The 288358-nt window shown below is 41.9% G+C and overlaps 7 protein-coding genes across 9 annotated transcripts; 4 read left to right on the top strand and 3 right to left on the bottom strand.

Annotated features, from left to right (window-relative positions):
* The first annotated feature begins 30759 nt into the window (after positions 1 to 30759).
* Positions 30760 to 147355, top strand: Abca1 (ATP binding cassette subfamily A member 1). Of its 2 annotated transcripts, none has more exons than XM_057790238.1 (50): positions 30760 to 30992; positions 47771 to 47936; positions 58165 to 58258; positions 62297 to 62438; positions 63477 to 63595; positions 82377 to 82498; positions 84445 to 84621; positions 92686 to 92778; positions 94775 to 95015; positions 97231 to 97370; positions 97702 to 97818; positions 101070 to 101267; positions 101935 to 102140; positions 102721 to 102897; positions 103343 to 103565; positions 104977 to 105198; positions 106192 to 106396; positions 107404 to 107517; positions 109848 to 110019; positions 110150 to 110281; positions 110882 to 111024; positions 111270 to 111407; positions 111904 to 112124; positions 113354 to 113426; positions 114312 to 114514; positions 115925 to 115973; positions 116157 to 116270; positions 117323 to 117471; positions 119018 to 119142; positions 119864 to 119962; positions 123600 to 123789; positions 124582 to 124676; positions 125732 to 125764; positions 126883 to 126988; positions 128384 to 128458; positions 128952 to 129121; positions 130198 to 130375; positions 132992 to 133107; positions 133217 to 133361; positions 135022 to 135145; positions 136413 to 136542; positions 136804 to 136924; positions 137632 to 137694; positions 138354 to 138460; positions 140202 to 140343; positions 140654 to 140788; positions 141618 to 141721; positions 142377 to 142469; positions 143103 to 143346; positions 144065 to 147355. In XM_057790238.1, exons 2-50 carry the CDS (start codon positions 47871 to 47873, stop codon positions 144203 to 144205), a joined length of 6786 nt encoding a protein of 2261 aa, XP_057646221.1. In that variant the 5' UTR covers positions 30760 to 30992; positions 47771 to 47870; the 3' UTR covers positions 144206 to 147355. The 2 variants fall into 2 exon arrangements, with proteins under 2 accessions (XP_057646221.1, XP_057646220.1); XM_057790237.1 differs by lacking the exon at positions 113354 to 113426 and adding an exon at positions 113454 to 113532.
* Positions 147356 to 150056: 2701 nt separating this feature from the next.
* Positions 150057 to 158954, bottom strand: LOC130888044 (protein NipSnap homolog 3B). Its single transcript, XM_057790869.1, has 6 exons — positions 158838 to 158954; positions 155292 to 155502; positions 153641 to 153799; positions 151685 to 151834; positions 150587 to 150673; positions 150057 to 150500 (listed from the first exon to the last, which is right to left on the bottom strand). The coding sequence occupies exons 1-6, from the start codon at positions 158895 to 158897 to the stop codon at positions 150424 to 150426; spliced, it is 744 nt and encodes a 247-aa protein (XP_057646852.1). The 5' UTR covers positions 158898 to 158954; the 3' UTR covers positions 150057 to 150423.
* A 10224-nt stretch (positions 158955 to 169178) lies between these two features.
* On the bottom strand, positions 169179 to 177350 carry LOC130888175 (protein NipSnap homolog 3A-like). Of its 2 annotated transcripts, XM_057791072.1 has the most exons (6): positions 177291 to 177350; positions 175043 to 175253; positions 173175 to 173333; positions 171083 to 171232; positions 169343 to 169429; positions 169179 to 169255 (listed from the first exon to the last, which is right to left on the bottom strand). In XM_057791072.1, the coding sequence occupies exons 1-6, from the start codon at positions 177348 to 177350 to the stop codon at positions 169179 to 169181; spliced, it is 744 nt and encodes a 247-aa protein (XP_057647055.1). The 2 variants fall into 2 exon arrangements, with proteins under 2 accessions (XP_057647055.1, XP_057647056.1); XM_057791073.1 differs by lacking the exon at positions 171083 to 171232.
* Positions 177351 to 182667: 5317 nt separating this feature from the next.
* Positions 182668 to 193404, bottom strand: LOC130888258 (olfactory receptor 13D1). The gene is made up of 3 exons (XM_057791180.1): positions 192495 to 193404; positions 185605 to 185659; positions 182668 to 182734 (listed from the first exon to the last, which is right to left on the bottom strand). Exons 1-3 carry the CDS (start codon positions 193402 to 193404, stop codon positions 182668 to 182670), a joined length of 1032 nt encoding a protein of 343 aa, XP_057647163.1.
* A 21310-nt stretch (positions 193405 to 214714) lies between these two features.
* On the top strand, positions 214715 to 215665 carry LOC130888095 (olfactory receptor 13C9). The gene has a single exon (XM_057790962.1). The coding sequence runs from the start codon at positions 214715 to 214717 to the stop codon at positions 215663 to 215665; it is 951 nt and encodes a 316-aa protein (XP_057646945.1).
* A 22905-nt stretch (positions 215666 to 238570) lies between these two features.
* On the top strand, positions 238571 to 239533 carry LOC130888259 (olfactory receptor 13C8). The gene has a single exon (XM_057791181.1). The coding sequence runs from the start codon at positions 238571 to 238573 to the stop codon at positions 239531 to 239533; it is 963 nt and encodes a 320-aa protein (XP_057647164.1).
* Positions 239534 to 266975: 27442 nt separating this feature from the next.
* LOC130888078 (olfactory receptor 13C3) lies at positions 266976 to 267932 on the top strand. Its single transcript, XM_057790929.1, has one exon. The coding sequence runs from the start codon at positions 266979 to 266981 to the stop codon at positions 267930 to 267932; it is 954 nt and encodes a 317-aa protein (XP_057646912.1). The 5' UTR covers positions 266976 to 266978.
* The last annotated feature ends 20426 nt before the right edge of the window (positions 267933 to 288358 follow it).

Here is a 288358-nt window from a genome sequence, read left to right on the forward strand (position 1 = left end):
CTACTTACAATAGAACAACAACAACAACAAAAAAAAACCCATTAGAATGTAGAATAGATTAAAAAAAGTCCAAGACCTTTATGGAGGGTGGCATAAAGCTTTACGGAAAATCATTAAGGAAGCCTTTAACTAAAGTGAAGACTACATTCTGTCCCTGGATAAAGTGGCTGTGGTTTACATGGCATTCTCATGTGACATTTACACATTCTCCACAACAAGACTCAAATGGTAACAGCGGCACATGTGTGTGTCCACATAAGGCCTGCCTCGCCATGTGGAGATAGTCTCTCGAGAAGGGCATTCTGGAAGACTGAGATAGGCTCCCTCTCACTGGCTGGCAGCAAGACAATGTGGTATTGTTCCGGGAGGGTAAGGAGAGGACGGAGCTGGGTGGGCCACTGTGGGAACTTACGTTCTTGGGAAGAGGTAGACTGTTCAGCCAATGGTGTGGGGACAATTGACAAGACACTTTGAAATGTATATAAAATGTGTAACTGGGTAAAAATTCGATTTCAATTAGAACACTAAATATGAGAAACAAAACTTGTAGGTTGGGGTGTAGATTTCTTTGTGGTTAGTCTTAGGAAAACTTTTCTTCTCCTTTAATGTCCATTTTTTCCCCTTTCTGAGACAGGGTCTTGATATTCCAGGCACTCTTTGAATTTGCTATAAGTCCAAGTTGTCCTGGAACTCAGGATCATCCAGCCTCAGCCTCAGGAATCCTGGGATTACAGGCACGCACCATGCCTGGCCAGAGGTTTCGGTTTTATGTTTGGTTTTTACCACCTTTAGCCTCAGAAGTGTTTGTTAAACAGGCATAGAAAGCTCAGGTTATGAAGGAAAAGATAAGTGAACCTGACCACCCTGAAAACAAGCAAGTACTTAAACAAATACATTTTTTTTGTTGTTAAAACACACAAAACAGGAGTCATAGGCAATTCAAAGGCAAGACCCAGGACGGGAAGGATGCATGACACAGAGACACAAAGCATTAGTATTCATTCCTTAGAACACTTAATTCCTACTAATCAGTCAAACAAAAATAAATGATGTAATGCAATAACAAATATAAAATGAACCAGATATGATGTGGCAATTCTCAGAAGATGAAAACTGAATAGTTAATAGGGAAAAGATGTTCGGTCCCATGGACAATCAGGGAAATGCCAATTAAAACAACAAAGAGACACTGTGTCTCACTTACCTGATTGGAAAGGTTTGGAAAGCTCACCCTAGTCAGTGGTGCTGAGCAGCGAATTCTCATGTACTGTCGATGTCTGTGAAAGTCAGTCAGCTGGGCAGGAACATGATGAAAGCAACGATTTTAGAGCAAATACACCCTGGACATACACTCTAGAGAGTCTCTCCTATCTGCGCACACAGGGACAAAATACAGGTGACAGCAATGATGCTAGCCTAAAATGGGAAAGAATGACAAGTTCCCTCAAAATAATGGTTAATTAATTAGCTGATTCGGTGGAACACTACAAAACAGTAATAACGAGTAAGACTGTCATTTGTACAAATCTCAAAACCAGTTTGTACAACAAGTTACAAGTCGACATGGCAATGCCAGTGTGGCCCCACTTAAAGTGTGAGGTCAGTAAACCCATACTGTTACTGACTTTCCTGAGTAGAGAACGCATACAAAACCCACAAGGCACCAATCAACACCGCATTCTGGAAGACTAGAGGGAGGAAACGGAGACAGATCCAAATGTGTACATAACGGTAACTTAATTTCTTGCAAGTATCCAATGTTGGTGAGTGTAGTGGTGTCCCTGTGTAAATCCCACCACTCAGGCCTGAGGCAGGAGGATGAACATGTGGAACCAGCCTAGGCTGGTTGGCAGGTTTTGGGCTAGCAGTAGCTATAAACCGAGGACCTGTCATGGAGAATGGGGGTAGGGAGAGGGAATAGAGAAGAGAAGGGAAGGAAGGGAGGGGAGGGAAGGAAAGAAAAAGGAAGGAAAGGGGAGGGGAGACAGGAAAGGAGAGGGAAGAGGAGAGACAGGAGAGGGGAGGGGAGAAGAAGGGAGGGGAGGAGAGACAGGAGAGGGGAGGGGAGAAGAAGGGAGGGGAGGAGAGACAGGAGGGGGAAGAAGGGAGGGGAGGGGAGATGAGGAAAGGAGAAGAGAGAGACAGGAGAGGAGATGGGAGGAGAGGAGAGAGAAGGAGGGGATGGAAGGAAACGAGGGAGGGGAGAGAAGGGAGAAGGGAAGAAAACAGAATTGTTCATTAAAAAGAAAAGACAATGATTGGCCCACTGGGAACTGAAGGTACACTCACATGTTTAAATACCTCCCCTTATAATTTAGTTTAAATACTTTCCTTTGTAATTCAGTCCAATCAGCCATCACTCTAAGACCCGCTTGGCCTGGAACACTCAGGCATGTAGGTGCTTGCTGACGGCTATCTGCCTGACTTTCCATCTCCATCGGCCTGCAGCCCAGGGGTTGGTGCAGACAACACGGTTGGCTGGCACCAAGGAGTCTAAAGCAGGCCAAGAATCCTCGCTCTAATAGCAGGGCAGGTGCAGGCGAGAGCATGGCTCTCCACTACTGATTCGGGTAAGTACCGACAGAAGATACGGTTTTAATCACTTAAACATCTCTTCTATCTATTGGCATCTTCCAATCAAAATGAGTAGGTTATCCAGTCCGAGTTACACATACCAGTGGGTTGCCAGTTGCTACACATTGTGGAACTGGGTCTTTTAGCACTAACCATGAGGTTAGTGCTAAAAAATGCATTTTATTGAAGGATTGGAACAGCAAGAAATTCACCTGCAGAGACCATATTTTGCTTTATTAATGATACTTAATTGAAGCCTGGCATGATGGTACATGCTTTTAATCTCACCACTGAGGAGCCTGGGCAGGGGAATTGGGAATTTGAAGTCAGCCTGGATTCCATGCTGAGAAACCATCTTAACAAAAACAAAACAAAGACACTAGTTGTGAAAATAAACTAATTCTTCTAAAAAAAAAAATCTTCATTTTTTTGCTTCCTTATTACTTTGCAGCACACTGTCACTATTATAACTGGTTATTGGAAAAAAAGTCTGTGATTAATTTTCATGACAAAGGCACATAGGGTTATTGACACTTTACCACTGTAAACTTTATACCTTGACTCACAGGTCCTGCGGGATTCCCCCGGTGTTGCCTATGGCCTTGGAATGTTTTCCTGCTTATCAGCAGAGTGGATTAATTGAGCAGCCATGATGGCACACTGATCATCTATCAAAGACTTTTTTTTTTTTTTTTTTTTAAAAAAAATGCCATCCTTGGTCAACAGAGCATTTATACCACTGTATGGGTGTTTGTGGTCTCTGGCTATAGCATCACTGGGACTGCTGTATGGGTGTTTGTGGTCTCTGGCTATAGCATCACTGGGACTGCTGTATGGGTGTTTGTGGTCTCTGGCTAAAGCATCATTGGTTACCCTTTCTTGTAATCTTCAGAGAATGAGAGAACTGTTGTCTTCTGTGTGGTGAGTGTTCATTTTGTGCTTTGGCTGAAGGGTTTCTTTGTCCCAACAGAGTGTCTATAAAGCTGTTGCCATGGGTAACTGACTTTTTACCTGGTTTAAACGTGTTGTTTTCCGTGAGGCAAAAACAGATACAGCCTGTCTCAGTTGGCTGCACCTAGGGAAGGCTCAGTAGGCCGAACTTAGATCACAGTATACAGCTTGTGCAAGTAAACTTGCCAAGGCACTGCCAGTAGTCAATAACACCCCTACACACACACACACACACACACACACACATTTGAATCTGTTTTATGGGACCTACTCCCATCAGTAGAGCCAAAAACACTCACCTGTGTAAACATGATAAAGGGCTATTATTGTCACATCCCTGGCAATAATAGTAGCACCGAGAGCCTCGTGATCGACAGAGGTTAATGTGAGCAGAATCAAACTCTGTTTCTACCAAGAGCAGTGGCTTTGTGATTGTGTTCTTTGACACTTGCCATTTCAGCCTGTGTACCCCTTCACCAGCCAGACTGGCTATGTCTTGGGAGCGCGGTGTTTAGATGTAGGCTCTGGAGACCTGATCTGGAAGGATTTCTAACTGAAAGAACAGGAAATTGGGTACTTGTCCCTGGGGCTCATGGTGATTCGCGGTCATATAGAAGGGATTTATAGAGAGGCTTATGCAAGAGGAATGAGGGGGGTCTAAGGAAAAGGCTCCTGGTGTACCACCACCTTCCCAGAGGGCCATGAAAGAATTCATTTTGTTTCTCTATCTTTGGTTGAAGGCCTTTAAAAAGTTTTATCTATTTGTTTCTATATACACACATTGATGACTATATATACATATACACGACAATTTTACCTGCATGCATGCCTGACACCCACAACGGCTGGAAGAGGGTGTCAGATTCCCAAAACTGGAGTTAAAGGTGGTTGTGAGCTGCCATGGGGGTGCTGAGAATCAAACTCAGGTCCTCTGCAAAAGCAATTAAGTCCTCTTAACTGTTAAACCATTGTTCTAGACCAGGTGGATATGAAATACTGCTAATCATCAAATATTGGCTGTCCTTATGGACAGTGGGATGCTTGGAGATTGGGGGAAGGGAGAGCATACTGTATGGCTTCACTCTTCTCCCCAAAGAGTCAGGAATGGCGCATGCCATTCCTGATTTGTAAAAGGTCTGCCCATAGGATATTAAAATGACTGCACATCATTTCTTTCTTATTTCCATTATCTTCCTTCTCTCTCCAACTTTTTTTCCATCCACCCTCCCAATATTCACTGGCTAGTTTTTAATGGCAAAATTCCTCAGACTGTGCACCAGGAATGAAGAGGTGTCCTGGATAGTTTCACTGTGAACTTGACCCCACCAAGAGTCACCTGGAAAGAGGGAATCTCAGTTGAAGAACTGTCGAGGTTAGATTAGTCTTTGACACTGTCTGTGAAGAACTGTCTTGCTTGTTGACTGATGGGGGAAAGTCTAACCCGCTGTGGGTGGGACCACCGCTGGGCATGTGGTCCTTGTTTGTGTAAGAAAGCTGACTGAGGTTTGTGCCAGTGAAGACTGCTCCTCCATGGTTTCTGAATTTGTTCTTGTTTGAGCTCCTGCCTCGACCTTTCTCAGAGATGAACTGTTACCTGGAAGGGCAAGCCAAATAAACCCTTTCCTTCTCCAAGCTGCTTTTGGTCGTGGTGTTTATGACAGCAACATAAAAGATAGCAAGACAAGAGGGCAGAAGTATGTTCAGCAAGTATGGGGCTAGAGCCAAGGGAAGGAGAGGAGGAGTCTGCCATCAGTGGGCGATGAAGTGCATTGACAGAGAGAAGCCACACCTAGTTTCGGGGTCAAATCCTTTTTTCTTGCACTCATAGAGGTCTAGAGCCTTTCCCAGAAACTATGAAACTTGAGTTCCACCGAAACAAAGAAAATGTGATTAGTTCTTGCTGTACACTTAAGTTTTTCAGATCTGTCATTGTCAGGTTCTTTTAGGGAATTTCTGCTGGATAACTGTAGTCAGTCAAATACCTCCATCCAATAATATTCACCGTTCTTCATAATCAAACTTGGAAAACCTTAAAGAGTTGAATTATGCAAATGAATTCCAAATAACATAAGACACATAATAAAGTGTAGCTGAATCAGACAGTCTACAAGAGCAGCCATGAAGCCGGGGAAAATCAATGATGGAGAGCAAGACCTGTGGAGAGATATAGGAAAAAACCCAGATCCCCATATACAAACGCTGGCGATAAATCGTGAACAGACCTGAAAAGCAGAATATACTACTCAGGTTTCTCTCTTGTAGCACGAATAATAAAAACCCAGGGACAGATATTGGGGTTCAAGCTGAAGATAAGAAAGGCAAAGCAGCCGCACCACTAGAAGAGTTCTTGCTTCTACCAAGGCTCAGGTAAACAAAGGGGGTGATCCTGTCCTCATCCGGCCTGCACACTGGAATGCTCTCCACACCTCAGACTGCAGACTGAGACCTTGGGCTCCTGTCTCCTGTTTTATATTCCTCTCTAGCGTTGGGATTAAAGGGGTGCACACCCCCGCCCCCAGGCCTCTATAGCTAACTAGTGTGGCTGTTGGGATTAAAGGTGTGTGCTACCACTGCTGGGCCTGTATGGCTGACTAGTGTGGCTAGCTTCTCTGATCTTCAGCAAGCTTTATTTATTAGAACACAAATAAAATATCATTATACTCTCTTTCTGGGAAAAAACACTGACCAAAACCAAGGGGAAGGAAAGAGGAAAGACTTATTTTATTTTACCAGTAGGGGGGGCTGGACCACGGAGGTGGGTGCCGGCAGGGACAGGACACAATCACCAGGACACTGAAGCAGAGGCCAGAAAGGAATGTTACTTCTTAGCTTGTTTTCCCTAGTTTGCTCCCTTGGCTTTCTGATACAACCTAAGACCCCCTGGGCCCTTCCCCACCAGCCATTAATCAAGAGAATGCCTCGCAGACAGACTCAAAGAGGTCAGTCTGATGGAGGTAATTCCTTAACTGAAATTCCCTCTTCCTAGGTGACTCTAGTTAGTGTAAGGTTGACACAAGCTAACCAATACACAGAATCAATGTTTTTATATTAAACGATGAGGATGCTTGGTCTACACCATCTGAGGGTTTCCCTGAGGCTCTCCAGGAAACACTGATTCCTCCACCCAGGTTGTTTACAGGGGGCGGAGCTGAGAGCTGGAGGAGGAGTGCAGGAGGAGACATCTCTGTGTTGCAGAATCATGTCATGGAGTCGTCTGTTGCTTTTTCAAGACTCTGGTTATTGCATTTATTAAGTGCATCTAAGAATTTAATTGTTACATTTACCTATGAAATGTGTGAATAGGTAAATGCACCAAGACTATAATAATATCTATTAAAATGCAATAATTTGGGTATAGATACCAGAGCAAGCTAGAAAGGGAGGACATATTCATCTGGCTTATAGTTCTATGTTCTGGAATGTTCTACTGAGAGCTCAAGGGCATTTAAACACTGGACATATGACATTTGCCCCTCCCCCCACAGCTAGTCATTTTACGTTTCTGATAATGGGAATAAAAGCAAAAATAATGCTTACCAGTAATGCTAGGATGGAAGATGAAGTCGGCAGAAAAGGTTGCCAGGTCACAGAACACAACCTTCAGACACCCCACTAAAGCTCATCTGTTTTAAAACGTATTATAGCAAAATTGCTATTTGTAGTAAAAAGTTCCATCGATGAAATCACCACCAAAATTCAGTTGCTTAATAATTTTATCAACTAAAGAGCAAAACAAACATCAACCCTTTGTAGTAACCTCTGCCTGTCCCCCTCAGCCCCTGGACATGGCCATTGTCTGTCTCTACAGCTTGGCTTTTTTCCCAGTAATATAAACATGAAATCTTACAGCCACACGGGAACTCTTTAGTTAAGGAACTCAAAAAACAAACAAAAGGAAGCGAGAGACAGAGCTTCATTTCCTAAGCCTTTTTAGAGAAGTGAAATTCAACATGTCAGATACCTCACAACTTCCTAAGGCCGGTTTCCTGATCGAGGTGTCTTGGGCATTCCTTTTGTTGGGGTTCCCCCCAGATTGCTCAAAACACCTAAGGATAGCTGCACTTGCTTCCTGTGTGGACCCGAAGGGAATCGCACTGAGGATACTGGTTTGTGGTATGCTGTCTGGGAGAGAGCCACTGTGGTGTTTGCCTAGCAAGTTTTGTAAATATCACCTGAACCAAAGAGGAAAAAGCATTCCATGGGGTTTAGTTAGGATTTGCCTGAAGATGGCAGGCCAATCCCCGAACTCCAAAGACCTCCTCTTGGAAGGTCAGCTGCCTGCAGACAGAAATCTAAACTTTCTGAAGCCCCAGATCAGAAGGTGCACAAGAGAAAACCAAAACTGTGGCCCTGCTGTGACAGCGACTCGGCTGCTTTGGCTGTGAGAGGACTAGACAAGTCCCAGACACGAACTGGGTCAATGACATTACTTTGCATTTCACCTTTAGTCCTTGTCTTCAGGATCTGAAGCACCCTCCCGAGCCTCCTGCCTCGGCTTCCCTAGCTAGGATTGCAGGTGTGTGGGCTAAGATCTAGGCTGCACCTGGTGCTTTCCACCTGCCTACTGATGTTTGCAGTGTTCCCATGCCAGACTAAACTAGCTGCTATCTGGCCATAGTCTCTCTTGATGTATTTTCTTTTTGGAATGTCGCCGTCTTAGTTTGTCATTCTATGGAACTCTTCTGTAGAATGCCACAGCTTGAATAATTTATAAAGTACATCTTATCTGACCCTGGAGTCTAGAAACCACAGAGTATGGTGCTAGAACCTAGCAAGGTCTTGGGTGCAATATCTTAAGGTGGCCGGAAGTCTACTGAGGCCATAGAAACTCAGAGAGAGGAAGTTGAGCAGAGTGTGACTTTATCAGAAGGCCCTACCAGGTCACAGCATGAATCCATTCATAAGACCTGAGATGGTCTAACCATCCCTTAGCAGTTCCTTCTCTCAGTACTGTGGCCCTGGGGATTAAATGTTCAGAACACAGACTTGGAGAAACGTATCAAACCATATCATTCCTCTAGCTTTTCCTTCTAATGCATGACTCATTTGCACCAAACCACTGAGGGTGACTGATGGTTTGGTTGGACTCTCTTTGTGCTTTTCACCAAGGTTAGCAGTGAGGGTGCCAAGGAAATACCATCGAGCACCGTGACCCGGTGGCCCTGAGGGAACATCCTCGTATTTTCTGACTTCTTGAGTTACAATACAATCAGAACCCTGGCAAACTATGAACATTCGCTGTTTTTGTTTTAGGTCGTGTTTTATGTAGCTTTGGCTGGCCTAAAGCTTGGTGTTTATTTATCTGTGGATAAACTCAAACTCCTGAGTCTCTTGCCTCTATTTGCCAAGTGTTGGAATCACAACCACAGTGTGTGCCACCATGCCCGGTTTAAGCATGTATATTTGCTTATGAGTGTATCCACATTCAAAGATTTGCCAGAATCTATCATGTATTATTAATAAAAATAAAAGAAAATTCATTCCCCGTGCAATAAATCTGACTCATTCAAAGGTTAAAAAGTAAATTCTCAAAACTGGTGAGCTCGTGTTTTCTCCTTGGCATCAGGTGAGGGGCACATGGCTTGCAAACACCTCACGAGGAAAAGAGAGTGGTTTGCTGACAGCAAGCAGTGCTGAGCTGGCCTTGCTTCTTTATGGCAGGATTGACACGGGCAGGGAAGGGATTTTTTTAAAATCAGTGTGTCATGATTTCAGTCGCTTTAAAGTGTTTCCTTGGGGACAAGGTGAATAACTGCAACCGCAAGGCGACGTGACAGATTTCTTTCTGCTGCTTGAACAAGTGGTTAATGAATGCAGGCATGTGGGGCTGAGAGGTTGACACTGATGTCGTCCTCAAGCCCTGCTCCACCTTGGATTTTGAGATGGAGTCTCAAATTGGTAAGCTCTACAAATCCTCCTGTCTGCCGCTCGCTCCCCAGTGCTGGGGTCGCAGGTACACTGCAGCGCCCTTTTAATCGTGGTGTTAAGGATCCAAATTAAGGTCGTCATAATTGCGCAGCAAGCATTGCACTCCATGAGTCACCTCTCTGGCTCCCTAAATTAACATATGCATGTGTATCTCTCTCTCTCTCTCTCTCTCTCTCTCTCTCTGGGGTTGATGTGTGCAGACGCATGTGCAAGTACTCATCATGTACACTTCCATGCCTAGGCCAGAGCTGGAGGTTGGGGTGTCTTCCTCTCTCATGCCCCTCCTTATCGCCTTGAGACAGAGTCTGTCAGTGAGCTGAGAGCCATTTCAGCAAGGCTGGATGGCCCCCAAGCTATGGGGATCTGCCTGTTTCTGACCTCCTCTAGACTGGGCCTCCTTGAAAGCATTCCACGGTTCATGCTTCCCCTGGAGGCCATGTTGATATCCATGCTACAGCAGGGGATGTGCTGGTGTCTGTAGTCCCTGCTGCCACCCGAGGTCATGTTGATGCCAGAGATTCATGTAGATGTCTATGGCTGGTTCTGCTGCTGTGGGCAATGTTAGTGTCTGTGGTTCATGTTGCCACTGGAGACAATGCTGATGTCCATGGTCCAAGTTGCCACTGAAGGCTGTAGGGATGTCTATGATCTACGTTGCCACCTGAAGTCATGTTGATGCCCGTGGGATGTGTTGCTGCCGGAGACCCTGTGGATGTTCTGGGTCTGTGCTGTCACCAGAATTCATGTCAATGTCCATAGTCTGTGCTGCAGCTGGACGCTGTGTGGATGTCCATTATCCACACGATAACCAGAATCCATGTTGCAGCTGGACGCTGTGTGAATGTTCATTATCCATGCAGTAACCAGAATCCATGTTGAAGTTTATGATCCATGCTGCTGCTGACTATTAAGGACAGGGAAGCTTCCTTTTCAGTGGTACTGATGACTGCAGACTCACAATTGAGAATGAGAGACATAGAAAGCTTCTGTGACAACCCACCCCCCAAATAAAAGAAATAGTTTGCGTTAAAAGCCATTGAAGAAAACTCTTAAAAATGTGCTGAGGTGTAGCTCTTCACAGCTGACAGCTTCTGGTGGGGGAGGGGAGGGACTCAGTTTTCTTTAAGGCACTGGCCACTAGGACTTTGATCATGCTCCAGTGAGTATATGGGCAACACAAATTGGACTTGGTATTTCTTTTTTCTTTTTTTCTTATTTCTTTTTCTTCTTTCGTTTTGGGGGAGGTCTCAAGGGTAGGGGTGGTCCTGGGAACACTGGGAAAATAGTGTGATCAGCATGAATTATGTGAAATTTCCAAATAATTGATAAAAAAGTATTATGTTTAAAAAAAAAAGAAAATCCTTCACAGCCAGATCTTACAGAGGCATTTTCTGTACTGAGGCTCCCTCCTCACCGATGACTCTAGCTTGTGCCAAACTGGCAGAAAACTAGCCAGTATGCCGGGCAGTGGTGGCGCACGCCTTTAATCCCAGCACTCGGGAGGCAGAGGCAGGCGGATCTCTGTGAGTTCGAGACCAGCCTGGTCTACAAGAGCTAGTTCCAGGACAGGCTCCAAAACCACAGAGAAACCCTGTCTCGAAAAAACCAAAAAAAAAAAAAAAAAAAAAAAAAAAAGAAAACTAGCCAGTATAAACTCTGAAACAGTTATTCAAAGTATAGTTTGGTTATCGTAGTTACTGTTCTAAAACGTTCTAAAAGGGAACTTTGAAAAGAAATCATTTAGTTGAGGGCTTGCTTACAGATTCAGGGGGCTAATCCATCATCATATAGACTGTGCTGTAGGCAGGCATGGTGCTGGAGAAGTAGCTGAGAGCTTACATCTTGATCTGCAGGCAACAGGTAGAGAGACCCTGTGCCTGGAGTAGGCTTTTGAAACCTCAAAGCCCACCTCCAGTGACGTATCTCTTCCAAAAGGACCACATTTTCTAATCCTTCCCTAGTAATTCTACTAACTGGTGATGAAGCATTCAAATATATGAGCCTATGGGGGCCATTCATTCAAAACACCACAAGAGTAAATGAATTAACCAATAATGGTCATCTTTTTTGTCTTCATCAAGTGTTATGTTCTGTACGTGATCACGTGGGCTGTGCTCTGTTAGCTCTATGGCTGGTAGCAGAGTAAGTATGACATCATCACCACAAACATATGAGTAATGTCTTCTATTTATGTTTTCTGTCCTGTAAGTGGAAACCACTCTTTTGCATGATAACAGTAATAATTAAATTATATATTGATTGGTGCTGAAGAGCTGAACACTTGACTCTGAGGCAGTGTATTTCGCCCATGCCCAAACGCTCGATCTCCCATCCTCAGTAGATCCTGGAATCTGAGTCATAAACGATGATAGAATTTTGCCTAAGGTAATTCTCAGAGGAGGGATGTGCAGCTCCCCCTTCCTGCCACGCGCTGACTCAAGGAACAGCTACCCTCATGAATTCCAATTAGCAACATTTTTTCTTCTTCTTAGTCTTCCAGACAAAGCTCTAACTTCAGGATTCCTTTGCTAGCTATTTCTAGATACAGAAGGATACACAGACACTCCCCAGCCCTGCGCCAGCATCATTCAATAGCCAATCCATGACTGCCTGGGTTGGGCTTGATCCTACTGAAAACCAGACATTTGACTCTCCCTAGAGATGGTACTTTTGTTTGTGTGATGAAGGCAAAAGAAACATATGCTGCACTAACAAGGTGTGATTTGAGTTTTGCTGAAAACATTAACTTGTTCATATTTCACCTGCATACACATATGGATAACCCCTGACATAACCATGAGAAACAGTCTTTGGTAAAGAACGGAAGTCAACATTTTATATACCACAGCAGATGATGGGTAATATTTTTGGACGGGAGTTAACAAGAAAAAACTACAAATTGACGTAACAAAGCAAAGCAAGGGCCCAGAAAGCTATGAGTTACTGGGGGTCTTGCTTTTTGATTAGCAAGCTGTAGTTCTTAACTTTAATAGCCTGCAGTGGGTGCCCCCCACCCCTTCAGCTAGGGTAAATTGTGAAAGAAAAGCATTATGAAGTGTTCCTCAAATCCAGGTCTGTTCATACTGACACCACACGTTTAAAGGAAGGTAGAATTGTTTTCACAGTGGATCTCAGCTCTCCAGCATAGCTTTTTAGCCTTCCTGAGTGGGACCTCATCTGTCTCCACTCCCCACTGAGTGACTTCCTGAGTTACAGGCACAGTGCACAATGTTTTACTTGCAAAAATTGTACTTCATTTGTGCTTCCTGTGTGCGTGTGTGGTGTGCAGGCTCTATGGTAGCTTAACTCAGGTAACAATAATTCTTGCTCTTTCTGTCCTCACATGGCAAAAGGGACAGAAAGAGTGCAAAGGGACCTAGACTAGCCTTTACCAAGCAGTCTCACAAGGGTACTAATCCTTGCATGAGGGCAGAGCCTTTATTACTTAAGTCCCTATCTTCCAGCATTGTCACACTGGGGAACTGAATTTCCAACAAATGTATTTGGGGACATATTCAGACCGCAGCGATGGCATCTACTGGTACTGGTACTCTCCTCCCCTCAGCCACTGCTGCACCGGTTGGTGGACTCTGGAGTTACCGCTCCTGTTCCTTCTCAGCTCCTGCTTCTGGGAGACTCCAAAGGAGGTCAGGTAGGTACTGCTTAGAGATTATATGGCCCCGGTCACAAAGCACATGACAGTGACTTACATGAACCAAGACCGAAGCTCAGAGGCCCAAGGTGCTCAGGTTTATGCACTTTGTCCTTCTAAAGACATCTTTTTGCAAGTCCAGACACATATATGTGGGTATTTTGTGGGAGAGGGGTTGACCAAGGAATAAGATATTAAGTGCATCTCTCTCTCTCCCTTTCTCTTTCTCCTCCCCCCACTCTGTGCGTGTGTGCCTGTATGTGTGTGTGTGTGTGTGGGGGGGTACATCTGGGGAAGTATGAGAGGAAGTGAAGACGATGGAAGGACAGGCTCATCCAGATAATTGCTCCAAACGTTTCCCGTCCCAGGCTCACGTCAGTTCCAGGACTCAGGGTCTGTTTGGGAACCTCTGTGGAAATGATGCCGGCCAAGTAGCAGAGGTGCGGTGTTCATGAGAACTAGCGAATATCAGGATGTCCTGTTCCAACCTCTGCCTGGCTCTGCACCCCTGAGTGCAGGGCAGGAACATGCAGGGCTGGGTGATGCGGCAGGAAGATTGAGCAGGACTGTGCTATCTGCAGGGAAGGAAGGGCAGCTTGACTAGAGGAGTCTGTAGCTGCCATCTGAGCTCTTGACTGCAGCTGTCTCTGAATAGGACAAAGCAGGGGGCCACAGGGAAGGAAGTCTTTAGGGAGGGGGGGCAGTTTCTTAGTAAAGGAATTTCCTGAGGTGGTAGAGACACAGAACTAACTTCTCCTAATCTGTAGCCTCAGGCCTGTGAACCTGGGCTGCTCAGCAAGGCACCGTTTGCTAGAAGCTTGTCGGCATTTGCATGACTTGACAACCCTGTTGGGCGGAAGGTTTGACAGCCAAGTGTTCTGGGCTCTATCTGTCACTGACAGTAATCTCGGCTAGTCATTTCACTCCTTAGTGCCTTCGTCTTAATTATGTTCTCATTGCTCAAGGTGAGAGTCCAAGGCTCTTTTTAATGCCACGGGTATCAGAATTCTTTCACCAGCAAATGCTACAGGGGAGCACGAGGCCAGGGGAGCACGGGGCCAGGGATACTCCATTGTCACCTCATGGGATGACATCTTTAAAATCATTTTTAAAAACCATGTTCAAGAGTGAAATGCCCAGTGATGGCTAGACACTGTGGAATTCTAGGAAAAGCAATAGTGACAGAATCCTATGCATGTCAGCATCAAGACTTTATCTTACATATGCAAGTGACAGCTCTTAGTTTGCTGCTTAACTGTCCTCGAGCCACTATGCCTTTATTGAGATCACTCTAAGTCAGGCATTTGACCATTAAACAGCTTGCCAAATGGGCACCCAACCACCCCCATTTGTGGTTAGTTTGGACGGAACTTGAAAGTGGCCCTTGCAGCTGTCTGTTTATTCTCTGCCCGGTCTCTGATTTCTCTCACAGGCTTTATGACTGGCACCTTTGTATTATTTTTGCTCCACACGGAGTTGGCAGGTTGCTGTGTCGGAAGGTTTAACAGAACGTGATCTTGCGGTAGCCAGCTTTCTAGAGTGGGGCACTGTTTGGTAAAAAATAATGCGGGCCATGAGGAGCAGCAAGTCCCAGGCAGGGAGCCACATGGCGGGTGAGAAATGGTGGGGCAGGCAGTCCCACAAGGTAGAGCCGTAGCCATGGCGGGTGAGAGACAGACAGATAAGCATGCCATGCAGAGTGAGGTTGGATATTTATTTAGTGGGTTATGGAGGGGAAAGGGAAAGGGGGGAAGGGGAGAAGGGAAGAAGGGAGAAGAGCAGAGAGAGAGAGAGAAACACGGGGGAGGGGAGAAGTGGAGAGAAGGGAGTGAGGCAGAAGGAAAAGACTCAGGCTGGAAGCAGAAGATCAGCTTGCCTCAGTGGATGGGGAGGAGTGGGTAGGGCTTGTCTCTTAAAGGGACAGGACAAACAATTATAGGTAGTCTACCCTGGGTTAGCATTATCTGGGAGCCCTAGCACTGAGTCCTGGTGACCAGACTATGCTATGAGTGGCCCAGCTGGACCGATTATAAGCTGTACACTTGCTTCTGAATGGCAGCCAGCTTGGATGCCGATCACTTGGCACTAACCAGACAATGCTTCTCTGCTTCAGGAATAACTTTTAAGGAAGGACGTTGTTTTCTAGAGAAAGGAAAGCAAAAATCTCATGTGACCAAATCAGGAAGCCAGCAGGAAAAGAACATGGTGGAAAGTTATTACATTTTTTTTGTATATGCATGAGTACACTTACATGTGCTTGTGTCATGGCTAACATATATAGGTCAGAGGACAGCTTGAAGAACTCAGTTCTCCCTTTCCATCATCATGAGTCCCAAGCATGAAGGTAAGCAGATCACTTGCAGGAGCCAGTTGCTTCCTTCCACCTCCTGATCTTGGGGATTGAACTCAGGTAATCAGGCTTGGCAGAACCTTTACCCACTGAGCCACCTCACCAGGCTTCTAGAGAAACTTTTAAACATATATTATTAATTTTGAAATACTCTAATACTCTATGATAAGATCTAATACTTAATTGATTGTCAACTCCTTGTCAGTCATGAGCTAAATCTTCCTGCATACAATGGGTTGATAATCCTTAACGTAAAGCTATGAGTCAGTTGCTATTATTGTCTTTGTTTTATGAATGGGAAAACTGAGACAGAGAGATAGTAATATAGACTGTCCAGAGTCATTCAATTTAAATGTCAAAATCGGGATTAGAAACACAACCACTTGGTTTCAGAATCCTCATACTTAGTGATTCCACTGCCTCATAAAGAGAGTGTTTCCATTCCTTGTAAGAAAGAAAGCCCTGGCTCTTTGAGTTCAGGCACACTGCAGACTGAGAGGGAAGGGGTGGGGCTTGAGTAGATCTCAGACCTCCAACAAGACTCTGCAACGTGCCTGAGCTGGACCTCCTCTGTCTCCACTTCCTGCTGGGTGACCTTCCTGAGCTAGAGCCTCAGTAAACAATACGGCCTGTGATCACCTTTCTTTATTCAACTCTTTGCTTTTCTGCCTTCACACTTCCTGGAAAAGCACTTCTAAGTTTGGGGAAATTCTCTGCGGTCTAGACTGAGCACATTAGCAGTTTCTTGGAATGTTCCCAGACCTTTCAGGTTAGGTTGTTGCTCTGTGCCTTCTGGATACTTGTGCAGGCTACATGGTAGCGTGATTCTCATCATAGTCTATCTGAATTTCTTTCTTGCACCACCAAGTTGAGAGCTACTTCAAATCATATATTTGATCTAGCACTATTGTCAGCACATTATTGGGTCCCTATAAGTGCTTTCTGGGAAAAATAAATATTCATTAGACAACTATAAACATTCATAGATTCCGACTTCAAATTTATGTAAATAATTTGACTTATGTTGTAAGTATCCTGACAATTTTCTTATCCTTTTGCTTATCTTGGCTATTTCAAAACTTGTCAGTACTTAATAAATATGTCATTGCTTTCGTTGACAACAATAACAATAGCATATGAGTTAAGCAACCATTATGAAGATAATGATGCAGCTAAGTTCCAGGCCATACTTTGTCAAGACCATGGACTCCTCCCTGTAACTTTTCCCTGGTAGACTATTATGCAGATGGAGCCTGTTCAAGCATAAGATTCTCTGAAGGGAGTTTGGAAATTTTCATGTCTGGAACTTTTATCAAGTCTTTAAAAATTGAAATAGGTTTGGGAATATTGATTTATAACAGATAGGCAGCCGAGTAGCTGATTTTACTAAAGAATTACAATTATGAAGCTCGTCCTATAGCCCAGTCTCTTCTTTAACAGCTGACCTAGTGAAAGCATCAACTTTCTTATCTCTCTTCCCGTTTTGTCACGCGGGCTCATCATCTCTTACTGCAGTGAATTAGCATCCAGTCCTTTCCTTTGTAGAGCATTCTTTCCACTCCCAGTGCCTTATCCTCCCACCCCCACTTTGTGTGTGTGTGTGTGGAGTGCACATCTATGAATGTAGGTATGGAGGTCACAGGTCGATCTAAGATGGGGATTTTGGGGAGCCTTCCAAATTGTCATTTGAGACACCATCTTAATTGGCCTGGAACTTGCAGGCTTAAGCCCACAAGCCTTAGGGATCCCCAGGGATCTGTCTGTCTCCACCCATTCAGTGCTGGGATAACAAGCACTACCTACTGTGCTTTCTCCCATGGGTGCTGGGGATGACCTCAAGTCTTCAGGCTTGCTCAGCAAACGCGGTACCAACTGAGCTGCCTCCCCCAGCTCCTGCCAGCTCCTTACTGTGCTCTTTCTATCTTCTTGTGTTGTTCCCTATCTTGTGTGATAGCATTTGATGTGTCATTAATGTCTTTGCTCTTCCCAACACTGATCCTCATGGCGAGCATCTCTGTCTCCTCCTTTGTCCAGAAGATCACTTTGGGGCCAGTCTCTGCTTAGCTCAGCATTGTCACCATTTATTCACAAAGCTGGTTTGGGGATATATGATGTCACTTGTTTATTGGAAAGGCCATATCCTTCCTCCCTTGGGGTGGGGGATAAAGTTCTTGGCAGTACTTCTCACCTCACCACTGCCCCCAACCCTTCCCATGATGCACAGGAACAGTCTCCCTACCCAGGATGTAGCTTCATCTCCTTCTCATCTCTGCAGCTCATTTTGGATGCTGTTTTAATGTGGTATGTGGAGCAATGCCTGTTATAGGGAAACAGTCTGAAAAGCTTTCACCAGCACTGAGTATTGCCAAGTACACAAATGCTAGCTGAGATGATGCTAACAACAGTGTAGAACGTGGAATCATTTTTGTAAGTGCTTGAAGAAATTTGGTCAATTATTTCTAAATCTTGTAATATAGACGGAATCTGCTAACATCAAAGCCAATGGCCATGAGGAAAGAGATTTTTAGATTAATAAAAAAATGACAATCTGAGGAAACTATTTGCACCACATGTAAAAGTCAAGAAGTGAAAGGTTTGGCTTCACAGGCACTTCAAACAACAAAGGGATGAATGCCGGGCTAAAAGTCGCATTGCAATGATGCTCTGTCCTGCCAGAAATGGAAAGAAAATAAATCAAAAGGATTATAATTGTGTTGAACATAATTTAAAGACTAATGAGAACAATGGTAGAGGGATGAGGACCAAGGGATACATCTATAGATCTACTAGAATGACCAAACAGGAAAATAACAAAAAAGCAAATGCTGAGGGGATAGGAAGCATTTGAAGTCTCCAACACAGCCAGCAAGACTACAGAACGGTGCAACCACCTGGAAATTGCTTATAGAGTTAAATGTGCAATTCCCTTAAAATTCTGTGGTCACTCCTCTAGGTATTTACACTAGAAAAATGAAAATTTATATCTACACATAAATCATATGCACGTGACTATAGCTGGACTATTTTAACTGCCAGGCACTTGGGGGAAATGCCCTTTAGTGGGTGGCTGCAAATTCTAGTACAATGAAATAAAAATTGTAACAAAAACGATTTAACCCCAGAACTGTTGAGATGTGCAGTAATGTGGATGGATTTCCAAGCTTGTGCTAAGTGGAAGACGCTGATGCCAAAATGTTCTGAGCATGTGTCTCCATCTATTTAACAGTCCCGAAAACAGCACCACCAACAACGATGAGGGCAGAGACCAGTTGAGAATTTGCAGGATTTGAGGTACGTGGGGACACGCGACTTTAAGGAGAGATAGCACAGGGACTTTTCTGAAAAGTGACAGTCTGTATCTTGACCCTGGTGACGACAGCACAAATATTTACATCTGTTAAGATGCACACAACTGTGTGCCACAAGGGAAGGATATCTCTTGTAGGACAATGGGATCTATCTTCTACATGCCCCTCCCCAAACGCAGCCACCCTCACACTCTGTCTGTGCGTGAGAGGACACACTAAGGACAGCTGTCGTGGAGGGTAACTTGGTTACATGTATAAAATGTAAAGCTGAAAGAGTCTTTGGTAAAGGAAGGTACTCTGCAGAAAAGGAGAAACGTAAACACAAACCCAGTTGCAAACCCTTTGATCTACAATGGTGTCCTGCCTGTGAGGTTGCTAGTGCAATGGAGGCACAAAGCTTACGGGACTAACCAAGCATTAGCTGCTTTGATTTAAGGCCTACTAAATGATATGGAATCCATCTCTACCCAACGTTGCTTGGTGACGAGGAACCTGAGACTAGATAGCCCAGGGGCTGTCAGTAAAACAAAATACTCCTATTCTAAACAACAACAAAATGTAGGAATTAAAAAGAAAAAAATGAAAACAACAACAATTAAAAAAATTCCTAAGGCACTGGGCTGTGGTGTCACAGGTCTTTAAGCCCAGTCTTTGGGAGGCAGAGGCAGGTGGATCTCTGAGTTCGAGGTCAGTTTAGACTACAGAGTATGTTCCAGGACAATCAGAGCTACTCAGAGAAACCCTGGCTTGAAATAATTAAGTAAATACATAAATAAATAAATGAAAAACAAAAAACAAAAACTCACACAAAAACCCCCACCACCTCCAACAAAAAACTCCAAAGGACATTCTGCTATTCATAAATCAGTGCTTTGCCCAGCCACCAGGGAAGCTTCCTCCTACAGCAGATGGGAACAGAGTCCCACAGCCAGAGAATATGGAGGGAGGGAGGGAGGGAGGGAGGGAGGGAGGGAGGGAGGGAGGGAGGGAGGGAGGGAGAGAGGGAGGGATGGAGGGAGGGAGAAAGAGGGAGGGAGAGAGAGAGAGAGAGAGAGAGAGAGAGAGAGAGAGAGAGAGAGAGAGAGAGAGAGACTTTGGAATACTTAACCCTAAATAGGATGTCTCTATCAAATCCCTCCCCTCAGGGCTCAGAGAACTCTGAGGAAGAGGAGGCAGAAGAAGCAGAAGAAGCAGAGGGGATGGAGGACACCAAGGAAACAAGGCCCTCTAAATTCACAGGATGGAAGCACGTATGAACTCACAGAGATGAGGCAGCATGCACTGGGCGTGTTCAAATCTGCACCAGACAGGGTTCTAGAGGAGAAAGGACAAGTATATACATGCCCCCATCCCTAGGACACATGCCCCATCCCTAACCCAGAAGCTATGTCCACCTGATAACCACTTGGCAATGAAAATTTAGTTTTCTTCAAGGAACTCTCACTGGGAAAACAAACCACTTCTAAGGCAAGGCTGCATGCCCAGCAAAAAACAAACTCAGTATGTTTTTTGGAAGTTCCTTGTCTCATAATGTATTGCCAGGGCTTTTAAAAATACCTTATTTTTAATTTTTGTTTTATTTATCCTTATTTTTCTCCCTCGTTTTATCCTACAGGTCCTTTGGGTATATACTATGGCTTGCAGTTTAATACTTTTTTTTTTTTTTTTTGGTTTTTCGAGACAGGGTTTCTCTGTGGTTTTGGAGCCTGTCCTGGAACTAGCTCTTGTAGACCAGGCTGGTCTCGAACTCACAGAGATTCACCTGCCTCTGCCTCCCGAGTGCTGGGATTAAAGGCGTGCGCCACCACCGCCCGGCCGCAGTTTAATACTTTTATGGGACTGCTGAGTGTAAAAAACTTGTGGGTCTCTGTGTCTATGTTTGTTTCTTGTGCCTTTTCTTGGTCCCCCTTTCATTCCATTTGTTTTGTCTTATTTTGATATGTTTGCTTTTGTTTTATCTTTTTTAAATTATTAGTCCTTTTTTCTTCCTTCCTTCCTTTTTTTGTTCCTCCCTCCCTCTTTTCTTTCTCTCTTTCTTTCTTTCTTTCTTCCTTTCTTTCTTTCTTTCTTTCTTTCTTTCTTTCTTTCTTTCTTTCTTTCTTTCTTTCTTTCTAAGATGCCAATTTGTTTTCTAATGAGGACAAAAAGAGGTGTGATTTGGATGGGTGTGGAGGTGGGAAAGATCTGGGAGGAGTAGGGTGAAGGGAAACTGTATTCAGGTTATATTGTATGAAAAGTAAATCTATATCCAATAAGAAGCAAAGGCAAGAGGAGTGGACAAAGGAAAAAAAAACCTAAATGTCAAGTTCATCTATTCAACTGTTTAGCAATTCCACTTTTCACAAATATTTTAAGGACTCTGACTATGTGTGCCAAGGTTAGACCAAGTCTGCATTTTCATGAGTATATGAAAAAAAAAAAAACCACAAGCTGCAGGGTGTGCCCTCCTGGTATGATACATATTTAACAGAATAACATAAATTTGGATTTGTTTGCATAGAAAAAAGTTGATATATTATACAGAAAAGAAATAGCTTACCAAGAGCATATATATAGTAGCATAGTTTTAAAAAAAGATGATTTTCAAGTACATATGTTTTCTTCCAGGAGGAATTCTGAGGGAATGAACACCAGAGACCGACAGAAGTCATCGCTGGGCAGGGGCTAGGAATGATTCCTATTTCTCTCTTCTTTTTTAAAATTAATGATTTTATTTGATGCCTTTTTATAATCCAGCATTTGACCATGAGCATCTAGTGCTTACAGGCATTTGAAACCTACATCTGCTTGGTGAGGTGACTCAGTGGATCAAGGTTCTTATTGCTCCTCCTGATGATCCGAGTTTGAGCCCTCAAACCCATCTATTAGAAGGAGAGAACTGACTTCCAGAAATTGTCATCTGACCTCCACATACATGCTGTCACATGTACATGCCCCCCAACATATATAAATACATATATTTATATAACATAAATAAATATGTGAAAAAAGTCCTAAAGTTTTATTTCCTTTTTCACGAGATGCATATAGTTTGAAGATTTGAGTTTTAATCTATGTAAAATTTTCCTGAGCCAAAATAGATTAATTTAAATGTCATACCACCCCAAAAAGGTTCTGCCTGAATATACTACAAAATGCCACTTAAGCTACGTACTCTAACATTGCTGAACCAAACATTATTTCTGTTACTGTAACTCTCCACCTTTTAATATGTGTGGATTATAAATACATTATAAGAATATCTGTAAGTAGTTGCCTTTGATAGGCAAAGTGGGTTGGAGGAAAATAACTGCAAAATGCTTACGGGGTTGAAAATCAAATACTGAACCCTTATGAAATATAAAGTATAATTTTATGTATAGGGTGACTGAGGGAATCTCATGAAAAGGCCATTTCTTATTCCATTTAGAAATTATGCCTGGATGAGTTGATGGTTGACTTAAAAACAACTTCTTTTCAAGCACCTAGGGTTTTTTGTTTTGTTTTTTTTTTTTTTTTATAATTAAGTTACCATGACTCTGTAGTTCCGATGATGAAATTATATTCTCTCATTTGGGTTTGCCACGGCATGGTTTTAAGAAAATGAAGAGTGTGAAGTTCAAGTTTGGTTTTCACTGTCGTGTGCTGCATATGTATGACACACTGGCCATTTCCCAGAACACCGGATGACAGAGTGTCTGCCGAACAAATGATGACCGTATCTCAGGGACTGAAAATGCTCAGTCACACTGAGGGTTCCCCCAGGGAGCCTGCATGGTTTCCCTGACCTATTGCCTCTCCACCTTCACCTCACTGCCCCCCACTGCCCCCCTCCTCCCTGTAGTGCTATTTTTCATCTTGCACCTTTTGTTTACCTTCAGGCTTGCTGTGGAGACTTCTTCATAATTATGAAAGCTCGGTCTTAGTTTAGGCTTGTTCCTAACTAGTTCTTGTAACTTAAATGAACCCATTTGTATTAATCTACGCCCTATCACATTGCATTGCCTCTCCTCCATCTCATATCTCCTGTTTCCTCTCTGTTTCTCGCTTCTCCTGCACTTCTGGATCCCTTCTCCTCTTTCTTTTTCTTATAGAAATCCTGTTCATTCCTCCTACCTAGCTATTGGCTGTTTGGCTTTTTATTACACCAGTCACAGCCAATACATCCTCACACACGTATCTCACAACAGTCTTAATTGTCTTCTTCAGGTTCTCTCCTGCTCTTTGTCAGGGTATACACATGCTTAAAATATGCTAGGAGAGACTGGGCAGTGGTGGTGGTGCACGCCTTTAATCCCAGCACTCGGGAGGCAGAGGCAGGCGGATCTCTGTGAGTTCGAGGCCAGCCTGGTCTACAAAGCTAGTTTGGACAGCTGGGCTGTTACACAGAGAAACCCGGTCTCAAAAAACCAGCCAATCAAACATGCTAGGATAGCTGTTTTCATGTGGCAATCATGGTTTTCCCCCCAGCAGCTGTAAACTCTCTCTTTCCACTGCTTATTTATAAACTGTATTTTCTTAACTAAAAATCATACCTTCTTATCCCAGAAAAACCGAAAACTACAGATATGTGTGAAAATGTGACTCATAGTCTTACTACCCACAGAAAACAGCTGCTAACATCTAGGTAAGAGTTGTCAGTAATTTCTATGCAAATATGTTCAATGAAAAAGCTATAAATATATTTAAAACCTTCTAAATATGAATCGTGTATGCATAGAACCATAGCTTTGCCTTTTCAATTAACATTTACCATGGACAGTTTCTTGTGTCAGTAATCTTTAAAAACAAACATCATTTTAATTTCTCATGGCAGTACAACATTCTATCATGTGAATTTAGCAGAGTTTATGGAGAATGTGGTTAGATGATTAAATGGCTTTGAAATGCTCACTCTTATAAGCAATAAGTGAAAAATATTCTTGAACAAGTGCTGGAGCATAATTATTTTTTTTTTTTTTTTTTTTTTTTTTTGGTTTTTTGAGACAGGGTTTCTCTGTGGTTTTGGAGCCTGTCCTGGAACTAGCTCTTGTAGACCAGGCTGGTCTCGAACTCACAGAGATCCGCCTGCCTCTGCCTCCCAAGTGCTGGGATTAAAGGCGTGCGCCACCACCGCCCGGCCATAATTATTTTTTAATTCGTTAGTTTTTTGTTTGTTTGTTTGTTTGTTTTGGTGTGCTCATGGATAGAAGCCATTGACAATGTCGGGTCTCTTGATCTCTCCTTTGTTACTTGAAACAAGGATTCTCCCTGAACCTGGAGACAAGCACCTTTGACCCTGCACTCTCTACGCACCCCTCAGCCCACCACTCCTAGCTTTGCATGTGGTTGCTGGATGTCCCTTAATGTCCTCATGCTCGAACAGCAAATACTCTGATCCATCTCTCCAGGCCTGTCACTGTATTTTTTTTTTTTTTTGCATTCTCTTATGACAAATGTCTTCCAGTAAATTATTGGGTCTGAGTCTCCTGGTCCAAGATGTTAGGCTGACGATCACCTTGCAGCCCCTTGGTTCACACCATCGTTCTTCTACTTTCCCCTTGTCTTTAACCTGTGATTTTTTTTAAGATGTCTCAACTCCTCCATTTTGCTTTCTTTTCTCATTTAGACATCATGTCAAGGCTGTCTAGCCCCAGTGCTGAGCAGACAGACTTCTTACTGAATTGAGGTGGCTGAAGGACCAGTCAAGAAAGGCTCATACAAGATCAATGTTCATGTAAGTTCTGCAGCAGGCCCAGAGGAGTGGAGGACATTTCCTTCTGATACCAGCTAAATCTGGGACCAGATAAAACAAGACTCAGATTTCATAGCACATTTCAACTCACCAGAAGCATGACCACAGAGGGGAAACAAGAGGGGTCCCAGCACAGTTGGACATTTGGCCTTTCAAATTGTTGGTTCTGTTTAAACAACTGTTGAGAATCCACATAGGGTCCACAAGGAAGGGTCCACCATCACCCTGAGGACAATAAATGCCAGTCAATGCCTCTTGGAAGGTGGTCCCCAGGGTCCACAAAGAGGAAGGGAAAAGAGACTTGTTTCTTTGGGAGCTAGGAGAAGGAGATCTGGAATATTTCTTAGGATTTATCTTTTAATGACTTATTCTTTTGTGTCACAGAGAAGGACAACTCTTGGCAAAGGCATAAAACCATCCAAATCACTGCCAGGAATGTGGATTCCTCAGTGTCAAGAAAGGACTCTGTATGGAAAATGCAGATGCAGAAACTCTGCTCTAATAAAGACTGGGCTTTCTTTAATCCCCCAAGTCCAATTATTTTCTTCTCACACATGTGTCCTTATTTGTAAGTTCCCTCTGTGAATCTGCGGAGAGGCATGCCGATAGACTTGAGCTGGGGATAAATGTTATTTACGATTTGAATACTTGAAAGGTCTTCCTCTTATCTACTCTTAATGCTACAACAGACCACGTCTTCTATACTCCAGGGTAACAGTGCAATCGCATGGCTGAGGTGGATCTGATGGAAAGGGTTTCCAAACCCTGGGGAAGCAAATGGTTCAGTCTTTGGGATGGCAGCAGGCAGCTGGAAGACGGGAAGGAGAGGATGAAGCTGGAATCCTGACATACAATCACCTTCAAAGGCCTTCAGATGCTACAGGTTCAAAACACTTCCTAGGTCATCTAAAGGGACTTGAAGTGCAGTTTTGTTTGTTTGTTTGTTTTTGGCAGCTCAGGACAACAATAAGAAGTGTGCTTGTCTCAGGTGGGGGGCTGCGCGTGATGCTTGTTTTTGTTCGGTGTGATTTAACTACCTTTCCTCTTCCTTCCTCCCCGAGTGACCAGTTTTCCTCTAGGAAGATGACTAGGAGGAGAAAGGAGCAGCCTTTTGCAAGGTCCTGCAATACAGAGAGCCACATTCCAGGCTTGAAGTCAGCAGTGGGGATGGAGGTAAACGAAAACCTTTAAAAGGTTCAGAAGCAGTACCCTGGCCCTGAAGTTCTTTCAAATGAGAACAGAAAGGTGGAGACAGAGACAGAAATGTTAACCTTGTGATTCTGCAGAGCCAATGATTGGGTGATGATGTTTTTAAGTGAAGTTTTTTGTTTGTTTGTTTTGTTTTTCTGAGGAAAGATTTAAAGGGAAGATAAGAAATGGTGTGTGCGTGTGCGTGTGCGTGTGTGTGTGTGTGTGTGTGTGCTTTGTAACTTGCAGAATGTCCTCATCATTTTGTGCTGATAAATGTTGATAAGTGGCTTGCTTAAGGAAAGCAAAACAAAATCAAATCAAAGCTAGGAGGAATGAAAAAGAAAAACCAAGCAAACAAGCTCTGATTTACGATTCCCAATGGAATAAATCTTCATGACACTGACCATTTCAAGTTAGCCCTCGGGATGCCGATTGTGGGGTTGCTGAAGAGCACAACTGGCCCTTCTGAGCAGTGTGAACTGGCTGCAGCACACCCAGACAGAGTTCAAGTGAAACCCAGGGGCAGAGAATCTGCATGGAGGAACATATAGAAACACAGAGAAGAAAACCTGTGAGTGTGTGCGGGCGTGGATGCCCAAGAGCCTGTGCAAATGTGTGTGTGTGTGTGTGTGTGTGTGTATGTGTGTGTGTGTCTGACACACAGAGAGAGAGGGGGGGGTGGTTAAAGTAGCAGAACAGCCAGAAAAGAACCAGGCTCACGCAACTGAAGAACTAGCTACAGTAAGGCAGGTGTGGCCAACAGTGTCAAATACCAGAGTTCAAATAGCCTAAGTACCTAAAAGAGGCCATCAACATTACCAGTTATAAACTGTCTGTCTGAGTTTTAGATAGTTTTCTGTGTATTTTCTGCAATGCTAATTTTTTTTATAATAATAAAAAAATTCTCGATTCTTTGTGTTACTGACTTGGACAGAAGAGCCTGGGCACCATGGACAAGTTAATGAAAGACAAGAAAGAGACATTAATGTTTTCCTGTTGTGTTAAGGGAAGGGGATTTGGAGGCAGGCAGGTTGGAAGTGTGCCCCCTTCCCCCATCCCAAGACAGTTCTGGAATTTGTTTTGTAGACCAGGCTGGCCTCGAACTCACAGAGATCTGCCTGCCTTCCAAGTGCTGAAATGAAAGGCTACGCCACCACTGCCCAGCAGAGCTGGAGCTTTTAAGAAAAAGCTGCAACAACAACAACAAAAAACCAAAAAACAAACAAAAACACTATTTAACTAATATTCAGAGAATATATATTTACAAACTGGTTAACTGGCTCAAGACCAGAAATAGTGACAGTTTTGCATCCTGCTTGGGTGTTAATAGAATTCACATTAACACAGAAGAGATCATATTGGTTCATTTGAAAAGAATCACCTCATTCAGGGTCTACGTGGCTTAGGGCCTGTTCCACCTATACAGGCGACACCTTGTATTTTGTTGTGTAATCATTGATGGCTTGAGGATTTGTTTCTGTGTCTAAACATGGATTGGAATTAAACCCTGCTCAAATGTGAACTGGAAGTAGTTTTGTCTCTCCTTATTAAAGATGGCTTACCAATATTTTGGGGAAAAAAAGATGTGTGTGTCTGTGTGTAGTGTGTATAGTGTGTGTGTGGTGTGTGTGCATGGGTTTCTGTGTGGTATGTGTGCATGTGTCTGTGCGTTGTGGGTGTGCACACACATGCATTTGGAAGCTAGAGATCATCATCTGGTGTCTTCCCCAATTTCATCCCCCCTTATTTATTTGAAGCAGAGTCTCTCACTCGTCTGGGGCTCATTGAGTCTGCTAGACTGGCTGGCTAAATGACTCCTTCCATCTCCACCACTCCAATGCTAGGATTATTGGTATATTGCACCCGCTTTTTGACGTGGGTTTTGGGGATACAAACTCAGGCCCTCATGCTTGCATGCTGAATACTTTACTGACTGGACCATCTCGTGTTCTCTTTTTGAAAATCTGAACTATATTCTCTAATGATTGGTCAGTAGGTTTCCTTACACTACAAATTTCACTACAATTCTTGGAAGATCATTTTATTTATGTTTTTAGAAATTCTTCACCGAATTTCCACATTGTTTTATGTTTTTCATCTGCTGGAAACCAAACAGTAGGCGTACCAGTCAAGAAACACCCATGTAGTGAAAATCATCTTTATTTGTTTTTTTTTTTTTAAAGTCTTTGTTTAAAATCAGGTGTATAGAGACTGGCTGCTAGATAATGTTAAAGGTATCTGCCAAGCATTGCCCTTCATGGAATCTTGATTTGAAAGTCTTCATGGAATGATAAAATTGAGCTTTTTGTATCTCTATGACCTCTAACAAGGTCTGCACAGCCACAGCTGCCTGAAGGTCAAGCCTAAAATTAGAAGATCCCAGGGTCATCTCAGAATAGAACCTCAAGCCACGCATGGCGCATTTACGGAAGCTCCTACTTCAGAGCAACAGCAACGGAGAAAGGGCCTCCCCATTTATGCAGAAAGGGCTCGCTAGGACAAGGTTTGAGTTTTTGGTGAAAACATTGTAGGTTTCAGAAGATGTGGGAGGGAAAGCTCTTGGAAGCATGCACAGGAACAAACCAGTTGGAGACACTCAGAGGCTGGAAGGGAGAGATTTCTGCTTTGACCTTCGTTCTCTTGGAAGGGTGATCTCAAATAAGTTCTAATTGCTGAATTCCAGTTGTGTGATATGATGCTCACCCACCGGCAGCAGCATGCCACTTGGTGTCAATAGACTAATGTCGTGTGTAACGTGGAAGAAACATTTGGTCTCTGCATGGGCTCAAGGATAGAGAGCTACAGAACACGTACATACACACAGTCCCAACATCACTGTGTGCTGGTTTATTCCTTGCAGTGAGTTGAGTGGGCGGGGCAGATTCTGACCTCCACAGAAGTTCTTAATTAAAGGGATCAAGTTTGGCTTTAGAGCCATTGCCTTCACATAGTGAGGGTCCAGGGATGCTCTGCCTGGGGCTTCTTTCTTCCTAGTCTTTCTTCTTCCTCTAGCATCTTAATTCCCTGATATGCCTGGTGCCTGTTGCCTACTCCCCAGTAGAGAGCCCCAGGAGGTTAGCTTTTACTTTTAAGATCAAGAAAGGATTTATGTACACGAGTGTTATGTTTGTATGCACATGTGTGTACCTATACATGGCAGGTGACTGTGGTGTCAGATTGTGTCAGAGCTCCTAGAATGTGAGCCACTATGTGGGTGCTGGGAACCGACTCTTGGGAGCCACAAGAGTATGCGGAGGAGGAGGGGAGAGAGACAGAGATCTAATCTTAATAAACCCGTATGAAGAGTGATAGTTTTCCCTTAGGCATTCTTCTTTGTTCACAGATGGTCACTGACATTATTTCAAATTCTTTGCTAGTACTGGACTTTTGAAAGCCTGGCACAGGAAACAGTTCATAGGCTCTGGATGTCACTAAAAAATACCACTGGTGCTCAGTCAGAAAGGTTCTGTTTATGGTGCCCTTCTCCCAAGGACTTCAAAGCTTTCAACAAATTCACTTTCAGAAAACTCCTGGGAGACCTAGAGAACATTCTCTTTTCTTGAAAGATGAGGAAACACAAGGCCTAAAGATGGGCTTGTTGGCAGAGTGCTGGCCTAGCATTGCAAGAAACCGGGTTCATCTCCCTGCACTGTACAATCTGGGTGTGGTACCCGGCTCCTGTAATTTTAGGTCTGGGGAGGTGGAAGCAAGAGGGTCAGGAATTCAAGGTTATTGAGCTTACCACCAGACTACATAAGACTCTGTCTCAATGAAAATAAAGACAATAAAATTGGGGCAGAAAAACTTCATCTAACTTTGGTCCAGTTTGACATCAAAATCCACTCTTGTGACCACAGCTGCCCTTGGTTGTGGCTTGCAAGCACCAACTGTCAATGGAGGAGGTGTGTGTATGTGTGTGTGTGGTCTTGGGCCGAGAAGAGAGTGATGTTGGGGCAGCTATTTTACACCATCCCTACCCAGGTTCATATCCAACTGAGGAGCTGAAGTGTGAACCTACTTTTCGAAGCTGCTGTCTTTATCAAGGAAGGAGATTTTTATTTCAGTTTGTTAGCTTATTGTAGGATGCACCATGTAGGCTTGTAGTATGGAGCCTCTTGCCTCTGTCTCTCTGTCGTGTGGGACAGTCTGGTACCTGATTGCCCATGGAAATAACCGAGAGAAGCTGATGGTGATCTGGAGTGGTTATGTAATTTCCCAAAGCAGTCAGTCTAAGCATGCTTTGAAAAGCCTTATGAGTTAAAATCCTAGCCCTCTGCATTATATTGAAAATAAAGCCCCCCCCCTTATTTAGAAAGAGGAGCAAGAAACTCTTCATTGATCCTCTTAAGGCTCTGTCTTTCTGTCCCCCCCTACCCCGTGTGTGTGTGTGTGTGTGTGTGTGTGTGTGTGTGTGTATGGCAGACTGGGACTCTTGAAGGCAGCTGGTCTTTTGAAAAATCAAAGTCAAGGTTTGAGACAGAAACCAAAATCAGGCTGATAAACATGCTGCCCACCCTCCACTCCCCCCCCCCCCGCCCCTCCTTCCATCTAGGGCTTTGAAAGGAAAAGACAGAAAATGATAGGCTTCTGGACCGGTCAGCCTTCCTATCCAACCTGGGGGCTGAGTAAACTAACAAAAAGAGGGAGGAGGGGCACAAAAACATCCCTTCCAACTAACCAAGCAACCGAGCAAGCAAGCAACCAACCAACCGAAACCCCTAAACTATTGCAGAAAGCAATAGTTTAGAGGAAGCGTGCCCCCCCCCCCTTCCCCAACCCCCATTCCCTCCGTTCAGGGAATGCGGACTCCCAGGTGCACCTCAAGCCCGGAGTTTCTCGGTCTCGAGGCTGTCAGGTCAGTGCAGGGGCTGCGAAAGCGGACCCCGTGCAAACTTCACGGTGCGCCCCGGGTGCTCGCCGCGGCGGCGCACTGTCGCCCGTTTAAGGGGCGGGCCGCGGCTCCACGTGCTTTCTGCTGAGTGACTGAACTACATAAACAGAGGCCGGGAAGGGGGCGGGGGAAAAGGGAGAGAACAGCTTTTGACCGGTAGTAACCCCGGCGCTCGGCACAGCCGAATCTATAAAAGGAACTAGTCGCGGCAAAAACCAGTAATTCCGAGGGCGAGCGAGCGGGCCGGGACCAGCCGAGCCCACACCTCTCTCCGCAGCGCAAGGCTGGGCAGGGGCGCCGCGGGACCCGCTCAGCCACAGCCGGTTTGGGGCGCTGCTCTGCTCCGTCCCCCCCCCCCACTTCTTCTCTCCCCCTTTCTGGAAGGGTTTGTGCAGGGTGGGAGAAACAGACGCAAACACCAAAGTGGAAGACAGGTAAGAGGTTCTTCATTGACTTAGGCATTTTGTTTCGGGGCCAAGGAAGCTCTGGGAAGCTCTCTGTTTCCGGGACTTTGGTCCTCGAATCCCCATATCCCCTACCTCTAGGGATGCAAATAGGGCAGGGGAGGCATAAATTGGAGGAGGAGGTCTGGGAAGAGCCGTGACGACCCTGAGACGCAGAGCTGAGTCCGGTAGCCTGAGACCCGGGAGAGCATCTCTGGCCTGCGAGATGGACCTCGGGAGCAGAGAGAGCCAGGGTTCTCGGGCGTCCTAGGGGTGCAGCCACTGAGATGGGGAGACAAGGATCCTCTGCGAAGCGTCTCCCTTTGTCTGGCTCCGGGTCGGCCGTCGCCCACAAGTGTCACATCAGACTACCCACTCCGTTATTAAAGTGGTCAGTGTTGGCCTCTGACTTGGAGATCCGCTCCTCGGGACTGGGGCGGCGTGTCCTTGTTTCCAAAGAACTCGAGTAGAAAGTGTCCCAAATGCAATCTTTTTTGTGTCATCGCGTGTTCGAGGCCTCGGGGCTTTGTTTGACCTGGGGGGTCCTACCCACGGGCTTAACTGCGCTCTGGAAAGCTGCAGCCCCTGGCGCAAAGTGGGAGACGAGTATTGTTCCTTCTAAAGACAGAAAACTTAAGAGAGCCTGCAGAAACTTCAAACTGGGGTGTCCATTTCCCCTTCACCCCTTAACCCATCTTCCTGCTTTTTGCTGCTTGTACCTTGGGGCGACTTAGGGCCGAGCACCGACAGAGAAGCTGGGGCTAGGTAGTGCAGCCGAATGACCGCGAGTAACCCCGGCGGGCGGCGCAGAACTCGCGACTCGGGTGCTGGGCCGGGCTCCGCCGCCAGGGGGTGGGGGCTGGGCGGCCTGCGGGTGGCCCCTGGAGACTGGCCCGCAGCGCCTCCTGGCCGGGTGGCTTAGGTATGGCGTCGTGCAAGACAAGTCTGTAGAATCTGTGAATCTGAATCTGGTCAAAACTGATGGCTCCAAACTGGAAGGAAATCTGGGGCGGGGGGAAGCCTGTCTTGTCTTCTCTTTTCTTTTTCTTTTTTGTCATTGCGTTTCCTGACTCCCAGGCCGTTGCTAAATGAGTCAAGGCTCTTGAGGGTGTTCGCTGGTGACAGGCTTGTGGGTAGATGTCTGATTTCTTTTTTCTGCACTTACCGGAAAGGAGAGACATACTATTAAACATTTTTGTTTTTAGGGAAAAAGTATCTGGCACTAACAATAATTGTTTTCCCTCATTTGCTGCATTGGCACACAACATCCCTCAAAGGGAGTGGGCAGAATACAAACATACAAGAGAGGACGGACTGATACTTAAACAAACAAAAGGAAAACTTCTTGGCTTGGGATGTAGGTCAGTGGTAGAGTGCTTTTTTTTTTTTTGTAAGTACAAGACCTTGGGTTCTAGCCCCACCACTGTAGAAACAGAACAAAACAACAACAGGGAACTTCCTTGAAGAGAATTGGTACATCACTTTCTTTCTATGTCTCAATCCTCACCTCCCACAAAGCACACCTGACACATGCCATGGCTCAAACTCACAGTCTTAAGGGTTCCCTTACAGTCACAGCTTGGAACCAGGACCCAAGTATTGATATGCGACAAGACACACATGCCAATTAAAAAGTCCTTGGTTTCTCATCTCCCCCTTTCTTTTAGCCTGGTTTTCGTATTCTAACTTCAAACCTAAGGACAACATATTTTTGTTTTTATCTTTGCAAAAACTTCTCCCACACTAAAGAAAGTATGACAGCATAGAGAATATTTCTGAGTTGATAGTATAATAATTACAAAATAAGAAAGATAAATTAATGTTTCTCTTGTTAGTGTATTTTTTCCCTCAGTGCTGTCATAAGTCATTAAAGTAGGTAGGGCTATTTTTTGCGAAACCTACTTAGTGAACAGGGTTGATTATTATCTATGGGAGAACAAGCTGAATCAGAGAGGCCAGGAAAGAACGTTTCCAGCCAACATAATGCTTGTAGTCCCTTTTTGGAGCAAAATTTGCTGCCATAGAATATTGCATGTGCCTCTTGTAAAAGTTACTGGTGTTCTGTACTGACACCCTGGTGGTGACTTGGAGACCTGTGATGTATATGCTCTTGCAGATGAGTGTTTGAAACACAGCCCCTTATAAGTGTTTCTGTTAGCACCTAAAGGCGGGCCTGCAATGGACCCTGGATGCATCTTGATTTGGAACGTGCTATATTTTGTGGGAGACAGCATTAGTCTGGAATTGGAGAAAGGTGATTAGGTCTTGTTAGTTTTCCACATCTACTCATGGAAGCCCCAGTGCCAACATTATTAATAATGAATGAACCTTCCCACCTCAGCTGTGTGCTGTCTTACCCTGTGTGGAGGAGAGGAGTTGGGAGGATTTTACCTTTAAATATTTCCTTTTTAAGTTTTATTTTTCCACCTCACAAAAAAGGTTGCCTGTGCCTGTATTGTAGTGATTCAAAATGGTTAGAGCTTTGCTTTATTTTTTTTGCCAAATAATTTTAGTTTCTAAAATAGTTGAATAGACATTTCTTGAAACCTTTAAATTAGGAACTTTCTGGATTTTTAGAAAATACCAAAAAAAAAAAATGCATGTTGCTTTGGCATTTCTAAAACCTTCAAGTATAAATACATCTTTGTATGTGGTCTAGATATTAAATAAATAATGGGATTATAATGTTCCTATGGTCAATTATTCTGGCATCAAGTTTTAAAAGATCATTTCTTAATATGTGTTTGATTTAGTTGCAGTTATTCTGGCATCAAGTTTTAAAAGATCATTTCTTAATACGTGTTTGATTTAGTTGCACTGCGAGAGTTCCTGCACTAACAGAATGAGAGACTGTCTTTACATATGCAAATGAAACATCTTGAATAGCAAAGTTATAGCAGAGTTTGTGTCTTAATAATAGACACACGGCGCTCTATGCCAAGTGTTATTCCAAGTGTTTCTCCAACACCGAGTTAATCTTCGAAACAAGCTTATTATCATATCTACTCTGCAGATTAGGGAGGTAGGAGGCTAGCTGGGCCTTGGCTCTCCACTTTCCAAGTAGCTGGTTTTAGATTTGAACTCCGTTCCAGAAGTCTTCAACTGTCCGCGGTAAGTGACTGGCACAATTTCAGATGCGGTGAGATAGAACTTTCTGTATATTCATTTGTTGTCTTTCTTACCAGAAACTATAATCTGTATCGTGTTTCCGTTGCTCGGAGGATAGTCAGCCAAATTCTCTTCTGGGAGAGATCTTGGTTGCACGCAATGCAAAAAAACCCAGGTGGTAACATTTTGCTCAGTTCTCGATTTTTTTTTTTTTTTAAGAAAACTTGGTTTTGAATGAACACAATACTCCTGCCTCAGTCAGTTATTTCTGAATAGTGTGTGACCTCAAAGTAGATTCCTATAGCTAGTGGGCCTGGCAGTACGTTTTAAAAATACAAGAAGTGAGAAAGTTAAAGTCTCAGAAATCAATGGCTTTTCCAGGCAGCTCTTGGGCTAGGCCATGCATTCTGTTCTACATGGACTGTAGAAAAGCAGGTGTGTGTTTGTGTTTTTTTATTGTTGGTGGCTGTGGAGCATTGCATTTGAGTTTAAAACAGAGAGGAAAAGAAAAGTTTGAAGATCTATTTTATTTTTATCTGTTTTGTTAAATAAATACAAACCCCAGTAGGCTCGTAAGCTGACTTCAAGACTAACAAAAAGGATGTCACCTTCCTCACGATCACCTGGACCCACAATCCCCTCCCATTCTGCACTCCCACAGCAGCTGATTTCCTTGCACGTCGTGTGGGTAGTGTAGTTTTCACAATAATTACTGTTAGTCTTCTTGTGGCACACATGCCTTTCTCAGGAGAGGTCTTTGACCTTAGGTTTCCCCTTGCACGTCCTTGTCTCTTTAATACAGATATTGACAAATACTGACTTCAATCGGTCAGTTAAGACGCTGGGTGCTGCTTGCTTCCCATGTCCTAAAATGACTCAAAAAAATGAAACATTCTCAGAAAAGTGTTAGACGATACCAGCCACGAACATTGTTATGACTTGGTTTACGGTACATTGATCAGGTTTGGTGCTTGTTTATTTAGGCTCAGTCACTCAGGAGAACAAACAGTTTTACTCAACGATTTTCATTTCCCTTTTTGAGGAAGCTGTGATTGGAGAAAATAGTCTATCCATGATGGTCCCCATTCAAATATTTTGTATCATGCATTAATTTATTTTTATGGATAAGCATAACTCATTAGGTGGTTTAAATGTTTAAACACTTTAAAAAGTATCAGTGGTTTCTTACACATTATTTCTGTTCACACCTTTTTTTGGTGTGACTTAAAAAATATAGTGTTTAGTGTGTCATTTCCAAGGATTTGAGGACACATAGTAGTCAGGACTGGAATCAGTCAGTCTAGGTGTCTGTTAACAGATGAGTAGATGAAGAAAGGATAAAGGTGCTACAGCCCTCTTTGAGGACCCACAGAACGACTAAGCCGGGCTCTGCATCTTGTAGGTCCCACTACCTTCTAATTCCAACACTCTCTGACTGAACCTTTAATACATGGGCCTTTGAAAGACTTTCAGGACCATCACTATAGCAGAATTTTTCCTTGAAACTGTTAGGAAAATTCTCTCTCCTCTGTGCTCCTGCTCTCAGTGTAGGAGGAAGCAAATGATTTTTTTTTTTAAATGTTGGGAGTAGGGGCAGTGCTGGTGGTTTCTCAAGCTGGTTGATTGCCTTTTCTATGGATTCTGGGTACATTAGGCCCTGGCAGTGTTGTTGTTTTGTTTTGTTTATTTTTAAAATTTTTATTAAATTATTAAAAAATTAAATTTATTTGATTTATGTGTGCTTTGCCTATACGTATGTCTGTACACCAAGTGCATGCTTGGTGAAGTCAGAAGAGGGCATTGGATCTTGTGGAATTGGAATTATGGATGCTGGTGAGCCACCACGTGAGTTTCGGGAATTTAACGTGGTCCTCTGCAAGAGCAACAAGTGATCCTGACCACTGAGCCTTCTCTCCAGCTTCCTTTTGTTTTTAACATCATCTGTTCTAGGCCCTTCATAATAAAGACCTGTGCTTTGTTTTGTGTCCCAGCGTAGTGGGATCCTTCTCTGAACAGTCATTAATCGGAAATGAAAGTCTTCATCTTTTGCTTCTTTGATCCGGCTTCTTCTTTCTCTTACAGAATTTGGAGAGCTACAGTGCCCTTTAAGAGAGAAAAGAGGAATCGTGTACATAAAAGGCTAAATGCATGGCTTAAGTGGACACTGAAATATTAACTATTTGCCTGGCCTCGTTTGTTTATTGCCTCTCTTGGGCCAGTTTGAGCCATAAGGAGTTTCCCAACTGGAACTCTCCTTGCTCTCTCAAAGTGTCCGTTAGCTTTTACTTCAAGTGAGAAGGAAATTTCTACAAAAATCCTGGTTTTCTAGGCGCTGTTTTGTTTATGCAAACATATAAAATTCTGGCACTAATTTTGGTTGGAGAGTGTTAATTGGTATTTGAGGCAGATGTATTTTTGGAAAATGTTAACTATGGTGTTAATGGTAGTAAGATTTTGAATTAAAAATAAAGCAAGCCTTTGGTCAAGTTGTATGTATTTCGTTGTCAGCCGTAGGGGATTTGCAGATTTCGTGGCAGGGTTGCCTTTGCCCAGGTTGCAGTGCTAGCTGCATTTCACATGGCCAGAGTGTGGCTCTCTCCCTGCTGAGGAGTGGATCTGGTGACTTTCATTGGGGAGTGAGTGGATGTGCCTGCAGAGACCAGCAGGGCACTCTGTCCTCAACAGCTCCACAAGGGGACACTGGCTCTCACCTGATGTCACCACTTAGTACATCGTTGCTTAGAGACTAGAGTGTGTGAATTTTTATATGATACTGCAAACTCACAGTCAGTCAGTCTCTCTCTCCCTCTCTCTGTCTAGCAGAAGTCCCACCCACTAGTTTAGTTCCATTTTCCCCTGAATAGTTCTGGTACTCTGAATATTTGATGTGTGGAATCTTAAGAACAGAGTCACTTTTAAAGAAAGGAATGCATAGAGTCCTGATAATACTGGACTTAATTGAGATGGATTTCTTTTTGCATGATCTTCCCAAACCTCAAATAACAGTGTTGGCATTGTCAATACTAAAATATAAATAGATAAAATAAAAAGCATAAAAAGCAAACACACCATTAAAGTTTTGTTTTTCAGAATCAGTTGTAAACTTTACCCCTCTTCCTTTTTTTTTTTTTAAATTTTTTTTAATTTTTTTTATTTTTTGAGCCCGTCCTGGAACTTACTCCTGTAGACAGGCTGGCCTCAAACTCACAGAGATCTGCCTGCCTCTGCCTCCCGAATGCTGGGATTATAGGCATGCACCACCATCACCCAGCTTTATTTCTCCTTCTAAGCTTCTTTTAGTTAGGTGGTTAGCAAAGTGGTTTAGTTGGCTTTTTGTGGAGAAGGTATCTGTAAGTGCGGAGGGAAGGCGTGTGCTTCTGTGTCTGAGCTGGCTTCCTGATGCAATTCTCCCTTATCTGGTTAGTTGGCGCTTGCTGGGCTGTGAAACTGACATGTTTGGGACATACTGCATCTGTTTATACAGCTTCAGGAGCTGGCTGGGAAAGGGCAGTCTGGAGAAGGGTCCTGAGGTCGGTCACCTGCTCTCTAAGCTGGCCCTGGATGCCAGATGGGTGGTGGCACTCGCCTTTAATCCTGGCATTCAAAGGCAGAGACAGGGAGATCTCTGAGTTTGAGGGCAGCCTGGTCTACAGAAAGAGTTCCAGGAATCAGGGCCACACAAGGAAACCCTGTCTCACAAAACGAAACCAAACCTAAATGAGCAGCTAAGTAAGCTAATTGAAGAAGGCAGTAAAGTGTCCAGGTGGAAAAGCTGGGACCAGCTGTTGAAAGAATTCCTAAGGAATCTTTGAACTCATGGCCTTGGAACTCCAGGTGCCTGAGCAGTTCTGACTGTTTTATGTTTTGGGATGAGCCCCTCGGAAAGGCCTCGTTTTTAACTGGTATGGTCACACTGGTCCTAGAACCTTACCCTGGCTCGTTGCAGACTGTATTGCTCTTTTGAGAGTAATTTAATTCCTAATAAATGAGAGCCATGTTGAGGAAAATCAAGTGACATACTGTCCCATTTGAACTTAGTTTTGTTGTTCGCTTGTTTATTTATTTATTTATTGGTTGGTTTTTTTTTTTGGTTATTGTTGTTTTTTTTTTTTTTTGTTTTTTTTTGCTTTACACAGCTGGCCACGTTGCCGTGATTTAAACAATCTATCATTTAGCAGGGCCTACTTGATAAGTCAGTCCTGGAGAAGTGTGGGGAGATCCAAAAAGAGATAGGAGGGTAAGCCTTGATTTCTAATATAATTGATTTAGAGACTCCAGAAAATGGGGCGGAGGTTGCTCTGTGCAGGATCCAAGCAATGGGACAGAGGAAGCCCTAGGTAAGACCTAAGCAGGATTTGTTGGATATTTCCATATCTGTAGGATATAGAAATAGCTGATGATGGGACAGTGTGGAGCTTGTAGAGATTCCATAAGGTGATTTTGCAAGTCATGGTATCCCGAAGCGACACCAGGGATACCAAGGTGGATACTAAGGTGAGTTTCCTTTGTGCCCATGCTCTGGGCACTGGAGAGTGCTCCAGTGTTCTCTGGAAAGACCCTTGAAGGAAATGGTACACTCTGTGGACCAAGAGAGGAGAGCGAGTCCTTTAATGGCCTGCCCACTCTCAGCCCCACCCTGACTGGAAGCTTCCCTCTGTAAAGTGGGTAGCTCACTCACATCGTTTTAATAGCCATGTGCACTGTACTTACTTTGTTCCAGGAACTGGATAAATGTTTTATATACATTGTTAGCACTGTTTTATGCAGAGGAGGCAGGGCCTCAGAGTCTCCAGGGTCAGAGAGTCAATGAATGTTCTCAGACTCCAACAACTTTTTTTTTCTTTTCCTACCACACCAGAGCATCCTTCAGAGATGTGAGCCAGAGACGGTGATTGTCGCTGATTTGCCACCGAGCCACACCTCCCAAGATGTTCTTGGAAAACAACATCTTAGAACAACAGGGCACATTATCCACTCAAATGTGTCTGGAAACCTGGGCTTGCAGATATCTTGTAGATGAGGGTTAAGGAATGTAATACTCTCCTGCCAAAGTCTCTCTTCCGCTAGCATTGTGATCGCAGTTGAAGGTTTTACATATCTCCTTATGTATGATCAGTCAGTCACACTGATAGGTTGAGCTCTTGACTAAGGGAAGGTTCAGCTCTCTGTGTGCTCCATACCCCCTAGCAGGGAAAAAGCAAACACTTGTTTTATTTGCTAAATTCTTCTTTGATGTTTGTTCCATGTTGTTTTTTAGTGGAGATCAGCGGCAGGTGAGGGGCAGTCTCTGACATTTTGTTAGAATTTTTCCCTAGTTTTACCACAGAGAAACAAGGATTTGAGTTCTATACATATGTGCTTCCAGAAAAACTTGGCTTTTAAATGTTTTAAAAAGTTGTGAAGGGGGGGGCTGGAGAGATGGCTCAGTGGTTAAGAGCATTGCATGCTCTTCCAAAGGTCCTGAGTTCAATTCCCGGCAACCACATGGTGGCTCACAACCATCTGTAATGAGGTCTGGTGCCCTCTTCTGGCCTGCAGACATACACGCAGACAGAATATTGTATACATAATAAATAAAAAAAAAAAGTTGTGAAGGGCGGGGTGGTGGTGGCGCGCGCCTTTAATCCCAGCACTCGGGAGGCAGAGGCAGGCGGATCTCTGTGAGTTCGAGGCCAGCCTGGTCTACAAAGGGAATTCCAGGACAGGCTTCAAAGCTACAGAGAAACCCTGTCTCGAAAAAAAAAAAAAAAAAAAAAAAGTTGTGAGACTTTTTATTTAGCTGGTAGCAGCCCTGGAGTGCCAAGGGTGGTGAAGAGGGCCATTGGCTGTCTAACTGTCCGTGACACAGTGGGAATAGCTTTATACTATTAGGGTCTCTTCTGGAATAGAATTGTCAGCCACACGAGGACCTGCTTCTCAAAGGCCTGTTACAGATTGGGGCAGCACCCGTGCCTTTCTTACTTCAGCTTTTGGTTTTTGTTTTTAATTTCACAGCTCTTGCCTTGAAAATAAAGCTGTTAGCAAAGAGTTTTGTCTTGAAAAGTTGGATATGTGTTCCAGGTTGGAGAAAAAAATGTGTGCAGCTCTTTATAACCTTATTGTTATGAATAAGAAAGTACGTATGATGTATTTGGTACTTTGAAACTTTCTGCCTCCCTAGTTAGAGTTGTTGGGATTGATAGTGTCTATGAATTCTGTATTTTTAATTGAGTGACCATGAGCAGAGCCTCTTCTGAAATAGTGAAGCTCTCCTGGAAGGACAGAACGAATTCATTTGGGGGTTGACTTTTTATCATGAAGACCTCGTGCCCGTTTTGTTTGCACAAATTTCAGTGTGAAAATATTACCTTTAGGGGACAACATCATTTCTGGCATAGCTGAGTGGTCCATCTGTAGGTCTCCTAACTCAGACCTGTTTCGTGGGGCTGTAGGTTTATGATATGGTTGGAGGGCTCAGGAGGGGCGTGGCATTGCAGGGACCACTGAGGAGGATGGCTTTGGGGCCAGTGAGTCAGTGACTGGAGGCCAGGAAAGTTACTTCAAGGCAATCAGCTTAGCTTCAGGCATGTGTTAAACTGGTGGGTCACCCTGGAGAAATTACAGGTTGTCTACCAATCCCTCCCACTCCACAGCAGCCTTAATTTAAGTCTGGTCTTAAATCACGGGTGCAGCGAGCCTGTGCAAGCCAGGTCTCCTGGCCTTTAATAACCTCATTACGCTTCTCCCTGAACATGGCTACTGATCCAGAGACATAGGCTCTGGGAGGCTGTTAGAGAAAAGGCCTTTTCTAAAGCACACGCTCTCTGTGGGGGGTTCCAGGTTTCGTACCCGATCTTACAGGACCTTGCACGATTCTCCAGGGGATGAGGCATGAGCCTCAGCTGTGTTTCTTGTTTTTGCCTTAGTATCTCATGAATAGGCAAGCAGTTGAGCTCGGCACCTTTTTGCATATCTGCTACATTTGGGCCTCCCTCCTGCTTTGTGGTTTACTGCCTCACCATTTCATGATATGGAAAAGCATAGATATGATGTTTATATTTGTTCATTTTACCTCATCTAAGAAAAGGAAATCTGCAGATGGTGTATTAAGACATGCCTGCGGCTAGGGTCAGAAATTTCACAGTGCATCTTATTTCTGCAAACTATAGCAGTAATCTGTCTTTAAAAAGCCGAATACACACACACACACACGTAGAGAAGCACACTCATTTATTTATTGGCAGTTTGGGAGAGTAACTCGTATAACCATTATTTCCTGAAAATGAAAATCTGTTGCTGGGTGTGCATCCTGAGTTTATGAGCTATTTGGCTGCAACGGGTAGAAGAAATGCATGCATTCAGAAGAATAAACAGAGTCATAAGAGAAACAGCGTAGTGGGAAAAGGCTTGTGACTGTTCTCAAAAAAGGGGATTTAAGAGCCATCTGAGTGCCAACTCATAAGTGTAGGTAGGTCATTTGCTTCTGGGGGTCCTCAGCATCTCAGCCTGTAAGGTTGCAGGAGGATGTGATGGAGGTGTCTCCTAAATCCCAAGGCACACTGTCTGCAAGTACAGAGATCAGATGTAGCACAGGCTTGGGAGCCCCCACCGCTTTCCTGTCCCAGAGGGCTGACTTCTCAGTCCCATGACATGACCCTTGTGGTTACTTCTTGGGGACTTCTGCTGTTGGGAAACCAGCACTGGCTAAGGCATTGCAGGCTTGGGTTGAATGACTCCGTCTCATGGAGCCTAGCGCTGGCATCCTGGTTGTATGCTTGCAGGAAGGAACAGGAAAGGCCCAGCCTTCTGTCCCCATATAGCCATATTTTCTGGTAACCGTGTGACCACGCACACACTTCCTCTCCTGCCTTTCCATCAAGAGATTGCTTCAGGGTAGAGTAGTCTTGAGAAGGAGGTCTTGTTTTTCTTTCGACTCTGCAAGCTGAGTGGGTAAATTCTTCTGCTTTGCCATTTGTTATAGTTTCTTTCTTCTGCGTTTTGGTAGTGCTCTTGTCTCATCTCTCTTTGAAGAACACATGTCAAGTTCAAAATGTCAAAATGTCCTGGTCAGAAAGGATGATAAGCAAAGTTCAAAGTGATGAGGGTTATCGTTTTCCATTCCCATCAAGTTTCCTATAAAGTTTGTCCCTCCCTCCCTCCCTCCCTCCCTCCCTCCCTCCCTCCCTCCCTCCCTCCCTCCCTCCCTCCCTCCCTGTGTGTTTCCTTTTGCTAGTGTCATAGAGTCTGCCTGTCTTTACAGTTTGTTCTAGGGAAAAGTGAAAAGAATTAGAATGTGTGTTGATGCTTCAGTGGCCTGTGGAAGGCAGCAGAAGGTTGGCGGGTAGAGGTGCTTCATGAGCGGGGACCTCCCTCCCGTGTCACCTTTCCCCACTTTCTCTGATAAAATAGAGGGACCCTGAGAATAGGATCTGTGCTAGTCAGGATCTGCAGCAGCACATGACATGGGACAGGCGTCCACTGAGTATTTGTTGTGGTTAATGGGAGCCGGGCAGAGTTGCGGCTGAGGTTGTCTGGCAGAATTACCAAGTGATGATTGCATATTTTCTGGCAGTATTCCCTCTCGGGGTGCTACCCCAACCAGGCTCTGCGCTATCAGGCCTTAGATCTAAGGCAGAGTTGAGCCTGTGGGTTGTGTTAAGTCGAAAGGTGGTCTGGTATTGGGTGTATTGATGTGTGATTTACATTTTGTACAATGTACTCCTTTAAAGTGTACAGTTGGACTTTCCCCAGTTGTACACGATGATGCAACTTTAACCGCTTTCCCAATATTGAGTAGTGCGGGCTCCTTTGTGGTCTTATCTCCTCGTCACCTCTAACCTCTGGCAGTCAGAGACCTGGGTTCAGTCTCGTTTCACTAGTCCCATAAATGGAAAAAAATAGTTGTTTTATTTCTTTTCTGAAACAAGAGTTTTTCTATGTAGCTCTGGTTGTAGCACTGTAGACCAGACTGGCCTTGAACTCAGAGATCTGCCTGCCTCTGCCCTTGAGTGGTGGAATTAAAGGCGTGCGCCACCATATCTGGCTCCATAGTGTCTTAGAAGTCAAGTCAGGCGGTACGTAGTTGTCGTCTGTGTCTGCTGCGGTATTTCTCTAAGAGTCCAGCTGCTGAGATTTGTCTGTGTTGTTGTGTGTGCTGGTGTCTTACTATTTTTATTTCTTGTTGATGGACGTTTGGTTGTTTTCAACTGGCTTTTCTTCATGAGGCTTGTGTAAAAACTTACACGTGTCTTTGTGTGGACATGCGTGCTTGTTTCTTCTGGATAAATACCTAGGGAGGGATGTTTGGATCATTCCAGAACTGAATGTTTCATTCATTTCAGAACTTTATAAGAAACTGCCAAAGTTTTCCAAAACGGCACTTGCATCTTATGTTCCTGAAATTGGTGTAATTGAGTTTGATTACTTCACACACTTGCTAGTGCTTTTAAGTTTAGTGGTTTCTCATTGTGTTTTTAATTCACGTTTTCCTACAAGTAATAATGTAAGCATCTTTGCGTATTTAGGAAGGTTATATTTTAGCAGATTTTTTATTCTGTGGGCTCTCTGTTCTCTCCAAAGTGGGCTAAAGTCTTTGAAATGCCAAAAGCGTTTCAAGTGAAGATTGCTACACAAATTAGCTAAAGGTTAGAGCAGTCACTTTGTCCAGATCCATCTTTCACAAATCAGGGTTGGGGTGTGGAAATTACCAGATTGATACACGGGACTAATGCTGAGTACTGGAGAGATTGCTCCAAAGACTTGAGCACAAAACTTGGCAGAAAGCCAGTTCCGTGACCCCCAGTGGTCTTGGGAGGTCTATGTGGTTCTTAGCTAAACCTGACATTTATGCAAACTAGATTTAGATTCACTTATGCCTCCCAGGATGCCAGAGGAGCCACCTTGGTGACTTGGAGTATGCCATGGAATCAGCTGAATTCAGAGCTCTCTCTCTGGGGACAGTTTGCCTGAATCAGTTAATCAAGCTTGAGTAATCAGTTACCACAGGCCCCAGAATGCCGCCACCATCAGATTCTGAGACCCCGTTCCTCATGGCCATCTTTTAAAAAATGAATTGAGGCCATGTCCCCTGAGTGCTCCCAAAAATCCAGTACTGCTTTATTTGCACCCTGGAGAGAGCAGAGATGAAGGATCAGAAATACCCCTGTCCTGAGCTAGGACGGGACAGACGCTGCAAGAGAAAACACTGAAGAAAACCTTCTCATTCAGGTGTGGGTAGAGAGAAACAGAAATGATCAGGAAGGATTCCTGAGTTGCTAGTAGCAACTGTGGAGGAAATAGGCAGGCCCACAGTGCTGGAGAAAGTGTTCGGGGCAGAGGAGCACAATAGAAGGCCTTGCATTCCTAGCCTGTGAGGGGCCTGCCTGTTCCAGGGGCCTTGCCAAGCAAGCCAGGACAGGGGACAGTTGCCGGAGGCCCACTAGGAGGAGAAGTAAAACCTCGGTGAAGACTCCATCCAGGGTGGTGGGAAACAGGTCAAGGGTGAGCAAGTGCCATTTTTAAATAATTGGTTCAGTCAAACACTTTGTGGGCTCTCTGTGTCAGAGGGGAGAGATTGGGGCGAGCCTGGAGCTAAGGAGACTGGCTGGAGTTGTTACTGTGGGCATGCAGGATCAGGACGAGAATGGCCTATGGCATGGCAAAGATTTTGAGGTGGGAATCCTTTCCAGCTACTGGCTGAAAACCCGTGAAGGAGCAGGAGGAGCGAGTGTGTTATGCTTTGAAACATTGAGAAATCCAGTGTACACGATTGCCTTTTTTTTTTTAAAGTGTGATTTGTTCGCTTGCTTGGAAAATTGATTTGGAAATGTCCCATTGGCTTTTGGCTTTTGTTACCTGGACAGAAGGGTTCAGACATTGCTCCTCCCCACCACCTTTGGGTCAAGTTGCCCTCAGCATTGATCTCTGTGTTCTGAGATGAAGGTGTGGGTGAGAATTCTGCAGCTGCCCCGGAGGTGCTGAAGTGGGCAGCAGGACTGGGCTGGAATGTGGCCTGTTTGCATATCACACAGCCAGGCGAGGACTTTTCCTCTGGTCTCATGACATCCATGCTGTGTCCTTGGGGAGCCTGGAGTCTGAAACTGGCCTCAGAGACTCAGAAACTCAACTTCTAGGAAAACAGTCTCCAAGAAAGCTGTTTTTCCTGCTCTGATCTCAGGGGCACTCTGTAGGACAGTGCCTTCTCTTCTCATTCTCCAGACATCTCTGCTCAGGGGTCAGGGAACAATTCCACACAGGGATTCGGCCCATAGACCAAAGCTAAGCTATTCAGAGCTTGTTTCCTACTCTGCTCACTCCTACCTTTCCAGAAACTAGAAATAACAGGATGTTCTCTTTGGGTAAGATACAGCCATTTCTCTGCTGGAGAGCACGAGAGAAACCAAGAGTGGGGATGTCTTGGTTTGTGTTTTCATTGCTATGAAGAGACATCATGACCACGGCAACTCTTATAAAGAAGACATTGAATTGAGGGGGCTCGCTTACAGCTTCAGAGGTTCAGTCCATTATCATCATGATGGGAAGCATGGCTGAGCACAAGCAAGCCTGGTGCTGGTTACATCTCAGCTTGCAGGCAACAGGAAGTCAGCTGAACACTGGGAGATATCCTGAGCATATGAAACCTCAAAGCCCGCCCCCACAATGACACACTTCCTCCGACAAAGTCACACCTCCCTAATGGTGCCACTCCCTATGAGACTATGGAGGCCAATTACATTCAAACTTCCACAGCACATGATTCTACAGATGACACCGAGTTTCTTTGTCCTTTGTTGTACACCTTCTACTGCATTCCAAATTGATTTCTTTCACCTCCTTTAATGCCCACAATACCATAGAAGGTAGATGCCAGCGTTCCTTTGTTAGAACAAGGAACTTGGTGCTCAGAGAGTATAAGTCTTGTCCCATGGATACAGTGGGAACTGGGGGCTAGTGCTTACCAGGGTCTTTCTGGAGGTTAGTTTACCTTTTGTGACAGTGGATTGTATTCCTCCATTTTACAGTGGGCTCTGAGGAAAGTTCCTGTACCCTGTAAATCAACTGAGTGATTCCTGGAGAGCGGCTTTAAGAGGAGAAAAATCCAGTGAATTCTTAATTCAGTATTTTCAGTGCCGCTTAAAGATAATTTGGTCATTGGCCGGTCAGTGCTGTGAGTCCAGTTGGCCTCTTTCAGCAGGGAACTGCAAGCCAACTGGTACTGGCTTGGGCTTCTTCTTGGTACTGGCCTAAGTTGGCTTCTTCTTGCAGTGAGGCACTATGGGTAGTCTGTGCCCTTTTTGGGTTCACTGAGCAGCAATAAAGAAGTTTCTGATGTATTGTATCACTAATAAATGAATTAGAGTTAGCCATTATAGGGCATCTATTTTTCTGGAACAGCAATTTCTTCAATTATCTTTTTGTTTTTTTCCTAGAAATTTTTAATCTGAGTCCTTGTATGTTAGGGAACTATCAAATGCTATCAGAAACCCCCTTTACATCGATTAAGATCATGGGTTTAGAGTGAAGTTTCTGGTTGTCTCCAGGAGTGGTTCTTGTATTCTTAGTACTTTATGCCTGATTTCCCGCCATTTTACACTAGAAGGGCATGAGAAGCCACAGTCATTGTCATTTCCTAACGGCTTCTGCTTATGGCTTATGACTACCAACTGTTGACAGGTCCCCTCTTTAATAACCTGTGTTCTCCTCTTCCTTCTGGCACGAGTCCATTTCCATCTGCTCCTTAGCTTGCCTTAGCAGAACTCTTTAGATATTTTTTCCCCCGCATTAAATAAATACAGCCGGGTGGAGGGTAGCTAGGACACACAGACTGTCTTATGGCTTGCCTGTTCATGAAAATCCCTAGTATGGTGAAACGGCTTTCCAGGGAGACCTCTGTGACACTTGAGGAGTGGCCATGTGCTCAGGTGTAGGTAGGGCATGGCCACAAGTGTGCTGCGTATGTCCCCACCGTGGGAGCCTGCCACTTTCACAGATGCCACACCGAGCTCAGCCCTTGACAGGCTCTCTTCTCTGTGGGGTCCTGGTTTTTTTTTTTCTGCAGAGACACAACACCAGACTTACCCTTATCACCTGGGAGCCAGGTGTTGGTGGCATTTCTTTGGTGCTTAGTCACAATCATCTAACACAATCCTTGGCTTCCCACCTGGGGAAGCTGCCTGACTAATGATGCCATTTATCACTTGAAGGACTCAGCTTTGTGCCCGGATGAAAACACTGTCTGTAGTGCATGCTAGGAAATAGCATAAGTCATTCCAGGCTGGAGGGAGGATTTGTAAACGCTGCTAACATTGCCTGGTAGGCTACACCTTTCATAGGGAAGAAGACAGGCCTCTGTAGCTCCGGGATGCCCTTTCTGACCTCTCTCGTGGCTGGCAATAGTTGCTCTCTCAAATCATTCTTAAACGATCCCATCAGTGACGCTCACGTGATAAAGATCGTTGCCTCTAGCTCCCAGACTCTAGCCAATAAGCCTCCCGGAAGCACTGTCTGTTAGAGATCCTGGAGGTTAGGCTAGCTGTCTAGCCTAACTCGTGACCCTTGGACGAGGAGCCAGACGTAGTTTTAGATGTTAGAGGTGTCTGGTGAGAGGGCTGGAGCCACAGCTCTCCTAGCCATAGGGCTTCAAAGTCGTGACTGACATCTCTTCCTCCTGCTTTATCTTCCAGTTAATGACCAGCCACAGCGTCACTGCTGCGCGCGCCGGCCGCTTCCTCCAGGGCTCTCGAGCCACATGCACGGGTCGCTCTGGGTGCCAGCAGAGGTAACATGGCTTGTTGGACTCAGTTAAGGCTGCTGCTGTGGAAGAACCTGACGTTCCGAAGACGACAAACAGTAAGCATGGGTTTCTCTGTGGGCTGCTTCTGTGCTTTCTCCGTAGTGGCTGGACGGGGAGTTGGAGGAGGGAGGGTCTTCACATGGTGGTTCTTGAATGAGTCCGGCACATGTGGGCATGGGACTGTGTGGCTATGATGTGCTCCCATGGCTTAGCATGATGGAAAAGTGTTCAGTCAGACAGAACCATTAGCTTGGGTTTCTCTTGGTTCCTGGGCATGAGTCCTGACCAGTGCCACCTGGTAGACAATGACCCCCCATCACCCTGTTGCTTCTGTTCACTGAAGTTCTGGTAGCTGCCTGGAGCCACCCACAAGCCTTGTGGGCCCCAGTGTTTCTGTGAAGTGAGGTATTGAAGCCGTCATCGAGATGTGCCTGGTGACCTCAGCATTAGTCTCGACTGCCTCCCTCGGCTGTGAAAGTAGCCCGGAAGATTAGAGTAACGGAGACTTGTCATTTCTGTGGTGGTATCTAAGCCACGCACTTCCCATGTGGGCCGCCATTACCTCACAGGTGAATGTAGTTTTTCCATGGAGGAATGTGAGGCCGTCAGGCAAGGCGAGCTCCCCAAAGCTCAGGTCAGCCTTCCCTGTGGTGCCTTTATCTCCCTCCATTCTTTCCCAGTCATCTTTTCCAGCTCTCTGGACTTAGCTACGTGTCTCTGTAACTCACTTCTAAACCCGTTTCCTGTCTTATACTTTTCTTCATCCCCACTTGAGTATCTTAAAGATGTTCAGCTTGCCCGTAACCAAAATAATCTTCTGAAATTCAAAGGCCTGGGGTGAAGAGAGTTTATTCAGTCTTTCTCCAAGTAGAATATTCTGTGTTACTTGAAGATCTTTTTTTTAAGAGAAAAAAACATACCAAGGTATCCTTTTGTTTACTAATGTTTTTTAATAAAGTGACTTTAATTATGTAATTAAAAATTGATTTAAACCCTGATGAGAGAATCATAGTTCCCATATAGATTTACAAATCAAATGCAAACAAAATTGAAAACAATAACATTGCAATTCAAATTTATAGCACCTTAAGTATGGTAAGAAAACCGACTTTGTTTAGCTGAAATCCAAATTACGAGTTGTCACGTGAATATGGGGGTGGGTGATGCAATGCTGGTTATCTTGAATTTGGCTTTATTACTTTGTGCTAATGATTTAATTCTTCATCATTGTTTTTGGGCAGCGTTTATTAATACTGTTTGGCTTCTCTTTGTCCAGTGCCATCAGCAGCCTGCCGACACAATCATCCAGTTACATACACTGATATAAACCCCAGCTTTGAAGGCTTGTGCCAGAACTTATGCTGAAGTAACTAAATCCAGATAGGTGTGCCAGGATTTGTTCAGACTATTGTTGAAATGGAAACACAGAAAATTCAAAATCTTCATGGATAACCCAAGTATAATCCTTCAAATGCTCATGTGAAGACACACCACGTGCGTGTGTTCATGCGTGTATACACACACACACGCACACACACAAGCACACAAGAAAGAGAGAGAGAGACTTCCAGTTTTATAAAAGTTTTTGTTCAGCTTTTCATGTTACAAATGGGGAACTTGAATCAAGGTCACGAGTGAGAGGCCTATGACTAGAATCTTTTTGTCTTTTCTTATTGGAAGTAATAATAGCAAAATTGAATGTACATGATTATATTAATAGACTAAAAGAAGGCAATTGGAAGGTGTTTCTGTGAGCTAGGCACGAAGTGTGCCTTTGAACTCCTGATCCTCCTGGGTCTGCTTCTAGACTGCTAGGATTACAGGTGTGCACCACCATACCCAGCCTTATATCACCTTTTAATGGTATCGTTAGAAAAGAAATTTCTATCAAAACATCTTGCCATTTCTGACTTCCGTCTTGCCTGACTCTTGCTCCTCACAGTTATTCCCTGGTCCTGATGGTCCTAAGCCTGTTACATTTGCTCTTAGCATTGGCCCACAAGGCTGCTTTCCTCTGTATATCAGTTTCCTACCAGGTGGCAAATTGTCCCTGCCTTGATGTGCCCTTTAGTGTTAGCAGGTCACAGAGAGAAACACCACTTTACCAGTAAAAAGTGGATCTCGAGGGGAAACCTGTTCCAGATATCAGACTTGACATATATAGAGAGAAACTGAGGTGCAAAGTGGGGAAGAGATCCTCAAAATCCATCAAGCGGAAGCCAATCTGGGGCCACAGGCTGAGCCCTTTTTTTCCAGTTCTCAGTGGCTGTTCTTCCCCCTTCCCTATCCTCCGCAGCTGCATAGCAGCGCCTAGCTTAGGAGAAGTAGCAGGGGTTGGATTTCTGTGCCCAGGCAGGCAGGAGTCAGAAGCACACTGTCCAGGAACACAAAATGTGTGGTCAGCTACCCTGAGCCCGTCTTTGCTGGAGTTGAGCTAGTTACTTCTTGTCCCGTGCTGTTTATGCCTTTAAAAGGATTAGGTTTAGAGAGATCGGCAGGCTTAGTCTGAGGCGATTTCGGGAAGAGTTTTTGCGGAGATAGGAAGTATGGACACAGCCCTCCACAGATGGCCTTTGTAAGATACTACACCGCTGCCTACCAGCTTCTCTGAGTCATTACCCTTGCTACTTTAGAGAAAAGCAGGTGTTTCAAGTCACAAATACTTAATGAGCAGAGCAGGTGCCAAGATCTGGCCGGCCTCTTGTACAGCTGAGGGAGCTGGGACTCTGATGGATGCAGGGTCAGCTCTGAAGGTAACACCAGAACCCATTTCCTGGTGTCCTGACAGGCTGGACCTTTTAAAGCAGGCTTTTGTTTAGCCTCAGCAGTGGCTGTATGTAGCTACTGTCTAGTCTACCTGGTTATGTTGTTTAGAAATAGGAACAGTGTGGGCCTTTGGTACCACTTTCTTAACTCATAGAGTTAGAACTAACTGTACTGCCTGTTATAAAGAGTCGGAAGTTCGAAGCCCCTTGATAGCCACAATGTTTGAAAATTCATTGCATGCTCCCCTGCTCCTGAGAGCATCCATACCCATGGCCAGGTCATGAGCCTCGCCCTTACTACATGCATAAGGATTTGCCTGATGAGTGGTAAATGTGGTTGCTGGTCTGGTGTTTGAAAGTCTTGGAGCATTTGGAGGAATAGAAAGATGGTGTGAAAGCCTGGGGCTGAGCAGTGAACCCCAGTGCAACCCCAACTAGAGGCAGCTTTGGCCTTGTGTCTTTGTTTGCAGGTGACTGCTTCGGACCCCTCTCTGTCCTTGCATTGTGCACACTCATGGGGTCTGTCCACCAGAGTTAGTTTTCCAGTGTTTCTATTGGGCCAAGAATACACTGAATTGAGTTGCAAAAGGGTACAAAGCTCACTTTGGGTCCAAAGTGCCAGTCAGCTTGTGTGGGCAGCAGTTATTCTGTGCAAACAGGGACAGGAAAGGGGGTGGACTTCAGGCTCTTCCTCTGACTTTGGGCTTGATCCAGAGGCCAAGGTTTCCCTGAAACAGGGAGCAAAGTGAAGTGGACAAATGTACTCTTTTCTTTTTGCCTTTAAGCGAAACAGCATATTCTAACTCTTAAATAAATTAGAGTACTGCTATTGGAAGTCTCCTGAGAAAGGGTATAAACAGGAAGACAATTAGAACTCCTCTTTCCTGCACAGCTCTTAGAGAAAGTCACAGAGTGTGTGGGAACTTCATTTCCCTTTCCTGTTTCCAGTGCCAAGGACGTTTCTTCTCTGCCCTTAGTCCTGGCTCAGTAACCATGGTCACGGTTCTGATCCCAGCTTGGACTGCCCCGTGCCTCAGTGGCTTCTCCAGAGCTTTGTTTTTCTGTTCTATAGATGGCGTAAACTAGAACAAGTCATTGTTCATTGTTTCGCTTAGGTGTTTGCTGAGCATCCGTTGCTGGTGGGATATGCAGTGATAAACTAGACAGGCCCTATACGTGGCCTCATGGAGGCTAGAGTTTATCGAGGGAAGAGAATGTGAAACGTACCAGCGTGCAAATAAAAGATACCATTACAGCATCCACATTAGGAGTCAAGTGGTGCGCCTGTCATTTGGAATGTGAGATCATGCTTAGAGCTCCAATGCCTGTCATTTGGAATGCGAGGTCATGCTTAGAGTCCCAGAACAGAAGCAGTGGTGTTAGCATGCAAAGATCTAGGGTTCAGACCTCAGATGCCCTTTATCCTGGATTGAGAGATTGGGCGGGAATGCGTTTCTGGCTTCAGGAGCCGAGAGAAGCCAGGGCACTGGCTGACTGACAGAGGACTTGGCTGGAGATTCATTGGGGATAGATAGGGTCCAACCATAGAGCGAAGGAAGGACAGTTGAGTGCAATTTTACATCTGAAAGGAGCCCCTCAGGTGGGCATGGTTCATCTTCTGGATCTTGATCCTGAGGTAACCTGAGTGGTGGAAACACCAGAGGGCATTTATCACTCTGTGCACGGACACTAACTGACGAGCTGTGTTTCTCTGCTTAGCATTGCTTAGTATGTATGTTCTCATATTTGTTAATAATCTTTATGATAAGTGATGAGTTCGGATGTGTAGGTTGCACTCGATAGCTTTGAAAGTACTTTTTCTATTATGTCTCCATCTTCACAATAATTCTGTGAAATTTGTTTCACAAATGAAGAAAGTATCACTGGGAAGTTAGTAAGAGGGACATCGGACGTTCTGGTTGTCAGTCTGTCTGTCATGGAATGATGCCATGACCTCCCAGAGAGCTGTGTGTTAAGTCAGCAGTGAAGGTCTGTAAGCTCTGACCCTATTGACAACACTTAGAGTTCGCTGTTTCAAAGGAATTCCTTGGAGGATTTTATGCATATAGCCTTCTCTTACCTTTGTGTTATTTTCTAGGACGGGATCTCAGGAGTAGAAGTACTGGGCTGAAGTGCACTCACAGGTCCTTGCAGTCTGTGACCAGGTGTCCTTCCAAAGGATGGACCAGTTTTCACAGTCATGATGAGGGTTCTGAGGGGTTTGCATCAGGCTTAAACCTTTCAGGGAGTAAGCTTGGTTTTAAATTGTCCTTTTCTCTGTCTTTGAAGTGATTTGATCTTTAAGATTTTACTTCAGTTTTTCCACACATAATTTCCATTATTTGTGGTATGAAGGACAGATCTGAAGTTAGTTCTGTATTTTTATATCACACCATGTCTATACACTTTGTTAGACAGTTATTCCTTTCCTACTTTGGGTGGGGGGAACACTTACAAAACCTTATCCATGTAGGGGAATATTCTGGAGTCTCCCATTTCGTGACAAGTGTTCGTCACGGTCTAACTTTTCTCAATGCTGAGTAATTCCTCAAATACCTGACGAGAGGCGACATGGGGAAGAGAGGGTTTATTTTGGCTCACAGTGTGAGGAGGCAGCCAGTCACAGCAGGGACAGTGTCATAGAGCGTGAGATAGCTGGTCACATTCCATCTGCCCCAGGAGCTGCGAGAGATGAATGTCTTTCCTTGTTGATTCACTGAGGAACTGCTGCCTACATTTCGAGTGGGTCTCTTCCTCGCTCAGTTAAAACTTTCAGAAATATCCTCTCAGGTACACTTAAGATGTGCCTCATTCATTTCCCTGTTTTTCTAATCCAGTCAGGCTGGTGGTGAGTAGTAACCACAGAGTTAGCCTGGCACCCTTCCTACGTGACCAGGCTGTCCTCGAACTCAAAGAGATCCTCCTGCCTCTGCCTTCCAGAGTGCTAGAATCACAGGAATATGATATCACTCCTGCCATTATCTAAGTGTTATTTTTTTTTAAATGTATGTTCTTACTGTCAATAATGTTTTGTTTTGTCATTTCACTCCACATCATTACAGGAGCGTCCAGCACTGCTGCTAGAAGTCTTTCCCTTGGTTCAGATTCATTTACTACATTTTCAGCTCATTTTTGTTAATTGTGCCTTGTTTCCTAGATTAGTGACCGTGCTGGGGACAGAAAGCGTGTTTTCCTCTTTTTGCTTTGCTGTCTTTCTCTTTGGTTCTTTGTCTGTGCCCGGCTGCAATATCAGGCTTCTCAATTTCAGCTCAGTGGTAAGAAGCAGTCACTTCTTTTTCAAATACATTTTGTTTTGTTTTCTTTTTGTTTAGTGTTATTTAGAAGATTTTTCCTTAGGCCAGATCTTACTCCATTGACTGACCCTCTCTCTCTCTCTCTCTCTCTCTCTCTCTCTCTCTCTCTCTCTCTCTCTGTCTCTCTCTCTCTCTCTCTCTCTCTCTCTCTGCGTGTGTGTGTGTGTGTGTGTGTGAGACACAGCCCTGGAACCTCCCCATCCTCATGTTAATTAGGATCAATCTTGACCGCAAGAGCACCACTGCTGTGTCCATAGGCTGGGCAGTGAAATGCACTCGTGGCTAGGGTGCATTAGCCTCTGCAACCAAGAACAAAAGTTAGACCTGAAAACCCAAGCGGACAGTGACCATCTCTGGTGAGCGCAGCCTGGCACAGCCCTAAAGGAAAATGCAGAAATGTTTGATGCTGATGGAATGTCCTGACAGCAGCCCCGCTGACCTAGGCTGTATGCTGTGACTTTAGAGGCTGCAGATGTGTCCCTTACAACTGCAGACAGAGCCCTTCCTGGGACATGTGGTTGGCACCGTCCTGGATGTGTCTGTGCTGCTGGGATGGAGAGGCAAGGGCAGGGGTGCTGCTTAGCCGCAGCATAGTTGGTAGGAAAACATCCCATCGCAAGTATCTGCCCCAGAGCCCGAGTACTGTTGTTGAGAAGTCCTCCTGCAGAGGTGCCTGCTCCTCATCCCCAGGCCAGAGATGGGGAGTTAGGAGAAGGGAGGACAGAGTGTGCTGTGGGGTTCCTTAGGGCGGCTGTGACTGTGGAGAATTACTTCTCAAGAACGACGTTCCCCACCCTTGTCACTCTGTGGAGGGAAGGCGCGCAGTGGGTGTCTCCACGGGAGAGTTTGAAGAGCTTTCTGTAGGAGCTCCTGATGGGACAAGCACAGTGTCTTTCCTAAGCCATTTTACTGTAGTGTTACTCTTAGGGCGGATGGCATGTTAGAGATGGAGGAGAAAGCAGACTTTGATGAATCGCATTCCTGAGGAAATCAAGTTCAGTTTCTAGAGGGAGGTACTCCATTTTTTGGAGATCAGACCTCTGTCTGATATGAGGTTAGTGAAGATCTTTTCCCATCCTGTAGGCTGTCGTTTTGTCTTGTGGACCGTGTCCTTTTCTTTACAGAAGCTTTTGAGTTTCAGAAGGTCTCACTTTTTAATTGTTTCTCTCAGTATCTGTGCTACTGGGGTTATATTTAGGAAGTGGTCTTCTGTGCCAGTGTGTTCAAATGTTCAGTACACACTTTGAAAGACCAGTAATCTACAGGTTCTACATGGTAGGGGAAAACGGCTACAGGAAATTCATGTGAATAGTGGCTAAGAGAAGTAGCCCCTAAGATTAACTTTGGATCTAAGCTTTTTTTGTATATTAGGATTCATAGACAATTTATTAATCAGTCCCAGTTTCTTCATATATAAAGTGTGTAATAATAGTAATAGTACTAATTTGGTTGTCTGACTATGAGATATACATATGAAATGTATATATTTATATATAATTTAGTTGAGTATTGGCTATCATAATTGTGATGGTCTGCTTCCTTCATACCTTAGTCTGGTTGCACACTTTGGCTTCACCTCCTGAAAATGATGTCTAAGATTTTCTTTGTGTGCTTTGCTGCAAGAACTGTGGGTACGGGGTGCGGCCCTCAGCAACGATTCATTCATTCTTTCAGCTGGCCAACATCATCTGAGCGCCTGCCTCTTTGTAAGACTGTAAGCGTGGGACTGCAGAGGTGTCCAGAATTACAAGGCTTGCTTTCTTGGGTCGGTTCAGTGCCCTGCGGGGCTGGCCCATGCTAAGCTCCACCTAAGGGCATATGACGTTTGTTAGGTGTGTGTCTCCAGCACAGCTCTGACCAAGGCAGCCTGGCGGGTATAGGAAGAAAGATTTCGGTTCCAGCAGCTCATAATTTGTCTGAACCTCTATTCTTCACTTATAAAATAGTATCATTGCAGCCTGCATGATGGGGTCACTGTGAACTATGAGATTTTTGTGACGAGAGGTACAGAAATCCCTAAGTGTGCTGTAGAGGTTCAGAATTAGCTCTATTACCCATCTCCACAGCATGGGGTCATCTTGTGTCTGTGGGCCCTGTAGACATTTTTAGTTCATGCTGCATAGGAAGGTGTGTTGTTTCCTACTGGAGATGGCCTGCCAGGTCAAATAGAGTTTCATGTGACTCTGAAATCAAGTACAACTGGCCCCTGATCTCAGTTCTGCTGCTGACTGCTTCCTTGGCTCGCTCTTCAGTAGGCAGTAGGCTTTTCAGTGTAAAATGGAAACAGTAAGGGTGCCAAGCCCTCAGTGATGTTCTGAGGATTAAGGAAGTGATAGGAGCTTAGTACATATTGGGCTGTCCATAAATGGTAGCTGCTATTTATCCTGAAAGTTGAAATAGTGGCTCCGGAGCCTCAAGATAAATGACTGCTTGTCTACATTCTGTTTAGACTTTCAGGGTTCATTATTCTTCCTTAATTCATTTACCGTCCTGCCATTTTTTAGAAGCTTTATTTCTGTGTTTGCTAAGTCATATGTATGAGTGGTTTTATAAAGCCGCAGGCTTAGATTGCATAGGGTTCTGTGTCCTGTGTTCTTGGTTAGCAATATCTGTGTTTTATGGGCATTGCTATAATGATCAAGTAGTATATTGTCACTCGATGGACCTTAATGTAATCATTTCCCCTTTGCTGTACCATTAAGTTATTTATTTACTATATTTTTAGTCAGAGCATTTCAGTGAGTGAATATATTCATGTATGTAGCTTCTGAGTTTTTTTCTTAACTTTGCTTCTACGGATGAATTCCCAGGAATATTACTTGGTCAAAGGGGATAAACATGCCTTTTGAATGCATATTGTCAAACTGCTTTCCCAGCGAGGTCAGCTGATTTTTGTTTCTGTCTTCCTGATTTTATAAACTTCAGTTCATTCTCTTACTCCATAAATGCTTACCACATTTAGCCCTAACCATGTTGCAGACATACTGAGAAGACGGTAACAGAGGAGAGAAGCGTGTATGTAATACATTTGTGCTGTGCCAACTGCTGTTAAGACACAGAATACTGGGACCTCAGAGGAAGGGCTCCAGTCTCACTGGTTAGAGAAGTCATTTTCATTGTCCAGGGAATCCAGGCTGTGTTCTCTGGGAGAAAGTCATCCCCCAACCTCCCCTGAGTCCCAGTTTATCTAGGTATAATTGGCAAATAAAACTTATACAATGTGATGATTTGCTATCCAAAAGAGAAAAGGACTTGATGCCATTTTCAAACTTAAAGGCTTTGTTGCTTTTGTGGGATTATTTACAGACATCTTTAGTCAGATGAGTCCTTGCTCTTAGGGACCCGTTTCCAGCATGGTTCTTCCAGAGAACCATGGTTCTTCATGGCTCTTACCCTTCTCTGTCCTGAGGCGCTGTTGGTGTGAACTGCTCTTTAGAGTTTGTTGGTAGCAGGGCTTTGTTAGGAAATGTTAGAAGAACATGGGAGAACATTAAAATCGAATGGTTTTATCCTGGAACATCCGCAGCTTCCATCTTGTTTTAGTTTCCCTCCTGAAGATCCAAAAAAAAAAAAAAAAAATGAACTTGGTATGAAAAAGCCATGCCAAAGTTCTTAGAAAATTAAAAGATGCTTATTTAAACTAGGAAAAACAAACAACAAAGTAAAAATCCAAAATCCCCCAACACTCCAAAGTTCTAATCATCCTGAGACAGTTTGCTTCTCATAGAAAGGGTCGTCAAGGGGCCATGACAAACCATACTGTGAATGAATGTACTCTACAATGAGGAATGCTCCCAGTGAGATCTTAAGGGTGCAGTGTGCAAACCGGCAATAGAAACAGATCATCTCCAGGGCTTGGGGAGGTGTGACTGAGGACCTGTGTGAGTTTCTGGGGTGTGGGCACAAGAGAAGGGCTTCCTAGCTTCGGCTGCAAGTGTAATGGCTTAGTCTTGAGGACTGCACAGAAGGAAGTCTGAAGAGGCAGGCAGGAATTGTTTTTCTGCCTTAAAGGAGACACAGGTATAGAATGGGATGTTACAGGGTGGTGTTCAATAAACTGAAGCTCAGAGACTGAGAGAGAGAGAGAGACGCAGGAAGTCATTCGATTGCAGAGTTTCTCTGCGAATTTCTCAGAGCCGATAGCAGTTGGCTCTCCTGTTACCTTTTTTAAAAATTCACACAATTGCATCTTATTTTCGGTTCAGTGTCAGCTGTTACTGGAAGTGGCCTGGCCTCTCTTCATCTTCCTGATCCTGATCTCCGTCCGCCTGAGCTACCCGCCCTATGAACAGCATGAGTGTGAGTATCTGTGGACCATGCCTGAGACTTGGTGATGGCTGGGGAAATGTGGGACCATTCCTAAAGATGCCATCTTCAGGAAAAACACCACAAAGAACTTGAGACAGAAAATCTAGGCTTTGTATATATGTTTTTTAGTTAGGGCATGAACTCTGGAGATATTTGTAGTCTTAGTGAATGATGATGGCAGTAATGATAATAATAGCTAACATCTGTTCCACACATTTTTAAAGCATGATAATAAAATAACCTTAGTAAGAGTTCAGAAAGTTATGATTAAGACTCACCCTTAAGGCAGCTAGTCAGATGCTAGTTTCTGGTTTCTGGTGGTCCTTTTGTTTGCATTGTCTAGTAATCACATGGTTGAAAATCCTGGAACACAGATTGCAACACATACCTTCTAAAGATTTAATGTTTTTTTTAAAAAGAAGTATGCCTATGTGTCTGTGTGTGTGTGCATGAATGCAGGTGCCTGAGGAGGCTGGAGGTGCCACAGCCCCTAGAGCTGGAGATGGAGGCACTTGTGAGCCATCTGATGTGAGTTCTGGGAACCCCACTTGGGTCTTCTGCAAGAGTACTTTGTGATTCTAACCACTGAGCCATTTTTCCAGCTCCGAGAGCTTACACTGCCTTTGTGTGTGACATCTCAGTTTGATTCATGCGATTATATTTTGTCTGGCTTCCAACAGTCTTGTATAATAGACTTTATATCATTCGCTTGGTAACTCAGTTGGGAATCACACACCTATAATGACTTGACCGAAGTTACATATCTAGTAGAGGTGGGATAGAATTCAGACCACCTGGCTCTCACTTGTGTGTTCCGATGGCAGCTTTGACAGTGAACATTGAAATACAGTAATGACTAGACACATACGATTACGTGGGTGTGACTTCTGGTTTCTGCATGGTGACAAGTGACTTAGCTTCTTTATAAAGAGAACAGTGACACCTAACAGCCCTTGCGCTGGTGTTGCCACAGTTACCATTTTACAGTCCCACCGTGCTTGGTGGATGGATGGAGCAACATTCTAGAAAGTCCCGAATCTGAAGAATTTGCATTTGTGTAGGAGTTTTGGCTGGACCAAAGGTTTTCTGACCCATACTATGCGAGCCTGTTCTTCCAAGACAGCACTAAGGCCACAGCTACCTTTCAGTTGGGTTTCTTGGTCTCTTTCCCAAATCTTACACAGCCTGCAGATGTAGGCACTTTCATACTAGTTTGCTAATAGACATTCTATATATTCGGGTTATAACTGCATGCTTCAAGTACTCTGGATATTACTTTCTGATCTCGTTAGTTAGAACAGCAGAGTAGAAAGCTAAGGTGAAGCTTGCAGATATGCCTGCACTCTGGAACAATGTACTAGTGTGAGATTCTTCCCTGTAAGTCTTTGTGGGTCAGTCAGAATCATCAGGGTCCTAATAGCTCCTTTGGCTCTTTGGTATCCGTTACATTATTTGACTGACATCCTGGATACCCAAGTCTAATCCTCATCTTGTTTCTCTTTGTTCATAAGATGAGGTACAGAGTGCGAGGAAGAGTCTTTAATAAAGGACAGGCTAAAATGCCTTCCCCATCTCTGCCCTGTTCCTAGCGCCAGTATCTGCAAGCTGAAAGAGGCAAATCCTGTGGTCATTGGAGTATTTGGTTGGGTTATGTAAATCTGCACTGAATGAGGAGCAGCAGCTCATTAGGCAAGGGGCCTTGTTTGGTTTTCCTTGAACTGTTAACAGGGAGATAAAGAGATTAACTGAGTAAATGTTCAACAGGCCAGAGTCCCTACAGAGACGGGCCTTAGGGATCAGACCTCGTCACATCCTTCCATGTTGCCTCTTTTTAAAGATTAAAGAGCTCCCAGTACGTGTTGGCCTTTGGTCTACTTCTGGGGAGTCTCTATTAGCATATTTACGTGAAAGCTGGGAGATGGACAGAATGCTCTGTGTGACGGCAGCAAAGGGAGTATTGCCCTAGGCCTGCCAAGGGACTCAGAGGTGCTAATCGGGCCATTCGTGAGCTTTTACCTTTCTCTGGGCACTCTGTAAAAGGGCTCTTTCTTCTAAGCCAGCCTGGGCTACAGGATAAAAGCTTGTCTCGTAAAAACAAAAATGAAACCACAAGATACTTTGCCAGCCAGAGCTCATGTAACACCCTTTGCGGGTTGACCGGTGTTTCACAGGTGAGAAAGCAAGGCTTGGAGATGGGTTGGACTGCGCCTCGCGCATGGCAGGGACTGGGTGTAAATCTCAGTTGGTTTGACTCCAGAGTCTATAACAATACATGCTAGTCACCACCTGAAGCCATGGTTCTTAGTGCCTGCCAAGTCTTCGGATAACTCTGAGAATATGGTGAGAGCCAGAGCCAAGATCTTCTCGTCCCAACATGAACAGGCTTCTGGATTAAGAACCCCTGACCAAGCACATTTGTCTTGATTCCCATAAGCAGCACTTGAAGATCCCTGCTGAAAACTTACCCGCGCCTTTGCAGACTCTGATCTCACCCAGACATGCCCAGTCGTTATTTAACTACCAAATGTAGGAGAAAGAAGCTGACAGGGACCTGGTAGGTGGGACCTCCTTTTTTTGATGAGTGACAAAACAATATAAAAACAGATAGAGTTTCCCAGCTGAGTTTGGTCCCAAGGGAGCATGCTTGTGAGGAGCTGCTGCTCTGGGTGAACTTTAGGGCTGACAGAGGAAGTGAAACTGGCAGATGTTTGCCAAAGGAAGGCGAGCACAAGGGGGACCGAGAAAAGTAGCGCGATGATGACAAAGGCTAAAGCTGCAGGGTGAGGTGATGGTGATGATGATGATGAAGATGAAGGCTGCAGCTGCAGGGTGAGGTGATGATGATGAAGATGAAGGCTGCAGCTGCAGGGAGAGGTGATGGTGATGATGATGATGATAAAGGCTGCAGCTGCAGAGTGAGGTGATGGTGATGATGATGATGATGAAGGCTGCAGCTGCAGGGTGAGGTGATGATGATGATGATGATGATGAAGGCTGCAGCTACAGGGTGAGGTGATGATGATGATAATGATGATGATGATGACGAAGGCTGCAGCTGCAGGGTGAGGTGATGGTGGTGATGATGATGATGATGAAGGCTGCAGCTGCAGGGTGATGTGATGATGATGATGATGAAGGCTGCAGCTGCAGGGAGAGGTGATGATGATGATGAAGGCTGCAGCTGCAGGGTGAGGGGATGATGATGATGATGAAGGCTGCAGCTGCAGGGAGAGGTGGTGATGATGATGATGATGAAGGCTGCAGCTGCAGGGTGAGGGGATGATGATGGTGATGACGAAGGGTGCAGCAGGGTGAGGTGATGATGATGACGACAAAAGCTGCAGCTGCAGGGTGAGGCGATGATGATAATGATAAAGGCTGCAGCTGCAGGGTGAGGTGGTGGTGATGATGATGATGATGATGAAGGCTGCAGCTTCAGGGTGAGGCAATGATGATGATGATGAAGGCTGCAGCTGCAGGGTGAGGTGATGATGATGATGATGATGATGATGAAGGCTGCAGCTGCAGGGTGAGGTGATGATGACGAAGGCTGCAGCTGCAGGGTGAGGTGATGATGATGAAGGCTGCAGCTGGAAGGAGGAGGCTTGAGCTGGGCTCATAGTGATGAAGTGTCTACCCCAGCCATGTGCGAGTCTGAGTTCTTCATCGGCCTCAGTGTGAGGGAACTGCGTTAGGTCCCTGTCAAGGTCCTTCTGCGTCTTTTAGAGATGAGGCTAGTGGTGGAGATCCAGTCACTGGGGACCAAGCACTGGCTGCTTGCCAAGCACTTTGTGTCCATGGTCTGATGTCCCCCATGCATTACTTTCCCAAGGTTGGTGTCATGAGTTCCAATCTACAGATGATGCCAAACAGAACCATTGTCACCATTGTTTGGTGTCCTGGTCTTAATTCAGGGCCAGTCACTTCGGAGGAGGCAAGTCTTCTGGGACATGGTGGATGAGACAGGTGTGCGAAGGGCTGTGTTAAAATCACTTCAAAGAACTAACGTTTTCTCTGTGTTTTCAACAGGCCACTTCCCGAATAAAGCCATGCCTTCTGCAGGAACCCTTCCGTGGGTACAGGGGATTATCTGTAATGCCAACAACCCTTGCTTCCGTTATCCGACTCCCGGGGAAGCTCCCGGTGTTGTTGGAAACTTTAACAAGTCCATGTAAGTAGCAGATCAGGTTTTCTTACCCAGTCTTGTCCGTTAATCCTTATCCTTTCCTGCTTGAAGAGGGTTTGCATGAGAAGTCTGCAGAATGAATGAAGGGGGTGGGGGGGGACTTGCTCCAGGATTTAAGATTATGGGATTTAAGAGCCACAGTGATTATGTGGCCCAGGGCTATCTACTCAGAGTTGATGCCTCTGGGAGACAGAGCAAGCTCACTCCATCTAATTCACTCACTCCAGGTATTTACTGGACCTCTGACATGGCCCATTCTCGGAGCCTGGGCCACGCATTGCAAGGGTCTGGTCCCCAGCAGCTTAGAGCCCAGGCAGGAGTGTGCTGTCCTCAGCTCTCAGGTCACTGCTCTGATGTCAGGGATGACTACAGTGTCATTGCCGTTGACAGGTGTTTCTCTCCCCGAGTGGGAGCTGCCCGAGAGCATGACGCTGCGACCTTAATGTCTGTGTTCTGGGCTCAAATGCTGTGTGGGATAAACATTTGCCAAACAAGAGGGTGAAGCTCCCTGAGATGTGCAGAGTCTCAGAATTAGAATGGGTCAGGGACTGTAAGATGTGCTGCAGGAGATGGGGCTGTAGTTGGTCCAGGCAGGGTCACATTTATAATGTTTATGTGTGGGTTGTGGACCTTTTGTATAATAAAAATATTATAATTTATTGCTATGCAGATGCATATAATCAAGGGTAAATTCACTACTGTATATACATCCCTGTTATATTTATTTTGAATTTATATTTTGAATCAATGAAAACATTTTCCTGGATCATAAAGCATATTTTGGGCTATAGGCACTAGGTTTGTTATGGGCAGTAGATAGTCTTTGTGTGTGTATATATGTGCACGCATGTGCATGTACACACACATGTGTGTTTGTGCACGCACTGGCCTTGATGGGAGAACTGGGCACATGGGTGGACACTTGAGGCTGCAATAATCACTAGGTAGTAGGGGAAGCTAGGTTGGGGAGAGAGGCAGCTGGCCTAACCAGGTCTTTTTGATGATATTTTGTTCCCTTTTTAGTGTGTCTCGCCTGTTCTCAGATGCTCGAAGGCTTCTTTTATACAGCCAAAAAGACACCAGCATTAAGGACATGCACAAGGTCCTCAGAACATTACGGCAGATCAAGCATTCCAGCTCAAGTAAGCAAAATCCTCCCGTTCATACATCTGGAAGTGGACATTTCCCTGCCCTTGTTCTCCAGCTTGCCATAGAGCAGGCTTCTTCTTCAGTGGCTGTGCGGTTGGTCTCCTCCGAAGGAAGCCTTGGCAACAAAACTAGAAAAGCTAGTTGCTACAGACAGTGATTCTGGGGACAGCGATCCCAGACAGGAATGGCACTGGCTTGCCATTAAGGTCACCAGGAACACAGGTGGTTGCCAGGGGCATTTTTGAGTTGTCCATAGGATTTCCATGGATAGATGAATTGATAGCTGAGGTGTTTCTGTGTGTGTTAGAGCAGTTAGCATTCTGCCTTGATGAGGGTAAATAAAAGTTAGGCACCTTGGCTAGAACGGTAGACGTTTGGGTTATTCTGACAGGCATTTGAAACAGTGAAGTCTTTACCTCAGATTCGCTAAGTGCCCAGGCAGTTAGTTCCTGGCAATGCCACTGAGGAAGCGCCTGAGGAACATACAGTTTTCTGACCAAGACCTTGGCAGCAGATGGGCAGTTGCCTGTCAAGGGGGTGGGGCTTCTTTGATGGTCACTGGTGCAGGTAATGTTGTGTACAGTGATGATTGAGAAGCCACCAGGGAGCCTTCAGGGTGCTGGTCTTTTTCTTGTTACCATGTGTTGCTGTTCTAAACTGTCAGTGATGAAGTATTTCTTCCATCATGGGCCGACAGTGGCCACTGCTCCAAGAAAGTCCTTTTTACCCGGTTTGACAGTTGAGGAGGGAATGGATTGGCCTAGCCTTTCTTGAAAGGCCTTTCTCCCAGTTTATGATCCATTTGGCATGAGAAGAAATGATGTAAAATGTTAATGTTTTGGAGGATTGGGTGAGTGCTTGTTCGTGAGGACACAAAACTGTGATTTCCTTGGGCAGGAGAAGATGCACTGTGGGGGCTGGAGAGCTTAGAAGTGACCAGTGCATGGTGCCTTTCCAGAGGACCCAAGTTCAGTTCCAAACCCCCACTTTAGGGGACTCACAACTGCCTATAATGCTAGCTCCAGGGATTCTGGTGGCTTCTGGCCTCTGAAAGCATTGCACTCACGTGCACAAGCCACCCCGCCAACCCACCCATGACAGGTCAGAGCTGATCGGGGTGGCATAGAGGGGGTGTGGTTTCAGTATAGAGTGGTGTGGGCATGCTCCTGTCCCTGAGTCACCAGTGAGGTGCTTGCACCTGGACTGTTCCTGACTGTGCGGCCAGATCGTCTGAGTTCTCTTTTCTCACCATGGAGGCCTCTGGTCATGCAACAGAACTTTGTTATTTCTTCTACCACCAGGAGACAGTGCCGCACAGATGGAAAGTACTAGTGTGCCCTGCTGTGTGGCTTTGGGAATAACCCCTGGTCCCTGAGGGTTATCTCCTCTTATCTAACAAGGGGTACAGTAAGAGACCCGTCCAGGGTTAAAACAGTATTTAATGCTTAAGAAATATTTAGGGACTATGAACCGTGATTATTTCCGTAAAGAGTATTTTAAGGCTTATTTATTTTGGTTTCTGTGTATGGGTGTTTTGCCTGAATGTTTGTATGTACATCGTGTATGTCTCTGATGTGCATAAGACCAGAAGAGGGCATTAGATCCCCTGGAACAGGAGTTCAGGTAGCAAGCTGCCATGTGGCTGCAGGGAATAGAACCTGGGCCCTCTGTAAGGGCATCCAGTGCTCAGAACTGCTGAATCATCTCTCTAGCCTCCCTCGGATTATTTTCAAGACGAGACATCCCACCAAACATTTAACCTTTCTGAGACTTAGCTTCCTGAGTTATATATAACAATATTACATTATTATATATAGTATAGTGATATATTATTATATCATTAATGCAATAATACCTAAGATGTAAAGTCTGACTAACACAAGTTTTGGCACGTAGGTGACACTTAATAAGCAGAAGTCAGTGCCATGCTCACACGGCATTGTTGCATTTCTGATCATCTGACCTGTTCTGCTTCTTAATTTGTGGGGCTGGCAGAGTTTCTGATTCTTCGTGTAGGCTTCTTTAGAGAGGAGGATGCTTTTCTTCTGTTGGCAGCCGGTGTTGTGAAGTAGTGTGGAGGAAAGAAACCACAGTGTGTGCACAGCCTTCAGAAGGAAGCTGTCTCCCAGTGTTCAGTATCCCCTTTGCCCTGCAGCTGGTTTTGCTTTGATTAAGTATGTTTTCCTGTGCGGGGGATCAAACCCAGGAACTTGTACAAGCTAGGCAAACACTGAGCCACACTGAGCTACATCTGCAGCCGCTGCTGGTTCTTGAGTTTCTGTCATTTTTCTTTGTTTATCCTGCAACGGAAAGCCAGGCCCCAGTTACAGGGGAACTACTGAGAAATGCTGCTTCCTTCTCTAGGAAGTGGTCACCTTTTGCTGATTTTGAAAAAAAAAAAAAACAACCCCTATTAGTCTGAATTGGAAGCTAGGGATGTCACTGTTGTTTGCTACCAAGAGATCTCTACCACCCTTTTATTTCCACTTCTGGTGAGGTAATTCATTTTGGGCATTGGTAGCCCAAACTGTGGGGAAGTTTGCCACCCTGCTGAACCTTCTAGGGAATCAGTCTAATTCTGTGTCCCTCAAAAATCTGAGAACCATTCTTGTGTCTCTTCCTGAAGTCTTTTATTTTTCTGGTCTAAATATCCTCCAACCTTCTTATGCAATGCTTTTCCTTCCAACGTCTGCTGGTTGCGTCTCAGTGTGTTTGTGTCATTCCTGAAGTTTACCAGAAATTACAAAAGAATTTTAGCATAGAGGAGAAAGGGACTTTTGCCTGTTCGAGTGCCGTATTTCTCTCTGTGCAGTCAGAGATTGCATGAGGCTTTTGATGTTCTTGTCATCCTGTTGACTCATAGTCCATGTGCAGCCAACTCAAACTGCAGGTCTTATGAACACACAGAACTAACTGCAAGTGACTTGTTCTCTTTTCCCTAATTCTACCACTGGCTTTCTGAGCTAAAGGGGACATGTGCCTCTCTTCCTCTACTCTCTCGTCTTACTCTAACCCCTTTAGATTCCGATTCTGCTGTGATTATACAGCTGCTACTTTTTGCTGTCTGTCTTCTATGGGTTCAGTGACTGTCTTTTTGATATTCCAGACATTGATCACTATGAGAACAAGGCTGGAGGCTGGGATTGGTCCCCTAGAGGCGGCTAATATCTTTGGACAGTACTTCTTAGGATCTTAGAGAGCTTTTTTGTCTATGTGATCATCGCTGCAACTGCTGGGTCCTTCTTTAGAGTCCATCTTCATCTTTTTCTTTCCTTAACTTACCTCTGCTAAAGCCATTGGCCTGCCCATAGGGGCTCTGTAGACATGGAAGTCTACTCAAACACTCATACCTTGTCTCGGAGTTTCCTGGGCAACAACATTGGTCTGTGTGTAGATTCGTGGGGCTGACTGCTTCAGTTTTTCAGCCCTGTGCCCACCATGCTTTTGTAGGTGCTACAATGGGGTGGGTGGGGGTCTTCCTAGGGGGAATCTGATACTGAAAGTGGAAGTGACTCCTTCCAGTTTACACAGTCATGCAAGTGACATCCTATACAAATGACAATTCTTAATTCTGACCCACATCAAATTGCAGATTCATGAGTATTATTGCTTAAGTAGGTATTAAGAAAGAAAGGATGAATTAAGGAAGGCATTGTCTCGTGGCTGTGGGGAAATTCTGGAGAGCAGATTGTAAAAAACTGAAGGTCGGACTTTGCTGGTGCAGGAGAAAGACTTGAGACTTTGGGTGACAGATTCAGGTTCTCACTCTCCCTAGCTGTGGCCTTTGATTCTTGTTGGTACTCCACTTACTAGAGGTTGGACACTAGCTCCCCTGTGGGTCACAGAGCATTCAGTGATGTCCTTTCTGTGGGTTTCCACCAGTGAACATGAGCCCAGGGGGTGACACACAGTAAACCAGAAATACTTTACTTCCCCTGTATTCCAGGGTGTTTGGCCTTTGCCAACTTATTTACCTTTTCTGGACCTTCACTTTCATTGTCTAACATTTGAGATTTGGTTCAATGACTTGAAGAGGCTTTGTCTTCCTCTGGCTCGGTCCGTGGGTGGGGGACATGTGTGGGGGTGTGGGTTCCTAGGCTGTAGCCGTTCAGGCCATGTTGGGGGTTCTGCTCTGAACAGCAACACGTTAGTGATGCATAGTAACCCCAATGCATCTTTAGATGCTGAAGTGAGAGCAGCCAGCTCTGATCCCGGCCCTTTCTCCTCAAGTCATATTGTCAAGTCAAGTGAAATTCCTCTGGAGGACATCAGGGCCCACACAGGCAACTGTAGATCCACTTCCCTTGTGTAAACCAGACCCCCCTCAAAGGCTCAAAACTGACGCCAAGTCTGTCTTGATTTTCTTTCACAAAGTGCGCCCCCCCACCCCAATTTCACTGGAAGGGCAAACCTGAATCCAGAGGTATGACATACACTGAAAAGGTAGCTTTTCATGTCTAAGATTGGCCCTCTTCTGAGCCCCCCAGGGGGTCTTAGCAATGTGTGAACTCCCAGATAATGTTTTTGTAAGATCTGCAAAAGTTAGATTCTTAAACAAAAATGTAGCATGTATTGTGTGAGTTCCAGGCACTTGGGTGGAGGAGGAGGCCCCTGCCCCCTAGGAAGCCCCCTCTACCTGCAGCCTCCTCTCTAGGCTCTGTCCTTCAGCCTTACGTACCGTTTCTGCTTCTCTCATGTCAGGTCTTGTTGACTCTGACCTTTTGTCTAAGAATGGTGAGGGGCCCAAAGAAGCCCTTCCCAGTGGTTAGTTGCCCATAGTTAGGACAGGGTTAGGGAAGAAGGTGACTGCTTTTTGCTGTGGGCGGTACCCTTACTGCTCCGCCTTTTAGTTTTTAGCTCCTTAAGATGGTTTGCGCAGTAATAATAAACAAACACGTTCAAAGCTGCTTCCCACCGGGCTTGTCTGCTCGGGTCTCCACCTTTTCCCAATGCGGCCCTTGTCCCATCCACAGTGGATGCAAGTTGCTGTGACAGGTCAGGGCTCCTTATGGGGCATGGAATTAGGAAGTGCTTATTTATTCTGAGGGCTGAGGCTTGTGTGGCTGTTCCAGGGTAGACCATCCTCACAGCCTAAGGGGAAACCCCCACAACAAAACACATACATACCATTTTCCCACAGTTAGCTAACCCCTCGTCCAGTGAAGTCCACAGGGGCTCCCAAAGTCTCACTGTCGTTTATGCTGGTCTAGGGACAGTCCGACTTGTATGGGTTCTGTAGAAGTTCTGCGTTCTTGACATCTGTGTGTGATCCAAGTGATGTGGCTAGGGCTATCAGTTCCGTGGTGTGGCTGAATGCCAGCCAGCTGATCTCTTAGGTGCGTAGGACCCAGCCAAGATCCTAGCTCTTAGCTCTCTAGGTGTCTGGCCCTGTCCCAATTTATAGCCACACTGGCATGCTTTAAGTATAGAAGTCCAGAGGGTACTTTGCGGACTGCAGAAGACTCTTTTCTGGTCCTTTGTGTTTGGTTCAGGATAGGCAGCTGGCAGCTGAGGGATGACCTCAAAGCTCTACCTGTGCGCACATGCACTCCACGGTCCTTGGGAGTGACACTGTCCCTGAGAACTGTGCTCTTTCAAGTTGGGCACTGTTCACCCCACAGGGCTGTCTGCTGTGACCTTCTGTTCGCTTTATCTTCTAGTGGTGAAGACGATAGTGACAGCTCACAGCCCTTCTTCCTGTCCCATCTCTGATTGGGGGCTTTTCAGATGTGTTCTCTCCAGGATACAGAAGCCCTTGAAGCTGCTATAAACATTGCCAGGGTGAATCTTGGGCATGCTGGCACTGGATTGGATGGAGATGTCCCCAGGTTACTAAGACTGGAGGAGATCCAGGGAAGTGTAGTGCATGTCATCGTCCTGGGTTAAGTCTGCTTGTCTCTGTCCCTAGGTGTCATGTTGAAGTAGTAGCATGGCTACCATGTTCATCTATTCATAATACAAAGCTGGTTTGGCCTTTCTATTGTGGCTTGGACCAATGCATCTGTGCATTTCTGTCTGCAAGCCATGCTGGACTTTGCTTGAGAGAAACTGCTCTCCCATTTTTGCCTGGTGATACTGACAGCTCCAATATGGATCATTGATTCTGCGTTAATCTTTGAAAGTCAAAAAGAGGTGAGCTCCAGAGGGCAGAGTGGTTGTGGGAACTTGGCACGGAAGTTGGCTGAGGCAGGGATTTAAGGATAGCTGTTGATGTTAAATATCCCCTGAGCTGGACAGTCAGAGTAGCTGGGTTCAAATCCCGACTCTGCTGCTGCTCAGTTGTACCCATGCCTAATATATACCGCTCCTGTGCCTCACTTTCCTCAAAATGGGTAACAATAGCAGCACCTCCTCAGGGATTGTGCAGCAATAAAAGGAGCCAATGAGAACAAGGCCTTTCCATAGAGACCTGATGATATGTGAACAAGGCCTTTTCATAGTGACCTGATGATACCCAGTAGGTGGCAGATCTCTTCTCTCGTTCACTGTGTTGTCACAGTTATCACGGGAGGGAGGGCATCTCTCTTTGAAACTCAGAGAGGCTAAGTACCTTGCCTGAGAAACCCCCGTTGGCAACAGGTGACAAGACTAGATTCATTCTTTCATACTTCCTTGCTGTCGCATCCTAGAGAGAGCTGCCCTGGACACCCTGATGGCCCTTGCGGTCCCTGTGTGCAGGGGTACAGACAGACTTGGGTGGGGAAGGATAAGAAGGCTGTTGAGATGCATGCCAGATTGCCAACTTCCCAGTGTCACAGGCACCAGGGGACGTTTCCCCCAGGTCTATCTCTGAAGACCATCTGGTGACTCACCACCACTTCTCCTTTTTGCCTGAAGTTCTGCCTTTTGTTTCATTGGGGCCGTTGCACAAGTCGGGGTTATAGCCCCGAATGTCTGGCTTTCTGTCCTCATGTCTGACGCCCGTGTGTCATCTTATTGGGAGACCCGATGACGTGTCCGCATGTCATCAAAATGGAAAGCCTGTAAAATCTTCAGGTAATTGTGATTCACCTCCTGTGTGTGCTTGTCTAAAGTTTTGATCTGAGGCTTTTGGGCTTCATCGTTTGAAACTTTTCTCCCTCCACAAACATCTCCCCAGACCTGTCACAGCCACGCCATGTACTGGAGCCCAGTCTGTGGGGTTGCCATCCAGGGCAGCGGCCTGGCTCCAGCTGAGCAGTACTGATGCAGAGCTCCAGTGCAGTGTTGAAATATTGCTTGAGCTAAATCGAACCAAAGGTCAGCTTTACCCAGACAGGCATAGAAAACACAATTGCGTCCAATTACAGAATGCCACGGACCCCACAATATGAGGCTGCTTTTTAAAAAGCTTGAATTCTGACCATCAAACAACAGCGCTGTCCGTCTCCTCCTGCCTTTCCCGCATGAGATTTATTTACCCTGTGGGTGGTAAGGAGCAGCTCGGGCAAAGGCTTTGTGTCTCATTGAAAACTCCGTGCTTCTAGCCCTCCCGCTTCTGTTGCATGGAGTCACTGAAAGCCAATGTTAAATTGACTCTGTCTACAGACAAGGTCATACACGGTTGTGATGACATCTTGCATTGAAAGATTTTAATGCATAGTATACATTGACCACACGTGGCCTCATGTCATACAGGGACACGCTCACATAGGTACACTTGGCGTGCTTGGTGCTGTGTTATATCAGGGTGGACTAACATAAATAGGTATTGTATATTTGGTCCCATGTTGTATAAGGTATGCATTGTATGTTTCATCTCGTATCATACAAGGATATGCTCACATAGGTATGTCTGCATTGTATGTTCGGTTCTGTGTCATGTAAGGGTGTAGTCACATAGGTATGAGTGTAGGTTAAAGATGCTCCTCCCTTATCCTTCCTTTTCTTTTGCTCAACCCTTCCCTCTCAGTAGTTCACCTTGTTTTCCTAAACTATCCTTCAACCTTCACATCATGTACATAGGTGGCTCTAGGTCTCTATATACGATCTAGGACCCAAGTTAGAGAAAACATAGAATATCTGTTTTTCGGAGACTAACTTAGATTAATGTGATTATCTTTGGTTGTTTCCATTTTCTCCAAAATCCATAGCTTTGTTCTTTATGGCTGAAAAATATTCCATCTCTTCCTCAGTTGTTGGACGTCCACAGCTTCCATGAGCATTGATGTGTATGTTTGTCAGTGTGGAAGTTTGCATTTTGAGCGGACTGTTGAATTTGGTTCTTTGAAGCGGCATTCGCCCATCAGTACCATCCCCATTTTATGGATGAGAAAACTGAGTCTAAAAAGGTTGCATCTATTGCTCAGTGCCACAGGGTCGTAACTTGGGTCCAGGTCTCTGAAACTTGAAGTTCCACATCTTTCTACCATACCATGACCCCGGGCTGCCGTGCTCCAACGCGGGGAAGTGTGAGTGCCATTGCCAGCTCTTGATTTTGGAAAGTCTAACGATTCCTGTAGCTGCCAGTAGCATGGAGTTGTGAAATCAAGAGTTGGGTTTTAAGCTGGCCTCTGGCTTGTTCTGTGACCTTGAGCCAGCTACTCCCTGCTCCCGTCTATTTCCTGGTTTGGAAAAATGAGGATAACTATAGTACCTTTCCCGGAAGCCGGCTTTAGAGGTTCTGGAAATTGATCTGTATAATGTGTCTGAGGCTTTGTCAATACAGCGCAGTGTTTCCTGCCTCAAAGTGCCACCGCGTCCTGATAAGTTTATTAATTTTAGACATTAGAAGAAATCAGACAATTTCTCTCGAAACCCGCCTGGAAAGAATCCCACCTCAGTGCCTGCCATGTGTTTGTCTTCCTTTCCTTCTCTTGTTCTCTGGTCTATCTTGGCCTGTCTCTCTGTCGCTGTTTTTCATTGTCTCTATCTCTCTGCCTATCTTTCTCTGTCTTTCCGTCTGTTTTCTCTGTGTGTGTGTGTGAATATGGAGGCCAGAAATTGATACCAGGGGTCTTCCTTGCTCTCCACCTCATAGATTGAATCGTGTTCTCTTATTTAAACCCAGGACTCAACCATTTGGCTAACTTACCTACCCAGCTTGCTCTGGGAATCATGTCCTCTGTCTCTAGTGTCTCTCCTGAATTACCTCCCCAACCCCTGTTCCCTGGATTTTTCAAATCCCCACGAACTGATTCTAGTCCTGCATCCTTTAGTGTCTGGTGTTAATCACTTAGAGACAGGTCATGCCTTATAACTGGATGGCTTAAGCTCTCCCTTCCCCAGGCCTCCCTACCTCTGTTCCTTCTGTCCCATTCAGTCTTGCCTGTGGTTTTGACCTTTCTCTTCTCTCTCCTTCTATCTTCCAAGCATGCTCTCAGTGCTGTGCACCCCTCTGCTAGTCACAAGAGGCTCCCTAGGAAGTATTTTCTTATCAGCTGTTTTTCGTGTTTTCCCTGATATTGGCTTCCTGTTTCTTGTTTCTCCTTAGGCTCAGAAGTCCTTTGGGCCAGTGTTAGCAACTCACATTTCCTTTCCTTCTGGGTTCTCTCAGCCAGCCTGCATGTGGTCACCACCTGCTGACCAGCGAGAACCACAGCCTTCTCTGGCTCCTTGCTACCATTCAGACACTTACTAGGTGACACAAGTCCTCATTCCAGTGGCTTCTAGCAGCTTCTCCCACTTCCTTCTTGTCAGCAAGACATGCATATTGGTTTAGTCCATTCTAGCTACCGTAAGAAAATACCCATGACTCAGTACATTTACACAATAGAAATTGTTTCTAAAGAGCCTGGAAGTCCAAGGTTGGGATGTGGCAGTGTCATTATCTCTTGTGGGTGGGATGCCCTCTTCTGGAGAGGAAATCTCTTTCTTTACTCTAACCTGGTAGAAGGGACATAGATATATTAATAAATTATTATTCTGACCTTTTCTGTATATGAGTGTTTGCTTGTATCTATGTACACCATGTGTGTGTCTTCAATAAAAGGCATAATGCCATCCAAGCAGACTCTGCTCTGATGATCGCTTTACCTTGTAGGCCTCTAATTTCCCAGCATTCTTCTCCTGTCTGGAGAACTATTGCTGCAGTGCATGGGTCTAGGGAACGGTGCCCCCTTCTAACTGTGATCTCAATCTTGTCTGATTCCTGAATAGCAGACAGGCCCGCTCTGCCCTCTTACTCTGTTCCTGTCTCCTCTTAGATGGCAAGGGCAGGGATTACATCTTACATCTCTTTTGTTCCTGCTTTTGGGACACACTGAGTGGTTTTATTCCTTTGAACTTAGCACTGCTATTTTGGCACAGTAGACATTAACTAATGCACACTTACTTGCTTTCACCAAATAATTTAAACAACACAAGGTATCTAAAGCTTCGCTACTTCTCTTGGTCCAGAGAGAAGATTGCTGTTGTTTGCCCCCCAGAGAGTTCAGGGTGTATAGCCGTGAATAGTCAGGTCCTTTGGCAGCTGTAGACCTAATTGCCAGGACCGTTTTATCAACATGTATTTTGAATGTATTTACTCTCCAATTTGTGTTTTCTTGTGCATTATTTATGACACATGCTTAGTGCCTTTAGTGCTTGCTTGATTCACACTGGAAGGTAGACCTCTGTTTACAAAATACAGAGGCTCAGAAGACCTGAAAAGTGACTTCCAAAGTCCATAGAACTGAATCATTCTGGAAATGCGATGTGATACAGTTCATTAGATTCCAAAGTTGAGCTTTCTGAAGTTTCTTGAATTCTTCAGAGAGCCTTCACTGTAGAAAGAGAAACTTCTTCAGGGCCCCATGATTAGCAGGGAGATCTCAAGGCAGATGTACCCCACCATCTGCCCCACCCTTGTCCACACTAACAGTTACCCCAGGGTATAGCCATCCAGCTGTCCCTCCTTCTCTAGAGTACCCCACAAAGCCTTCTGGAGACATCTCACCCCTGAAGAAAGCACAGCCCTGCATCACAAAAGAAACCCAAGAAACTGATCCCTGAAAGCTGGGCATGGTGGTATGTCTGTAAATGCCAGGACTTGGGAGGCAGAAGCAGGGGGGTGAGGAGTTCAAAGCCAGCTTTGGCTGCACAAGACTTGGCCTCCACAAAGGAGCCAAGTAACCAACTGAAAAACAGGTGCGATGTTTCCAGGCCCTTTGTAGCTGAAAATATTTCAGTCTTGTTTATAAGACTTACCAAATAGGCCTAAGTAAAACCACAAGAATGCCATCAGTCCCCCTCACCCCCACTTCAAGTCTTCACCCATTTGGTAGAGCAGGGCTGCCACTATCTGACCCTGCCGCCACCCCAGGGGTTCCACTTAAGAAGACTGCAGGCCAGGGATGCTGTTGTGTCTTTCTCTGCTTCTCCTTTTCCTCCTTTGCTTCCTCCACCCACTTCTCAAGCTGCTGATTGTTGTGGTTCCTTTTTGTGGAGAACACAAGACTGCAGAGATCTTGAAACTTAAGCTGGGGCTTGGAGAGGGCACTGACCGAGAATAACCTCGGTGAAGGGTGCCAGGACTTCCCTCCTCCGCCTTTCTCTGCTGCCTCCCACCCTCCTCCTTCTCTCTCCTCCTCCCCTCCCAAGCCTGCGTTCCAGCAGGCAGGCAGTAGAGAAGGGAGGGAATACTTCATTGGCCAGGAAGACCCCCAGGGCTAGGGCTTCTCTTTACCACCAGCCTCTGTCTGCCTGTGGTAGGTTTCCTTAGCTAGGGCACAGAGGCCTGACCCAGATGAACAGCAAGAAACCCGGGATTGTGTCTCACTCTTTGCCAGCCCACGGAGGCATCTCATCTGTTGGTTCCTTTTAGACGCCAACCTCTTGTTTTCCCATTCTCCTCCCTTTGCCCTGCTTCACTGTGCCCAGAGCCCCAGGGACGTGGTAGGCCGCTGTTTGCCTCTCAGGTCCATCAGGGAGCTAGGCTCAGCTGCTCAGGTACTGTGGTCCATGTTGAAGGGGTTGAGCCGAGAGAACTCACTTGGCCTTTTGTTGCATACAGCTTTCTGTCACATTTTGTGACTGTTACCACACCATCTCATGTAAATACTCCAAGCTCTTGATCTTGCATGAGTGTGTGTGTGTGTGTGTGTGTGTGTGTATGTGTGTGTGTACATTTTAGGTCAGAGGTCACTTAGGGATTTAGGCTCTCTCATTGAACCTGGAGCTCGCTGATCTGGATATACCAACCGGCCAGCAAGCCTCAGGTATGGACCTGTCTCCACCTCTCCAGCACTGTGATTACAGTCATGCTTCATGGTGCATGACTTTTCACATGGGTGTTGGGGCAGGAGTTCAGTGTCTTGCTCTTGACCAGTAGGTATTTTACTGAGTGAGCCACCTTCCCAGCCCCACTGTCGAGTTCCCATTTGTAATCTTTGCTTCCCATACCAACCTATGAATGTTATTAGTTCCATTTTATTTTTAAAACATTTTTTTTTGCATTTTATTTATTTGTTTTGTCTGTGTTGGGGTGGGGTGTGAAGGGTAACTTGTGAAAGTCACCCATGTGGGTCCCGGGGATTGAGATTGGGTGGCCAGATTTGGTGGCAGCTGCTTTCCCGGCGAAGCCGTCTTGTTGGCCCTAGCTCCATTTGAGGTCCAAGAAAACTGAGGCCAAGAGAGACCAAGGAAAGGAGCCAAGTGAGGTTCATAGTCACAGAGGTGGGGAGGGACAGAGCCGGTATTTGAGTTCAGCCTTTCTGATGTCTATCTGCAGTGCTGGCTCTCTTGGACCATGTGTTCCTCTCAGATAACATGGAAAATAATTTTTCAGGGAACATTTCCCCCAACCACATATTCCACAGATAATAAAAGCCAGTCCATGTCAACTCATTTGGATAGAGTTAGATGACTGAGTGGCAGTGTCTGTCCCAGCATTGTCCTTTGTCTTCTCTAGAATGCCTGCTGTGTTGCTGGTCATCTACTTGTGTCTGTCCTTGCAGTTGTCAGACAATGTGATCCTTCTTGTTGGTTCTCTATAAAATGTTAGGTTCCTTTTTTTCTTTCTTATCCTCCATCTGTATACTCCTTCCTTCTCTCTCTCCTTCCTTTTTTGTAGTACCAAGGATTGAAGTGGGGCTTCTGTATGGTAGAAGAACGTTCTACCCCTGAGCATTTCCCCCTTTTTCTTTGTGCAACAAAGAGTCGTTATGTTGCTGATGCTGCCCCAGAGCCCCAGATAGCTGGGTTATAACAGGCCTGTGCCATCGGGCTTGGCTTTTACTCATTTTTTCATGAAGTTCTGAATAGATTCTTGAGTGAGTTTTGGCCCTTTCTTGTAGACAGTATTGGCAGAGGAAAAAAAGAAAAGGAAGAATAGTTCTATCCCACCTGGGAATTCAGCCAGGCAAATGCATAATACATGCATAAATCTGTGTGCACACACATGTGCACACACAGACACATCTTTCTAGCTGTGAATTTGATACCCCAGTGTTCTTAACAAAGTCCCTTCTCTCTGTGTCTATTCTGAACACAGTAGCTCAGCTAATGAGGGCAGCGTCCTTGAGCAGGATCAGATTAGCAGTTCTTTAAGGAACATGTCACTCAGCACGGGAATTTCCCCAGTGTGCACGGACATTGCTCACTCAGCCCTCGCTGTCAACTTGAGGTGGATGGTACTGTCAGTGTTGTTATTTGCTGGTTTGTTCACTTACTTTTTCTGGTACTGGGGATGGAACTCACAGCTTCATGCCTACTAAGTAAGTGCTCTGACCACAGAGACACAACCACAGCCTTTTCAGATTTTTATTTTGAGGCAAGATGTCTCTCACTGGGTTGCCCAGGCTTGCCTTGAACTCATATTGTGAGCCAAGAAGATCTTGACCTCCTATTCCAGCCTCCCTAATAGTTGGGATTGTGTGTGTGAGCCTGTGAGACTGGGTGTCATCACTTGACTCGGCCTCCCTCTGATTTATTTTGCTGAGCTTCCAGCCACTGTCTCCCACATGCATCTCTTCCCTTGGGCTGATGAAACCAAGTAGATTTGGGGACACTCTAGCCATCTTGACCCCGTTTGTTTCACTTTCATGTCCTGATTGGTCTTCTTCTTTCCACTACAGGATACATTTTACCTCTTCAAAACTGGCCATTTCCCAGGTCACATCAGCTCATTTTACATTCATGCATTAGTATCCATCCACCCACCCACACATCCATCTGCTCATCCATCTGTCTATACACCCACCCATCTATCTGCTCATCCGTCTGTCTATACATCCATCTGTCTATACACCCATCCATCCATCTACTCATCCGTCTATACACCCATCCATCCATCTACTCATCCATCTGTCTATACACCCATCCATCCATCTGCTCATCCATCTGTTTATACACCCACCCATCCATCTGCTCATCCATCTGTCTATACACCCATCCATCCATCTGTCTATACACCCACCCATCCATCTGTCTATAGACCCACCCATCCATCTGCTCATCCATCTGTCTATACAGCCATCCATCCATCTGCTCATCCATCTGTCTATACAGCCATCCATCCATCTGCTCATCCATCTGTCTATACACCCATCCACCCATCTGCTCATCCATCTGTCTATACACCCATCCATCCATCTGCTCATCCATCTGTCTATACACCCATCCATTCATCTGCTCATCCATCTGTCTATACACCCATCCATCTATCTGCTCATCCATCTCTCTATACATTCATCCATCCATCTGCTCATCCATCTGTCTATACACCCATCTGTCCATCCATCCATTCATTCTTTCATCTACCCACCCATCCACCAACCCATCCATCCATCTATTCATCGTCCATATGCCCATCTACTCATTTATCTGTTTATTCAACCTATTTACCTATCCACCCACCCACTACCCATCTATCTATCTGTCCGTCCATCCTTTCATCTATCCACTCATTTATCTACCCATCCATATACCCATCCATCCATCCATCTACCCATCCAGGTCCATTATTTTCCTTTCCCTATCCAGCTAGCTGCATAATGAAGACAGATACCAGCAAGGACAAAACTGCTGTACTCTGTCCCTGTGCCATTTCTTTTTCTACTTCTCTTGTTTTCCTCCTACTTCTCAAATCTGGGGCTTTGTGGAATTTGTTCTCTCTGTCTCTTTGTTCATGGATCTATGTTGAGAATTTACTGTGTATATAGCTCCATGAGTACAGGATTTGTGGGTGTCTGCCATCGTGAGAGGGACTATCCTCACCCCACTGAATTCTAGGGGTGGTTGATTTGTGGTCCTTTCTAGAACTGTAGCCTGATTTCCTTCATGAGATCCTTGCAGATCATGTCATCTTCTTCTGACTTCTTTTATGGACTAACTTTCTCTGGTTTTCTCACCCTTCTGCTTTCTGTAATTTCTGCTCCTCTTCATCCCTCTTAATAATAACCAAGAAAAACCCCTTGAGGACAGGTCTGTGTTCTCATTTTTTTCTGCGCATTGCTATATAGTATAGAGTAAATCCAAGTAAAACGGCCGTTTTAGTGACAATGAATATATTACCATTTAATAAGCATTTGTCACTAGTCAGTGACTTATTGCACTGGCTTATAAACATCTCTAGTCTCCAGGTCTTCAAAAGGTAGATTCCGTTATCTTCCTATCTAGAGAAAGCATGGCCTCTCCAAGACAGTGAATCTTCTTACGGCTATACAGCTAACTGATAGCAGAATACACTACTACCTTTCAGGTTTTATGACCCCAAACTCCTTTTTTTCCCATAGAATTTTGTCTTGAGGTGTGATCTCTTTTTGTAACCATTGGCCTGGAACTTACTCTGTAGCCCAGGCTGGCCACTAATTTGCAATCCCCTGCCTCCCAAGTACTAAGGCTACCGGCATGTGCCAGCACATCCGCCTATGTTTCAAACTTGCCTGGGATTTTTTTTTCCATTGGTTTTGTTTTAATGTCTGAGACCCCAAGCAGTTTGGGGGTGCGGTCTGGGCTTTGGGAGTTTTTAAAGCTCCCAAGTGGATCGGGCAGCATCCAAAGTTGAGAACCAGCACACCACACGGTTTTACCTTCCTGTGTATATGATTTGCAGCTGTTGGTAGCGATAAGACAGTAGAAGATACTGTGTGTATAGCCACATGACCAGACTGTAAGTTTTAGTTGTTTGTAGCCAGGGATCTTTGGCCCTCCCTCAGCTTCCCCACCCAGCTAGTCAGCCACACCACGCTCAAGTACTGCCAAGGCCTGTTGACTGTTTAACCGGCTTCTTGGTTTCTGTGTCTCATTCCGGGGATAGGCAGTTGGAGTTTGATCACATCCAGCTGTTGTATTATTTTTTTTCCCATCCGAAGAGCCTGTTGTATGCTTCAATCCTGTTGACAAAACAGGAGCATCCTATAAACATGCCAAGTGCATTTACTGGTCTCCAGGGTGTCGCTGGGTGACCGAGACCCATTGAAAGGGCAGCCTGGGTCAGCCTCCCACACTTCTGCTGCCCCGAAGGAGGGAGCCGTTCTCAAGTGTCCAAGTAGGATGCTGTGTTCTGCTGTGGCTTTGCTTAGGAGGAATTTGTGTTCAATTGTTTGATCTGAGTTTTAGTTCAAAATTTATATTGTTCTACCAAGGGTACACAGAGGCCTCTTGAGACCCTCATTTTATAGGTAAGGTCCATAGAAGTTTAAGAAGGTCAAACAATTTGGCAAGTAATAGATACAGAACCCAGGTTTTTTATCCCCCCCCCCCCGTGTGTGTGTTTTATAAGCTATTGTACATACTGAGCCCCAATTCTATCTCTCTCTTTTTAAGTTATAAGCATGTCTGACTTTCATTAAGCCTCAGCTGAAGCCTTCTTCCTCCCTCCCTCTCCCTCCCTCCTTCTCCCTCCCTCCCCTTCCCTTCTTCCCTCCCTCCTGTCTATCATGGGAATGCTGGGGTGTTGAGATCTTCTTGTGTTTGGGAAGACAATTCTAGTGGTCAGGGTTCTTACTTACTCCTGGCCTGTGTTCTAGGGATGGTCCTGACAGCCTTAGCTTCTTCCTGGACCCACTAAACGGAAAGATCCTTCTGGAATCTTTCTGGTAATCTCCTCTAGCACTTATTCAGCTGACATTGACAACGGGCCTTGTTGTAGGTATTTGAAACACCAAGATAAAAGGCATTCTGTATGCAGAGTTTAATGCATGCAATATTTCAGTAAAATAACATGTCATAATATATGGCTCCCAGGCCCCCTATATTGAAACTCTTAAGGCAGCTTATTAAAATGAAGATTTGTGGGTGAGCTCCCTTAGAACTACTGGTTTAGAACCCAGAGACTGAAGTTTTTGCAGGCCCCATAAGTGAGACTTAGGACTCTGAGGCTTGGCAACCTCAGAATTGTATTCAGTGGTACCAGTGTGGGGTCTTCTGTGATGGAACAGCAGACAGGTGACAGCTTGCTGGGATGCTGATTTCAAGGAGGAGCACTAACAGGCCTAGGAACCTCTGGTGGCATGCGGAATCGCAGGAGCGAGGCACACAGGCTTTGAGTAGAACCACTTCTCCATCTGTTCTTCCTGGAGCCTCCTGAGTTCAAAATCACCAAACATTGCTCAAGGCAGAAGATGCCTGGATTATGGCGATCTATTGAGAGCCTGCCTGGGCTGCTTGCTTCCATGTAGGGAGACCCTTTTAGATCTGTAGTTTTGTTTTTAGATGAAACAAAATTTATTCTTCCCGTAAGTGATTTGTAAAGTTTGCCCTCTAGTGGTCAGATTGAGTGTTTGCCTGTGGGTCACCATTCTGCAAATACTGCTGCCCTTGGTCACAGAGATGATTGGTTTTTGGTGTTTGTTTTTGGGTTTGGTTTTTTAATTGCAAAAAAAAGAATTATTGTTATTCTGGTTATTATAAGTTTAAAGTGGAAAGAGAAGAGAACTAGAGTCGATAAAATAAGGCAGGAAAATGACAGTGTGGCGGAGTGAGAGGGTCCCACCCAGCTTTACTCAGAATTCCTTTGCACCATCATATGTAGCCCCCCCACCAGAGAATAACATTCCAAATTCTTGATCAGTGCCTTTTCTACCTCATTACCCTGGGCTGAAGCCTGTCCTGGATGCACTTGGTGAGCTAATTGCTTAACAGGAGTCAGCGTGAAAGCCCTTAGAAGTCAATGCATTTAGTGACAGGTCGGTTTTTAAAGATAAGTTTACATATTTCCCTCCATGTTTGAACTTGGGGCTTTACAGCGCTGTATCCCATAGCCACGTCTGTGAAAGCACCTGGATAGGCATCAGAGGTTACCCCGGTGATTCTTGAAAGTATGGTCCCCATACAGGCAGCATCAGCTCCATCTGAGAGCTTGCTATATGTGCAGATGCTCTGGCTGTATCACAAGCGGCCTGAATCAGATGCTCCGGGGCTGTGTCCAGCAATCTAGCTGAAGCAACCCATCGAGCGATTCCGATCCACAGAGAAGTTAGAGAACCATTACCGGCTGATGCAGGAGATTAGCCCCTGTGGCTTGTGGAAATAAGGCCTTCACTATTTTCAGTTTTAGCCACATGACAGAGCACTGGGGAGTCAGGAGCAGCAGGGCTCATGTCACAAATCTCAGGTAGGATGGATGAGATCATTTTAAAGGTTGGGTTTCTCTGTGGGAAACAAGGGAAGACGTGTGTGACAACACCGTTAGGCTGTTGGAGTGTGGGAACACACACTGAGTGTGGCTCAACATGACATCAGAAAGTAATCCTTTCCTGTCTTTCCCAGCGAGACAAAGCTCCTGCAACTCGCTTCTTGGCGTAGGGGAGCCAGAAGCCTGTGGTCACCCATTCGTTTACAATGAAACAATCAATATTCTATTCTCCTCCTGCCCCATAGTGGTTGAGCCTTTTTAGAGTTATTAAATGTAAACAAAACACCATTTCTCGATAGATTTGAAGCTCCAGGATTTCCTGGTGGACAATGAGACCTTCTCTGGATTTCTTCATCATAACCTGTCCCTCCCAAGGCCGACTGTGGACAGCCTGCTGCGGGCTGATGTCAGTCTCCAGAAGGTAAGCTGCCGCCTTCTGCTCAGTCCGTGCGCCGGATCACTGTTCCGTTGTTGGAGGGCTTGGAAATAAATAAAGAAGCAGCTGTGAAGGAAGTAGTTCGAGCTCACGCGTATTTTCACCTCTGTTTGTATTCTCTGCTCCAGTTGGCATGGACACACCCTACAGTGAGTGGAATGTGTCGCCCAGCATCGGGGCCAGTGTTGAAATGGAGCTGATTTTGTGTCTGTCCTTTGGCTTTGTGATGACCTCTGCCTAAGGGGCTTATATTTTATGTTAAGGTGAACTAAGCACTTAAAAAAAAACAACAGCAACAAAACAGCAACAAAAAAACAAAACATAATTCTGAAATAAGAGCCAGATTCTTGAACTGGAATCTGTCACAAAAGATTAAACAAAACATCCTATGCTTTGTTTTAAAGATAGGGAAGACGCGTAAAGAGAAGTCTATTAAAATTTGAAGTGTAATATTAGTGTTTACATGGAATTTTCATTTTAGGTTCCTAGAGGACTTCCTGCGTATCATTTATTCTCATATAGCTCCTGGGCAGTGTGCATGACTATAATAGAATCAAAGCCTTTTTGTTAAAAACTGTATTCTGTGGCAGAGAAAAGAATTGACCCCACACATGGCCTTACGCCTCTATGCTGCCTCGATTTTGCAGTAAGCAGAAGTAGTGGGGTGTTTATGCTTGAAGAGATCTTTGCTTCACATGGCTGAGAATTTTTAAAATTAGAAAAATGTGCTTACTGCATGCTCTTAGGAAACTAGGAAAATATGCCTTGTGTTTACCAATTGTGTGGCTGGGAGGTAGGCCAGAGGCAGCAGGCTTTTGAAATCGTTGCGTTTAGCATAATTTCCATTGCCCCCTGCCAATTTCATGTCTGTTACATGCCATCGGTTTAAAATAAGAGGCATCCTGGGCAGGTCTTTGCGTGGTAATTAGAGTTTCGGTGTTGTCGGGGTTCTTCATCACAGCATGGTGAAAAAGACAGGAGTAAGCCTGAAGGGTACTTGAGTATCAGGCAGAAGGTGAAAATGAAGTGGACACCATGGAGGGTCAGATACTCAGCAGTGCTTACAAAACTGCGTGGGCGTTGAGAGACTTCGGGTTCATCTCTCACTTTGCTCTGTGACCAGGGTGGATACATTTATTGAAACTGGTGGGGGGTGGTAATGTTGTAAAGACCCCGAATCATTCATTCATCCATACAACAAAGGCCATTCTAGTGCTGTGGATACAAATATGAACCCCGTAAACAAAGACAGCTCCATCTTACGACAGAGATTTCTGTCTGCTGGATAGTGAGGCTCAGATGTATACCTAGAAAGGCTAACCAGATCAAAGTGCATGACCAAAAAGAGGTTCCCTGTGAGTTTACTATCAAGAAAACAGATACGAATAACTTAGAACTGGCCTACTGAAGACTTGGTAGAGGTCTGCTTTTCCATATTTGTTTTTGGGGGCAAGTAAAACAAAATATTTTCAATCCTGGCATTCCTTGAACATGGTTCTACGCATTTGTTGAATATCTATACAGATTTATAGTGTATATATTCTATGATTGAACCGAATTTCCAATGTTACAAATTCCTAAATAGTTAGGATGACTTTAATGGTTCCAGGGGTTTAGACTCTGGGTTTCCATGAACTGAATCATATATTCCAGTCACATTGCAAAAAAGACTTAAGGATTTCCCTGTGTTAGAGGGACAACAGTGTTCAGATACTGAGTCATACGTGCAGTTTTGAAGCATGTGGCAGATCGTGTCTTGATTTATACCAGGGTTCAGTAAACAGACCTCACCTGTGGGGTGACCGCGGCAGCGGTGCGCTGCTTACCATCACCCAAGTTGCGCTGACGTGACGCTCCCCCAAAGGTTTCCAGCCCCCGACTTTCCATTCTCATCCTTCTTTCTCTTCTGTCCTTACGTGAAACCCTTCCAGGTATTTTTGCAAGGCTACCAGTTACATTTGGCCAGTCTGTGTAATGGATCAAATCTAGAAAAAATCATTCGACTGGGTGGCCCAGAAGTGTCTGCCCTTTGTGGTTTACCGAGGGAGAAGCTAGATGCTGTGGAACGAGTGCTGCGCTACAATATGGACATCCTGAAGCCGGTCATGGTGAGTGGACGTGCCCTGTGCAGAGGCTTCAAGCTCCAATGCCTGGGGAATGTGCAGTCTTTCCTGGACAACATGATTTGTTTTTGTAGAAACTTGGGGCTGGCTGGGACTTGGTGATATAATTTAGCCCAGTCGTATTCTGAATGTTCTTTCAAATTTCAGTCCATTTCCCAAGGGGTAAGTTGGAGAAGAATGCTCTGGGTGTGACTGAGTTCAGACCCATGGTCTCTTGTGCCTGTTTCAACTAGAGAAGACCCATCTCTCACATTTCTTAATATTGTGTTTCTGAGGAAGAGTCCGTTCAAAGAAAGAAGCACACACACACGCACGCACACACACGCATGCACACACACGCGCGCACGCACACATGCACACGCCTTTTAAGAAATCTTGAAATGATTATTAGGAAATGGATACTTACTAGTGTTTTTAAAACCAGCAGAAGGCAGAGATTGTGGCCAGATAGTGAAGCATTGGGATTGGGTAAGACCACATAAAATTAATTAACTCATCCAATAACAAAATTGTATTGGGAAGACACTCACAAAACAAGGCAGAACCAAGGAATGCAAGTAAGCCTGGGTGTGTTGATCATCAGCGTTTTGCCTGTAGAGATTCCAGAATAAATCTATCTGTGAGTTTCTTGAGATCTCTCGAGAAATGCCTCCAGTGATATTCTGCAACACCCCGCACTCTGCTTTTGTTCCCCAGAGAGAGCTGTTGTGTCTATCGGTTCTCTGAAAAGACATGTTCTTTGTTCTACTCAGATAACATGTGATCACATTGAACTCTGTGAAGCTGGATTTCATTATGGAGAGCTGGGCACTCCTCGGGGGTCCTAAGATGCTCAGTTTCCATCAGGATCCTGAGCCTCTGTCATGCCTTGGAATGGGCTTTAGAACTAGCTCAGAGTAGACTCTCTGAGCTCTGAAGACATTCTTTTTTTTTTAAATATTTATTTATTTATTTATTATGTTTATTTATTATGTTTATTTATTTATTTATTTATTTATTTATTATGTATACAATATTCTGTCAGTATGTATGCCTGCAGGCCAGAAGAGGGCACCAGACCTCATTACAGATGGTTGTGAGCCACCATGTGGTTGCCGGGAATTGAACTCAGGACCTTTGGAAGAGCAGGCAATGCTCTTAACCGCTGAACCATCTCTCCAGCCCCACCTGAAGACATTCTTGCACACGTCTTAACCCTAGTCTCTGGCTGTTGCCTGAGGCAGAGGTGATAGCCAGACTGTGTATTTCTTCTAGGTGAGGCTGTGGTGTACACACATGCCAGTGGTTGTCACCAGCTTAATGTTTTCTTACTCCTGACGGAATTAATTCTGTTTCAGGGTTTTAAAACCTACCAGGTGCTTGCTTTGGTGGTTGTGACTGCACTGGTTATAGCTTCTGTCCCTGTAATCTCAAGTAGGATGTATTTCTGTGTTGGAGACATTTGCGAGTGCTCCAGGCAGCAGCGCTACATAGCGATCTTTGTGAGACATAGAGGGTCAAGGTTATTACAAATGGCGTGAAAGGTGTGTTGTGGAATCGTGCTTGGGGACTGCTTTGCTTCATTATAAGATACAGAGGTAAGCATTTGTCCTTCAAATTTAGGATTATGAGCTATTTTGGAAGACACAGAAATTGATTCTGGTGTCCATCCATTCGCTTTACTTCAGTTTACTTCTTGAACACCTCTGGTGTTTACAGCCCAGTCCAATCCCCCCTTTCTTAGAGCGTAGGAACTACCTTCCCAATATAATGACCCCACGACCTCACCATCTGTCCCTTCACAGCTCGGGTTTCAACTTGGAACTCATCTGTTTCCTCCTAAGGATCAGTGTTAGGACTCAGAGGTAGAATAAACAAAGCAATCCTGAAGAATTTGTCAATGAACAATGACATTGTTGGTCCAGATACTGCCAAAATCCCGAAACAAAAGCCACCAACCAAGCTCCAACCTCCAGAGTCATGCATTTAGCGAACAGTATTTATTTAGTATATCTTATGTGAGAATTGTTCTGGGTACCCTGCTTAGTTGAGATTCTCAAAAGTGTGGCTTTCCAGTGAAGGCAGAGACAGATAGATGCATGGCCCTCTATGTCTAGGGTGAACTCATGGAGGTCATGAACATACTACCAATGCTGAGTGTCCAGGTGGATTTGGCTGTCCATGTGGGGTAGCATAGCAGGTGAACTTCCTTCGCCTTCTCTGAACTTTTCCTTGATGTCTTTTCCTGCACTTTTCCCAGAGACAGGATGGGAGCTTGTGGGATCTCTCTGCCTCCCCACTACAGCCTCCACTCCCCTTTGCGCTGTAGGAGAGAGCAATGGTATTGGAGCAGCAGAGTTGGCCGGAACAGTTTACTTGCTTCAGTTGTCAGGGTCCCTGCTGCTGCTGTTTTGTTTTTCCTTCTGCTTCTGTGATAAATTACCATATACACAGGAGCTTAACAGTGCCTGCATTTATTAGCTCACAGTCCTGAAGGGCGGAAGTCTGGGTACCTTGGGAGTACATCTAGACGGAAGTCGAGGTTTTGGCAGGGTTCGGTGTCTTTTTGGAGACTCTGAAGACATGTTTGCTGTGAGCTCGTTTAGGGTACTAGCTGAGTTCAGCTCCTTACAGTTGTAGGCCAGAAGTCGCTATTCCGGCTTTTGGCCAGGGGCATGGGTCTCTGCTTTTAAAGGCAATGCTGTCTCTCTCATCCTTTCACACATCTCTGTTGAGCTCCTGGGCTGAGTCTCTTCTGCCACATCCCTTTGTCTCCAGGCAGAGAGAGTTCTGTGCTTTTGAGGGCTGCCGTCATTAGATCCGCCCATCCAAGGAGTCCCAGATGATTTCCTTGTTTTGAGTTCCATTTACCAAATTACCTCCATGAAGCACGTGTTGCCCCATTATGTAATGTATTCATGGATCCCAGATTAGGGTGTGACCATCATTAGGGAGTAGTGCACCCGCCGCCACTACCTTTGTTCTCTAAGTGCCCCGGGCTTTTATTGATCCCTCTTTAAGTCTGCTTTTTCTTACTCGCTCTGATGCATGATAAACAGTACCCGTCTAGGGTTCTGATGCACAGTGGGAAGCAGGGCATCTCCTTTTGAAATATCCATCCAACAAAATCCGACTGTTTACTGTTTGTTCGCTATTTGTACTTACTCTGTTTAGGAACTGAGGTTCACTCGTGGGCAAGACAGATGAGATGCCTGTGGAGTTTTCATTCTAGTGGACTTTTAGGACCAACTTTATTGAGGGGGTAATGTTCTCTTTGTTTTATTTTTTTTATTTTTTCTTATTTATTTTACATTCCAACCAGTTCTCCCTCTCCCTCTTCCTCCCGTCCCCCTACTTTCTCCTCTCTAGCCCACCTTCTATACACTCCACCCAATGGGTAAGGACTATCATAGGGAATAAACAAAGTCTGGTACATTCACTAAAGTTGAGCATAGCATCTCCTACCATAGGGAATGGGCTCCAACAAGCTAGCTCATGCCTAAGGGATAGATCCTAGTCCTACTGCCAGGAGCCCTTCAGATAGTCCAGTCTTCCCCATTATCTCATACATACAGAGGCTTTAGTTCAGTCTCCTATAGGCTCCACAGCTATTGGCCTAGAGTTAATGAGTTAACATGAGCTTGATTCAACTGACTCTGTAGATTTCTCCATCACGATCTTGATCTCACTTATTTATGTATTCCCTCCTCCCTCTCTTCAAATGGATTCCCAGAGCTTGGCCTGGTACTTGGTTGTGGATCTCTGCATCTGGTTCCATCAGTTACTGGATCAAGACCATGTGATGATGGTTGGGGTATTCACCAATCTGACTACAGGGAAAGGCCAGTTTGGGCGCCATCTCCACTGTTGCTAAGAGTCTTAGCGGGGCTCATCCTTGTGGATTCTTGGGATTTTCCCTAAGCACCAGGTTTCTCCCTAACCCCATAGTGGCTCTCTCAATCCAAGACAGCTTAATTGAGAAGTGGGGTGAAATGAGGCTTGTCCCAGATAGTTTGGGGCTCTGGTTCTGGGTCGCTTTTGTCTCAGTGATGTGGGAATGGTGTCTGATTCTTGAGGTTGGAAGACTAATAGTCTATGATATTATGGTATTTAGTGATGATCTAAATATATCAAACAATGCATGCTTTCCCCTTAAGCTAAATAACAGAGAGTACAGCCCTTAACTAAATAGCTTATTTTTTTCTGTACTCCTTTCTTTACTCCATGCAAGGAAATCCCTTTCTTACTGTGGACAATAGGGACTTAATTGAATTCATAGTCAAGAGGATGTTCTCAGTCAAGAAGACACAATAGGAATTCTGGGCTGTGCATTCCTGAGTGCTTTGAGTGCATTGCTGGAGCTTTTCGGAGCAGTATTGTGGTAGACTTTGCCTTCATCAGGGAAGTGTGAGCAGGAGGCCACAGTGACTGGCGGATGTGGATGCCATTCTGTGCTCAAGTTTCAAGGCCTAATTTGTTTCTTAGGTTAACTGCATTTAATGGAATTAGCTGCTCTTTAGATCTAATATGTATTCTACCTTCCTTCATCCACACCCGTCATCCTGCCCCATTAATTGTAATTGTTTTGAGTTAAAGAGAAGCTTAGCAAACATTTCAAATGTAAAAAAAAAAAAAAAAAAAAAAGAATAAGAAAAGGAAGAAACATCATCAGTGGGTCACTCCACTGTTCACCCAGGTAACCCTATCTGCTTCCTCAGAGGCAACCCAATTCTGAAGTTGTATTTTTTTTAATATCATGCTGCACATATTAAATTCTGTGAACAGCAGTGAATAGTGTGGGCTTGTATGTGTTCACCTGTATACATGTATGTGCTGGGCTGCCCCTGTTCTTTTTTGTGAAGCTCTGTGTTTTTGAGATTTATCAATGTTGATCATGTGGGTCTGGTTCTTATTAACTGCTATCTGGTATTTCATTTTTGCTAAAATTTTTAAAAATTTCATTATTCTTGTCTTTGACTTAATTTTTAAAGTCATTTGTGATATCATTTGATATACTGATTTTTTTTCAGTTAAGATGTAAATTCACTTCCTTCTTTTTGGTTGGATCCTATTTTTGTATTTAAATTCTATATTTAAAATTCTTACCCCAAGTTCATAAATATATTTTCTAATATCTTCTCCAATTTGTTTTAAACTTCCAGTTTGCCTTCAGCTTTTTAATCTATCAAGAATTTATGTATAAATAATGGGTAGGATGGGAAACATGACTATCTAGCAGATCCAGGAGTAGCTATCAAATGGCTTATCTTTTGCCTGTCAGTTTGAAACTTTTCATTCTGCTGATTTCCATCAGTTCCATCTCCATATCCTGTAATATCCAGGCAGAAAAAAATAGAATGAGGTCTGGAGCAAAAATATTTAGATAACCCAGGCTTGAGACTGATGCTGAATCTGAATTATGTGCATGTATTTTTAACTCTATTACATCACTCTGTGCCTTGAACATCAGCTTGTATCAGCTGCAGGTCGCTGATATTGTTCAAGTATACAGAACATTTATTTAAAAATTACTTTGAAATTATTATTATTATTATTATTATTATTATTATTATTATTATTATTATTTGTGAATGGCACTCACATGCCATGGCACACATGTGGAGATCGACTAGAGGTCAGTTTGTGGGATGCAGATCTCTTCTTCCACCATGTCCTGGTAATCGGGTTCAGGTAACGAGACTTGGCAGTCAGCTTCTTTGCTCGTCTCATCAGCCCTGAATTTTTTTTTTTTAACTGTTGTGAAAAGTTCTTTACACTGGCATTGACTACTGTACCATATTATGTATGGATTGGTTTAGTCAATAAGAGGCCAATACCTCAGTGCATCAATTAAGCCAACAGACCACAGTTCAGACTACTGACAGTCAAATCGTCTCATCAGATATTGCTTACGGAAGGTCCAGTGCTTATGGCAGAGGTAACCAGGTCCTTGTGTTTGCATCTAAGGCTCATTACGCTCAAGGTTACGTAGGGAGGTGCAGGGTGCATGCCTACAGAGTTTGAGCTGTTGAAAAAAAATAGGAGAATAAGCTTACCCCAAACTGTCCAAATTTTAAAAGCCATAGAGGGGAAAATCATCACTTATGAAGATGCAGATTTATTGAGATGGAGAAGCCACTTGGGACCGACTACACCATACCACTGAGGGTAGAACTATCTCCTGCATTTGGTGTCTTGTAGACCTGGTTGATTGACACAGAGCACAGCACAGAGGAGGGCAGTTGTTGTCTTGAGTACTGGGAAACCGAGCTCCCAGGAACAGCTGGTAGTAAGATTAGAGGAAGCAAAGAAGAAGGGAAAGATGAAATTATTGATGCTTGCTGAACAAAGAACTTAGTAAGCGTCGTGCGATTCAGTGTCTAGGGAACTCTGTGATGTGCAGCGATTTCTCCTCTGTGCCAGAGTAGCTGAGGGTATGGAGACTTTGGGATTTGAGTCACTTGCCTAGGGTTCTGTAGACCTCAAAAAAGAAATGTACTTACCTACATTTCAGATTTTACAAATGCGTTAGATTGATAAGTTTGTTTTGCCCGGTTTATTTTTGCTTTATAATCCTGAACATCTGTCATCATGGGGGTAGGCCATGATAAACACAAAACCATTTTACCTCCTGCCGCTTCTGATTAGGACCTCTCAGTATGTGTCTCCCCGACTGTGGGAAATCACAGGTTCAACTTCCGTTGTGCTGATCTTCAGTTATAAAGTGAATCCACAGAGAGAAAGTGAAACAGCCGCCCACTGCTTCTGTCCCTGAGTCCCTCTCTCTGGAAGGAGCAGCCATTGACGTGATCTGTGAGTTGTATCACGGATGTCCCTGAGTATGGATAGCGTTTACGGGTGATCACCGGTCCCTTGGAGGATCGAGTGCAGGAATTCCAGGACTTGATTCTCCTTCCTAAGCCCTCCCAGTCAAGCCCAGGGGTCCAGTTGTGCCCGTTCTCTCATAGGCAGATTTTCTGAGAAATGGGCTTCCAGGATGGTGCCAGCCACTGAGATTACGATGATCGTCACTCACTATTCTGCATTTGGAATTCACTTCATCAAAAGATACAGGTGGAAGACTGTCTCCACAGCTATTCTACCTCTGGTGCTTTCCATGTAGCTCCAGTGTTAGGATTTTGCAGCAGTCTCTGACATGACATGTGTTGTCAGAACAGTCTAAAATTCTCTAGGTGTTTGTTACAATATTGAATAAAATGAAACAGAATCCATAAAAACACTTAGAAATCCTGCATCCCCCCTACTCCGGAGATTTTTCTTCCTGGTCCTTCCTAGCCATGGAACTGAAGTTGGAATTCCTTCTGCGGCAGTTCTGGTTTCAGAACTTCTGAGGTTTTTTCCTTAGTGTTTCTGCTGTGATTTGTCCTTCCTTTAGGCCCAATTATTTTTCTCATGTTTACTGTGCAGCTAGGCTATGTATCATAACAGCTAAATACTTTAAATAGTAAATGCAAAGTGTTGACTAACTCTTGACATAAAAACAGTGTTCTGTGTTAAGTTTTCGGTGTTCAAAACAGTAAGAATAGTGCTGACTCCACAGAGGAAAAAAAGAATTATTCTCTTTGGTTACTGTTGATTTTATCTTTACTCCCTTTTTTTTTTTTTTTTTTTTTTTGTGAGCCATCACGGACTCTTGCCTCAAGGCCATGTCTATAAACATGTGTCTTGTAGAAGTGTAGATAAAGCTAGGACTTTCTGGTCAGAATTTCATTGAACACACATGCACATGCATGCACAACACACACATGCACACATAGAAGTGTATGCCTGCATGTGAGATATTTCTGCACATTGCCTGTTCAGTAACCTTAAGTTTGTATTTCTGTATTCATCTATCAGAGAGAAATTCTTACCTGAAGGAAACTAAACATGCAGGCACGCGGTTAGAGTAATTGTACAATGTTCTTTATTTTGGTTAGAAGTTGGTTTCTTGTTTTTTTAAATTAGAGATTGGGAATGGTTTTGATTTAGTTGTTTATTTTCTATTTAGAGATTTCAGCCTTGTATTTGAGCTCAGAAACAAAGGATTTTCCCCCCCTCTCTTTCCAGACAAGACTGAACTCTACATCTCTTCTCCCGACCCAGCAGCTGGCGGAAGCCACCAGAACATTGCTGAACAGCTTAGGGGGGCTGGCCCAAGAGGTAAGTTGTGTCTTTTCAGCCATAGTGAGCAGACTGGCTGTTATTGTTTTCTTTAGTTCTGGGTTTGGCTGACATGGTCCTTTTACTTTGAACATCCTATGCTATGTCATTAAATTTTAGAAGCACAAGTAATCTAAAACTTACCAGTTTTGGTCTCCACTGGAGAAGAAACTAAAATGCATTAATGTTGCAGAGATAGTGGTTTAGGGTCTAGTCTACATCTTTCTGTGTGAGCTTCTGCCTGCCCCTAAGTCCTTTCACATTTGTGAAGAGGAAAATTCTCTCATGTTCCACCTCCCCCTGTGCACTGACTTTGCTTGGCAGCAGATTCTGCACAATGTTTTCAGTAAGGTCATCCGGACTGCCATTGTGTCAAAACACACCTTTGCTAGCCAACTGGAATGCTGTGGCTTTCCTGAAACACCTGCTTTCTTTGCCTTGTGAAATCTGGCCTTTGAGGTGCAGCCTTGGGAATATGGTCTCCTAGTGATTGCTGGGCTGATTGGCTGTCTCTTAGAGTCCATTCACTCCTGGTCCTGCACCATCAATGGTGCCCCCTTTTCCTGACAGATCACCTTCATGTCACTTTGGTCACATGTCACACAGTTGCTCTTCCTGAGTAATGCTAAAAAATGTGTTTGCTTGGTCCACGTCTAGAGATAAAGTTAGTTGCTATCTTCAGAGCCCAACTAGTGACAGGAAAAGACAAGGGCACCACAGGTGGATTATGGTATTTTGACTTCTTTTGCCTGTATCATCCACAGGGTACAGTGAGGTGCCTTTTATTGTGCACATTTCACAGATGCCATTGTGGCTGAGGAAGTTAGATACTTTGCCCACAGTCTCCTAGACAATTAATTGGTCTGAATGGAACTTGAACTTGGGACCTAGAAATTCTGAAGTCTGTGTTCTGCTTTGCTCCTCCCAAGAATCCATCACAAACTCATGTGATGACTGCCATGGACCAAAGACCCTAAAAGAACTTCTGCATTAGCCAGCCTGGCAGTGGGGATATGAGATGAGTGAGGGCTGATGTTAACGTCAGAGCTGGGTGAGAGGGGAGGTATACAGGACAAGACTGAGAAACCATGTGGTATCGTAGACACAGTACAGGCTAGGTTCTGACCTTGCTGGTTACTGCAGCTCAGCAGTGATCACAGCAACCTCACTGCCAGAATTTATCTCACATAAAAGTAGACATCAGAAATAAACAGGTCAGCTGATGGGATAGCAGGGATCTGTGCAGTGAAGAAGAAAAAAATCACATAAGGAAGGTAGAAGGAGTAATGAGGTACCAATTGAAGGGAGTGGGGGAAGTCACTCCAAAGACAGTTCTGCTGTATTCCTGGAGAAGTTAGGATGCTCCAGACAGGAAGAAGAGCAGATGGAAAACGTTCATGCCAGGGTATCCTTGGAGACATGCTTAAGATCCATGAAGGAAGACAAAGAACCAGAAGCAGGGGATTAAATGTGGCTTCATATTTGCACAGTGTCTACACACTGGGTGTTGGATTGAGGAAGAGACTGAGTTGAGGGAAAGGGAGGTGAGGACATTGCAACAGATGGAGAATGTAAGGCACTGGTCTGTCCATTTGCTCAGATGATCTCAAGTACAGCCACTCTTCTTGGGCTAGAAAATTAAGTGGTTACCCTCTCCTGTGAGCCAAGGGCACTTTGCAGAGTAAGTGTACAGTGTGAGCCATGGTGGTGGAGAATGAGCAGGGATTCTCTCCTCAGGCAGGTGCTAGAGAGAGCCACCAGTTTGGGATAACCCAGTAATCAGGTGTTGAAGGTCCCATCACCACTGATACAGGAGAGAAGACCAGTTGACCACTGCAGGGAATCATAGTGATTTCAGACACAGTATGTCCTGGAACATAGCTTTTGGGTTAAGAAAATAAAGTGTCTGCTTCTCCTCTCTTGCCCCAACCCTTGCTCTGTCCTTCGCTCTCTTCCCCCCCCCCCCCCCGGTTTTCTCTCTGCACCCTGACACCAGCTGTTCAGCACAAAGAGCTGGAGTGACATGCGGCAGGAGGTGATGTTTCTGACCAACGTGAACGGCTCCAGCTCCTCAACCCAGATCTACCAGGCCGTGTCCCGCATTGTCTGTGGTCACCCCGAGGGTGGGGGGCTGAAGATCAAGTCGCTCAACTGGTACGAGGATAACAACTACAAAGCCCTCTTCGGAGGCAACAGCACTGAGGAAGACATGGACACCTTCTATGACAATTCTACAAGTGAGTGTCTGTGCACACTGGAGCCTTGTCCTCGTCCCTGTCTTAGGTCTAGCCTCCGCCTGCGTCTTTCGCTCCTCACGCTTTCCTTCATTCTGTGTAGTAGCAGGGACACTGTCCTCTCTGCTCTCATGACATTGCTCCTGGAGTGCAGACCTTGATGAGTGAGTCATTCGCCGGTCTTTGAGTGGGAGGCTGGTACATCCCGGGTGTTTAGTAGCATTATCAAAAAGGTGATTGATAGCCAGTCTCCCCAGTTTGCATCATGGGTGAACTCACCCATATGTGGAATCAAAAAGAAAAGAAAATAAAAACATAAAACAGGCTAGAGAGAGAGAGAGATATTGATTGATTGCTGGGACTGAGTGGGTGATAGAGAAATGGGATGTGCTGGTCAGAGTGTTCAAAATTTCACTTATGCAAAGTGAAATAGCATAGTGAGTGAGTGTTTGGTGACACTGTGTTATATGTTTAAACTCTGCTAAGAGAGTTAATCGTAATGTTATTGCACAGACAGACTGGCTGTCTGCATGAAGTGATGGATATATTTGTTGATTGGACTGTGGTAGTCACTTCACAGGGAATATATGTAGCAGTGTTCTGTTGTATATTTCAAATAAATATTATTTATCTTTCAGTTAAATCTCAGTAAAGTCAGAAAAATTTATAAAAAGGAGATTTGGGTTCTTTAAAAAAATTATCATTAGTTTTACTGTGAGATGAGCTTTATAATAAACGCCCGAAAGTGGGTGACAGTATTAATAGTAAGTACAACAACTCCAAGAAAATCTAACATTAAGGCAAAATTTCCTCTTTATAATTTGTCCTATTTAAATTACCTTATCTCATTCTCACAGTAACCCTGCAAGGAAGGTTCTGGAACCTCACATTTCATTGGCTCAGAGGTTTTAGTGTCTTGGTTAAAACTGCATTCCTAGGTAATCCCCAAGCACTGGGCCTCCAGCCCACACACTCCTGGCGCTTTCTGGTGAACTGTCTTGTTAATGGTGGCATGTGTGCACCTTCTCACTCAGACATCCAATCTCATGTTTGTTCTGCATCTGCATTCTTAGCCGCAAGACGGTGTTAGAGAACCCCGTAACTCTATACCCACTTAGCACACTTGGGTGGCTCTGTGTGGGTGTGTGTGTCCTGTGCCTGGTGACAGCCAAGGTTTGGTGTTACAGTTCTGACAATGCCATGTTTTCCTTGAAAATACCACGCGGCTGAGCCATTCTCTATCGCCAACCGCAGGCGTGTCTTTCAGATACAGAGTGGGGCAGCTTCTTGTGTGTGGCTCTAACACAAGAGACTCATGTCCACTGGAGTACCACACTCCAGAACCTTCTAAGTCACCCTATACAAGCCTGAGGAAGATAATGGTGTTGGCAGTTTTATGAAGCCATCTACTCTTCCCCAGCCTTCAGATCCATTTGGGGGCATCTCTCATTTACACACAGATAGACCTGAGGCCAAGTCCTTAAAAACAAAAGTTCTGGCTTTGGGGATATAATACAACCAAGAGTGGTTGCATCCCATGAGTGAAGCCATGGACTGATCCCTAGGATGCCCCCCAATTCTGCTGTCTTTATTATTATTGTTATTATTATTATTGTTATTATTGTATCAACTGTTTATCAAGCAGCTTACAGAAGTTACATGGTATCTAAAGTAAAGCCCACCTGTTCATTTGAACTTTGGATATATCAGTTGAATTTTTATTAATATAAATATACTTGCGATAAGATCTATTAATTATCAAGGAAATTATTGACATTTCCTTGGAACTACAATCTAAACACGGCCTTCTGGCTTTCCTAATAAGCATTCCATTTGTCTTCAGTGTAAGCAGCTGTCGGGGCTGGCATGAGGGTATAGAGCTAGAGTTAGGATGGCGTGTGCATAGCCCAAATGTCCTTCTAGATCAGCTCCGATCTAAGTCTAAGAAAGGGCCTGATTCTTTCACACATTGAACGCTGTAGAGACCTCACAGGAAATACCTCAGCGAGTTCTCTTCACAGCTCTGCCAAGTTGATGCTATGAACTTTGCTTTGTACAGCGGAGCAAAATGAGGGTCAGATAATCAGAGTTATCCACTGTATGAATAGGTAGTGGAACGGGCATTTGTCCCCTGCGCTGACTGGGAGGCTTTAACCTCTAAGGTCCTGTTGGCATCTGGCCGTGTATATAAGCGAATATCTGCCTTATGTCTTCGTAGCTCCTTATTGCAATGATTTGATGAAGAACTTGGAGTCCAGCCCTCTTTCTCGAATTATTTGGAAGGCACTCAAGCCTCTGCTTGTTGGAAAGATTCTGTATACTCCTGACACTCCAGCTACAAGACAGGTCATGGCTGAGGTAAGCTGCTCAGGCTTAGGGCTCTGGCCCCAGAATCCCCCCAAGAATTAGAGACAGGAAGTGAAGGCACCTTCAGATAGAGTGTGCTGAGTATACTCATGGCCTTTATGAAAGTTTTAAATCATTAAAAAAAAATGTAACCTTGGGAGCCAGCTCTCTGTCCCTGAGTGTTTGAATTATAGCTACAGGAGGAATTTCCTAAGGAAGAGAAAGGGCTAGGCAGGGATTTCTGGGATGGGTGATTTTTTTTTCCCTTCGGGGAACCTTGGAATGCTCACTGCCTCTGCCTCTCTTCTATCTGTCCGAATTCTGGTTCCCTACCTGACTCTAGGTGAACAAGACCTTCCAGGAGCTGGCTGTCTTTCATGACCTAGAGGGCATGTGGGAAGAACTCAGCCCCCAAATCTGGACCTTCATGGAGAGCAGCCAAGAAATGGACCTTGTGCGGGTGAGCGTCTTCTACTCACTTTATTTGCTCTGTCTCGAAGAGGTTTCTGGACATCTTCCCAGAAATACCAATTGAGCTGCAGTAAGATTAGCTGCATCCGCAGCGCCCCGCCTCTGTAGAAGAAGCACAGACCAAGGTGCAGTGATAGCCCTGGGTATATCAACATCGGTGCCCCTCATGACTCAATAGCAGTTTCGCACAAAAAACTAAATGAAGAGCAGAAACTGGACGTAGAATTAAATGATTGCAGGACGCTGAGTCTTTTCACTTTGACTGTAATCGTTAAGGTAGGCACAGCATCTTCTGTAGCCTGTCTGTGTCTCGGTAGATCTTAAAAGGAGGTATAGTGATGGAAACGTGATCTGGCATGCAGACAGGTCAGGTTCTGGTTCCCTAGGCACAGTGTGAATGCAGCGTTGCTGCCATGGAGTGGAGGGAATTGCATGTGACATGCCAGGCCACTTGAGAGGGACGAGTGCTCCAGAGATAATCAGGACCTGAAGGAGAGCAGTCTGAGCATGCGATGTCTCCTTTGTGTCAGCACAAGAGTCATTTAATCACATCGTCACTGCCCCAGCCTGAGTTGAGGATCATTAGACAGCTTCCTATTGCCATGGTGAGGGAGGCCACTTCCTTTGATTTCTTCTGCTATCAAGAAGCAAGGGAGATTTTTGCCAGGCTTCTGGCCTTGAACCTTTGTGATCTGAGGAATGCTGGGTTTGAGAGATACCCCCATCTTTTGAGGGAGCTCTTTGGAACTTTAGGTATGCTCTGGGGACAGGTTACTGATCAAGGAGCCGCAGGAGCTAGAGAAGCCAGTGTCTCCTTTGATGCAGGTTGTGTCTCACCTGTGCTGAATTCCTGACTTGGCACTTTGACCCTCAAGGGATGTGGGTGAGAAAATGAAGAGCAACTGTATCTTGCATTTGTGCTGAGTCATAGCACCAGCTCACACTTGGTGCCTGGCTCTCCCTTCAGCCCCGGTTCTTCTCTTCTGCGGGATGTATGTGATCCCACAGCAAACACTGTATGCTGTAGCATGTTCACCTGGCCTTGTTTCCTTGTTCTTTTTCCTTGAGATCCTTACTTGTATCACTTGGGATTGTTCTCTTTCTGAGAGGGAAGGGGCTTAGAGAATTTTAGCTGAATTGGGGCGTACATAGATGTTTCCCTGCTCAAACAAAACCAAACCAAACAAGCACCCCCCCACCCCCCCACCCCCGCCAAAAAAAGCAAGGTCTCATCCATCGTATAGCTCAGACTGGCCTGCAACTCACTGTATAGCCCAGGATGACCTCAAACTCACGGCAATCCTCCTGTTGCAGCTTCCCCCAGTGCTAGAATTACAAGCATGAACCACTGTGCCTGGCCTTCCCGGCTTTTAAACCAAGAGTTTCTTTGGCGACAGCAGCTGGTCATAAACTCTCAATTCTTAAGGGATAGGTCCTTATAAACATGGGGAAGTGTTCCCTAGGGACTTATCTCAGAGAATCCTGGGTGTGGAATAGGAAGTAAAGAAGCAGAGGTGGGAAGGAAAGGTGTAACAGTCTTTGACAGAGGACCCCATGTCAAGCTGAGGATCTTTAACTTCAGAGGAGGGCATCAAATGGCTTTAAGCAAGTGGGGATGTAGATGCATTGCTGTAGGAGACAAAGGGGCGCAAGGCAGAGATTGAGTGAGCAGCAAGGACTGAGTGCAGAGGAGGAGATCTGTAATGGCTTTTTATTGTTGGTGTTCATAACTAGACATGGTCCCTCATCTCCAGGCCCAGCTTTCTCCCATGTAGTACTTTATGTGAAATGTCAGGTCCTCTGTTCCTTTCAGGCTCCGTGGAGATGCCGTAGGGTCAGTGGCCTCACTGGGTCTGGATGTCCTTTTCCCATACTGCTTAGACGCCCCACTGGGCAGGGCTGACCCCAATGCCATCATCCCATCTCTCTGCTCCTATTCGTTCATTCACTTCCAGGTTATCCGAATAAAGTAGTTTTTCAGAACTGATATCCCATGCTTCTGTGGACTTTTGTGAGGGACAATTCTGCATCCGTTATACTGGTACCCCACTGGTGACAGTGTACATTGTTATTCCCTTGGGGAAAGCCATTGGAAGTGGAAGTGTCAGAATCCACAAAGAATGAGTCACGTGCTGTACCTTTGGTCCAACCCCCTTCCCCCAGGGATGTATCCTACAGCAATCATTTTAAAGAAGCCGTCGTGGGAGGGACGATGTTATTACTGTAATTGTTACTGTGGGAAATTGGAGATAGGCTAGATGCTATGCAGTGCAGGGATAGTTAATGAAATTATAGTAGATACATTCTGTAAAATCATTATGTTCCCATTAAAACGGCAAAAGAGAAGCCACTTAGGAGCAGAGCTTACAAGGTTAGTGAAAAGAAGACTCATTAGGGAAGGTGCTCTTCGTCTTCTGGAGACCCAGCCCAGGAGAGCAAGGGCCTCCTGCTTCCCCTGGAAATGGGTAACCGAGCATGGCGCCTGTGTCCATTGTGCCCAGTCAGCAGTTGCCCCATTTCACTGGCAGTGCATCTGTGCAGGCCTCGAGTTGAGGCCCAGAATGGCTTACCTGTGACCTTTCTCACACTGATAGGCGATGGGAAACAGGCCTCCTTTTCATCATGATCCACATATTCTTGGCTGGGGAAAGACCATCTTTTATTTGGATTCCCCAGCAGTAATTCTTCCCTGAGTTAAGCCTTAGATGTGGGCTTATTTGGCATCATTAGACCGTGTCTCAGAAGAGAGGGCAGATACAATGCAGATGCGGGGGTGCCGGAAGCAGTGGGCCTGTGTCTTCCAGCCTGGCTTTCCCACTCATTAGCTGCATTAACATCCCTGAGGTTCTGATCACCTGTGTGTGAAACGGGCAGAGTCAAGGCTTACACCCTCATGGTGCTGTGTGAGTTATGATGCCTATAGATCCCGCAGCATGCTGTTCTCACTGTTGCTAGAGTTAAAACCATTAACCACTGTCTGGTACAGAGGGAAGCCTGTGAGTTCAGAGGTCTGACTTTGTGTCTCAGCTCATCCATTCACCTGGCCAACATCAGTCATGCGATTTCAACTTTAGCCTTCATCTTTGTCCAACAGAAGCCTCGTTCCCGTGTCTTACAAGTGTCTGTGTGGAGATACACAGACGCAGACCGAGGCTGTGAGAAAGGGTGGGGTAATGTGATGTCGCACGCCTTACCATGAACTTGATGTTTTCTGTTCACATGTTCTTCCTGAAATGGCAGACGCTGTTAGATAGCAGAGGCAATGACCAGTTTTGGGAACAGAAGTTGGATGGATTGGATTGGACCGCCCAAGACATCATGGCATTTCTGGCCAAGAACCCAGAGGATGTTCAGTCCCCAAATGGCTCCGCGTATACGTGGAGAGAAGCTTTCAATGAAACCAACCAGGCAATCCAGACGATATCGCGCTTCATGGAGGTGAGGGTCTGCTGTGCACATCCTTTAGCAGGGGCTTTTTCCCTTGAGATGTTACAAATATGTGGTGTCATGCACAGCTTTATCCCGCAGGCCTGGAGGACAAGATAAACACTAGATGAATGGCTTCACGAGTCAATAAACTTACTTCCAGCTTTACTTCAGATAGAGTCCAGTGTTTCTATCCATTATCTTCTAGGTGTTCCCATGTGTTGATAATCTTGATTCAAATGGTAATAAATTGCTCTCTTATAAGAGCCGTATTTATGAAACTTATCTGATCTAATTTGGGACAGATAAAACTTTAAAACTTTAATCCTAACATTGATGGAATGGAAGAAGCTGACCAGAACTTTTTCTTATCTGATTTTGACTGGTTAGTGGCTGTGACTCAGCATTGCTAAGAAAATGGAATAGAATAAAACAGGATCATTTTGCATAGCAAAGAACAATACAAGTAATGTTCAGTATTTCCCATAAACCTCAGTTCTAAGCTTGGTTGAACCAGGAAAGCTACTTTAGAGAGGACTAGGTGGCGATGATTGGGAAATTAGGGCCGCCAGTGCCTACCTCTCCAAGGAGTCTGAGTTCTGGCTACAGTTGTCTTTCTGGCCACCAGTGTTCTGATGAGACTGTCTTGCTCTAATGAGACTGTCTTGCCTTCTGTCAGTGTGTCAACCTGAACAAGCTGGAGCCGGTTCCAACAGAAGTCCGGCTCATCAACAAGTCCATGGAGCTTCTGGATGAGAGGAAGTTCTGGGCTGGGATCGTGTTCACAGGAATCGCTCCTGGCAGTGCTGAGCTGCCCCATCACGTTAAGTACAAGATCAGAATGGACATTGACAATGTCGAGAGGACCAATAAGATCAAGGATGGGTAAGTTGAACTCCATCACACCAACCCAGGCTTGCAAAGGTCAAGAACATAGTTTGGATGACTTTATGACGGGTGGTACTCCGTTAGCAATCTGGAAGGAATTTTAACAACAAAGCAGCAGTAGCAGCATGACTTTGCTAAAATTCCATCATTGCCAGCAACTGTTAATCAAAGGCCATAAAATATTAGTCTTTCTGTTTCAGCATTCCTCTTCAAAAGATTAATCCAAAGGACTTAAAAGTCAGGAGGAAGAAAGGAAAGCCTTTGGGGTCTCCGGGCTAGGCAGACACATTTTTATAAAAAGAGGCAGACAGCCGATGAAAGTGAGCTGGCTGGGGAAATTTTAGTATGCGCATCTGATGCCATGTTAGGTCGCCATTAAAGAGGAAAGAAAAACAGACCCTCAAGGAGTGTGTTCATGGTGTTTATTTTTATTCAGGAATCTATGTACTTGTAACTGAGATAAGAATAGGAGATAAGAAACAGGAAGAGTAGCCAAGGAAGTGTGGGGCACTGTGGGTAATGGATTTTCCAGTGTGTGCCTTGTAGAAATGTTTGATCACCTATCGTTCGGTTCTAGGTACTGGGACCCGGGTCCCCGGGCTGACCCCTTCGAGGATATGCGCTATGTCTGGGGGGGCTTCGCCTACTTGCAGGATGTGGTAGAGCAGGCGATCATCAGAGTGCTGACAGGGACTGAGAAGACAACGGGTGTCTACATGCAGCAGATGCCCTACCCCTGTTACGTTGACGACATGTGAGTGTACCAACAAGCCAGCGTCTTCATTCATGTAGAGTGCATTGTCCATGCGTGTTTCTGCATAGCATGGGAGTAAAAGCAAGTCCATAGGAGGTGGCCTTAGAGACACTGAACCTCAGGGAGAGACCAAGTTGAATTCTACCCCCACCCTTAATGTTTAGTACTTAGTAAAGTTACTTAACTTTATTTTACTATTACCCCTACCATTTTCTGGTTATTAAAGTAACCCCCTAAAGAAATCTTGGATGGCTATACTCTGTCAGCCTGGGTTCTGTCTCATCTCTATCTACTGCTAATGAAGCATTAGGTCATTTGAGAGTCCAGTGGGCCTTCCCTTGGTGACCCAAACATAGTTTTTCCTCCAATGTGCAAGAGCTTAAATCTAAGCCTGGCTTATGTGTGTCTCTTTCATGTTTCCCATGCTCTCTGTCTGTGCCTCCAGTTTCCTGCGGGTGATGAGCCGGTCCATGCCCCTCTTCATGACCCTGGCCTGGATTTACTCTGTGGCTGTCATCATCAAGGGCATCGTGTATGAGAAGGAGGCGCGGTTGAAGGAGACCATGCGGATCATGGGCCTGGACAATGGCATTCTCTGGTTTAGCTGGTTCGTCAGCAGCCTCATCCCTCTGCTTGTGAGTGCTGGCCTGCTGGTAGTCATCTTGAAGGTAAGGTGGCCTCACTCCTTCCAGAAAAGGACAAATTTACCTGTACCACACTGTGTACTTAAGGCTTGACCATTAGGAGTATTGGGCAGGGATTCTTTTCAAGTCTTTGATCAGAAGGTTATTCACTATTACAAGTTTGGATGTCTGGAGGAAGAGGCTGAGGCCAACTTTGATATCTGGGTATTAGGCGGGATCAGTGTCTAGAGGGATGGCGTGCATGCTGGGTCTTGCGGAAAGAGGAACTGAACCATGATTCAGCAGCCCAGTGTGGGTGCTCTAAAGAGTACACAGGAGAATAGAGAGTTCCCACATTGAGCTGTCCACATTCTTATCCCCAAGGCCTGACATCCTCTTTTCCATTTAGTCAGTTATTGGATGGGGTCTCACCAGGGAAAGGGGTATTCCAGGGCCCGGTAGCTCTCCTTGCTAGGACAGCAGAGATGCTAACATCTGGGTGTCTTTTACCTATAGGCAGGTAAGCCCTCCCTTAAAGTGGAATCTGGGCGGTGAAGTTTTTGTCTCATACACAAAGCTTGCCTCAACAGTCATTTCACACAAAGATGCCTCTTGCAAAAGTTAGTGTTTTCTAGGAGAGAGACAGAGCGCAAAGCAAGAGGGTGTAGCATTCATCTTTATACTAGCTACGGTATATTACTCTTGAGCACTCGCTGGTGCCAGCACCAGTGTAGATTACATGCTGTGGGCTGCCTCATTGTACCCTCCTCACAATAGCCCATTGGGTGCTCAGGGCAGGCCAGAGCCTCACTGAAGCACCTGACGGAACCAGGATTGATTTGCTTGCACTTCTGAACCAACCCTTCTTCTCATGCTCTGGTATCTGAGGGCAAGGGCCTAAATCTTGTGATAAGGGTAGAGGGTCCTGTGGCCAGTGTATGAGAGCTGATAAAGGCAGCTGCATGTTGACTGGGCCTGCTTCACTGTCCACGGTCACTACAGATGAGCTCAGGGCTCAGAATATTCACAGCTATTTAGTTGTGTGCATGAATGAAGCCTTTGTAGCTACCAGGGAAAGGTTAAGGTTGCCTGGCCTATTTCTAGTTTTTTGGAGAGAAAGGATGTGTGGGCTGTTGTCTTACATAACATTTCCTTAGAGGCAGTCATTGTCCTTAGACAAGGAGAAGCCAGGTGTCATTATCTCTGTGAGAAATAGAGCAAAATTGTCCACTGTGGTCACGTACAAGGTCATGGACTTTGCACGTACTGTAATTCTGCTGTGATTTTTTTTTCTTCCCATGTGTAGTCTCAAGTAACTTATTTCTCCTGGGTTTGATTTCTACTTCAGAAAATGGAACAGCGTAAAGAATTATGAGTTAAAACCACCATTAAGATCCCATGAGCAAGTGATTGGGCTTGCCAAGGCCACACACTTATCCAGGCTCTTCCTTTCCAGTTAGGAAACCTGCTGCCCTACAGTGACCCCAGCGTGGTGTTCGTCTTCCTGTCTGTGTTTGCCGTGGTGACCATCCTACAGTGTTTCCTCATTAGCACGCTCTTTTCCCGGGCTAACCTGGCAGCAGCCTGTGGGGGCATCATCTACTTCACGCTCTATCTGCCCTACGTCCTGTGTGTAGCCTGGCAGGACTATGTGGGCTTCTCCATCAAGATCTTCGCTGTGAGTAATTTTGGTCTTTCCAGACCCTTGGCCCCTGGGGGTTTACATTCACTCTGTTCTCCTCTTGAACTAAGTTGGTTCTCCTTTGCCCTTATAGTGAACACTGGTTGGATTTGATTTTTTCCCCCAGAAATCAGATTGTAACTGGTTGGATGTGAATAACATTGGGAAATGGATCTAGTAGAGACAGTAGATATCATGACTACCCCTTAGCTTCTAGCTCTTTGGTCATAATGAGCTCACAGCAAAATCATGACCATGGCTAGCTTGAGGCCCCAAGTGGTTCATTAATGACCCGCGTCTTTCTTTTATCCATTCTGGTATTTGACTTGGGTAATATTTTCTGAGCTGAACAAGACTCAACATGACTTCCCCTGTACAGATCCCTGATCAGGACACCCCCCCCCCCTTTTTTTTACAGTTTAGGTGTGGTCTTTGAGCATGTGAGAACCCCAGTAAGAGCCACTCACTAACTGCCCCGTGGGTCACTGCTACGATATTAGTAGGCTCTCAGCATGGGGCCAGTACCTCAGGCTGAGTCCCATGAATGTCAAGCCTTAAAGTGGCTCCTCTGATCCTGAATATTCAATTACTGATCAGGGGGAAAGTCTTTGATGAACGTCAGTATGCAGCTGAATGTAGGAATGACTCATCAGGGGAAAAGTCTTTGATGAACGTCAGTATGAGGCTGAATGTAGGACATGATTTTTGTGCCTTGGAATATCTTGGGAAGCATACAGTTCTGAAAGTCTCCCCTCCTCTCACGTGTGCATTTCTGAAATGTCGTGCATAATGAGTGCTTGTAAATGAGATCATTTTGGATGCTACAGGAGAGTCCGCATCTCCAAAGGGGCTCCAGGAGAACGCTTGCATGCCTTATAATTGATGTCATTAGCAAACTCGAATTTCTCAAGGTAGAATTTACATTAGAAGAGAAAAATGAGAGAGACAAGGACTTAGACCCTTTACCGTTGCTCTTTCTCTTTCTCTTAGAGTCTTCTGTCTCCCGTGGCTTTTGGATTTGGCTGTGAATACTTTGCCCTTTTTGAGGAACAAGGCATAGGGGTGCAATGGGACAATCTCTTCGAGAGCCCAGTGGAGGAAGACGGCTTTAATCTCACCACCGCAGTGTCCATGATGCTGTTTGACACCTTCCTCTATGGAGTGATGACATGGTACATCGAAGCCGTCTTTCCAGGTACCCCACACTTCCAGACCGCTTTGGCTAACTGACCTTGTCTGCCTATAGATCTGTCCTTTCTTCGTGTTGCAATTGCTGAAGGCTGAGGGGGCTCCCAGGAATTGATTTTAAACCTGTGAAAAGCAAACGGTACAAGGAAAATCACCTGTGCTGAAAGTGCATCTGTTAGTACCACCGGGTCAAGCATGCTTGAGCCCAGTGTACCTGGTACTGTGCAAAGAACTTTACACCCTCTGGTTCTAGAGACTGCTTTGGGCTCTTGCTGTAGGAGAGATCTAGCTGAGAATTTAATGATTTGCCTGAGGTAAGATGGCTGTTAAGTGTTGGTGCTTAGAGATGACCCCAGTTGAACCACACTGGGTCAGAGTCTGGTAGATTCCTCTCGGTGCTGGCTGGGTTCTGGATTCTTTGTCTCCAGTGATATAAGCCTTAGGAGAGCTTCTGATTCTTAGTTATAGGTTATATATATCAATCATTAGGTCTTAGCACTTACACATGGTTTAAGTCAAATTAGTATTCAGTAACACTTTTGATGCTCTCCTTGGGATGCATTTCCGCACAAGATCAGATTTTAGGAGGTGGAGTTAGGCTTTTGTTCACCCTCCGACTCTCTTGCAAGGAAGTCTATGTGTAATTTTTTTGAACCTATCTGCATTTTGACCCTTCCTCCATTGAATATACAAATTGCGTCATATAGATTGAGATTCAAATTCTGAATCCATATTTACTGGGTAAGTGATCTTGGGTAGGCTCCATGGCCTTCCTTTTGCTCGTCTCTAAAGTGAGGATGGTGTTGCCATCTGGGGTTGTTGGGAAGCCATGGGGAGGTGCGGAATATACGATCTACATAGTAAGTCTGAGTAAGCGTTAGTGGTCTGCCTCCACCTCAGTGCCAGTCTCTTGCTTCTCCCAAGACTGTGTCAAGGAGGAAGAGGGTCTGGCTAGAAAACGTCAGAGGTGCTGGGATGACCTCAGCTTGGGTCATGCCTGTGCTTTGCTTTCAGGGCAGTATGGGATTCCCAGGCCCTGGTATTTCCCTTGTACCAAATCCTACTGGTTCGGGGAGGAAAGTGAAGAGAAGAGTCACCTTGGTTCCGGCCAGAAAGGAGCATCAGAAAGTAAGTACCCTGATGTGCCTCCCTACACTTGGTGCTGCTATCCCACTAGGAAAGGCCATCTCTCTTCTGTTTAGAAGCATTCAAAGCCACAGTAGAGGCAGAAAATTCCCATGCAGTGCTCCCTTTCCCAATACACCCATGCCGTTGCTGTCTTCACTGGCTTATTGGGAATCCTGTAGGGCTCCTGAGGAGCCGTACCTTCGTCTCCTGACTTGTGGGACAGAAAGTATAGTGTGGTCAGTATACCCTTATGTCCCCTTCTTGGACAATTGTGCTGGTGTGCGAAAACAGGAGGAATGGGGAGTTAGCCATGATTGTGGACCTAATCTCTCTGCCTGCCTGGCTGTGGTGCTCTATGCCAGCAATGGACTCAGCCTGTGCACCATAGCTTCTTACCCTTCTTTACACAGGACTCTAAACCTCTCCTAGTTCCTGACTACCAGTAGAGATGCCTCAGTTATCCAGGTTTTGTGGTTGTGTCTTTGTGCTCAGTATGGCTTCCTTCTGCATTGAGCATAGTCAGCTTCCTTTCTATATTATCAGCCGATCTGCTTCTCCCCTACACCGTCAATAGATCTGTTTCTCCCCTGCACCATCAGCTGATCTGCTTCTCCTCTGCACCGTCAGTAGATCTGCTTCCCCCCTACACCATCAGTAGATCTGCTTCCCCCCTACACCATCATTAGATCTGCTTCCCCCCTACACCATCAGTAGATCTGCTTCCCCCCTACACCATCAGTAGATCTGCTTCTCCCCTACACCGTCAGTAGATCCACTTCTCCCCTACACCGTCAGCTGATCTGCTTCTCCTCTGCACTGTCAGTAGATGTGCTTCTCCCCTACACTGTCAGTAGATCTGCTTCTCCCCTACACTGTCCGTAGGTCTGGTTCCCCCCATACCATCAGTAGATCTGCTTCTCCCCTACACCATCAGTAGATCTGCTTCTCCCCTACACCGTCAGTAGATCTGCTTCTCCCCTACACCATCAGTAGATCTGCTTCTCCCGTACACCGTCAGTAGATCTGCTTCTCCCCTGCACCGTCAGTAGATCTGCTTCTCCCGTACACCATCAGTAGATCTGCTTCTCCCCTGCACCGTCAGTAGATCTGCTTCTCCCCTACACCGTCAGTAGATCTGCTTCCTTCCTATGCTATCATAGGTTTCTCTTCTGTCCCCTTCTTTGGCTCTCCGGTGGTTAAAGATGATGTCCTTCATGTGGTGCCCCATGCACTGTCCTGCTCCTTTCCCCACTGTTCTCTTCTTTCAGTACCTCTCCCTGTGTGCCTGGACCATGTTGTGTTCTTCCACATCCAGATCTTGTCTACAGGGCTTCCTCCCACAGTGCAGCCTTTTCTTCCACTCTCTTGCCTGACTTTCAAACTCTTGCTTTCCTGCTCTTCAGCCTCCGGCCCAGCATCCCCTTCCCTAGGCTGCCTGTCTGTTCTCAGCCCTCAGTTGCTCCCATTCCTGAACAACCACCCAGCCACACAAAGGACTCTGCTTATTTTACAATAATAGACTCACAAGGCGTTGCCAGACAAGAATGTGAGGGAGTTCCTTTATTCTCTTCATGGGTTCCCCCAAGGTAGTAACACCATGCATAACTCAAGTGTAGTTTCCAAACCTAAAACCGAAGGATAGTTTGAAGCTGGCATTGGTGTAGTTCACAGATCATTCGATTCCTTATCTCACACTCGTTTTTGAGGTCTGAGAAATTTGTTCATGTGTGTAGATTTGTGCTCTGTCTTACCAATCAAGATGCAGAACCGTTTCTTCACTCCAGAGTTCTCTCTTGATACTGCTGAACAGTCCTGGTTAGTTCTCCCTTCCATTTTACTCTCTGATGTCTGTTAGTCGTTCATTTCTTCCTGACCCTTATAGTTTTGTTATTTCCTGGATATTATGGAGATGGAACTAGATAATAGGCAAGTTTTGAGAGTGGATCTTTTCCTCACTCAGTATAATCCTTTTGAGATCCATTATGATGTGTTTTAATAGTTTATTGCCTTTTCTTACTGAGGAGTATTCTATGGTATGAGCATCAATGACACTTTTAGCTATGTTTTTTAAAATGACAGTTGGCATCCTGTATTTTAATCATCTGTGCAGCCCATTTTTATTAACAGACTAGTGTTCATCCCTACCATCAGCACGCATGCCCCTGAAAAGCTTTAATTATTTTATCTTCTGTGTATGTGCAGTGTTAAAGGTTGAGCAGGGAGAAAAGCTTGTCCTGAAGGTCTAAGCACTGACTTTCGTATTTGGTCACACTGCTGGTCAGGTCAGTGAGTCCTGTGGGTTCACCTCTGTCTCTTTTCTCCTGTCACAGTCTGTATGGAAGAGGAACCCACTCACCTGAGGCTGGGTGTGTCCATTCAGAACCTGGTGAAGGTTTACCGAGATGGCATGAAGGTGGCTGTGGATGGCTTGGCGCTTAATTTTTACGAGGGCCAGATCACCTCCTTCCTGGGTCACAATGGAGCGGGGAAGACCACCACCATGTAAGAAAAGGGCGTGGCTCTCACAAGATCTGCTGCGGGAAACCCTGGCTTAGAAATGTAGACCTAAGGCCACTGAGGAGAGGTGAGGCTGGGTCTACCTGGCTCTTGAATTTGTTACTCTTGCCCTCAGGTCAATCCTCACTGGGTTGTTCCCCCCAACTTCTGGCACTGCCTACATCCTGGGAAAGGACATTCGCTCTGAGATGAGCTCCATCCGGCAGAACCTGGGCGTCTGTCCCCAGCATAATGTGTTGTTTGACATGTGAGTAGCAGAAGCATACAGAGCGCCACCCTTTCTGGTGTGTGACCTGGGAGTCCTGGTGTTCTCAGTAGAGTGGTACTCAAGAATTTCCCTTCTTGGGGTGCAAGGTGGAAGGACTTACCTCTCATGGCCCAAGGTGGCCAAGTTGCCTTTTGATTTCAGAGGAAAAAGGAGGTGAAGTTGTCTTAATGTTCTCTTATCTAAATCCAGTTACTTGGGCTTCTGGGCTTCCCAGGGTTCTCCCTTTCCTTAGACTCAGACCTTGAGACCCGTTGAGGGTCATTGACTCCAAGTGAATCCTGAACCAACTTGGTTAACAGAACAGTGAAGTGAGAACCATATGAGAAGCTGGGATTTCAAGTTTTAACTCTAAGAAGTCCTGTGACCAGGCCTGCAAGGAATAGGATTTAAACGATCCATTATCTCCCAAGCAGTTCCTATGATGGCCCATTATCTGTGTACCCTGAGTTCTTCCTTCTGGTTACTGTTTCTAGAAACTGACTATTTTTCAAAGGCAAGGACGAGGTGGAAGAGAAGAAAAATAGGCAGGGGACATACATCCTGCAGAACCCAGGGCTGACCTACGCCTCTGTCCTCCAGGCTGACCGTTGAAGAGCATATCTGGTTCTACGCCCGCCTGAAGGGGCTCTCGGAGAAGCACGTGAAAGCAGAGATGGAGCAGATGGCCCTGGATGTCGGCTTACCCCCCAGCAAGCTGAAGAGCAAAACCAACCAGCTCTCAGGTGAGCTCTGGGACCTTCCTTCTCCGTCTTCCTTTCCTTCCTCCTCCAGAAAAAGACCCCAGGGTCCAAGACTGGGTGGGTGGTCCTAGTCGCCTGTTCCCCCTCCGTGTCTCCAGGTCACGGTAGCCTGTCCTCTCCATGCTCTGTCTTCATCTGGATGCCTGCAGCCATCTCTCACCACCACCCCCACCACCACCTCGCATCCCCGCTCACCATGTGAGGTTGTGCATTGCTCTGTTTTGTAGGCGGGATGCAGAGGAAACTGTCTGTGGCCTTGGCCTTTGTGGGTGGATCCAAGGTTGTCATTCTGGATGAACCCACAGCAGGTGTGGACCCTTACTCTCGCAGGGGAATATGGGAGCTCCTGCTGAAGTATCGACAAGGTACACACTCTTATTCATGAAGCTGGGGTGCAGGGTGGCTCTTGAGTGTTGTGGCTGTTTTTGTTAGGGTAACAGAATTTCTTTTCTGTCCTGGGGGAGGAAGGATGCCTGGTTTGTGTGATACTTAAAGCTTATGTTTTGTTATTTAAGGGCTGACCTGGAGAGCAGAAAGGGCATAGGCACACACGTGTGTGTAGTTACCCTGTGCTGTGGAGCATAGAGTCTGTGTTCTTGTTTGTTTTGCCCTGACTAAGGGGAATGTCTGTAAACCTCTTAGCCCACTCCATAGGACAGGTTCCCAGATAAATACTACCCCCCTTTCTGTAACAATGCAACAGCTGTACCCCAAGCTTTGCCATCCTGGGGTCACGCCTACAGAGGTTAAGGGCCTCCCTGAGATCCTTCTCATATGCGACATCTCTGTTGTCTTTGCCATTATGAGCAACAAGAACGGACAGGCCCCACGGTCACATCTCCTTGTGCTTGTGCCTGGCAGGCCGCACCATTATCTTGTCTACACACCACATGGATGAAGCTGACATCCTGGGGGACAGAATTGCCATCATTTCCCACGGGAAACTGTGCTGTGTGGGCTCTTCCCTCTTTCTGAAGAACCAGCTGGGAACAGGTTACTACCTGACCCTGGTCAAGAAAGACGTGGAATCATCTCTCAGTTCCTGCAGGAACAGTAGCAGCACTGTGTCGTGTCTGAAAAAGGTGAGCGGCAATCTTGAGGCTCGGCTTTGTGTGGGGACTAGGCAGCCAGGGCTTGTTGGCTTAGATGGCTTGTGCATCGTGCGCCATGTGGCCAAGATATGGCAGTGTTCCTCTTGCTTTGTGGGCCTGTTGTAATGCATCACAGCTCCCGCGTGGAAAGCCCGGGAGACCGCTGTTCCAACCGCTAGTTCTGTTGCAGCCCATTCTCGTTTCCCTCTGGTACTAACCCTGGGTGATGGAGAAAGTTCTTTGAGGGCTTTATTCTGTCAAAGGAAAGAGACTTGCCAAGATGTAAGAAGAGCCTTGGCTTCAAAATGCCCTGCCATTACTGCTTATTGCCTTTAAATCTCATTGACCCTAACTTTGAAACTATGGAACATCGAATATCTATTATACACAGCCGTACCCCATGTATAACATGTGGGTTTAAGAGAAAGTAATGGTAACAGTGCATTTTCGTTCTAATATTTTTTCACATCTTCATCTCAACATATAGACTGATGCAGGGAAAACAATATTATGCTCATAGTCTCAGAGGAAGGAGGTGAGCCTTGTAGGAATCTGTAGCATAGTCAGAGTCTCCCAGCAAATGCGTCATGTATAGGACTAGAACCCTGGATCTGGTTTGCTTCTCTTTTGAGATTTCTATGTGTAATCAAACCATACCGTCTACCTGAGCCCCGCACCCAGCTTTGAACTCTTAGCTACTTACTTTCCTTGTAGCTGGAGGCTCCTTATTCACTTACTCAGGTGAGTTCTGAGGACTGGCGACGTCAGGCTCCACTGGGAGTTTGGTAGAAACCTGGTGACCTGAGCCTCGTTGTTCAGACCGCCTGAATCCATATCTTCATGTTAAGAAGGGTGCCTGAGCAACTGAATGCATATTACCATTGGGAAATATTAAACTACATAAGCGATCAGGTAAATCCCTTGCTGGGACCGCAGGCAAATGTCCCATGGCAGCATGGATCTAATGCCACACAGTTCTGTTGACTGTCAGTATGCCGACCTCTCTTACCATATTCAGTCAGGCTAAGAACACACACATAGAACCCACACCCCGTAGCAGGGGCCTCTGAAACATGGCTGCCAGCTGCATACTTCGCAGGGCAAGCTTTCTGCTCTGGCTGTCGACAGTAGAACTGCCTGGATGCTCTCTCACTCAAAGGTGGTGGTGTCTGTACCCGGCTCGCCCCCTGACCCGTTCTCACCTCCTTCTTTGCCATCAGGAGGACAGTGTTTCTCAGAGCAGTTCTGATGCTGGCCTGGGCAGCGACCATGAAAGTGACACGCTGACCATCGGTAAGGACTCTGGGGTTTCTTATTCAGGTGGTGCCTGAGCTCCCCGCAGCTGGGCAGAGTGGAGGCGGAGGAGGAGAGGTGCAGAGGCTGGTGGCGCTGACTCAAGGTTTGCTGCTGGGCTGGGCTGGACGGGGTGGCGGAGGGAGTGAATGCAGCTTGGTGGTGGCTTTGCCTAACGCTTGCTGGGGAGCATGGGGCTTGGTCTCGGGGCTGGAAGGGCAGTATCTCAGAGAACTGAGGTCACTGGGAGTCTGGGGAATGCCTTGGGAGGAGTGGCTCCTAGATGAGGTGTTGGAGGACCAAGCCAGCAGGAAGGGAGTTGAACTCAACACATAAGAAAGGTGAGAGCCTAGGAGATGAAGAATATCGTTTCCATTTCCCTCGAGGAGTGCCTATGAGGGACTAGTATCCCCAGCGGCATATGGAATAAAAATACCGAGCTGGCTGTCTCTACCCGGTCCCAACAGCTGGATTTATGCAGGAAGAGTTCTGCTCTCATAAACTGTTTGATTAGCCATCTTCAGAAGTAAATAAAGAATAGCCTTATCTGAAAGTTTACAGAAGGGCAGAGTCTTTATGATTTACAAATTCCTCTTCCATCGAAGAGTCCTGGTACATACACTGTAGATACAAGGTTTCAATCTCTGGCCCATACCCAGCACCTATAAGTGCACCCAGCTTTGGTGAAATAAAGGTGAATTAGAGACAATCTTTGCTCTCTTGGAGTTTTCAGGCCAGGACGAGCAGGGTGATGGGTTTTGGCATCTTAGGAATATGGTGTCTATGTAGTGCTTCTGAGATGCAGGCAAAGGGTGAAGACAGGGACTGCTGGCTCTTACTGTAGAGCTGAGATGACCAAGTAGCACCATGCTCTTGTCCCCGCAGATGTCTCTGCTATCTCCAACCTCATCAGGAAGCATGTGTCAGAAGCCCGGCTGGTGGAAGACATCGGCCACGAGCTGACTTATGTGCTACCTTACGAAGCTGCTAAGGAAGGAGCTTTTGTGGAGCTCTTCCATGAGATTGACGATCGCCTCTCAGATTTGGGCATCTCCAGTTACGGCATCTCAGAGACCACCCTAGAAGAAGTAAGCCGGCAACAGTCCCAAGGCCAGGGAGGCAGCCCACACTTGGAACATGATTGCTATAGTGTTGGTTACCGAGATTTTAACATATGGGTAATGCTAGCCCCAGTAAGAGTGTAGTGGCAGAGAGCAGTGTATAGAAGTATCAGGACTGCTCCCTGGTGTGAGTAGTGTTGTGACCTGTGGTGAACACTCATATATAGTAAATGGCTAACATTTGTGGGCAGTCCACTGGAGCCAGGTGCTGGTGATTTTTTTTATCTTGTTTATTTAGTTTTGCGATTATAATTTATTTACAACATTTCTCCCTTCCTCTTCCTCCCTCCAAACCTTCCCATATATTTCTCCTGCTCTCCTTCAAATTCATGGCCTCTTTCATTTTATTATTTTTGGTTTTTGTATTTTATATTTTTAAATGATGTTTTTACTTACTCTTGGAGAATTTATTTTGGGCATATTAATTCCCTTCTTCCAATTCCTTCCAGACCTGCTTCCTACCTCTCTACCCATCCAAATTCATATTCTCTCTCTCTCAGAAAAAAAACAAATAAAAAAACATAGACCCCATTTGTGTTGGCAAACTCCCCTGGGTGTGGGCATGCCATGGAGTGTGGTCAGTACACCAGTGTCATTCCACTGGTGGTGTTGAGTTTTAAACATTGAAAGCTCATGTAATGATCATAGAATGAAGATTAATAGTGTAGGAAGTTGATCTGGGATTATGTATTAGCTTTGGGACTTCAAAGCTCGGGTTATCTTTACTATCTAGCGACGCTTCTCTTTAGAGACGTACCATCACAAGCCTTCAAGGCTGGAAGGGGTGTAAACATTTCTGACTTGCCTGGCACCTGGTGTAGATTGTGCAGCAGACTCATCTGTGGCTGACAGTAAAATTTCTAAAGCTCCCCTCTGTGCCTTTGAATCAAAATTTCTGGAGACGTGACTTTGTATGCAACTTCTGTTGCATGCTTCCTGCAGCGTGGTCTGTTGATAGGTTTGGAAATCAGTGACCTTGTATAGATTTCCTCTACTATAGTGTTTATTTCTAGTAAAAAGGAACCTATTCCCCTTTGGCCATTATGTCTTGGATAAATCGTCATAATGTGGTCCTGCTCAGAGGTCTGGGACCACAGATAAAAGCGACTTGCCTCATTCTGGGTCAACATCTCCCTCATAAAGTTTGTTTTATTTTGGAAAGAATCGTCTGCATTGGTAGCTATCACACATGAAGACAGGTTTTCTGTCCAAAACAGCTTCTCCCTCAAGTGGCTCTGATAAAATTGTTGTTGATAAATGTGGCCTCCACCTTCTTGGTCTTAAGGGCTTGATGTGGGATTTCACAACCTGATACGGGGAGTGGTAAGTTCTTTGGTAAAGTAGGTGCTTACATTGCCTCCTGCTATGGTTTTTCAGATATTCCTCAAAGTGGCCGAAGAGAGTGGGGTGGATGCAGAGACCTCAGGTAACCCGGATGTGTGGGCTGTGCACTGTTCGGGTAGGCTTTCTGCAGGCTGTTGAAGCTAGCCCCTGTTGTAGCCTTCCCTTTGCATCAGTCTGGTGCAGTCTCATTCTTAGCTTATGGGTTTGCTGTGGGAAGGTTTGATGTGTTTGATAAGCTGTGGGACTCCTTCCTTTTCCCATTTAGATGGTACTTTGCCAGCAAGACGAAACAGGAGGGCCTTCGGGGACAAGCAGAGCTGTCTGCGCCCATTCACTGAAGATGATGCTATAGACCCAAATGACTCTGACATAGACCCAGGTATGAACGGATAGGATCTTTGTTCTGTTGTTTGAACTTGAATTTGTCTTTTATGTGTGTCTCGGCTATTTCTTTGATGGTCTTTGGCTAGGATCACAGATCCTAAAAGGGTCCAAAGAAAAGTGGAAAGAGAGAGAGAGAGAGAGAGAGAGAGAGAGAGAGAGAGAGAGAAAGCCCCTTTCCCAATGTGGCATGTCTGGTCAAACCTGAAGAAGCCCACCATTATCACTCCATTAAATAGGAAAATTTCATAGGTGGGTATGAGAAGATGACCCCCCGCCACGCTCTGAGCCCATTTATCTGTTGCCATTTCTGTAGGGTCCCACTTTCTTGCACACCTTTTGTGTTTTAGGCATTGAATGAGAATTATTAAATGGACGGTTGATTTTGAAGGAATCAAAGGGGAGGTTGTGTTCGTAAACATACATATTGTGGATGACTGTGTCCATGTATGTTTGAGATGGAGAGGGAGTTACAAAATGAAACAAATTTGTAGACTGAGTACCCCATTTAGGAGTCATTTGTCTCAGACAAGGATGCATGGTTCTTAGGTACAGAAAATTATTTGGTCCTGTAGTCTCACTAAATAGGTCTGGCTTTTTGTTCGGCATTCATATTTCATTGTCAGGACTTAGAAGTTTTCAATTTGTCCACTTTTTATCAAGCATATAAAAAGGAAGGAGACTAATTACCCGTGCGTGTCAGCCTACCTGACCCGCTCCATAGGATGTAAGAACTGAAGAATGGTTTATTCCATCGGAACAGCTTGCTTCTGTTATTTGTGAGCACATTGTTGCTTGTCTTGAGGTCTTTCATGTGTCTGTGCTCGTCAGATGAGGACTAAAAGTGTGCATGCTGAGGAATAGAACTTTGAGCTAGAACCCTTTCCTCAAAAACATGGCTTTTTCATGAAAACCTTTAACTTTTGTAGTACCCTGAAGGCTGCAATCTGCAGTCTCCGAGACGACTCAATCAAGTTTCCAGAGGAAAGAGTGAGGTCAGTCAGATACAGGTGAGACTGGAGGTGACCCGCCATATTTTTTTCTCAACAGAATCCAGGGAGACGGATCTGCTCAGTGGCATGGACGGCAAAGGCTCCTACCAACTGAAGGGCTGGAAACTCACCCAACAGCAGTTCGTGGCCCTTCTGTGGAAGAGGTTGCTGATAGCCAGAAGGAGCCGGAAAGGGTTCTTTGCTCAGGTGAGATGTGCTGGTGTCCGCCTTCATGCGCTGCAGACTCTTGAGCCAGAGAAGGTGGGGTGCGACCGTGGTCAGGATACAGACACTGGGACCAGATTAACCTATGTCTGTACTAATTCTGTTTCTTGCCATTTGGTCATCTGCTGGCCAGCGATTTCCTTGCGGTTCAATTTCTTCATCTGGACATGAGGCCCGATATGTGGTTGTTAGCAGGATAAAATGAAGTTTTTTATAATTGAGTCTGACATTAGTATGTGTGTATGGGGGAAATTCAAAGGATACCATCAAAGCGGATACAGTTTAGAAAAACTGGTTGGGCAAATTTAATTCTCATAACACAGGAGCTGCCCTGCTGAGATGTGCTTGAAAGTGCACTTATTATTAGAAATATGGTATTTTTCTCTGATTATGTTTAACTGCTGGGCAATGTGCGTGAGGCTAAGGATGTAACTGCACACAGCTCCCGTATGTCGTTTGCATGCCGGCTTATTCAGTTAGAATGGAATACATTTATTTCACAATATAAAACAAAGAACCGTAGAGAACACGTCTGCCCTGCAGACCACCTGGGCAGCTCTCCTTTAATGCATGAGCTTGAAGCCGGCAAACCTGGATTTTGATTGACCACTGGCTGACTTTTCTCCGCTCCATAGGGCTCTAGTTTGTGGATAGGGATAATGAAAATGGCACCACAAATAACCACGAGATGGGATATTAAATAAGCTGATTCTTACTACAGCACTTCCAGTGGAATTATTCATCCAGTGATAATTTTCTATATTGGAACTCAGGAATGCTAAAACCAGAGTTCCTGTTTGAGTTCTTTTGGCCCTGGAGACGGAGGCCAGGAATGTGCATGTTCTAGGAAAACTGCCACCGAGCCACACTCACGGTCAGGGTGATCATTGAAGCATTGAAGTTGTAAAGGGTCAGTTTCTCAGAAATGAATGAAAAGATCTTTTGCTTGGATCTGAAGAAGGGCTATAGAAAGTTTGGGGAATGTCAAGGAAGGATTTAGATAAGAATGCTTTTTCCTGGCGCTCATAGGGGAGACAGTGGCTGCCACTCCTTCCGGGGGAGGACATGGCTATAAAGTTGGTTCCGTGTTCTCAGCCCTCAGAGATTCAGATGTCATATAGGACCCCCTGCAGTACAGTGCAGGATCAGGATTAGGGTCTTCTGTTTCCTGGTCTAGGGCTGTTTCTCTCAGCCTTAGGCCCGAGTCTATGACCCAGCCTGTTTTTTCTCAGTCTTTAGAGGGAAAAAAAGAGCAGTGCTTAGTGTTTAGTCACTGTGGCTTTTTACTCTGTGACAGTCCCAGCTTATGCCTCTGCCAGGTGACCATTACCTCCGATTTTTTGCTGTCCGCTTTAGGAAATGCTAAGGAGGAAAAGGGCTAATTTCCAGGCTCCTTTGCCTCCCAGCTGCCAAAAATATATTGGTGGAATTCAGCCGTGGGCCTTGCCTGTGCCCCTCATCACGGTGTAGATTTCTAATTGTTATTTCCCCCTCTGTGGTTCCTTCTCCTCCCAATGCCTGTCTATAGATTGTCCTGCCGGCTGTCTTCGTTTGCATTGCCCTGGTCTTCAGCCTGATCGTGCCACCCTTTGGCAAGTACCCCAGCCTGGAACTTCAGCCCTGGATGTATAATGAACAGTACACGTTTGTCAGGTATGTGTTTGATTTCTTTAGTTCTCCTACACTGGAGGTCTGTAGATGAAAGTGTTCATGATATAGAGGGAAGTTTGAAAAGGGTTGAGTAAGGGACTTGCTCTCTTCCTGGTGTGTGTGTGTGTGTGTGTGTGTGTGTGTGTGTGTGTGTGATATGTATGCAATCATATATAGATAGTGAATTAGTCATTTTTTTCTCTGCCTCACTTTCATTTTCTATACTTAAAGGTTTGTCTGACCCCTTTCTAGCTGATTACCTAGTATGGCCCATAGCTATAGATCATGGCCTGTGTTTGTGACCTGGACCCATTGTTTTCTTGGTCTTTTTAATTGCTCATACAAATAGTCAATAAAATCTGCCTCTCTGCTCTTGGAATGTCTTAGCTGTCTGTGACAATTAGATAATTTTAAAGTAGCTTTGAAATGCTGATCCTTAATCATTTTCTTATTTCACACGAAGTGCCTATGTCTTTGTGTGTATGTATATGCACATCTACACATGTAACCTCTTTGTACATGTTCCACTGGGGGCACCGTATGTTACGGTGATGCCAGGTGTATGACACTCCTCACAGGTGGTGTCTGTGTTTTACTTGTTTTGGTTTAAAAGCCTGTTTTCTGGGAAGTGCTTAGCTGAGGTCACTCTGTAGGAAACCTTTCCTACCCCCGAATCCTTGTTCGGGTGAACTTCCTGATCGGGATCTCTCTCGTGTACCTGCAGTAATGATGCTCCAGGGGACTCGGGCACCCAGAAGCTCCTGAATGCTCTGACCAGAGACCCAGGCTTCGGGACCCGTTGCATGGAAGGAGACCCGATTCCGTGAGTAACACTTCAGCCACCTCGTTTTCTTTCTGGTGCTAATGCCTCTTACATTGTGACCACCATTGTTTAGCCTTTTAGTCAGATTTTATCTTAAAAGGCCAGGCAGTAATCAAAGAATTTAGGAGCAAATAGAATCTTCTAACATCCTTCATAACAAATCATCACCAACATTTGTTAACTCTTCATGCCAGTAAAGTTGAATATCAGAGTAGACAGGTCGAGTGTGCAGTTTATAGATTTGCTCATCTCCACTTTAAACTGAAAAGATGACAGACTGATTTCTTTTATAACAGCCCACACTTTTCTTTTTGTTCAGTTGCATGTTATGATCAGACATTCAGGACAAGTTTTAAATAGTAAGAAAGTAAACTCGGTGATACACGCAGTGGACTGTGTATGACTGTAAGGAGCAAGGCGTGAGGAAGCTGTGCTGAATGAAGCCAGTGCAAAGGTGATGGGGAGAGAATGGGGATGGTGGAGGTAACTTCAAGTTTGCAGGTCCAAACAGAATTTCTGCCTGGGGTCATAAAGCTCAGAGTGATAGCTAAGAAACTGGGAGAGAAGGTGATAGAGACCTAGAGAAAGCAGATTGAGAATCCCAAGCCGCAAAGGGGAGGATGGCAATCTTGTGTCAGAGCACTGAACATGGTGGCTATGTATACAAGACCCAGCAGATTCCTAGACAAATGGGTTCTGTGTATTTATCAGCTCTTAATTAGTGTTTGTTTTAGCTCCATTTTTGTTGCTGTCATAAAACACCACGACCAAAGCAACTTATAGAAGGAAGGGTTTTGGGTGGATAGAGGGATAGAGGAATCTGTGACCATCATAGTGAAGAACATGGCAGCAGACAGGCAGAGACATGCTGGAGCAACAGCTAACAGCTTGCATCCTCATCCACAAACAGGGAGCAGAGTTTTTTGAATGTTACGAATCTTTTGAAATCTCCAGACCCTCTCCCAATGACATAACTTCTCCAATAAGGCCACACCTCCTAATCCTTCCCAAATAGTTTTACCAGCTGGGGAATCAAGTATTCAAACATAAGAGCCCACAGGGCTGTTCTCATTTAAACCATCACATGTTAGATGATGTGTTAGCCAGTGTTTTGCCAGGAGAAAAATAACTTGCATGGAGCAAAAATTTATTGGTGATTTTTAGAGGTTTTAGTCTATGGTTGATTGCCTACAGTGTTTGGGGTTTTGGGGTTTCTAGTGGGGTCGAACATGGTGGGAAATATGTGTGGCACACAGTGGCTCACATCATTAAAACCCAATCTACGAAGCAAAAGGAGACAAGGAAGGGTTGGGGGGTCTGAATATTTCCTTTTAACATGTATAGGAGGTAGCCGCTTGTTTGCTTGTTCATCCCTGCCACCTGGCCAGCTTAGCCCCAAAATAATCACACAGAAACTGTATTAATTAACTCACTGCTTGGCCTTTTAGCTCTAGCTTCTTACTGGCTAACTCTCATATTAATTTAACCCATTTCTATTAATCTGTATATCGCTATGTGGCAGTGGCTTACTGGCAAAGATTCGTCATGTCTGATTTTGGTGGCTCCATGGCATCTCTCTGACTCTGCTTTCTTCCTCCCAGCATTCAGTTCAGTTTTCCATGCCTACATAAGTTCTGCCTATCAGCAGGCTGAGGCAGTTCTTTATTCATTAATGGTAGTCACAGCACACATAGGGGACCCCTACATCTAACAAGTGTACTCAATGACATAACTTCCTTCTCTTAGGTTCTATGGCTTAAGGACTCTGCCAACTCCCAATAGCACCACAATCTGGGGGCCAAGCCTTTAGCCTATGAGCATTTGTAAGACATAGAAGACTCAAACCATAGTCAATAGTTACTAAGTATTCTTTGCACTTCAGTTAGTTCTTACTGGGTGGTAAATCCAGCAGCTAATATTGGGAACAGCTAAAAAGATGCTGAGGGTAGAGAAGGACACAGATTCTTCTTGACTTCACTTTACCTGTGGGATTCTGTGTGCAGACTTTGAGGAAGGAAGGATGAGGTAAGGTGATTATAACTGAGCCACATGGATTCATGAATTGGTTCCAGCAAAGGCTGTATCTACAGGAGAGAGAATTTATGAGACAGACAGCTGACCTACAGAGATAAAAGAAATATCTCTCCATGGCATAAGAGGGTATGTGTGTGCTGTCTGAGCACCATGTACTCTCTGAAGCAGTCTGAAAGAAAAGGCTTCACCCTGCCAGCTCATACTGAAATTCAAATTTTAGGTTTTTGGAAAGTGTTAAGACTGTAGAAAATCTGAGTAAAATGCTTTTTCTGTGGACTTTAGTTTGTCCCAGACTTTTGAAGGTTTTATGTGTGGGTTTCAAAAGGACGTGTCTTAGCTAAGAGGCCTCAGAGAGGAAATGATAAATCATTTGGAGATTACAAATACTCAAGATAAAGATTGCAACTATTTTAAATCGTGGAATCTTGAAAATTGGAAATCTAGAAGAAAAATTAGAAACGACAAGACATTTTATACTCTTACTTTACTAGTAGGGAAAAAAGTGAACCCTGAGACGCAAGGGCCTTGTGACCCGCTCCAAACAGTCTAGTGCTCTAGGCAGAGATGCGGGCCTCGCGCTCTCTCTGAGGGTGCTTGTGGCCTCACTTTCCACACAGCGAGCGTTCCTGCTCCTCTTGGCTAAATTCTCTACTTGTTGGAGAACATAAATGGGGTTTTGCCATTCTCAACAAGATGTCTAGCAACCTGAACATAAAATACAAACTCCTACCCATGCCTGTGCCATGTGGCTCCTCCCTCCTCTCCTCCCTCCTTCTCACTCATCAGTCCATCTTAAAGCCCACCACACTATTTTCCTGTTGTTCATCAACTCTCTAAGCTCATTTCTTCACAGGGCCATTGTACCTGACTTCCCATGACTTCTGCTTGGAGTGTTCATTTTCATCAATTCTTTTAAAATTATGTTTATATATTTTAGTGTGGGTGTGCTTTTGCGTTTCATGGCACATGTGTAGAAGGCAGAGTAAAACTTCTACCACATGGCACCTAGGGACTGAACTCAGGTTTGGCTGTAGGCACCTTTACCCACCGAGCCATCTTAACCAGCTCATCATCTCAATTCTTCTACCAGCTTATTGTTTGTGTTTTGGCTGGCATTTTTTCCTTTTTTTTTTTTTTTTTTCGGTCTTTAGCTTCAATGATCTGTTCTCTTCAAATACTCTCTTGCTGTTTCTGCTTTATTTGGGGCTGTGTTATATTGGACTTGTTGTCCAGGCATGCAGAATCCATGAAAGCAGAGGGTTTGGATTGCTTACACCAGGCTATCAGAGATGCAGAACACTGTGTAGCACATAGTGGACCCTTCATGTGTGCTGTGTCAACAGATGTTGGACAGTTGAATTGAACAGCGTTCACTCTATGAGTGTCTGGAGCCTGTTTATGTTGTATTTCCCCTTGCCTTTTGTGATGATGCCCAGCTTCCCAGGCTGCCCTCAGAGCAAATAGAATGAAGTCCTAGTCTCTTTCAGAGGGTAGGGGCTGGGCACATGGGCCCTTACTAAAGAGCAAACTGTGCTCTAAAGGCATCTGGGGAAGTCAGGCCCCTTTCAGGGGAGCCTACAACTCTTGGTGTCCCCTTTTACAGAGATACCCCTTGCTTGGTGGGGGAGGAAGATTGGACCACTGCCCCAGTTCCCCAGACCATCATGGACCTCTTCCAGAATGGCAACTGGACGATGAAGAACCCCTCACCCACTTGCCAGTGTAGCAGTGATAAAATCAAGAAGATGCTGCCTGTGTGTCCCCCAGGGGCAGGGGGGCTGCCACCTCCTCAGGTGAGTCCCTGTCAGTATGACTGAGAAGTGGCTCAGGGTCGGGCTGGTAGCATTTATGAGGTATTAGGAATGGGTGATGTGATGCTAGGGTGGTTGCAGCCTTGATCTTACCTGAGACAGATGAGTGGGATTTGGAAGAGGGGTTTGAACTACACCATGCCAGTGCCTGTCATACTGCTCTCACAGACCCAGCTTCCTACCCTGGTTCTGTCACAGCGGAACTGGTGGCTGGTGGCTGTGTTTCCTCCTTGGGACAGGTTTTTTTTTTTTTTTCTTCAGAATAAGGAAGTGGACCACAAAACTTAGGTGTATCTTATCAACTCTTACCTTCTTTGGGACTCTGAATTTTGAAAGGAGATCTGATTTCTTTGTTTTTGGTTGCTATTTTTTTTTCTGAAAATTTCAGGATAGTCTATCTCTCTGCTATTTCATCAGAATCCAAAATCTAGGCTGGAGGGTGGGGATAGGTGATTTTTAGTGGGTGTACAAACTTAAACCTCACTTGCCACCCTAAAATCACCTGATACAGTCACCAATGTAATGCCCACATACAAAAGAATTCACTGGGCAGTTTATAATGCTGATGCCTAAATATTCTGGTGGTATGGAGAATCCCATCTAGCTATCCAGAATACTTTTCTGGGGATAATTTTGGCTTGGCATAAGTGAGGGACAAGTGCTGATGACAGAATGGGCCATGTCTTGGTGGTGGGTGGCTGAGGGTCTAGCCTGGGTCCTGGGATCCCTTTGGCTGTAGTCTGTTTTCTGAGCTCGGTTTTCATGTAATAACAGAGAAAGCAAAACACTGCCGACATCCTTCAGAATCTGACGGGAAGGAACATTTCCGACTACCTGGTGAAGACGTACGTGCAGATCATAGCCAAAAGGTATCTCCTTTTGAGACCTGGCTCACTCTCTACTTTCACTGAGGGGAGACATTAAAGCCCACAGATGTAGACCTGACCGATAGGGAAATGGAAGATTCTAGCTTTGTGGGAAATTTAGCACATTGCATCGAGACAAGACGGTGCATGGGGTATTGTGAATCTTAAACATTCAACTGAGAGGACGAGGCTGCCTGCTCTAGAATAAAAATAAATGATAAATGTGGACTCAAATTTGAATTCTGACCAGGGTCAGCCCATTATTCTTGTAAAATGTGACGTTAGTATTGCATTAAGTTTGTTGTGGAGGCTCAATGAAGTGACATAAGCAAAGAGCTTTAGGCCTTCTCTCGTGGGTGGATCTATAAGCACAAGGTGTTCCGAAGCAAGGTCAGGGTAGATGCAGTCGCTTTTTGTGCTGATGGAGCCTTTCAAGAGACTTGTAGATTCCTGGAACATGACCGCATAGGGCCCAGTGTTTGGTTAGTGCTCAGAAAATATGTTCCCTTCCCATCAGTGTGGTCAGGTGGCATGTCCCTGTTTGAAGTGACTGTAAATGACAAGGGTGTGCTAGAATGAGAGTAGATTTCCCAGAGCTGGAGCCTCTCTACAGGGGATCTACAATTGAAATTAATTAATTAATTTTAGACAAGGTTTCATTATGTAGTCCTGACTGGCCTGGAACTCTCTCTATTTTAGACAGTTGTTTCATTGTGTAGTCTTAGATGGCCTAGAACTCTCTGTATAGACCAGGCTGTATAGATCCACCTGCCTCTGCCTCCTGAGTACTGGGATTAAAAGCCTGTGTCACAATGTCTGCCTGTATGGTGGATTTTAAATTTGTTGAATTTGCTGTATGATTACCATATGGGTAAGGTTTCTGAGACGGCCGGAAGGACATGCTGAGAGTGACCGTCCCGACATGAGTGCAGTACCTCAACCTGGGCATAGATCGTTCCTGTCTTTGTACTTGTCCTCAGGTAGATGATTGCCTCAGCATCATCAGTATGATCTGCTCTTTCTGGACCTGATTTTTGGTCTGTCTTTTCTTTCTGCAGCTTAAAGAATAAGATCTGGGTGAATGAGTTTAGGTAAGTCGATCCTGTTTTTCCATTTTCCCTGTCACTGTGAGTCTCAGGAGAGTAATTTTGATGTAGACAAGGCTGTAGTTTGGGGGATTGTTTGCCATGTGCACACGCTTGGGTGTTACCTCATCACGGGGGAGGCACTAAGGTGCTGCACACATATGGTTGTGACCTCACCACGGGGGAGGCACTAAGGTGCTGCGCACACACTTGGGTGTTGGGGGAGGTACTAAGGTGCTGCACACACACATATGTGTGTTGCTCACCACGGGGCAGGCACTAAGGTGCAGCCGGCTGTGGAACACACGAGGCTACAGGCTGCATTGTAGTACACTGAGAATTGCACAGCACAGTATTCATGGTACATCACTGCAGACGCCTCGGAAATATTTGACATGGTACTTTCCTTGAGGAGATTAAGAAATCTCTCACAGGCCTCTGGAGACTTAAGAAAGTACAATGTCATAGGGGAAAACCAAGCAAATTCCCAACAGTGCCTAGGAACTCAAGGAAAAACCTTCAGGCCTTTCATATGACACAAGGTCTTGGCAGGAATGAAAGGCACACAAGTCATGATTTCCACCTGTTTCTCTCTCTGGGTTTTGAAGGAGCGTGTGAGAGGGGAATGAAGCATTCTTGACGTCAGCTTGTGCAGTGTGGGGAAATGAGTAGCCTGTGCTGCTGCTCCAGAAACCTCAAAGGCTCTGTTCTCAAGTTCCAGTTTTTCTCTCTGCCCTTTCTCCAGGGTTCAGGGCCTCTGGAACTCTGGGCAGAGCAGTCCCACGCCCACATAGTGGTTCCCATGCTGGGGAAGTCAAGGCCTGTCTGTAGTCCCTACCTGACCTTCAGGGCTGTGCCCATCACCACTAGCCCTGACTTCCTGTCTCTGACGTGGATGCCTTACTCCATGCCATTAGCTCCCAGCACTCCCTTCTGGGCAGTAATCTTGAGAATTAAGACGGCTCCATTTGACAAGAGGAGGCAGCATGAACTGTCCTTAGCCAAGTTTTCATCTTAGTTTGAATAAGATAGGGCTCTCACAGAACCTTGTCTGCTGTAGTATTTGCTATTGAGTAATGGCTTGGGCTCACTGCCTGGGTTTTAATGGCAAGCCTTTCTTTTAGGTATGGTGGGTTTTCCCTGGGTGCCAGTAATTCTCAAGCCCTTCCTCCGAGTCGAGAAGTTAATGATGCTATCAAGCAAGTGAAGAAACTCTTGAAGCTGACCAAGGTACAGAATCCATCCTGAAACATGTCAGAAAAATAGGCCTGGAAGTGCTGGGATGAGGGAGGAGTACCAGGGACTCAGTGTTCTGAACATGCTGTATACAAAGCAATTTCAGACAGACCAGACACACACACACACACACACACACACACACACACACACACACACTTCTGAAAGTGTAGGTTAAATATGAACTGAGAGATTAAAACCTCTTACAACAGCCAAGTTGATGGAGTTAGCCAGTTGGTAAATTAATTGGGTTTCAAACATTTTCCTAAAACAGGAAATAGGAAAAAAAAATGAATGAATGAATTTTTTTTTAGGCTGGCCTTTAAGATCTGTTAAGCCCACATTCATTTTTCTCTATCTCAGGTTTCCCAAGTTGAAGTGAGAGTTGAAATGGTCAAGTGAGGTGGATTCTGGGGTCTTGGACAACAGTGCTGGGTCTAGAACACTGTCTCATTTAGGGTTTCTGTTGCTGTGAAGATACACCATGACCACAGCAACAATTATAAAGGAAAAGCATTTAATTGCGGTGGCTTACATTTTCAGAGATTTAGTCCACTATCATCATGGTACAACATGGTGGCATGCAGGCAGACATGGTACTGGAGAAGCAGCTGAGAGTCCTACATTTTGGTCTGCAGGCAACAGGAAGCAAACTGTGACACTGGGCATAGCTTGAGCATAGAAGAGCTCAAAGCCCAACCCTACTTGATACACTTCCTCCAACAAGGCTACACCTATTTTAACAAATCCACATCTCCTAATAGTGTCTCTCCCTTTGGGGGCCATTCTCTTTCCAACCACCACAAGTACACAGCTCTCCTTTAAGCCATGGGGTGCATCTTCATGGAATGTGAGTTTTAGTTCTGGGATGGTGCCAAGAGACTCCGAAGAATCTTGGAAATGTAGTATTTTATTTTTACTCATGTGTATGGGTGGTTTCCTTATGTGCATGCCTTTGTGCTATGTATATGCCCGATGCGCACAGAGGCCAGAAGAGGGCATTGACTCCCTTGGGACTGGTGTTACAGATGGTTGTGAACCCTGATTTGGGTGCTGGGAATTGAACCTGAGTCCTCAGGAAGAACAGACTGTGCTCTTAACCTTTGATCCATCTCTCCAGCCCCAGAGTCTTGGGGATATAAGGATTTAAGTTACAGGCTTTTTAAAATTATTATTATTTTGAGATTCTTTCATGAGGTCATATCATGGCAACTTTAGTGCTGTGGATCTGGTTACTTGTTCTTAGGAACGGTGTATGTAATAATGACTCTAGATTTAATTTCAATGACATGGTGGTTGTCTTGCTCGACATACAGCTATCTCATTGCTCACTATCGCCCCCTAACTGTGCAAACAAACACCACTGAGGCAGGATTCTCTTGTTAACAGGACAGTTCTGCAGATCGTTTTCTCAGCAGTTTGGGAAGGTTCATGACGGGACTGGATACCAAAACCAACGTCAAGGTACACCATTGCCTGTGTGCTGCTAACTTCTTAATAAACAACGGTCCTCTCTTCCTGGAAATCTCATGGTCGAGTTGCTAGGGACAATAGTGGCAGAAAGGAGCAGATGTTAACTTTCCCAGTGAAATGATACAGTGTAATGACTAAAAGAATTTCTTCTGCCACCAAACTTTAGCATGTGAACTGAAGTGACCTTTGCCTTAAGTTACTTAACCTGTTTAAGTGTCAGTTCCTAGGTAGCAGGAAGACAGTAACCATGGCGACCTCTAACGCTATGTGGGGAACTGATTAAAAGTGTAAGATCTATACATAGTGCTGGCCACATGGCGGCCAGTGGTCAGTGGGTCCTGCACCTGTAATGCTTTTTGTTTGGTACACAGCTAGCTGGAATTCCTTTCTGAAGTGTCCGTGAATGTTTTGTGTGCGTGCACGCACGCACTTCTGGGAGCATGGTTTGGCGGCATCACCTTGAAGTTGGTCTGTTTCCCTACAGGTGTGGTTCAATAACAAGGGCTGGCACGCTATCAGTTCCTTCCTGAATGTCATCAACAATGCCATTCTCCGGGCCAACCTACAGGAGGGAGAGAATCCAAGCCAGTATGGGATCACTGCCTTCAACCATCCGCTGAACCTCACCAAGCAGCAGCTCTCCGAGGTGGCTCTGTAAGTGTTCTAAAAGGGTTGGGTGTGCAGGTGGGAGGGGTGCCATGTACTGGGGAATGCCGGTTGTAACAGCTGGAGATAACTGTATTGTAGAAGCCTGGGTTGATCCAGGGTCTGGGCAGAAAGTGATTGTCTACCAGTGTTTCTTGACTCAAAGGAAGGCCAGATCAAATGTGAAAACCATCACATTTGATGAAGTCACATAAAGAGAATTGAAAATTGTTAATACAATTCTGATTAAAACTTTTTAGTAGTTCATTTGCTTGAAAATTAGTTTTTTTTTTTTAAATTAGTGAAACATGCATTTAATGGTTTGTTTCTGGAAATGGGTGTTTGTGCGCTCCTGTACATGTGCATAAATTTTAAGGTCAGTAGAGTCTTTGAGGTGAAGGAATCTGGATTTGAATTTGGTGCTAAGCTTCCTAGGCATGTAATATTAAATGCGGTAATTTGTATAAATTGGTCAAGTCAGCACCCAGGACGGAGTACAGGTAATCACCATGCTAGATTCCCCTCTCAAAAGTAGAGAATAGTACTTTAGTGTATAACTACTGTAGAATATTAATTTTTATGAGACTCGGTATAATGGCCTTTTTGTATGGTTTTGTATGATATATGTGACTTTTTGTATGTGTAGTCTGATATACGTATGCATCCTGTTGTTTTCTGCTTATTTATTGCCCTGTGATAAACTTGTATGAGTAGCTTCCCAGGAAGATTGCTTGCTCATTTGAAACAATTCTCAAGCCACACTAACTTCTTATATATACGGAAACTCCATTCTGTAAGGTTAGAAACGGGGGAGAAGTAGAGACCATTAGACCACATCCATACTTTATTCTGTAGTTTCATTAGGGGAGTAGACTCATTTTACATTATTGAAACCAGTTTTACATTTGAATTGTTTTTTTTTTTTTAAATGTTATGTGAAAATAATTAGACGGGACCCTGAGACAGAATGTTTGCGGAGCATATGTTTATCCCGCCGCACTTTGGTTGTGTTTATGTCTAGCTGTTTGCCGTGTCCCCAGCTGCATCAAAGGTCCCTCTGATCTTTACTGCCTCTTCCTTTCTAGGATGACCACATCTGTCGACGTCCTTGTGTCTATTTGTGTCATCTTTGCGATGTCCTTTGTCCCAGCCAGCTTTGTTGTGTTCCTGATTCAGGAGCGGGTCAGCAAAGCGAAGCACCTGCAGTTCATCAGCGGGGTGAAGCCCGTCATCTACTGGCTCTCCAATTTCGTCTGGGATATGGTGAGGACACAAGATCGTCCATCTCCGTCTGAATCTCGATGGGGACTGTAGACTCGTGGGGATAAAGAAAAAACAGCCTGTCACTAACACCAGGGAGTGTCCCATTTAGTCTAAAATTATATAAAATAGGAAAAGGGAGAGGCCGCTGAATGCTTCCAGGACACTATAAACTAATTGCACATCATGTGACCATCTGACCACTGTGACTACAGTGACTGCCAACTGTCACCTCACATCGCTTCTCTCTCTCTCTCTCTCTCTCTCTCTCTCTCTCTCTCTCTCTCTCTCTCTCAAAAAAGAGCATTTACTGCTCTTACAGAGAACCCGAGTTTACTTCCCTCCACCACATCAGGATCCAGGGGATTTGACACCCTTTTCTGGTCTCTGTTGCTGTCTGCACACATGCATGCAGATATTTGCATACATAAATAACCCTTTATCTTAGTCAAGGTTACTACTGCTGATGAAATGCTAGGACCAAAGCAACTTGGGGAGGAAAGGGTTTATGGCTTACACTTCCATCAAGGAAAGTCAGGACCGGAACTCACACAGGACCAGAACCTGGAGGCAGCAGCTGATGCAGAGGCCGTAGTGAGGTACTGCTTACTGCTCAGCCTGCTTTCTTATAGAACCCAGGACCACCTGTCCAGGGATGGTCACTGCTGCAGTGGGCTGGCCCCTCCCCCATCAATCACTAATTAAGAAAATGCCCTACAGCCAGATCTTACAGAGGTGTTTTCTCAGTTGAGGTTCCCTCCTTTGAGGTGACTCCAGCCTGTGTCAAGTTGACAGAAGGCCAACCAGCACTCTCTAGAAACGAGACTAGAACTGAAGGACCTCTATTAAAACCCAGGCCAGTGCCTCCAGCTTACCCGAAAGGTTTTCGTCTAGAGTCGGAATGTTTTTCACCTTACTAGGGAAGCCACTTGCCACTGAAAACTCCATAAATTCTGTCAGCATCTTGTCCATCCATTGCAGTATATTTTTGTATTGGCTATACTATATTGTTTTTGTTTGGATCAATATGAAGGACTTCATAGAACCTTGAAGTTCCAATTATTGGTGAATGATCTTGATCTATAGTCCCCCATGGCCCTCATTAATTCTAAGCTACCCAGAGCAGATCGAATTCTTTTCCCAACAAATGCTTCCTCAGATATTTGAAGACAACCCTCATTTAACAAATTTTTCTCGCAGACAAGATGGTATATGAGAACACGCATGATCTCTAGGATGCTGTACAGATATGAGTGATGATGATGGAGATGATGAGATTGCATATGCTAATTACGCCAAGTGTCTGTGACCTGTCACTCTTCTGATCTGATTGCCCTTTCATGGCTGTGCTCCACTTATTAATATTCCTTCTGAAAAGCAAAGCCCAGAATTAGCCTGTGTTCAGACCATGGTCTGAATGGTTACGAGTCTAGGGAAATCTAATCTTTATATCATAGTCTAGAGCTAAGCTTTATATCATGCTTTTTACTGCAGCTCGAAGTATGGCACTTAGAAGCAGCACTGACTTATTTCGACTTCGTAATGAACTGAAACCTATTTAGTATGAATTATTGTAGATTAAGGTCTCATTCATCCTGATGCTAATGCGTAGTAAAACTGTTTCAAATCTGAATTTTTTTTTTTTAAACACTGGTAGACTGCATCTCCTTGGCATTCATTTGCTTCCTTTGGTCTCGACCCAGCAGTTCATTCTTTTCAAATGTCCTGAGTGCTCATTACATGTCTGAAGGTGCCTGGCTGTGCCCGGTAGGGGTCATTCAGAGATGAAAGGGCAAGTCCTTGACCTCAGGACATAACTTGTATGCACACGTGTTTTCTGTCCCTCCCTGCCCAACAACCTAGAATCTGCTGCGAGCTGCGAGCGTGTCTTGTTTGAGTTGTTGATAAGCACATTAAGTGGGATGAGACTAAGGCAGTCTGGAGCTGCCCTTCTTCTGTTATCTGCCAACCCACCGTCACCTCCCTGCATGTGCCCCTCCTTTCCCTTCTCTCTCTCCCTCTTTCTCTCTCTGTGCATGTGTGTGTGTGTGTGCATGTGTGTGTGTGTGTGTGTGTGTGTGAGCTATGAATTTTCATAATTGTCCCTGGGTCAAGTCTTTATTTCTTCATTTTAATGCTTGAAGCACTGTCAAGACAGACTGTAAAATTACTTTCGGTGTGATGAAACAATTTTGACATTCATGTTATGAGTGCTTATCTCACAAATAGATTACATGTGAGATTGAACTTGGGCAGACCATAATATAGCATTAATGATGAAAACCGACACAATCTTCCCTGGGTAGAATAATGGAAGCTCATTTGCCTCCTGTGAAATTGAAATGACTCTGCTTGAGAATCCATCCTTCAGTAAGTTTACTGAGCGTGACACCTTGGCTTAGCTGTAGGAGAGACAGAAAGGGCATGCAGTTTATAAAACCAGCCAAGGGTAAAATGCTTGTCAAACTGTATTGTCCAGAATTTTGATTAATAGTTTATGTGGCTTCATTAATTCAAAGTTATTCTCCAACATGTTTATTTGTCCTTTCTTGTCCGGTGATGTTGAGGACTTGGGATGTGACTTAGGGGTCAACTTTATTTTCTTATTTTTTCTTCTAGTGCAATTATGTGGTTCCTGCTACACTGGTCATTATCATCTTCATCTGCTTCCAGCAGAAGTCCTACGTGTCTTCCACCAACCTGCCTGTCCTAGCTCTTCTGCTTTTGCTGTATGGGTAAGGCAAATCTGGGAGAAGGAGTCTCCAAGTGGGCAAGGCACGTGGTACCCACTGCTAGAGGAAAGGCGGAAGACTCCAATGGATGCTTATGTTTGTGCCTTACCAGGTGGTCGATCACGCCTCTCATGTACCCAGCCTCCTTTGTGTTCAAGATCCCCAGCACTGCCTATGTGGTCCTCACCAGTGTGAACCTTTTCATCGGCATCAACGGCAGTGTGGCCACTTTCGTACTGGAGCTTTTTACCAACAATGTGAGTGCTGCAGGCAGGGCTCCTCTAGCAAGCTTCCTCTCTGGTGCCAGGGGACGGTGGTTAACTCCAGCCATATCCCTCTTGTTACCTGTCACCCTGACACCACTGACCACTCTGCCTTCGCAGCTTCTGCCTCTTCTCTGGTTTATATAACTCTATTTCTGTCCTGTTGTGCCTTGTATTTCTCTGGTCTTTTCTGTTTTCTTTTATTATTATTATTATTATTATTATTATTATTATTATTATTATTATTTCTCCTTCAGGGTCACTTTGGCAAAGACTGAACAGTCTGTCCTTGCTTTCTTACTTAGATACCATTTCTGGGTGATGCCATTCAGTCTTAAAGTTTTTATCTCCAGTGCAGTATCTTGTTTTTATCTCTCTGATCTGTGCTTTGATAGTTCCCTGGAACTCCAGTTCTCAGTGCCTCATGGATGGCTCCATTTAAATTATCTATAGATACCGCACACTAGACACACTGTTACGGTCTTTCCCATTAGATCCCGTATCTCTTGTCACCCTGGCTAGACTTGATGGCATCTCTGCAGTTGCTCATCATCTTTGATGCCTTTCTTGATGCCATCCTAGATGCTTTGCTGTTTATTTCCATATTCATCTGCACCCTTCCAGCTTCAGATCTCATAAAGGCTATTGCTTTTGCTCTGAGACCTTAGCTCAGCACACAGTGCCTTTTGTGGGTGTACAGCCCTTGTTGGCCAAACACTGTACCACATGCCCTCCCGGTGCTCAGTAATTTCAACTGAATTTCCTCTTAAACAACTGTATTCCTGCCTTGAAATGACCTTCTTCTATCACAGACCTGGGAGTGTCTGCCATACCTCTAAGATGTAACTCCACTGTGAAACTTTCCTCATTTGCCCTAGTGGGTGTCTGCTTTCTTTCTCTGGACTGTCAGAACCCCCAGTTCTTTCTTCAGTGTAACACACATTTGGTTATGTCATCATTTCAAAGCTCCTTTTCTCTTAGTGAGACAGATGTTTAATATTTGCATCCTTCATACCCAAGCCCAACACATCCAGAAAAATAACAACTTATTCAACTGCTGGATTTTTTTTCCTCTTTTTATTTGATGAGTATGGATGTTTGACCTGCGTGTATGTCTGTACACCATATGTGTATAGTGCCCGAAGAGGCCAGACAAAAGGGTTGGATCCTCTGTAACTAGTTAGAGCCAGTTTTGAGCTCTTCTATGGGTGCAGGGAACCGAACCCTGATCCTCTATAATCACCGAGCCGCCTCTCCAACTCCGGTGGCTTGATGTTTAGTTCCCATGGCTTGATATTCAACCACCCGTGTCTTATGGGGTCATGGTACATTCTGATGTAATTGAGAAGATGTTTTTGAAATTTCAACAAAATACCGAAACTCAAATATTGACCTAGATATGAATGGTTTGCTTTTACAATGCTAAGTTAATGTTTTGTTGTGGATTTGTGTCTGATTAAAATAACCCAAAGTTAAAAGTTCGTTTTCTTTCACATACTCGGCATATCTTCAGGTTTTCTGAAGAAAATGCCTGCTGCCGCTTCTTGGTATCTGAATTCAAAGGTCCAGGGAACTGGATGCTTTTCTTCACAACTGTATCTCAGGCTTAGACAATGAATGATGTATGTTTCTCTCTCCACCTTTTCATCTTCAGAAGCTGAATAACATCAATGACATCCTGAAGTCTGTGTTCCTGATCTTCCCACATTTTTGCCTGGGACGAGGGCTCATTGACATGGTGAAAAACCAGGCAATGGCTGACGCCCTGGAGAGGTTTGGTGAGTGAGGCAGTACCTGCAAGGCCAGCTTTAATGGAGGTTGTGGTTTCCAAGGGACTCAGCAGTCTGATGGCTGCTTTAGGAGGATGTCTGTCCCCCAACACCCCTCAAAGGCTGATATGAGCACAGCTGGTCTGTTAGGAGTCTCTTTATACAGCCATTTATCTGTGCTTCTGATAACATTGACTTAAATGGAAAAAAAAAAAAAACTTTGTTTGTCAAAACTAAAATCTGATGCCACAAATCAGTTTGTCAAATTCCTGGGAAAAGCAAGCAATACCTGCACCAATTAGATAAGGCCAGAGAATCAAAAAGGAAGACATACCCTTTGATTCTACTAAAACCAGAGGCCTGTAGGTATGCTCATATATTGTGTTTCACATATTTGTAAAGAGATACTTATTGAAGTTCTTTTCTGTTTTTATAATTGTTAAAATATCTTCTGATGTTCTGTGATTATTATTCATTTGCTGGTTAATTTGGTTAGATGGGACATGCTACTTAATAAACTTAGAAGAGGGACTTTTTCATTTTAGTGATGAAAGGCATATGAAGAATTCAGGGATATTTTTCTTATACCTGCTAACGAGTCACTAGGTTACATTAAATGCTGCAGAATTGGGCATCTTTTGAATGCGTTTTCTAATATTTGTTACTTTTTAAAACTTAGAACTAAAAAAATCTGACTCCAAGAATTAGTCAGGATTCTTGACCTTATTAGACATGATTGGTTTTGGGGGGGGGGGGTCATGACTCATTAAAAAGGAAATCTTAGCAATCCTGATGGAGTTACAGATCTAATGCAAATTGGCTCTGAGAGTCCGGTGGACGCCATCTTGTTCTGTAGTTCTCCAAATGAAATCTCAAAAGTAGCCACTCTTGTTGCCATGGTGCATGGGTGGTGGCCATTGATGTTTCCAGAAAATTACTTGAATTTGACCCCCAAACCACCAAGGAGGGTCCCCCCCCCTCTCTCCTCCCTTCCTTTCTTTTTTTCCTCTTTTTTTTTTAATATAAAAGGTAGTCCTTTAATTTTTTCAAGAGTTTTAAAAAATGTTTACACTAAACTAGCCTCTCAGGTTACACGTACAATTTACTAACGTAAATGAAAAACAAACAACGAAAGCCACCCACAGCTCAAGCACAGCTCTGTGCAGATCACTATTCTAGGAACACTCAAAGAGAATCTGCCTCAGAAACAGGAAGTAGGGCCATGCGTGATCCCGATATCTCCCCTCTGACCAGATGTCCGCATTGTGTCTCACAGGGGAGAATCGCTTTGTGTCTCCGCTCTCTTGGGACTTGGTAGGACGAAACCTTTTTGCCATGGCCGTGGAAGGGGTGGTTTTCTTCCTCATTACTGTCCTGATCCAGTACAGGTTCTTCATCAGGCCCAGGTGAGCTTTTTCTCTGCATCTTGGAGTAACTGGATGGGAGGGGCAAGGGGGACCGTGGTCCTGGGTGACTACACTGAGCTGTGCTCACACAGTGAAGTGGATTCTCCTCCTATTGTGAGCATTCTCTCAGCTCCCAGCCCTGTAGACCCTAGCAATGGCGGCAAATGGGCTTGATAATATTGCTTTTAGAGACATGAATTTTGCCTTGGAAAGCAGCTGAAAAGTTTGATTTTTTTTTTCCTTAAAAACGTTTCTCCTAAGACCTGTAAAGGCAAAGCTTCCTCCTCTGAATGATGAGGATGAGGATGTGAGACGGGAGAGACAGAGAATTCTGGATGGCGGAGGACAGAATGACATCCTGGAAATCAAGGAGCTGACCAAGGTGAGGTCACGAGTGTGAACTCAGACAGCTTGTTTCCAGTTTTCTCCACTTCATCTGCTGACTAGCATTTTGCTGACGTGCTTAATTTTAAAAATATGCTTCCCCAAATGTGTATCTACACCAGGCTTTGTCAATTCTATTAAAATACACCATGGAGATTTCTTAATTTAAAAAAATCCTACTGAGAATACTTGTATAATGCAATTCCCACTCTTGGATTTATTTATTTTGCATACTTACATTTATGGTAGTTATTAAAACATACTAACATTACATGTCTAGCCAAGGTTCAGAGAATAAATGGTTGATTTTGAGTTTCATGGCTCAAAAACTCTACTTCCATTGCTCAGAAAAACAAGGTCTGCTTCATCCCTTTCCAAATACCATAATCCTTAAATTTTGCTTTATTGTATTTGAGACATTTTATCATAGATTTCTGCCTTATGTAATTTAATTTTAAAATATATCACTTTTATTTTTAGAGACTCATGTTAGGAATAAAAAGAAATTCCAGTTTGAGTTTCAGAGTCAGTTAAAAGCCACTGTCGCAGAGGCAGAGCAAGACTCTGGCACACGCACTGTGTGGCATAGCCATTTGATGAGCTGTGTTTGGTGATGGGTGTGGGCTAGAGTCCCCTTGCCCACAGTTGTAGGAGAGAGTCCTGAGTCACTGAGATCCATGGATTTATGTGTTGTGTCGCTTGCAGATCTATAGACGGAAGCGGAAGCCGGCCGTTGACAGGATTTGCGTTGGCATTCCTCCTGGCGAGGTAAATGCACTGTCTGTATTGTGCTTAGTATGTATCTACCAAATCCAACAACAGCAGTCTGTGACTATGTAAAATGACTTTTAAAGGTTTCTTTATTTGTGTCTGTGAGAAATAGTCAGTCATGGACAGAATGAGAACCTCTTGGGTCAAAATAGGACAATTTTTGGATGCTCGCAGGCGGTATAAAAAATCATGCACAGCGTGCTTTAGGGGATCCATTGAGAGAGTAAAGTTCAAACATGGGTTAAAAAATTAGTTTTCTCCTTTCATAATTTTTGAGGTTTTTTTTTTGTTTGTTTGTTTATGTTTTTAGGGTAGTTGGTATGTGGTGAGTTGCGACCAGTGGCTTTCTCTACTGTTCTTCACAGATTGACCTTGGTCTCAACGTAATGACTCAGTTATTGTAAATGTACCCACATTCAACATGGTGCATACATAAACATGTTCTCTCCTCCACCCTCATTCTCTCTCCAAATGCACACACACATGCACGCACACGTGCACACTGATATCTGAATATTGAACTTCTCATTGGTTCTTAAGAAAGATGCCTTGGGATCAATGGCAAATCAGATCCAAGCCCAGGAAGTTATTTTATTGGGCCATTCAGGCTGAGATTTAGAGGTATTTCAAGTGGTTCTCCTCGTCTTGCTTTTCAGTGCTTTGGACTCCTGGGTGTTAACGGTGCTGGGAAGTCATCAACGTTCAAGATGCTGACTGGAGATACCACTGTGACCAGAGGGGATGCTCTGCTTAACAAAAACAGGTGTGAAGAGAAGCAGACTACTGTATTCTCTGTGCAGGGTTCCTTTGTTCAGCTTTAAGAAATATGCTGTTAGATTCTGCCTATCCCAGTACTCTAGGTCATAAAACATTCAAATTTCTTAGGTCAGAAGCTCAGAATCACCTCTAACTCACCACCTAGAGATAAGCACTATTTTTATATTTCCTCAGTTTTACTCTTCCCTAACACTTTATGTTGGTATAATTTACAGACATATAATTTACTTGTTTTGAGAGAACAGATCTACGATTTTTATTTTACTAAATGCATGGAATTATGCAATCGTAACCGAGTCTTATTGTCAGTCAGTATTACCGTAGAGTCAGGAACGCGATAACTTGGCCATCTCCTCCCATCTCTTGCAGATTTATTTTATTAGCAATCTAAAGGAGCCTTAAAAGAATAGAAATTCTTGGAATAGTGATGACTCCCCAGTCTTGTTCTAGCTCCAGGCTCCTGGAATTTGAAGACATGACAATAATTGGCATATTCTTAGGTTTAGCTCAGCTACTGATTAAGCAACCGGTTTGGGCAATATAGCTGTGAGAGCCAGGCACAGTAACCATGGGGTACCTTGGTTATAAGTCTTGAAAAGGCTGGCCCCAGAGCATTAAATAAGCAGAGGACTGTGCCTATGTGTCAAGTTCGTGGCTATCTGGAAGCAGCTGAAAGGCACCCATCAGACTGGGGTATGGAAGCCCAAATTTTTAGATAATAGCAGCTGTTAGCTTGACTGGCTTTATAGAACCTAGAGGTCATCCCCGCAGGTATAAGTAAATTATCTGTATGTGTATTTTTTCCTGTTACCATGTGCTAGAGGGTCTATAATAAGCAAATAGAGAAGCAAATTGCAGTCCACACTCTGTATTTAGTGGAACCAGAATGTTTGGAACATGAATGTTATGGCCGAACAGTGATTGAGGAGAGCTCATACCCAGCATCTCTGGGCCTTGCGTGGTACCCCATGGTCATGATGAAGACTAGAGTTTACTCTAGTCTTTTAAGGGTGCTTGGTACATACGGCCAGACCACAGAGTCAAGTGTGAGATGGAGTCTTAGTGCTAAAGTTCCAGATAGTTGTGACCGGGGTTGTTGGCAAAGACTGTACTACAGTTGCATAGACTTGTAGGCAGATTTTTCTGTCTATCCTGCCAGGTCCCAAATCACCACACTGAGTCTTACTATTAAATTATGAAGACTTGGCAAATAGCTTATACTAGTTAGCTCTTAAAACATAATTAACCCATTTTTATCAATCAATTTTTTTATCTCATGGCTTTATCCCTTTTACTCTGTACTGCCAATTCTACATCCTCTCCATCTGGCTGATGACTCTGTCTCTACCCTTCTTCCCAGAATCCTCTCTGCCCCAAAAGTCCTACCTAGCTCTTGGTCATCCAGCTTTTTATTAAACCAGTCCGAGTGACAAATCTTCATAGTGTACGAAAAGATTACTCTGTAACATAAGACTTATTTTGAAACTGATCAAGCCTGCAAGTTGAAGTACTCATGAGCCAACAAGACCTATTCAGGGGAGAGACAGGAACCTTACTTCTCAGAAGAGTTGGCATCCTGGGGACAGCAAGGCTCTTCTCCCAAACTTCAGAAGCCAGTCTAGGGTTGTTTTGTGCAAGCACACTTCTTTTAGGAATGCCAGGCCAGATTGTCTCATCGGAGTATCTCTGAAGACTTAAAACCTGACTGGTTCTGTCTTCCTTTCCAGCATCTTATCCAACATCCACGAAGTACATCAGAACATGGGCTACTGCCCTCAGTTTGATGCCATCACTGAGCTGCTCACTGGGAGAGAGCACGTGGAGTTCTTTGCCCTCTTGAGGGGAGTCCCAGAGAAAGAAGTTGGCAAGGTATTGTGGGAGCCAGAAAACCAGACATGTCTCTTTTGACACCTTGTATCTCACAGCTTCTTCACACGTGATGGCAACCCGAGACCTTGTCCCAGTCTCTCTTCTGGTGGGGGACGGGAGAGGGTAGGCATACACAGGGTAGGGTGCAGGGAGTGAGTGCAGGTCCCACCACATGAACCTCTTCTCCCTCCTCTGGGAGTATCTGAGACTTGAGTCCTGCCTAACAAGAGAACTTTCCTATGTGATTGTAAGAAAGCATGATTGACGGTACTGAACCCAACAGAAATCAAAGTGTTCTCTATCTCTCTAGGTTGGTGAATGGGCGATTCGCAAACTGGGCCTTGTGAAGTATGGAGAGAAATACGCCAGCAACTATAGTGGAGGCAACAAACGAAAGCTCTCCACGGCCATGGCTTTGATTGGTGGGCCTCCTGTGGTCTTTCTGGTGAGTGAGTGTGCATGGAAGGTGGCGGCTATTCTTCTGTGGTGAATGAGCGTGGTTTATCTGAAGTCACATACAGGCTGGTCATTGCATGCTTGGTGTGGTGACGGCAAGTCAATCTGCTGTTCTTTGCAGAACAGGCTTGGAGAAGCAGAGGGAAGCTTCTCCCACAGAGCACACTGGGTGGCTCTGCTGGACTTTCCCAGGCTCCCAGTAGACATGCCCCAGGCACCTTGTCTTGGATGGTCCCTACAAGTATGGCTGAAGCAGAATGTATTATTTTCTTGGAAACATTCTTCATGACTTGTGACTATGTTCATCATCCAGAGGTAGAGAGTGAGGGCACTGCTTCAGGGTGACCACAGTAGCCACTGGACCACAGTTCCTTACAGACAGATAAATAAAAATCAGATCAGACTGGGCAGTGGCCTTTGATCTTCATTTTGTAGAAAACCCCGAAGGTATGGGAAGAAGCCCTGAGCTGAGGCTTTAATGTTACCTTGACCATGTGAGGAAGAAATTTCTAGATTAGCAAGTATCTTTGAACAAGGAGTGATACAGGAAAAAATATTGAGTTATCAGTTTTACCTAAACCTTACTAACTTCAAAAGTTTTAGACAATAAGGTTTTTTTTTTTTTCCCATTTTGTTTTGAGATGGGGTGTCATTGTGTAGACCAGGCTGGCCTTGAACTCACAGAGGTCCACACGCCTTTGCCTCCTCAGTGCTGGGATTAAGGTGTCACCACACCAGGCATGATCTTTAGCATTAAAAAAAAATTCTTTGCTATTTTTTCCCAGCAAATAATTAAACTTGTTTTATTCTAATTATAGGATGAACCAACCACAGGCATGGACCCCAAAGCTCGGAGATTCTTGTGGAATTGCGCCTTAAGCATTGTCAAGGAGGGGAGATCCGTAGTTCTTACATCTCATAGGTCAGTACTACAGAGTCTTGGCTTCTAAGTCTGTGATTCTATTTGGTCGTTTAAAAAAAAAAAATAGAGCCGGGTGGTGGTGGCACACACCTTTAATCCCAGCACTCGGGAGACAGAGGCAGGGGGATCTCTGTGAGTTCGAGGCCAGCCTGGTCTACAAGAGCTAGTTCCAGGACAGGAACAAAAAAAAAAAAAAAAAAAAATTGAAAATAAATGCAAAGACTGAAAGTTATCACCTGGAATTATTCCACTTCAGGATTATTATTATCATTTGTCTGTATATGTTCCAAAATATTCTTATGCAAAGCTATACATACAAGTATTTTGTAAACAAAAAAAAATGTAATTATAATGTGTGCATTGGGAACATTATTTCAAGTCATAAAATTTAGGTATGGCATCATTTCTTAAAGCTGGATTGGATTTCATGAAGATCTACTTATTTATGTAGCTTCTTTGTGCAAATATTTGGATTATTTCTACCTTTCCACAATCGTAAGGCCCATGACAGGGAAGAACATCATTTCTGTATCTTGGCCAGAGATGCCCTAAGATAATGGGGATGTGTTTCTCTAAAGTACCAGGTGCCATAGTGATGTTCCGATGCATAGAGGAGCATCTCTCTGAAAGGAAACCCTCTTTCTGTTTCCCACAGTATGGAAGAATGTGAAGCTCTGTGCACAAGGATGGCCATTATGGTCAACGGGAGGTTCAGGTGCCTTGGCAGTGTCCAGCATCTGAAAAACAGGTAACAAACCATTTCTTTGGGTTAGCATCTAGTGAAGTGGTCGGTGTTTATTCTTTGTTGAGTGTATATTTGGTAGCTTAAAATAGAAACAGAAAGAGCATAGTAAAAAGCCCAAGGGCTTTGAAGTATAAATGGTCTAATTCTGACCCTGCCATGCACTGGTTATGATTTGTAGGCAAGTTACTTAACCTCTCTGAGCGGCGGTTTCCTGGGACTTTTCTGAATTTTGTTATATAAATTAAATTTAATAGTTCATCTGTGGTGTTATGATTATGAGGACACAACGTGGAATTAACAGAAATGGGTTCACATCCTTGTCCTGCCGTAACTCAGAAGTTAACTTTGGGACATGGGCAAAGTGATTAAATTCGTTGGGCTTCTGTTTATCTGTGTGTTTGACTTCATGGGTCCACACTGGGGATTTAGTGGAATCCTGTACCCAAGGTTCTGGGCACGGCACCACACATACCTAGGTGTTTGGTAGATAAAATGGGTTCCTTTTCTCGGAAACTGCTCTGTAGGGCTGCCAGAGACCTCCCTTTCTCTCAGCACACGTTGGGGTTTCAGGGTTGAGTATCCTCTTGGGAAGTTTTCTGGGAATGCTCCATTTGGATGTCTTTGTCCTGCCCTCAGGTTTGGAGATGGTTACACGATAGTTGTACGAATAGCAGGGTCCAACCCTGACCTCAAGCCTGTCCAGGAGTTCTTTGGACTCGCCTTTCCAGGAAGTGTCCTAAAGGAGAAACACCGAAACATGCTACAGTACCAGCTTCCCTCCTCCTTGTCGTCTCTGGCCAGGATATTCAGCATCCTCTCCCAGAGCAAAAAGCGACTCCACATAGAAGACTACTCTGTCTCTCAGACAACACTTGACCAAGTAAGCTTTCAGTCCAGAGTACATTTAGCTGCAGGGTTAGGATGCCTGGTCCTTCCTCCCCACTGGGAGCCCAAGAGTTCAGCCGGTCTGTCTGTGCTTTGATTCCTCCTCTGTTATTACTTCTTATTCTCTATGAGCACATGCAAAATGATGATGCTTTTTACTACATGTAGTTATTGTGACTGTTTTATCAGTTGTCATAATAACTACCATTTATGGCCTATCAACCACAAGCCAGGCATTTTGCCAGATGCCTTCTTCTTTCTAATGAACAAAATATACCAAAATTGGTAGTTAATAGGTATCCAGGAAGTGTTTTTTCTTTTCCTTTTAATCAAGCCTAAATATGCCACAGTGATGGTTGATAAGGGGATGATTGAACAATTGGTGATGTGGGGTTGATGTAGAAGATCTTTTTTTTGGAGCCTGTCCTGGAACTAGCTCTTGTAGACCAGGCTGGGCTCGACCTCACAGAGATCCGCTTGCCTCTGCCTCCCGACTGCTGGGATTAAAGGCGTGCACTACCACCGCCTGGCATAGTATTGCTCTTGATGTTTTTCAAGTATCCTCCCCTTCACACAGGGTTTTCTAGTTCATTTACTTACTCCATTCTGTGTTCTACCTGACCCAATTTCAACGTAAGGAAAAATGCAATAAAATTCAGGAACAAAAGAACAGGTCAAGAGGTACTTACGAATGCTCACCTTCCTTTTGATAGGTATTTGTGAACTTTGCCAAGGACCAAAGTGATGATGACCACTTAAAGGACCTGTCATTACACAAAAACCAGACAGTTGTGGACGTGGCTGTCCTCACGTCTTTTTTACAAGATGAGAAAGTGAAAGAAAGTTATGTGTGAAGAGCCCTGTTCACGGGTGAATGAGCAGAAGGGAGAGCTCGATCTCCCTTTGCACAGTGTCAAGTGTTCTGGAAGGAACAGTCGTGCATTTCTGTGGAAAGAAACAAACTGGATACTGTACTGACACTATTCAATGCAATGCAATTCAATGCAACGAGAACTCACAATTCCATTACAGGGGCAGTGCCTTTGTAGCCTATGTCTTGTATGGCTCTCTAGGGAAAATGACTTGAAGTTAGTTCATTACCTTATACAGATGTGAAACTCTGGTATGGAACCAAGCAGACTATATGTGGGTTTGGATTCATACTTTCTGTTCCTGTGTATTCTCACTGGGATGGCAACCACAATCCATCAGATAGTCGTGGTCAGTGATCATCAAGTCAAAGGCATCAGTAAGCCATGTCGAACCACAAAACTGGTTTCCTGGTGACACATCCATTGCTGGCGATGAGTGTGCCAGAATTACTAGTGCCAAGATGCTCAGAAAGCCTGAAGCACCGAGGTTGTGTCACACACACTTTTCGTGAAAGCCGCCCTGCTGTCTGTCGACATCATTAAATATCAGGTGACAATGGTGCCATGTGTGACTTAAGCCCTGCTTTGGTTCTTTCTTTGATGAGCTGCTGTTGTGGATCTCTCTAACCACAGGCTCTGTTGTTCATGGGTCACCCGGTCATCTCTCTGAGACTGTTTCAACACACATTAGATCCTTGTAGGAAGCAGAGATCAGCAGCCAACTGCTGGGGCTGCAAGCCGCCGAGCTCAGGGTGTGGCATGAAAGAGCTGGTGCATTTACACGTGGGAGATCTGGGTCTGTTTGTCCTGACTGTCTGCTAACACAACACGGTACACTGCATCTCAAGACCCTTTGTTATTTGACACAAATGTAGTGTTACTGCTAGTATTATTTCTAACTGTTTAACCTCGAAAATTAAAAGGTGGAATTTTGATAAAACTCTTTGCACTATTAATATTATTTGGAATTTTAAGTTTTACCAATGGCTTCTGGAACCCTGAACCCTATGCCTAGACGTCAGTGGCAAAGAGGAATGTGGCCACTCTGTCTCATGACTTATTTTCCTTGGTAAATTTGCAGTTGGGATGTCTTAACTAGTGCCTGGTAGCCAGAAAGCTATGTTGTAGTCAGCATCTCATGCCACATTTTAAGATCCTGGAGAATACTGCTCACTTCAGTTTGTTGATTGAGTACTTTTGGGATATAGTTACCATGTAGATGTGTGGATAGGAGTGAGAGGGAGGGGTAGCAGATTTTTCTATGCCATATATTTAGTTGAGAGATTTACAAATATAGATGGTTTTGTTGAATCCACTGAAGGAATAGGGTACCCCCCTTGCCCACTTGATAGCATCAATACAAAAGCCAAGAGAAGAGTCAGTTAACAATGAACTCTTAAGGAGAAAACAGCTAGCTTGAAATTTCTTGGATACAACTTGTGCCTGTGACCTTTGGGACCTTTAAAATAATGGCTTTGCAAGATATTTATTAGACACCCACTTAAACCTCTGACGGTCTCAAATGTTTGATCTCTTCAGACTAACCAATCATAAAAAAATCGACAAACTATTCCACATGGAGTATTTTTCAGACTTCTCTAACCCAGACTTAATATTCCCATTGGCAAGCAATGTAAAAATGTTATTTCATTAATGCTCAATGTCATCTGTCTTCACACAAAACAAAAGTCTGAGTGAATTCCAGTATGGCAAAGTTCAAGTGAGCTTTCACTCCTAGTTTCTTCAACTTACTCTAAGATTTAAACAACAAATTTGGAAGTATAAGATTTCAGATCTATTTTAAATTGATAAGTTTATAAAATATTGTTATATAACTCACTGCTTGAAAAGAAAAATTTTGAAACTAATGTCAACATAGGTTTCTAAAATGGCAATGAAACTGTTCCCAATAATTATTGGCATACCACTGTATTTTTCTGTCAGAGACACAAAATTCAAAAAAAAGAAATCTTTATTTTTTAAAATCAACCTTTTGTTGGCTTTCTCAGTCCACTATCGTCATATCCTAACTTTTAATTACACTACAGTCCTGAGCAAATCATTCTTTTAATTATGCTGATTTTGAGGCCATATTAAACACAAACACACAAACAAACAAAAAACAAATAACAAAAAACCTAAGGCACTGTGAACTGTTTTGAAAAGATTTAATTCAGTGTAGACCTAAAATCTTTTCTAAAGCTAGAAACAGTCTGTAGTATTGCTACTTTTTACACTATCCAAACAGCAGTCTCTCATTTTTCTTTGTCTATGTAATTATTTTAGAGATTTTAAAAATCAATCCTATCTTCCAATAAACTGTCCTTCTATTCCCTGTGGAGATGAGATATACTATGTGAGTTTAGAAATTGTCAAGCAGAAACACTTCTGATTTAACTTTTTTTGTTTTTTTTTTTTTATCTTGGGAAACTTACTAACTGTGAACATGAGAAAGACAAAGGAAAGTGAGTCCTCTCTCTATACATACCCAGCACACTTCCGTATGAAACAAACAAACCTCAAGCTACTGTATTTCCATGTCTGTACTGAAAGCGTATGCCTCATGCCTACTACATGTTAAACATCATGACTCTGTGTAGTAGTCATGAACCTTAAGGGATTGTCTCTTGTCTTCTCATGGTTGTATATATCAGGTAAAATTGTTCCAAAGAGCCATGTGTTGTGTAATGAGAATCACTTTGATACTGAAATACTAATTTGTACTCTTGTTACTATTTACTGGTAAGAGTGTAATATCACAGTAATACTGTTCTCATTCAAAACCGCTGCATCCCTTTTTATAGAACATTTATATTTCCATATGGATTCGGTATGTTCTTCTTTTCCCTTGGACCCTAGGATGAAGCTGTTTTTGTGCTTTTTCATCATCATTGGCCCTTACTCCAAGCACTTTATGCTATCTGTAATGGATCTATTTTTGCACTGGAATATCGGAGAATTGCAAAACTAGACAAAAGTTTCAGAGCAGATTTCTAAGTTAAATCATTTTCATTAAAAGAAAGAAAAACTGAAAAAAAATTTGTATTGTCAATAACTTTATATGAAGTGTTTAAAAAGCCTGTTTCTATGTTCTGAGTCACGAAATAAAGCTGCGACAGTCCTGCTGGTCTACACAGATTTACTCTGGTGCGTCCACAGCGCCATCTGCTGTCCGAGCGGTAAGGCTGGCCGAGAGGGGAAGCTCTTCTAGCCAGTAGTGTCGGTTTAGGAAAAGGTCAAAGGCTCCGTGGAAAGAACTCGGACTGCTACTTCAAAAATAAGAGTGTTGTGTGTTTTCAGATTCAGCTGCGTCTGAAGAACTGCGATAAATAATGTCAGAGGGGTTTTCTAGATGGACTAACTATCAGGGACTCCTAAGCTGAATGCACCGTAGGCAGGCTTCCTTACTGAAAACAGCTGATTCTGAAGAGGCTTCAGATAGGTGCCTTTGGTGCTGATTCAACCAAAACTTTAAAAACAGCATCATGAGTCCTGGTAGGTGTGTGTCGGGGTGACGGTAAGGGTCACCATGCCCAAAGCAGACATCTGGAAAGAGAAATGATATTGGGAGGCCCTGGGGTTGGTTTCTACACCTCCTCCCTGCTCCTAGACCACTATGTAGTGTATATACATGCGGTGCTCTGTTGAGACAGTGTGGATGGATTTTCCTGGCTCATTAAGAATCAGTCTCAGCCTTGGACAGAACTAAACGCCACTGGAGAATAAGAAAGTCACTGTATTCATGTTCAGCAATATTCTGCTATACCCATAGATTGGTGCCTAGCCCAGATCTCACCAAAGAGGCTTCACCCAGCAACTGGTGGAAACATGCAGAAACCCACAGACAAATGTTAGGCCGAGCTCAGGGAATCCTGCTGAAGAGAGGGAGGAAGGATTGTAGGAGCCAGGAATCGAGGACACGAGAACACCCACAGAATCAACTAACCTGGGCTCAAAGGGCTCACAGACACTGAGCCAACAACCAGGGAGCCTGTATGGGACTGACCTAAGCCCTCTGCATAGGTGGGACAGTTGTATAGCTGTCCTTGGTCTTCTTGGGGGACTCCTAATAGTGAGAGCAGGGGCTGTCTTTTGCTGGTTTTGGGACTATTCCTCTTAATTGGGTTGCGTGCCCAGCCTTAATACAAGGGGAAGTGCTTCGTCTTCCTGCAATTTGATATGCCATGCTTTGTTGATACCCAGGGAGGCCTGCCCTTTTCTGACTAGGAATGGAGGAGAGGATTGTGGAGGGAGCAGAGGGGAGGTGGGAAGGAAATGAAGTCAGGATGTAAACCCAACAACAACAAAAAATCAGTTTGCAACTTGAAAAGCCCAACTGGGTCTATAGTTACCTCCTGAGAATGGCTGGAACAACGTGCAATAAGTGGTCATCTATCCAGGGCACCAGGGGAACTGTGCATGCAGGGTCTTGGCTTTTGAGCAGGGCTAGAATCTGCTCAGCATCTGCTGCGCACCTGTTTTGTCTCTGAAAGTTCTCATGAAGGGACTTGGATGAAATAACAAAACTCTTTCTGTGAAAATTCACAATGGAGAAAGTAATAATAATAATAATAATAAGTGTAGTGTGAAAAGGCAGTTAACAGGTAACCAAGATGAAAATTCAAGTTACCCATAAGTTTTGACCAAAATATTCTAGAGAAAAACCTCTCTAAAAACCACCCTGGACCTTATGGGCGGTGCTATTGAATGTATCGAGTTTGCAAAATCAGAGGAGAAAATGAGCAACCATTTTCATGTTTATTTTTGTTGTTGTCTTATCCTGTTAGCCTTCCCAATGAGGTAAGACATTTTACATGTTAAATAAACAATGCCTCAGAGAAATCTGCTTCCAGATACAGAGCTAATTAAACAGAAAACGTCCTTCCTTGGAAGGAAACTGTCAAACCTGTCCTTGGGAAATCCTCTGAGCATTGTTATTTATTAATTCAGCAAATGTTTACTAAGCTTTATATGCCCGGCATCCTTCTGGGTTCTGGGGATACAATGTTGGGGTAAGCATCAGCGAAGGGCGAATGACAGCGGACACACACACACACACAGACACACACGCCTGGCACATCGAGTGCTTTGAAGAAAAGGGAACATGGCGAGAAGTTAACAATGGGGAGGAGTCAAAGCCAGCCTGTCTGAGAAGTGACATTTAAGTTCCCATCTCAACAAGAGCAGGGGCAACCCTGGAAGGTGGCTGGTGAGAACACACCAGAAGCATGTAATATCAAACACAATTGGGAAAAATCTCTGCTGCTGAGGAGAAAGAACCCAGTGTCTTTGGGGAAGAGAAGTGGGGGGTGGAATCAGGACCTTGGCGCCTCCTGGGGGGGGGGGGGGGGTTGTCTTTTATTGTTATGACAGCGCAGAGCACTATGGTGCCATTACCCTTTGCAACACAGGAGGCGCTCCAGAGAGGAGGATACAAATATTTAAGACATGGTTGAAAAAATCAGAAGAGATGTGAAGGCTTTTATTAGGTCAAAGACTTTCATAATTATAAAGATCTCACTGAAATAAATGTCTCATAATGTTTGTGAGTGATTCAAGGAAAAGTTAAAAGTGGTAAAAGTTAATTAAAAATGAACATGCTAAAACCATACAATCCAACAACAAATCTCAAGAATATATTATTTTCCAACTTTGACTTAATAATTAATATAAAATTATGAATATAGGGGACATGATATTGCACTTTTCTAAAGACAAATACTAGATTTAATATTTCTACAAATCCCATTTGATATCACAAAACAAATATTACTGGGTAAAAATATTTTTAAATTTCAGGAAAAATGAACATGATAAAAAGGCAGATACTGTATTTAACTAATTTAAAATTTTATTCCAGGCAAAAAATTCAAAATCATTATTTGAGTATAGGATATCAATTAGTCATGAAATCACAGAAGACAAGATATCATTGAAGAATAAAGTACCAGGGTCGTGGAGTAATGGCAACTCTTTCTCGTGTCTGGTAGACATGAAATGGCACGGGGAAGATGAACAGAAGTATTTCTAGAACTACTGGTAGCAAAGGACACAGGTAGCCTTGGGATGCAGAGGGCACAGTGAAGTAACTCACCACCCACTTCAGGCAACAAAGGGAACAGTTCTCTTGGGAGCAATGGGCCCCCGCTCCAGACACATCTCACATCCCGTGACTGAGATGCCGGATGTCGGGTCGGAACCTACTTCAGTGGTGAAAAGGAAGCTGGGATCAGGAACATGTTCTGCTGAGACTCGAGGTAATTGACGCTTTCCCGAACTGCAAAGACATTTTATACGACAATGAAGCTATCAGCTGAATCAAATTTGTTCTAAAAATAATTCACGCCTAATGAACCAGCTCACCAGCAGCCACAACTCTGGGATCCTCGTGAGACCAGTGTCTCCCAGCTGCCCGGCTGTCCGCACTCTCGTTCCACCAGAGAACATGAACTGCAGACGTAATTCAGATGTTACTTGTAATTTTTATAACAGGTATTTTTCTTTTGAGACTGTGACATACTTACATATTCTCTTCTTTCCCTTTCCTCCCTCCAAACCCTCCTATATACCCTTTGCTCTTTCAAATTCGTGTCCTCCATTTTTCACTGTTGTTATCTGCACATATGTACATGTACATATGTGTGTCTATTATAAATATAACCTTATTGCAGACATTTTTAAATATGTGTAGTACCAGACATAAAGTCTAGGGCCTTTTGAATCAAAGCCTCTGATCTACATCCCTGATCCTGACTGTGTATGTGTATGTCTCTGTGTGTGAATAGTCACGTGTGTGAGCGTAGTCAATGTCAGGTGTCTTCTTCAATTTCTCTTATCCTTGCTTTGATACTGGTCTTCTGAACTTGGAACTTAACAATCCGGCTATACTACCTGACAAGACTCGCATTTCCATCTTCCCAAGGCTAAGATTATAAATGGTGCCACTTTAGCCAGCTTTGATATGGAAGCTAGGGATCAAATTCAGGTCACATGCCAGGACAGTCTATCTATCCATACTAGAGTACATGAAGCTATCACCAGCCATGCACATGCAGTGTTTCAGGTCTTTTTATATCTAATAATTCAATGGTCTTTACATTCCTTTATCATTTATAGAACACTGTTGACTTCAATTTTTTTTGGTTTGGCTTTGTCCATAGTTTTGTATTTATAAAAATGCATACTTATATTTTCATTCAGAAACAATTTCTTTACTCCAATAATGTTATTTTGGAAAAAAAAAACATAAAAGATTTTTAGAAAAAAAAGATGAAAAGAATTAATATTTTCTCAAAGATTTCTTCAAAACGTATTAGCAATCACAATAAAAAAAAACCAAGTGTTTTCATACCTTAAAATTAGAAAAAACTCTCAAAGTTAAAAACATAATTTAAGAAACCACCCAAGAAATAAAGGCAATCACCAACATTCATCACAGTCTCACAGAATAGACAACTGTACCTCTGTTGAGGGCTCCATACTCAGTGTGGAAAACGCCAACTAGCGTAGAGTAGCCCAGTTCCACATGGGTGTTTACTGCCCTTTTGAATGCGTGACCCCACAGCGCTGGGCCACCAGGCTTCATCTGAAAGGTAGCCAATTCATAGACTCCTAGAATTGACAAAAGTTATTTAGCAGACATTATTTAGCAGACAGTTGGACATTTAGAGTCTAGAGTGGGAGGTGATCCTATGCATATGTATTTGAAGGGTCATCTGCACACACAGATTTATGCAGACATATTTGTTAATTCTTTGTATTATTTTCCCTTGTTTTCATGTTCTTGTCTATGTTTAAAGTTAATCTCAATAACTGAGGGGAAATAGAAGCTATATATAAATAATTACATGGAGAAAATTTAATCTGGGAACTTTATCAACATACCAAATATTGATCCTTTATCATGAAATAGGATTTTAAGCTGTGAAAGTCTTTAAGAAAAGAAATAAGTGTCTTTTGATGTCCTATTTTCCGCTCTTGTTCTCAATTTTGAGAGGGAAGATACAGAGGTCTGTGTAATTTCCTCCTTCAGGAGTCTGTTCCTAACAGGAATAGCAAGAAAACATGGCCTCTAGTCCTGCCTGACTTTCTGAAGAAAAGTTAACTTCAGAAGGGGGGCGGGAGGTTAGTGTTCTTAAATATCCAGGTATTTCATAGGAGGCCTTTAGCTTTTCCCTCCAGTCAGAAATATAAAACAAAGGTGAGAAACTGGAGGATAAGTAGGTCTGATGGAAAAAAACGTACAAGGTCACCAAGGAATTATGAAAAATATAGCAGAAAATAAGATTTAAGCCTGATGAGATGGTTCAGTGTGTAAAAAACTGCTTGTTGCCAAGTCTGATAGAGTTCAATCCTGGGAACACACACAGTGTAAGGAAGAAACCAACGACCCCGAGTTGTTTCTAACCTCCATGCATGAATATACACTATATAAATAAATGAATGTGAAAAGTGTAAGAAAAAAATCAAGATTTGGCACTTAAAGGGATGGCGAGCATGTCTGGGCAGGGGTGAGAGCAGAGGGCAATGCCTTGTGGGGTGGCTCCCAGAGCCCAGGCTAGAGGAGAGTAATTTTATATTGATGTTATTTAAACAGGAATTGTAGTAAATGTCTATAATCTCTCTACTTGAGAGTCTAAGGAGGTAGAATTGTGATTTAGGGGTCAGCCTGGGCTATATTCTGAGACCTTGTCTCAACCCTCTCAACCCTAAAAATGAGTAAGTGAATAGAAGTTTGCATTACTTTAGTATTATACAGACTTTTTCTATATTGTAGCTAAGCTTTAACCCATGAAACTTCATTTGGAAGGGCTGGAGAGATTGGCTCGGCAGTCAAGAGCACTTGTTGCTTCTAGCAACAAACTTGGATCAGTTCCCAGCACCCACACAGCAGTTCATTCACAACTGTCTGTAATTCCAGTTCCATGAGGATCTGATGCCGTTTCGACCTCCACAGGTACCAGTCATATACGCAAACACACACCTACATACACGTATATATATACACACACACATATATATCTTAGTTTGGAGAAATAGTTCATTAATTCTCACTTTTTAAGTATAAACTAAGATCAGTTTTTATCAATAGTCACAGCAGCATTCCTATAGAATATAAGTAATTCATTTTTTTTTAATTTTTTTTATTTTTTTATTTTTTTTGGTTTTTCGAGACAGGGTTTCTCTGTGGCTTTGGAGCCTGTCCTGGAACTAGCTCTGTAGACCAGGCTGGTCTCGAACTCACAGAGATCCACCTGCCTCTGCCTCCCAAGTGCTGGGATTAAAGGCGTGCGCCACCACCGCCCGGCAAGTAATTCATTTTTTGTTCTTTTCCAGTGACACTTTGTTTTTTTTTAAATCACTTAACATCTGGACCATTTCACGCATGAAAACTCACAGAGGCTAAGAGAAACTCACCTTCCTTTGGAGGTGTTCCTATTTTGCACCATGGTACCAGGTAGGTAATCTCAACCTCTTGCGCATCAACGAAAGCCAAATTTGGGATGAGGAATCGTTCTTGCCATTCCTTATCATTAGCCAAAGCTTTGCGAACCGCCGTTCGATGAGCAAAATTATCTACGGTAGAAAAAAGAATGGAGAAAAAGTTTAAATTGTTTTATTTAAAATTATCTATTCCTCCTTGGACTCCACACAAATAAGCAAACATTTTATCCACAGCACAAAGAACACTGTGTTCTTGGGAACACACACTTGCAAAGATGTGACGTCTGCATCAAAGCACTGAAGTCTGTAGGGTAAAAGAAATGGAGCAACTACGTGACCTCACTGGACGGGCGTCACAGGCTCCGCACTCAGAGGTGTGCAGGAGTTGCTGTGACCTCACTGGACGGGCGTCACAGGCTCCCCTACTCAGCGGTGTGCAGGAGGTAACGTCACTGTGCGTTTCTCAGTCTGTGAGACGGGGATATAACATCAGTCTCCAGGTTTGGGGCGAGGATTACATGAACCCAGGAGGAGCCCTTAGAACAGACGTCAGCACTTGGTGCTCAGTAGATGTGGACTCTTCTCTTCTTTTATTTATTTATTTATTTATTTATTTATTTATTTATTATGTATACAATATTCTGTCTGTGTGCATGTCTGCAGGTCAGAAGAGGGCACCAGACCTCCTTACAGATGGTTGTGAGCCACCATGTGGTTGCTGGGAATTGAACTCAGGACCTTTGGAAGAGCAAGCAGTGCTCTTAACCGCTGAGCCATCTCTCCAGCCCCTGGACTCTTCTCTTCAACTGTAACTTGTTACTGACAGTCCTGGCTGAGAGAAAAACGCTTTGGTAGTGATGCTAGGCAGTCACGTCAAGGCACACCCGGAACCAATTTCAACTTAAGTGAAACAAAATGCACTCTGTAAACAGAAACTGTGTTGAGTCTCTCACTCTTGTTCATTCTCTTAATGGGTCATGACTTAACTTCTCTGAAGCATATATTAATTTTAATGAGGTCTGATCTATTATAGCATGGGAAAGTCCCGAACTGCTATATGAGGTACAGAATGAACACTTTTCATAGAGAATCATTTTTTAAAAAATTAATTTGGACACTGATGGACAAACCCAAAGGGAAATGATTAAGAATGCTTTGGGCACCCCCAGGCCCTGCTACAGACTGTGAGGACCAGACACAGGGGTAAGAAACTTCACACGTTCTTGTACTTCTTCCATGTCATCTTCAGCGGAAGACCTTTCTTCAGTTCCTCTGCCTCTACCTCCGTTATGGAACAAGACAGTAAAGCAGGGATTTTAATTTTACAAAAGAGATTTTTCCTAACAAACAATGCTAAAACTTTGAGAATTAAAGTCAGTTCATCCAATTAAGGTTTAATATGAGAGGATATGTTCCCATAAATGTTAACCTCAAAGTCTAAGCAAGTGACTGATAAAAAGATACAAAGGGGCTGCTGAATAATTTACTTGGCTTTGTTACTGTATTGCTTTCAAATGTTTTCTTTAACCTGTGTGTATGCACAGTCATACAGACTGAAGAACCAAGCTTCACAGACCACCTAACGATGAACATTTGCATGAAACAGAAGCTGTGTGCTTCATACCATACTTCCAAATATGGAATACTTTGTTTGTTCTGCCTCCGAATTCTACACTCCAATATCCAATCAATTCAGAGTAAGCTGTCCGAAGGTGAACATTTTCCTTAAAATTTTCCAGGAACTCATTCGTCTTTGAGGGCTTGAGAAAATAGGTGCGGAATTCATACAATGTCCCATCGCTTTGCCTGGGGCCTGTAGCAAAAGGTGAACACACCTGAAAAAAAAAAGACGAGACATTCAAATATTTTGGAAAAGATAAGATTTATCATGCTGTTACGGTCATATACTTGAGCCTGGAAACAAAGGACATACAGTAGACTCAAAACTTGTCTTTCTATTTCTCCTGTCTACTCTGTATAGACAGGCATGTTTTTGTAGAGATGCAGTTTAGGTAATGGCTGCTGAGCACACCGAGTGCGGAGATCTTCTTTCCTAGCTGGGGGCCAGGGCGAAGCATGTTTTCATGAAAAGCTGCTGGTAAGCTTTCATCAAGGTTGTGATCCTGTTTCCTAGGGAACTATGATCAGGAGCCTTGTAGTTTTGGACTTTTCTCTTGCTGAGTCAAAATCAGTAGTCACCAGTACTGCTTGTTTAAAAGAAGCTTGCAAATTTTGTAGTATGTCTTTTTTTTTTTTTTTTTTTTTGGTTTTTCGAGACAAGGGTTCTCTGTGGTTTTGGAGCCTGTCCTGGAACTAGCTCTTGTAGACCAGGCTGGTCTCGAACTCACAGAGATCCGCCTGCCTCTGCCTCCCGAGTGCTGGGATTAAAGGCGTGCGCCACCACCGCCCGGCTGTAGTATGTCTTTTTAAGAGACATGATGAACATGTTTATTAGCAGAAGGCCTTTTGGGGTTTCTAAAAAAATGAGCATTATTATTTTGATCTAAACTTTTAAAAAATACTCAGTGAAGTAAATTACTGGTCAGAAAAAGGAAGGTGTGAATCATTAATTGCTTTGCACTACAGTGGGGAGCTGCATGAAAGCTGAAAGGAGAGAACTCAAGGAGACAGCGTGCTCTGAAACATTAGTTTCCTGTTGGGGGCACAAAGGTCCTTGCACCCACAGAGCACTAGGGAGCTGGGCGTGCAAAACACAGTGGCCTCTCCTCAATCAAAGCGATAAAATACCCTTCTGCCCAGAAGGCTGGAATGGATATTGTTAACAACCTTTGTGCTATCCGTGGAGGCAGACCTCACCCAATTCCCCAAGATGATTGGTTATCCCAACTCTTCTCTCCCTGGACCGTTATCTTTAGCTCCAGTTAAAATATCCTTTAATAGTCACATGCTTTACATGAAAGCTTTGTTAAATCTTAGATTTGCTATAGAAAGATCAGTTCCACAATTTTTTAGCCAAATTTGAACCAAGCTTTAATTAAATACTGGCCAGGAGGATGGGCTCTGGCCAGGACCACTCTGAGGTTCCCAGATCATTCTGGGGTTCCCAGGAAATGGCAACAAGTCACATTTTGTAGAGGCTTAAAAAGGCAATCCCATAAGGCCACTGTATTTCCCATTAGGTCCAATCAGGGGCAAGCACATATCTGTAGTGGGGAACGGGGGGCATCACATATCCTAATGTACTTCCTGCCGGTGTACTTCCCACCTCCATCCAATCAGGGGCCTATGTACCTCCCACCTACAAATGGTCAAGCACATCCCAACTACATACGATTAAGCACATCTGGAGCAGTTTAGTCTAACAAAGTTGTTCAGAGGAATGAAAACACGTGGTTTGTTATCTCCCATGAACAAAAGCCTCCAGAATTTCAGGAGGTTATCTTGTCCTTGGGCAAGTGGAGCTTACAGGTTAAATTTGGCCTTTACACTTCATGTGATGATTTAATAACTACTAGAAAGCACCTTGCTATGAACTGCCCCGTGTATGTTTACACACACACACACACACACACACACGCATGCACACACCATTCTAGTTTATAGTCTTGTGTAGGTTGGTTTAAAGTCTTAAGTAGGTTGAATTAGCATGTATCCATTTCCCGAAAGTAATTAAACAAGAAAAAAAAATACAAAACCACTTTGGTAAGTAGAGCTATGACCAATTAGGGCTTACCTTGATCACTTATGAAGCAACAGGCCTTAACTTTTGTTTACAAGACACAATAGTATATGAATAAATTCTGCTTGTATGCAGGGGCTCATTTCATGCATGATTATGAGTTATATTTCTGTTGTCCCAAATAACTAAGCTTGTGCTCCTGTATGGCAGAAGCTTTTTGTGTTTGTAATCATACTTTAGCTGCTTCATATTGTAGTTAAGATACATAATAAAAGCGGGAGAGTTGGATCAGTAGTTAAGAGCAACAGAAGACCCAGGTTCCATTTCCAGTATCCACACGGTGGCTCTCGATGGTATTTAACACTAGTCCCTGAGGATCCATCGCCCTCTTCTGATCCCCCTTGAGCAACACACACACACACACACTACACAAACACATAAAAAAAAAACATACATGCTTAAAAACATACACGGTTGTAAAAAATTAAACATGGGATACTTTAACAGTCTTTTAGAGTGAGTCAAGAAGTCTGTATTTGTGGAGCATAAATTACTGTGGAAAGTACACATTAAAGAAATCTGTATTGAAAAGGTGTGTGTTAAGAGGTGAGATCATTTAGTGCTGCAGGACTGGACCAAACTGTGCCAAGGCAGAAATCGGCTTGATGTTCCGTTATCTCAAAATCGGGGCTTTTCCTCAACCATTATAGGAAGGCAGCAAAGGTAAAGGCTGTATTATGTGTTAAGCACTTTTTCAGTGTTCACCACAAAGTCTGTCTCAAGACCAGGCTAACGCGTTTCCTGAACCCAGAAAGTCATGAACCTCTCTGCATTCAAGTCAAACATCCATGGTCAACCCCTGAGGCTGGCTAGCCTCATGCAAGTCCCATCTCAGGCACAACCAGCTTCACAAGGCTCCAGGGCCTTGCTTGGCTTGGGGACTCCCGGAACTGCAGGACAGGATGCTCCCATGGCAACCCTGTTCTCCTGTTCAAGTTTCTCCACAAAGTGCCCGTGTATGAACCGGGCAGTGGCTGCAAAAACTTCAACGAGGGCGGCAAAAACGCAAGGGTCAGGGCTTCAGGGATGACCCCGGAGGCCAGAAAAAGCTCTCTCTGTCCAGCTTCTGGGGAGATGACCGGAAAAGCGGGCACCTCTTCAAGTGTTCGGTGCCGTGGACTCAAGAGATCTCGGCTCCAGGTCAAACTGGGACATTGGCTAGACGTGCCAACCGCTGCCAGAGGATCAGAGGACGTGTACTCGCGCACCAGACCCCGCCCACCTCTCCCTAGCCAGGTGTGCCACAGGCCCCGCCCACTTCCCTGAACACAGCTCTCCGCACTACAGACCCCCCCCACCCCGCCCACCTCCCCACAGCCGCGTGCGCGCGCCAATGACCCCGCCCACCTCCCCAAAGCCGCGTGTGCGCGCCACGGACCCCGCCCACCTCCCTGAGCCCTGTTAGTACACGATTTAAAGACCGCGTCTACCTCCCAGCGCACGACTGTCGCGCATCCCCGCGTCCCCTACCTGTGGCGCCAGCGCCCGCGGGGCCAGCACCTTCCTTAGGCAGCTTCGGAGCGCGAGCATGGCGCGGCCTGGAGCGCACGGGAAGACCGCTGGGTGCTGGGACTCGCGTTCTCCCCGCTTCCGGGTGCGCGCGCCCGCTCGATTAGGTACGCGCTGACTGGGCGGGGTTCGAGGGCGCGGCCCCGCCCCTTCCCGCAGGAGCGGGGAGCTCGTTCTGTAGTGCACGTACTTCTGTGCTTGGCTTTTGTTCTACAAGGTTCTGGATCCTGGGTGCTTTCTAAGAGCTGAATGTAGTGCGTAGCCTGGGTGTTTTAAAATCTGGGGGTGGGGGTGACCTCGTGGTAAAGGCCCGTGAGCCTTCATCTTTATCAGAGTGCTCAGCATCCCTGTTGACCAACCCCCGTCCCCCACCTGGCCCCCAAGCGATGGGTTAATTTTTTTGGAGCCCAGAACAGTGGACTGAGGGCCTGAAATCACACGTGGAGACTGAAATTAAGTAATTCTGTGTGGTGTGAAAGCAGATCTCCGACGGCCTCTGATTTTTCGCCCTCAGAGAAACTTCTTTTACCATTTATATTTTTCTAGTGGGTGTTTGTTCTTCGTTGAGCATATTCTAGGGTTTTCCAACTATATTCACTTGGGATACCGTTCATTCTCAGGTACCCGGCCTTCAATGGCTCTACACTTCACGTTAAATAGCTATTGATCCCAATATCTTGAATACTTTCCCTGATGAAAACAGCCTCTTGACTACCTTACTAATGTACACACATTATTTACTGCTGGTCGTTAGGGATTAGAAACCTTTTTAGTGTCGCAAACATTTGGAAATCTTGTGATACTCTGAACTCCTAAAGAGTGTTTAGCAAATACATACAGCTCTAAAAAAACTACACTGAGTAAACGTCATCTAATAGAAAGGTAAGTTATTGAAAACCACACGTGCTTCTTTATAGAGATATTAAATAACAATCTAGGGGGTAAGACAAGCATTTGAAGTCGTCATAACCATAAAAGGGATTTTGACATATTTCAGCAGCTGTAAATATATCTATGACTATTATTGATAAAAACACAAGTCCTGATAATATTGTACTTTATTCCTGTCTTTTATGAACAAAGGGGATAAGGCTGGTTCCAACTGAGATACAGCTTTGACCCATCCCAGTTACCTGAAGCCTAGTGCCGACACTTCCAGATGCCTCTGGCTGTTCTCTTCCTCAAATCTACAGTGAAAATCTTCTCCTCAACCACATGCAGGAATGGTCATGTCCTCATTTCATTTTATAGAGTACTGAGTTGCTGACTCTGTTATGTGTATATTGTGCCCTAGACTGCACCCTTTGAACTGCTGACTTCTAAGTTATGTGCATATTAATCTTAACTAAATACTATCAAAATATTTTATGAATTTGTACTTTTCATACCAGTGTGTAAAGCTTTTCTGACCATGTTTTTATTATTTTTCATCTAGTTTGACTTTTGTGAAAATACATCTGTAGGAAAGAGATATCTTGATTAAGAGAGCCATTATGGAGTTAGCAAGAAACCTAGCACTAGAGAAATTCCCAGGAATCCACAAGGATGACCCCAGCTAAGACCCAAAGCCATAGTGGAGAAGGTGCCTGAACTGGCCTTGCCCTGTAATCAGATTGTGACTACCTTAACTCTCATCATAGAACCTTCAACCAGCAACAATTGGAAGCAGATGCAGAGATCCGTAGCTAAGCACTGGGCCAAGCTCCCACAGTCCAGTAGAAAGGAGGGAGGAGCAATAATATGAAAAAAGGGGTCAAGACCACAATGGGGAAACCCACAGAAACAGCTAATCTGAACTAGTGGGAGCTCTCTGACTCTGGACTGACAGCAGGGGAACATGCATAGGACCAACTAGGCCCTCTGAATGTGGGTGACAGTTGTGTAGCTTGGGCAGTCTGTGGGGCCACTGTTAGTGGGAGCAGGATTTATCCCTAGTGCATGAACTGGCTTTTTGGAGCCCATTCTCTATGGAGGAGTATCTTGTTCAGCCTAGATATAGGGGGAGGGCCTTGGTCCTGTGTACCGTACCGTAACCTGTCTACCACATGACAGTTTGCAGGTCAGGCAAGGGGCTGGAGATTGAAACACACACACACACACAGACATAGACATCTTAGAATATAGTTCCAAAAAAGATTTCTCTTTTCATCCCTGAAACAAGAATGCCTCTTTTATTGTGTTCCAGGGCAGCTTAAATAGGGCTCTTCTTGACTAATGGCCATGCCCTAGCTCTCAGGATTTTTCAGCTGCAAGCCCACCAGAAACCACTCCCCTGCCATCAGGAACTCATGAGGGTCTTGTGTCCAGAGCAGCTGCAAGCACAGGAAGACAAGTTGTTTACTCCGGCTGGCAAGGGGTCACAGAAAATTCAGGGTCTGAGCGTCTGCAGTCCCCAACAGCCCTGCCTCAAATTTATCACTTTGCCAGACTTTGATGACTCCCCATGGGAAGCCTTACCCTCTCTGGGAAGTGAATAGGGGGTGAGGTGGGGGGAAGGAAGGGGAAGCTGGAGAAGGGAAGGGAGTAGGAACTGGAATTGGTATGTAAAATGAGAAAAGATTGTTTATTATTTAAAAAAGAAAATACATTTGTACACGTCAAGTAAAAAATAGGTAGCAGCTGCAGGGTGGTTGACCTATGATGCTGGCAAACAGAACAATGTCCTTGGTGGTGTTCCTGCTTGGTTTTGTTCAAAGGTTAGACTTGTGCAATTGTGCGGTTGGAAGCAGCTACGTGGATCTTCTGCTAGCCCAGCTGGTAGGAGGTCAGGTACATGCAGGACTCTCAGCTTACCTTACTGTCTGGATCCATATTCCTTAGAGAAATTTCTCTTTTCGGAATTATATTCTAAGGCCACTAGATGGCGACATAGACTAACTTTCCTTTGCTTAGGCATAGTCTGTCCATCTCCCCGCCCCTCCTCCAGTTGGGGATCGAACCCAAGGTTTCTGGAATATCAGGCAAAAATGTACAATATATTTCCAGCTCCTATTTTTTCCAATTCTTTTAAGTTAAACTACAAATATTTAGCGTGGAATCAATTGTATGAGTGTGTGTGTGATTATGGTGTGATGCTGTAATTTTAGTAAAGGCAAATTACTATCACAATGTTTGAGTTTATTGTATTTAAAAGGAGCATTTTTTTGTAAGAGAAATAAAAGTCAATTTTCATTCAATGTTCCTTAACAAGTTTATGAACTTGTATACTATTTATAAGCTTATATAATTGAGGAGTGTGTAGTAAAGATAAAAATCAATTTTTTATTAATAAGTGTCCTGCTTATATCACCAGTGTATCTTTTGTGTGTTGAACACTGGAGTGCTGTGTGGAAGGAAACAGACTAAGTCTCTAGCTTTGGACTGCCAACAGGTGTTCATATTTCTGTATCTACTTGCTGGTATCTCTTTTAGTACCAATGGTAGGAAGACTAGCTTAATATTTAATGATAGTATAAATTTATCATTTCTATTATTTTATTACTAAAGCACATAGAAATGTACAGTTACCATGTCTTTTTATATATGTCTATTATATATACCCCTTTGGCTTTTTTTGGGATTTGGATTAAAAGTGCATTTTGGTGGCAGTGACATTTTAAGACCCATCAGCCATAAATGCTGCAATTACCCAAGGCTCTGCATGTTTACTCTTATACTCGCCTTTTCCTACATGTGGACTTAAGGAGGAATCTTCTAGTTTATATTTTCATTCTTAAATATAGCTTGTCTTGTTTTTTAATCTCTTTTAGATTTACTTGACTTTCACTGATTGCTTTTATAGTATCTTTTGACTGAACTTGTTATTTTCAGGATAGTATTGAAGGGTGGAACTTCAGAATAATTCAAATTTCATACTATTTTTTACTGGAAAATTAATCTGTTTGGAATGATACATGTTGGTTAATTCATGTATGTAGTCTTTTTCAACTGCAGTCTTTCTATGATGTTGTCTTACTGTTTTTATTGCTGTGAAGAGAGACACCATGACCATGGCAGCTCTCATAAACAAAATATTTAATTGAGGGGGCTCACTTATCATCTTGGCAGGGAGCATAGCAGTGTTCAGGCAGACATGGTGCTGGAGTAGTAGCTCAGAAACTTACATCTTGCAGGCAACAGGGAGTCAACTGAGACAGTGGGCAATATCCTGAGCATAGGAAACCTCAAAGCCTGCCCTACAGTGACTCACTTCCTCCACCAAAGCCACACCTCCTAAGAGAGTATGGAGGCCAATTACATTCAAACTACCACAGATGTCTGCCCCCCCCCCCCCTTTCTGGTTTTTCAGGACACATTTTCTCTGTGTAGCCCTGGCTGCCCTGGAACTCTCTCTGTAGACCAGACTAGCCTCAAACATAAGAAATCCACCTGCCTCTGCCTGAGATTAAAGGCCTGAGCAGCCACCACCAAGCTTTATGGTGACTTCTTAACTTTATTTATTTGATGTCACCCTTGTCCCTACTCAGCTACCCTTCTTTATGCTGCTTTTAATGCTCAAGTCACATACCATGTTGTAGTCGGAGGCTGATTGTTCATTTCCAGCCACCCAGACCCGAAAGAACCACACAGAAACTATATTAATTAAAACACTGAGACATCCACACCCATATCTAGGATGCCTAAAAAGGTTTTCCCCTCAATGTTAAGTTTTAACTGTGGTCTGTTTTGCAGGGTATCTACCCAAAATGCACAGGTTCCTGTTGAGCCAAGGCCTTGATTTCCCCTATGCTCTTTAAGAGTCGGATTATTTGTCAAAACCTGGGGTAATAAGACAAGTTGAACAGTCCTGTCCCCTTGTGGAATCACTAGCATTTCCCACTCCACCGTAGTGAGAATTTTTATTTCCTCTTTATAGTCTGCATCTATTACCTCCGGAAGAATGCGGATCCCTCTAAGAAGCCTAAAACGAGTCCCATGGTTCCCTCAGGCAAACGGCCCATAGACTCCTGTAGGCAAGGCTTGCACCCCCATTTGTGGTATTAAGACGGTTTGGGCGGAGGCACAGAGGTCCAATCCTGCACTCCCTGGTGTTCCTCGGGCGAGGTCCGCAACAGAAAGGGATTGCTTTGTGGAACAAATTGAATCTGACCTCTGCGTGCAGTAGGCTTCATGGTTGGGGCTTCGGAGTGAGGCCCCAATCTAGTTTCCCTGTGGCAAAGGTCTCCCCTCAATGTCTGTCTTGTATCCCCAATGGTAACCCTTTTTGCATCTTGGATGCAGCCCTGGGCCAGTGGCCCCTCCTTGATTGTTATGGGGACAATCCTTGCGGAAGTGTCCAGGCTGACCGCACCCAAAAAAGTTCCTGCTTCCCCCTCCATCTGCTCTGCCTTTCCGGAGAGCAGCCGCCATAACCTGTCCAGAGTGATATGCCCCATCAATGTCTCTGCAATTGCGAATATAATCATTTAAACTTTTATTCTTGTGAGGCCGTATAGGCTCCTTGCAATATTTGCGTTTTCAAATGCCAATTGTCCTATGTTGGGCATTGCATGATCTGCGCCTCCAAAAAGTTTACCAGCTAGTTGTAATAGCCAGGAAGCAAAGTCCTGGAAGGGTTCAGAGTGTCTGTTCTTGCAACACCTATGATAATTGATCTCCCACTGCCTTATTAGGTAATGCCTTCCAGGCCTGGACAGCAGCAGCTGAAATTTGTGCATACTTCTTTATCTATTATCCACTCATCCTACAGGAGGATAATGCTGTTCCCACCATTGTTCCTACTATATGACTTTACCATTTGTCTCAATTTATTAAGTCAAAGTATCTCCATTTAAATTCTCTTTCTCTGATTTCTTGTGAATGGACCATTTTTCAGGATTTTATAAGCTGTTTTATTTTTATTTTTTAAGGTCACATTTGGTCAGCCATTCTTTTGTTTGTTTGTTTGTTTTCTTACTGATTTGAAGACTTACTGGACATGCCAGAAGGAGAAACATGGTGAAGACAGAAATACTTAAGATAACAATGACCTTCAGTGTTGACGTCTTGTATAATTCCTAGAGAGACACGCCAGTGGGTCAGAAGGGCAGAGGGTCATGCTGGGTGGGGAAACTCACACGGCAATAGCTTGTGTGGTCTATGATACAGGGTTATTACAAGAATAAAAATAAGTGTTTAGAATGCGGACTGACACTGAATTGTGCTTTCTCTTCAAACTTTCGCAAGATGAGAGACGTTATGCCAGATACACTTGACATATGAATGTACTGGGAAATTGATTTTTTTTCCTAAGTTGAAGTTTAACTTAAACTGGTAAGCCAAGATAGTCAGAGAGATTAGGAAACACTTGTCCAGCAGAACAGACTCATCCATTATATTAGTGCCCTCAAGTCAGTTGCTTGCTAACTCACCTGAATAGAAGGAAGAATATTATTTTGTCTTCTAAAATTCAGGAAGTTACAAGTCTACAGAGAGTCGTCTCCAAAGAATGTCTGAGAAATCGGAAGAACATGGCTCACATTTGTGAGCACCATATGGAAAGGCTTTGGGTTTACTTGTAAAATATGTAGGCATCATTATTTTGAGAGGAGGTAGAGTTTGAGGCGTTTCAAATAGGATTTAGATAATCATGCTTTCTGAACTGTTCATGGGAGACAGTGGTTGCTGTAGCCTTTGCTTGTAGCCATTGCTGGGGAGGTGGTCCCCAGGAGCGTGGAATCTGAACATATTCTCAATATTACAAATAAAGAAACCAAGGCTAAAGCAGTAAGTGATGTCACATGGATACACTAGTGGTCAGAACCAGGATTCAGATCTTTTGACTTCTGGCCCAGGCTTTGTTCTCTCAGCCTTGCTCTATGCCAGTGGTTCTCAATCTTCCTACTGCTGGGACTCTTTAATACAGTTCCTCATGTTGTGATAATTACCAACCATAAAATTATTTGCATTGCTACTTCATAACTGTATGTTGCTACTGTTATGAATCTTAATGTAAATATCTGATATGCAGGGTGTCTGATATGTGACCCCTGTGGAAGGGTCACTTGGCCTCCAAAGAAGTAGTGACCCACAGGTTGAGAACCACTGCTCTATGCTAAGCCGGATTCCTGGCCTGGTGTGGTCTTTCTTAGCAGTGCATGTCAGGACCGAGCATCCTGAGTCACTGACGTGTGGTCACTGTCTGCTCTCTGAAGTCCTTGGATTAGCGTCTCTGCACTGCAATTGTCAGCATCGTGTCCTTTGAATCACTTCTGTTTGAAAAAGCTAATGCAGTAACCGGAAGAGAATCTGAAGGAGCAAACAGAGGACCTAACATCCTCAGGAAAAAAAAAGTCACTACAGATGCTTATTTCTTTAGAAAATTAAGATTTAGGGGCCTGAGAAATGGCTCAGTGGTTAAGAGCACATACTGCTCTTACAGCGGACCTAGTTTCAGTTCCCACTATCCACAATCAGGTTGTTCACAATCACCTGTACCTCCACCTCTCAGAGACCCAGCACCCTCTTTCTGCCTCCAATGGCACTTCACACACACACACACACACACACATACACACACACACCACACCACACCACACAAATAAAACATGTACGTTTGCCTGTTGCCTTCCTGTTGGTTGTTGAGCATTGGAACTCATTTCTTCTGAGAACTTCAGCCTGTACACATTCTGGTACCTTTACTTGTAGTATCCTTTCTAAGTCTTGCTGGCTTGCTGGTTCTCATTGTTTAGACTTTGGGGAGATAATCGTCTCAGAGCTACCACCTCTAGCTACACTGGACTCTTGTCACCCCCTCACTGCCCTCCCACTGTGCTGTATTTTTAGCCAAGTTTATGCTATTTAACTTGTACACCTTAGATAATTCTCCAGGAATACTAACTACATGAAAGCAGGTACTTTGTCCTGTTAACTATGCCTTTTGAGATCTAGTGTCTGCACATAGATCAATGAATAGTTTTTGTATGTCAGAGGCTGGTTTCAATTAGATGGAAGTGAGTCTGATCTTCAGAGACTTAACTGCTCTTGTTTTTTGAGGCAGGGTTTCTTTGTGTAGCCTTGGTTGTCTTGAAACTCGCTTTGTAGGCTGGCCTCAAACTCACCGAGATTCACCTGGCTCTGCCTCGATGGTGTTAGGGGCCTGTTGCTCAACAGTTAGGAAGTTGTCTTAGTTAGGGTGACTATCACTGTGGTGAAACACCATGACCAAAAGCAGTGCGGGGAGGACAGGGTTTTGTTTGGCTTGTGCTTCACATCATAGCCCATCACATAAGGAAATCAGGAAAAGAACTCAAATGGGATAAGAACCTGGAGACAGGAGCTGATGCAGAGACCATGGACGGGGGTTGTTTATTGGCTTGACCCCCAAGGTTTGCTCGGTCTGCTTTCTTATAGAACCAAGAACCTCCAGCCCAGGGGTGGCACCACTCACAATGAACTGGGCCCTCCCACATGAGTCACTAATTGAGAAAATGCCCCACAGGCTCATTTACAGTCAGATCTTATGAAAGTATTTTCTCAATTGACATTCCCTCCTCTCAGATAACTGTGGGTTGTGCCAAGTTGACATAAAACTAGCCAGCACAGAAGTGGGGACGGGAGGATAGGCACTTGCGGAAATCATTAGCCACACAGTGAGTTCTAGACTAGCCTAGGCCGCACAATGAGATCCCTTTTCAAAACAAACATACAAACAACCCTGAAGACCAAAACAAAGATAAACAAATGAGACTGTGTTCATCTTTTCCAGATGATCCTATGCTCCTTATGCATCCTGAAAGTCTAGGCCCTCCTAGATGATGCTACTGTGTCTTTTTTTTTTTTTTTTTTTTTTTTTTTTTTTTTTGCAGACACAAGACCTGAATGATTGGAGAAGAGAAGAGAAACATACCACAACCTTAGTTCCCTAGACCATCATGGACCTCTTCCAAATGGGGACGGGGGTACAGAGAACCCTGCAGATACTAGATAGTACAACAGAAACGAAACCAAGATAAGATGCTGCCTGTCCTCTCTGTCCAGTGGGGTGGACTGCTATGTCCAAAAGTGAGACTTACACCAGTCCTTTCCAAATGGTGAGGGAGAAACAAATTTGTAGTTGGGATGAAATGATCCTATACTCTTCATGGAACAGGGAAGACCTGGCTGTGACTAAATGCCTGGGAACAATAATGTTAGAAGGAGAAAAGTTTATTTTCTTTAGGGGCTTTAGAGTATGGTTGCTTAACATGATTGCTTGGACTGCTTTGAGGTAGTACATTATGGGGGAAGAAAGCTGCTCACCTTGTGGGAACCAGGAGACAGAGAAGGGCTCCAATATACCTCTCAAGGGCTCATGATCAGAGATGTACTTTCTTCCTTCTAGGTCCTCCCTCTTAAGCTTTTTACCACCTCCCAATACACTACTACTTTTGGCCAAGGCTTTCACTGATGAGACTGCTGGAGGGGTACTATTCTAGATCCACACATATTTCCTTAATGTAGGCGTATTTACAATATGGACCAAAAAGTATCCCTTTCTTTGCATTACGTCAATTTTAAAGAGGATGATGAAAATATAAAACCTAGTAAAAAGTATCAGAATATAGAGGTAAATTTTTTATTAGGGCAAATGTTTCCACGTCTGTAATGACTTCTTAAGGTACCGCAAGCGTCTTTGTTAAATAGGATAAAAAGGAAATAAGTGTTAGTTAAATTAATTATAAATAACATTTCAGCATATAAACTAGGGTCATCAAGACTTTCAGTATGCTGATCTAGTATTTTCTAAGCGAGTGACTGACAATACAGATAACAGATGATTATACAGTTTTTCATGTGAAAGAAATTTAGTATTTACATGAATCTTATTTTGTATTATAAAATAAGCTGCTGAAGCAAAACATCTTGGACAATAAGACAATATTTAAAAGTTTCACATATTTATTAATAATTTAAAAATTTGGTCACAAGCTTGGAAATGTGATCTCATTTGAACCAGGGCTGTTACAGAAGAGCTATTCTGAAAGAAATGAAAAACAAAGATCTTGATATAGTCAGTGACCAAGTGTTTTTGGTAGGAAGCGGCTGATGGAGTAAATATTAGTAAAATTATTAATAAGGCATTTCAGCTTATAAACCAAAGGGTCTACAAGGATTTTACTGGGACCAAATAACATTATTTTTAAATTAATTATTTTTAGTGTATGATAGGCAATGAAGTGGCATGGGGAAAATGAATTCTATTTCCCATATAGAGATGGGTTTTGTAAAAGGGACCTACATGACCGTTAAAAATACGAGAGACATAGTAACAACTTACCTCTTCATTGAAATAAAAAGTAGAAATAATTCTCTTGAGAGGTTAAGGAAACCGTAGGTAGAAAACTATTTCAATGGTGAAAACGACTCAGGGATTAGGAACATATTCTGCTGAATATCTAAGTAGTTGACACTTTCCCGAACTGGAAAGACATTGCATACGACATCAAAAGCTGACTTATGAGAACTTCTTGTTCTAAAAATAATTCCTGCCCAATGAACCAGCTCACCAGCAGACACGACCCTGGGATCCTCATGAGCCCGATGTCGCCCTGCTGCACGGCTGTCTGCGTTCTGGCTCCACCACAGAACGTGCACTGTGGGAGAAAATCAGAAAGACATTCACACACAAATCCAAACAAATTAACAAAGTCCGGTTACTAGAGGTTAAAAGAGCGACACTAAATATTTCAGTGATAAGATTTCAGAGCAGCCAGAGACTTGGGAAAGAAAATTATAGATTAACTAATTGGACTGTTTTTACAGATGAAGAAACAAAGCAGGTTTGCAAAGGAAGGAAAGTAAGACAGCTAAAAGAACTCCAGATTCAGACTGTATGACTTGGTAGTATATTTTATTTTAGCATCTCACGTTGGCAGCTGAACTTGGTAACGGATGTGGAAGGGTCAGGCAGGTGGCACTGGTTTTGCAGGCACACAGGGGTCATGGAGAGCAACTGGAAACTGGCCCTGTGTATCAGGGCTGGAGTACCCCCCAGAAGAGAATCCAGGGAAGACCACTGGTGAGGATGCAGCCTCAGTATACAGGGGATGCCAGGATAGTGGGGTGACTGCTGAGGACAGAGGCAGCTATGAAGGAGGGGTGTGCACAGTGGCAGGCTGAGTCCAAGAAGCAAGCTGTGTGTTCTGAGGTTGGCAACACTAGTGAAGTGAAGCAGCCAAGGCCCTCTGAAGCCCAGACAATCGATCTGTGAGTAGGTCTCAGATGTCAGGCAGTAAACTTTTGATACTACTGAATTTGGGGTTTGCTTTGAATTTGATACTGTGCTCTGGTTCTTCCATTTTAGAATAAGATTTTACAAGATCCTCCAGTCAAAAGACTTTGGCTCTTTTAAAGAGATGAAAATTTTAAAGGTGGTATGACTTTCAAAGTTATACTATGCTTTATGCTGTGCTAATAATATTAATAGGACATCTGGGGACAAACAAGGAAGGAAAGTTTATGGTTTAGTTATGATGTGTTTATATGTCAAGTTGACAGTGGTTCAATTGTGGTGGTTTTTTGTTCCCTTGACACAAAGCTTCTCAGATGCATCTGATGAGAGAGAGCCTCAGCTGAGAAAATGTGCTCCGTAGGATAGATGGGGACAAGCCTGTGCAGCCCTTTTCTTAATTAATGACTGGTGTTGAAAAGGCCAGCCTACTGGGGGTGGTGTCACTCCTGGCCTGGGTCATATAAAAAAGCAGACTCAGCCAATCTGGGGGAGCAAGCCAGTACACAGCATCCTTCCCAGGCTTCTGCTTTAGCTCCTGCCTCCAGGTTCCTGCCTTGAGTTCCTGCCCTGACTTTTCTGCATGGTGGACTATAAACTGAAATAAACCCTTACTTCTTCAAGTTGCTTTCGGGCACAGTAATAGAAGCCTAATTAGGACGGGCTATAGTTCTGTGGTAGAACACTTGCCTAGCATGCATAAGGTCCTAGGTTCAATCCCTAGTACTGATAATAATATATTTAAAGTAATAAAAAGATTATACAAGGAATACACTATTTCTTGAAGTTATTATGGTTGTTAAAATTTGTCTTATGTATCAGAAAACAGAAGTTTAGCATTTCAAAATAGTTTTGGTGGGCGGTAAGTTCTAAATAGGAAAGAGACAACTTATCAACTCTTTAAAACGATAAAAGTACAAGAACTTGTCAATAACATATGAACTTTTACTAAAGAATGCTAGCAGATAAATAGGTCATCAATATACATGGAAATTTGAAAAGAAATGGACATCTGTACCTCTGTTGAGTGTTCCATATTCTGAATGAAACACGCCAATTAGTTTACAATAGCCTTGATTGACATGGGCATTTACTGCTCTTTCAAATGCTTCACCCCATAGAGCTGGGCCACCAGGTTTCATAAGAAAAGAAGAGAGTTCATAGACTCCTAGAATATGAAAAAAATAATTTAAATAATGAGTCACAGAATGTCTATTCTTATTCATATTCACTTGGTTTCATGAGAAGCTTGATCTACAAGTACATATTTGAAGGACTGCACATATTCATTTATACAGATGCAGTAATGATATCTGCATTATTTTCCCTTAATTGTATGTTTAGAAATCCCTTGTCCATGTGTAAACTTATTTATGCTATTAAACTTAATTCCACAGGTGACAAAAAGTAGGGGCCAGTGAGGGCTGGAGAGATGGTTCTGTAGTGAAGATATGTACTGTTCTCATAGAGGACCAGGGCTCAGTTCCCAGCACCCATGTCAGGAAGCTCACAACTGCCTTTAGCTAATAACTAGCTCCAGTGTATCTTACACTTTGGTTTCCACAGCAGGTATCTGCACTCGCCATACACACACACACACACACACACACACACACACACAGAGAGAGAGAGAGAGAGAGAGAGAGAGAGAGAGAGAGAGAGAGAGAGAGAATGAGTTAAAAATAGTTTTAAGGAAAGAACTAGGCCGGGCGGTGGTGGTGGTGCATGCCTTTAATCCTAGCATTCAGGAGACAGAGGCAGGCTGATCTCCGAATTCGAAGAGCGAGTTCCAGGACAGCCAGAGCTGTTACTCAGAGTAAACCCTGTCTCTAAAAACCAGAACAAAAATTAGAAACTATGTCTATATTAGTGTTTGAAATATCTAAAAACTTGTTACTAGAGTAGATATCGAGAAATTAGTGGAGAAGATATTTTGGTGGCCTGAGGGTATACTTTTAGGAAAAAACTTAAATAATTTTTCATGGATTTGGAGAGGTGGCTCAGTGACAGAACACTTGCCATCAATGTATAAAATCCTTGGTTAACAGCAAAATAAAATATAATTTTTCTGCAGTGCCTATGTTTTTTAACCCTTCCACTTCCACCATTTTTTCTTAGTGTTCTTTGGCACTGTATGTTTTCATAGCCAATAGGAAGACAAACCTAACAATGCAACAGAATGATGTTTATATTTCCATATTCCAGCAAAACAAACCACCATAAAGATATAATTTTATAGTTCTTAAATATTTTGGCTACGTATTTGAAATGCATTTTATCTCTACACAGAAGTATAGATCAGCAGAGGCAAAGAACTAGGTCGCAAGTAGCCTAATGAGAGAGGACAATTATTTTACTGAGATAGTGCTGAGAGCCGATAAGAGGCCTACGTGGGCAGGATTCAACTAGGGCTTTTCAGGTCTCTTTGTAGTGTCATCTAAAACATACTACAAAGTTGAGAACAACAACAAAAAATTCTAATTAGTTTATGCTTTTCTAATCTGACTTGTGGTTAAAATTAGACTGAGGTCATAGTTTCTTTAAATACACAAGAAGTAAAATCAGCAAGAAGACAGAAAATTATTTTCAAACTGAAAGAAAGAGGAAGACAAAAATTATCCTAGTACTAGAGAAATTCCACTTAATTATTTGCCCCAAATGGTCTGTTTTGTAGAAAAAAATATAGTGAGTTAAAATTAGGTGTAATTTATAAATATATTTAATATAGTAAACATAGCTATATTTATGTAGATATATAAAATATAGTTATATTTAAATATATTGTTTTAAAACAATGATAGAATATGATATATGAACTCTTACCACCCCACCAATGGTCTCTGGCTCTCGATATGCAGTTTTCAACTACTACTGCCCATGTGACATTTTCTGTAACATAGCTGAGGTTTTCAAACCCAGAAACCTTCAAGTGGGAAGACTTCCCCATTAGTCCTCGCTCTTTAAGGATAAACGAAGAGCTGCACTTTGGTTTGATCTCAACGATCACTTATGCCCTCTATAAAAGGGAGTCTCCCTGCTCTCAAAGTACAACAGAATGGACCATCTGTACCATTGCAGCCACGGAAACGCAGAGGCTAAGACAGACGCACCTTCCTCGGGAGGTGTTCCTATTTTGCACCATGGTACCAGATAGGTAATTTCACTCTCTTGTTTATCAATGGAAGCCAAATTTGGAACGAGGAATCGTTCTTGCCACTCTGTATCATTGGCCAATGCTTTGCCAACTGCCGCTCGATGAGCAAAATTATCTGGTAGGAAAGAATGGAGAAACGTCTTTCAAAGCTGCTTCTTTGGCTTATATCTGGAGCACCCGAGAACACCGTGCTGTGGCTTTGGGAACAGCAATGTGAAAAAATGGCACATCAAGTGGCTCCTGGTCTTCAGGGCAAAGGAAGTGGAAACCACTATTATGATCTCATCGAGTGGGCCTCACAGGTTCTCCCTCCTCAAAGGTAGCTGCATACAGGAGGTAAGTCACCGTATATTCCTCTGCTTTGTTTCTCAGTGTGTGATAGGGGAAAACGATGTAGCATCAACCTCCAGGTTTGTGCTGAGAATCAGCTGAATAAAGAGGGCTTACGCTAGTGTTCGACACTTGCATGCGGACTGTTCTTACTATTCAGTGGAGGTATTCAACTGACAGTGTCAGCTGAGATAAATTTGACTTCAGTATTGATGGTAATCACTTACATGTGGACTGTTCTTACTATTCAATGGAGGTGTTCAACTGACAGTATCAGCTAAGACAAATTTGACTTCAGTATTGATGGTAATCAGTCAAGCTATATCTTGAATAAATTTTAACATTGAGCAAAATTTGAATGTACTTGGCATCATTTCCTTTGCATAAGTAACTTCCAAAGAAACAGTGCTGGTTCTCATACTATTGTTTCTCCCCAGCACTGCCATCTCTGCCTTCCCAGTATTGACACAGGTAGACATGTTCAACAATGTATGGGCCTAGTATATATTTATTGTAAAGGCCTCACGAGACTAAGGTAAATTATTTATGTAGTTTATGCTAGGGATGGGAATAACACGTGCCTAAAGTGCGGTCAATTAGGACTTCATTACTTTCCCCAGTGGGCCGTGACTTAACATGCACCATATGGGAAGCAAACGTTGCACTAGAGGTGTTTGCTGTCCTTCAAAACCGAAGAAACAAAAAGTATACCCGAGTCACCCACAGAATCTTCAGTAGGGAATTAATTGAACACTGATGACCAAGGACTAACTGCAATTAATTAGTAAGAGTTTGCTGAACATGGTCAAAGTCTGGTGTAGGCTAATTTAAGATTAGACTTCTAAAAGGCTACCAAGCATTCTGGATAATTTTGTAATGGTCTCCTTTTTCAAGGCAGTGCAGTTTCAGTATGAGAACTTGTATGTAGTAATGTGCTTCCCTTAACTCCTTAAAGTAACATGGCAGCGAATTCACTGAAACTCTGGGATGTCGAAGTGAGCTGGTAATGGTTTATAAATGCAATGGAATCAATTAGCTCAGGGTTGAGGAAGGTCAAAAGTTGACTGCCATTCCCTCTCAACCTCCATTTACCCAATCCTGACTGTGTGAACTGCCCCCACTAAGACACTGTTGTACAGCTTTAGCACCAGATACCTCTTTCATTCGGTGACCTTAACTTGGACTTGTGTAAGCAGTTTTCAATTTTGCATCAAAACATTTTTTTCCAATAAGACACTCTAATTTTTTGAGAATTGTAGTCTAAAATTTAATGAATTGATAGATAAGAATTCTTAATTTCTCAGTTATGTTAGACTTTGAGTTATTAAATGTGTACTAAGAAGAGTGGTCAGTGAATTTCCTTTTTGGTTCTGCATTGTTTTAAAAGAAGTTCTCCTTAATCTGTGTCTATATGAATGTATATCCATCTAAGACTCCTGTAGCATCTACCCAAGTAAAAATCTATATGGAACATTTGAACGTGGCGACTCATACCATACTTCCAAATATGGAATACTCGGTCTATTCTGCCTCCAAATTCTACCCTCCAATAGCCAACCAATTCAGAGTGAGCTGTCCGAAGATGAACGTTTTGCTTAACATTGTGCATGAACTCTTTCATCTTCGAGGGTTTAAGGTAATAAGTACAAAACTCATAGAATGTTCCTTCAGTTTGTCTTGGGCCAGTAGCAAAAGATGAGCACACCTGAAAAAAGATAAAACAAGTCTCAGTACTTAGGGGAGGGCAGAGTTTGTCTTGCCTCCCACCCAAACCTGGGTCTGGTGACAGAGGACACAGTAGCCGGTTCCAAACCCTGCCGCATTTCTCTCGTCAACGCTCCACAGATGCAGGTTAGTAGGTTGGTTTTAAAGATAACCATGGTTAAACATGTATTCTCCTCAAGCCACCTCCCCAAACTATGGCATTGCTGACTTAGAGCAGCTCCTGTGTTGGAGAGCCACAGTTAGGATCCACGAGTGTTCTCTTTTCCCTTACGTTCTCTTCATCTACAGGGTGGATGACGACAGTGCTGTATCAGAGAGAACTCTGGAGACTGGATGTCTTTGGGTATACACAATGAACGTGTTTACTAAAAGAAAACTTTTTTCTAAAAAAGGAGAATTGCCATTCAGGTCAAAGAATCCTTTCTCATCCAGCAGAAACAGAACTGGAATGCAGTCAATGCATTAGTGTGCTATCACTATCTGACTGCATGACAAACTTTGGTAATAGACCTGTGGTCCTCAACCTCCCTAATGCTGCAACTTTTAATACAGTTTTTCATGTTGTGAACCTAACCATAAAATTATTTTATTGCTACTTCATAACTGTAATTCTGTTGCTGTTATGAATTATAATATAAATATCTGATATCCAGGATATCTGATATGCAACCCCAAAGGAGTTGACCCACAGGCTGAAAACCACTGTAATAGTGATTCACAATTGCCTGAATCACTGTTCATTTCTAACAAGAAACACAAAGCAAAGATGGCTTTAATGCATTTAGTTGTATGCATGTGGTAGGAAAGCCTCTTGGGTATGTTTAGAAATAATCATATTTCTAAGTTTCTAGTTGTTGTTGTGAAAGCACTTTTCCCTGGGAAAGACTGTCAGAAGTCAGCTTGTGTATATCTGTACATATGTGCCTGTATATGAATGCACACACTGATGACCCTGAACTGTAAAAAGCCTTCGTATTTTCAAGTTGGGGTACTATGCACCCATTTCATAATACAGGAAAATCTGCTAAAGCAGATCAGATGAATATGAAAGTATGGAAAAAATGACTGCATACATGGAAAGCTTAGTATAGATAGAAAAAGTAATCTTTTTTCTCTTGATAAATTTTTGATTACAAAACACTTTATGGTATATAAAGTTTAATAAAATATTCTCCCTTTAGTTCATTCCACTGATACCTACTCTGAACTGTATTCTTACTGCACAAATCAGTAAATTTTCTACAAAAATCTGCAGCTGTCTCTGCATTTGATGGACTTTGTGTGTGTGTATGTTTAACCAAAATCTACAAATGGGATTATTAGATCTGCTTACTGTCTATAGTTTAAAAATAAATAAAACATCAGAAAGCGAGCCAAAGACATTCACAACAAAACTTTATAGGTTGATTCAAAGAGCGAGTGTGCATTAGGAGAATGAATTATTTGTGGCAGGCACAAAGTTTTGTTATTATTTCCAGGACATAATACACAGGAGGGAGCCTACAGAGAGGAGTGACTGGATAGAAACGATTTTTAAGATTTCTGCGGCTGAGCCAGAATTACGCTGGGGAGAAATCATATGCTTTATTATGTGCAACTCAGACTTGTTCTCGCCAGCACTGACTCATTAAAGACAATGTTGGCTAAAAAAATAAAAGCAGAAACTAAGTTCAGCGACGCCCTGTAAGGAAATAATTGGTGGCTTTGCGTGGGCAACGCTGGGTGAGCAGTCACTAGTCTCTTCTTCGAGGTTTACCTGGCTCCAGACTAACTTAACTCCTTCTCATTGGATTAAGTCAAAGTCCCGGCCAGAAAAAAACTGGATTCATCTCCAGAATAAGCTGGTGCTCAACAGCTAGAGCTGCATGGTGGATCTCTTTGGCGCACATCTCACTCTATCTTTGTCGAGTTTCCGGATGCTCCAGTCCCTCCCTAATCGCTGGGCGCTGTAGACTACGGAGTAGCAGCACTGTGTCCCCCACAGCTCCGCCACCTCCCTGAAGGCCGCGTCCCCTACCTGTGGCGCCAGTGCCCGCGGGGCCAGCACCTTCCTTAGGCAGCTTCGGAGCGCGAGCATGGCGCGGCCTGGAGCGCAGGGGAAGACCGCTACAGGGTACTGGGGCTCGGTTAGGTCCGCGCTGGGCTGGGCGGTGCTCGAGGGGCGCAGCTCTGCCCCTCTCAGTCGGCCGCGGGGGGCCCAGCCTTTTCGGTCTGTGTGGTCAGCTCCTACCGTTTGCTTGGCTTTTGTTCTGCAAAATTCGGGTCCTGACGTCAGAGGTGGACCACTGTGAGTTCAAGGCAAGCCTGGTCTACAGAACGAGTTTGAGGATTAGCTCCTAGCAACTGAGAACGCTGTTTTGAAAAACCCAAACAAATAAAACAAAAAACCTCAATCTTTGGGGGATAGGTCTTTTGTCCATTCTTCCTTATCTAATAGGTCTCTTAATACAGTATTAACTAATCAAATGATTGAATATGGTAGGCAGATGCTCTATTATTGAGTTTTATGCTTTGCCCCTGGAAATTTTAACTTCTGAAGCATTCATTTTGTCTCTTAGGTTTTTTTCTTCCCTTCCCTATCTCCAGGCCTGCTGTTCAGCGTTGGGGTTTCTCTTGATCCCCTCTCTTTCTCCTTTTTTTGCTATACCCATGAAATCCCAACAATATGGTTGTCTGAACAAGACCTGCACATTGTCAGAAGCTGATATGCCAGCATAGATTGGGGGGGGGGGGAATCTTACAGCGCCCCACCATAGATGCATAGCTGCAGGCAATCAGTGGCTGCAGAGGGGGAGAATCGGTTTTCAAGGAGCCCTGGTGGTCAGCACTAAATTAATGTACAGTTGAACAACTACTAAACAGATTAGGTAGGCTTTGTGCATGTGAATCTATGTATGTGTAGAACTAATTAGAAAAGGAGAGATGATGAATTTGAGAAGGAGCAGAGAGGGACAGAGGAGGAGTTATAGAAATACTGTGTTCATAAATGACATTTTCAGAAAAAAGGTCTTCCCTGTTCATAGTGTTGTTGGGGTGGGAGAAATTCCCTTTTTATCTTCTAGCTCATTCATGAAGATTTAAACCTTGAAGAGTACAATTTTTGTTATCAAAATCTCCCTTTTATTACCTTTCCTCAGAATGTGTATTTCCATTTTTTCCCTCAAGTTCTTATCCTCTTTTTGGCTCATGGATTCAAGATCTTTTCTCTCTGAGTTGTGAATTAGGAGCGGTTGTGCTCCTGCCCCCAGGGTCAGGAAACAGAGTAGGGCACTAACCACGAGCTCGAGAGACTCTCCTTCCAGCTGGCCCTCTTCTAACCTCACTGTCCAACTTTTTATTTCATCACTTTGATTTTTCTTTAAAAACCAATGTTGTATGTAATTCTCATTATTATATTGCTACTCTTTGTCAAATCTAGATTGCTGTTTAAGTTATGTGGGACTTTTTATTGTTTACACGTGATTCTTGTACTTTGGTTTAGGCTTTCAAAACCCACATTGATGCAGCTGCAAGAATCTATTCACGTTTCTGTTGTATTCTGTTCTATTACATGTGCAGTAATGCAGAAATATACATTATTTTTGTCAGTTTGATGATTATGAACAAAGCTGTTGGAATTTCTTTGTAAATGTCTCCTCATTCTGACACACGTGAGGGAATCCATCTCTTCTAGACACTGTTAAATTCGTAACTATTACTGTTAGCAAATATTGGGTTATCCCTTGAAGCACTCGCTATCTTGAACAAAAGGACTGTCTGTCGATAGCCACCAAGACTACCCTAATGCCAGCACCTGCCATCTTTATCACTTTGTCTCTGCTTTTAGAAAACTCGGACTTCTGAAAGTGTAGCCTCAACCGGGACTTTTTTTTTTTTTTTTTTTTTTTTAACAATTTTAACCAGGTCTTTTTACCCTCACAGTATAGATGAACTCTAGATGACCCTGTGCCCATTTCTATCTGGGTCAGAGAGGCACCACTCCCCAAAGGTAGCCCAGTAGTGCTGCAGAGGTAAGGCTTGTGATTGCTTTCAAACTGATTGGTCTGGGTGCCTCATCTCTGGCTGTATAAGCAGGCTGCTCAGATTTAGTGAATCCACTCAGAGCCACTTTTCCGTACTGCCTCTCTTGGTGTTGCAGAATCAGACCCAGTAGAGGCGTCTCTTGTTTACTTTCAGTGTTGTGGGTTCTGTTGGTTAATGCCAAGAAAGAGGCAGAGGAGACTTCAGAGTAACAGTGGCTCGGAAGGCAGGGAAAGTTAAAAAGTTAGCAGGTGAGCTGTGAGGTAGGAGCCAACTAATTGATGTTCCAAGAAGCACCTGAGGGTCTTGAGAGTGGCCAAGTAGAGGGATTCTAAGTAATGGAGGAGAGTTAAGACAGATGAAGGATGAAATGACCCAGAAAACAGAAATGGCCGTCCTGGTCACCAGGAGAGTTCCAGAGAGTCATGGAGGTTTTACGAATGAAGGTCTTAGATTGCAGGCTGAGGGCTATATTGCTGACTGGTGGTCAGGAGCAAGGAGTTCAGATTCCTAAACCTGTATAAAAAGTATAACACAAGCTGCCATTAGGGACTGAGGAATTGGGGTGTTAGGCCTGACTAGAAGCTACAATATACCCAGAGCAATGCTTAGGAATCGGACTTTCTAGGCCTACTCAAGCTGTAGCACTTGCAGGGCCCAGGGTCCTGAATCTGGAGGCTTATGTATTCTGTCACATGGAAGGTATGATTTGTCATTTCTCCTACCAGCGACCGACATTGACTGCTGCCAGACAGGGACGAATGAAAGCTGCCAAAGACCAGCTCATTTTTCTGTCTGGGCAGAGCAGAGTTGACCTCTGTCAGCTGATTCGTAGCAGGTCCACCAGGACCTTTCTCTAAGGCATTTGTAATCATTCTTAGTGTAATAAGAACCCTTTGTAAATCTTATGAGCACACTGATCTCTGATGCTTCTAAATGTATTGCAAGGAAAACAAATGATGAATTGAATATAAGAAAAAAATTGAATTTTAATGATGGAAATATAAAAGTAATGTTTCAAAAAAAGTAGACATATTTATCAGGCACAGCATAGCAAAATCTAATTGTAGATGCAAGAGAATTTTAATGACCAGAAAAGGGAAATTTTAGTACGTTTGTAACAAATATAATTGGAACAAAATATTTATGATCTGTCGTCTAGAAGGTTACAAATCCTGATACTGTTTATTGCCTCCTGCCTTAGTTACGGTTTTCATTGCTGTGAAGAGACACCATGACCATGGCGACTCTTATAGAGGAAATATTTAATTCAGGTGATCCATTACAGATTCAGTTCATTATCATCATGACAGGTAGCATGGATGTGCAAGCAGACAGGGTATTGGCTACATCTTGACCAGAAAGCAGGAAGTCAACTGACAAACTGGGCAATATCCTGAGCATAGGGCACCTCAAAGCCCGCCCCCACAGTGACGCACTTCCTCCAACAAGGCCACGCTTCCTAATAGTGCTGCACCCTATAAGATATGGGAGTCAATTACATTCAAACTACCACAGATGCCTTTATGACAGAAGGAAATGCTTAATTTTAGTGAGCAACTGGTTACAACTAAGATAGACTTTTGATACTCAAATTATCAGACCTGTTGATTGCCATCAGAATGATTTTTTGGGATGTGCCCTGGAGGTCACAAACCACTGCTCTTTCCCAGGAGTGGAGTTGATGGCTCCTAAGTTATATACATATTCACCTTTAAACAGCACCACAATAATTTATAGATTTGTTCTCTTTATAACAGTATATGGGGGCTTTCTGACTATATCTTTATTATCCTTGTGGTCTGATGTAAATGCCTCATAGAACAAACAGGTACTAGTTACAGGGTGATAAAAACTGAAGCAGACTAAGAGAAAAAACGATTTAATGTTATTCCTGCTTGATGCTGTCAAACTTATGAAACTGCAGAAGGAAGCAGGCAAGGCTGCTCTGATGCAACCTTAGCTGGATAGGAGGACAGTTACACGGTAGACGCTTGTCTCCTGTTGTCTCCTGAATCTACATCCCTGGGCAAATGGATTCTGCAGTTATCCCTCTGGGTATCACTCTTGTGCATTGTGTGCTGTATTCCATAGCCACTAGATGGAGGCATAAACCATCTTTTGCATGGTGTGTATCTGTGTGTGTGTGGTGTATGTGTGATATCTGAGAGTTTAAACTGAAGGTATTTAGAATGATTTAGCTTCCAGAGTACTTTTGTTTTGTCTTGGATTTGTTTTGTGTTTATGTGTTTGGTGATGGATTGTTTCAGAGAGAAAAGGTGAATTATAACATTTATGGATTACATTATTACTACTATCAACAATATTAAGAATTAAAAAAATTATCAATAAAAGCAAGAATTTAAAATGAAAAACAAGTTTCTTTTATTATAAAGAGCATTAATCATGTCACTGAATATTTGCTAAGAAAATGTGTGCATTATGTTGAACATTGCTTTAGGGAGAGATAAAGAATATAAAATGCTCGAAGAGGGATTAAATAAAACAACTACTGTATATTTTTTGTGCTTATTAATATATCTTGGTGTTTCTATGTTAGACTATTTGCTGCTATTCTTATCAGAGTAAATAGCAGAAAAATTGTGAGCAGCTCAATATTTAATTATAGCAAGAGATTATTAATGTTTGTATTAATAAGACAAACTTGTATGTATCATATCACTTATAGATATCCTAAAGGAGTTAGATGTCCTTAGGGTTTACATGGGAGGATGGATCTGGTACTTGTTAAATAACTTCTCTGGAAAGCAGGAGAAATGTCACATAGAAAGTATTTCTGGATGCTATTTTATTATTTAATATGGCTTTTTTCTTTCCTTATTATTAGTTAAGACACTTTTTAAGCTTTATGCACTCATCTACATCCTGATGTTATTCATAAACACCAAGTGCACATTTATCATTCGGTGCTCCAATATTCAAGATACCTACTCTTTAAACTAATTTTACTTGACTCTCACCAATTGGTTTTAAAGCATTTTGACAATTTGTTGTATTTTGCTTATTTTCAACACTGTGTTGAAGACTGGAATATGGCAGACTGTGTTTAAACAAGAGGGCCATATTATCTTCCCCCTCATTAGATGTTTCAGTGTGCTGCCTAGGATATTTACAAACATTGTATGATCTAAGCTCAGATGCCCTTCTGTATCTTGTGTATCTTGTGAAAGTGTGCAGAAGGTTTATAGGAAATCTGAACTCTTTGCCTTAAGACTTCCTCTCAGAAACATGTCACAGGAGCTCTTCCAGACAGATTGATGGCACTGTAGGACACAGGCGTCCCTTGGTCGGCCATTCACTCAGTACTGAGCTTCAGTCTTTTGTGCACCCTTCCTTGGGAACCTCTGCCACGCTTAGCTGCATTCTGGCGTGGACCCTACTGCTGAGTTTTCATCAGGCATCTTGTCACAGTCGGGGTACCTGCATCACAGGAAGAGAACCCTGGAGAGTTCCTGGGTAGAACTGTGCCTTCGCGGTTGATGGGGCGGAAATGATGTTCGGACCACAATTTTTCTTTTTAATTGTGATAAGGAAAAATAGCACCTGGATGTCCAGTAGAATGGACAGAGTGGCTCCCAGAGTGATTGCCCGTCTCGCTTGGCTCCTCGAGATTCTGAAATAGACACTCGTTGCAATGGAGAAAAACTGGCTCTCAGTCTTAGCAGTATTGCACTGGGAGAAGAAAATGATTTGGAATAATTTGAACAAAAAAACCCAAGATATTATATGGAATTGATCACATGGTCATGAAAAATCTCCCCACCCTAAAGAGTTCATTTTAACCCAAAGCATGCAGCTACGTTAAGCATGAACAACACACGGTGTAGCAGAAAGGGCTTTTCTTCTGTTCCCATTGTTCTTATCTATTGGCTATTGTACTTAGACTCTATATTAAAAGATGACTAACAGGGAATCAGGTGCACTAAACTGCGAAGCTTTACCTCTTCCTCCATCCTCCAAATCCAACCCCAGGTCTCACTCCAGCTCTCCCTTCTCCCCCTGCCCGTCTCAGGCGATCACACAGGTCCTCCTATCTTTCTTCCTGTACTCACTTTCTCCCAGCCCCCAACTCCAGCAGGCCTTCCCTGGTAGCCAGCAGGCTACTCTGGCCAGGGAAGCAGGAAGGCCAGCTTCAGATCTCTCTCACTCCTCTCCTCCATATCCAGGGTCCCAGTCTCATCCCAGCTCAGCAGCAGACCAGCTCGTCTGCCCCCATTTCCAGAACACTAAGCAGATCATAGCAGAGCATCACGCTTTCCTCCCTCCCGTGGACCCCTTAGCATCCCTTTCCAATTCTCTTCCCAAGCTCATTCTTAATATTCAGCTCCCAATACCTAGGAACACATTTTACCCCCAGTGACCACACCTACCAGGCAGGGCACCAGAAAGATTTTCTACCAGGCAATACACAGCTACCACTCTATCCTGAGAACCAGAAAGGGCAACAGCAAGCAAGGAACAAAACACCCACCCAACAAAGACAAGATCAAATATCAGTACCTAGAATTATAATAATTCCAAACCAAGATACAAGCATAAAAACACAATAGCAACCAAGACATTATGTCTCCATTAGAGTGAAGCAACCCTATCACAGTCGGCCCAGAATGTTGCAGCCTCACTAAAACACTAGACAAAGATACTTAAAACAGTCTCTTTGAATAGGATAGAGGTTCTTAAAGAGGGAATAAAAGAAAATCCATTAAAGCAATCAATGAGAACACAAACAAACAGTGGAAAGAAATGAATAAAACAGTTCATGATTGGAAAGTAGAAATAGAATCAACAGAGAAAACCCAAACTGAGGGAAATCTGGAAATGAAAAATTTAAGAACTTGAATAGGAACCTCAGAAGCAAGCCTCACTAACAATACAAGAGATAGAAGAGAGAATCTCAGGCACTGAAGACACAATAGTAGAAATGGGTATCTAAGAAAATGTTAAATCTTAAAAAAAAAATCCTGTCCCTAACCCTTCAGGAAACCTAGGACACTCTGAAAATACAAAATCTAAAATAATAGGAATATAGGAAGGAGGAGGAATCCAGATAAGGGCACAGAAAACATTTTCAACAAAATAATAGAAGAAAATTTCTCAAGTCTTAAGAAGAAGATGGGAAAAGATATAGACACCCAAAACCAAGCATTATGCAAAGGGCAAGAGACCTTGAAACACTCAGTCCTAAAAGGAATGTCTCCATCAAATCTCTTCTCTGAGGGATCAGGAAACCCCATGGAATAGGAGACAGAAAGAGTGCAAGAGCCAGAGAGGATGGAGGACACCAAGAAAATCAGGTTACACTTTTCCTATACTTGTGTTTGGAGTATTCATTCATATTTCCTTTAGTTGATTTGGGGTGCCCTCTTGGGTTACATACTATTTCACTAAGCATATGAACTGCCATATAACCCAGGATACTTCTGATTTCTGTAGTCTAAGGTATTTATAATACCTGTTTCTGTTTCTTTAGGAAAGAAATCAAGCCTATTTATTTATTATTTATTTATTGAATCACAAATTATTTTATTAGGCATGACATTCTTTTTTTAAATTGTAAATAGATTCGTTTCTGATATGATACATCCTGATGATAGTTTGCCTTCCCTCTGCTTATACAAGTTTCTCTCCATCTTCCTTCCCTCTGGATCCACTCCATTTCTGTCTCTAATTAGAAAACAATAGGCTTCTGAGAGATAAAAACCAAAAACAACAATATAATATATAACAAGAGGAAGCAAAAACTATTGTATCAAAGTTGGACACAACAACCCAACAGGAGGAGAAGACTTCCTAGAGCAGGGACAAGAGTCAGAGACCCTTGTTCTCACAATCAGAAGTCCCATAAAAAATATTAAGTTAATAGTTCTAATAAGTATGCCGAGGACCTGGTGTAGACCCTGTGCTTGCTGCTTCAGTCTGTGTGAGCTCGTGTGTACCTTGCTTAGTTGACTCAGAGGGCCTCATTCTCCTAGTATCCTCCAATCTCTCTGGTTCTTACAGACTTTCTACCTCCTTAGGAAGCAACTCTTTTAGTGTCAAAGAACCAACATAATTCAGACCACTTTCTATAGTCATGATGCCACAGTCCATGAATCCAAATTGAAAAGAAAAACTCTTAACATGTAGTATAAACATGGAACCTTAAAAAAATTTCTAAATAATTCTTAGATTACCGATATTATGATGGAAAAAATCAAAATATTCATAAACTTAACGATAGCATGTTTGCTATCAAAATTTGCGAAATAACAGAATTTTATTGTTCAATACATATACAGAGAAATACACACTGAATATCACTACACAGGGATCTCAAGGAACTAAGGAAAGAGGAAGAAAAGAAATCTGATGATATGTAGGGATAAAGTCTGAGATTTTGTTAGAAAGCTACAACGAGAATACACTAATTAAAAATGGACAAAGAACTAAATAGGTGTAACCTTCAAAAGCAGTTCTCCAGATGACTTTACCTATGACCCCCTCCACCTTATCAACATTGTCTAGTATTTGAGCACAAATTTATTTTAATATAAAGTTATTTTCATCTACTTGTCTGATTGATAGTAATTTCATTTGTTATTGTCTCTGACATGTAGTTTTTCTCTTTCAAACTGCCTTGAGTTTTAAAATTTCTGTTTAGAAACATAAAATTTAAATGGAGTGGGTGCATGACTAGTAATAGCCGTGCTAGTTATATTAAGTGAGATTTTGTAACTTTATAGCTTTATAAATAAATATGGTAGTGAAGTGTCTAGATTAATACCTATATCATCTGAATCATTATTATAGCACAGCCTCTATGCCATTATGGTTGACTTCAACCAATAGTCATTGACATTTATTTCATCCTTCATCTGATGTGAGAAATTACGGGGAAGAACCAACTCTGATAATTTGTAGATTTCTTGATTTCACTTTAACTTAATGTTGATTAAGTTTTTATATCAGAAAGGCTCTGGGAAAATGTGTGTGATTATGAAACTTCGTTGTTTTAGGAATAACAATGTTATACCATAAATAAGTAATGGTCATGTAGATATATAGACATTATGAAGACCTTACTGGTCTTCATAATTATGTTAGTTGTTGAGTAAAAACTTTAAGAAAAGAACATTTCTCTTTTGTTTGTTAAAGTTCACAGAACCTGACATGCTTGGGAAAATAGTAGTCTCATTAGAAATAGCCAAGACCACGAGTAAGAATGTTGAAAACAGTGCATAATGCCACTTAATTCTGAGAAATCTGAAGTATTTCTTCCCTTTCTTTTTCTTCCCCTGTTCTTAATCCCCTGGGAATAGCAACTGAAACCCTGTCAAGGCTGTACATAGTAAATTAAGTTTCACAGGGACCATTAAACTTTATTTTTAATTTCTCACTTTGCAAGATTTGTAAGTACCTATTAGCTTTTGCTTTTAAAACAATAGAACTTTTATCTTTAAGCTGAGAGAGTTTGCAATAAAGTTTTCAGAGGAACTATTAAATTTATTTTAAGATTTTTCTCTGGTAGGAATTGTAAATAGCCTAATTAAAAAGTTTTGACTGTTGAAAGAAAAAACTTTTTCCTAAGGTAAGTTTAAGGATATTTGTGCTCTGCTGCAGGATGAAGCTTCTCTGGTGATAGCTGAGGAAGACACTGTCCTATAGCAGGATGTACTTAGGAGTCATTTTATTGCTCTGTTCCTTTGGCAGAACAGTAGTATTTGATTTTCTCCTAGGTCCCTGGCCTGTATAGTCTCAGGCTCCTAGCCAGCCAAGCAGTATGGTTTCCAATGGGTCTTAGTTCAAATCAGATATTGGTTGGTTGTGCCCACAGACCTTGTGCCACTATTGCACCAGCACATCTAGCAGACAGATCACCATTGCAGATTGAAGGGTTTGTAGCTGGGTTATCGTTGACCTTTCTCCTTTGTTAGTATGCAAAGTACCTTCTGACACCATGAACACAAGTCTGTTTTAAAGAGTGCATATTGAAGCTATAGAACACACAAAATTAAGTAATTTTTAAAAAAATCAGAACAGTGGATGCCTCTATTGAGGCAGAGTAACTCAGGTATTAACTGAGATGGGACAAGAGGAAACTTTTTTGAAGTTATTGCTCTATATTTGTATAAGGATTCAAATAGCATAGGCATGCATTTTTCAAAACTGAATATGACATTAGTGTAAATTTATAGCATGCAAATTTTTATTGAAAATTTATATAATATATTCTTAACAATTTTCCCTTCTTATCTCCTCCCAGATCCCCACCCCCTACATTCCCACCTATCCAACTCCACACCTTCTTTCTCTTTCTTTAGAAAACAGGCCAAAAAACCCCACAATATTTCTGAAACAAAAAAGCATAAGAGACAAGATTCACCCCCCCACACACATATATACACACATACGCAAACACACAACTATAAAAACACAAAATCAAAACTCATAATGTACAGGCATAATAGCAGTAAGATAAAAAATCCAAGCAAATCAATATTGCACACACACACAAACTACAAAACACCATTGAGTTTGTTTTGTGTTGGCCACCTACTACTGGGCATGGGGACTGTCCTTAAGTGTGGCTTATAGAGTCAGTGGAAGTCCATTGAAGAAAACCAATTTTTCCTTTGCAAGCAATTGTCCATTGGAGGTTCCTTCTTGGGGAGCTGGGAAACCATATTCACATTCCTGTAAATCTCTAATTGAAATGAAAACTATAAATATTTAACTGTAAGGAATGACATGATGAACTACTTATGAGAAAAAACGTAATGACATCTACAGATTCTTTTAAAATATATCAAAAGAGGAACAGAGAACAGACTCGTCACCCTAAATAAATCTAGAAAACTATGAAAGGCCGAAGCTGGTTGGCAGGTACATGATGCTCAGTATTAGTTTTTCTCTGATCCCCTTTATGTTGGAAAGATTTAGAATGCACATGGTTTCATTGGAGAAATACATAAAATTTGTGAAGTCTATGGTCCTTGGAAGAATTTATCTGTGATTGAGGGAAAGGTAGTATTTGAATCCTAAGTGGTATAATTATAAATTTTATTTTCATTGAAAATAGATTTTTTCATAAAATATATTTTGATTACACTTTTTCCTCCCCCTACTCCTTACCTCCTCTTGCATCCAGATCCATGCCCTTTCTGTCTCTCCTTAGAAAACAAAAATGAGCCAAAGAAAAGGCACAAGAAATGCATATTAGAAGCTGAGACACACATTCACACCCACAAGAATCCCACAAAAACATGGTTTGGAATTGGAGAGTAGTGAAGAAGTAGTCAGATCTAGGTTGTGTTTGAATGTAGAATAGATAGAATTTGCTGGTGGGCTGGATACAGATGCTGCACTTCCTGAAAGGGGAAAGTGCTATGGGACAATGGTTTGTACCCTGTCAATTGTATTTTAATAAAATGCTGATTGACCAGTAGGCAAGCAGAAAGTATAGGTGGGACAACCAGGCAGGAAGTATAGGCGGGGCAACAGGAACAGGAGAATTCTGGGAAGAGGAAAGCTTATTTTGCAGTCGTGACCCAGCCACAGAAGAAGCAAGATATGACTGCCTCACTGAATAAGGTTCTGAGCCATGTGGCTAACATAGACAAGAATAATGGGCTAATATAAGTTATAAGAGTTAATAAGAAGCCTGAGCTAATGGGCCAATCAGTTTATAACTAATGTAGACCCCTGTTCATTTCTTTGGGGCTAAATGGCTGTGGGACCTGCTGCGACAGAAAACCTCAGACAACAGGAAAGACTCAAAGGAGAGTAGTTTGAAGATGGGACATTAAAGTTTCTATTTTGGACATGCCCTTACAATGCTGTTAAAGTGGGTCTCAGGGATAGTGATACATATAGAAGTCACTGTTGTATATGTTAATCTTTTTAGTTTGATCTTTTTTTTTAAGTTTTTTTTTAGTTTGATCATTCTTAAGTTACAGTTTCAGTAAGCTAGTTCAGGCATTACATCTGTGTGTAACTGGACTGGGTAGACTCTATCAAATCTGTTAGAATCTTCCAATGTCCAGAATGAAGAAGACCTTATATATAACCTGAAGGAATATCATTTTAATTCATGATATTGCTACAGTAGTTGCATGTATTGCATATATTACAATAACACTATACACACATTAAAAAAATTCTCTTAAAAGACAAATAGGTGCCAGTAGGATGGCTTAGTGAGTAAAGATGCTTGCCACAAACACTGATGATTTGAGTTCCACACCTAGGAAGGAGAGAACTGACTCATGAAAGTTATCTCCTGACCACCACTCCTGTGCTATCCTTTTCGTGCACACACATAACACACACAAATAAATAAGTGTAATAAACTTATCTCTTAAAAAGAAAAATATACCTTACAAAAAGTTAAATAATGATTCAATGAATCATCTGATATAGGCCCACTTTGTTATAATCTGTGGGATTCCAAAGCCAGATAATTCCCATAATGAACTTTTGATAAGCCAATAGCTGTGTGTGTAGCTAAAGAGAACACATATCTTAAGTACTTCAGCTTAACCACATTGCTGTAGGAGTTTAAGTGAAGGGAACTGAGATAGAGGGATGCCAGCACTTGAGTTCAGAGAGGGCACTTGAGAAACATGGTGAACTTGTAGAGAAGACCAGAGTGAGGGAGTTTTAGAATGACAGCTGTAAGGATTGCTCCGGTAATGGAAAAAACTTTATGTTTCTTTACTACAAGAGAGCCAACACATTGACTTTGTGAATGCATTGCTTCACTCACTCATTCAGCACACACTGTGTTTTGTTTGTTTGCTTTGTTTTTCTTTTTACTCTGCTCTTTTGGGTGCCCTCCACCCAGCTCCCAAATAAATACACAGAGACTTATTCTTACTTATGAATGCCCAGTGTTAGCTTGGCTTATTTCTAGCCAGTTGTTCTTAAATTATCCAAGTATCCCATCTACCATTTGCCTCCAGGCTTTTACCTTTCTCTACTCTATATGTCTTTCTTTTTACTCTGCTGCTAGCTGTGTGGCTGGCCTCTGATATCCTCCTCTCCTCCTTTTCTCACTCGATATCCCTCTCTTCTTCCTTTTATTCTCTCTGCCTGGCAGTCTTGCCTACCCTTTCTCCTACTTAGCTTTTGGCCATTCATCTCTTTATTAGAGCAATCATGTGTTTTAGACAGGCAAAGTAAAACAGCTTCACAGAGTTAAACAAACGCAACATAAAAGAATGCAACTGATCTTTGCATTAAACAAATATTACACATATTCCATAACAACACACTTTCTTTTTTTAAGGGGAGAAAGGGCACATTTTGGTTCACAATTTTAGGGTATAACCCATTATAGGAAGTCATGATAACAGGAGCTAACGGGAGTTAATTACCATTGCCCTCAATCAGAAAGATGAATGCAATTTTTCAGTTCACTTTCTCAAGGAAAGGTACAATCACAGTTCAAGACAATCCCCTAGACTTGTGCAGAGGCTCATATTCCAGGTGATTTCCTCTGTTCTGGATATTAATGAACAGTTTGTTTTTGTTTTAATTTTTGTGACAGGTAGTGAAGTTAAGATTTGCTTTGACAAATAATATTGGAAGACAAAAACTCCTTGTGCATGTGAATGAGGTGTATGCATGTGTGGTGCATGTGTATGTGTGTGTGTGTGCATTTTCCTGGGTACATGTGGAGGCCACAGGAGGACATGAGGTGTTCTGTTCTGTCTCTCTTTATCTTATTCACTTGAGACAGGGCATCTCATGGAACCTAGAACTAGGCTGGAAGCTAGCAAACCCTAGTAATCCTTCTGTCTCCACAGCATGTGGGTTTCAGGTTCTTGTGAGTCATGTCTAGCTTTTCGAATGGGTGCTGGCATCTGAACTCCAGTCCTTGTGAACATACAACAAGCTCATCCACTGGGCTGTCTTAGGGAAAAAATGCTTAACTTGAGAGTTTTTACTGCCCTTCTTCCATAACAGATCCAGACTTCTCAACTTCTTTAAAATCCATCTTTCTCTAAATTCCTTGCCTTAGCAGGATAGATTGCTTTGCATGAAAAAGATGACCATGATTAAGGGAGGAGCAGAGGAGAGGTTGAAAACCGTAGGATGATTGGGCAATAAGAAATGTTGGGAAGCAGCTGTGAACTGAAAGCAATAGGGATTTTCGAAGTTCTGCTGTGGTTCAGCATTTTTAAAGACGCTCGGGTATGGATGCTAAAAGTGCTTTGCTTGATTCCAATCATGGTTCTTTCTTTGGTAAGAAGGAACCGTGTTGATGCTGGTTTTATAAGGGTTGTGATGCAATTCCAATACCCATTAAAAGAGGCAGACGATGGGTTGTGTTCTTTCTTTCTTTGCTTTATATTAAATGAGCACAAATCCTAAGTGTATGGTTTTACACACTTTTCTAACATAAGCACCATTCAGACACTGTCTCTTGTCCTCAGATGCCCATCTTGCCTTTCATGTAAGCTTTTTCTGGGTTCTAGCAGAGAACTGGCCTCAGATTCTGCTTCTTCATCAACCTTAGCAGGAAGAATGCTACTTTTCTCAAATTGGAGCAGAATTTGGGACTGAGTGTAATTCGCCTGACTTGACTGACTTGCTGTGTGGAATTAATCCCTGGAGTAAAGGGGATCATTTAATTTGCTAGCCCTATGTTCAGTGCTCACCACTATTTCCAGGAGGAAGGGTTAGCTTTTCCCAGCACCACATGGACTCGAAGGAAAGACTAGGAAGTTGTAAAATGAAAGGATATTTTCTTTATCATTAGAGGAGATTCTAGACTATAGAAAAATGAGTATTGAATCTAAAATGAATAAAAAGGAAACTTAATAAAAAGAAGTAGATGATGGGTGGATAAAGGAAGCCCAAGAATAATGGCAGAAAGAAGGGGAAGACAAAAATAAGGAATAAAGAAATAGAGGGTAAAATGAAGATAGAAGACACGAAAAAGGTTGATTTGATGAAGAACTACATATTTATTTATTAGATTTATTTAGAAGGGATTTATTAGAAGAACTGTGCAGAGCTAGAGAGTCTGCAAATACTATGATATTCAGAAAATTTACATGACATATGTTGAAATCAATTGGCATTTCATCCTTGGTCTTTCAAGCAGACTTTGGAAACACAACATCTCATTTGCTCCCAGGCTGAGTAGCATGTGCCTCAAGGCCTTTTATATTTTTCTGAAGATACAAATGTTTACTCAAAATTTTCTTCACAGCTTCCTTTACCTCCTTATTCCTCAAACTGTAGATGATGGGATTCAACATTGGAGTCAGCACACCATAAGACAGCCCAATGATTTCATCAGATGCGTTGGTGTGCTTTGACTTGGGTTTCATATACATAAAAAGGGCCGAACCATAGAATAAGATGACCACAGTTAAGTGGGCTGAGCAGGTAGAAAAGGCTTTCTTCCTTCCTTCAGCAGAATTAATTCTCAGGATGGAGGAAAGAATAAAAATATAGGACACAAAAATTAACAGCAGAGGAACCATTAGCAAAACAATACTGGCCACCGTCATGATAAGCACATTCATGGTGATATCTGAGCATACAAGTTTAAGAAGAGCCAGGATCTCACAGGTAAGGTGATCAATGATATTATGACCACAGAAAGGCAACACCATTGTCGAGACTGTTTGCACTAGAGAGTTCAGACAGCCTATGACCCAGGACCACACAGCCATGTGCACATATAACACCTTGTTCATGATTACAGGGTACCTCAGTGGATTGCAGATGGCTACATACCTATCGTAGGCCATCACAGCTAGGAGGACACACTCTGTGGAGCCCAAGCCAAGGGAGATAACCATTTGCAGAGCACAACCAAGGAAGGTGATGGATTTTTTCTCTGACATAAACATGATAAGCATTTGAGGAATGGATGAGGATGTGTAACAGATGTCCAAAAAGGAGAGGTTCCCAAGAAAGAAGTACATAGGGGTATGGAGTCGAGAGTCCAGGATACTAACGACAATGAGGAGACTGTTTCCCAGAAGTATTATCAAGTACATGATGAGACAGAGCACAGACAGGAAAAGCTGGACTTCTGGATACTGAGATAGGCCCACGAGGAAGAATTCCGTCACTGCAGAATAATTTCCCATCTCCACACACTTCCCTCACCTGCAGAGTTCACACAAAGACGTGACTCAAGGAAACTTAGGATTTTGATAGAGATCCATAATGTAACTTTCAGATGTAGTATATACTTAGGACGTCTCCTAGAAGTGACCATGGCAGGGTTACGATATTTTCCACTAATAATGAAAGAGACACAGACAGGTAATACTGCTTTGCATCAAATGGCAGCGGAGGCCTGGACTTGTGCTAGCAATTAGGTCCCTAATTGAAGGCAATCTCAGGTCAACTTCTTTCAAGTGTGGTCACATTAGTATTTTTATTAGTGAATATTTTGGAATAAAGCTGTATCTTTTTTTTTTTGACACCATTTCTCTGTGTATCCCCGACTGTCCTTGAACTTGTTCTGTAGAACAAGCTGGCCTTCAACTCAGAGATCTGCCTGCCTCTGCCTCCCAAGTGCTGGGATTAAAGCTAAACCATTACCAGCTAAGCTGTATCCTATTAAAGCTGGGTCTAAAAGTATCATTTAGATTTGTGCCTTGCCACCACTTTAGACTATTGCCCATTTAAATTACTTAACTTTTAGCATTGTGGCTAGGAAGGCTAGTGCCAGCTAGAGAAATGACCAAAACAATAATGTTTTGGTAATTCGTTTTGTGAATTAAATTAGGTGGAATCCAATTTGCAATCCTATATTGCATAATAGGTAGTGCAATATGTCACTATAAATGAACATAGTATAATAAAATACATAATAAAACAATTTAAAATATATGTTCATATTTAATAAATTATGTTTTCCAAGTCTAGTCGACTGAAAAGGAAAAAGATGATTTAAATAAAAATGTTAAAGGGCTTGTATGTGGTGGTACACACATTTAATCTCAGCGCTTGATAGTCAGAGGTGGTGAATTTCTGTGAGTTTGAGGCCAGCCTGGACCACATAGCAATTTCTGGACCAGTCAGGGCTACATAGTAAGATCCTATCTCAAAAACACTCTGATATTAGAGTAAAGGAATTAAGGTATAATAGAAGCATCTTTCCTTGGAGCATCTGAACAGTGAGGAGTCTGGAGACCATGAAGCTTGGTTCACAGGAACTTCCAAACTCTGAGGATGCTTGGATCCTGTCTTGTATAGTTTTGCTCAGCCTGGAATCCACTCTTCTTAAGTAGAAATCATCAAGAATTATATTTCTTCCTTTTACAACTTTTCAGTGCCTTATAATCTCTATTTTCTCTGCCATTTATCTCCTATCTAGGAGTTTTAAATTTTCAAATTTCATTTTTTGCAAGATAAGACAATATAGCTTTATAAGTACTTAGTAATAAATATTTTTTATTTCAGTTTTTATATTTTGTGCTTTAAGTGAGATCCCAAGATAGTCCATAGTAGTTTTGTTTTGGGCTACCAGGCTTTTGTATGTGATGAAACTAATGGCTAATTTTTGAGCACTTCATTGTTACCTAATTATACTTTTGCAAGTGAAATGAGCGCCTTAACTCATTAAGTCCAACTATAGAGTCAGCCGTCTGAACCAGTAGACCAGAACGTCTCTCACAGCCTCCTACACAAATTCTCAGCAAGAGGCAACTATTAGGAAGAAGTTCCTTCTTGCTGTGTTAAACTTAATAGCAAGCTGCACTTGTTTGACTTTGAATCATAAGTGTGATACAGAGGAAAACTCTGAAGGCTGGATCATAGCCTCCTTCTGTAACAGTTACACAGTTACTGGAATGAGCATCATCAAGAACAATGATGTGAGAATCCTCCCCATCTCACTTCCCTCTATCAACCACGCACCTGGAATCCTCCAGCCTCTGTTGTTTATGCTGCAAATCAATACACACTTTAGAGTCTTAAGTGGCCTAGTTGTTGCCTTTTCTTCCATCTCCATGTGGCTTATTTTTCTGTTCTGTTCTGTTCTGTTTGTCTTATAGCTGTAGCTCTGCATCCGTAAAACAACCCTTGTTCCATTTCTCCTGTACTTATTTCCTAGGGTGTCTAAGCATGATCATAGACTAGTTATATAAGGGATTGTACCCTAAATCTTGTCTTCACTATCATAGCTCCTGTTTTCTGGGCTGTAGTGGAATGGAGATTTTTCTTCTTCATCTTATCGTATATGTATCCATATTATATATTTTCTTTGATGCCCTTGTATCAAAAGAGCTTAAAGACATGGGTGAAGGGCTCATGGCAAGGCTGGTCAAATGTGAGGGCACTTTCATCTTTTGTGGAACGGGACAGGTCAAATGTTCTTTCTCCATTTCCTTTCCATGTCGGTGATGGGGAACCTCCTTCAGCCAAAGGCCTTTGAGAGGCTGGACCAGCCATGGCGTGGCCTTGGGTACCTAGAAGCCTATGGGACTGTTTTCTCGCTTGTTCCCTGCTTGCCACACCTGGATGGTCGATCCTTTCCTGTTTCCTAGTTGTGATCTATGAGTTCCCTTTTAATAAAGAACACCTTAGTATACCCTATTCGGAGCTAATGTGGGATTATTTGATTCACGCTTTCCCCCCACCCCCATCTGACCTGTTCTGCTTCAGTTCTTTTCCTCCTGAGAACACCTGGACAGTGCTTCTGGCAAAGGTTTAAACAGAAACGATGGCAATCATATTTTAACACATTAGGAAGCACTTTTGTTTCCTCCCTGTACTTGACTTTGCTATCTAGACACACTGACCACAAGGACTGACTCCCACAAAGGAACAAGTCCAGGAAGAATTTTTAATTTTTAGAATATAATTGTCAATTAAGAAGAGAAAGGGAAGACAAAAGGAAGAATAAAGAAAGACTGAATACTTACAATCTGCTGAGAGCGTGTGAACAGAACACGTGAACCATGGCAGCGGGGCTATTGAGGGGAAAAGGGTGAAGGGGTTGTGGCATCTTTCTCTGTTCAAAAATGAATCCAGGCCAGGCAAGCTATTGCTTTTAGGTAAAGGATAAGGTAGAGAAATGAAAATCAGTAACCACGCAGAACGAACTAAAAGTTCACCCAAAGCACACAAAAGCTGTTTTTGGTTACTCACTGTCCTCTTCCCTCCCTCTTCTGGTGTTTCACTCTGCTGTGATGGAGCCAAGGAAGGAGTTCATGGGTGTGTCCCCTCCAGTATCTTTCATCAGTTTCTCCAAAAAACACCAATAGAAGTAGAAATAAACTCTTCCTGGCTGTCCTGGAACTTGCTTTTTAGACCAGTCTGACATTAAACTCAGAGATCTGCCTGCCTTTGCCTCCCAAGTGCTGGGATTAAAGGTGTGCACCAGCACCGCCTGGCAGAAAGACAATGTACATGCTACCTTATGCAACTTCAAGGTGATCTTTAGCCCAGGCACCAATCAAACCCGTCTTTCATCCCTTGAAATCAGAAACTGAAATAATGACTACTCTTCCCAGGGCTTTGCATCGACTGCGTTCTCTCGTCTTTGGATTTTTAATTACTAACTTTTCTTTGTGCACAAGCACATGCTATTTTACTAAGATAGAAAACTTACAGCTCAAGCTGTTTTCTAAGAGCATCCTCATCATGCTCTTGCTATGTGCTCTCTTACTGAACACAGACTATGCCATGTACAGTAGGATTCACGATAGGGTTCTATTGTCAGTATTTGACTTTCAAAATGGACACGGGGTTCAAAATCCATATGGTAGGTATTTATTACCATTTAAGAAAAAAGTAATTTATGTGTTACCTACCACATACTCAAATGAAAATAGCATAACTTATTTTTTTGATATAAGTCACTTGTATGACATAAAAATTCAAGTTTATTCAACACTTTTCTTAACTTTGAACTTTTTATTCTTTTTTTGCCGTTTTTATTTTTATTTTTTATTTTTATTTATTTATTAAAGATTTCTGCCTCCTCCCCGCCACCGCCTCCCAATTCTTTCCCCCTCCCCTGATCAAGTCCTCCTCCCTTGTCAGCCCAAAGAACAATCAGGGTTCCCTGCCCTATGGGAAGTCCAAGGACCACCCACCTCCATCCAGGTCTAGTAAGGTGAGCATCCAAACTGCCTAGGCTCCCCCAAAGCCAATACATAGCATAACTTATTAAACTAAAATAGCCTTTACCTTAATTTGTCAGAGCAGAGACAATTTAATTTGCAGACACACATACAAAGAATACAGGGCACATTAAACCATATGTTAAAATGATGTCTTTTATTTTTATTAATTCACAGAATTCCAAATTTATTGTAATATATGAAACAAATAGCTAAAAACCCCCAATGGATTGCTATCTAACTGGATATAAAAAGAGTATTGGATGGCCTACAGCATCCTTTCTTGATGCAAACATTTGGTAATCTAGACCAAGGAAGATCATTAAGATGGTAAAGATGACCTTTGTCAAATTATTAGTCACCACATCACAAATGATGAGATGTTGATGTGTATCCCTAAGATTCACTGCAAATATATTATTAATTAACATTTCCACCAAAGCATCTAATAATAGAATAAACAACAATAAATAACCATGCATGTGCTGTTATTATTTTAAGTCAAATTATGTTTTAGTAGCTGTTATAAGTTTTCCTTCAGGAATCAGAGATCTATTACGTGAAGGCCATGGTGTGACAAGCAAAAAGACCTAGTGTCACATACAACACCCATGAAAGGTGTCGTCTTAGAGCAGAGTTAAGGACAGTGGCGGACAATGCCCATAGCACACGGAAAATAATTAAACTTTCGGACACTATAAATGATGATGACTTCATATACATAACTAGAGAAGTTGAGATTTTTATCTCTAATGTAGGACTTGAGGTATTAATAATCAAACACTATTTCCAAATAAATTTTAGCTAACCTTATTTTACTATTATAAATATCAGAAAGGACTTTTTCAAATTTTCCTCAAAGGAACCTCCAGAACTTTGATGTGAGTTTTCTCTAAAGCCCAAGTAGTAAATGGAGCCATAATGGGCAGAACTGGAGAAAGGCTTTATGCTACTTCTTGGACAGTAGGTGGATGCAATGCCTTTGATGCTCTGATTTGGGCTCGCAAAATTCATACAGATACCCCTATCAGCAGACAGGTTTATACAGATTCAATCACGGAAAAATAATTCTGTAACTCACTGGTTAGAATGTGCTCAAGTTTAGCAGTGCTGTAAGGCTACACTGTAACTATCTATCTAGTAGTGACACATACACACACACACACACACGCACACACACATGCAAAGAAGGGAGACTTGTGGGTCAGGAGGGCGTGTGTGGAGCAACACCCAGGGCATTGTTACCTCTGCCCTCTTTGCTCTTCTTTCTGTTGTAGGTAACGTTTTGCTTCCTGGTCCTTCTGGCTGTGCTGCTCTGCCTCGACAGGCTTAGGCTTAGTGGGAGATTGATCCTTTTTCTTGTGCATCAGCAAAGGAAGGGGAACCAAATATGGGTCAAAAAGCACTCCCATGCCTTTTTTTTTTTTTTTTTGAAAGAGCAGTGCATTGTTTGTAGAGTGTTGTTCACTCTGGTTCTGACTGTACTCCAAGGAATCACTGAACAGTTTGCCATTCACTCGCTTTGGAAGGTTTCTTTAGGAAAACATATTCTGCACTAATGATGACAGTTGTACCCTTCTTCCTCCAGATTTCTAACTGTTTAGAAGTCCTTTCCTTCTTGACAAGAAAGATGTTTGTCTAAAGAAATGAGTTCTAGGAGCTCTAAAAGGAGTTGATACTAAACAGCTTTGGGGAAGGTAAAATTAAATCTTCTTTCTTTCTTAGTTCCTTCCTTCCTTCCTTTCTTTCTTTCTTTCTTTCTTTCTTTCTTTCTTTCTTTCTTTCTTTCTTTCTTTCTTTCTTTCTTTTCTTTTCTTTCTTTCCAGAACTATTCTACCCTTCTTACTACCACCATCATGTGGATACAGAGTGAATTCTTTCATTGCTCAGAATGCAGTAGAAGCTTAATTCACTTACCTTATGGACTCTTCCTCTGAGCAAGGGCTTAGTTGTAGGATTGATTAGAAGAGGCATTCCGTTCAATTACTTTTGGTCTGCAGCCATAGCAACCTGCTGTGAGTGGTCCTCTCACCTCCACTTCTGTCGGCAAGGTGTTTTTGTGGAGTACTGTGTTTCTCAAGAGGAGCTGTTTGGGACAAGAGACTTTATCCAGAGTTGTCTCTGTGACTTCTCGGCTGTATAAATCTTGCACAGATTACACTTAACTCAAGCATCACATAGATAGACTAACAGTGTCTAAATTTTAGGGTTATCATGAAGATTAACACAATACCCAAAAGATCTTAGCAGAAAGGGTGCATAATGATATAGTATGTTCAATTCCTAGGCTACCATTTTTTCATCTTTTAAGTGAGCAGAAGTCAATTTAAAATTTTATTCATAAGTAACAAGGTTATTTCCTTCAAGAAATAATTTCCTATTTCATTAGCATTTTTAAATAAAATAATTATTCTGTATTCTGTTTCCCTATATCATCTTTACTTTGTGAAAATAACTCTTTAGAACTCTGTTTAACCTACATAACTTAGGGTTCTCAGATTATCCACATATAATAGATTACATCATTGATTGGGACCACAAACTTCAATTAAGGAAGACCTCATAGATACGAGCATAGACATTCTGCCCAACGTGTACTTTCTCTAGTGCATCGCTAAAATGCCCTTTACACCCTGAAGTACAACAGCATGTGGCTGCATACTGAGGCATGGCAACAAGTATGAGATCATGGTGACTGTTCCTAGTCCCATAGCTTAAACTAGAGCTCCCTTCTCTCTGAGCTACAGTTGGTTGGTAGAACCCTGACATAAATAATCTATAACTCTAAATGGCTGATAGGTGTGTGTAGGGGGGTGGGCTACCAAAATAAAGTTCCTAATCCCAGAAAAAAATTCCTATTGAAAGTTTGAGTCAATATGGCAATCTGCCACCTATCTACTTGCTAACCTCTGGGCACTAAGTATTTCCAGGGGACCTCACAGTGCCTCTGGAAGCCAATTTAAATGCATCTTTGTTATCGTCTAAGAGATCCTGTAATCCCACAAGTGATTTAAAGTTGAGTATTTAAATCTTCCTACAGGTAAAAACTTTTAGGACATTTCGGGCAATATCTAGAAGACCTAATTTATCTACCTCATTAAATAGCAATTTTTCTATCTTCTTTCAATGTTTTCCCCTGATTTTACAGATAATATATTCTATTGTTGAGTATTTCAACACCCAGGAAAGGACAAAGGTGGAGATGGAAGTGTTCTATAATTCCAATAAAACTGTTGATATTTTAGCAGATTTTCATTTTCATGTGTATCCTTTATGTAGCACTGGCTTCCCATTGCTAAGACAAAATCGAGGGGGAAAATCATTGTAAAGGAGGAAAGATTTACCATGACTCAGTGTTTTAGAGTTTTCCATAAAGGACCTCAAACCTTGGGCCCTGGGTCCAATGACTTCTGGTCCGAGGTGAGGCTAACATCATGGCATCATGGTGGGAAAGAAATAGCAAAACACAGATGCTCACATCATGGTAGGAGAGAGAAAGGAGAGAGAGAGAGAGAGAGAGAGAGAGAGAGAGAGAGAGAGAGAGAGAGAGAGAGATCTTAAGAGACTCTTCAAAGGCAAACTTCTTCCATGACCTACTTCCTCCAACTAGGATCTACTTCCTTATAGCCAATTCAACTATAAAGTCATCAACACAGTGATGAGGTTAGGCCTCTCATTTGTCATACACATCACAGTAACCTTACTAGTTAGGCACTAGGATGTCAACACATGAACCGTTGGGGACATTTTATATCCAAATAGGTCCTGGACTAGAGACAGTCAGTGACTAGGAGCACCCACTGTTTTTTGCAGAGGTCCTGTGTTTGGTTTCTAGCATTCACAAGGTAGCTCACAACTATCCATAAGTCCAGTTTTTGGGAAGTCAGTACCTTCTGTGCTCCATGAACACTAGGCATGCATACAGTGTATAAACCTACACATAGGCAAAACACTTATACACTTAAAATAAATCCATAAATTAAAAAATGCATAGGTCCTGAATATGTATTGACTTTTGTCTTGTCATTGCAATGAAGTGTAACAGCATATACACTGTATAAACTATACAAATAACCTAGAAATAATTTCGTGCTTATATGAGGATGTGCATAGGGTATATGCAATTTCTCAAACGTTTTATATAAAGGGTACAAACAGGTTTGGATAATTGCTTGGTGTTTTGGAATAAGTGATTCACAGATACTGAAGGAAAGCTATTTTTATGATTACTGATTTATATAAAAAGAGTGCATAGAGGAAAGTCGTGCTGGAAGGGCACCCTGGGGCTTCTGTGGACTTTTGTAGGTATGCCATACTACAGACTTCATATACATGTACATACTTCAGCAACTCAGAAGTTCTCCAAAGTCTATCCTCTGGGGTTTTGTGGGGGAGATAGGGTTTTTATGTTTGTGTAGGAGTATTTTATTAAATAATTGGCTATTAATGATCAACCCAGTTCCCAGCTCTTCTTTGTTTCCCAAAGATATGGGACAGGGAGATAAAGGTGTGCAAATGGCAGATCCAACCTTGAATTTTCTGTCTCTTATTGGTACAAATATACTGTAGTTTCTGTCTTCTGGCCACATCTCTGATGTCTTCCCTCCCTGACTTCAATAATATCTCTCTTTGATTTTCATTATGTAGCCCAGTTTTCTAATATTTATTGGTTTACCTAGTGTTAAGTCTGTGCCCATACAAAGGCCACTGGTACCTGTGGAGGTCAAGGGACAACGTGTGAGAGTCAGTTCTTTCCCTATCAATCCATGTGTTGGGAGGATAGAACTTAGGTCATCAGGCTTGATGGTAAACACCTTTACCTACTGAGCCATTTTGCTGGCTCTGATCCTAATTTCATGTCTCTGTTCTGTTCATTACGTCATGACTTTTACATTTATGTGCTATCCCTTTAATCCATACAAAGTCTGTTTGTTAGAGAAACAGGATACAAGCAAGAAACAAGTGTTGTTGAGGTGGTAGGAGACATTTAGGACAACAATGGGTGCATTGATGATTGTAGCTATATTGTGTAACCACAGTTACCACATTTATAACCTTTAGCCTGAATAGACAGATGAGCTTCTATTTCTTTTCAATGATAGTAAAAGAAACCCATATGTGATTTCAAGGTGATAAAAAAGTTTTTCTAGGCTCACCATAAAACTAATAATTCAGAGTAAAAATAGCTGTATTTTAATGTAGGGAATCATTTTAGGGAACAGAAGAAGTTTGAACCAAGTTAAGTGTGTTGTAGTTAACTTATCATAAGCCTGTCTTTAGAAGCATAAAAATGAACAGGAACACACATTTCCTGGTAAAAGGATAAGAAAATGGTATTTAAATGGTATTTGAATGACATTTATCTAAGAGAGAGAGCAGGGCCTAGGAGTTAGGAAATTTGAGCAGTGTATGCACATCTCTCCAGTGAGAATCATGCACAGATGTGTGCAAGCTCAGCCAGAGGCACGGTGACACAAAAGGAGAAGCCAGGGCAAGCTCTGTCGTACAGAGTTGACACTGGCAGAGGTGGCCCCAGACATTAAAACCCTAGACATTGATGTGCTATTTTAACAGTAGGCTGTAACACCTGACAGAGGGCTAAAGTAAATCCTGGGGTCTATGGGAGAAACGGGAATTGGTCCTGGGAAAACAGTGCCCTCAGTTAGTTAATGAAACCAGAAAGGGAGAAGACAAGATGGTAGATTAGAACTTGGAAACCCTAAAGGCTTGCGTTTGATTGTTAATCAAAGTCATCTTAATTGTTTCTCCTTACCATTTTCTAAAGGGCTGGAAGATCACAGCTGCAGGTGATGTTTATGTGATGACCAGGCACATTTCAGACAAAATTATAATTCTGTATTTAGCAGAGCAGTTTAGGAAAACGCATTGCTCAATGAACTGAAAAGAAGAAGTCTCCTCCAAATCCCTACTTTGAAATCTTAACCACAGAGTGATGACTGTAAAAGGAAAGATTTTTTTTTTAAATGTGATAAATCCAAGCAGCGAAGCATCAACACCATTATTGATATTTGAACCTGCAGCAAGATAGCAAGATTTCCTTGGGCAAAGTGAAAGAAAGAAAGAAAGAAAGAAAGAAAGAAAGAAAGAAAGAAAGAAAGAAAGAAAGGAAGGAAGGAAGGAAGGAAGGAAGAAAACAAACAAAAACCATTCACCTGGTGCCTTTACCATAGAGATTCCAGAGTCTCCAACCTTCTTCCATGTGAGGCAGCTGTGAGGAAGTGGGCATTTATCAAGTATCGTTAAATCTACCAATATCTTCATGTTGGCCTTTCCAGCCTTCAGAATCTGAAGAAATTAATTTCTGCCATTTATGAACTACTCAGTGTTGTAAGTATTTTGTTATAGTAGCTCATGTGTACAAGAAAGTGAGTGGTATCTCTTTCTCATTTGCAGTTTCTGAGGAAGTACTCTCTGGCTATATTGTTATGAGTAGCACCTCCCAGTGACCTGGGCCCCAAACTCTTTCCAGTGCATGGAGGTGGATGGAGCTGATGAAGAAGCTGGGTGGGACAAATTATGCTTGGGCTGAATTCCACGTGAGTGTTAGTTAGGGTTATGGTTTAGCAAATAGGAAATTAGGTTATTAGTTTAACCAAAGCATTCTATGGGGGCTTGAATGAGAATTGTACCCCCCACGTGCCTGGTTCACTTATTTGAATATTCAGTCAGCCCCCAATTTGTGTAACTGTTTGGGGAAGATTAGGAAGGGGGGCTTTTTGGAGGTGTGTTCTTGGGGGCAGGCTTTGAGGTTTCTGAATCCCTGAGATGCCTCCCTCTGTCTTGTGCTTATGGATCAAGATGTAAGCTCTCAGCTACTGCTCCAACACCCTGCCTGCACGGTGTTTCTGACCATGATGGTCATGGATTCTAACCCACAGAAACCGTAAGTACCCAATAAACTTTTCTATAAGTTGTCTTGGTCATGGTGTCTTATCACAGCAATAGAAAATTAACCAAGATTTACCATTCATACTCAGTTAAATTTATTTATCTCACATTTCTAGATAATGCTCATATCTTGCATTTAAATTTGTCTGAAAAAATTATGTTACATTATATCATCTCTTTAATTGTATTACTGTATTTATTTGACCTACTTAGTATGTCTTTCTTTTACAGATTTGTTTTTAAAAATCTTTGTTTTTTTTTCTCTATCTTTCATTTATTGTGAAACATAGCTTCTATAATGACTACAGTCAACTTACTTAATTCTTTTGTCCCCTGAACATTTACATTGTGATATAGCACAGCACATCTGTGCTCACATGAAGTTAACAATGAGAATTCCGTCTCTGGTTTGATCTGTTGCAGCAAATAGCACCATCTTTCACGTGCACGTTGCTTTCTTATGTTGCAGCTCTTGCTGGATGCCATTTAGAAATATTGTCCACTGACAAAAATGAGCTCTGATGTCATGTTGTATTTCCTTGGTCTTAATACTGTACCCATTGGGCCCACTTGTTTGTATGGTGGCTGAATATTGTATTCCATTTATGTTAAAAAAATTGAAAAGAGGAAATGATGTCATTATATCACAATCTTCAAAAATAAAAATAATTTAAAAAGTAGAATTCTTTATTTGTTTATATTCATCTCAACAGGTTGTCACCACAAATGTTGTATTAACTATTTCAAGTCAGAATTTCTTCTCCTGTCCAAAAGCAAAGCCTGGTTTGCTCAGGCGTGGAGACGGTTGTATTATCTGACACTTGGGCTGTGCTAGTGTGTGCATGGCTGCTCTCCCCTGAAGCCCAGCCCAGGGAGTGCTGTTGACAGGAAGCTGTCATTTCCAAGCTAGGCTCCAGCAAATAGAGTCATTCCTCACAGTCAGTGTTTGCTGAGATCAGCAGGATCCCTGAGAGTGGGAAGATGGAGTGTGCTTCTGGTTTTTGGCTGTACAAGGGACTCTTGACAGTCACTTCTGATGTCCTGACAGTAGGTGGCACTGTACGCCCGGATTTTTGCCATAGACTGACCGAAGGCACAAGGTAGGTAGGGTGGCAGCATCTTTGGTGACTTCTGGTGAGTGAACCCTCAGTGGCGACATAGTACCTGTTAAAAATTCATTTTGCATATCAGGATAGATTTGGTGTGTCATTCTTTGGGCTGTTGCTCTCATTCCAACTTGGAGGTAAACATTTCTTTTATATTTTCTGAAAAACATTCAACAAAGATTAAAGGACATTCTAGATGAGGCTATACAGAGGCATGCATAAACAGAGTAGAAATCACTGTGCATATGGCTATATTGTTTGAAGATGCCAAGAGACCAGAATGATGCTGGTGGACTCGTATCCTCCATGATTAAACATAAAAATAAATGTGACTTTCAGTTAATATATTAAGAACAAAGTATCATTTCTAACAGTCCTAGATTTCCACCATATACCTCTATCAGAGATGTCAATTGTTTATTTCCACGCCTCTATCATTTTGTACGAGTAGCAGTCTGGAACTTGCTTTTCCCAGAGTGTAAATTTCAGGGGAAAGAAGCTATTTTGTGAGCTATATACTTAAGTTGTATTAAGATTTTGTTTAAATTGCTTCTGGGGCATCTATCCCACAATTATTAAAATGTTTCTAAGTTGTGCTTCATTTGCATTGTAACCTTAAAATCGCTTAGAAGATTGCATCAGTCTCCAACTGGCTAAAACATTGTGAGTTTCTTCGGCGATCTATTGGCTGGTGCTTTTAAAGCTTCCCTTATAAAAAATTGATGGAATTCGAAACAAAACCAGCCTTCGCAATAACTAGACATTATGTTTATTTTGTCATCAATGATTGTTTTTTTCTGGCAGCTCCTTGACTTTTATGAGAACTGAGAAGAGCGTGTCTTTTACTTACCTTAATGAAATTATGGAGATGAAATTTATGAAATAGCCAACATCAAAAAAGGGTAGGATCTCCGGTTCTAGTGTTTTAGTGCTGAAACACTCTGTATTCAGTGCAGTGTGGATATGAAGCGGGGTAGCACATTGATGCACTTAAGAAATCTGAGTGACTTATCCCGCTTCTCGTGGAGAGTTCTGAATACGCAATGAGGGTGAGCAGCAACCCCTGGGCAAATGGAGCTCATTGGTGCCCGTGAAAGGGATGGTGTTCTGTATTTCCTTACACACGTAAGTGTCTAGTTGCTGACATTTTATGATTCGTACTTTATTTGTGATTTGCTTGTGTCTAGACACTTGGCCAGTAGCAGCCCTTGTCCGTTATATGTGTCAGGCAGGACAGCAGAGTAGCCCAGAGACACTTGCTAAATTGCATTAAAAAGATGAAGAATCTTCTTACCTAAAATGTCCCTTTTCCCTTTTACAAATGCCACTAGTGGTGTACTTGATAATCTTATGATACTGCATATGCACTCATTTTGCCCCATATTGAAAACATCCAAACACATACTTCTTTTAATACATTTTTTCTATTCATCATTTATAGAAGTCTTCTGAAACTATGGTTAAGTTCTCATTGCAGCAGGATTTATGTATACTACATTTTATTTGAGCAACTGAAGAATGGTGATATTTGTTAAGGATAGCACATTAGTTTAGGAGAAAAATTAGGCTATGATACATATTATGCTTGAAATGATTAAATACCTATTAGCCAATATTATTTTATATATTTCAAGTTTGTTCTATACCATTTGCTTGAAATATTGTAGCAACATTGTGTTAAAATAATCCCAAATTCATAATGCAAATGAGATACATAATTCTAACCCAGTTACATGTATTCTTAATCAACTCTCTAACAAGGGCATATGTTTTAGAGGATAAAGGAGCCATCATGAGATCAGAAAATCTAACTAATCTTAACTTAAAGGACTGGAACATAGTCTTCTTTTATTTATGCATTCAGTTATAGACCTTTTTGGCCCATAAGGGAAGCCACTTAAGAGTGCAGCTGATTTCTATAGACACTGCATTAACAGACCATCATGCATGGTAACCACTGGAGACTTCCTGCTCTGGAAATAAAACATTAGCTTGGTGTTTTAGCAACGTTCCTCCTTGCTGTGGCAAAATATCTAACAAAAACAACAAAGGAAGAGTTTACTTAGGCTCAGAGTTTGAAGGTTGAGTCCATCATGGTGGGGAGGGCATGGGGACGAAAGCGAGGCAGCTTCTCATGTTGTGCCGTCAGGAAACAAGATGTGTACTCCTGTTCAGCTGTCTTTTTCATTTTCATGTAGCCCCAGTCACTAGTTCATGCATGGACCGGCACTGCTCACATTTAGGGTGGGTCTTATCTCTTTAGTTAACTCAACGTAGGAACTCCCTCATAGAAAGGCCCAGAGGCATGGCTCCTAGGTGATTTTAGATCCTGTTAAGTAGACAGTGTAGATCATCACCTATGGGGAAAGTCTGATTAGTCACCTTTGAGAGAACATGTCCTGCTCTGGCTTTCCGGACACCCAGATTCTGAGGTCACTTACCTTGTCCCGATTCTATGCATAGATCTGGTGGGAATAAAGTCGTCACCTCCTTCAGTGTCTAGAACTCCTATGGTGCACCACCATGAATACCATCCCCCCAGTAATTTAGCTTTGGGTATCTATTACATACACTTTTTAATTTTCCAGTTACTGGGAAGATTCTAGCACTAAAGAAATCCATTTCCTTCTCTGGATATGGAATGCGATTGTTTCTCTTCTTTGCTAGGGAGCCACATAGCATGCTAGTTTTTAAAAGCACAACAGCATTGAACCACTATGGGATGTTTGTACCCTCTGAGATCCCTTATCATCATGAGCAGGGCTTCCTACACCTACATAGGTGGAGGATTACAGAAAGTTTCAATATTCTTGAAAGCAGTTTTTTTTTTTTTTTTTTTTTTTTTTTTTTTTTAAAACAAGGTTGACTTTTGGGGGGATAATATTGTGTAGGCTTGCTAACGCCAACGGTTGATGTCAGGTGTTCTCCCGTTAGCCTCTGTCTTATTTTCTGAGAGAGGGTCTCTCATTGAGCCTGAAACTTACCTTTCTTCTTCCTTCCTTCCTTCCTTCCTTCCTTCCTTCCTTCCTTTCTTTCTTTCTTTCTTTCTTTCTTTCTTTCTTTCTTTCTTTCTTTCTTTTCTTTTCTTTCATGGGTCTTCTGCCCTCAGCTTCCCTAGTGCTGAGATTAAAGGTGGGCAGCCTTCAGAGCACTGAATATCTGTCCATTTTCCTATGTTTTTTATTCCCTTCTTCAATGGCTGTGAATTTTTCAATGCCTTTTCTGACCTTCAAGTTTTCTTTTAATAAATCCAAGCAATTGAGAATATGAATGAGAAACCACTCAGGTTTAGGGCCCATGCAGATACTTGCCATCATTAGGAAATAAATGTAGTACCATTGGTATTGTGAGTGTGCTCTTACAGAGACTCAGTTCTATTTAATTTTTTCGAGGAGTAAAGTCTCACTACTTGTCTCAGTGTAGAGAAGGAAAGGTTTTGAACTATGAATCGTCCATACCTAATTATTTTCCTGTAGGACTTGACTTGGTGTAGTGAATAATTTACACATTATCCTTTGAAGCAATACTTTATTAATACTTATGTATTTCAATGATTTAGATTAAATGTTTATAGTACATCCCTTTAATAGTTATTTAAAACTATATTATTTTTGAAGAATTTTAATTTATATAACAATATTCATGTTAATATAATTAAGTAAAAGAAAAATGGAAACTATGTTCAGCATTATTTATAAAATTAAAACTAAAACCAGAAGAACTTATGCAGAAAAATTATTCAAAAATTAGCCACAGCATCTTTTTTAAATCCCAAATTTTCATGCAAATATGACTTCATATGGATAAAACAAAAGCATAATTCAAAGAAGAGAAAAATGCATATGCTGGTGCCTGTAGAGACCAGAAAAAGGCATCAGAGCCCTGGAGCTGTAGTTGTGAGCCACCTGACATGGTGGATGTCAGGAACAGAATTCTGAAAGCATAGCAGTAGCTCTTCACCATTTAGACCATTTAGTCATCCCACAGTGGTTTTTTTGTTTGTTTGTTTGTTTTTGTTTTTGTTTTTTTGTTGTTTGGTTTTTGAAAGTAGTGTTTCTAAAAAAGACCATAACACTTCAACCCTATGGTTTTTTTAGAAGCAAGATTAGCCACATGTTGGTGGAATTGACCTAGTTGCTGAGTATCTATTTCTTGTGAACAAAAGTGGCCCCTGACCCTCACTAGCAGTAAGGGACACTGAGCTTTGATTTGTTCCCTGCTCAGAGCTGTCGTTTTTTTCTACTTCCGCAAAGCTTTGCTTAAGTCTGTTTGACATGGTTTTTGTCTGCAGTACCCAAGTCACCATATGGTGCTTATTATTTGGGTGAAGCAGCTCAAGTCAAGGGGGACACTATGTGGGGCAATGGTGACTGGACAGTGGAACTGTGGAACCCCTGGAGCACACAGACATTTCGGCATCTCCTGGAGTGTGAACGAGAGATGCTTTGACCCCCGCTGATCTCAGTGGGATGCTTCTGTTCAGATGAACTCTTTGGGTATTCTGATAGTATGAAACAGTATGGATTTCCTGTAAAATTACTGAAAAACTGAATTGCTGCATAGCTTCTAGTTTTTACTGAGCAAGTTAGTAATTTCCAGATTTGAGTTTTGGATTGCAACCAACATTTACAATAGCCTAGGAATTCCAAGTTGTAGAGGCAAATCATTTTTAGGTTACTCATACAGTAAATCTAATTTAACAATTATGAATTAAATGACTTAATATGTATGAAAGTTTTATAAGAATGTCAGGAAATGCATGCACTACTACTGTTGCTAATAACTAAGAAATAATAACACTTAATAAATTCTTTCCATTTATTATTAAGATACTATAGGCTAAACAAAGACCCAGATAAAGTCCTTAGAATACAGTTGAAATAAGTGCCTTATAATAGAGGTAGGATAAGACAGGTCTTGAAATCTTTTGATTAGCTGTTAAAGACACAGCTAATTGGTCTAATCTAATTAAGTCTTTAGGGTATTGTTCTTGAAGTTCCAAAACTTTTGGAGCAATTTAAAATTATGACTTAAAAAACTTCAAAATTCCCCAAGAGCGAGAAGTCTTTAAATGACTTCACTGAGCCTTAAGACAATTCTTTGGAGGATTTCCTGGATCTTACATAGAGCAGTGTGAAATGTGCTGTATTCTCGGATGAAACTGCACAATATTTCATGTTCACCATTTGAGTTGTAGCAACAGCAACTGTGTTCCTGTTGGAAACACATGCCCTAGAAAGGTTTGAAGTAATTTAGAAATGTCTTTTGTAAATTATCCGTGTCAATGCTTTCCAGGTAATTTGTCTCATTGCATCACACCTCCCCCAGTGGTAACTGCTTCTTTCGGAAGTCATCAGACTCATGGGCAACTTTGTAGAACAGAATGAAAGATGGGAAAATAGTCTACTGTATGTTGCAAGCTGGGAGGTAAGCTGGTCCTCCCTCTAGAACATGCCAGTCATTATCAACAAGCAAGTGTGTCTTAATGAACTGAGTTGATATAAATCTCATGCTTTGGGGATGGGACATTTTTTTATTAGGGAGACTGTTAAATTGGAATAAAATCTTCAGGAGTTAAAATTGAGGAGTAGTTTCACTATCTCAAAACCCTATCATTTGAACATTGGAGTCAATTAAAAATTTCTGTGAATGGGAATTCCTTTGGTAAAAAATACAGCTAACTGGTTCTTACTTCATTACAAGTGTCTATAACCATCTCCTTTTGTTCCAATGAAATCATTGCACTTTTGCCAATGGATTTGTTCTCCTGATCAGAATATAGAATGTCTACACATCTAAGAGAACCATCTCCTTTTGTTCCAATGAAATCATTGCACATTTGCCATTGGACTTGTTCTCTTGATCAGAATATAGAATGTCTACACATCTAAGAGAACCATTTCCTTTTATCCCAATGAAATCATTGCACTTTTGCATTGGATTTGTCCTCATTGATCAGAATGTAAAGTGAGGTATTGTATTAAGTTCAGTGAAGTGATTTACTTCACAGGAAAAAAAAATCAGTTTTGTTTGGTTCAGGTTGGAAACAGAGTGTCGTATCAATAACAAATGGGCAGCATTTTGCCTTGGTTCCTGGTCTGGGTCATCTACATGGGAAGGCTACTTAGGACGCTTGAGTTTGCTCTTTAGTACATCCTTTAGTTTTAGAGTGACAGGAGGAGAAATGGAACACTGAGTCAGTAACTAAAAGGAAAAATTTGACTCATTTTTACATGAGTGCTGGAGGAATGATATTAAATATTTAAGATTTCCCTTTTGTTGTTGGTAAGGCATTTCTGTGGCGGCTAGAGATGTACTGTTTCTGGTCACATTTTAGGTTGGATTTTAGATGAATGAATTGAAGCAGTTTTTAGTAAAAAATGTCAGCCTGTAAGCTTTTTACTCCTCACTGTGGAGTAAATGGACCTTGGTAGACTGTATCTATCTCAACTCATAGATGTGATATAGGTTTATTACATTAAGAGGGAACAAGACCAATGATAGATTAAACTTTGAAGATGCTCTTTTAGTAGGGTGATATTAGGAAGTGTAAAATAACTCTGTAAGAATAAAATGTTGACTGAAAATGAAGGAAACCAAAATAATTCTTACCATATGCTGCAGGCTCTATATGCGTATTGTTTTGCTTATTTTCTCCAGAATCCGATAATAAGGCTATTAAAATTCCCATGCTATAGATGAGGACATTGAAAGTAAGGAAAGAAAATTATCCAAAGTCACAGAACTCAGAAACTGCCAAGTTAGCACTTAGATGCATGTTCTTTTATGTAGACAAAATCGACTTGACTTTATAATAACAAACTGAATGGTGGCAGTGGGTAGAAGAATACTCTCATAGTGAGATTACTTTAAAGATATCATGTACTAGGGAATTAAGATTTGGGAGACTTTGTTTATAACACAGCTTCAAGAGCATCTGGGCTTTAGATACAAAAGAAACAAGCACATTTAGCTTATAAGAGAATCTCAAAGTATAAAGGGTGAAGATTGAGATAAGGACAAAATAGAAAAAAATACCCTAATTGTGACCAGAAGTCATTAGAAGTAGTAAAAAGGTGATTAAAATGGGTTCAAAGATTCAATTCAGATCTTAAACTTGTGTAGTTTTGTGAATAAGGAGAAGCAGTCTGTTATGAATTACGTTTCCAGAAATTAATTTTTTTTTTTTTTGATTTTCGAGACAGGGTTTCTCTGTAGCTTTTGGTTCCTGTCCTGGAACTAGCTCTTCTAGACCAGGCTGGCCTCAAACTCACAGAGATTAATTTTTTATCTCATGGATTAGTTGGAATACTGCCAAAGGATTCTCTGTTAATGTACAAAAATATCACTGGATTTTGTGTGTGTGTGTGTTAACATCTGAGGGAGATAGGAGGGAGTAGTATGTCTCTAAAGGTTAAAAAAACAGAGCTGGTTGATGACATCCTGAGGAAGGACTTTGGTGGCACTAGTCACTGTTCCTGATTTTTGGGTGCTTGCAGTGTACGTCTTTCTGATGAATCACTCGGTGAGAAAGGAGAAAGGTAATGGAGCTTTCACGTTGGTGGATGTCTCTGTCATCACAGGCTTTCACCTGGATCCCTTTAGAGTAGACCTGGGGACCAGTTAAAAGATGCTTTACAAAATGAGACAATAAACAAGAGACTAGAAAGCAATATATAGAAATCACATTTATGACAAACGTCTCATCAGCATTTTCTCTTTCTCTCTCTCCCTTCCTTCCTCCCTCTCTGTCTCTCACCCACCCACACCCACACACATAACTGCCTATTCTATATATATGTGTGTGTGTGTGTATGAAGAACTGTGAAAACCCAACAGCAAAACATTTGAAATAGGCAAAAGACACAAAACTTTGACTAAAAATGAATATAAACAGGGCAAAAAAGAATAAGGAAAGATGTTCAACATCAGAACATCAGTGCTAATTGGGGAAATATAAGTAAAATCTTTAATGAGATATCTCTATATACCAATTGAAATGAATTAGAAGGCACAGCTGGCAATTCCTAATGTTGATAAAGATCAGAGCACCTGAGACTCTTACACGCTGCTGCTTGGAAGATGCACAGGACGCAATCTTTCTAGAACTGTGCTACGTATTTGCAATGAGATTGTAATCCTAATGGTTGATCTCTACCTTAGAAACCTGGAACCTTAGCACACAAAACCCAAGGCTCAGATATTTATGGCTTCTTTATTCATTACTGCCCCCAAACAGAAACAGCTCAAATGCCCTTCCAAGGGCAAATGGGTAGATAATTAGTACCTCCAGGCAACAAAAATCTACCCAGCTTTTACAGCTTGAATGAATCTTAAAGGAATTTGGTAAACAACAGAAACCCAACATAGTTTTATTTTATGAGATCCTGAGAAACTGAAACCTTAGGGACACAAAACATATCCATGCTTGACAGGTTTTAGAAGAGGCAGAAGAGGCTACTAAGAATGGAGCAGTATAGAAGGGGACAGGTTTTGGATCTGTTACTCGGTCATGCTGGCAATTACATGCCTCTATAAATGCTTTATCATTCATAATTGAACATTAAAAGATTTAAATGTCGATTGTTTTGTATGACGTGCAAGTGTCTGTATGCATCTAAAATGAGAAGAATGATTCTATCTCTCTAGTGCCTCCCCCCGAGTCATTTTCATTTTGACATAATTTCCTATTATGAGGCTGCCATGAAATGGACCTGGTTTTGGGTAACTGGGCACTCTGTGCAGTCATATTCATTTCTGGTTTCGACCCTGCATAGTCTTGTGCTTCTTTTTGATATTTTTATATATAGGGGTTACTGTTGAGCTCTTCTGATGGAACCTAATCTGCTTTTTTTTTCAAATAATAAACCACATCTGTGATATAACAATTCTACATCACCTCTATGTTCGCGCACACAAAAGTCTCGATTAAACATGGGTCGCTGGAAGAGAGTCTTGAGTTTGAGCCTAGGTTTTGACATATACCACTGTAGCTCTATTGACTTTAAAATGGCAATGTTCTGAAGTTTAAGTGACACAGTTTATTAAAAACAAGCTGCAGAGTCCTTAGCTCACTGATGACCAATGTGATAACTTATCTCTCACAGCCTTCTCCCCACATTGCTTCTTTTATTTCTTTCTTTCTCCTTTCAGCCTTTCTATCATATTTGTCTAACACATTTCCTCTCTTTCATTGAGTCTAATGCAAATTTTTATACTTTTTCATTGATATACTTGGACCTGCTTTAGCATAGAATGTGACATTTAATTATTTTAACTCTTACAGGTAAAAGGGAGGCAATACAATGGAATGGGAAAACCGAACTCTTATGGAGGAATTTTTTCTGAAGGGGCTTTCTGGTTACCCAAGGCTTGAGCATCTCTTTTTCGTGCTCATCTTAATGATGTATGCAGTCATCCTCGTGGGCAATGGCACTCTTATTATCCTCAGCATTTTTGACTCCCACCTTCACACCCCTATGTACTTCTTCCTGGGAAATCTGTCCTTCTTGGACATCTGCTTCACAACTTCCTCTATTCCCTTCACCCTGGTACGCTTTCTCTCAGAAAGAAAAACCATTTCACTCCTTGGCTGCGCAGTGCAGATGTTTCTTGGTTTAGCCATGGGGACAACAGAGTGTGTGCTCCTGGGTATGATGGCTTTTGATCGCTATGTGGCCATCTGCAACCCTTTGAGGTACCCTATCATCATGAGCAAGAGTTCCTATGTGACCATGGCAACTGGGTCCTGGTTTTCAGGGGTTGCCAACTCTGCAGTACAAACGGCATTTGTGATGCGACTGCCTTTCTGTGGAAATGTCATCAATCATTTTCTCTGTGAAATTCTGGCTGTCATGAAGATGGCTTGTACTGACATCTCGGGCAACGAATTCCTCATGGTTGTGGCCACAACTTTGTTCACTTTGATGCCGCTGCTCCTCATTGTTGTCTCGTACTCCTTAATCATTTCTAGCATTCTCAAAATTCGCTCAGCTGAGGGGAGAAGCAAAGCCTTTTCTACCTGCTCAGCCCACTTTACTGTGGTGATAATATTCTATGGAACTATCCTCTTCATGTACATGAAACCCAAGTCTAAAGACACACTCAAGGGAGATGACTTGGATGCTACAGACAAACTTATATCCATGTTCTATGGGGTTGTGACTCCCTTGATGAACCCTTTAATCTATAGCCTCAGAAACAAAGATGTGAAGGAGGCCATAAAAAATCTGAAGAGATGGTTTTTAGGCAAATGAATGGTCAACGTGTTGGACACAGTGGGAGACTCAAGGTTGAAATTTTAGTGGCTTTTCTTTTTTCCTTGCCCTTTTACACATTGTGTTAATGTTTTTATGCCAAGAGACAGCATTTCAAAATTATTGCATGCTCACTGAGAATGGTCAAGGGTCTGGAAAGAATAAGGAAAAAAAAGATAACATTGAGAAATAATTACTTTTTGACATTTTGGGCAGCATCTTCTTAATTCTGTATTTTTTTTACAATATTAGAACTGAGAATATATGGCATTTTTACAAACCTAACTTTATTTTATAAGCAATTGCTCTTCAAATCCTTCAACATAAATAAGTCTGTGCTGTGAAAATGTAAAACAGAAATATCTGAAAGTACTTTATCAACCTTTTGCCTCGCAGAATTCTCTGTTGCGGTATATTAATCTCAAATTTTTTAAAGTCACAAAATGCTATATCTTTTCACAGCTTTTATTTTTTTTCCTGCTGTGTTTTAAGGATGCTGAGAGTTGAAATGGTAAAGGAAGCAGATAAATAGGATTTATGGGTATGGTCCATACAATCAATGAATGTTTTTAAAAAGTCATTTCTTTCAGCTTTATACATTAGCTTTAACGTAACAAATGTACAAAAGTAAAACATGGGTTTAAAATTAGCTTACTAAGGCCAGGAGATGGCCCAGTGGGTAAAAGCACTTGTCTCACAGACCTGGCAACCTGAGTGTGATCCCAGATCCACAAAACATGGAAACAGAGATTACGCAGATTTGCCTCCTGACCTCCACATGCATGCCATGGTGTGGGTGACCTTTCATCATGCACATACACAATTAATTATCATGATAATTAGAAACTTAAAAATTGGCTTACTGGTTCACATATGAACATTCATATATTTCATTGGACATAGGATGACAGCATTCCCATTTCTAAGAAGCCAGATTTCTTTTCGGCTCTGAGGAAAGGGCAGTACTTTCCCAATCTTAGACGGCTATTCAGGCTCTTTATTCTTAAGAAGGGCAGAATTTATGACTTGTCTCTTGAAGTAGAGAATTTTGTGCCCTCCACAAGGCAAGGAAGCAGAGGCTCAAAGGTTTTTAGGTAGGTGACAGCTTGTGCTTCCTTGACTTTACCCTCAAGTTTTGACTTTATTTGAAGAACACTTCTAATTTACCCCCCAAGATGAATAACAGAGTCTGTTCAATAGTGTGCCATACTCTAGAACGCCTACTTTAGTAAATACATTGTATCTTGATGGCTCAGTAAATTCAAGGACTTTGGGCAAAACATTTTTTAAAGATAAACACTGGATAAATATAGAATCTTTGGGTGTACATAATATTCATTTAATATTTTTAAGTTTCCCTTTCAATTTTAGAGGAAGGACCATGAAGTACTCATGGCCTACATTTAATTACTTCTAGATTCCATTATTGTTATTTATAGATTAAATCTGCTGGCAAGGGCAGAGACTATCAAAGTGTCAATTCCACAACCCAACACAGCAGGCTATATATAATAAACTTAATTCCCATACATCACTCCCTAATATTCCATCCCCCTAAGAAGTCTACAAATTAGGCACTCTGTGTTTCACCATTAGCTATCCTTGATACCCAGGCATTAACCAACCACTACATGGCTTAAATCCAGCTACTTACATAAGCTTTCTGGGATGAGATATATAGCTTTTAAACATCACACTTAGACATTTAGTTAGAAAATTAATTGAAGAAGAATACATTAAAGCACAATTTACCTTCAGAATAGGAGACCAGGAAAGTTTTTCCCCCCAGAGTTGTAAGATCAAGGTCTTTGAAGAATGACTTGTCACTCTTAACATGTTCACATGTTCAGAATTGCTGGGCATGCGTATGACTATAATTTTGATTTACTTTAATACCATAAATACAGCCTTTGAGTCTTCAGAGGGCTTTTGATTATGATTTGTTTTAAAGGCTCATTGAGAATTCTTTGGTTGCACTTTTAGCAATGCTTCTTCCTAACTTGGGAGCATAGTCAGATGAGCTGGCACAGAATGCCAGGTATTTTTCAGAGAGAGTGTGTGCAGCTAATCTTTGCTTAGTGCATGGCACTGCCCCTTCAGGTTTCTAGTCGTGCCGTCTCATAGCAGTATGTCTTAGTAGCACGGCTGATATGATTGATGTCGGTCCAAAATGATGCCTAATCACTGTTCATAGAAGAGCTCTAAACCAGAAAAAGAGCTTAATTGGTACATAAAAGATGAATTTGACATTAACATTAATTTTCCAGAAAAAAACTCATTATGAAAGCCTGAAGATTTTTTCTTTCTGTTTCCATAGAGATAACATTTGCTTTATAAAAATGGATGTGTTTCACATTTATAGCGTGAAAGTAACATTTTATCTTTGATATTATAAAGTATTATAGTAGATTTTGTAATTTAAAGAACATATTTTTCACCCTTTTGTAAAAATCACTTTCTAAGTGAGATCAGATGCTATGCAGTCACGTTTTATGAAGCTGAAATTTTCAGGCGAGATACCCGGTCATGAATAAATGAAGGAACTAAAGAAGGAATTATAATGTGGACATGGATATGCAACTTGGAGCCAGGTGTTGAAATATTGACTTGGGTTTGGGAAAACAATGATTGCCTGACATGATTTCTGTAAGAGACCAGGCTTGCTCAGGTGTGGGCCATGTACAAACACAATGTTCCAAGTGTTTTCTAATTTGATCAGAGAATTGCTTAGTTGCAAAAGAAGTGAGTGTGGAATTTTTCAGAACCACTCTTGTGGAGTAAGGTAATTGGAGTAAAGTTAGTGTATCCTTTTACAAATGTTTGTAGGCGTAAGACTAGAAGGCATAAGTAAATGAATAAGGCACCATGCAAGGATGCTCACAGAGTGATTATAGTCAGTGCTGTGTGTATCTTACTTGTTACTCACTGGGTCTACAAATCCAGTCCCTTCTCTTTGCCAAAAATAATAAAAACAACAAGATCAACCAAACAATAGAATATTCTAGCCTCTTATTTTTTTTTTACCCAAATCTTCTTGAAATTTAACCAGATATAACTATCCTTTTGTTCAACTCTGTGATTCTTCAATTCAGCCTAAGCTAATTCTGGACAGTGTTTGTAAGTCAAATTTAATGCGTCATTTCCAGTTCTTATTTGCTATCTTTTCAGAATTTATGTCTATTTTTGTATCATCATTGCTTTAATTTTTGTACATATATTATATGATTCTAAAAGTGATATCTGTCGCAGGAGAACCCAACATTACAAACTGTACAAAGTATATATTAAAATATGGAGAGGCCTTTGTATAATACATGTATGTATTATTTGTAAATAAATTATGTGGCTTTTATATGCAATAGTATCTGGTGACTTATAGAGGTACCCACCCAGAACACATATTTCATACATTTCTCAAAGCGTTCTATATTTAATAATCTACTTTTATGGCAGTGGTATGTTTCATTCAAAACTGTTCCCAAGGCATCTGTGTTTCTGTGCATTCACATTTTGAAGATTTATTTATTTATCATTCTCTGACAGTTTCACATGTGTGTTTAATGGATTTTAGTCATTACCACCCCCTACTGCCTCATCTCATGCCTGCTCCTTCCCCTCCTGGAAAAGTACCCATTCTAGCTTCACACCTGCTCTTCTGGGTGGCCCACTGAGCTTCAGTAGGATTGTGTAGGAACCTTAAGAGCTGTGTGTTGTTTCCCTGTGTGGGTTCAGGAAAGTGTAAGCAGTTTTATTGGAAAAGAAAAGCTCGTTTGGTCTTTTAGATGGACTTGTCTGGCGATTTCTTTTGTTTCCTTTTGTTGAAAATGGATTTTTTCTCACATAATATATTCTGATTATGGTTTTCCATTCTATTCTTCAAGTTCCTCCCCACATTCCCTGCCATCTACAGCCACCCCCTTTCTGTCTCTCATTAGAAAACAAGCAGGCTTATATGGGATAATTAGGAAATAAAATAATAAGATAAAACAAAAATTAACACCTCAGAATTGGACAAAACAACCAAACAGAGGGAAAAGAGCCTAAGAGAAGGCAGAAGAAACTTGCTCACACACTCAGAAATTCCATAAAAGACAGTAAAGTGTTTTTTTTAAATAAAAGTCAAAATATGTATGCAAAGGATCTGTAGGTTAAAAAGAGAGAGGAGAATATATAAACAAAAAATGAAAGAGTTCTTACATGATATGATGAGGCAGGAGCCTCAAAAGCAGCTGTTGAGTTCATTTGCTGTTGGCCATTTACTGGTGGGCATGTGCCTACCCTTAAGAGTAATCAGCCTGTTTCTCCAGTGAGATTCCCTTGGAGAAAATTAAATGTTCATCTGAAAGTGGTTATCAATTGCAGATTGCTTCTGGCTTAGAAATGGGGGTGTATGTCCACTTGTTTCTCTTCTTCTTCTTCTTCTTCTTCTTCTTCTTCTTCTTCTTCTTCTTCTTCTTCTTCTTCTTCTTCTTCTTCTTCTTCTTCTTCTTCTTCTTCTCCTCCTCCTCCTCCTCCTCCTCCTCCTCCTCCTCCTCCTCCTCCTCCTCTTCCTCCTCCTCCTCCTCTTCCTCCTCCTTCCTCCTTTTTGGTATTTTAAGACAGGCTCTCCCTACACAGCTCTGGCTGTCCTGAAACTAACTATGTAGACCACACTAACCTTCATCCCATAGTGATCTGCCTGCCTCTGCCTCCTGAGCATTCAGATTAAAGATATGTACCACCAATTTGGACATATTTTGGAATCATAAATTTCAGTATGACAGGGCTAGTATGATGCTAATAATTTCATCTAAGTCAAATTATTTTTGTACTATAACTTATGAAGTCATAATATTATTGGAAAAAAGAATGAGGTCAGTATAAAGGATTAGGATGGTTGGCAGCTGGGACTTAATAGTCCAGAGGGCAATCATCAGAAACATCACTTGGAGGTAACATTTTGGTAAGACCTGTAAGAGGTTTAGGCATAAGGATTTGAAAGAAAGTACTACAAGGAGAGGAAAGAGCCTGGGCAAAGGCACAAGGAAGATTAGCCCCGATATATTTGAGAATTTCCGGTAAGACCGACACGGCTGACACTGAGAAAACAAATGAAAAATGGTTGCAACCAGAGAAATAGGATGGAAGTAGGGTGTATATGCTAGGAGAAGCTGACTCAAATGGGTTGCTTTATGATGTTTTCTTCTACAAATTCCTTGAATGATTTCTGATGCTTTTGGTTTGACTCTTTAAGCTTTGACAATTTTGAATAGTTGTCATCTTATGTATCTATATGTATGAGTTTAAATATGGAAGGAACTTTACCTAACATATGCATATATAATTTGTGTATCTTATATATAATTTTTTATGTAATAGTATTTGATAAAGCAATAAAGAATATTTTCAGAATATATGTTTACTACATATCTTAAAATATTTCATATTTATTAATCACTTTTGTACAATTGGCCTTTTTAATTCAAAACAGTTCTTTTTTCAAGGTGTTTAATATTTATGTACAGTTTTATTTTAAGAGATATATTTCATATTCCTGCGTGGAAACACAAATGCATAAACACACACAAGCACTCACACATATCTATTCCTTAGAGCTGCTGTAATTTCCTTGATCTTTCAGAATCTATTTTGCATCATTTTTCTCAAATTTATATGAAAATTGTTCATAAGGAGATAATTCAGGCTCATACTATATACTAGCATCCATTTTGCATAGTAAATCAGAAAACTGAAAGTTAGATTTGGTAAAAGACTAAACTTTGGTGATGGTGCTTCTTTATTCTTAATTAATTAATTCTTCTCTCATATTCCACATCCTGACTGCAGTTCCCCATCCCTCGACTCCTCACAGTCCCTTAATTCTCCTCCCCTCTCTCTTAGATTTACTCCAAGGGGTCTATACATTTCTTAAGCCTGCCCCTCCCCTGTTTGCATGTGTGTTATAGTCTCCAGCCAAAGTGCAGCCCTTCTTCCGGCAGCCCCATCCACTATTTTGGGATGGGGGTGTGTGACTGACGTGGGCCTCCAGGTGGGTTCTGTGGAGGCTTTGAGACCGAAGCAGTAGACAATCCCCAGTACTATTGGTAGGTCTGGAACTGCACTTTTTTTTTTACGTGCATACATTTTAGGGCTGTAGATTTATTTTCCTGGTTTTGTTTCTGTTGCTTACTTTTGGGCACAAATTATGATAGTCGATTTCATTTATATATCACCTCATTGAGTTTTCCAAGCCTTTTTTTTTTTTTTTTTACAACTGTTGAGATTTTACTCGATCTGGCCTAAAAGTACCTAGGACACTAGGACAGGATTTATTTTTCTTATTCCTCAAGAGAACTGAGAAGTTTGGTTAAACAGTGTTGTGAGGTCATGATGTGAAATCTTACTTAAGATCCTACCTTCCGCTTGCGGGCCAATGCAGCTAGGACAGAAATCTTGCGAGCGAGCTCTGTAGGCCTTGTGAACAAGGGGGGTCGACTAGTTTTTGGTTTTCAGTCTTGGCCATTGCCTATTTTTGGTTTGGATGTCTTATACCAAAGGGAAATAATCTTCATTAAAGTCCTTATTTCTTCTAAAAAAAAAAAAAAAAAAAGATTTACTCCTCCTTGCTTCCCTTCAGAAAAGAGCAGGCCTTCCAGAGATATCAACCGGAAAAAGCATAACAAGTAACAAAAAGACGGCACAAACCCTCCTATCAAGGCTCCACAGTAGAATGAAAAAGATGTTAAGAGTTTCTATTTTGTGGAATAATTTGAGGAGTATTGATATTAACTCTTCTTCAAAAGTTTGATAGAATTTTGTCCTAAAACCACTTGGTCCTGGCTTTTTTTTTTTTTTTTGGAGACTTTTAATAATGGTTTCTATTTTCTTAGGGATTATAAGGTCTATTTAAATTGCTTATCTCATCTGAATATAACTTTGGTAAATGGGTCCTATAAAAAATTATCATTTTTCATTAAAGATTTTCCAATTTGGTGTAGTATAGGTTTTTAAGTATGACCTTATGATTCTCTGGATTTACTCAGTGACTATGTCCCTCTTTTTACTTTTGATTTTATTAATTTGGATATTCTCTCTTTGTCCTTTAGTTAGTTGGATAAGGGTTTGTCTATCTTGTTGATTTTCTCAAAGAACTAACCCTGTTTCACTGATTCTTTGCATTTTTCTCTTTGTTTCTACTTTATTGATTTCAGCTCTCAGTTTGATTATTTCCTGCCATCTGCTCACTCCTTTTTGTTCTAGAGCTTTCAGGTGTGCTGTAAGTTGCTAGTATGAGACTTCTCTAATTTATTTATGATGGTACTCAGTGCTATGAAATTTTCTCTTAGCACCACTTTCATTGTGTCCCATAAGTTTGGGTATGTTGTGCATTCATTTTCCCTGAATTCTAGAAAGTCTTTAATTTCTTTCTCTTCCTTCCTTCCTTCCTTCCTTCCTTCCTTCCTTCCTTCCTTCCTTCCTTCCTTCCTTCCTCCCTCCCTCCCTCCCTCCCTCCCTCCCTCCCTCCCTCCCCCCCTCCTCTCTTTCTGTCTTGATCAGTAGTCATTCGGTAGAGAGTTGTTCAGTTTCCATGAGCTTGTAGGCTTTCTGTTGTTGAAATCCAGCTTTTATCTGTGGTGAATTAATCTGATAGGATGCAGGGTGTTATTTCAATTTTACTGTATTTGTTGAGACTTACTTTGTGACCGAGTATGCTGTCAATTTTGGAGAAAGTTCTGTGAGTTGCTGAGAAGAAATTGTAGTGTGTTTGGGTGTGATGTTCTGTAGATATCTGTTAGGTCCATTTGGTTCTTGATGTCAGTTAACTCCAGTATTTCTCTGGTTAGTTTTCGTATGGATGACCTGTCCATTGGTGAGTTGGGGTATTGAAGTTTCCCACTGTTAATGTGTCATTACCAATCATAATTTAAGCTTTAGTAATGTTTCTTTTACAAATGTAGGTGCCCTTGTGTTTTGGTCATAGATAGTAAAGATTGAAGCTTCATTATGGTAGATGTTTCCTTTGATCAGTATCAAGTATTCTTTCCCATATCCTTTGATTATTTTTTGTTTGAAGTCTATTTTGTTAGATATTAGAATGGCTACACTAGTTTGATTCTTAGGTCTATTTTCTTGGAAATTTTTTTTCTAAACCTTTAGTCTGAGGTAATGACTATTTTCGATGCTAAGGTGTGTTTCTTATACGTAGCAGAAGGATGGATGCTGTTTTCACATCCATTCTGTTAGCTTGTGTCTTTTTATTGGGAAATTGAGCCTATTGATATTGAAAGATATTAATGACCAATAATTATTAATTCCCGTTATTTTGTTTTTATTGTTGTTATTGTTATTGGTAGAGGTAGTGCGTGTATATGTGTGTGTCCTTCCCTCTTTTGGTTTTGCTGCTGTGAGATTACTTATTTCCTGTGTTTTCATGGGTATAATTATCTTCCCTGTGTTGGAGTTTTCTTTCTAGTATTTTCTGTTGGGCTGGATTTGTAGATAGATATTGTTTGAAGTTCATTTTTCATGGAATATCTTGTTTTCTTCATCTATGGTGATTGAAGGCTGTGTTGGGTATAGTAGTCTGTACTAGTTTCTTTGTTCTTGAGTGTGCAGAACACCTCTCCAGGCCCTTCTGGATTTTAGAGTGTCCATTGAGAAGTCAGGTGTAATTCTAATAGATCTATCTTCATATACTACTTCCTCTTTTTCCCTTGTAGCTTTTAATATCCTACTTTGTTCTTTGTTTAGTGTTTGGTTATGTGGTGATATGACTTTCTTTTCTTCTCCAAACTATTTGGTGTCTATAAGCTTCTTGCATCTTTATAGGCATCTCCTTCTTTAGGTGAGGAAATTTTTCTTCTATGATCTTGATGAAAATAATTTCTGAACCTTTGAGCAGGGATTCTTTTCCTTCTTCTATTCCTATTATTCTTAGGTTTGGTCTTTTCATAGTTTCCCAGATTCCCTGCATATTTTTCTGTCAGGAATATTTTAGGTTTGGCATTTTCTTTGACTGATATATCTATTTCTTCTAGTCTGTCTTCAAACCTGAAGTTCTCTCTTCCATCTCTTGTATTCTGTTGGTGATGCCTAAGTCTGTAGTTGTGGTTTGCTTACCAAGATTTTTGATTTCCAGAATTTCCTCTGTTTGTATTTTCTTTATTGCTTCCATTTCCATTTGAAGATCTTGAACAGTTTGATTTGTTTTCTTCAACTGTTTTTTTTTCTTGGCGTTCTTTACTGGATTTATTAATTTTCTCCAAATTTTTCTTTGTCTTATCCTTCCTTAATTTCTTTAAGAGATTTATTCATTTCCTCTTTATGGAACTCTATGATCTTCATAAGATTGGTTTTAACATATTTTTCTTGTGCTTCAGCTGTGTTGCAATATTTAGGGCTTGCTAATGTAGGATAGCTGGGCTCTGGTGGTGGCATATTGCCCTGGCTGTTGATTGTTGATTGTGTTCTTAAGCTGGTGTCTAGGCATCTGTGTTTGGGGTGGTTATAGTTCTAGCTGCTCATTTCTGAGTTCATCTTTGTTGGATGAATTTTTTTGTTCCTTCATTTCTGTTTCCTCTTTGGTCTTCTAGTTTTTGTGGCCTGAGGTTCTGGAGGCAGGCATGACCTCTGGTTCATCAGGGCAGTCTCTATCTCAGCTGGAGACTGAACTTCTTGTGGCTAGCATGGCTTTGTTTTTACCAGGGGTCTCTGCTTGAGTTTTGGGCTGTTCTTCTTACTGCACCAAGGGAGTGAGAGATTTCTGCAGATAGGTGGGCAACCAATCCTTCTGACTGTCGTGGCCTGCACTTTTTTATTATTCTTGTAATAATAAAAAAGCTATAGTCAGTGGATCTTTTTGTTGTATAACCAGAAAATTAGCAAGTACTTATCCTTTGAAAGAATTGAATGACCTAAATTAACCTTAATTATATTTCCTTTAAAAAATGTTGAACATTCTTTGACATCAAGGAAATACGAAGTCAAACTTGTTTGATATTTTCTTTCACTTCAATAAAGATGGCTTAAAAACTAAGAATACTCATGCCTGAGGTACAAATATGAGCTGAAGGGAACCTACTGATGTTTCTAGATTAATGAATGCATTCCAGGTCAAGGTCAAAGCATTGGATCAGAGATACATGAGAAATGTGAGAAGGTCATATTTAAATCAGGAAGATTAAGGGCTAAACAGAACTTTTTCATTTTTAAGATTTATTTCTTTTATTTGTGTGTATGAGTGTTTTGCACACATGTATATATGTGTACTATATGTGTAAATTGCCTAAGGAGGTCCAAATAGGGTGTTAGATCCTTTGGAACTGGAATTGCAGATGGTTGTGAGTCACTATATGGGAACTGATCCCAGGACCTCTACGAGAGCATCAAGTGTTCTTAATCACTGAGCCATCTCTCTAGCCCCCTGAATAGAACATCTTATTGAACCCAAACTTCTCTAGCTTGGATTCTTGCTTCAGCCACAAAAATGAATGACCAACCCAAGGAATCCTAATACAGAACAAAGCAAAACTAGAATTCCTGTAAATAACTGACTGGTGTGTCTGCAGATAATCTCTTTTGGTATTTAGAAATTTTTTTGCACACTCAAATTACTCTTGGCATTTAATTTAAATGCACACATGCCTATGAGCGTGAACATTTTAGGAGGACTTTGGGATTTCCGTTGAAGCATCACTGAACAGAACATCTTGTCTACTTTCCCTCCTTTATTGCTATCCGTTTTGAGAAACAGTGACTCATGTTTTATTCCAGCCAGCTCTAACTTTGGCTCCAACTTGTATTCTGCCTGTGATATTTCTTTCAGCTATAGACATATTTATGACAATTTTCACATCAGTCCAGCAATAAATTATACAATATTCTAAATTTCAAAGACAGAGAATTGGAATAATGTAACAGAAACCCTACAACATAGACCCTAAAAAATTAAAATTGCCTCTAAAATCCAGTGCTGGGAAGAAAATCGGTTGAAACCCTTGCATCAGAAGAGGAGGCAGTTCCTTCCCAGGCGGAAGTTTAAGGAGTCCTTACAAGTGAGCTTACAGTTGCTATGGCTTTTGTTTCATCTTTCCTGTGAAACTGTAAGATTTTATAGAAACCTTGCATGAGAGGCTATGAAGCTGGGAGCTTTCTTGCCCTAGCTCTGGACATACTGTAAATAAATATTTCTTCCTTCCTTCCTTCCTTCCTTCCTTCCTTCCTTCCTTCCTTCCTTCCTTCCTTCCTTCCTTCCTTCCTTCCTTCCTTCCTTCCTCGCTCCCTCCCTCCATTCCCCCTCTCCTTTTTTCCTCTTAGCAATTTATTTTGAAATAAAGGGAAACTAAAGTAAGGGTTTCTATGCCTCCATACCTGGTAACATAGCCTAGGTGTTTGTTGACATTAATTCTTGCAACCTACTAGCCTGAGGTATCTTACCTGTTCTTTTTTCCTTCTTTGGTTGATGTTTATAGTTTTCAGGATACAGCTCTTTCACTCCCATGGTTGCACTTTTCTTTTTCTCTTAAAAATTATGAGTAGATTGTTAACCAATTCATCGAAAATACAATGGGATTACTGAATTAAAAAAAAAGAAGAATGGAGAGCTGAACAAAAGAGCTTTGTGCTTTTCCACTTTACATGCTAGTTCCTTCATTGGGAGATCACTTCTTCTGACTTGATTTTTGTGATAAAGAATGCAACATGCAAGATATTTGAATATGCCCACCTTGACCTACAAAGTATCTTCAATGTTAAAATACAGTGGAGAAGTCTCTGTAGACACAAAGGAACATTTTTTAAAAATGCTTTCTTATTCAATATCATTGCTGAAGATTTCCTTAAGATTTCCAGAGGTTATACATTTCCACATAGACTTTCTTTTCTTCTATGTTCTATAAATGATTGTTTTGGAATGCTTTGCTTTAAAGCAGTCAAGGCATCATCTCTGCTATTGACATTTTAATGTTATAGTATCCTTTTGTGTTATTTTAACAGCTTAATAACAGAATGCTTAAAAAATGAGATGTCATTCATAGGTCTATAAATGGAATAACAAAATATCAATATCTGTTCTTTGTTGTGATTTCTGAAGGACTGACATTACATGAGACTTTGGCACTCCAATACTACTTATAATCTAAAAACTAGAGTCTGGAACTATGAGGGAAAATATTCTTAAAAAATTCTTTAAGGGAGCCGGGCGATGGTGGTGCACACCTTTAATCCCAGCACTCGGGAGGCAGAGGCAGGCGGATCTCTGTGAGTTCGAGACCAGCCTGGTCTACAGAGCTAGTTCCAGGACAGGCTCCAAAACCACAGAGAAACCCTGTCTCAAAAAACCAAAAAAAAAAAAAATTTTTTTTAAGGGAAAAAGAAAATCTTCCAAGGTTATAGTTGGAGCAATGGGGGAACAATGCTCAAAAAGAGAGGAGAGTCAGTGTCTAAGTAGGCCTTACAAAGCCTGAAATCCAATCAATTTATCTTTCAATTAAATTTATTTATTTGTTTATTTTACATCCTGACTGCAGTTTTGCCTCTGCTCTTCCCATTCCCTCCCCTCCCATTCACTCCTCCTCTGTTTCTGTTCATAAAGGGGCAGGCCTCCCATGGGTATCAACAAAGCATGGCATATCAAGTTGCAGTAAGACCAAACCCTTCTTCTTGTATTAAGGCTGGACAAGGCAATCCAGTATGACAATAGGTTTCCAAAAGTCAGTCAAAGTATTAGAGACAGCCCCTGCTCACACTGTTAGGAGTCATACAAATAGACAAAGCTACACAACTATCACATATAGAGGGCCTAGGTAGGTCACATGCTGTCTCCCTCAACCAAATTATTTTAATCTGATGTGGGATTTCCCTCTTTATGCTGTGAATATGTTTTATTACCATTGGTTAATAAAGAAGCTGCTTTAGCCTATGGCAGGGCAGAATATAGCTAGGTGGGAAAACTGAACTGAATGCAGGGAGAAAGAAGGTGAAATCAGGCAAATGCCATGTAGCTGCTAAAGGAGAAAAATGCCAGAATTTTACTGGTAAGCCACAGTCTTGTGGAGATATGCAGATTAATAGAAATGCATTAATTTAAGATATAAGAGCTATCTAGGAATATGCCTGAGCCATTGACCAAACAGTGTTATAATTAACAAAGTCTTTTTGTGATTATTCAGGTCTGGGTGGCCAGGAAATGAAAGAGCATTCTCTGTTTACATAATGGAACCTAAACGTTATGCAAGAAATTACCACTTAAAGTTTGAGAAAGCTCTAAAAAGAAAAGGATTCCAGACAGAAAAGAACAGAGTCAAGCATGGCTTCTTAGTAGCAGCATTGTCTGAGGTGGACTCTGTGTGCTATAGGCAAGCAGAGGCATGATTCCTTTAAGAGAGGTTTCTTGACTTAGCCTTTAGCAGCAAAAACCTCGCAGCTCTTTTAAAGAGGCTCTGTCACCAAACATTTAAATGGTGTTTATGAGCAGTTGGTGACAGGTTTCATGGTAGAAGCATGGACCTTGAAATTCCACAGAGTTTGTGACTCCTGCCAATACCTCTGCCATGAAGCTAGACTTTCAGAAAGCTAAGGAATAGGGGAAACAGCAGTCAAAACCAAAGCTTTAATCCTAGCCATATTGCTTAGCAAATTAAAGTCTCGTGCTCAGAAAAGGTAGAGATATACAGTAAAGACATACTCAGAAAAAACCTCTAAACTGTTTACAGTGTATTTAAAAATATACATAAGCTTGGGAGAGAAAAGAAAAAAGATAGAGAAAGCCCTTTAAAAAAGAAATAGAGTAATCAGGTGTGGTGGCACACACCCTTAATCCCAGCACTTGGGAGGCAGAGGCATGCACCTGTGAGTTCAAGGGCAGCCTAGTCTACAGAGTGAGATCCAGGACAGCCAGGGCTAGATATAGAAACACTGTCTCAAAAAACTAAAAATTAAAAAAATAAAAATAAATGAAATATAGTTTTAAAAGTTACATAAAGATGGAAAACACACGAAGTCTCTAGTTTATGTACATATATTATTGTGTTTTATTTGAATTTTTGACTGTGAATGAGCTAACTACAAAGAGACAATTCATTGTATGGACTATTAAGCTACATACATATTTTAATGGTATCTTGACATCAAAATTTGAGTTTAAGTATATACTACTTTGGAAAAGAGTTTCTGCTTTTGTTTCCACAGAAGATGAGAACCTATGTATTCCTTCTAGTATAATGTGGTTTGATGGAACAAGACCTCTGTGAAGCCTAAAATTACTTTGCCCAACAAACAGCAGGAAGCAATGCCCAAATTCCCAAAAATGATTGTTTATAAATATTTGTTTTTATTTAAAGTGGGTTGATTATAAGTGTTTTATCTTGTTGTTCTTCTAGCCTCTATGTCGTTTATTTTTTCTTGATTTTAGTTATCGCAAGTCCTTACCCCTAGATGAAAAGCTAAACAGTGGCTTCTGAGAGAAGGAGAATCCATGTTCTTCAGGGTTGAGCCTCTTGATATGTTATTAAATACCAAGTGATCTATCCTAAACACAAATATATAAAAGTCACACTAAATGGACTCTTGTAAGGTGTGTGTTTGTCTGTAAAAATAATAATTATAGAAAGTATGACCATAAATTTGTGAGGTAGTGATGGGGAGATATGGGAACAGTTGGAGATGGGAGAAATGAGAGGCAGAAATAATGTGAATATGGTACTTATGTATAAAATCTCAGAATGATTTAAAATACTGAACAGAAATAGAGTAAAAGAAGGAACAATGGCCACATCACAACTTCTGATTGCAATCATTGTAACACGTTGCCTTGAATTACTCCCAATTTGACCAATTTAGTACATGGTGTGATAATCTGTAGAAAAATAAATCTTTTAATCAGAGACATGGTTCATCAGGTAAAGACATTTGAGGCCAACACTGATGACATGTTTGACACTCATGAGAGAAGGAGAGCAATGTCCCTTACAAGTTGTACTCTCCCCACTTCTGCACACATGCGTGCACACATAAACACATAAATAAATGTAACTCAGTTTCAAGAAAGAAAATCTACCTTCATTTCAGAACCAGTAACTCAAACAATAGTATGAAATAGAAGATAAAATGTGAGATTATGATTCTGAGTATGTCTGTGATCGACCAGCTTCTCTTATTGGAATCCAAGCAAAGATATCCAGAATTCATTTTCTCTCTCTGTGAAACTGCCTGGATGTGGACTCTAGTGTTTAATGTACTGTCACCTAAGCCTCTAATAGGAACTAAAGTGCAATAGAATTAAATTAAAGGGGAAAAGCAATCCAATTACAGGTGAATTAAAAGTAAAACTAAGTCTCACAGTATGGGCTTAATAATGAAAGCTGCAAAATATTTAAGAAATAAAACTAAAAGTTGTCTATGTATTTCACATTCCTCTTCCATAAAATATTTCTGCAGTGTATCTAATGTCTGAATGGGGAAATACTTCCTTTCCCGAAGAATTAGTTCATGTAAAAATCCCTTTATTCTTTCTCATGGGATACACTGCAACAGAAGCCTTCACCACTCATTACCTAATGTGATCAATGATTAATGTTTGGGATTCAGAAGTTATAGAAAACTTCCTGCTTTAATTAGTCTATGTGCATTAATGCTAAAAATTTCTTGTGTTACACAGCATGGTCTGTAGTCAGGTGAAGTTCTGGAGTTTTCTGTTGAGAATTGGTGCCCAGATAATGCAGAACTCCAATATTTCCAGCCAGGACTATGATAGTACTTTGTAATTTAAGATATGCAAAAAGCTAAAGAGTCTAGTATTTTGTTATCTACTCAACCAATACATTTTTCTATCCCTATTTCAGAAGAAATTCAAATTACATGTAAATGGAGTTTGATGATTAATTATTGTAATATTGTTTTTGAAGCTATTTAAATTATCCTTTTGTTGCTACAGTCTGAGAAAGTGATAGAGTATATACAATTGAAAATTGCTAGTAATAATTCTTCTGATGGTGCAATGCTGAAGAATAAATGTGAATATTAAAAAATACTGAATTAAGAATGATTATGAATAGCAGGACAACCAGAGAAAGATTGATTAAACTTGCCTAAACACAAGAAAGTCATAAATAAAATAACATTTTTAGAAATTGTTTCATCTATTTTTTTAATACCCCAACCATCAAAAGAAACATAGAAGAGTTCTGTGTGCTCCAAAATGAAATCGAAGAAAAACTAAATTTTGAGTTGTTTGATTTATGAAGAAGGCAAATGTCATATCTAGAAATGTTATTATTCCATATTTATAAAGCTTCTAAGAAATGGGGAGGCTGAATGTCAGCAAGGCCCTGAATAAAAATAAGTTCAATTAAATCTTCAGAATCTCCAAAGGTATTGACAAAGTAATGCCTTGTATATCATAAAAGTCCAATTATCAAGTATAGTTGAAAATATCAAGAACATTTAATCACACTGATTGACACATTTAAAGAAATCCCATAATGATACCTTAGTAGAGCTATTTCTACCTACAGTTACCATAAAAGGCTTCAGTTTTATGCCTTTTAGGAAGCAATAGCTGGCCAGTTGAGCATCACTTTAAGCTCCCTTTGTTATGGAAGAATGCAAAGCTATTTTGTGAACTGTAATATGCATATTATGGGCTGTATGGAAAGAACATTCTAGTGAGAAAGAAGAGCACACAGGGCACCAGGTAAATGTGAAAACTATGAACTGCAGGACAACTAGAGACATCCAGATCATTCATGAAAAGTCCCACTGTGTCTTTGGTCTGTATATTCATCTATCTGAGGACATCCTTTACTCGTAGACATATGCATAACTAGATATGGAAAGATGCCCTGAAAAGGAGCTGAGTGTTTTCTCATGGTAGCTGACAATCAACCAATATTAGCTAGCTGCACTTTGAAAAGGCAAAAGATAAATCAGCTCATTGAGAATTAACTGTATCTCATTTTCAGACAAACTGGATAATAACTCTAATGATAGGGCATACTGTTTTTTCAGCTCTTTGAGTTAGAATAGTGACTGGCAATATGGTCTGAAAGATAAGCTTGGATGATGAAAAACAATACATCTATGAGATAAGACGTCATAGAACATTTGACGGCCCTGAATGGACAGCTAAAGTGGGTAAGACTCTGTTTGTGATAAAATCACATTCTGAATTTAGAAAAGATTAGGGATTAATGGAGGGATTCTTTATTAGTTCTTTGGAAGTCGGTGAGAAGCCTGGGACAAGACGTCAGAGTATGAGGAGGCACATTACCAATGAAGCGGTATGTACCCCATTGTTTCCCTCAGAAATTGAAAATGTTATGTAAGAATTATTCTTGTCAATAGAATAAACAGTTGAGACTAAAATCATCTTATATGAATTGATACACAAAGAAGCAGGTTTTTTGAAAATTGGGATTCCCCTGTTGATTGAATTTGGTGATAATAATGGTCGAGGTAGCAGAAAGTTGATGAGGTAGCTCTCTCAACTCATTCTGTGGTCAAATTTAACACAGGTGAAGAAAAGGGCAGATTGGAATAACATAGATTATTGGGATCTTTTTATAAAATATGGAGTATTTGTAATGCTTATTGGAACATCTATTTTTTTCTCTTTCTTAAGCCCAACTGTTGTTGATTGCGTTGATGAGTTCTAGAGGATGAGTTGTGGAACATGGCCCTGTGAAATTCTTTCCAAATATAACTATCAATTGTTCCTTCAGAATGGGTCATTCCTGCTTTTCATGTTTTTAAATTGGGTTTGGGGAGTTCTGTCTGCAGTGGATGAGGCAGGCTTTACATTGTAGTCTGCTTCTCAGCAAGACATGATACAGTGAAGCTCATGACTACATGCGGACAGCAGCTGAATCTAAAACTCTTCTTGTACATGCTGAACAACCATCTGCAAGACAGTCCAATTCTGCATCTCAGAAAAGATTCTGTAACTCACCAGACTGTTCCGAGAACACTGATAAATGCTTGATTATGTAAATGAATAGAGCTATTCTATTAATCTCGTGTAATTTTTTTAAAGATACATTTAGAAGAATACATGAGCTTTTCTGCTTATGGTCTATGAGCCTTAAAATCTTCCAATACTGTGGCGTTATGAATGACAGAATCTCTGTGTTTGAATACCAATCACAAGAATATACTAATTGCAAGAGATAATTGAGTCTGACAACATTCTCCCTGGAGTTTTGGAAAGTTTTTTTAGCTCTTCATGTTTATGTGTCTAACTCTCTAGCTCACCCAAATAATGATTTCAATTATCTCTACATGCTAATGTCTGGCCCTTTGGAAAATGTTTCTGAAGTTTAAAATGTTAACAAACACTTAGAGCATAACAAAGACCCGCAAGAAACTCTGGCCCGTTTTATATTGTTTTCTAAGATTCAGCCAGAATCTTTGAACCATCATCTGTTGGTTTTACCTGATAATAGACTACAGGTGAGTAGAAACCTGAAGAAAATAACAGGAGAACACCATGCTGTCTGGTTCTCACCTTTGTCCCTGTATCTTAACAGTGCCAAGAATGAAGAAAGATGCTTTTAGAACATGATGTAAAATGGCTGGTAAGGACCAGACCTGACTCTAAGCAGGAAAGCAAACTACTCTTCAGGCTCAGGATCACATCCCATTCTGGCTTTGTTTTGTAATTCTGAGTTTGAGGTTGTGGATAAGCTATCAACATAGATGCTTTAAGTGGAGACATCTATTTTTTCCCTCACATATGGAGCTTCCTTCATTTGGTGTCACAGAGATTTGCATTTTGAAACACTGGATATCATCCACAGGAAATCTCTTTGGTAAGAATTGATGTCATTTAAAGAAGAGGACAGACAAAGAAGGTCTTTGTTTGTTCTAAACTCAAGTTTAATTTCTTTTCCAGCATGATCTTTGCTTACATGAAAGCATTCATTTTGCTTTATTCCCCTTGGCTAGAACCTAGAAACTCTGTGAAACAGGTAATAATTCTTTTCTTCAGTAGACAAGTAACTTGAACACTATTAGTACATACATAATCTGCTGAAAATTTTTATTCCAAATTTATGAAACTCCGATACAACAATTTGAATATGTCTCTGACCACAATGCCTAAAAAATAATTTTAAGTAGATGAAATATATCATTGATGTATATCACAATGACTATTTGTTTCAAATTATGACAAAATATGAATCCTATATCTGAATTTGAATTAATTCATATTATATACAATCCTCTGTATATAGAAAAAAAACATAAACCACCTCTTCTAAAAATACTTTCTGGCTTTCCCTAAGCCAGAATTACTGTAATTAAAGCCTCTTTATTCTTGTTTATTATTTGCAAAGGAACATTACTTTGGGTCTGAGACTCTTAGCTGAAACTAATTATGACCCAAGGAAGAATCAAATGTGTTTTAAATTCCTACACTCTACCATAAATTCAGCATAAGCGATCACATCAGAACTTAGCTCAGCTAATGAGCCTCTGTTAGTGCCATATGTGAGCACACAAAGCTGAAGGAAACTAGAAATTCAGCGTCCTGCTACCCAGCAGTGGTCATGGTCTTTTTACACACATATACACTGTGATAACAGATATCGCAGGTGTGATAACTGATGATGTCCTGAAGACACTTGTGCCCTTTATGAAAACCAAGGACATTTTTCTACCCACTGATAAGTGCCCTGATGGACTTGTTCTTTCTCATGAAATAGTGGAGCTAGAACTGGGCAGAAGACAGGGGTAGCCTTTCTTGTAATAGGAAAAATAAGAATAGAATAACCATAGATAACAAAAGACATGGCTTCCAATGATGCCCAGGGCCTCAGTCTCTGAACTTAACCTACAGGTTTTTCCTTCTCTGGGTTTCTGGAGAAGTGGCTTGTACACTCACAAGTGAAGGAGACCAGAAAACCCAGGGAGAATGAGACGGTGTTTGTTATGAATGGCATTATTGGTTTAATAACTCAGTATCAGCCAGGACCTAGCTGTGACAAACCCAGCAAAGCTTTAGCCTGACCTCCAAGCTGAAATGAGGTAGATACACTTGGTTTGCATTTATAGAATTGAGCTGAGAACTCATAGGTGACAGACAGATTGTGTCTTTCTCTAGGAAAATCAAATTTGCTGGTATCAAGCTGACCTAAAATAAACTGTCTCTATTATCTAGAGAAGATGGATTTGAGTCCTGTTCTCTATGCACCAAAGAAGAAGAAATGATTGCCCTGAAGAGTGAGTGCAGAGTGCATGCTGACAGTCGAGTGTTGATGTGACAGGGACAGCTCTTTAGAAGGTCCCAGTGAATCTATTCCTAGTGCTTTCATACTTAATGTCCCCTGGTCAAACGTCAATGGCTCCCAATTGCCTTAAGAACAAATTATAATTTCTTAACATTACATTTAATATACCCTACAAATGTGCAAGTCAGCATTTCTTTCCTTACCCACCTGAAAGCTGTCTTTTGTCACTTCTCTATGTGCCCTAGGGACACAATGGCCTTCAGTCAATTGCCCAAGATGGTGCTTCTCAGCTCATGGGGACCATGTAATAAGATCCTGACATAGTCCCTTATCTAGGAGCTTCCTCCCATACTTTGAAGTCTGTCTGTGCTTATTCATTGAGCAATTCAGAGACTTTCTGGGGGAAATAAGTGGTTTCCTACAAGCATTCTTTACCATAGAGCATTGCTGTGGTCCTTTTACCAACACCCATATTGTGCTCCAACTCTTCACACACTCAAATGGATTCTTTAAAGAAAGAAGAGCCCAGCCGAATTGCAATATCTTGGTGGATCTTTCTGACAACCTAAAGAGAAAATTTCAAAATGGCTCCCGAGTTCTGTTATAAAGCAGGGTGCCACACTCCACATAAAATCAGAAATGTCAGTGGGGAACAACTCCTTCATTCTTCGGGTCTGTTCTTTGTATGCCCTATGAGCACGGCAGCTTATCACCAGCAGGGGGCGGAAAGTGAAAAGAAGAAAGTTTCTCCTAAGTGAAGCCTAGTGACTCTGAGACTAAGATAGCCATGTTTTTCTATCTCAGATTAGACCACAGGCTCTTGGGCAAACACTGCCTCCCACTCATCCTGGGAGCTGCTTTTCATTCTCCCTTATTACTGAGCAATCCTCCACTCTATGACTTTTTCTTTAGCTAGATTCCATAATATATTTTTAAAAACATGTTTTCTAGACAACTTTTGGTTTAATTTTTTTCTTGCCATGCTTTTCTATTTCAATTCTTTATTTATTGTTTTTATGATGTAGTGGTTGCTTCCACCATTTTATATTTACAATGGTCTCTTCCACTAAAACTGCATTTTTATCAGTGCTCTTTAAAATGATGCCTTATATGTCTCCTTTACTTTTTGCATGTGCTCTTATCTGCTGTGCCTTTTTGATCTGTGCTCTTATCAATTGTTCTCTGTCTTGTATTTATACCCTGTGAAGGATTTCCCATGTTCTTTCAAAAGTCTCCATTTCTTACGTATATTCTCTGATTCCATTAATATTTTCTCCCTATACTCACAATCTCTTTAAATTTATCTCTTAAAAGTACATGGATCCTGGTGAAATCCTACTTTAATTCCTGTTTTATTATGTATATAAATCATAAATCCCTTTGACAGTTTTTTAGTAATCTGTTTACGTTGCTATAGATGTTAGGTTCATTTGCTTCCAATTTCTGAACACTTTTGCCTATGCAGATCCATGTGACAGAGCTGTTACAGAGATCATCAACATCTGAGCTGTCGCTAGCCTCATGGGCTAGAGGTAATGTCATGATCAGATCAGTTCCTTCAAGCCAGATTTCCCAAAAACCTTAGCTAGGATAGGCTCCCAGGTCTGGGTACTAGATTCTTCCCAGTTTCTGCTGTCGTGCTTCTTTAAGTGTGTGCACACACAGACACCTACATGTCAAGGTGTCCTTGCAGAGGTCAGAGGACCACTTTCTGGAACTAGTCGGCTACTTCTATCCTGTGGGTCAGACTTGTTGTCAGGCACCATTTGCCCATCTCACTGCATCCCTCCCCCACACACAAATGCAACGCAGAAAAGTCTTTCAAGTAAACTGCCGATCCCGACTTGTGTTTATTTGATACATCTGTTTAAATGATCAAGTTGAAACATTTGGTGAACACTTTTCAGATTTTGTATGTCAGTATTTCCGTAAGATGTTGACCCTGAACATTTAGTAAGTCAGTAAAGCTGCTTCCTGGTTTCCATCCTGGGTGACAAACAAACCAATAAAACCAAAAACCTGGACAGTATTAATGAAAAGAAAGAAAAAGTGACGGTGAAACCCACTAGTTTGTTTGGTTCATATCCACTACTAACTACAACAAACCGAGACCAAACATTGTATTATAGGCAACTAATTTCCAACAGTTTTGTACCACATCAAGGCGATTAGACACTCATTTACAACCTATTAAGTCAAAACTTGTAGACACAGCAATATAACTGTTTAGGATCTAAAGATTCACTGTCTTTATGGAGAAAACTCAGGTAGGCATTCCTTATGCTAGGACTTGATTCGTGCTGAGACACTTTAACATACTAACAACAAAATGAACTCATCAGATTGTATTTATATATATTTGTGGATACACACGCACAGATATATCACATATAATCTAAGAAAAACAGGTGATTAACTTGAGAGTGAGGAGGTATGAAAAAAGTTAAAGGAGGGTAGATGGGAAGGGCTGGAGGAAGTAGAGGTAATAGGGAACAATGTAATTCTGTTTCAATTAAAAATCTTTTAAAATGAAATATTCTTAATTATTAATCACATAGAAGAAGTATCCCCCCATAACATATATATAAATACAGCCATCGGCAACAAAAATATTTTTATTTTATGAAGTGGATCTTAAAATTTCATTAATAGATTTCTTTCTATCATACCCAGAGTTCTGCTGGAGGACAGGCGTATTCATATGGAGAGAGCCAATGGTTCCATGTTGACAGAATTTGTCTTGGTGGGGCTCTCTGACCACCCAAAGCTCCAGAAAGTTTTATTTGTGCTGGTTTTGTGCATGTATCTGCTGATCCTGCTTGGGAATGGAGTCCTCATCTCAGTAGTCATCTACGGCGTGCACCTGCACACCCCCATGTACTTCTTCCTCTGCAACCTTTCCTTCCTGGACATCTGCTACACAAGCTCTTCTGTCCCACTCATTCTCGGTAGCTTTCTGAAAGGAAGGAAGAGAGTTTCCTTCCCTGAATGCATGGTCCAAATGTTCTTCTCCTTTGCCATGGGTGCCACAGAATGTGTGCTGCTAGGCACGATGGCACTTGACCGCTTTCTGGCCATTTGCTACCCACTGAGATACCCTGTCATCATGAGCAAAGGTACCTATGTGCCCATGGCGGTTGGATGTTGGGTTGCTGGGACTGTTGACTCGTTGGTGCAGACATCTCTGGCAGTGCATTTACCATTCTGTAGTAACAATGTCATTCACCACTTTGAGTGTGAAATTCTGGCCATTCTGAAACTGGCTTGTGGAGATATTTCAATCAACGTGATTAGCATGGCCGGGTCAAACCTGCTTTTTCTAGCTGTTCCATTGATAGTCATCGCCGTCTCTTATGTTTTCATCATTACCACCGTCCTGAGGATCCCTTCCTCTGAAGGCAAACAGAAGGCCTTCTCCACGTGCTCTGCCCACCTGACAGTGGTGATTATATTCTATGGTAGCATCTTCTTCATGTATGCAAAGCCCAAGTCAAAAGCCACGGCTGGGGAAGGACATCAAAGTCTGACTGAGGTCCTCATCTCTTTTTTTTATGGGGTGGTGACCCCCATGCTCAATCCTCTCATCTACAGTCTGAGGAACAAGGATGTGAAGGCTGCTGTCCAGAGCATGCTGGGAGGAAATCGTCTGATGAAACATAAATGATTATTTATTTAGATTTTGTGACTTGCTATTGGAAGTTGTGTTTATATAAACACAAAATACATAAAGATCGAATGACACATGAAAACTCAAAGGCATTAAAATATTTTGGTTGCTTTTTTACAGTTACGTTTTTGTTATGAATGCAGAAATGAGACATACTGACAGTTGTTAAATACACTTTTACAGAAGTGCAAGGATGCTGAAAATACTTTAGTAACAGCTAGCAGGGAAAAATAAGCTCTTAAACATTTAGAAAATAGTAGGTAAAATGGTTTAAGAAATACATTTATTTAAAGCCCTTAAGGGTAGTTTATAGTCCGTTGTAGGTACACTTTGATGACTAGGCACAGTGAATATTAATTGGTACATGATGTAAGGCATTCCCTTTATTTGCTCACTTATTTATTATTTGGGTTCAACATGCATATACATTCCCTGATGATCGAACCTTACTTTAGCCTACAATAATCCAATTTATAACAGAGTCGGGAATATAATAAATGCTTAATATTTTTAAATAAATGCAATAGCCACCTGATGTATAATGTTAGAAATGTATTTCTGTCATATCCACAAGAGTAAAATTTATTAAAAGAGATTAAATATTTTTGATACATTGTATGTTTTGGGATTTTGTCACACAAACATTATCTTGTAGCTAAGGCATTAACTTTTTTTTTTCTTTTTTCTGCTCATTATCACTGGGGAGACAGTTTTGCTTCCTAGCAAAGACAGCTTTTTTTGAGACTTCTTTCATAATGAGAATATAGAGATGAAGAAGTTCTAATAATGCATCCTGTGTTGTAGCTTCTTAAACGTTAGCTGACACTGTAGCAGAACACACCTCTTGTATTGTGAGCTGAGTGCAGGCTGGAAGGAAGAAGACCTCAACCTGCACTGTACAGGATCATCCACTCTGATGTCAGCCGCAACACAGTTACACAGAGCTGGTAACCGAGAAAACTTGCCGTTTGTCGGTGAGTGGATAAAGATGTTCAGCCAAGTTCTTCCATGAACTCGATTTGTGAGATTACGGATAAATATGGTGGTTCAAAATGGAAACTGTGCCTAGTTGTTGGACAGTGGGGTCCTGTGAACTAGCACCCAGCTGATCAATAAAGACCCCACTTTCCCTGAGGGTGCCATCCTTAATCAGTACTAAATAATACTGCTCCCTTGTCTAACTCTGAGGAGGTGAGGTCATGACTATGGAGTAAAAATCTAAAGTAATTACATGCTACTACTTGTCAGAGAAGAGCTTACAAATCCTTTCTTATCAATGGAAATTTGAAAAATAAACCCATTAACTCATATTCCTTAGTTATTTGTTCAGAGTCTATATGTCACACATCAAACATGTCACAGAATCAGTATGTAAACATTTATTGTGGTAAACCGGAGTGGTCAGAGACTGTTATTGAGTCCTTACCATCCTAAACACACACACACACACACACACACACACACACACACACACACGCTGGGGAGAAGTTACAAGCTGCAGCAAAGCTGGAAGGACTACAGGGATGCAGTAGTAATAAGGTTATCTCCATGGGAAATGCCAGCATCACCTGCCAATGGGTCTGGTACTAATTTAGAGAGCTGAGCCCAGAGTTCTTGCATTGTGCCTGAACACTCCAATGGAGCAAAGTGGATTTTCAGAAGCGGTGTTTGCTTTGACAGGATGTACTAGGCACAACTGAACCCCAAACACATACTGTGTAATCCTGCAAGCACAGACTAGAATGTAACAACTTCCAGAGTAATAGACACATTTCATGTCCTAAACATATCGATAGAGTGATTTCACAAAAGATGGGATCAAGCGGCTGCTTTTAGATGGAGCATTTTTTATCCCCCAGTAGAATAATGTGAGTTAACACCAATTCACAAGACTTCAGACCAGAGTCCCTATCTTGTTCCCACTAAACATAGATTTAAAGGCTCTTGGGAAAAATAATATTTGCTTTTAATCATTCAAGGTTCAGATAAAAAAATAAATATATAAAAATACGGTGCACTCAGCACTTTGTTGAGACTCCATGCACAGTATAGCCATAACCAAGGTATGTAGGCCAAGCCCATTTTGGAGGTAATAGTAAATTAAAAGAAGTATGTTAATTGGTATGCAACTTTTAAAAAGGGGCACTTTACCTACTTCAGTCTGTCCATTTTAAGGAGATATATAGATGTATAAAGAAAAAATGTTTAAATTAAAAGACAGAAAATGCATGCTAGGCAAATTATTTAAGTACTGATATTTCTATATTAATGACTAATAAATGAATTTATGACAAAATACAATTTATTTCTAATAAAGGAAGAGTTGCATTATGATAGAAGGTGAATTTAACCCAATAGATGTACAATTCTGACTGGTAGGTCTCCTAACAAAAGACTTTCAACAAGTATAATGGAAGCAATATAATGATCTTTACATCCTTCTCAAGTATTAAGACAGTAAACGAAGATTTATAGTGATGTAAAATATTTGAGCAAAAATAAATCCCACTCTGATGGGACACACATTCTTCTAAAGCATATGTGGGATGTTTGTAAAAAATCGATATAATGTCAAGTTTTATGCCTGATCAGCATTTTCAAAGAAATTATATTAACCAGTCTACACTCTTGTTCCTATGTGCACCTTAAGAATTATTAATTAAAGAATCCTTATAAACTGGCACAATTAAAAACACATCTTAAATAACTGAAGAGTATTATTATTATTAATAATGTTAATAATTCTAAACATTCCAGTCACAATGTATATCTGTTATGAACATCTGATATGACCTAGGAATAAGCTATAGCTAATTATTGGTCTTTTCATAGGTAAGGGAAAAAAGTTAAACACTTAAGACTGCATGAAACAAATCTCGTGCTTTTAGGTTCTCCTGTACCTACATTTATTGCTTACCTTAGTACCTATTCTGATAGATTAGTAATTCTGCCATATTCTTAGTAAAATATTTTTATGATTATTTATGCTAAGATGAACTATAATTTAATAATATTGAGCAATATATAATAAACTATGCTAAATATAACACAACCTTTTGGAATATTCACACTTAATTCTTAGCAGGAAGTTGGTTTTAGAGAATAGAAGAGAGAAGGAAGGAAACAAAAGGAAATTGAAGAGAAAAAAACCAGAGAATTTAAATTCAGAACTAACATAATAGTTATTTTAGTATATTCATATGATGCTATTTTTGATTAACTTTCCACAATAATATTGAGAGTTATATGACATCACTTTTAGTTTACAGGCAAAGATTCTAAGACACACAGAGGTTCACCCACTGATGCTTTAGTTGGGTTTTTATCCTATAAGGCTGACAGTTCGGTTGGGAAATCTAAAGTCCAGTTGTTTATTTGAGTCAGGAAAATAATTCAAAGTATGTGAATTCATAGAAAATCTGAGGAGAAGGAGATGGAGAGAGAGAAAGAAAATCAGGGGAGGGGAGAAAGAGGGAGAAGGAGATGGGTTAGAGTTAGGGGTTAGGGTTAGGGAGAAGGAGAGGGAGAAGGAAAGGGAGAAAAAAGGAAGTAGGAGCAGTAGAGGGAGAAGGAGAGGAGGCAGAAAGAGAAGGAGAGGAAAAAGTGGAGGGAGAGGGGTTGGGGATGGAGAAGGAGAGGGAAAGGGAAAAGAAGAGGGAAAAGAAAAGGGAGAGAGAGTGGGAGAGGGAAGAGATTGGATTTTAAAATGGAACCTGGAGCTAATCTGTCAGACTCCTCTTATGTTGACTCAGAAATGCCTAAGTTTTAAGACCTTTCCTATTAATGGCTTATTGTTATTTTATAAAGTAAAACTGGACAGCTCAAAAAAAGAGCTTCATTAACTCAATCACCAAGTTATTTGGTCAGAGATGACACCAAGCACATGACAGGGTGAAACACACAGATGTAATGGTACTGACTGATTGGTAGCACCGTGTCCTAGGTAAGGACTGTCAAAATCGAGAAACTGAGCTGCTGGGCAGCAAGCAAGAACATGGATGTGGACACATTTGCCTCTCTCTTCCTGACTTTGATGTGATGTCACCAGCTGTTCAAGTTCAAGCTCTGACATCCCTGCTGTGAAGGACTGTAGCATTGCAAGCGGGTCAAAACCAACCATTTATGAAGTTGCTGCTTAAGGCAGTCCTCCAAACACAAATTTCCACACCTTCCACCTTTGATCTTGTTTAGTGATCAATAGTTATCAGAAGGTAGGAGAATGTTCTAGCTTCATTTTACTATGCTTTTCTTTGTAAATTTACAGGACAATGACCATCATGAAGTCATGAAACAGAAGCTTTATGTGCTCATGAGTCTGTTTACAGCAACCTCCTCCTGGGAATGTCATACACACACTTGAACTTCCTAAAGGAAGTGGGCTGTAAGCATTGTGACCAAGGGTTTTTAACAAACCATAAGTTCACTGAATAAACCTAGGGACAAGGGTTTTTAGTGGGGTACCCTGAAGGAAGAAGAGAAGGCTGAAGCGATTGTCACTTAGTGAGAGAGGCAGAAACCCTTTATGTTTTATCTGAATGTTCAGTTTTAAACTTTGTAGACAAGAAGCTTGTCTCTATACCTGCCTTGCTTTCATCCACCTTAAGAGTCCAGACAAATGACTTTTCTTTCTGAACTTTAATATTCTTATTTATTTTGAGTATTAAACATACTAATTTAACAATCCATGTTATGTAGACCTTCCCTCATACCAGAGGATGATATATCCAACAAACCCAGAGCAATACATTAATGGAGTTCAGTTGCTAAGGGTAACATTGTCTTTCCAGGATTAAAGCAACCAACCAGCACATCACTACTAATTCTGGGCCCTCTGTTTGATGATTCAGATAATATGATTCTTCTTGCAAATATTACACATCATTACTTTTCAGTGTGCGAAAAATCCAGAGCAACCATTCCTAACTGGCTCACACTCTTTAGACAAAGAAGTACAACTATGAGCAGGAGAAATCAGGAGGATTGCTATGGGTTGTAAGCTAGGCATGGACATTTAGACAGAGAGCATGAAATGAAGGCACCCTGAAAGCCTAAAAGGAAATATCTTAGTGACAAAGAGAAAACTATAGATAGTGACACCAAAGATAACATAGATATTATCATAGAAAAGTGGGACTCTGAATGAATGAATTACTCACATTCAGGAATGGCTCCACCGGGGCAGATTAGAGACTCATCTTAGAGAGTACATGGTTATCACAGGATTAGTGGGACTCTAAACCGTATGGCAGAGGGTCTTCTTCATCAGTGGCTAATGTAGTACTATTCACAAAGCTATGCTATCGAACAAACCTAGATGTCTCACAACAGATTACTAAGGAAAATATTATATGTATGCATATATGCATACACACAATGCAATTTTCTTTGTTAACTATAAAGAGGTTGTGTGCAGAAAGGAGAATAATCACAGGAAGAAAATTAAGCCAGTTTCAGAAAGACATTCTTTCTCTTGTTTATAATTCCTAGATTTTATACAGATATATAAGATTATATGTGCATATATATGTGACTTAAAGTAGGGGCTAAATTTTCTAGGGGAACAAAGACTAATGACAGGGGACACCGGGCAAGAAAGGACAGTAGGGAATATGGAGAATGTCTTACATATAACTGTATGGAAATTAAAGATAGTATGGAGTATGGAGAATGTCTTACATATAATTATATGGAAATTAAAGTATGGAGAATGTCTACATATTGTTGGTGCAGGCTGCTTGTTTTTTTCCCGGCTGTCCAGACCTGAAATATCTACTCAGAAACTATATTAATTAAATCACTGCTTGGCCTATTAACTAATGCATATTTCTGGCTAATTATTACATCTTAACCCATTTCTATTCATCTGTATATTACTACGAATTCGTGGCCTACAGTCAAGATTCCTGTGTCTGTCTTTTTCGGGACAGCTACATTGCATCTCCCTGACTCCACCTACTCTCTTATCCTTGCCCTACTCTGCACTGCAATAGACCCAAAGCAGATTCTTTATTAAACAATGATATTCACAGCATACAGAGGGGAATACCACATCAGCATATAATAGTATGGAAATTAAAAATCCCAGATAAGAAAAATTGAGGAGTCTTCAGAAGAACAGATAGCAATTTATGTTTTATTGCCATGTTTACTATTATGTTTATACTATTTAAAAGTGGAACAACACCTTTGGTGACTGTGTAATGCAGAGAAGAAGCCATTAAACACATATTGCTGAGGAGCTGTTAATCTTAATAAAACTGAAATAGATGCATGTTTTTATCTATAAAATACATATATTTCCCCAAAATTAAATGTATTATCCTAGGTCATATAACTGGAAACAGTTTAGTTAGGACTAGAATACTACTAAATAAACTCCAAAATTCATACAAACATTATCTCATTATGTCTCTTCATTTTTCTTCATTGATAAAAGATCTGTTAAGATTTCCCAGTTTTCTGTTCTGTAACCCTTGACCTTGTAAACAAGGTGCTTTCAAAGAGGTAACTAGCATAGAAAGTCTCCATTTCCTTTTTGCTTGTTATCTCATAGCCTGGTAATCCCCTCCCACAGGAGTACAGAACACAGCCAGTATTTATACCTGAACTCAGAACCTCATCTCAGAGGACATCATTATAAGTTTACTGACCTACTTCTGTCTGATTCAAAGGTACAAGTAAGTTGCATAGGGGTAGGATCCCATGTGCCTGTTAGTAGTCTAAAGTCAAGATTATTAAAGTGAACGGGCAACTTTAACATCATTCTTCCCCTTCAAAAGTTTTCTGGAGGGAATCTGTGGGGAGGATTCCTAGGAGATTGACTCCATTCATAGAACGAAACAAGAAAGAGTTATGTGAGGTCATCGTGTGGGAAGATCTCAAAGTGTGCTCAGTACTCTCTGAAAATCATGCCAAGCTCTACGCAGTTCCATCAAAAAGACATTGTAAAACCTGAAAGCAAAACAAAATAAACAGCAGTGTAAATGAGATGTATTCCAAAAAAAAAAAAAAAAAAAACAGAGTCAGAGTGATTAACTGGTAAAAAAAGAAATAAACAATACTGCTTAATATGGTATCAACGTTCCCTCTCAACTTATTTTTGATGCGTCGATCAACACTAGTTAAAAGACTTTCAAGTCAGATGTCAGTGGCGTGGGTGCCCGTCTAGGACTAGAGGTCTGGAAACCAGAAGGCTTAGCGAGATCTGAGCTGGGGCAGTGCAGCTCCCCTCTGTTGTTTTGTTCTATTCAGGCCCTGTACAGACTGGATAATGTCTTCCACTTTAGGGGATCATCATCTGCTCTGTTCAGTACACTAGTTCAAATGGTGCTCACAGAAGCCCAGACTAATAATGGTTTAGTAATATTAAATAGCATTTCACCATTTTTAGGGCATCCTATGGCCCAAGTGAAGACACTTGTTGTGTATGCTTGGCAACATGAATTCTATCCCCCAAATCCAAATAAAGCTATGAGGAGAGAACAAGTCCCACAAATTCATACAAACTTGTTCTATGACTTGCACATAAGCACCATGGCACATGTACACACACACACACACTGTTGGTTGTTGATTGCAGTGTTTGTATCAACTTGAGGGGAGGGGACTGAGTTCACAACTCACATTCTCAGCCTCTTGGGCCACTAGCCTTGGCCTTCACCATTGAAAGGGGAGGATTTTCTGATCAAGACTGAGAGCAGCATTTAAGTATGGTATAAACATGGATATTGATATGGCAATTTGTCGCTATGTTGATTTAGTAACACAATGTTAATTTTTCTTCCTGGGCTAATGACCTCTCAAGGCCTTGTTTATTAGCTGGTTTTACGGCACTAGGCATCCGTCCCTATGGTGGAGAGTGGACATGGGGGATTGATTGCCTGAAGGGAAGGGGGCTAGGAAAAGACAAGTAAAAGGAAATAGGGGGAAGACTGTGGGTAGAAACCTTTAAGAAAGGAGGTTAAGTGGGGTGTTGGGGAGATGAGAATGTGATGGTGGAGATTAGTAACCGAGACAAAGGAAGTAAAAAGGATTTATGTCGTAGTTTAAAGAAAGGCACAGAATAAGGACTGGTGGAGGTTACCCTGAAACCTGCTTTTTATAGAAGCAGAGGGTTACTGCACATAGTCTCCAGTTCCAGGTGTGAGGCACCTCCACAGAAGTGGGTCAGGGATTCCCCAGGCCTGCCACCAGAACAGGCTCTTGTCAATTCTTTTGCTTGTCCTTGAGAAACAGAGGATCAGACACTTGCTGAAGACACTGCAGGTCTTGGCTGCAGGGTGCCAAGAAAGCAGGTTTGTTGGTCCCAAGCTGGAAACATCATCTCGGCTGGTCCACTTTCGAAGTGCTGGAGGGTACTGTGTGGGCTACAGGAAGGGAAAAGACATCATTAGTCTTGTCCAGCTGTGGACCCTATGAAGCAGACCAACCTGTCAGGTAAGATGTGCCCATCTGGTGATACTGCCACAATTGCTGCAGTAACCAACTGCCTTCTGCTTGGATCAGAAAACATGTTTTTAAAATTTTCTTAATTACAAGAGAGCTCATGACCAACGCAAGGCCTCATTATTTCCGTTGTAGTATGCCATTTCTACAAATAAGAACATCTTCCTGCAATGAACTCATTAGAATGGAGAAGTTCGCCTTGACACATTATCACATATGATCTCTAGAGTCCAATCAATTTTAGATAACTATTTTTATATGCCTTTTGAAACAAAATGCTTTAGTTCAAATACTATGTTGAATTACACGGTCAGGACTTCCTAGTCTCAGAATCTCTCCATCTGAAACATATCCATCATTGCTTTTACATTCCGAGTGATTTCAGAGACTATAATCTTTATGCACTGCAGAATATCCTTCAGTTTGAGCCACTGTGATGGTTCCTGGAGAAGAGGACTTAATAGGAATTTGTCAAAGATCAGGATCTATTGTTCTCTTTGCATTCTGGGAACAACTCTGTGACTTCGATTTGCTTAACTTTGAAATCTTAATGAAGATGGCATTTGTCATCATAAAATAACTTGCCTTCTGTATTTAATCTTAATGTGTTATTGTATTGCTATTCATCAAAATTTCAATTTATTCATTTTATGTCCCTATGCACTTCTAGCTTTTAAATTAAATAAGTTCTAGTAATTTAGCATCATCATTTTCATGATATTCTATAAAAATTACTACGAGGATTATATATAAATTTTCACTGCTTTAAAAAATTTATTACTTTGCAAGTTTCTCGCAAATGTAGTCTCCCCTCCCTTCTCATCAAACTTTGATCAAACTTAGTGACCACTTTAAAAAAAAACATCTTTTAAAATCAATTTGTGTTCTCACAATGTTCTTGCATGTGTGGTCTTCTACTGGAAAGTACTTACGTTTTCAGGATACTTTCTTCTGTTGGCATTCGAATGTGACAATAAAGTATTCTAGACCATTCAGGCCATAGAACATCATGTAGACAGCGCCATCTGCCAAAACAAAAACAAGGACCTCATCCATCAAAGTCCTTAGTTCTGGGAAAGTCTTTATATGTACTAACCTTGCTTTTTGGCTTCTGTAGTCCCGCTTCTGGCTGACTGCTCTTGTTAACTGAGATGTGTTAACCCAGGGCGTGGTTTTGTACATAAAAACTCACTTTGAAAAAGGTTGGGGCTAAACCGGGATGTCAAATAGCCAATGTCATCGTCAGCCAGCTAATAAAACTTCCTGTTGGTTTAAACCAATGTCTGAGTGATCTTCTCGGGTAGATCCCACACAATGCTCCTGTCCATGATGTGCAGTCATTTTATTTACCGTTTGTTTTTTCTTGTCCTCTGCCAGTCAGCCTTCCATTGCACCTCAAACAGGTGCTGGGACTCACAGCCCATCTTGCATGGGGTGCCCCTCTTATCGTGTGTGGACTCTGGGAACCTGGCTGAGCCTTTTCCACAGTGGCATCTCCTTTCCTTTGACAACCCTACAAAACACTTTGGTGGATCAAGAACATCAGGTACCCTCAATACTGTTGTGTAATTAAAACCTTTGCTAAGCAGAACTGAGTACATATCTCCTGATCAACCAGTTCAGGTCAGTTCAGGCTGGCACAGTATGCTAGGCAACTTAACTATATATGGTGATTATGTTATGAACATAAAAAAAAAAAGGAAAGGCAGCAGGGATCAATCAATAGTTAAGAGCACTTGCTCTTCCAGAGACCTGTGCTCAATTCCAAGTGCCCACATGGCAACACACAACCATCCATAACTACCATATATGAGAGCAAAACACACACCCATAAAAATAAAAGAAACAAAGGCCGCAACTCCTTTCAGAAAAGTAATGTTTCCGGTCCTCTGTGAATGTATATAAATTCATTATATTTTGCAGTAATTGTGGATTTAAGAATAATGTACACTGTGATCTTTGTTTGATCCAGTCCTAACAACCTCTTTAACACATCACAACTAGCCTTTCATTTCTTCCTATTTTTATTTATATTTGAAGCTTATTTGATACTGTACCAAACTTTCTTATAATTGTAGCTTGGTGATGACCTACTCCTTAAATTCCAGTTCTCTTAGCTCCTCATATTAATTCTGGAACTCTGACCACATTTTACCATCCTTTCAACACTTAATTGATGAATTTGCTAGTAATTGCTACCATCTGTTTTTAATTAACGTGACATTGGACTTCACACAGAGAACAGTTACCCCTAGTTCTGTCACTGGGAGAGTCAGGAACTAGCAAACGATTATAGGGTCAATGAAAATGGTGTGTTGGAGGGAAAATCAGAGTAACAGAAAGGAGGAAAAGTGACAAGATAGTTGTTGGGGTGACCAAGAAGCAGAGATGTGGGAATGAAGCTGAAATGGCATATGTGACTGCCACTAGATGTGGCAGAAAGTGATGTAACTGAGTGGCGGGACAATACACAGAGTGCAGAATTACACAGGGGGCTGCGGGAATGCACACATGGAAAGACCGACAGTATAGAGCTGGAGTGGAGGCTGGAGCCACATCAGATGCCCAAGTTAAATAAAAAGCAAGAGTGTAATGAACAAAAGAATGGAAAAATTTAAAAGAGAGGTCTGAAATATACATCGTAATTATTAAAGTTGATATATGGCTGGATTCCCATGTAAAGGCACGATTTAAAATACTTTTTGCTGTTTTTAAGCATTAACTTCTTATAGCACTTATTCTTATATTTTATGAGCTCCTGGTCATTTTCGTAAAGTAATTATTAACTTTAAAATTTATTTTGAACTGAAATTCTATGACAGCATATAACCTAATGCTTTGTTGTTTACGTTTAGAATCTTTCTGTAGACGGAGGGTGCTCATTTGTTTCCCCAGCCACCCAGACGCGAATAATCTTACAGAAACTATATTAATTGCAACAGTTTGGCCAATAGTTTATGCATAATTCTAGGTAACTCTTGCATCTTGAATTAACCTATTTTTATTAATCTGTGTGTCACCATGAGGCTGTGGCCTACTGGTAAGGTTTTGGCAGGCATCTTTCTCCTTTGGCAGCTACATGGCATCTTCCTGACCCTCCCTTCTTTTCTCCTCATTCTCAGCTTGGAATTCCTGCCTTGCTCTATTCTGCCTTGCTATAAGCTCAAAGAAGATTCTTTATTAGCCAATAGTAACAAAACACATTCACAGCACACAGAGGGGAATCCCAATCAACCTTCCTTTAAATATATAAGCTTATTTCAAGCCTATGCTCAAAGATGTTGGTGTCCTACAGAACTAGGGTCTATACATTAGTTTCCACAGCCCACATACCTCTGTGTTTCTCGGCCTGAGGACCACAGGATTGAGCACAGGGTCTCTGTACTATAGAACAGAGCAAGCCGTTTATCAAAAGCAGAGTCTTGGGCTCATGTGTATCAAGAGGATGGTCCCACAAGCACATTCACTCCTCATGGAGCCTGGTCAGGAGGAATCAGTTCTTTTCTCTTCCTTTAGTTAAACTGGTTCTTACAATAGAAAGGATGAAGATGTAGGGAACACACATCTACACTAATGAAGAAACAAAAAACATTATACTGTTCGGCATTATAATAGTCTCATCAAAAGAAATAGCTTGTAAACCAGCTTGACAGAGGCTAATGTTTCAGAAAAGAAATGATTAATTATGTATTTCCATGAAGAGGAACTATGTTGCCAAAAAGAGTTTCTGTCAATAAACTGAGAAAGCTGCCCCCTTAGTGCAGTGTCTTGCTTTTGGAGGCCAGGTATAGCAAGGGTTTCAGACATGATGCGATCCTATGATGGGTACTATTTTAGAGCATTGATTCCAAGAGCACGCACTCCATGGATCCCATACTGTAGGCAATAGCATATAAATAGCACATGATATATCCTGTGAAGATTTTCTTTTCTGGGAGAAGTATTTCAGTATTATGGAGACCAGGAAAATGTTTAAGAAGAAATATTCCCTAAAACGATATGTAGGAAGAAATCTGGAAGAGTTAGGGTGATTAATTTGCAGTTCTCTGGGAGGATTACTAGGAATTCACCAAACACCTCACAACAGGTAATTCTTTAGCACTTGAGTACTCTGGAAGCCCCTTAAGAATGACCCAGATGATAGCCAACTGTTCCTTTCCATTTGTTTGCACATAGCTGGAATTTGAGGAACTTAATAGTGCTATCACACAGAGATCTAGTAGGGATGGGAGGCAATACATGTACCCATCAGCCGTGACTGTAGAACAGAAGCACAACAGCTGTGACTTCAGCTCTTGTGATTCCTCTGCTTGTTCACAAGGCTGCTGACTGAAGACACAGAAGATGACATTGATAGCTTGTGAACGAGGAATGCGCATGTATTCTATTTCCTGAGACAGTAATGCACTGGGCCTACGGCAGAAGAGAATCTTTAGCATTTCTAATGAGCATCTGTTATTTCTGATGCAGTTATTCCATACAACCCACTCTGAAGCCAAAGGGTTAAAAGGAGACTGTGTTATCTGTTCAATAAAGATTTATTTATTTGATGTTACTGGATGGCAATGTCAGTCATTAACAGCAAGACTCATTTAGGGTTTTATAATTTGCAGATGTTCTCGTATATTTTCATCATTAACATTCTCTGGGGAAGTAAATATGAGAAAAATGTATGTAAATATCACAATAATTGAGTGAATTGTTACGAAAACCTTCATTTTCTGATTTTTAAGTCTTCATTTTGAACTTACATCCTACTGCTTTTTCAAAACTATGCAAATCATACTGTAGGAATAATTTGGTGGTAGAAGTCCTGCTACCACAAACAACCCTCTATCTCTAGCACCTCAATCAGATGTGCTGATTTGAAGGAGAAGGAGAATTTGAACTCTTCTTCATTGGTGGGCAGTTGGGAAGGATTGGGTGTGGTCTTGTTGAAATAGGTGAGGCCTTGTTGAAGAAGGTGTGTCAAAAGAGGTGAGCATTGATGTTTTAAAGGCCCACACCAGGGTCAGTCTCACTTTCTCTGCGTGTCTGTGAATCAGGATGCATAGTTCTTAGCTCCGTCCCATGCACCATTCCTGCCTTTTTCCAACATACTTCCAGCCATGATGACAATGCACTAGTCCTCTGAAACTCTAAGCCAGCCCCCAGTTAAATGCTTCTTTTATAAGAGTTGTCTTGGTCATGGTGTCTCTTCACTGCAATAGAACAGTAACTAAGAGAAAAGACAAACAAAAATTTTCCACATTGGCTGTGGAGAGGGACTCAGGGTTGGAGTTTTCCTTATAAGTCTCTTCATATCTAACTATGAACCTGAGGAAGAGGCCTTCCCTTCAAGTGTGATGTCCCCATGTCATTTGGGGAGTCTTTGTAATTTAGGGCATATGAGGTGGGCTCTGACATCTTTATTTGTTAATGAGTTTCTGGGTGCTGCTGTTTCGGCTTATCTACAGAATACTCACAAGGAGTGAGACCTTCCAGACATTTCTGTATGATACAGTCAGAGAATGCTATAGGTGCTTCAGTTGTATGTGAGCTAACTGGATTGTAGACCGCAAACTGAACAATATGGAGAAACATGGAGGTAAGACATAAGAAAAAAGATCTGTGGTATTTTGTGTTACTTGACTTTTAAATGTGTGTGTGTGTGTGTGTGTGTGTGTGTGTTTGAGTATGTGTATGTGAGTATGGATACCTATGGAGACTAGCAGACATCTTCAGATTGCCTGAAGCTAAAACGGCAGACAATTGTTAAGCTGCCTATAACATACAATGGGCACTGTAGTGGGGACTCCTGCTCCAGAGTATACACTGGCTCTGCAGGCTCTTCACTCATGTGCGCGGGCATGCATGTGTACACACACACACACACACACACACACACACACACACACACACACATATACTCACTATGCATAATTAAAAGTAAAATAAAATCCTTAAAAGTCCCACCATTTTTATGACAGTATACTTAGCCTTAAGATATCTATGTATAAGAGGAGGGGGGGGAGACCCAATGTGTGCATTTCTACTCAGTGTTTTCAAAAGTCCACTGTGTTTCTAGTATAAGATTTAATGTCACCTTTCCTGAGATAATTGTTCACTATCAGACTATGCTGTTTTCAATGAAAAATCTAGTTTCCAGTGGTCAGGAAATTTAATCAGCATACAGGTTTGTTTGTGGTTTTGTTGGCTACAGAAATGAGGCCACTAATCCCCTTTAGTCTGAGAACTGAAGGCATGCATTGCAGAGTGTAGGAAGTGTGAGGTAGACCAGTACACTTCTTCCACAATTAAGACTGGAATTTGACCATCTTCTCATCAGAAGATGATGGCATGCTTATAACCCTCTTTGAATCTGCCTTGCAATTCAGATACAAGCTTAGAAGAAGTAATGTTTTGGAGATTTTTGCATAAAGCCCTTTCATTTCCAGCAACATGTAAACATTGATTTCAATTTGAAATTTAGTCTCAGAAAATAATATGGCAGACATATGGTATCTTAATAGTCCTCAGATGGTTACTGCAACAAAAATCTCATTAGTAAATATTATAAAAGAAAGTACCAATCTTTTACCCTCAAATGGGAGGGGAAAAGAGATAATTAACAGCATGAAGAAATGAATTTCCATTGTAATATAATGGTAGTACACCATTCCTTGTAAGGTTGGTATAAATTTTAAGAATCTTTTAACACTCAGTTAAATATCATCATTCAGGACATTCTTTAACATTAAATTTTTTTTCTATAACATGGATTCTCAGGATCCATTTTGAACCAGGAGTGAAAGTTGTGAAGACTGTGGGTATTTCCTAACGTGAGAACTAATGAGGAGATGAGGGCTTACTGCTTGCTCTTCTTCTGAATATATTAAGATTACAGCTATGCATCTTTTAAAAGGAAAATAAACTTGTAGTCGGATGCACATAACCTATTTCCAGTTTTCTGCTCACAGCTTAGCAAACTCCTCTAAGCCACTGAAGTCCTAAAACGAATATTATAATTATCTGCTCTATGATAAATTTTTTTTTTTTTTTTTTTGGTTTTTCGAGACAGGGTTTCTCTGTGGTTTTGGAGCCTGTCCTGGAACTAGCTCTTCTAGACCAGGCTGGTCTCGAACTCACAGAGATCCGCCTGCCTCTGCCTCCCAAGTGCTGGGATTAAAGGCGTGCGCCACCACCGCCCGGCTATGATAAATTTTGAAAGTGTTTATCATGCTTGTTGACATTTGATAGCAACTTCATGACAGACTGCATTGCTATGTTTGCAAATGAACCAGTGAGCCCAAGCACTGTTTGTCTAAAGTTGGTGCCACATATGACAACGCTCAGTTAGCTTTGGCCAATAAAACACATGTGGTCTTTATTCTGCTTCAATATGAAGCCCCCTGCCCAGAAAAATATCGATAGAAAAATGAGAATCAAAATGAATCACTGCCACCAAAATATTGAATGCACTCCTTGAAGAGTTGGGGAAATATAGATTGCTTCTGAGATAAAATTATGAATCATATTGGATTTGACTATATAAATTTTTACAAGTTGCTTAAGATAATGCTGTCTGCATGAGAAAACGCTCATCTGTCCTTCATCCAGTGACTGAAGGAGACAGATTCAGTGACCTGTTGTCAAATATTGCACTTAGCTCAGGGAGTCCTGCTGAGAAGAGAGAGGAGGGATTGTAGGAGCCGGAGAGCTCAGGGACCTCTCAGGAAAACCCACAGTGCCTGCTAGCCTGGCTCATGAAAACTCAGAGTCTGAACCAACACCGAGGTCCTTGGCATATATATGACAGTTGTGTAGCTTGCTCAATTCGTAGGACCCCTGGCAATGGAAGCAGGGGCTGCCCCTGGTGCTTTGACTGCTCTTGGGAACCTATTCCTCTGGTGGATTGCCTTGCCCAGTCTGAATACAGTGGGAGGTATCTGGTCTTAGGGCAGCTTTATATGCCATGCTTTACTGATGCCCATGGGAGGCCTGCCCCTTTCTGAGTGAATATGTAAGAGAGGTGGATTGGGGGGGGACAGAGGGAAGGCGCGTGGGGCGGGGAGGAAGTGGGAAGAGAGGAGGAAGGAGAGGCTGAGGTTGGGAGGTAAAATAAATAAATTAAGTAAACAAAAAGGAAAGCCTCATTTATTTTGATAGGTGTGTTTAAGCCAATTTAGTACAGCAGGCACTTTAAACCTTGGGAAGAGCAGTGAGACTCTGAGAATTGAATTTCTGCTTCATATGTATTCTTTCTGTCCAAGGCGCAAAAACAAATAATGGCATGGTGGTTGTGAGGGTTGTGGGAGGGGAACTGAGGACATTTTGATCAAAGTGTACAAACTTTCTATTATGTGGTGATTCAGATCTAGTTATCCAATGTACAGCTTGAGTGATATTAGGTGTTAGCTGATTTAATGGTGGTATTTGCTGCATGTTTAGATATAATGAAGTATAGTATCAAATATACTCTAAATTTATTTGACAAACTAAAACTTTCAAAACAAAGATAAAAATTTTAAGTTATAATTTTTCTAAATTTTCCTATTGAGTCTCTCAGCTTTCATTCCTGTCTTCTTTTCTGTTTTTATTGGGGTATGTCTCGTTTACTATGTCAAATCTGAATGACCTTCTGGAAGTATACCTAGAATGATTTGCTTCTCACACACTATCTTCCTATAGTTTCCTCCCATTTGCTGGTACATAAGAAGGACTGACTCAAACTCTTAGGAATCTCATTATCTAGATCTCCTCTAGAAAACTTGTGGAGGAAAAAGTAATGTTAAAGTTGCCCGTTCACTTTAACAAGTTTGACTTTAGACTCTTAACAGGCACATGGGATCCTACCCCTACACAACTTACTTGTACCTTTGAATCAGACAGAAGTAAGTCAATAAACTTATAATGATGTCCTCAGAGATGTGGTTCTGTGCTCAGGTATAAATACTGGCTGTGTTCTGTACTCCTGTGGGAGGGGATTACCAGGCTATGAGATAACAAGCAGAGAGGAAATGGAGACTTCCTATGCTAGCTGTCTCTTTGAAATCACCTTGTTCTACATAGTCAAGGTCTTATAGAGTTGAAAACTGCTTTCACCTAAATGCTAAAGAAAGAGGTCTTAAAAGGTTTTCATCAGCCAAAACCACAAAGTGAGCCTTTATGGGGGAGTACTGGGAGTATGAATTTAGGAGCCCGTTGATCTAATCCCCACTGAACTATTTGGAATCTAGTACCGTACCTTATTGTATAAATTTGATTATTTTTAGTTTTTATGAGGAATACATTTATCTGTAGAATAACATTTTCAATGCAGTTCCTTTTCTACACCAGGGAACACTCAAGAAAGAGGTGATAGCTTCACTTTGAATTACTCTGCGATAGGAAACTTCAAGGGTATTGTGTAGAGTTAGTTAAAATGGTTGGCCCCATCTGGTCTCAGGGAACTGGTTGACCTTTTTTCTTGGTTAGAGTCTCACTGATAGATGACAACTTTGAACTTAACTACTTGTGACTCTGTCACTGTCTCCAAGGAGCCACTACCCAAATCATTTTAGAGTCTTCTTTGTAATAATATCTCTGATCTCAGGATCTCTAATTTACTTTTCTAAGTTAGAATATCCCTTGAGACTCTTCTTGGTGATGTCTGTGAGTCTACACTGCCATGGTTCCCTGCCTACTCTCAGCAGACTTCTTGCCTCCTCTATTAATAGTCGCACATCTTCCCTTCAGGTAAGATTACATTAGTAATAACTACTCTGCTTTTATTACACACTGGCAAGAGACGTATTTGCACCACCAATCATATGTGCAGTCTCAAACTGAATTCACATCACAGCACATGAATTTGCAAGTCTATATTTTAGCTGGATGCCTTGAACATGGCGATTCACTGTCACCCTGAGCAAACCTGTTTATGAGTGAATTTCTCTACCCCCCCCCCCCCCGGCTTGCTTATCTAAGTGCACTTTCTCTAGACTGTGAGATGTGCTGCAAAGTGAGGATTGATGAGCTAGGATATTGAATATTCACAAGTAATGAGAACAAAGAGGTTCACAGAGGTTAAAGAACTTCGATATGCTATGGTTTAGTAAAATGCCAATCTAAGCTGTTTGACCATACAGTCAACTTCCTAACTGTAAATCAAATCCTTTCAACCTGCCATCATCACATAATATATTACACTGAAAACTCATGATCTAGCTTAGTTAATCTGTTTTCTGGTTTATTAAATTTATTGATCCTGATTCTTATCATCTATGGCCTGAGTACAGAGATCATGTGAGTTCCTCAGGAGGATGATGGAATCATGAGATAAAGAAAAATGAAATTATTATTCATGTTTCTGTTATAATCAGCACAGGACTTGGTCATCAAACTCCTCTGAATGTACCCACTTGCCCAATCAGCAGCTTTGAAAAAAAATGCCTCAGTAAAATAGTCCTAGAATTTCTTGGTTTTCCTGTCTTCCAGTAACAGTTTATCAGTAATCAAATAACTTTATTTGGGGTCTTAGGAATTGCAACTTGGGAGATACAGATTTGAGCAAAACTGAATAAATGTTCCAAACAGAAAACACAAATCTTGACTTTAAGACGGGTTTAGCACCAACAATGATATATGTAGATGAGCTGTGAGCTGAAGTTTCCATGTCTGTAGCTGACTGGTTAGCTGTGGTGGTGAATGACGAGATCTCTGAGGCAACTTAGTAGAGTCAGACAGATGATTTCTAGGGTCCTTTTTCATATTCCCCCCTCTCCATCTCATTAAATATTTAAATGAGTTCACATGAGAACAGTAACGTCTGCTCTCTTCTTTCTCATATACTGGCAAGAGCTATATTTACATCACCAGTAACTATATGCAGACTCGATAAGCCATCATAACATACAGCTTCACAGCTCTATATAATAGCTAGATACCATGAATTGACGATCCATTGTCTTGAACAAACCTAGTCTTGAATGAACTCCTCTGCCTCTTTGGTTTGTTTATCTACAAGCACTTTCTCTAGAATGAGAGATTCTAGAGAAATCAGGATGTAAGTTCTTAGCTACAGTTCCAGAGCCAATTCTACCTGCTGTTTCCATGTTTGTTCCTTTGCTGAAAAATGTAAGGAAGGTCCAATAAAATTGAATTTTTTCTGATGTAAATGTATTTGGAGTTTGAGGTATTTCTTTGCTGATCAGTTGGGTTCTAGAGAAAAGAAAGCTATCTACATCACTTACAGCCTGAATTAACCTCTATAAGACTTAGAGTCTTCAACCATGAATTATGAAATAAGGCATAATATTATTATATTTAATATTATTGTGGAAGTTTGCTAAGAAGTAATAAGATGTGAATAAATCAAAATATCTGCCACACTTGCTCTGAACTGAAACTGAAATTATCTGAACTTTTTCTTCATCATCTTTGATTTTTCTTTCTGATTCCTCCTTTCCCTCTGTTAAGAATTTATATATGAATTATCATCATCATGTATGCCTGGCAACGCTTAAGCATGCATGGAAAGCTTGTTTATAGTGGTTCTCCAGTTGTTTCTATCCTGGGCAGTCCTAGATGCTTGTGTTATCGTTATACCCAAGGTTCCACAGTCTTTTTTTCTGCTGTCTATCCAGCATTTTCTGTGGCCTTACTCTTTCCCTTATCCTGTGCACTCTTCCAAGCAGTGCTATCTTCGGGTATCTGCCTTCATTCATTCTCATAAGATGGTCAAAGCATCTCAAGCGCCATTGCCATTTCCTGCAGATTACTTCTTCTGTGGATGAGATGTGTCCTAATGTCACCCTTGCACAGACTGTCTCTTCGTGTGACACCTCCTGAGACTTACACACACACATTCAGGAGCTGTTGTGAGAAGAGTTTCCTTGTCCAGGTATCCGTGTTGTAAAGAAGACAGCTCAAGACAAGTGTCTCATATACTTGTAATTTTGTTGCTGTCATCATGTCTCTTTCTGACCAAACCTTTCCTAGTGCCTGGAATGCAGCCCTCACTATCCCTACCCACATCTTGACATCTGAAATAGTTCCCTCTTTTGAACTGAGGTTTCCTCCCAGATAGACAAAGTTGACTGTTTTCTTGAGGTTCCGATTCTTTATTACAATGTTAAAATCCCTGTGTGCCCTTCCTGTGTGTTGTATCTCAGTCTCCTTTGTATGTTTACTTTCATACCAAGGTTTTCACTTATTTCCACCACTTTATTTACCATGGCTTGCTGCTTATTTGGACTTTCAGCAAGTAGTGCTGTTTATAGGAATACTTCTCCCAAAACTAATTGTCTTAGTTACTTTCCGACTGCTGCGGAGGGACACTGGGACAAAGGCATCTTCTAGGAGAAATAGTGGGATATTTTGATCACATTGTAACACTTCAGACTGGCAATAAAGTTTACCTTGAATCAGCGGGTGGGACCAGAGGCTTTCCGACCTGAATTAGCAATAGAGAAGTCAGTAATTTGGATAGAGAAGACATACAGGAAGGAAGGCCAGAGACTAGGGATCGAGCTCCCTTTAGTTCTGGGACAAAGGAAGAGATGTGTCTCTTGCTGTATCTAAAGCCAAAATACAAGGTCAGCTAGAGGTTACTCAACCTCTCTGATCTGGAAGGTTTTCACTCAAGTCTTTGACTCCCAAATCTTAGTGATAATTAGAATGATAGATACTTAATTTAAACTTACATATGAAGCCCTGTACCATAAGAAGCTGTGGCCTGAGTGACTTGCACTGTGCTGCCTGCGGGGCCACAGAATGCAGATGATAATTAAAATACCAGTAGGTTCATGTGTAGTCACAAAAACAACATAAAAAATAATAATTATCAAGTGTGTGTGTCTGCGTGCACATGCACGCACATGTGTGCATGTCTATAGTCATGCACATGCCATGTTTCCCGCTGAAGATCAGAGAACAACTTTCAAGACCCCATTTCCTTCCACCGCGAGTTCCTGAGATGGACTTAATACTTTTCCTAACATTTGAGTTGGCCAGAACCATGTAAAGGGAATAGTTTAGGTTTTTAGTGGCACTGGGTTTTTAAAATACATCACTGGAGAAAGGCATTGCATACGTGATTTCCTTCAAACTAAAACCACAGCAAGCTAGCTTTGTGGATGCCTACTTTAATCAATCTATCTTTAATAAAAAAATCAATTCAGATTAAAATGAAAACAAAATTCTTTCAGCGTCAAAGGAAAAACACTGGTCAGTTTTGGGTAAAATGAAGCTAGTAACGCTGTAGAGACTCAATTTGTAGACAAATTGGAGAGATGTAGATGATGATGGGACTAGGAAGCTAGCAAACACAGCTGTGTGGGGTTTTGCTATTAAGTCGCACACTGATAGTTTCATAAGGCATTAAAGTCTAATGAACTGCTTTGTACTCTTTTAGAATCACTAGGCACATTAAAGTGAGGGAGAGGAAATTACTACTGAAATACAATAAGATTGCTCATAAATAATTTTCAACTGCTCATCAAGTTGTATTATATTCAGTCCTTCATAGGTCTGTTTATCCCGCTGTGTTGAAAACCCGAGGAGAGGGTTTATAACGACTTCATTGTCTTGGAGATAATAGACACTCAGAAAGGCTTCTAAATGCAATTATGAATATGAGCATAGTTTGTGAACTCTAAGATTCTGTTGGGTATTACTTTTAAAAAGTGAAGCCTAGGAAATGAAGGTAAAATATTGTTTGACTAAAAGTATCTCTCAGTACTGGTATAAACCTGGCTATAATAAATCAATGTATTATAAGTATTTGCTTTTCAAGGAATGCATCACACTCTCTGTTTAGAGATGAAAATAGAGAACTTATACAAGTCATTTTTATTTCTTTTTATAATTTTATTTATATGCATATTGAAGTGCATATTTCACGGTTCAATTTCCACTTCAGAATCTTGATAAAAATATATTCTAGTAAAGTAACAAGATTTTCTCGCACTTTATTTGAATTGTATGAATTGGAGAATATATTGCCACTTTAAGCATTTTTGTAGGAAGCTTTTCCTTACATAATAATGTGATCTTCATATGCTATGTGCATTTAATATACACATATATTTAATATAACTAGATCCTAGTTCCTTGCAAATTGTTACATCAAAAGTCATGTCCACAGTGTCCAGTAAACTGGATCATGATTGCAAATAGTTTTCATCAAATTGATTTGATAAGTAGGATATAAGATCAATTGAAAATCTGAATTAATGTTGGTTATGAAAGATAAAAGCTTGGCTCAAGACATATTTTAGAGAGATGTATCACTTTGAACATTAGACTTTATAGTCTTTATAGTTAGAACTGATTAAATTAGTAAGAGACACTGTGACTCTGAGCTTGGTTTCACCATTCAGTTTACTCAGTATAAAAAGTAGAACCAGCAGGTTTTTGTGGATTTTTGAGATTAAAATTCTAAATTAGAAATATTAGCAATTCATGGATACATTTTATATTATATTTATTTAAATTATCTTGCAAGTTTAGAATAGTTGGAAATTTATTGGAAAGTTGTAAAGAAAGCATAGAGGGGTCTCAATGCTTATAATCTTGACGACTTCTACAGGTTTTACTTAATTAAATATCACTGACTTCAAAGTGTTTTAACATTTTTCATCCTAACTTACACATCTGTGAAAGGATAAATTCTACCATCACATTTCTTTAATTTTTTTCTGTATTTGTGTTTTGTGGTATTTGTGTGTTTCGTGTTTTTGCATGTATCAATACTATGCCTGCTCTGGTAAGCATGTGATGATGTGGAGAACTTAAAAGCTTAACAGTGGACCTCAGTGTATGAACACTTCACAGACAGCCTGCAAATGCTGTAGATTAAGGTACTGGATCTGTCTCAAACTGTTTACCATGGGAAAAAACAAAAAAACAAACAAAAACCAAAAAAAAACCCACAAACCAAAACCAACATCCAAATTTTGTGATCTTAACATATGAATTTACCATATTTTCTGGGCATATTTATTATATTGTTTTTTCTCCATTTCAAAAATGGTTGATGATGGAATCATCTGTGGAATTATTGTAGCAAATCAATCAAGAGAGAGTAAAGAAAATGTTAAATGACAATGCACCAATTTGGGAACAATGCTTCATTTTCCATTTATTTAAATGAAAATTAATTGAAAGGATTTTTATTTTTAAACTGCATGTATGGTGTGTGTGTGTGTGTGTTTTGGTGTGTGTGTGTGTGTGTGTGTGTGCGCACGCACAGAGGCATCAGATCTTTTGAAATTGGAATGACAGGCAGTTTTGAACTGGTTGACATGGATACTGGGAACTGCACTCAGATTCTCTGCAAGAGCAGTACACACTCCTATTTGTTGAGCCATCTCTCCAGCCCCAAGATCATTCGTCTAGTTATTGCATTTACTAATAGCCACCATTGTTCGAATCGCTAATCTCTTATATTAACTGTGCTTTTCTAGACACATTTTAAACTGAAGCTCCCACTCTAGAGTTTGCTAGCTGTACATCTGCTGCCCTTTCCCAAAGACACAAGGGCTGGGGCACATGATTTCCCTCTTAGGTGTTAGTTCAGCTACGATACATTTTCAGCTGCACTTAATTGGGTATGCGGGACACTGTCCCTATCGCATAAGAAGTTTCTCTATCCCAGATCCCCTCACTCCCAACTTTAAATTGTTTTGGGATTTGGGGAACAATTATAATAGCTGTTGTATAATAAATATTTATTCTGACATATCTATAGAGTTTGGAATATTTTTTGAACCTTCAGAACAGTGAAGTTAATTTCTATAAAAATGTAACTGGTTCCTATAAGTGGGTGGAAATCCATCACTATAAGGGTGAGTCGATTAGAGTCTTTTTGTAATTAAAGGCATTAGTCCTCATGTATTAATAATACAAATGGCCTGAAGCCATATAGGAAGTAATTTATTTTCCCAAATACTTCTGTGAGTCATTACTTTATATTGCAATTTTTATATATGTCAATCTTTAAAGAAACCTCTACACACTGTTTTGTTTTTTTGTTACAATACATAATATGTGGAAAAGAGTAAGGTGTTTTTATGTCATTTCCAAAATGAGGAAACGGTAAGACAATGACAGGGAACCTCAAACCAAGGCTATGATTCTAGTCTGAGGACTCCTTCTTGATGTTAAACCTATTTCATATGTGTATCAATGAGTGTCGGCTGACCCCTGTTACCACCAGAGCTGAAACCTAAGATTATTTAGTTAAGACTGTAACTTGTTAGTACTAACAGAAGCTGAAAAATAAGTCTGTTGCAGGCCAACCATTTGGGCACATTAAGTTGCCCTGGACTTGACTCTATAAATGGTGCAGATCTAGAAAGTAAAAGTTGATGTGTTCAGCTAAAACCCTGCACTGTGTCTCATCACTGTGTTTGATTTAGGAGTCTGAGCAAGAGAGTCAAGCTCCTCCCTCCTGACTCCTCTCTCACACAGGAGTGAACCTACTTGGAGCACCAGGAGCAGACGGGAAGCAAGACAGCAAGACAAGTTTGATTCTGGGTGGATCTGAGTATATCAAGGAATTTCATTCAGTCAAGGAGGGGAAGTTCGAGAGAGTGACAGGAGAAGCCATTTAGGTCATCTAAGATGAGTCATCATTACATTTATCTGGATGAAGAAGGTGGGCTTCCTAGGCGTGGCCTCCCAAATGATGTGACTGTGTGCACAGCCATATGTCTTGGTGAGTTAACCTACCTTCATCCTTTTTCATTTCTCTGGTCTGGAATGATCCTTCTGCTCGTGTCTGTGATCCAGTAGCTCTTGAGCAATTTCTGAAATTTATCTACAGAGAAATTTGATTTATGAGGTGCTATTGGATACGTGTAAAATCATTGTCCCCTTTCTCTAGGCACTGTTTAAGCTTTAGAGTTGACTCACCGTTATGACTCATTTCTCCATGCATCTTGTTGACCACTTTCTGTTGTGCACAATACAATTTCTATAGACATTTTAGTGGCACCAGTCTGGTAAGTATTGTGAAAGGATGCTTGTCTCTTGCTGTTATCCATCTGACTGGCTAAGGAACTGCTTCCAGCATTCCATCTCTGTTTCTGTCTCTGTCCCTGTTCCTGTATCCGTCTCTCCCCCTCTCTCCCTTTCTCATCCTTCCCTCCTCATCTCTCTCCTTCTCTATTCGCTCTTCCTCTTCTGCTGCTCTGTTCTTAAACCGAACAAATATTACTAATTTCTAATAATTATATAAATTACTAATTACTAATCTCTTTTGGGCCACTTTATTTTTATTTCTAAGATTGCCATTGAATATCTTTCTCTTCAAAGTTTAAATGTGTTGAATACTATTAAAATTAACCCATTGCAAAGGGCAGTCCTACTTAGTGGTATGTCTCATCAATAGTATTTGCTTAGTAATCTTCTGAGTTACTAACACACAACGTATGTCACATATGCTGGAATTCTCAGAACTACTCATCCACTCAGGGCTGCAACTTATAATTGTTTACTGGAGTCAAATCCAGTGGTGATTACAGAAGAAGCGATTTTATTGTCTAGTCGGCAGCCAGTGACAGTTTCACTGATTCAAATAGCTCAAGTCTTCTAGTTATTTCTTTCGTTAGAAGTCTCATAATATTACATAATGTTAGGATTAGGAGTACCTGAAGTTAGGTCACAAGCTGACATATTTTTGTTTTCTATTGATAAGTCCTCAACCAAAAGTAGTTCCAAGTTCCTCCGACGTTAGAGGCTTTCTGTGATCCTCTTTTACTTCTTTCCTAGATCTGTTTGCCATAACACCCTCACAGAGACAGCTTCATATAAAATGGATATCCAGGTGATCTGTCTTCTAACTGGCTCAGATTCTCACATTACATTTGCCCATCTTCCTCTCTTTTCTAAACTCATCTAATCCTTTTCATGTGTTTAGATCCAGAACATCCAAAAGGTTTCCCTTGATGATTTATATCTCATAAACATCAACTTTCTCGGTAAATGTATAATTTGGAACTAAGACACAGTATATAAGTATCCATAATATATCTTTATATGTATTTTTCCTGAATTATAAATTGAATTGTCAACCTCATAACACAGTGCCTTCCATTATTCTTTCATTTACTCTTACTGTGTTTGAAATGATATTGGCTTTAGGGTAATCTACTAACAATATTCTAAAATCATTATTGCAGTTTGATACCAATCGATTCTTTATTTTAAATTGTTTTTTTAATTTTTTTTGTATTTAGTATCAGGTAGATTTGAAGTTGTCTGTAAAATGCAAGAGAATTTTGGTTCTTGAGTCTCTGAAGGTTGCTATACCAACCTGATACTAAACAAAAGGAAATAGATTTGAATCAGAAACAAACCATAAACATTTAATCCACCAACTCTGTTCACTTATGTCTTACATTATTGCTATTGTTAAGTTGACTTTAACAAGTAAATCAGCAAGATGAACTCTCTGATGCTAAATTTTAACTTATACCACTTAATGCCCTATAAATAAATGTTGATAAAAATACACCATTAAATGAGCTAATACTGTTTGCTACATCAGGCATAAAAAGAAATATTATTTAAAAAAATCAAAGTTGCTATGGGATTTTTTACAGTTGTCAATCACTGACTCATATTCCATTGGTTTTTCTTTTATGAGTAGACTTTTTGCCTTGTGTGTCTTCTTCATTGCTTACCTAGTAGGGCAGATGAAATCAAGAAATCAGGTGTATTGTGGGTAATTATCCAGGGATGTTGGAAGCATACACTTAGGAATGTATACTCAACAACAGAAAGTATTGCTTCTGAATGAGTATTTGGTATTGATAGCCATATGTTGGCAATAGGCATGTGTACTTCCAAGATGCCCAATTTCACTGTATTTTAATAACAGATTATTGAGGGTATCAATGAGGGAGATTCAAAAACGAGCTCTTTCTTATACATAAAAAAAAATGATTTTTCAGGTACTTTGTCCCACTTGTGTTTGGGCATTGGATTTGTTTCAGGGTAGGTCTTCTAATGATGGCTGAAAGTGGACGGCATGGATGAAAATAACCGGACGTTTGTTTCCGAATTCCTTCTTTTGGGTCTTTCTGGATACCCAAGGACCGAGATCATTTACTTTGCTCTTGTTCTGGCTATGTACCTGGTGATTCTAACAGGCAACGGTGTTCTGATCATAGCAAGCATCTTTGATTCCCGTCTTCACACACCCATGTACTTCTTCCTGGGCAACCTCTCTTTCCTGGATATCTGCTACACAACTTCCTCTGTTCCCTCAACACTGGTGAGCCTAATCTCAAAGAAAAGAAACATTTCCTTCTATGGTTGTGCAGTGCAGATGTTCTTTGGATTTGCAATGGGTTCGACAGAATGTTTGCTTCTTGGCATGATGGCTTTTGATCGATATGTGGCCATCTGCAACCCTCTGAGATACTCTATCATCATGAGCAAAGGAGTGTATGTATCAATGGCATCTGTATCGTGGTTCTCTGGTGGGATCAATTCAGTCGTGCAAACATCCCTTGCCATGCAGTTGCCTTTCTGTGGAAATAATGTTATTAATCATTTTACATGTGAGGTCTTAGCTGTGCTCAAGCTAGCTTGCGTTGATATATCTCTCAACATCGTTACCATGGTTATATCAAATATGGCCTTCCTGGTTCTTCCGCTACTGCTCATCTTTTTCTCCTACATGTTCATCCTCCACACCATCTTGAGAATGAACTCAGCTACAGGGAGACGCAAGGCCTTTTCTACCTGTTCAGCCCACCTGACTGTGGTGGTCATATTTTATGGTACCATCTTTTCTATGTATGCAAAACCCAAGTCCCAAGATCCGACTGGGGAAGACAAGTTCCAGACTTCAGATAAGATCATTTCTTTATTTTATGGAGTAGTTACCCCCATGCTGAATCCAATCATCTATAGCTTGAGGAATAAGGATGTTAAAGCTGCTGTAAAGTACATATTGAAACAAAAGTACATTCAGTAAGATGCCAGTAAACACAGGTTTTGTGTGTCAAGCACACGATTGACTTGGGGGTAAATCTGTGAGAACAATCTAATTTTTATTTATCTATTTTGAAAAAAATCTTGGCTACTTGGTTATACTCCCAGAGATGGAAGGTAAGTTCCTACTGCTGAAGACACCATGCACTTCAGAAACAGGGCTCAGAAATCCCTGGGTTAAAACTGACCTGAATGCTTCCTCCCTGAGGACAAACTTGAGGACATGGTACCAGAAAGTATCATGCAAGCTTGGAAAGGAGGGAGACGACTGACAGTACTACTCAGTTGTGATGCCTATTAACCATTTCAACATCCAGCATGCCTAATAACTATAGGGCTGTAATAGTAGCATACACACCTTGGTGGTTACCAACCACCTAATTGGACTTGAAACCCATTCAGCAAAAGGGTGACCCATCCCTGGTTCTAGAAACCAACTAGAACTACTACTCAGTACTGATTAAATTATAGTTATCAAGGAGAATCTACAACCACCAGTTTAATAAGCCAGCGTAATCTCCAACAACGATCTATAACATTTGTCCTTATATCCACGGATAAATGTAGTTGCCACTTTTTACTAAGGGAACTTGTCTTTTGAAAGAAATGGACACCAGCACAGAAAATCACAACCAAACAATATGCAGAGTTGTGGAGCTCAGTCCCATTGGATGTATCTACCAAACACTCCCACACTTAAGGTTCAGGGAACACTGCTGAGATTCAGCTGAAAGATTGTGAGAACCAGAGGATCAGGGACTTTGCTGTGAGATTGTGTCTCCTAGTAACATCAGAAGTTACATCCATAGAGTCTCAATATAATAACTGCCCAGATGTGAGCTAAACAAGGAGGTCAGCAACAAACATGCCAAACTGCACTAGGAAGAGCTCACCAGCCTCAACCCTTCACAAAGAGCTACAAGCAACTCAGTAAATCTGGGAGTGGAAGAGGTGGTCCTCCTTAGGGAAGAGCACACCGCTTGGTTGCAAGGTCCGAATGGTCATCCCTGAAAACATAATACAGGCAGCATTATATGAGTCAAAATGTTATATTTAGCATTGTATGTATATAAATATGTATATATGCATATACTAATAATTACTAAAAAGGCCATGAATTGAAAGAGGGTGAGTAGGGATATATGGGAGGGTTTGAAGGGAAGAAATGGAAGGGAGAAATGTTGTAACTAAATTATAATCTCAAAAAAAATAAAACAAAAAGAGAATTATCGGCTAGGGAAAGATATTTTTATCCTTTTCCTTTATTAATCATGCTCAACTAGATTTACCGAGGACTATAGTTTGCTTCAAACTGGTCTTCCAGCAGGTCTTGATCTTCCAAATACCATCTATGAATCCCATTATAATTCTGTCATTTATGATGTCTGAAGTATGTGCTTCCAGCGGGCTTTATGGAAACATGGAGGAATGACTACATCCAAACTTAGAGAGACCAGTGTACAAATGATTCTATTCCCGAAAGTATGGTCAATTTTTAGTTAGATTAGTAATTCATTCAAAGCCATAGTTAACTTGTTAGTGATAATCAAGTAAAGTTCTTAGCGACATTGAAAATTTTGATAAGTTGAAAAACATAACTACTAAGACCAGTGTCATATTACATTATATTTCAGAAGTCAAATTCAAGTGAGGACTCATCTTCCTTCCTTCCTTCCTTCCTTCCTTCCTTCCTTCCTTCCTTCCTTCCTTTCTTTCTTTCCTTCTTTCTTTCTTTTTTCATCTTTTATTGATTCTTTGTGGATTTGACATCATACCTCTTGATCTCTTTCATCTCCCCATCCCTTTGCAACCCCCCAAGATAAAATAAAATTTAAAGGAAAAGAAAAAATTGAAAAAGAAAAATCTCATCGTGGGCTAACTCACAGCCCTGTTTTTGAGCTTGGGTTGGTGCTGGATTTGTCAGCTCACCAGGTTTTCCTCATCCTCACCACCAGAATGAGCTCTCCAGCACTGCCCTGTTAGCTTACCCCATGTAGCAAGCAGAAAGGGGCAAGACCCTCCTGCTCTCACACCTGGCTCACCCACACCTATACCGCCAGGGTCAGTTCTATTATGTTGCCCAGAGGAGGTGCAGGGGTCATTCTCCTGAGCGCTGCAGCTAGTGAGAGGCAGGGCCAGCTCTCTTGCTCTCATGAGTGGTCAGCTCCTGTCTGCGGTAGGTTATGAGTGGTGAGGGGCAAGGGGGAAGTAATTCTTCCCTACCCACACCACCACACGACAGACAAGTATCAGGGCTAGCTCTCCTAAGCTCATACTCTTGGGAACAGCTCACCTGAGCCCCTACCAGCAGGGCCAGCTCTACTGTGCTGTCTGAGTGAGGCACAAGGCCTGTTCTCTTGAGTGCTGCAGTTGGTGAGGTGCTGGACCAGTTCTCCCATTCACATGATCTCAGGGCCAACTCTTCCTCCTGCCGCAGGTGGTGAGGGGGGTAGCATCTCTCCATTTTCATGCCACCCTATGGCAGATGGTGTGGCAGATCTCCCATGCTCACATCCAGACTCATGTGTGTCCCAGTCACCATGGTCAGCATTACTGTGATGCTGAGGCTAGGTGCAGGGTCCACTTCCCCAAGTGTTGTAGTTGGTGAGGGGCTGGGTCAGCTCTCCTCTTTGCCACAGGTGACAAAGGGCAAGTGGGGAGAGCAGTTACAATTTTTTAACACATCTTTCATTCTCAGCTATTAATTACCAGAGCCAGATAAATGCTCTTAGTTCCCACTCCATTAATATCAATCACACCTTCCAGGTGCACATCAAGATGAAGAGATTAGGCCTGAGATGAAATGAGGATGTGCAAAAGAGAGGTGGGTGGAGTTTCTGTACTGCCCCTGGGAGATAATACAACCTTAAAACTCAAACCAAGGTAGGAGGCCCTGAAGGAGAGCCTCTTAAGATTCAGAGTGTTTGGGAGGAAGCACCAGCATCAGGTTTGATGGGTTGAAGCCTGCCGAGATCTCAAGGACTCAGACTGGCAGAAGAACTAGTCTAGAAGACAGCTAAAGGTGGATATCCTTAGCCGAAAATGAACAGAAATGCTTCCCATCTCCCTGGGATCTTCTTACAGACTCAGGGAGAATGATTAAAAGCAGGGAGTGATTAGGGAGATAAAATCAGTTATCATTATTTTCAGAGGAGTTGAAACTCCAAAATAAATCCAGGATGAGTTTGTCCTTCCCTGTAGACAGCTCATCTAGATGAGCAGTCTGAGCGCAGGGTGAACTTGGCCCACGCCGCCTGGGTTCACCAACAGCTCTTTACTCATTGTGAATGCTGGGCATTGAACTTATTCTCCCGTGTAGTTTTCTCTTTCCTATTTGGCGGCCTCACTCCATAGCTCTGCTCAATTACTTCACTCTTTGCTAAGCTAACCTCCAAGTGGTTCAGGTTGGTACCTAAATGGTTTGCTCCTAAATTCTGTCCCACTCCCGTCACTCTAGAGATGGAATTTTGTTCTATAGATGCTTCTGGCTGGGCCCCAATGACACATTTCTGCCATAGCCTTACGCTGCACAGATTCCTGTTTCATTCTTTCTAATCCTTTATCTTAAGTTTCACTAATAAAAATTATTTCATGTATTTACCTGTTATTTATGCAGGAGAGCACATGCACAATGAAGTGTGTGGAGGTCAGAGGACAATTGGCATAGGTTGCTTCTTTCCTACCAGTCTGTAGGTTGTGGGGGTCAAGCTCAGGTCATCTGTGTTGGCAGGGGCTCCTTTTCTAACTGAGATCTTCATGGCCCAACTCTAACTTTTGACTATTACAGGACTTTAAGCACATAAAAACGTTATTTCTATTGGTTGGGTCAACTCCTCCTACTTCCCTTTAGGTTTTGCCACATTATCAAAAATGTCACTAAGTTATGCACAGAATTGTATCAGGTGGAACTCACCCCACTTCCTCTTTTTGTTTTATAAATATTTATTTATTCGTGTATTTTTATGCATACGAGTGCTCTGTCTTCATTCCCACCAGAAGAGGGAGTCAGATGCTATTAGAGCCACCTATTACAATCACATGAGCCAACATACTGAGAATTGAACTCAGGACCTCTGGAAGCCCATCAAGGGCTCTTAACTGCTGAGCCATCTCTCCAGCCCTCACCCTACTTCCTCTTAAACTGTGTTTTATGACCCCAAATGGAAGAATCTCTGAGTGGACAGTTGTAAAAAGTGTAAAGGTTTCTAAGTGCCCAGAGACCAAAAGTTAATCAAAACCAAACATGAATGAGTATGAAGTGTTTGTGGTAGCTTTGTGTTTCTCATTATATGAAGTCGCCGTGCCTTTGCGCCAAACACAAGACATGCATACTTTGCACGAAGCATGTCATCCCACCACAGAACGCCAGTAAACAAACATATTGTACACTGTCAACTGCAATGTTTTTATTTTCACAGATTTTTCTTTCAGCCCTGTTGGTGCCAAGTCCCAAGCTCCTTGAAGAAAGGAGAGACCCAAGCTGGAATGAAGAGGGGAGAGACCCGACACAGACACACAGATGCACACAGGGAAGTGGAATCGGGCGGTACTGCCCCCACTACTGCCCTGCCAGGAACTCCAGCACTAGCTAGCTAGTCTCTGTAGGAGGTCTTATACAAGCAGTCTCAGGCTGGAAACAGCCCTGAGAGGAAGCTGTAGTCTTCCGCACAGTGATCCATCCTTCATAAACTCAGGCTCGGACTCTGAGGAGACTTTTCCCACCCTCTTCAGCCTGTCCCACACAGGGAAAGTTTTTTCCAATTGTCTCCTAGGTCAGGAGTCCTGGTTTCTCGACATAGCTGTGCCCATGTAAACAATATTCATTTACTCAGGACTAACTCACTCCGGGCTTCCTTCACTCTGTCCGTTTTAGAAACGTGATGGCTTAATTATAGGGAACAAAGACGTAAATATTTCCTTCAGCATGTAAATATCAGATTACTAGATCTTTTGGTTAAGTCATGTTAAAATATTTAATTTTAAAATTGTGGTTTGGTTGCTGACTTGAGTTGCATAAAAAAGAAAAATTCTAAAAAGAGTGTTGGCTTAATTTTAAGAGAGATTTCCAGCAATTTTTAAATGAACCTAAAATACTTCTGCTATTTTCAGTGTACATTTTCAAGTCAGTGTTCTTACATTGACGATTATAAATTCAAAATATCAACCAAGTCTATATCCTTCTATATCAAATGTTCAGTCAAGATTTAATTCTTTCTGTAAAAACAAACAAGGACATTCCATCTCACTAGCATACAATTTTTAAAGCTCAAATGAAAATATATTTATATCAAATAATTGTTGAAATATGAAGTTCTTTATGATTTAGCAGTAAATGATTACTTGTATATTTATTTTAAATACTTATATATCTGGTATCGTGAGTGGAAAATACTAAAGGAGTTTTGGAAGACAGCATCTGTCACAATATCACCTTGGTGAGCGAGTGGGTGCCAGATGGTTTGATTTAGCTGAGCGGGCTTGTGTTACTCAATGATTAGAAAATGTACAGATTCATTAATAAATTCATCTTTCAAGAAAATCAAGTATGTCTAAAAGTTTAAAGTATATTTAATTTTGATTCATTCATCAATAGTTTTTGAAGTTCCAAGAATATAAAAAGGTTGTAATTATAGCCATACCCTAATGATGTCATTTTTAGAATTTCTGTTACTGGCTATGAATCATGTATCCACTGTGTTTGTGTATTTATCAATAGGAGAATGATGATGGCTTTGGAGATAATTGTAAAAATTACATAGTGCATGTTTTATAGCATAAGTTCTAAGAATTGATAAGAACAGCTCAAAAAGATGACCCTCAGTTATCCTCTAAGTTTCATATTATCTATTTTCAACATGATTTTGAAAGTTCTTTTAATATATAAGAAATTATTTTAATTAAAAGTTTTTAATACAATATATTTTCATTTTATATCCCCCTTTCCTAATGTTTATAAGGTCTTCCCCACTTCCTTCCCATCCAACTTCATATTCTTTCTGTCTCTCAAAAGAAAACCTCAAAAAGACAAAAAAAAAAATCAAAACAGAAAAAAAAGTTAAGAAAATATCAAAGCAAAACAATTCTTATTACATACAAACACACAAACATGCATGTTTTCTCCCCTTCCATCTCTGCTCATATGTATGTATGTATATATATATGTGTGTGTGTGTGGATATATGTACATACACGCATATATGCTTGTACATGCTTATAAATATGTGTAAGCATGCATACCGAAAAAACAACAAACCTTTTCATATTTATTTTTAAATATTCTTTGGAAGTGTTCATTTTGAAACATTGAACTAAAGAGTCAAAATTATAGGAGCTTGGGTGATGGCTCAGTAGGTAAGCGCACTTATTCCTCATATACAAGGCCATGAATCCATGGCCACACAAACCTGTAACGAAGACATTTGAGGAGGGGGAGACAGTAGGGCTATTGGGACTTGTAGCCCCAAATATTCTGTCTGAGCATGCAGAAGAGCTTCCTATAGGTTCATTTATGAAACCAGCAACCACTTTGCTATTCTATCTTACATTTATTTCACCTTGATTATCCTCCTGGGAGTTGGTTTGTTAGGTTCAGTCAGATGTCTGATTCATACACTTGGCAAAAACGTAAGAATGGCCAATATTTCCCCTTTACGCTCAGTTATATAAAGTAGTGTTGGACACATACAAACATATAGGTCCACGTTACCCACATTTTTGTGGGTGAGAATGTATCTGGTGAGTCTGTGATACTTTACAGCCCATGGCTGAATATCACATGAAGTGTCTTAATTAGATGATTAGCATTCCAATTAAATAACACTCCTGTTCTAGGACCCAGTAATGTTAACAGCAATTAACTTTATTTGCCAGGAGTGTATCTCTCAGTCAAGGGTCACCAGTACTCACCCAAAACACAGACGACCAGCCAGGGTCATTCACTTGCCTGCTTTTGCCTTTTCTGGATCCTCACAGTAGGCATCTGGTAGCTGCTTCTAATTTTTATGCTGACACAAAAGAGCAACTTTTATGTTTTCTTTCTGTCTTGAGAGAGATAAAGAGCTTCCTACTATCCCTAGTTCGTTGGATGCCTTCATTTCTTCATTTCTTAGTTCCCCATGAAGGTGCTTCCAAAGAGAAAAAAAAAGCTTATTTGCCCGCATCTTTTCTGAATTCAGAAGGAAATGGATTTTGTCAGACATGGACGGATATCATCAATATCTGATAATCACACTTGTGGTCCATACATTAAGGTGTATCATAATTTATACCTCATATGGCTACACAGCCACGTACCTGTATTCACAGACTGTCCTGTATGATTCAACTAGCTGTCCTCTGAGCAAAACATTGTTCAAAGTTCATGTGGCATCTCGTCATGATCTAGTGCCGCTGATGAGTGAAGAACATTGTTTCTAAGCATTCCTAAATCAGAAATTAACTAATTACTTGAGAATATTATATCATCACTTATACTTCCAGCTGTACATCTGTAGAAACTTTCACTAAATATTCTTCAGTTCTTCCGGTTCTGAACATTTATGATCCTTTTTTAAGAATGTTTTTACCAAAATTTGGTATCTGAATATCTTATCTCCATCACTCCTACCCCTCCTTTCTCTGTCACACCTGTGTTCCCCCTCCCACATCCACAGTCTCTTCCCCAGTTATTAGTCTGTGGTCCTTTGATGTAAAAGTAACTCTGTATAGTTCCCATGATCTTCACTGATACCGTGATTTGTGGGGTGGGCATGTTTTATGTGCTACTTTTGCTATACTGAGTAAGCTATTGCCTTTCAGAATTCACATATTTCACAGTGATTAAGATGTATGTTGGGAAAGCACATGATCTAAGTATTAACATCTACAATAGTAGACTTTCCTAAACCATAATTAAATAATATGCTATCTATAATTATTCTTTGAATATTCAATCTAAGCTATTTTTTCTTTTGTGTCTTTAAGGGAATTTGCTTTTGTCTTGTGAGTTTATTTATTTTGTTGTTTATCTGTCTTTTTATTCCAAAAATGGTTCTTCATGGCATCCTTCGTGAAATTAATCTGTCAGAAATAATGAAAAGAAAGCAAGCTAAAAAACCTCAATGATAAACATGGAATTCACAGTGGACATGTGCTTAATTTCATTCATAGTATCCAGATCACTGTTTTAATTAGAACATTTTAACAATTACTTGAATTAAATTTCTTTTGTGAATGTATTTATTTTATTTTTAATTTATTATTTGAAAATTTCATACAAGTACACAATGTAGCTTGATCTCATCCCCTTCCTTCTGTCCTTCTGCCTCCGACTAGCACATCGCCCTCCCAATTCCACGTCCTCTTTTTTGTAACCCAATGAGTCCAGTTAGTACTGCTCCATACACATGAGTATGGAGTCATACACGGAGACATAGAAAACCTACCCATGGCCGCACTCCTAAAGAAAATTAACTGTCTCTCCCCAGCAGTCATCAACTGCCAAAGCCATTCACTCCTCAGCTAGGGGTGGATCCTCAAAAGCCCCTGCTCCTCCATGCTGAAATTTATTTTATTTATATTTATTTTATTTTATTTTCAGGAAAATAAACTATCTTTTTTCATTTTACATACAAATCCCAGTTCCCACTCCCTCCCGTCTTCCCATTCCCTCTGTGTGCTCCCCTATCTCTCATCCACCCCTCAGAGAAGGTAAGGCACATTGCTTTGGGAAAGGTCCAAGGCTCTCCCTACTATATCCAGGCTGAGCAAGGTATCCATCCAAAGAGAATAAGTTCCCTAAAAGTCAATGCATGCAGTAGGGATAAGTCCTGGTGCCACTGCCAGTGGCCCCACAGTCTGCCCCAGCTATACAACTGTCACCCACATTCAGAGGGACTGGTTTGGACCTATGTTGATTCCTTCCTTGTCTGGCTGGAGTTGGTGAGCTCCCATTAGTTTCAGTGGGTGTACCCATCACGGTCTTGACCTCTTTGCTCATATTCTCATGCCTCCCACTCTTCAACTAGACTATGGGAGCTCAACCCAGTGCTCTGCTTCAGGTCTCTGCCTCTGCTTCCATTAGTTGCTGGATGAAGGTTCTATGGTGACATTTAAGATATTCAACAGTCTGACTACAGGTCAAGGCCAGTTTGGGCACCCTCTCTTCTATTGCTTAGGGCCTTAGCAGGGGTCATTCTTCTGGATGCCTGGGAATTTCTCTAGTGCCAGGTTTCTGGGAATTTTTAACTGACTTGATCTTGTATAGGTCTTGTGCAGCTGCTATGAACCATGTCATGTCCAGGGAATAGCATTCCAAAGTGCATCTCATCCCTCTTCTGTAATGTCATTGAAGCCTTAGAATGGGATTGACACAGACGTCCCATCTATGGCTGGCTCATAGTTCTTATTCTCTGCGCCTTTAAGAGTCTTTACATTAGCCACAACTCACAGCAAGAAGAAACTTCTTTGAACAAGGCTGAGGGCACCACTAAATACAAGTAAAAATATTTAGAGAGCAATTTGACATGGTGACTCCTTAGCAAAACAACATCATTAATCACCATGAAGAACAACTCCAAAGTCACAGAAAAAAAAATAAGTGAGGACAGTCTATGTATTATTCTCCAGGAATTCTCAATTGCATACGTGGAGAGTGGGTCTAAGAAGTCGTGTTCCGTAGGAATAGTAAGAGTAGCCAATTACTATTTAGTCAGTGATTAACTTCACCTGGGAGAAATGCTGATCGCAGTGCGTACACATTAATCTGCTGTGAGGAAATGGCTGTCCTGTGAAAATACACATTAAATTGAACTTTAGGTTCACAAAAATGTACAGACTTTTAATTAATCAATCTATTTATTTTACATCCTGACCACAGTTTCCCCCCTCTCCTCCCCTCCCATTCCTTCCACTCCTCCTCCTCACACCCCAAAATCCACCCCTCCTCTATTTCTGTTCGGAAAAAGTCAGTTCTCCTATGAGTATCAACAAAGCATGGCAAAACAAGTTGCAGTAAGAATAAGCCCCTTCCCATGTATTAAGGCTGAACAAGGTGACCAACTATGAGGAATAGGTTCCCAAGAGCCAGCCAAAGCATTAGGGACATCCCCTGCTCTCACTGTTCCGAGTCCCACCAATAAACCAAGCTACACAACTATCACATTAATGCAGAGGGCCTGGGTCAGTCCCACACAGGCTTCTTGGTTGTTGGTTCAGACTCTGAGTTCTTATGAGCCAGGTTAGTTGTTTCTGTGGGTTTCCTTGTTGTGTCCTTGACCCCCTCTGACTCCTACAATTTTTCTTCCCTCTCTCAGCAGGATTCCCTAAGCTTAGCCTTATATTTGGCTGTGGGTCTCTGTATCTGCTTCCATCAGTTTCTGGATGAAGGTTCTATGATGACAATTGGGGTAATCATCACTTTGAACAGTGGAGATGGTCAGTTCAGTACTATTACTAGGAGTCTAGCTTGAGTCAACCTTGTAGATTGGTGGGAGTTTCTACCTGACCCTTAAATGCCTCCCCCTTTCTAGGCATCTCTTTCAGTACTCTCTCTTCCATCCACCCCCAACCAGATCCCTCAAGTTCCCATTTCTACCTGCTCTTGGAGATCTGTTTAATCTGAGCCCTTCTGTTCATATTCGACGTTGAATTTCCAGTCTCTGTTAAGTGCCCTTGCCTTCTTCATTGTTCTCCCACTGGGATTTACTTAGTTGTCTCTATGGAAAACTCAGGGAATCCTTAATAATGAAGATTCCTTCCAAATTAGTTTCTGATCCTAAAGAAATCTTCACATATTAACTCTCCGGCAAAGACATTCTCAATGTTCTAGTATTTATTTTAGGTGCAAATGCCATTAAAAGTAAGTGAATATCAATGATTTAAAACACTTTCACTCTGGAGTAACAATGAGACATTTGTTAGTCTTGTTTATATATTTGTTACTGTTGTTGATATTGGAATACCGGGCACTTAAGGCTGCAGTCCACCATGACCGGATAGCTCTTTGAGCTGGGTGCCAAATGGAGGACTCCCTTTCCAGCAGGGCTCCCTCCCTCCCTGGATAGCATCTCTAGGCTCAGAGGCCTGACCTTATCTGGAAGCCATCCCTAAACCTGATACCTGACCTATCTCAAGCATGACCTTAGACACAGATCCCTGCAGATGCTCTCCCCCTGCAGACCCATATGATAACCAGGTTTTGTACTCCCAGGTATATAGCAAAATAATGATGCTCCATATGTTAACAGGTATCGTGATCCAGCTGTATAATATGTACGGCCAAATGAAAATTAGCTGATGCCCCAGTTATTGTTCCCATCCTATATATTTCCCCTCGTTCTGGAATAAAATTGAGCCGTAACACTGAAGCAGTCTCCCAGAAAGCTATTTTTTAGCACCCCAAATAAACCCTCTGAACCCTGCTCCCCACTTCTTCTTCCTCCTGCTCCTTTGATGACTGGTGGCCCATGTTCTCTGAGCAGGAGGAAGACACAGCTGCTTTGCCATGGCCATTTTTTAAGGCTCCTCCTTTGTCGTTGAGCAATGGATAGGATGAACCTCACATTTGTAGAAGAATGCATTCTTCTGGATCTTTCTGGGCAGCCAGAGCTTGAGATCACTTTGTTCAGAGTCTGGTTATGTACCTAGGATTCTGACAGTTGTGTTCTGATCAAAGCAAGCATCCCGACTTCACCTGTCCATGTGCCTCTTCTTGGGCAGCCTCTCTTTCCCGGACATCTGCTACACAACTTTCTCTGTTCCCTTAACACTGATGGTCCTAATATCAAAGGAAAGAAGCATTTCCTTACCTGTATGCACCTTTCAAATATTCTTTGGATTTGCAATGGGAACAACAGAATGTTTTCTCCCGTCCAAAATGGCTTTTGACCAAATAGGTGGCCATCTGTAGCCTTATAAGATACTTCATTACTATGAGCCCAAGGGTGTTTATTCTCAAGGCTTCTATGTCATGGCTCTCTACAAAAAAAGGTGCAAACATTTTTTTTGGTCAAGTGATTGCCCTGTGGTAATAACATTAATAATTATTTCTTATGTGCACTCTTGGCTGCCTACAAGTTAATATGAACCAATATATCCTTTAATGCTTTTACTTGAATGGTCTTCCTGGTTCTTCCACTTCTGGTAATCTTTTTCTCTTATATGTTCATGCTGTGCACCATTTTGATAATGAACTCAGTCACAAGGAGACTTAAGGTCTTTTCCAATGGCTCAGCTCATCTGACTGTGATGACCACATTTTATGATACCATTTTTTTTGTGTATGCAAAACGCAAGTCCCATGACGTTTGGAAAGTCAGTTTACAAGAAGCTACAGAGCTGCTGCTCCTGCATGTTGTGGAGTGGCAGCTTTTATGCTGTGCACATCCTCCATGGCATAAGAAACAAACTGGGAAACATTGGGTATGCTTCAAAATGTTAGCCAAACCACCAAGGGAAATGTAAGACTTGCATGAACAACTAGGTTGGTTTATTAAAATAAGTTATATAACATAAATACATACATACATTTCAAAGTTGTCATTTAAAATAAAGCTGAAAAGTGACAAAGAAAGGATGATTGGTCAGCCATAAATGGCATTGAACGTAAAGTTATGGAGAGATGGCTTCATTCTTTACCTTCATTCTTTACTAAACATGCTCAACTAGAATCACTAAAAATATTAGATGCTGTAAAATTAGCTCTGATCCATCTCTTTCAAAGACAGTAAATTCCTTTGGAGCGAGTCTGATCCTTGGTGATGAATGAATGAGTGTTTATAACTATTTTTCGTTTTCTGAATGGAAAGCATCATACGTATATTTTGAAAATGGGCATCTGGAGTATAAATTCTGTTCTCCCACAAAACACTTAAATAGTGTCAGGTGGGTTCTTCATCTTTTCCAAACCGTAGTCTCCTCATTTTCAAAGTGGGAATAAGCGAACTCAGCTCTCAGCATTATTAGAAAGCTTCAATACATTGCCCAAAATAACAGGAACAGTCCCCAGTTCTCAGTTGTTCCCTTTGCAGAGTGTGCTGAGGATTACTCACACTGTAGCCTTTGAGTTTGGGTGTTGCCATAAATACACTGGCTGGAGGGAAGTATGGTAGCTAACGTCTTGGGCTTTTGTCAGCTACCAATTGTTAGAGTCTGGCATCTTTCCCATAAGTCCTGGTGATGGTATTTTTTATCATTCCTCCTTATTCTTTCTCCAACACATCTTTGTAGAGGAAGAAAGCACCAAGGGTTCCCATGGAAACGGGAACATGTTTGTGCTACTTCAAGGCCAATGAGTTGTCTTCCCCTACACCTGTAGGCACAGGAGTTAGTCTTGAGGAGAGCTGGCACTAATAGTTTGGGTCTGAACATAACAAGGAAGTTTTTAAGAATTTACTCGAGCATTTTACCTGATCTTTCCAGGAACCAGTTGAAGATATCATTTATATAACAGCTATGCAATTAACAACATGGAGCTGTAATACACACTGCCATATAACTTAGATATCAGCAAACAATGGGCAAAACCAAGCCTGCTATTGGTTTTGTATGGGCAACTTAACTAAGAATGATGCTTATATTTTTAAACTATTGAAGAAATTAAAATAACAGTCCCATTACATTATATCTCAAACTTAAGTTTTGCCAATGTCGTAAAATGCTTTTATCTCTAAATATATACTCACGTTATGGTCTGTAATTCTGACCTTTATGTTGTGGTGACATATTATCAAAGCCACAAAGCTGTCATTGATTTGACATTACTAATACAATACACAGCTTTTCAGGTTTATAATTTTTAAAGATTTTTATGAATATGTATGCACACACTTGTCTTGATAAATCTATGCAATTTATTTCCATGAGCAGATTCTTGTAACCAATTGCACAATTAAAATATGTGACTTTTGGCAGACCTTCTTTTGTTTCTCCATTCCACAGACTTCATCCCACAGTTTGTCTCTAATGCTGCACCAGAACATCAGCTGCAGCCTTCTCTCCACCTTTTTCACCCCTCTGTGGATTTCACACACTAGTCCCCTCTAACCTCATTCCCCCCCCCCATGCATTGCTGTGTCCCATCCCTAACTCCAGAAGACACCTCCTGCTAACCCAAATGCTGTCACTCAGAGAGCAACAAGTAGGCTGGAGGCTGATCCACAGTCTCCCACTGCTCTGAGGTCCAATCCCTTCTAGTTTAATTCCAAACCCTGTAGCAGATCACCTGTTGTGATCTTCCTTTTCTCTCTGACCTTATCCCCAAGGAATCACAAACACCTTCTCCTCCAACCTTCCTTCCCACAGCTCATCCCAATTATCCAGCCTCCAACACCAGCAGGCATTCCCTGTGAACATACCAGCTATGCAGGAACACAGATAACACACAGTAATCACAGGCTCTGAAAACTAAGAGAGGAAAAAGAAACCAAGGAACTAAAGTACCATTCAACAAACACAAGCCCAGAAATCAGCACTTAGACCTTTAATTGCCCCAAACCCAGAAGCTGAGATGCCAGCCTAAAAACACAATCAACAGCAGCCTGGGCAGTGCATCTCCACTAGACCCCAGCTGTCCTACCACAGCAGGTCCCAAATGTTCTAATGTAGTTGAAGCTAAGGAAAGACCTCAAAACCAGCTATATGGAGATGATAAAGGTCCTTAAAGAAGAAATGAATAAATCCTTTAAAGAAATCCAGGAAAACACAAACAGTGTAAGGAATTAAATAAAACTGTTCAATACCTAAAACCAGAAATAGAATCAATAAACAAAACCTCCATCATCAACAGACACAGAGAGGTCAGATGAAGAGGAGTGATGGAGCGGTGGGAGGATGCAGTTATCTCCCTGGGAGGGGGAAATAGAATAAACTTTATGGGTGGACTATGGTTGGGTGGGAACGGGAGTGGAGAAGCCAGGTTTTGTTGGAGATGGGGTGGAGAGAGGGAATTCAAAGAGAGATGGCTGGAACTGGGAGCACTTGGGGTTGGGGTGTAAACCTAGTGCAATGAAAACTTCCTAGAATATATGAGGACTCCCAGTAATGGGGGATACAGAGTCTCAGCTGGCTCTCTTGTTATCAGGTGAGGTTTCAGTGTTGGTACTAGCTTGCAGTCAATTGAGCTGCTAGCCAAGAGGGCCCCATGGAAATCCTCAAAGAATCCAGGCTGTTGCTAAGACAAAAGTTTCTCTTTGAAATCTGAAGTGTGTGGAGGGTGGGGGAAAACACTCACACAGCTCACTGAACATGGAGAAATAGTGTTGCTGCCTACATGGAGCCTTCACTCCTGCATTCTAACCTCTTTGGTGTGGGAAGGTACTCTGCAGGCTACCCAAAGAGAAATGTGGACACCATCCCAGTCACAAAACCTTTGACCTACAATCTGTCCTGCCTACAAAATATGCTAGGGCAATAGTGGCACAGAACTTGTAGAAGTAGCCAACCAATGTCTGATTTGACTTAAGGCCCACTCCACAAGAAGGAATCAACCCATACCCAATATTGTTTGTGGAAACCAAGGATCAGGGACTAGATAGCCCAGAGACCTGTGTTAAAACCAAATACTACTGGTCTACAAAAAGTAAATCAAAAAATGATTCTTAATGATATTCTGCTGTACTCATAGATCATTGCCTTATCAAGTCATCACCAGAGAGGCTTTTTTCAGCAGCAGATCAGAGCACATACAGACCTACAGGCAGCACTATATGGAAAGAAAGTTTAAAGCTGAGGTCTCCATCAAATCCCTCCCCTCTGATCTCAGGGAATCTCACAGAAGAGGATCAGAAAGATCCTAAGATCTAGAAGATACCAGGCAAACAGGACTCTCTGAATCAACTTAAGAAGGCTCATATGAGCTCACAGAGACTGAAGCAACAAGCACAGTACCTACTGGGGTGTGCAACAGGTCCTCTGCATATATATTACAGCTATTAGCTAAGTGTTTTTATGACACCTCTGACTATGAGAACAAGTGTATTTCCGACTCATTTGCCTGCTCTTGATACTCACTTCCTCCTGTTGTGTGGCCATGTCCAGCTTTCATTTGATAGCTCTTTACTTTATCTTATTATATTTTATTTTGTCGTGTTTGGTCATTATCTCTTAGAAGCCTGTTGTTTTCTAGTCAGAGACAGAAAGGTAGTGGATCCAGAGGGGAGGGGAGGTAGGGAGGAACTGGGAGTGTTAGAGGGAGGGGAAACTATAAACAGGATATATTGTATGAAAAAAGGATCTCTCTTCAAAAAAGAAAAAGTACTGAAAAAAATGTGACTTCTACATCACTGTCAAGAGACTAGATTGTACCATCTAGAGAATATGTCAGCTCTGTTTTGCTATGCTATCCACGTGTTTGGTTAAATACCAGTCTAGATGATGCTGTCAGGGACTTTTTTATGAAATTGACATTTAGATCAGTGAACTTTTGTAAAATGGATTATCCTTCACAGTATGGTTGGATCTCATCCAGTCAGGTGATGGTTTTAGGTGAAAAGACTGGAAATCCCTAGAGAAGTGTTGTAAGAGAGGCTGCTAGTAGTGTGTCTACCTCCACTTGTTCATTTTCCAGCTGCCCAGACTCCTGAAATAACCACACAGAAACAGTATTAATTAAATCACTGCTTGGCCCATTAACTCTAGCTTCTTATTGGCTAATTCTTGTATCCATTTCTATTAATATGTGTATCACCACGTGGCTGTGGCTTACAGGGTAAAGTTCTGGCATCTGTCTCTGGTGGAGGCTCCATGGTTTCTCTCTACTTCGCCTTCTTTTTCCCAACATTAAGTTTAGTTTTCCCCACCTAACTAAGTTCTACCTTGCTATAGGCCAAGCCAGGTTCTTTATTCATTAACCAATAAAAACAACACATAGACAGAAGGACCTCCCACACCAGAGAAGTAAGGAATTTTGCCTTTAGATTGGTGGTTCTCAACCTTCCTACTGCTACAACCCTTTAATATAGTTCTTCACGCTGTGGCCACCCCCAACCATAAAATTATTTTGTTGCTACTCCGTAACTGTAATTTTGCTATTGTTATGAATTGAAATGTAAATATCTGATATGCAGGATTTCTGATATGCAACCTCCAAAGGGGTAATGGCCCACAGGTTGAAAACCACTGCTCTAGACTGCATTCTGATTCATAGCATTGGCCTCATCTGGAAATTGTAGCCTGCTGGTCTACCTTGCAGATTTATGCTAGCCAGTCTCAGTGGGTTTGTATTGTCTAGAGAGCTCTAACATGTACAAATTCATCTGTCACCATCCTTGGGTATACACAAATTTTCTCTTCTCCATCCTATTGCACACATCAAGCCATTTATTTCCATCTGATTTATGTCTACTTTTATGCTACAGGAGTCAAGTAGTTGTGACCGGACCATGTAGAATGAAGAGCTTAAAATGTTTACTAGCTGTCCCTTTACATAAAATAGTTTTTTGAAATAGTTCACAAACCTATTTTAGTTTCACCGATTTTTAAAACGACTTTTTTATTTTTTTTTGCAGAAAATTACTTTTTTCCTGGTTCAGTGCACAGCCTAGCATGAGTGCTACGAGGAGTCATCACGTCTCTTTGTCTCTTTTAGTTTGTAATGGTGCCTAGCTTGTCTTTGTTTATCATGACAAAAACACATTTAGGTCTGTTGTTTGGCAATGTTTCCCTTAATTTGAGAGCACTTATTACTAAAATAAAATATTATACATACAGCCACTTTTTTGTTTGTTTTTTTGAGCTTTATTGATAGAGCCGTAGACATTAAGGGGTGAACAGGCTAAAGAAAATAGATATATCATTTTGATCAGGAATGAGAATATGAAAGTGACAAGCACTTACTTGATAAATATTTTAAATGCCTATTTACAGCATGTAGCATGCTCATTAAAATCAATCAGGATTGCATCTGTGTGCAAATGAGATTAATGTTTTCTCTTTCATAGAAGAAAAACTTTTATCTGCAAAATTATCTGTGATTCATCATAGCTTGGAGGGTATTGTGCTCCTGCTGCGGAGAAGGTTCCAGAAGTCAACATTTCATGTTGTCTCGGATTCACACATTTCACGAAACATCAGAAAGCTTTGTTCTCTGTTTGTCCTTGTCAACTTCAGATGGACTAAATATGAGCATTTGAAGATATTTCTGATTTCTTAACACTAATACTGAAACAATACTCCCAACATATTTAATTTAATACTGAAATATCATTGAAGGCAGAATTTTTCTCCTTATTTGATATACAAAGAAATTTTTCTCAGTAAAATTTTATAGATTTATACAAAATAAAAAGTGGAGGCAAAATGTGAGCACTTGGATCGAGTCTGACATGTGCATAACAATGTACATAAATTGTACATATTGATGCTTATTGTAACAGTCTGGGCAGCATGAAGGAGACATCCCTGCAGAGGTCAGGATGACCAGGGTGTCATCATAATTTCATTTTCTCTCTCAACAACTAGGTTCTTCTTTCTAACTATGAGACAACATACTTTGTGGTGGAAATATGCCTTCACTAGGAAAAAATGTACTGGAAAATGGATACCTTTGAATCAAATAGCTCTGATTTGGGTCCCAGATGCACAGCTTGTATGAATATGAGATACTTATGAGTAGGTCTATGATTTTCAGTTTTCGCTCATTCAGATGAAAACAATAGTATCTACTTTTCATAGGTATTCTTTGATAACACAATGTCTATTAATTTTCAAACACAGTACCTGGAAATATAAAATACTGTACAGACATTTTTCTATGTTTTAACTTTGTGTTCTTACTTTAGTATTCCCTTGCCACTTTCTGTATCATTAAACATAACATTCTGTTTAAAATTTTAATGACTATGCTTAGGGTATATATATATATATATATATATATATATATATCAACATATCTGTGTTTGTGTTTGTGTGTGTGTCCATATATAGCAAAATATACAGCAACATATAACAACATATATAACAATTTATATTAAATCTATCTATCTATCTATCTATCTATCTATCTATCTATCTATCTATCTATCTCTTAAAATACATATAAAGAAATGCCTCTGGCATGTAAGCCCCTATCTTGTACAAGCTGTACCCTATCAGGTCATTTCCTTTTTCCCTGGATGTTAAAAACTATTCTTGTAATTGACTAATTTTGTAAAATTAAAGTGCTGTTTTTGCAAGATGGTAGGTCACAGGCTAACTGCTCTTTCTGCTTTTGTCATCAAGCTTGCTTACTCGGCTCAGAAAGATGAGTAGGAACTACAACACAGTAAGGGCTGCTGTAGTAGTGGACTCTTAGCCCAAACCAGTGTCATGTGTGGTCACTGCTTCTGGTGAACTATTTAAGTAGAGATGAAATAAAAATAACTGTTTCCACCTTTGGAGAAATTTTGAGTTGATGAAACTTAGCGTCAGGCAGCTGAGAGTGAGAACTTTTCTCAGGCTTGCCAAGGGCATTTGAATTAAGATCATCAGAAGAACTCTGCCTCGCTACATCCTCACATGCTTCTCACACAATTCTTTCACAAATCCATTCACCAATGACTGAGGAATTCTTTGTGAGTGCTGCCACATATAACTTCTTTTCTCCTCTTCCTCCTTTATTCCTTTCTCATTCTTTTTCCCTTTCTATTCCTCTTTCCTTCCTTCTTTTTCCTTTGTTTATTTCCTCTGTATTTTGGGTGAGGACCTCACTGAGTAATCACAGCTGGCTGTATGATCTTTCTGCCCAAACCTCCACAGTTCTGGGATTAAAAGCATGGACCCCAGCGCGGGGCTGACACCTAGGTGTGGTCACCTCTCCTTAAACCTAAAGCTCGCAGGCCTGGCTATGGAGGCACAGGCCTTTTATCCCAGCACTCAGAAGGCAGAGGCAGGCAGATCTATGTGAGTTCAAGGCCAGCCTGGTCTACAAGAGCTAGTTCCAGGACAGGCACCAAAGCTACAGAGAAGCCCTGTCCTGAAAAACTAAAAAAAACAAAACAAATAATAAAAAAACCCCTAAGGATCGCATGAGACTTGTCTGTAGTATTAAGAGGAACATTTTCATAGGATGAAGACATCATTTACATAATTTCAAGGAAGTAATTTATACATCATCTTTATTAGTGCCCAGATTCCCGGAGGATTTTAAAGGAAAGGAAAATAAATTAATTTCTATCACAGCAACATCCTAATTTTCAGTTTTATTTACACATATTAAATATGTTTATGAATATTTTTGTCAGTATATTTCTACATTAATACAGCATCTTTTTAAAAATGTAATCATTACAGGGTAGGGTTCTTTCTTCATCAGTCATACATGATCAGTTAAGAAACATGTTTAAAAAACCCTTTTCAGCAATACTAGGGGGTTGAATCTGTGTCCTCAGATATACTGGGTAATAATTCTACCATTGAGCTACAAGATCAGGACAATTATCCAACATATTAAAATAA

The sequence above is a fragment of the Chionomys nivalis genome, chromosome 16, assembly GCF_950005125.1.
Source record: "Chionomys nivalis chromosome 16, mChiNiv1.1, whole genome shotgun sequence".
Classification (NCBI taxonomy): Eukaryota; Metazoa; Chordata; class Mammalia; order Rodentia; family Cricetidae; genus Chionomys; species Chionomys nivalis.

What these genes read in the sequence shown, in the direction of transcription:
- Abca1 (XM_057790237.1), top strand. Translation starts at nt 47,871, where the DNA reads ATGGCTTGTTGGACTCAGTTAAGGCTGCTGCTGTGGAAGAACCTGACG. An exon ending in TGCTGGTAGTCATCTTGAAG is followed by an intron (nt 103,566 to 104,976) that starts GTAAGGTGGCCT and finishes CTTCCTTTCCAG; the next exon opens with TTAGGAAACCTGCTGCCCTA. An exon ending in CAAAACCAACCAGCTCTCAG is followed by an intron (nt 111,025 to 111,269) that starts GTGAGCTCTGGG and finishes TCTGTTTTGTAG; the next exon opens with GCGGGATGCAGAGGAAACTG.
- LOC130888044 (XM_057790869.1), bottom strand. Translation starts at nt 158,897, where the DNA reads ATGCTCGCGCTCCGAAGCTGCCTAAGGAAGGTGCTGGCCCCGCGGGCG. An exon ending in CGCGGGCGCTGGCGCCACAG is followed by an intron (nt 155,503 to 158,837) that starts GTAGGGGACGCG and finishes TTTTTTTTTCAG; the next exon opens with GTGTGTTCACCTTTTGCTAC. An exon ending in TCCCAGAGTTGTGGCTGCTG is followed by an intron (nt 150,501 to 150,586) that starts GTGAGCTGGTTC and finishes ATGTCTTTGCAG; the next exon opens with TTCGGGAAAGCGTCAATTAC.
- LOC130888175 (XM_057791072.1), bottom strand. Translation starts at nt 177,350, where the DNA reads ATGCTCGCGCTCCGAAGCTGCCTAAGGAAGGTGCTGGCCCCGCGGGCA. An exon ending in ATTCCATATTTGGAAGTATG is followed by an intron (nt 173,334 to 175,042) that starts GTATGAGTCGCC and finishes CTTTCCTACCAG; the next exon opens with ATAATTTTGCTCATCGAGCG. An exon ending in ATATGGAACACTCAACAGAG is followed by an intron (nt 169,430 to 171,082) that starts GTACAGATGTCC and finishes TTTCTCCCACAG; the next exon opens with TGCACGTTCTGTGGTGGAGC.
- LOC130888258 (XM_057791180.1), bottom strand. Translation starts at nt 193,404, where the DNA reads ATGGGAAATTATTCTGCAGTGACGGAATTCTTCCTCGTGGGCCTATCT. An exon ending in AGCTGTGAAGAAAATTTTGA is followed by an intron (nt 185,660 to 192,494) that starts GTAAACATTTGT and finishes ACATATCATCAG; the next exon opens with ATTTCTTTTCTTCCTCTTTC. An exon ending in TCCCTGTGTAGTGATATTCA is followed by an intron (nt 182,735 to 185,604) that starts GTGTGTATTTCT and finishes CCTGTGATGCAG; the next exon opens with GTACCCCGACTGTGACAAGA.
- LOC130888095 (XM_057790962.1), top strand. Translation starts at nt 214,715, where the DNA reads ATGGAATGGGAAAACCGAACTCTTATGGAGGAATTTTTTCTGAAGGGG.
- LOC130888259 (XM_057791181.1), top strand. Translation starts at nt 238,571, where the DNA reads ATGGAGAGAGCCAATGGTTCCATGTTGACAGAATTTGTCTTGGTGGGG.
- LOC130888078 (XM_057790929.1), top strand. Translation starts at nt 266,979, where the DNA reads ATGGATGAAAATAACCGGACGTTTGTTTCCGAATTCCTTCTTTTGGGT.